The sequence below is a fragment of the Aulonocara sp. 'chitande type north' Nkhata Bay genome, linkage group LG6 (assembly GCF_057382095.1).
Source record: "Aulonocara sp. 'chitande type north' Nkhata Bay isolate Kocher_YH1m ecotype deep benthic linkage group LG6, A_spYH_male_GT1.1, whole genome shotgun sequence".
In the NCBI taxonomy this organism is placed as follows: domain Eukaryota; kingdom Metazoa; phylum Chordata; class Actinopteri; order Cichliformes; family Cichlidae; genus Aulonocara; species Aulonocara sp. 'chitande type north' Nkhata Bay.
In genome coordinates this window covers 21,226,978-21,515,335 of record NC_141349.1, presented here as the reverse complement: position 1 = coordinate 21,515,335, position 288,358 = coordinate 21,226,978, and the positions used below count along the sequence as shown (strand labels likewise).

General features: G+C 40.2%; 11 protein-coding genes and 1 long non-coding RNA gene across 20 annotated transcripts; 4 read left to right on the top strand and 8 right to left on the bottom strand.

Moving 5' to 3' along the window:
* The first annotated feature begins 27,935 nt into the window (after window positions 1-27,935).
* tet2 (tet methylcytosine dioxygenase 2) lies at window positions 27,936-56,847 on the top strand. 2 transcript variants are annotated; one of them, XM_086295568.1, is made up of 10 exons: window positions 27,936-28,334; window positions 46,366-49,338; window positions 49,417-49,507; window positions 49,605-49,698; window positions 49,784-49,992; window positions 50,308-50,458; window positions 50,552-50,641; window positions 51,678-51,815; window positions 51,949-52,294; window positions 52,715-56,847. In XM_086295568.1, exons 2-10 carry the CDS (start codon window positions 46,410-46,412, stop codon window positions 54,067-54,069), a joined length of 5,403 nt encoding a protein of 1,800 aa, XP_086151694.1. In that variant the 5' UTR covers window positions 27,936-28,334; window positions 46,366-46,409; the 3' UTR covers window positions 54,070-56,847. The 2 variants fall into 2 exon arrangements, with proteins under 2 accessions (XP_086151694.1, XP_086151695.1); XM_086295569.1 differs by lacking the exon at window positions 27,936-28,334 and adding an exon at window positions 31,140-39,596.
* A 95-nt stretch (window positions 56,848-56,942) lies between these two features.
* On the bottom strand, window positions 56,943-64,060 carry ppa2 (inorganic pyrophosphatase 2). The gene is made up of 12 exons (XM_086295570.1): window positions 63,805-64,060; window positions 60,751-60,815; window positions 60,628-60,672; window positions 60,210-60,263; window positions 59,574-59,693; window positions 59,323-59,409; window positions 58,962-59,088; window positions 58,153-58,280; window positions 57,953-58,038; window positions 57,776-57,845; window positions 57,622-57,661; window positions 56,943-57,410 (listed from the first exon to the last, which is right to left on the bottom strand). Exons 1-12 carry the CDS (start codon window positions 63,992-63,994, stop codon window positions 57,388-57,390), a joined length of 1,035 nt encoding a protein of 344 aa, XP_086151696.1. The 5' UTR covers window positions 63,995-64,060; the 3' UTR covers window positions 56,943-57,387.
* Window positions 64,061-66,949: 2,889 nt separating this feature from the next.
* On the bottom strand, window positions 66,950-69,036 carry LOC147327712 (uncharacterized). Its single transcript, XM_086297404.1, has 4 exons — window positions 68,746-69,036; window positions 68,542-68,659; window positions 68,274-68,410; window positions 66,950-67,027 (listed from the first exon to the last, which is right to left on the bottom strand). Exons 1-4 carry the CDS (start codon window positions 68,893-68,895, stop codon window positions 66,950-66,952), a joined length of 483 nt encoding a protein of 160 aa, XP_086153530.1. The 5' UTR covers window positions 68,896-69,036.
* A 4,150-nt stretch (window positions 69,037-73,186) lies between these two features.
* Window positions 73,187-85,301, top strand: arhgef38 (Rho guanine nucleotide exchange factor (GEF) 38). Its single transcript, XM_086295562.1, has 14 exons — window positions 73,187-73,648; window positions 77,227-77,411; window positions 78,541-78,658; window positions 78,783-78,930; window positions 79,048-79,065; window positions 79,163-79,362; window positions 79,567-79,700; window positions 79,825-79,929; window positions 80,021-80,140; window positions 80,439-80,807; window positions 80,908-81,042; window positions 82,368-82,569; window positions 83,564-83,847; window positions 84,635-85,301. The coding sequence occupies exons 1-14, from the start codon at window positions 73,435-73,437 to the stop codon at window positions 84,815-84,817; spliced, it is 2,415 nt and encodes an 804-aa protein (XP_086151688.1). The 5' UTR covers window positions 73,187-73,434; the 3' UTR covers window positions 84,818-85,301.
* A 56-nt stretch (window positions 85,302-85,357) lies between these two features.
* ints12 (integrator complex subunit 12) lies at window positions 85,358-92,143 on the bottom strand. Its single transcript, XM_086295567.1, has 7 exons — window positions 91,988-92,143; window positions 90,236-90,399; window positions 89,909-90,058; window positions 88,901-89,079; window positions 88,339-88,498; window positions 88,093-88,236; window positions 85,358-86,180 (listed from the first exon to the last, which is right to left on the bottom strand). Exons 2-7 carry the CDS (start codon window positions 90,389-90,391, stop codon window positions 85,623-85,625), a joined length of 1,347 nt encoding a protein of 448 aa, XP_086151693.1. The 5' UTR covers window positions 90,392-90,399; window positions 91,988-92,143; the 3' UTR covers window positions 85,358-85,622.
* gstcd (glutathione S-transferase, C-terminal domain containing) lies at window positions 91,450-142,120 on the top strand. Of its 4 annotated transcripts, none has more exons than XM_086295564.1 (13): window positions 91,450-91,667; window positions 92,309-92,404; window positions 92,528-92,961; window positions 94,157-94,606; window positions 95,945-96,217; window positions 100,405-100,498; window positions 122,720-122,835; window positions 123,175-123,219; window positions 124,402-124,530; window positions 129,913-130,046; window positions 133,893-133,923; window positions 136,804-136,873; window positions 139,447-142,120. In XM_086295564.1, the coding sequence occupies exons 3-13, from the start codon at window positions 92,545-92,547 to the stop codon at window positions 139,635-139,637; spliced, it is 1,950 nt and encodes a 649-aa protein (XP_086151690.1). In that variant the 5' UTR covers window positions 91,450-91,667; window positions 92,309-92,404; window positions 92,528-92,544; the 3' UTR covers window positions 139,638-142,120. The 4 variants fall into 4 exon arrangements, with proteins under 4 accessions (XP_086151690.1, XP_086151691.1, XP_086151689.1 ...); XM_086295565.1 differs by lacking the exon at window positions 91,450-91,667 and adding an exon at window positions 91,796-91,909; XM_086295563.1 differs by lacking the exon at window positions 91,450-91,667 and having other exon boundaries at window positions 91,970-92,404.
* Window positions 142,121-144,979: 2,859 nt separating this feature from the next.
* On the top strand, window positions 144,980-201,714 carry npnta (nephronectin a). 4 transcript variants are annotated; one of them, XM_086295558.1, is made up of 14 exons: window positions 144,980-145,301; window positions 158,138-158,238; window positions 164,627-164,677; window positions 167,724-167,816; window positions 173,281-173,376; window positions 180,171-180,290; window positions 181,577-181,696; window positions 184,616-184,750; window positions 185,910-186,032; window positions 187,317-187,718; window positions 194,599-194,688; window positions 195,869-195,967; window positions 199,643-199,902; window positions 200,051-201,714. In XM_086295558.1, exons 1-14 carry the CDS (start codon window positions 145,231-145,233, stop codon window positions 200,159-200,161), a joined length of 1,872 nt encoding a protein of 623 aa, XP_086151684.1. In that variant the 5' UTR covers window positions 144,980-145,230; the 3' UTR covers window positions 200,162-201,714. The 4 variants fall into 4 exon arrangements, with proteins under 4 accessions (XP_086151684.1, XP_086151685.1, XP_086151686.1 ...); XM_086295559.1 differs by lacking the exon at window positions 164,627-164,677; XM_086295560.1 differs by lacking the exon at window positions 173,281-173,376.
* Window positions 201,715-214,152: 12,438 nt separating this feature from the next.
* On the bottom strand, window positions 214,153-225,284 carry LOC147327707 (uncharacterized). The gene is made up of 3 exons (XR_015130034.1): window positions 225,180-225,284; window positions 224,706-224,872; window positions 214,153-214,256 (listed from the first exon to the last, which is right to left on the bottom strand). It is a non-coding gene; the product is annotated as an uncharacterized LOC147327707 (long non-coding RNA).
* A 2,836-nt stretch (window positions 225,285-228,120) lies between these two features.
* LOC147327706 (polyunsaturated fatty acid lipoxygenase ALOX15B-like) lies at window positions 228,121-235,004 on the bottom strand. The gene is made up of 14 exons (XM_086295557.1): window positions 234,796-235,004; window positions 234,376-234,580; window positions 234,139-234,220; window positions 233,753-233,875; window positions 233,367-233,470; window positions 232,952-233,118; window positions 232,694-232,837; window positions 231,898-232,101; window positions 231,665-231,751; window positions 230,781-230,950; window positions 229,612-229,733; window positions 229,410-229,510; window positions 228,870-229,040; window positions 228,121-228,736 (listed from the first exon to the last, which is right to left on the bottom strand). The coding sequence occupies exons 1-14, from the start codon at window positions 234,946-234,948 to the stop codon at window positions 228,557-228,559; spliced, it is 2,013 nt and encodes a 670-aa protein (XP_086151683.1). The 5' UTR covers window positions 234,949-235,004; the 3' UTR covers window positions 228,121-228,556.
* Window positions 235,005-244,450: 9,446 nt separating this feature from the next.
* Window positions 244,451-252,475, bottom strand: LOC147327705 (hydroperoxide isomerase ALOXE3-like). The gene is made up of 15 exons (XM_086295556.1): window positions 252,445-252,475; window positions 252,127-252,289; window positions 251,689-251,893; window positions 251,465-251,546; window positions 251,117-251,239; window positions 250,923-251,026; window positions 250,334-250,500; window positions 250,060-250,203; window positions 249,567-249,770; window positions 249,297-249,383; window positions 249,022-249,191; window positions 246,484-246,605; window positions 246,180-246,280; window positions 245,354-245,524; window positions 244,451-245,181 (listed from the first exon to the last, which is right to left on the bottom strand). The coding sequence occupies exons 2-15, from the start codon at window positions 252,277-252,279 to the stop codon at window positions 245,002-245,004; spliced, it is 2,013 nt and encodes a 670-aa protein (XP_086151682.1). The 5' UTR covers window positions 252,280-252,289; window positions 252,445-252,475; the 3' UTR covers window positions 244,451-245,001.
* Window positions 252,476-257,922: 5,447 nt separating this feature from the next.
* Window positions 257,923-273,073, bottom strand: LOC147327704 (hydroperoxide isomerase ALOXE3-like). Its single transcript, XM_086295554.1, has 15 exons — window positions 273,043-273,073; window positions 272,725-272,887; window positions 272,287-272,491; window positions 272,063-272,144; window positions 271,715-271,837; window positions 271,521-271,624; window positions 263,804-263,970; window positions 263,530-263,673; window positions 263,037-263,240; window positions 262,767-262,853; window positions 262,492-262,661; window positions 259,954-260,075; window positions 259,650-259,750; window positions 258,826-258,996; window positions 257,923-258,653 (listed from the first exon to the last, which is right to left on the bottom strand). Exons 2-15 carry the CDS (start codon window positions 272,875-272,877, stop codon window positions 258,474-258,476), a joined length of 2,013 nt encoding a protein of 670 aa, XP_086151680.1. The 5' UTR covers window positions 272,878-272,887; window positions 273,043-273,073; the 3' UTR covers window positions 257,923-258,473.
* Window positions 273,074-278,516: 5,443 nt separating this feature from the next.
* LOC147327703 (hydroperoxide isomerase ALOXE3-like) lies at window positions 278,517-286,534 on the bottom strand. 2 transcript variants are annotated; one of them, XM_086295553.1, is made up of 15 exons: window positions 286,510-286,534; window positions 286,192-286,354; window positions 285,754-285,958; window positions 285,530-285,611; window positions 285,182-285,304; window positions 284,988-285,091; window positions 284,398-284,564; window positions 284,124-284,267; window positions 283,631-283,834; window positions 283,361-283,447; window positions 283,086-283,255; window positions 280,548-280,669; window positions 280,244-280,344; window positions 279,420-279,590; window positions 278,517-279,247 (listed from the first exon to the last, which is right to left on the bottom strand). In XM_086295553.1, exons 2-15 carry the CDS (start codon window positions 286,342-286,344, stop codon window positions 279,068-279,070), a joined length of 2,013 nt encoding a protein of 670 aa, XP_086151679.1. In that variant the 5' UTR covers window positions 286,345-286,354; window positions 286,510-286,534; the 3' UTR covers window positions 278,517-279,067. The 2 variants fall into 2 exon arrangements, with proteins under 2 accessions (XP_086151679.1, XP_086151678.1); XM_086295552.1 differs by lacking the exon at window positions 286,510-286,534 and having other exon boundaries at window positions 286,192-286,441.
* Window positions 286,535-288,358: the final 1,824 nt, after the last annotated feature.

Below are 288,358 nucleotides of genomic sequence, written 5' to 3'. Positions count from 1 at the left end.
CAAATACACTCTGCATGTAACATTAGTTTTAAACTTATGTAAATGAAGAAAACACAAAAATCTTTAAAAATGATTACTTCAAATTCAAACTGGAGACATAACACACACAACAAAAAAATCACACCAGCTGTTATATTTCTTTTCCCACTTTGCTTACTTATAGATCCCTACCATTGAAGGTCTGCCTGGCTTTGTGTAGCCCCGTGATAGGTACAACCGAAAAAATTAAAGAAAAGATTTCCACAGCCTCCTTCATATTCATCGTAATGTGTGTTTTATGCAATTTCTATAAATCGTTTTTCTTTTTCTTGTTTTGATCACTGTAGCGCGGTGTCCTTTTCACACCGCCCTGTACCACATGCTGTTTTGAGACTACAAAATGCATTTTACAGTTTTGGGGGTTTTTTTGCAAAGGATAAATCCTGAATAAATTTGTCTTGACATTTGCCTAAAATAATGATCAATCAGAGCTTTTGTTCTTAGACATGAGACTTGATTGACAGTTACTTTAAAGAAGAAGAAGAAGAAGAAGAAGAAGAAGAAGAAGAACCTCTCTTGAAGTGAGATCGGTATCAGAAACTGTGCATCTGTGTGTGGAAGCTCCTCTCTCTGAAAATCATTTCATCTTCCTGGCGATAATAGCCCCCAAGGGAAATCTGCCTAGGTGGTCTTAACCTCTCAGTCTGCAGAGCCACGGCAGTGTATGGGTCTCTAGCAGTGGGAGGCATGAACCTTCGTGGCAGGCCTTTGTTCCTATCTGTGTGCTGCTGGCATTGCTTCCCATGCATCTGCTCCTCCCCCTGTTTCCTTGAGCTTTCCACTGAACTCAGAGGAGTAATTAATAACCATGACCCCCTGATTTAAATGTAGCCTGCATTTGGTCGATGGGAACAGAATCACGGAGGAGTGAAGTTGTAAGACATGGGTGTTTGAGGTTTGATGGTGTGTATCCATTGATTCATCCGTTTCAATGTGATCCGAGCTCCGTGCTCACATCTGTGAGGGGGGGGGAGGCAGTGATCATACAGGAACCCCGCTCATATTCATCCTCCTTTTCTTGCCTTGCGAGATTAGAAAAAAATGATGCAAACAAAACATATTTCACAAGAAAGGAAAATTATTAAGCTTTGGTGGACATGGAATGATCCACATAATGATAGGAAGCGAGTAACTGCGTCATACCCGAGCTTGTTAATTCAAACACGCTCTATACTTCTGTTTTGCTTTAGATGGCTCAAAAGGCTTTCAGGGTGTAATGATGTTTGTGTGCAAGTGAGGAAAAACCACAGCAGAGCCACAACTGTTTCTCCGATGAAATAAAATGTCTGACCAGAAAGAGGGAGGAGCTTGACTGTAACTTCTGGAGGTGTTTCTGATGGGCTCCCACAGACTGTTAAGGTAAACAGCATTCCTTTGAGGCCTTCAAAGCATGAAGACGCAGACACAGATGGAAAGAGAGTGAAGAGAGACTAAGAGAAAAAGAGGGCTAGAGCAACTTGGGAAAATAAACAGTGGGAGATTATGGGTTTGGCAGTGATGCACCAGAGTGTAGCAGCAACCTTGGCAGCATTTATTCAGAAAGCAGCCTCACTTCCTCCTGCAGTCTTTAATATATGATGCCCTCACCTTTTGCACATTAGCCTTCTGCTGTGATTTAACTGTTTTACGCTGCTTCCTTGGGTTGCATTTGAGCGATTCCACCTCCCATTGCAATTACCTGCTAATTGGAGTGTATAGAGCGCACCTCATTGTGCTGAAAAGAAACTCCCAGCACACGGTCTACTACAGGTGATGGCATCTACACACAATCACTCCCACACAAAACGCAGCTTAGACCTGAGGAAAGGAATATCTTCATGTAGCCTACATGAATGAAAATTTGGGGTCAACGCTGTAGATCTTTAGAGCTAGAGCTTAGAACTTTCTTAAAAATGGCAGGAACCACAGGAACACAACTTGCAGAATACTTTACCAATAGTTATGAGCGTAAAGTGCTACAACACGTAGTTCATCACATGCAGCTGCATATGAGACTGCATAGCTACAGAACTGTGCCAGTGTTAACCCACTCCAACCAGCCCGTTCTCCAGAGGTGTGGACTCGAGTCACATGACTTGGACTCGAGTCAGACTCGAGTCATTAATTTTATGACTTTAGACTTGACTTGAAAAAATGTTCTAAGACTTGTGACTTGACTTGGACTTTTACACCAATGACTTGGGACTTGAATTGGACTTGAACCGGTTTACTTGAAAAGACTTGATATTTTACCCCAAATATAAAATTTAACATGCATATTATATAGAGATTGAAAATGTGACGTCATTCACGGGTAGAACCGCAAAGGATTCTGGGAACTCGTGGCAAGAGGTACTAGCGCGTGCAGGCTTTCAATTGAAATCAGTCACACAGCGATAAAAAGAAACACAAAAATGTCAAGAAGCTGTTGTTTTATTAACTGCAATAGCTGGTCGCATGACAGCCACGGGAAGCCGACGGGTAAAGAGATCGGTTGTTATCAGATTACGACGTTTAAGAGAAATTGTTCGAGCCATGTTTCCGAAGTGACAAACAGGCGACGGATGGCCTGGATTGCAGCCATTCAAAGATCAAATATAACGTCCCAGAACACTCCAGCTCACAGGTTAGTCTGCTCCAAGCATTTCCACAAAGGTCAGTCTGCTGTTGTAGTTAATACGTCATTTTCATAACATAATTGGTGATATAGGTTACAAGCAAGTCTGGCGCTGAACAGAAATTGTCGCGCTATGCTCCTTTGTTTATTGTGCATAAATAGTAAATTGTCCTGACACAATATTGCGTTTCGCTTCTGTTATTATGGTACATTGACAAAAACATATACTTTTATTCACAGGGTAAAACAGTTGTTTTGTATCACTAATTGTCCAGTACGATTACAGCATACAGTATTATTGTCACTGCTACATTTCTGTAACGCGTACCAGAAATTATTTCCACTACTAATTAATTATCGTTGAGCTCAAAGGTCCTATTAATAAACGGTTAACGAATGTGTATTTATGAAGACGATTTGTGAGACTGGTAAACTTATGATACATACGATGGTCTTTCGTTCTACACGGTGCATTTCAAGGTCCTGTAGCCATCCGGCGGTAAACTGTACCTGGGCTTGTTGCAGTGACCGGAAGTTACTAAACTTCATGAGTGTGTGCACTCACTCCAAGAACCGTATGCTTATAAATATGCATATAAATATGCTACGATGAGATAGCTGACTTCATCTAACTAGCAAATGTTTTCCAGGCTACGGTGATGCAGTTTTTTTTTAATGTGTATGATATTTTTGTCATGCGATTTTAAAGCCGGTCCTACAACCGCATCCAAGAATAACATGCAGCTTATCTCAGAAATGTCGGTGAAAATTATTCTTGGAGCTAGGTTTAATTGAGCTGCATTCTAAAGAGGTGCAATTTCACAATTTGTGTATATTTTCTAAGTTCACTATTTTGTCATGTGTTGAGAAAAACACAGATTTAAAAATTACATGGTCTAATATTTACATTTAGCATAACTGCAACATGCTTTTTTTCGTTTTTTTTAATGACTCGAAAGGACTTGAAATTCAAAATTTCAGACTTGTGACTTTACTCGGACTTTTACACCAGTGACTTGAGACTCGACTCTGACTTGCCTGACATTACTTGAGACTTGACTTGAGACTTGAGGATAAAGACTTGAGACTTACTTGAGACTTGCAAAACAATGACTTGGTCCCACCTCTGCCGTTCTCATTCCCAGGGTATCAATTACTGCAGCTTTGTCAAAGCTTCTGGCATCTCCAAATTAAGCACAAGCTGTCCTTTGGCATCGGTGCCATGATGCACTGGGGGGTTTTTGGTGACAGTGAGATGGGTCTCTCATTCCCAAGTTGTCAAATATGGAAGTTCATAGAGGATCCCTTGGAACCACATTTTAAACCCAAGGGTAAGTGCCATTTTTCAAATTGCAGGCTTAATGCTGTGAATTAGCAGGTTTTTTTTGTTTTTTTACCCAAAACATATTTTCCTAAAACTAACAAAGTAGCTTTTAGTGTTTGAACCAGGCCAACAACTAGAATAAAGAGTAAAAAACAAATAAGCAAACAAATAAGCAAGTAAAAACCAAGTTCAAAACACAACTTCGAAATAGGGTGTGAAATACTGCTGCTATTTGTGACAGTGCCGCCTCACTTTATGCGGCAAGTAGCATCATGCTGTCCCAGATACCACAGGAAACTTTCATAGATTTTCAGAGGTGGAGATAGGAAAACAACTGGTTTTGAGGCAGTCTAATGTACTGCTTTGGCTCTTTGATGTTGCTTTGAGGAAACAGCGAAATAGTTTTGAAAAAAAATATATATATATATTTTCTCTTTTTTTTAACTTTGCTTAGCATTTGCTTATTTGGTCTTTCCTGGGGTGGCGCTGTCACTTGGTGTTCGCTCTCTCTGCGGTAGAATATCACTTCCTGGTCCAACACACTGGTGTTTTTGAGTAGCTTATCTTATCTGCGTAACAATTTAATTAAAAACTTAGACATAACTTCTTATTTCATTGTGTAATCTTCACGTGCTTCATCCAAAGCACACGCTCTGTGTATTCACTCGCTAATGTATAGTCAAAGTATTCACTTACTGTTTCTTTAGGGTTTTGCTATCTTAACTTAGCTTATAGCCGACTTGCTAGCAGCGTGGCCTCTTCACCTGTCCCCCCTGCACTTTCATGGATCACCTAATTGGAGACTTGGCTTTGCACCCTCGAAAACCCGTAGCTAGCAGGGTCCCTGTAGCTGGTGCCCCGCTAGCTGTCTCCCAGCAGACTGTCCCTAGCAGCTGGGGAAACAGGATGGTTAGGTGACGGTGAGGACGAAGCGTAGTTCTGAACAGAAGCCTCTGGTACACCACCAACCTGTTCATGTGTCTAACCTGTTCATGGATCAAACTCCGGTAATTGGCGATTCTGTTCTGAGACGTGAAGTTAGAGAGATAGGATACAGTTTCACTGCTATACAAATAACGCCCAACTTTATCTATCCATGAAGTCAGATAACACACACCAATTAGTTAAACTACAAGAATGTCTTCAAGACATGAAGAACTGGATGACCTCTAATTTTCTGCTTCTAAATTCAGATAAAACTGAGTTTATTGTACTTGGCCTTGAAAATCTTAGAAATATGGTATGTAACACAATTTTTACTCTCAATGGCATTACCTTGGGCTTTACTGTGAGGAACCTTGGAGTCATTTTGGACCAGGATATGTCCTTCAATACACATATTAAACTAATATGGAGGACTGCTTTCTTCCTTTCTAAAATTAGAAATATCCTGTGTCAGAGTGATGCTGAAAAACTAGTTTATGCATTTATTACTTCTAGGCCCAGGCTCGTAGAAAACAGGTCTTCCCCAGATCCAGCATCAAGCTGGCACTTCTGACTGACTGGTGTCAATGCAGAGACCATGTCAACCAGATGTGGGCCAGGTCTGGCAATGACGGCACTATGTATGTTCCTATTTTCCTATTTTAGTTAGAAGACCCAAATGCCATGTTGCAATACTATACAACTATGGTAGCCAATGTTTCAAATGCAGGTTTGACAGGTTTGTGAGTGTACACTTTATTCAAAACCTAGTGAGGGTTTACTGGAGGTAAAGCAGAGTTAGAGCAGGTCACCTACTGATTGGAAGGTTAGTGGTTCGATCCCGGGCTCCTTCAGTCTGCATGTCAAGAATGTGAATGTAGTTAGGAAGCACTCAGTTTAGAGAAAGTGTGCGATTGGGTGAATATAGAATGTTGTATAGAGCACTTTAAGTAATCCGGGAGAGTAGAAAAGCGCTATATAAGAATCGGTCCATTCACTGTCTGAACAGATTTTCGTCATTTTATTTTTGCACTACTATGTTCCGGCACATGTTGTTATTACATGGCTTGATTAAAGTACACATTAGGCTGACATCTGGGGCCAGAGCTGAAACTGTCCTGGGCCAGCACAGGGCCAGTGGTGTGTCTGCAACTGGCCCGTGGCTGCAGACAACTTACACATGGCCCACATACCGCAAAGAATGATGGCCCTTTGGTGGCCCAGATCAGGTTTGCAAAAGGTAATCCACATATGGGCTAGCACAGGACCACCAGTGTGTCTGCAACTGGCCTTGTGCTGGCCCATGTGTGGGCCACCTCTGGCAAACCAGATCTGGGCCACCAAAGGGCCATCATTCTTTGTGGTATGTGGGCCATATGTAAGCACATTGTGTGGGCCAGATCCAGGCCATACCAGTTTTGCTTTGTGGGGTATAGTACCATATCACCCCAATAGAGCACTTCGCTCTCACACTGCAGGCTTGCATGTTGTTCCTAGAGTATTTAAAAGTAGAATCGGAGGGAGAGCCTTCAGTTTTCATGCCCCTCTTCTATGGAACTAACTTCCAGTTTGGATTCAGGAGACAGACACTATCGCTACTTTTAAGATTAGGCTTAAAACTTTCCTTTTTGCTAAAGCATATAGTTAGGGCTGGATCAGGTGACCCTGTATACTCCCTTAGTTATGCTGCAATAGGTGTAGGCTGCTGGGGGATTCCCATGATGCATTGAGTATTTCTTCTTCAGTCACCTTTCTCAGTCAACATGTGTTAATAGACCTCTCTGCATTCAATCATACTTGTTATTAATCTCTGCCTGTCTTCCACAGCATGCTTCTCTCACCCCAACTGGTTGCAGCAGATGGCCACCCCTCCCTGAGCCTGGTTCTGCCGGAGTTCTCTTCCTATTAAAAGGGAGTTTTTCCTTCCCACTGTTGCCTTGCTCGTGCTTGGTCATTTGATCGTTGGGTTTTTCTCTGTATGTGTTATTGTAGGGTCTACCTTACAATATAAAGTGAGGCGACTTATGTTGTGATTTGGCGCTGTATAAATAAAAGTGAATTGAACTGAACTGAATTGAATTATTGTCCAAAAGTCTTGAGTTTTCAGAAGCCCATCAGAAATGGTGTCAATGGAAGGGTGGCTGTCAAGAAGCCATTCTTAAAAAAAAGAAACAGGAAGAAAAGACTGAGGCATGCCAAATTACACAAGAAATGATCTGAAAATTAAGATGATGACGCTGAATTTTAAATCTTTGGTTGAAATGATCATCAGTATGTATCGAGGAGGTCAGGAGAGAGGCACAACAGTGTTTGTAAACACGGTGGAGGCTCTGTCATGGTTTGAGGTTGTCAGTGTTGTTGTTCTTGTTAAAACCGATGCAATTATGAATGCAGAAATGCAAGAAAGCCTGAAAGAGACAAGAAAGAGAGACTACACAGCATTTAACAGTAAAGATGGCCATACCAAATATTGCCCTTCAGGTCCTTAGAACTGTACAACGTATGTTTTTGCTTTATATGCCATATTTCTATGTAATGTTGGCATGTTTCAATAAACTGCTGAAGCAATTTCCAAATTTTCCTAGGAAAATTTAATGAAATGAAGGGCTAGTCAAGAGCTTTGCACATTACCGTGGATTCACTGACCCTCTCATACCCTGAACATGTATACATTTCTTGTCTACCTAACAAACCAACTTCATATCTGCCTATGCTTACATACATTTAACAAATACATTCACTGACAAGTGATTCAAATTCGGAGTTTCACCTTTCATAAAAAGGAATTGTCAGGATGCCTTTACTTTTGAGTTAATGTGTGTAAACATTGTTGCCTTGCTCATCTGTCAGCGTGGGTGAACAAACAACTTTAGCAAACACAAATATCTTTTAGAAACACCTAGTTAAACCCATAGGTCACATTCTGGATGTGACTCAGTTTGTGTGCACTCACACTTGTCAGATTTTTTGCTTTTTTTAAGTGTCTACATCTGGTTGACACTGTCATATCACAGACGCCACTGCTGCAGTGATTTTACCATTAAATGACAATATTTCTAAAAATAATAATAATGTGTTGACATTGTATTTGTTCCTAAATAAGTATTAATAGATATGAAGACCACATTTACATCAGCTATTAACATAAAGTCTATATCTGTTGTCCGTTTAATTATGTCCACATATCCAGCCGGACAAGTAGAGTGATCATAAAACCAGATGTGTTGTTAGTAATATTGTTGGTTTATGTATGTTGTGAATTATATCCACGATTTGGAAGATTACAACTGGTACACCTGGCTAGTAACATTAGTGCACCCGAATTACCATACACCCAGATATGATATCTCCATACATATCATTTGTAAATACCCAATGTAACTAATTTGTTATTAGAACTTAAATTTGTTACAAAGAAAAGGCATAAGCATAGTTTGATATTAAAAAAAAGATGTTGTCTTTGTAGTATAAACTTTTTAAAAAATGATTTATTGCTTTTCAGCATCTCTAATGAAATGGAAACAACTTATTCGTCTTATTCGTCACAGGTAAGTGGAAACATCTGAATCCTTTTTTTGTTTTCATTTTCATTATTACAGCTTGCAGCTCATGAAAATCAGAGTATGAGTAAATTATTAGTCAAACTGTACAAACGCCATTTATCTCTTCATGTAGTTCAGTACACATAACCACAATCATGGAGAAGGCTGCTAATTGACAGGTGTTTAGATGATGATCACTGACATCCTCTGCAAGGAACGTAAGCTAGAGGACAAGGTCACTGGTGAAAAGGCTGCCTGATCACAGATTGCTGTATTAGAGCAAATAATGAAAAGTTGAATGAAAGGGAAAAAAGTTATAGGAGAAGGTACAGCAACAATGGGGATGACTGCAACCTTGGAAGGATTGTCAAGAAAAGTCTATTCAAGAACTCAAGAGAGTTTCACAAGGAACGAACTGAATCAGTGCCTCAAGCGTCATCACACATCTCAAGCTAAGGGGCTACAATTCCTGTCAAGAACTGGAAATTCAGGGTCCTATAGTCGAGAGGAAGAGTGCAGATGCCCAGAATTTAACATGTTTGAAGTCCAGTACAAGTTTCTGCAGTCTGTGATGATTTGGGGTGCCATGTCATTTGCTGGTGTTGGTTAGTTGGTCCACTGTGTTTATCAACCTCAGTGTCAACACAGCCATCTATCAACACAACCATCCGATGATAAGCTTTATGGTGATGCTGATTTTCTTTTCCAGCAGAACCTAGCACCTGGCCACAGAACCAAAACTAATACCAAATGGTTTTCTGGCCATATTATTACTGTACTTGATCAGCTTGGTCAGCCACCTTGCCTAACCTGAACCTTGAACGTTACAGATATATTGTGAAGAGGAAGATGAGAAACATCTGTCCCTAAAATACAAATGAGCTGAAGGTTTCTACCAAAGCAATCTGGACTTGGATAAGACCTCAGCAATGCCTCAAGCTGATCATCTCCATGCCAGTGATGCAGTAATTCGAGTCTCTAGCCAAGTACTGAGTGTGAATGAACATACTATTCAAAAGTTGACATTTATGTATAGTAAAAATGTTTTTTTAATCTTACAAAATATTTTCTAATAATTTAAGACACTGGATTACTGATTTCCATGAGCAGAGAAAAGAGATGTTTTAAATGTGAACTTGGGCAGACTGAAACTGAACTGCAATGCTGAGAAAAGCATTACACTGGTGATACTTTACAGTGGAACAAGCTGGCCAAAATGCTACGACAACATTTTAAACTAAAGTATGGCAGTAGATCTATAGAACAGAGTCTCCTAAATCCATCATTTTAAGCAATAAATTAATTAATTATTTGAAAAGCAAGTAAACACTGTAGTCATGGTTTTATGCATAAAGTCAGATGCAGCAAACTTGCTGAGAGGGAATATGAAAAAGAGAATATCAGTGTTAATTTTGTTGACCAATGCTTTTGTCAACACCTTTTTTTTTTTTTGACAAAAACAAGACCATAAGTAAATAAAAACGAATTCACTAGGAGAAAAACTATGATGAAACTATGACACTTTTATCAACAAGTGGGGGAAAAAAAGAGAAGAATATATTCTGGAAAGAGTGCAGTGAGGTTAGATGCGCACATCTGATTTTTCCACAAGAAATGCTACAGCTTTCGCATTTGATGTCAAGGAAAATGGGACACTTTGGAAACTGTGTGGAGAAAATCTCACAGGTGAAAACCTGATAAACTTTGTACGCTTTAAATTTCAGTCAACTAAACCACCTTTAGTCTACTTTAATTTTCTTTTAATCTCATAATTAGAAAACTAAAAGAAAATGCAGTCAAAATTAACAAAATTACATAAATTTACTTTGTGTATGACAGTTTTGAGTTTCTAGATCTTTAATACTGGCTTGTTTTTCTAGATGTGTGAGTTCACATGGAGACATAAGAAGGGCGACACTGAGGTGCGCTCAGTCTTATAGATCACTAGTAAGATTTTCTACCATCTGCTAAGTTAATATTTAAATGTTCTCCAACATGCATCAACTATCTGGATGGATAATAAGATTTTCATACACAGTTTCCCCCAGTGCTCAGTTCTGTAAGTACAACTGTTAATGTTTTTGCTTAAAATAAAAAATGAACAAACAAAAAAGAGACAGGAAAATTGCTCTGCTGGGAGACATGACACACTTACACATGCACACACATACACACAAACCCACTTATTACAGTGATCATTTCATCTATATGAGGTGAAATGAATACAACTTTCATTCTTTATACTTCATAGCACTGTCAACCAGAACTAGCCACTATTTATCTGCGTGTTGACTCAACCTCTGAGCCGCAGCCTTGGCTTTGACAAAGTCCACAATGGCAGATGCTGAATCTGTCTCCTGCACAATAGCAGTGAAAAAAATCAATGTAATACAGCAAAACAGTCTTGAACAACCGTGACAGTGAATAGGCTCTGTGTTGAAGGAACATGGAGCACAACTCACCAAACTATCCCTGACACAGTGTAGAGAAGTCGTCTTTGATTGTGCTACTTTAGAAGGGCGTGTGTACAAACAGTCGCCTATCCATTCTTAATATGAACTCTATTGTAACAGAAAGTCATTTTTAAATTACTAGTTAAAACGCCACCGAAGGTCTTGTTAGAAACAATGCACATGTAGAATAGCTCAGGATGGAGCTTATCAGTCTGAAGGACTGAGCACACCTGTTTTCTATCCTATATACTCCTCAGATTTGGGGAGATTCAGTGAGTTTTCATGCATAAATGTTTGGATTTTTTGTTTTGTGTTGTATATAGTATAAATCTAAACATTGAAACAGAGAGGAAACAGTTCTTTCATTGTTTTACATTGTGGCTTAGGGTTAGAGTTTTATAGCCTCCTTACTTATGAAGACGTTACCAATAACTTGCCATGCCACACCTCTTAAGATGGCTAAGCTAAGTAGTGCGCCAGTGCCTTTCTGTGATTGATGACAATATTTTCTAAAACTAAGACATGAAACAAATCTAAGATATTTTAAACTTTTCCTCGTCTGTTTTGTAAATGGATGGTTCATTAATTCTGAATTCTGAATTTACTCGTACTTCTTTAGATTAAAAAAGGGAAACATTTTGGCTGTGTTCTACATTGTCATTTTTCTTTTAAACTGGCAGAGACAAGTTGTCAGTGAAACCATTCATGCAGTTAAAGCAGTTAAAAGAAATCCGCTTCATGAGATTAGTGCCATCAAAATGTGGCTTGCACATGAATAAAAACAAATCACGTACGTTATACATTGTGAACGTTTGGCACTTTTGCCAAAATGCAAGGTCTTGGGTTTGAATCCACAGACCAGTTTTTTTTTTAGGAGTATGCCTGTGTGGGTGTAGATGTTTGTTCTGTCTGTGTTAGTCAGGGTGATAGTTTGATGACCTGTCCCTGGTGTACCTCACCCTTTGCCCCATGACAGTTGAGATAGGCTCTAGCCACCCTGTGGCCCTGAACTGGATGAGTGGTTAAGAAACCACTCATCAACGAAGGTTGAATTTCTATACAGAATGAGGTGAAAACATCTTATTATGCCTTATGTGCTTGCCACACTTTCACAATTACCACCTGGAAAATATCCCGGTTAGCCAACCATGTGAAGCAGACTATAGTATGATGAAACTGTAAAACATCCTTGGTCATAGTCAGAGTTGAAATTCCGGTCAGACTCTGTTCCACTCGGTTTAAAAGTTCAGTTTACAGACCATCGTGGCATCACCAATCGTTGTAAACGTCACCACTTGTTTCTGTGGGTCTTACAGTATGGCAGAGCATTAGGTATTATCATGACTGTGATGTAAAGAGGCTCTGGTGATAGATGGACCTGAAATAACCTGCTGAAAATATACCTTTGCATGTTCCTGCAGCACTGACGGATAAAAACACAGAGCAGGCACACTTTTACACTCTGTGTCAGTCATTCTGTGAGGCAGGAAAGCACAGAGGCAGGCATCCATAAAACAAACATGGTAGCAGCAGTGGAAGGGCAGAAGTGGCAGGATGGGAACTGCTGCCAGACACATTACAAGGAGCTCTAATGAGGGAGCCCACACTCTCACCCCCCACCGTCACAGAGGAACGCGAGGCGGGAATTAATTGTGAGGGCGATGATGGCGAGCGAGCTGAGGAGCAGGTCATTACTGCACGCCTCCTCCTGGAGCGCCGCGGGCAGAGCGTGGAACGCCACGCTACTTGCACAATTCCCATGATCCCACAGGAGGGGGAACAGATAGCAGGAGGGGGAATGGAGGGGACAGAGAGAGAGAGAGAGAGAGAGAGAGGAGAAAATATAGTGGGAGAGGAGGCAGGCAGCTTGCTTTTTACTGGAAACAAACAAAAAAAATTATGTTGAGCATAACACTATTACACATTTTTATATCAGTTATTACTCAATTAAAAAATATTGCTATTTTGTATTTTCTGTACTGTAGAATTCATTCTTTCTGTGGTAATTGCTAAAAACTGAGTGAAATCTAACAAGAAAGGGATTTAATTTTCTCTTAAATTTTGATTATTTATAATATTTAACAGCAAGCTGCATCATTGCTGGATTTAATTTGGAAAACGACATTGCAGGGGTTAAACAGTAAGGATATAAAAAAACAAAAAACACATAAATTGCACAAAAATGTGACGCAAAGAGAAATCGCAAAAGAATAATGTTTTTTTTTTTTCATAGCTCCAAGTCAAAGTACAGAGGTGAGGGGTGGAGGGAAAGATGGATTTATATCACGGTAATGATCAGATTCGCTGGTGCTTCACTCTTCCAATCAGCACGCGGTGTAATAACTGACTCTTTGTCATTTCTCTTTGTGTGGTTTGTCACCCTTATGAAACCTGTGACATCAGATTGAATGCATTGGACACATTGCCCTCTAGTGGATATTTAATGCATGTCTGTATATAAAACTTAAGCCATAGGTAAAAGTGATGCAGTACAGAATTTATGCTGCTATTATCCCTCATGAATACTGAAATAATATTCATTAAATATTTATAGCTTGCCTTTGATTAGCATTTATTTATTGCGGCATTTATTTCAACAAAGAAATGCATTTATAGTAATAAATGAACACGTGTCTCATTAGTCCCATGTGGCTGTGACTAATGGTGACAAATACATGTATTCAATAATCAGAGTCATAAAGTGTTTCCAGGTAAATGCTTTTTTTCTTTTGGATTTCTCTTATTAAATCAAGTTTTAAAAAGTGTAAATAAAGTGCAAAGCTGCCCTAAAAAGCTTTTAAACTCTGAGATTAATGACTATTTTGTACAAACAGAACCAACGCAACTGGTGTTATTAGCTGCAAAAAATTAATTCCCTCCTTAGAAATGGAAAAGTCATTACGACTCGGTAATTAGATAGAAAAACAGAAATACACAAAAACACTAGCAGCATTTTCCCTGCATATAACCCCTCCTTTCCACCACAATCGAGGATTTTTTTTATTATTTTTTTTGCATTATCTTAACTTATAACGAGAGCAGAGACACACCTCTTTGATGATGTATTTAACGACCCTATTCAGTGCTTTTCCTTTTTCACGACTTTCATGACAAGAAACGCTAATGAGCACAGCACTGTTGCCTTAGGGATGGCCAAGCCCATTGCATTAGCACAGGAAATCATTTAGGCCATGTCTCTGGAAATAAAAATATCATTATGGTGAAGCTTTCTGTGAAAAGTGAGCTGAACGTCCACTATTTCCAAGTGTTCGAATTAAAGACGAAATGTCTCCAAGAGGCTGGAAAAGGTGATGGGAAACTAACTAAACTGATATCTTGCTTGGTCTGCTGTGGGTATTAGAAAACTACACTTTATGGAGTATTGTGGAAGAAGAATATAACCAAGTTTGAAAAAAAAAAACCATCTCATGGTAGGTCATTAAAACACTGCACTCTCTCCTAGACATGTTTCTATCTCCACAGGTGCACTATATTGCCAAAAGTATTTGCTTGTCTTCCCTGACATGCATAAGAACTTCAGTAATATCCCCTTCTTAATCCATGGGGTTTAATATGATCTCAGCCCATCATTTGCGGCTATAACAGCTTCAACTCTTCAGGCTTTCCACAAGGTTTAGGAGTGTGTTTATGGTAATGTCAGACCATTCTTCCAAAAGTGCATTTGTGAGGTCAGACACTTACGTTGGATGAGAAGGCCTGGTCCTTGTCCTCTTTCCTCTGTCGGATGAGGATACACCTTCTTGGAAGTTTCCAGTCATCTGGTAAATCTTCACCACCACCCAGAGCCTGTTTCAACTTTCTGAACTCTAAGCAACATTCTTTCTTCTTCAACGTTCACCCCTTAATCATCATCCAAAGTCATCCTACAGACTCCCATCTGATGCTACTTAGCTACATTCTCCTCTGCCACAAACTTGCAATTTTATGCATTATCTGCATAAAAAAGTAGTCGACTTTTATTCACCTTCCTCCACGCCTATACGTCATCCCTCCCCTTAAAGTGCATGTTCACCATAGGGTTTACCACCTTTTACAACATCCAGCATTATCTGTCCTTCCAGGTTTCTTTCCTTAGCATCATACTTACCAACAACTCATCACCTCTGCTCCCTTCACCTACATGTCCATCGAAGTCTGCTTCAATCGTCAATCTCTCCCCCCAGGGACACTCTCTACAACTTCATCTAACTTTCTCCGAAATTCCTCTTTCTGTCCTCTTTCCAACCTGTGGGGTATACACATCGACAACTTTTAACATCACCTCTTTGATTCCCAGCTCCAAATTTGCGATCCTGTCAGACAGTCTTCATGTACACAACACTATTCACAAACTCTTCCTTGAAAATGACCCCTACTCCATTTCTTTTCGTATCTACACCATAGTAGAAAAGATTGAATCGACCCTCGGTGCCAGAAGCCTTACTTTCCTTCCACCTGGTCTACTACACACGCAATACATCTACCTTCCCATCTCAGCCAGTTCTTGCTCATCACAGTCATAATCCCTACATTTAAAGTGCTCATTCTCACTTCCACACTCCTACTTTTCCTTCTATCTCTCTGCCTCCAAACATGCCTCCTTTTCCTTAGTCTTTGGCTAGTAGCAGCAGAGTTTCCACAAGCACCCAGTTGACCAACAGCACCAGAGGCGGTTGTTGTTCCACATTAACCAATGTGGAAAATCTCATTCTTTATAATCTGCGAGTTCGATTTGGCCAAGATTTTACGCCAGCAGCCCTTCCTGATGCAACCATCCCCATTTATCTGGGCTTGGGACCAACACTAGGAGTACACTAGGCGTTTGGCTACCCCATTTGATTAAAAAATTCCTTTATAATGTGTGGAGGGCTACTGCACAATCAGGAAATGCTAAGAATTACGCGCAAAAACCCTGTAACTTTGGAAACTATGCATTTGGTTTTGGCAGTTGAATATATAGTGTATGCTCGATTATATAGTTTTTGGTTGCTTCTCTTTTTTTTGTTTTTTTTGGGGGGTTTTTTCATTTTGTTTTTATACAAGAAAGTTGGATTTTGGCCTCTAGCACATTCAGAATAATTCTACATAATACATTTAAAATAATAATATAATTATATAATAATATTTAAAATAATATTTACTGATGAGAGAAAAATAATAAATAATAATCAATGGAACGATTACAAAAAATAGAAACTGTTTTATTGTAAACTACATGTATATTCCTTGAAGACACACTTGATTAAAAAATGTTAACCTATCTATTAATGCTAATGCTTTATTAACTGCAGCTTTCATGTGAACCAGAGCTGGATCCAACATTCTCCAGAAACATCTGCAGCGCAGAACATGATAATTTATGTAAGTGCTTGTTTGTGAGTTGAAGGGGGGCAGATCAGGGAGAGCTTGTGTCTGTGTGTAAATCATGTCTTGCCATATGCTGCCTTCCTCTGCAGTGCACATGGCTAGAATTGATTGTCAACCATCTTCAGCTCACAACAGCGTGGGCAGGAAGAGAGACAGCAAGGTCACAACCAAGGACTTGCCACAATCAGTGATAAGCTGTGAAGGGGGGCTTATGTGTCACTGCACAGCTGCCGTTCTACATTCTGAGTCACAAGCACGTCTTTGCTGCTGCAAAACATCACCTTAATTACCTTAATGCCACACTGTATCCCCGTGTCTGGAAGAATTCTGCTGTGGATGCCTTAATCTCAGCTCAATCTTCAATCTCTTCTTATACTGTTAGACGGGTAAAATCAGAGGTTTGCCCTTCTTATCTGTTTTTTATTTCCTCTCAGGTTTAAGTGTTTTATGGTTGAACAGTTCAGAGGGAAGGAGGTTTGCCTTGTGATGGACAACATGGCTAGGGGCAATTGTTGCACAGGGTGCTCGTCATGCTGAACCAAGCCCGGAGCAGGTGAGGGGGATGATTTCATGTCTGCGCTATCTGGAAGGACCATCCCAGCTGCCAGTGCACAGATACGCAAGGAGAAAGCAGCTGCTTCTGGGCAGCTGTGGTGTGGTTCTGAACCACGAGCTGCAGGCAGCTCAACAGACTGGCTGTGAATCATTCCATCCTGACAAGTTGAGCAACAATCTTGAGCAAGTGCAGTGTTTACCATTATATATACAGAAGCCTTGTGGTCCCCAAGAGATGTGCTAAATTTTAATGTTAGCTTGCTACAGAAACAAATGCATTTTTGTGTTTGAATAACAGTGAAACAGCAGCTTGTTTACTTATAGTTGAGGAAGACATACAATATTAAAAAAACAGGGAAATCACACCAAATACACTGAAGTGAAGGGCTAAATTCAATTCAATTCAATTTTATTCATATAACACAAAATCACAACATCAGTTGACTCAAGGTGTTTTATACTGTATGGTAAATACACTATAATAACATTGAAAAAAAAAACATCGAATAAAATAAATAAAATTCCAAGAAGGAATTACTGGAAGTGCAGAAAGCACTCAAGGAGGAAAGAATGCAGGAGACAACAAAAAAACCAAACCTGAAAATGCAAGGACAGAAGCTAAAAATCTCAAGAAGGAATTACTGGATGTACAAAAAGCATGTAGAAAGGAGCAAAAGGAGAAACGGGCAGCAAGAAATGAGATGGAAAAAGAAGGAATTGTCAGAAGCTCAGAAAGTGTTGGAAGAAGTGAAAAGCAAAATGAAATGGAAAACACAATGGATTATGCTGGAAATATAAAGAACAAATTGCTGGAAGTCCAGGAAGCATTAGAAGAGGAAAACAATGGAAAATGGGAAGCAAAAAGGCAAAGTGAAAATATGAAGAAAGAAAGTCCAGAAAGAATGTGAAGAAGAGAAAATTGATGTGATGGGGTTTCAGACAGAGCTGGTAGACACTAACTGGCAAAGAAAGTGTGTAAAAATGCTGGAAGAGACGAAAAAACAAGAAAAAGAAGTAAAGGAGATGTTTCAAAGACAAAGTAAACCTGGCACAAAAAAAAACAACCCCACCCCTCCCATAACTGACATCAGTTCTCAGGTCTACATGTTATCTGCTTTTTATCTGGTGCACCTGTGGATACAAAACAATAACACACTTTTCTCTATTTAACAGCATTTTAACACAACGGCTCCCAGCCAGGGTTGGAACCACACGTATTAAAGCTGCCCTGCTAAATTCTGTCATTTGAGAGCTGTTTTATGTTGGGTGCAACACAACAACAGTTAATGTATCACCTATAATCACAATTGTTTTAGTGACATAGACAAAAATTATAGGTAATTACTAAATGGAGAAAGCTATATATACACAAAATGCAGTTTCCTGAAGTGATGATTTCATCTATTAACATAAAAAAGTTATCCAAAAAAGTTATTTGCAGAATTGTTTTATTTAGTCAGATTGGTGGTGGATGGTTGGTTGGTTTGGGGGGGGGGGGGGGGGGGGGGCATCTTAAACATCTTAAACTGTTCATGCTCAAAGCATCTTAACCTAAGTCCAGACTTTGACTGGTCCCCTCCAAAAGCTTCATTTTATTTATTCTTTTTTTCTTGGAATTCTGAAAGTACTTTCAGAAAGTAAAGTAGGCTACTTTCCAGCTTTCCAGCTAAGAGATAGCAGAAACAAGAGTTGCCATCTTAATGTTACGTGTCCATGCATCTGTATTGGGATAGAACACACAGATACACCAGGATCAAACTTTTTTTGATGTTCTGGTCCATTTAATGTGTCAGTGAAATTTTCTAAATGTGAGAAGGACTTAATGCACATCGTGCATAGATGTGTCTTTAATTTATTGCACCTGGCAACAAGCTTGAATCAGATTTACTGACTACAGTACTGGGATGGAAGTAAACCTTTTAGTCTAGCTTGGCATCCTGGTACCAGGACAAAGCTGATTAACAGACCTACTGAGCAATACAGTCACTAAGTAATTAGGTTTATCCACCAGGTTTTTCTACAGGGAGTGCAGAATTATTAGGCAAATGAGTATTTTGTCCACATCATCCTCTTCATGCATGTTGTCTTACTCCAAGCTGTATAGGCTCGAAAGCCTACTACCAATTAAGCATATTAGGTGATGTGCATCTCTGTAATGAGAAGGGGTGTGGTCTAATGACACCAACACCCTATATCAGGCGTGCATAATTATTAGGCAAAGTCCTTCCCTTTGGCAAAATGGGTCAAAAGAAGGACTTGACAGGCTCAGAAAAGTCAAAAATAGTGAGATATCTTGCAGAGGGATGCAGCAGTCTCAAAATTGCAAAGCTTCTGAAGCGTGATCATCGAACAATCAAGCGTTTCATTCAAAATAGTCAACAGGGTCGCAAGAAGCGTGTGGAAAAACCAAGGCGCAAAATAACTGCCCATGAACTGAGAAAAGTCAAGCGTGCAGCTGCCAAGATGCCACTTGCCACCAGTTTGGCCATATTTCAGAGCTGCAACATCACTGGAGTGCCCAAAAGCACAAGGTGTGCAATACTCAGAGACATGGCCAAGGTAAGAAAGGCTGAAAGACGACCACCACTGAACAAGACACACAAGCTGAAACGTCAAGACTGGGCCAAGAAATATCTCAAGACTGATTTTTCTAAGGTTTTATGGACTGATGAAATGAGAGTGAGTCTTGATGGGCCAGATGGATGGGCCCGTGGCTGGATTGGTAAAGGGCAGAGAGCTCCAGTCCGACTCAGACGCCAGCAAGGTGGAGGTGGAGTACTGGTTTGGGCTGGTATCATGAAAGATGAGCTTGTGGGGCCTTTTCGGGTTGAGGATGGAGTCAAGCTCAACTCCCAGTCCTACTGCCAGTTTCTGGAAGACACCTTCTTCAAGCAGTGGTACAGGAAGAAGTCTGCATCCTTCAAGAAAAACATGATTTTCATGCAGGACAATGCTCCATCACACGCGTCCAAGTACTCCACAGCGTGGCTGGCAAGAAAGGGTATAAAAGAAGAAAAACTAATGACATGGCCACCTTGTTCACCTGATCTGAACCCCATTGAGAACCTGTGGTCCATCATCAAATGTGAGATTTACAAGGAGGGAAAACAGTACACCTCTCTGAACAGTGTCTGGGAGGCTGTGGTTGCTGCTGCACGCAATGTTGATGGTGAACAGATCAAAACACTGACAGAATCCATGGATGGCAGGCTTTTGAGTGTCCTTGCAAAGAAAGGTGGCTATATTGGTCGCTGATTTGTTTTTGTTTTGTTTTTGAATGTCAGAAATGTATATTTGTGAATGTGGAGATGTTATATTGGTTTCACTGGTAAAAATAAATAATTGAAATGGGTATATATTTGTTTTTTGTTAAGTTGCCTAATAATTATGCACAGTAATAGCCACCTGCACACACAGATATCCCCCTAAAATAGCTAAAACTAAAAACAAACTAAAAACTACTTCCAAAAACATTCAGCTTTGATATTAATGAGTTTTTTGGGTTCATTGAGAACATGGTTGTTGTTCAATAATACAATTATTCCTCAAAAATACAACTTGCCTAATAATTCTGCACTCCCTGTATATCCCCCGTTTCTCTTTCCAGATACTCCGGTCAGTTAGTCAGTTAGAGAAGAGCAAAACTATGGCCTCAACCCTAAGTGAACACTTATAAAAAGAAGAAAACATAATATTAATAGAAATAATACTGTTTTCCTTTGACAACATGTCAGCTGAGTGGGATGTGCTCTGGCTTCTACAGTGTTGCTGCAGGGACAGTTGGCAGGCAGAACTAGGAGACACCTGTGGGTGGGTGGTGAATTGGTAGCCTGTTTAGAGAGTATGGGGACTATTCAAAACTGCTCCTGTGTGATGTGACATTAACAGCAACAACTGTTAAGTGCAAATTATTTGCACATGGAGTTCCTGCATTTAATGTATCTTCTTTTAAAGAAATAATATCTTTACTTGATTCTGTGCCTCTTTAAAAAAAAAAAACAACAACAATTTTTTCTGATAGCAAATAAGCTCTTGTATTACGTTTTAGAACTAGACTGACACAAATGATTAAAAAAAGTAATATGTACTTTGGACAGGCAAACATTTGTCCTCTCTGAAACAATGTCTAATAATAACAGTAAGGTAGGTGTAGTAATTTAGTGAAATGTGTAAAAAATAAATGGACATACAGAATAGAATACAAACACATTTGTACATTTCTAATGAGCTTGAGAATCAATATTTGGCATGGTCACCTTTATTCTTCAACACTGCCTGAACTCTCTTTAGCTCTGTCCTCTGTCAAGATGATCTCACACTGCTTCAGTAATGTTGAGTTCTGGGCTCTGGTGAGGCCAGTCCATGACTGATAGTGCTGCATTGTGTGTTGTTCTATCCAGGTATGATTCTACTACATTGGCAGTGTGTTTGGGATCATTGTCATGCTAATAAACGAAGCACTTGCCAATCAGATGCTTTTTTAGATAGCATTCACATGGTGGATCACAATCTGATGGTACTGTTCTGTGTCCATCAAAGACCCCCAACACCACTGGATGAAATGCAGCCCCAAACCATGACAGAGCCTCCACTGTGTTTTATGTATAGCTGTAGCCATTCACTGTTGTACTTCTCTACTGACCTCCTCTGTCCATTACTGATGACAGTTTGAACCAATAAATCGAACATTTGGATTCATCACTGTGTTGTGCAGTGGTTAGCACTGTTTCCTCGCAGCAAGAAGGTCCTCAGTTCAACTCCACCAACTGGCCAACTTTCTGTGTGGAGTTCGCATGTTATGTGTTTGCATGGGTTCTCTCCAAGTACTCCAACTTCCTCCCACAGTTCAAAGACATGGAGTTAGTAGGGTTAGGTTAAGCCTCTGGAGTCCAGGGTATAATTGGCTGTTTTGTTTTTTACTTTTACTTCTATATTTTACCTTTTAAAACTGTTTACCTTGCCTTGTTTGGTATCATTCCTTTAAGCACAAGCTCACATGTCTGAATTTACAGTTAAATGAAACTTTTCTTCTGTCATTTAATGGTCGAGCATTGTACAGCTACAAGCATTTCACCCCCATGTCATACTGTGTATGGTTGTGTGTGTGTGACAAATAAAATTTGAATTTGAATTTTGAATTTGAATTTATGTTTTCCTATTGACATACTGTATTAACATAATTGATCTAAAATCTGACATAAAAAACATAAAATCTAAGTAGAAAAAGTTATATGTTTTACTGTAAAAATCAGTTTCATAACTTGAAATACAAATAGATAATGTAAGTTTTAAACCTATGCACAAGTTTTGCAAACTACAAAGTTATCTGCAACTATTTACCTAAAATGCAGCCAAATGTTTTAAGCACTTTTTATAACCATTTAAAACAATTTACAGAACAATCAGGTGTTCTGCATCACATAAGATGCCACTCAAATTATTTGTGCCACCTCAAAAATAGTTTGTCCACTATAAGACAGTTAATCACATCACAAGCCTCACGCCTCCGGGTGTACCACGTGTATCACATCTCCTGTTTTTCACCTGGAGGCAGCGTTTACATTGTAAACCGCCTTTGGTGGCTTTTTGGCAGCAACTGTGACACTCAGCAGTTGCCTCATTGTTTTGACAAACACAAAGAAACAATCGAATGCACTACACATGAGCTACACAAGACAACACAATAACTATACACTCCAAACTAAAAGTCATTTCTCACAACTCAAAACTTGCTCTCTCTTGCCGCTGACACTCTCTAAACTTCTCCCTCTTCCTAAACAACCAAATGTCACATACTGCCCTATAATTTTTTGATCGGTCAACATGGTACATTTTTCCACCAACAGGAAAGGGGTGTTTTCTCGCAAGCAGACAGTGCTTGCTAAAGCTGTCCTTAAAAAAAACGCAGTTTTTACCATTTATTCCGGCAGTAAACATGACGATTTTATTCAGAAAAAAACACTGCGTATATTTTTTTTATCATAACTCTGGTTTTATGTGGCCTATCAACACCCTGCTAACACATAAACTCTGTACTGGTGACCCATCCAGGGTGAACCCCGCCTCTCGCACTATGCCAGCTGGGATAGGCTCCAGCCCCTCCACGACCCTGATAAGGATAAGCGGAAGAGAATGTATGGATGGATTCATCACTCCATTAGACATGTTGCAACTGACTTTCAGTCCACTTCTTGTGTAATTTGGCATACCTCAGTCTTTTCTCCTTACTGTTTCCCTTCCTTAATAATGGCTTCCAGTTTTAACTTTCAAGTTTTATAAGAATTATGTGTTGCTCATGAAAACCTTTACAGTGAATGACAGGTGGAACTTTCTAAGGAATGACAAGAGTGTGGTGTCACCGTGCTAATATACAAAAAAACTCTGTAAGGCCTTCAAAAAGTGACACATGGCAACTTTTAGACATTGTTGACTTGGTTCAGCAACACTGGCAGCACGTGAATGTGTAGCTTTGTGTGTGTAGACATAAATAATGTAGGACTGACTTACTTTTATCATCTAATTTCTATTAAAGTAATACCAATTCTACTAGGAAAAACTTTGTTGTTGTTTTTGAGATGCAATATTTTACATTTTTGTTTGTTACCACTGTGATGACACCACCACCTTTTTTCAGGTCATAAAACTCACATGCAGAGACTGAACCAAAATGCCATTCATTTCAACACCATTCAAGCATCAAACATGACTGCAGTTTTTCTGGTGCAGTTACTAGGAAGAAAAAGTTCAGGCAGACATAGGCGTCCGTGGACCTACACAGGCTTTTGTCCAACATGGACAATAATTCTGTGGAAACTACAGTCATGTCTGTGGGAATATCTGGATATGCATTTACAGGAAACTAAATGAATGAAGCTGAAACTTTGTTTGTTTTAACTCAATTACAAAATCTTAAGTGAAGGATCAGACGTACTGCAGGTCATCATGCTTCACCAGCAGGGGTCATCCTCCGCTCCATACCTAACAGTGCTGGATTTAAGCAGTCAGTGGTAATAAAAAGTATAAGTAAGAATGTTTCAGAAGCAACTATGTACTAGCAAGTCAACTTAACCTCTTCTGGGTGACCTGGAAACTCTAAGAGGGCTGCGAATCCCCTCTTTAATTAAGGGTTGAAAAGGTATTTAAAATGCTTACATTTCAGGGCTGGTTTAAGAAAAAAAAAAAAGGTCTTAATAGCTGTCCATGCCTACTGAGGCTTCAGTTGGGGTGGTGTAAGGGGTGGATGGAAACACCTGCAGCATGAATGCAAGAACCACTTCTTGAACCTCTCAGAAGCAGTTGGTCTCCACGGGAACAGCAGTAGACCATGATTGGCCTGGTCCAACCCTGCTGTGCCCAGAGAGGTGCACTGTCAATCTTTGTATGGAGTGAATGTGCACACACACACACACACACACACGGCATATGGTTAACACAGTCTAAAATGTGTGTTTGTGAAATGTGAAATAAGGTACAACAACACAAAGAATCCAAAATTTTATACTCCCCTCTTTTTCTATAAACCACTGTACACCAGGCCCCTGCTGGGACTTAAACAATTAGGCTACGCGAGATCCACAGTAACAACTCCCCCTAGTCTTTTAAGATAACTACAGGAGGAGGGGCAGAAGGATGACATCTTGTTAGGGGGGGAATCCTGTGTCCTCATTTTGTGTATTGGCCTAGTCTGTGTGTATCTTTTACCCTACATAAAGGCTTGTGTGTTTAGATTGCCTCAGGTAAGATGTGTAAAATTCCACTGGCGATTGTGGGAAGTGGTGCTTGTCCCAGCCTCACGATGATCCCCAGCAGTTCTCATTCATTCCTCAAACGGTCACCCTTTTCTCCTACTTTGAGACTAATGTAAGGAAAGCCATAAATCTGTGCTTACATCACAAGTCCTTTCAAATGACTCCAACTGATTAGCAACAAGTGACTAACACCGAAAAAAAAGCTTTTGCAAATGAGGTCATGCCCTCATGTGGCTTCATTGATAAAAATGTGCAAGCCCATTAATTCAGATGTCATAAAAACTCTGTTGCACAGTTTTACATCTCCAAAAGTGTAGAAGATGCTAACTAGTTAAATGTTTCACAGATGTGAAACGCTTTAAGAGTCACCCTTCAAATGATTTCGTTAGTCTTTAGTATCTGAAATCCTGTTTGATCAAGATCAATAGTACAAAATTAAAATTTTCTCTGAATTTTCACATTTGCAGTTTTAGGGCGCTGAAAATGCTTTTTGTTGTTATAAGATTTTATCATTGCGACTTGGATCAGGGCAAACATTTTACGTGGCATGTAAATGAGTAAAAGAAGATGACTGATTTAACTCTGCAAAGAGCTTCATGTTTGAATGTGCGCTCTTAAAGCCCCCTAAATGAACTTAGGTTTTCTAAGTTTACATGTAAATCATATAACTCAAGAAGACCAATATTCTTTATTTGCAGCACATAAATAAACAAGGCTACTGCGGCAGCAAGAAAAGCTATTTAAATCCCCCACTAATGGTCATCAGCACGTTTGCATGAGTGTGAAATCAGTCAAGTGACAAGTGTGCCTGAATTGTGATGACCCTGTGTCAGCATGGGGCCACAGCTCTGTGTTTACGGAAGAGGTGATGGCACACGCCACTATTCCTTTGAAATCCTGCAAGGTGAGAGGAATAATGAGATAATCTCTGCTTTACGAGTTACAGTAGCTGTAATGGGAAGCAGCCCAGCAAGGAGCTCCTCTGCTGGAATGCTGACAATACACACAGCAAAAAGCAATGACTGCACTGCTGGAGCGCTGCAAACAGCGTTTCATCATCGTTTGACTTCATATAGTGATGTTGTTAGGAAACACTTAGTTACTAACAAATCAGTGTTTAACATTATCATGCTTTTGCAGTCAGGTTTCTGGCCACTTGGCAAACACAAGCCCAATGTTCACTGTCCAATAGCTCGTGGGAGAACGATCTGGGCCTTCGGCTGTTAAATGATCCACTGTGTTCACCAGCTTGTTGCTAACTGTTCCGGTCTGTGCTCAGTTACTGGGAACATAGCAGACAGTGGTTTGTTTGTTATGGGAGCCAAAAAATGGCAACCAATCCATTCAGAGTAAACAAAAATCATACATTTTAGGACAGGACGATTAAACAATCATCCCCAACTTTACTATGTTGCTTCTATTTTTTTTAAATAGTGATTGAAGCTGTACAAGCATTACAGAGTAAGTGTTACTCCATAATGCAGAAACTTGTAAAACATTGATATGTATCTTGAATATTATTTAACCACATATTGAGGAGTGAGAGCATTTCCTTGTTTATAGGGCCAGCCTGAAGGAAAAGGGAGAAGGAAGGAAGCTGTCCAGTCCAAACAACCCCTGAAAGTCCCACAGCACTGACTGCTTGAAGACCTCATTCAGTGGTGGCAGTTTGAGTTTTACTACCAAGCTTGAAGGCATTTTGATGGCAGATCATGAAAAGGGAAGAGAAAGACAAGTTGCAGTGTTGCGGTGCAACACTTAATCTACAGGTTTGTCCCAAATTAAAGGAAAAGGAAAAGCAACACATAATATCTTAATAAGATGAAGCCTGGCCACCATGTGCCAGCAGAACAGATTTAGAAAGCTTTAGAATTGTTTGGCAACTGAATAATGTGCTTTAAAGACAGCCTGGTGTCTATCTGAGTGACAGCTTTGTGCTTCAGTGCTAACGTTGAGAACAAGGTCCGTTTGGATCCGTGCTGCAGTCTACAGTGACTTCTCCTTCTTCTCACGCTGCGTCTTCCCCTCCCCCCAGTGTGTGTAAAAACAAATCTCCTTTTCTCTGCTGAGCCTGAAAGTATTGAGTCAACAAATGTCATTGCAGCTAGGCAGGGACTGTGGGGAAAGAGGTGGGGTCTTAAGCCTGCAGTACAGATAATAGCAGATTATTTTAAGACAAGATCCACCTGGTAACTAGTTAGTTGGCCTTTCTTATGTGGCCAAATGGACAAATCGGCTTATGTTAAAAAAGTAAGGTTGAGGTGATAAGGCCTTCATTCATTTGGATTTGCTTTATTCCTCGAAGAAAAAGAGAAACACTAACACACTTTTCCCTGACAACCGATAATCCTTCCTAATGCTATCATCATTGGTGAGATTTATGAGATTACCTTTAGCAGTTTAACACCAAACAGACAAACATACACACATGCAAGTTGCGGCTACCTTTCAGAATCCTATGACAAAAACAGCAGTTGAAGTCGCCACGGGGCGATCGTGGCTCAAGAGTTGGGAGTTCGCCTTGTAATCGGAAGGTTGCCGGTTCGAGCCCCGGTCTCGGTCATTGTGTCCTTGGGCAAGACACTTCACCCTTTGCCTACCGGTGGTGGTCAGAGGGCCCAGTGGCGCCAGTGTCCGGCAGCCTCGCCTCTGTCAGTGCGCCCCAGGGTGGCTGTGGCTACAATGTAGCTTGCCATCACCAGTGTGTGAATCTGTGTGTGGATGACTGGATGTGTAAAGCGGTTTTGGGTCCTTAGGGACTAGTAAAGCGCTATATAAATACAGACCATTTATTAATATTTGCCACCTTCCTAACACTTCTAACTTGTGTTAACTCAGCAACATTCCAGGGCTGAATTTCTCTTTTAAATCACCCTGATCCCCTTTCCCTCTCACACTGCTCTCTTTTTTCAGGCCCACGTGGTGTGTGTCAACAGGAGGTGGGTCTTGGCAGACACATGAATATGCTGCCCGCAGACTTGTCTTACAAGTCACTCTAAAAATGAACCAGTCGGCAGACTAGAATGAATTTCCAACAGCAGTTGGAAATTCATTGCTCTACCGATTGGACTCCATAACTGGCCACATGTTGTTGTTTCTGCAGTGTTCTCAAAAAGGGAGTGCTCTTACACTTGAGGGAAATTTCTGCAAGCTATGACAGAAAAAGAAAGAGATAAACTGAAAAAGGGAGGGAAAAAACCCCTTAGTCACTTGGCTTCCTGTCTGAAAAAAAAAGGAAGTGGGTGGAGACATTTTCTACACTGCCACAGTCAGATAGCTGAAACCAGTGCAATATTCAACAGAAAAGTATACTCTGTCTCAAACCCAGAATCCGGATCCACTCCAGTTCTTCAGGGCAATCCTAGTGTTCACTATTGTGTACGGCTGAGGAAAGAAGAAAAAGGAGGGAGCATAGGGGGGAAGGAAATCTGCCTCTTTGTGTGGGAAGGTCTCAGCAAGAAGGTGATTTTGTAATTATTTGAGGTAGACACCAAAGCAAGGCTCTTCCTCCTGACCTCCAAACAGCATCGTTTCCAATTTCTGTACCTCTGCTGCCTTACGGGAGTCACATATGAGTGTGCTTCTGAGGCTGCCAAACAGCGACACCCGGGCTTCTCCTGATGATGAGAGCCGACGTCAGACTGGTTTCCATGAATATTGATGTGGAGGATAGTCTGTTTCATAGAAGAACAGAAGGAGGCAAGATGGCTGCCTTTAGGATTTGTTAAAGAGGAGATCCAGACGGTTTGTTGGAATTTCTACAAAGTGGAGGGACGTGAAAGGCAGGTGAGAACTGGCTCGGCACCTTAATAATCCGTTTAGCCCTTTCCCCCCTGTAACCTTGTGTGTGTTTTTGGTGGTATTTAGTCAGATGAAGTACAGCAGATGCCCCACATCGTAAAAAGCAAGAGCCAACATAATAAGGGGGGGATATGAGATAAAGCTACTCCAACATGGCTGACAAATTCTCTCTTTTTTTGTGCCAGCTAAAACTGAAAGACAGCAGTTGTGTTTTCCTGTGTGTGCTTCTTGCTGCATTTGAATACATTATAGAAAACAGTGGACTTGTTCAGGAGTTAGTTTTTTTTTAAAGCATAATTTAAATGCCTGTGTGACACTACCTTTACTATTCAACCCTGGCTTTTTCCTAAACACATTAAAAATGTATTCAATATGTAATATAACAAACATTTTTGTATAAGTGACTTCCTATTTGTCAAAACACATTTGCAGCATTTATGTGTTATTGACAACTATTACAAAATCATAATTATGATTGTATTGTCTTTTTTTTTTTTTTAATTCAATATGGATTCAGATTTAGGTAGTTATTCACTTTGGTTTACCCCATCCTTTCTCACTGATGTATATGTGCATTTTTATTCTGTTCAGCCTTCAGTAGGAGAGTAAAAGTCCAACCTAAGCATGTCCAGTAGTAAGTGCACAGAGTCTGCACGGCAGCAGAGCTGAAATAGCTTCTGGCTTTGTGTATATGAATCAGCTTTCATTGCTTTCACCACTGAATGACGAGCAGACACAAAGGCAAATCCCAAGGAGAAGCAAAGGAGAATAGAATTGTGGTGGCAGAGCGTAGTGTAGGTGGACAAGGTCAGAAAGCTATGAAGGAAATGAAATTCAATCCAACTGCACCATTAAGTGGGCAAACAAGACTGGTAATTCTGGAGATTTCCCTTACTTCCTTTAGAAGTTGACACTAAACACAAGGTTGTTATCAGGGAGCAACAACAAACATCAATTCTAAAAAACTGACCAACTTGGTGACTTCGCAAGACTATTTTGTCTATTTTAATGCATTACAAGGAGTAAGCTGTCACAGCTAACAGGGTGTTGTAGGTTTTGGATCTAGCTGCTGACATAAAGATTATTGACAACACAATGCAGATTGTGCCTGTGACTTTCAGGGTGTATGAAATGTCATTATTTTAAAGGAATTGAAATAAAAAAACAGCTATGTTGCCTTGTATGAATCGCAAATTAACAGAAGTACAATAACAGAATGATAGCAGTAACACGATCATGTATAAATCCTCATAGTTTTAAATACATGTAAATTGAGCTTTATTATAGGACGCCAAGTCTCCTATTAATTATCAAATGCATAATTATTTGTTGTTTCTGCTTGTGTATGTGAATTCACCTAAGATTAACATCTGAATGGCTCATTAGTATAACAAAAATATTTCGGAGGCTTCCATGCTAGGCTTGTGTATTGCGCTAACTGCAGTCGTCAGATAGCCATGTGACCTCAGGGTACAAATTAAACAAAAGGAAGATGGAGACTAATGACTGACATTTAATTTGGCATCACACTTTAACAAGGCTATCTGAAGAACTTGTGCTTCGGTTTTTATCTTTAAATCAACACGAAAGTTTTCAGACACTGACTATTAGTGATCCATAAGGGCAAGATTAAAAGAGGTTAAATAGACAGTGAAGCTCCTTGTCAAATTACTAAAGACATTTATTAAGTTTTGGTTACAAAGTTGTATTTTTTTTCCTTTGATTGTCGATGCAGGCCATGCAGTTCCTGCACTGTGGTACAACTTTTAAAAACATATCTGGTGCTAGTAGAAGAAGATACTATTTAAGTCACAGAGTTTAAAACCAGCAGTAGTGGTATACACCTCTTGCGCAATACCATGCCTGTGTTTTGACACGATGAGCACGGTCACTGGCTGTGTAGCATCAACAAAAGTTCTTAAGCAAGAGTGCTCTCTGTAGCATTCATAAAGAATGTTGTGACTGCATGAGATCAGGTGAGCCAAGCCTTTGTGTGTGTAAGTGTGTACGGTGATCCCATTGCCCCACATAAACTAACAGACTGCAGATAATGCTTAGTGTGTCATTTGAAATACCAGACATTGTACTTTGATGAACAGAAATGAACCCACCTCATTTCTTGCTATGAGAGTGCACTATTAATCTCAGTTGTCTGATGTTATAACTTGTGGCTATATCTGCACTTAGTTGACTTTCCATTTTGTTTTTATTCTGTTTGCAATTCCGGTGCTCAGACCACCATACAAAAATATCATTTATGTCTGGTATGTATATCTTTTCTAGTCATCTGCTGTGTGTGACTGAATTTCAAGCTATTGCCATGTTCAATAACTTGCAATGGAGTGTTTATATACGCAAATGTAAAATGCATAAGCCGCTATTGAAATGTATAAAATAAAAGTACCACCTTTGTGGATATACAGGGGTTGTGTCAGCTTTATGCAACTGACCCTTCAAGTTTTCAAACTAAAACTGGGTCAGCAAGCTTTCACAACATCCAAGAATGTGCACTAGTGTGGATGCTAAGTATAACAAAAACAATGTGGATCTATCCCATGTTTCTCTTTCTGTTCAGCTGGACTGTGCAAAGGATTTATGTGTGCTAATCCTGACCTGCACAACTAATGCTACATAATAACAGAAATAAAAAACAACCACCATCTAATAGTTTTGCAGTTTTATATTTCTCTGCATTGCTGCTGTTACATCAGCAGCTGAAAAGGCATGAAAGCATTAATAGGGCTACAGGGGGCTGAGTGGGGGAAGGGCCATATAGATCAATCACATGCACATAGCTTCTCTCATCTATCCACACCTACAGATAAAGCCTCACGGGTGGACTGCTAGTTCGTCATGGTCTTAAGTTCCCTTTATGTCACTCCTAGGGCAAACACAATATCACCTTTGGGAAGAATGTCCAGTTGCCATAGCATTCCACAACAATGCTGTCTACTTAAAATACGCAACCCTTTACCCAAGCCCTCACCTCTGACCCTGCCCTATCCAACCCATGTATTATTTTTCCAACCAGGAGCCATTTCAGAAATGACACAGAACAGGTCCAGTGGCAGGCTAGACATTTTAGATTGCACTACACCTGGCTGGCCATAGCTCAGCTGCTTTCCTAAGACAAAATGGCGAGATACTGAGTGTTGTATTGATTTCTGCAATATTGATTTCCCTTTTGTCTGCTGCTGGGGTTTTGTTTTCCTATAGAGAGCAAGGGAGTAGCAGCAAGCCACTATCAGATGCTTCAACAGTGGGATCACTCTGTGAGAACGCTGTCACTCATTTGAACATATCTTAATGTTCAAATGAGTGACAGTGAATTTACAGTTGGATGCAATTTATCATGAAGTGTGTTTTGACTTACTGCTGCAAAAATGTTCACATTGTTTTAGCATCAGTGAAACCTGTAGAGCTTTGCCATTTTTTTAGTATGGTGTTTGTTTTACTTTTACTATTGATTGAACATAAACTGCATTATGTAAGACAATGTCTATTAACTGAAGCCAGATCAAAAAAATATGTCACTAATAAGACCACCAAACCAGATGGCCCTAACTTGTTAAAGTAATTATGATCCGGTCTGAGGTAAAAAAGAAAAAAAAGATATTCATAACCAACATATGCTATAAATATGACTCATAGCCTCCTACTACGAAGCGGTGCGCCGTTAGCCAAGTTGACGTTTAATTATCGATTGAGAGAGATAAGACTGCGTTTGAGTGGCACAGGCCCGGAGAGAGGGTTGCTGGCCCTGTGAGCATATATCGATGTCAGGGTTTACCTCAGGGGTGAGACAGAGAGGGCAGGGACTCAAAAGCTTCCTCCACGTGAACACGCACATGGCCGTTCTGTTTACAAACACTATCCCGGCATTCCGCAGCGAGGAAGGCAAGTGAGATGTTATGTAACCACCCCTAAGCGAATAGCATCTCTTCCCGCTTCTCACCAGGCCGCTCCTCCTACGCTTGGATGATCTTCTTAAATACTGTTGTCGCTGGTTGCGCTGACAGAAGTTAAGAATAGAAAAAGAAATTCAAAAGTCACTTCAGTCACTGTCGGTTTGCCTGAGACTGTGGCGAGACTGTGAGCAGGTCTTTTTCTTTGTGCCATTCTACATTGCTCTCGTGCAATTCTAATAGCATCAAGTCCGGAGACTAAAGAGGCCTTAAACGTGCCGTAAGCTTTTTTTGTGATTACAGCTTACAAAGCCATCACATGGGCGCAGATACCGTGGAGGACACAGTGTAGTCCACAGTAATGTCTCCATTGCACAGTCCTGCATGGTTAATTGGATTATTCATTAAATATTTCCTGGACACATTCATTAATCAATTTAGAGCACCAAGTTGCAATGTAGTACTTAGCATTTTTGTTACTATTATTAGCAAGAGAAGCCTAGCAATTAAAACATGCACATGGCATCTCTTAATGCGTGACATGAAAATCTTTGCAGATAAAAGCAAAACCAGGAAACAATAACTCCTGAAAATGATGGAGAAAACTTGATAAACCATATGCATACATACTTTAATCATCCACACTAGTGGCCAATTTATAATCACCAATTAACGGAAAATCCAGACCTTTGGCCTGTGTGAAATTGGGAAAACCAACACACCACTATACCACCACTCAGATTCCCCATCATTGCTCACTTCCAGTTAAATGAAATCAACCAAAAAGTGGAGGTTTAATTCAGAACTATTTATTGGAAAAGAATTTGCCTGTCAAATTGCATCTTTTGTTTTTTTTTATAATTTTATTTTTTAAGGGTTAAAAGTGCGGAAACTATCAAAATCTGCAAAGCTTTGTCATTATAGCACAATCTAAAGGAGGTCCAAAATGGTTAAAACAGTTGCTTTTGATTACTACTTGCCCTCTTCTAAAATGGATGTTAGATATGAACCATTTTAGTGCTGCGAGCTGTCACTATAAAGGCCCCCTGTGGTCTACACAAGAAGCATAAAAGTAGACAGCTGGCCAAGACTGCTATTAAAAGTGTAACCCTACCAGAGGCTTTGAGTGACATCACTAACCAGTTCTGGGGAGTTAGAGTGGCTGTGGCTTAATATTAGGTTTCCTAAGTGGAATGTACAATTGCAGCAGTTGGAATCTTTCTGAGCCATAGTGCCCAGTGATAACTGAACTGGGCTTCATCCACTTGTTTATGATAGGAAAGGTTGCAAGTATGACTTCAACTCTTGTCCTGAAAGAATACAAACTCTTGCCTGCAAAACAAATTGCAGTATTTAAGTAATGGACTGCCATAATTTAATGAAATATTTATGTAAACACTGAAACAATACACTGTTTACAGAGGCTATACTTAGCAATTCATTCTTGAGGTGTGGGATGACATATATGATTCATACAACCCATACTCCATACACAAAAATATTCCTCTCAGAAGGATTTGTGATTCCCATTCAATGAGTCACGTGCCTCCTACTGAGTGAAGGTAAAGAAGGAGCTTAGAAAACAGCGGCTTAGGTCAGGCTGCTTAGAAACCAATGAGGGATCATCTCAAAAGCTTTCCAGAAAACTAGAGAGCACGTAGAAATGTTTCTCAGGCAAAATGACTGTTAACCCTCCTGTGATATATTTTTGGCTACACATTTATTAAAGTAAAACGAAAGAACCTGTTGCCAAACTTGCCTTAGTTTGTCATGACAAAGAAAAGAAAACACAAACTTCAATGAAACTGAAATTTGCACTGATATCCACCTACGATCCCTTTGCCCCCGTGTTTGTGTGGCATACTTTCCCTCCAATAATAATTTGCTCTGTTTACTGTCCACCTCTGCTTCCTGTTCATCCACAAACTGGTCTGGATTTGAATACTGCAAACAGTCTAGAAGCCTTCTAGGCTTTATGGATCATGCTAAATTATAGTGGATATGAATTTTAAAAAATTAAGTGGAAAGTCACTTAGAAGTTAACATTTGCAACTTTTTACAAAAAATTGCTATATATTAATAAAATTAAAATTTAATGATTTTTATATCATTTAAATCTATGAAACTAGAAATAGTGATAAGATGCCATAATAGATAGCAAAACTGATGAATGGGTTTAAAGAAAATTTTCAGAAATGTTGGGATAGGGGAAGCAAATGACTTCATAGAGAAAAGAAACCATGAATGCTAAATGGTAGATAGGTTCCAGAGAAGCGCATTGCATGATCCAAAATCTGTCTTTTTTCAAAGAAGGCTTTTGTTGTTTTAACAAGAAAATGCTAAACTATGTTCTGCACATATTAAACCAGCATGGTTAAAAGAGTAAATGTGTCTAGGAGCTAAACTGACCAGCTTGCAAGTCCAGAGTAATCATTGGTCAAATGTGAACAGTTGTTCTCCCTAGTTTCTAAACACTTATAGTATTGCTACTTTTTTTGTCATTTCATCATTTAAAGTAAGCAGTTATTTTTGAAAAACAATAGAATTTCTCAATTCTAAGATTAGATGATTCTAAACTTCAAACATCATGAATAATTTCACTTTAACATAATTTGGTATTTCCATTTTAAACAACATATCTAAACTTGACCTTTAAATGTGCTGATTGACACAGATACAAATGTAGGCCTCTGAATATGTGGCACAGTTGAATTACTGGCAGGATCAACCCATAAAGAACACGTGTGCACCACGGCAATGCAACCTCTTCTGCAGTCAGCCATGCTAGGGTAATGGTTAGCCCAGATGGGCTTTGAAGCGCTCATAGGACATTGCCGTGGCTACCATGCACTCAGAAATTAACTTTTGCTCTTTGTGCAGTTCATCAAGTTAGTCAGATATATTGACTGTTGCATAGACAAAGGGCTGGAGAGAGAAAATAGAGACAAGCCCTCTGGAAGGAAGAGTGTAGCACTGTGAGGGGTTGGGCGCAGGTCAATGGGTTTGTACGCTCAGAAGCCAATGTCTTCAGTGTCCATGTGATCCAGCTTGATGGCAAAAAAGATTTAGACACTATGTGTCAGCCTCAGAGCCCAGTAAGGATTCTTTGTAGCACACGTGGTGACTAAACTGGAAAAATAAAGGCTAAAAAAGTTTTTGGAGTGACATCAAGTTCAACTGCAACTTTCAGGATTGACTGCTCTGGGGGAAATATTCAATGCTGAGGTCAAGGTAAACAACGTCAAAGACAATGTCTTAGTGAAACGTTGTTGGAGGGAAGGCTGTGGGTGAACAGATTTGGTCTGAATGAGTACAGACTCTTGTATTAAAAAAAAGCATGCAGCTTTTAAGGAAAATATTGTGACACTTGCTATTGGTGACCACAAATAACACAAGGCAGAGTACATGACTGCTGATTCCTGAATGGCTGCCATAAAACAATATAGTGTTTGCAATGACTATACTTGTTAATTCATTCTTGAGGTGTGAGAGATAATTTACATGATCTGTGACCTTATTGTCTATTATCATGGGCAGCTGACCATTTGGTTAATACTGAATCAACCCAGTAGCTAAAAATTAATACAGTGCACTTTGAAAATATTCAGAGCAAGAACAGTGAAGGATGACCAAGAATCTCATTGTTACTCTGACTGAGCGCCACTGTGTGAAAATGGAAAAAACTTATAGCAATCCAACTGACTCTGTGGGCATGAATATTGAATATCTGCGCTTTATTGCTGAGTCACTGGTGACAAAATTCTCATTAAATCCAACTTGAAATTTCAGTTGATGTTGCTCTCAGACTTGGAGAAACAAGATTGTATGGCCTGATGAACAGATTCAAGTTTTTCCAGCTCAGTCAGACACCTCACTTGAATCAAATTAAGTATACCTGTAGAGAACTAGAATCTCTCTCTACTGACAGTACCCATTAAACCTTCATGACCTTCACAGATCTGAAAAGAAAGAATTCCCCAAATGGTGCAAAGTTTGTTGCATCTTACTCAAAAACACTCAAGACTGTAACTGCTGCCAATCACACCTTAACAAAGTGTTTAGAAAAGGGTCTAAATAAAGTCTAACTCAAATACATACACATATTAAAAAATGTCCGGACTACAATTACATTTGAAGCAAAATTAACAACAGTAAAAATAGTTTACTCAGGCCCAATGTGAGTCAAATGGAAGACAAAAGTAAAACATGCCCACACAATGTTTTGCATGCGTTTGTCATATTCCCAGAATACCAGCTGAACTAGTTGTATCAGAAATGTTCAAAGATGGGGTTTAACACCTTCAACAAACAACTTGAGTTACTCATGACACTGTCAACCACAAGAAACAAATCATCAGCTACTCCTCAGACTTAACCCACAATCAGACCCAGTAAAAGAATTACAAATAATAATATCTATTAAATGCTTTGGGTCTAATATAAGGGGAACACAGTTTCTCTGGAAAAAAGAGTCAAGACATAAAACCTCACCCATCAGCAAAAAAAAAAAAAAGTTCAAAAAAATGAGTGTTTGAATTGGTCTTGAATTAGCAGTGAGAGTGATTATAATTATGAATGGCCATGCAGATGATATCCATTAATCTTTTCCCTCTCTAAGTTTGTATTTTTCCCTTGGGGAGAAGTTAACTGAATCGGTATTGTACATCGTTCCGGTTTTACTTGTCTATCCATTTGCATATATTCCAGCTAGATGATTTCGGGCTCATCTAAAGTAAACGATGTGCCTAAGTAGTGTCAGGTAGTGTACATATTTAAATAAATAATACATAATGTTTGCCCTTTGCCAAAAACAGTGATTTTAAAAACTGACTGACATTAACTTCAAGTGTGTGTTCGGGTTTTTTAAATATTTAGATATTAAGATATAGCGTTTATGGCTTTGCTGTTCAATTAGCATTCACTGGAAGTCTACTATCTTGCATCAATTACAGTCATCAGTTTCAGCATGATTAACCATCTCATGAATGCTGCATGCTACAGACTTACTTTTCATTTGTTTTTGTTTGCTTGTTTTTGCATGTCTATGACATTTCTGCAGAACACATATAACCTGATTTGTCCTGTGTATATCTGTACTATATAGCATACATTAGATTAGAGGACTGGTTTGCTACATGAACTGAATGTAGGAAACAACATCTTACAGTTCAAAAGAATTACACTAAGTTTGATTAGTTTAAATTTTACTCTCTCAAATAAAACTATAGTTAGGTAGTTATGTTTAAATATAACCAAAAAAGGCAACGAGACAATAAGCTGTGACAGCACAAAGACTGCATTAGGAATCTCCACAAGTATGCCACATCTGCCTTGCATTAGACATCAAGAACAATGTAGATCGTACAGATCCCTTCTTCATATGGATGGGGAGGAGGCTCTCTGGCCAAGAAATTACAAACAGAAGTTTATGCCATCTATGTGTTTGATTTGATCTAATAATCTTGGCTTAAGATTCCGTTAAAAAAAACAAAAGGATTATGCTTTTATTTACATGTCTTTGCATTTATGCATCAATGTAAATTCCCCATCAAAGTGAACTTTAGAAAAGTGTAACGTAGAGACAGTTTTGTGTCATATTTAAAGGTAAGCGTGTCATATGTGAGCATGAGTAATTTATTCATCATGAATGATCCCCTCGATAACCGGATTTTACCTCCACTGTTGCCCTGGTTGTGGTTAATTACTCAGGGGTGAGAAACCGAGAATTAAAAAAAAAACAAAAAAAAAAAAAAACAGATCTCTCACTCCAGGATGCCATGTGATACAGACATCTGTACATCACAATTTTGTCATTAGGCCATATACAGTATCAACAGGTAAATGCTGTGCTGAGGAAAAAAGAAAATAGACCTGAAGTTGTACCATTCAAAGTCAGTTGCTACCCCCATGCAGCAAAGCCTTGCAGCAACCTTTGTTGCCATTAATGGAACCAATATGTGTCCCATCAGCAACTCACAGCCTCAAGCCTCTGCATTCCTTGTAATAACCTTCACATGTATCTGCATCTGCTCTATAACCAGCTCAAAAGATCACCCTTAACAGAAACTTTCTATCTGCCAAACATTAGACAGATGCATTAGCAGAAAAGACTTTCTAAAGGTCCATTCTCTACACCAACCTGAAACAGTGCTACATTCTAACAACTCAAATGTACTTAGTATGTAGTGTGGTGTAAATGTGCTTATTTGTATGTGAACACAAACAACGTTATCGTAACAGGCTAAGTAACAGGCCAGTACCTCACAGTCTATAAAGAGACCAAAGTGTGTAACAAAAGGTGGTTTTAGGTATTGGTTTCAGCTGTGTCGAAATCAGGAAACTGAAATATGGCAACAAAGGTCCGACAAGTACACGAGGTTTACTTTTATCTAGGTTTTCGACCCTGATTTTACTTTCCTGTTTAAAATGTTTAGATAGGTTTGTGCCCCATCTGAGTGTAGATGCCAGTTTCGTTAAGCTCCCTTCATGTGTAGCAACAAGATAGAAGCACTGAAAACATTAAAATGCCTTCTGACTGCAGACGCAGGGGGGCCCTTTGTTTCTTATTAAAAAAAAAAGTGTCATATGTTGTTCAGACTGATAGAAAGAATGAGAGGGACAAAGCATAAATCACCGTGGGATGTGCATTGTACACGCTGTGTGAGCAAGCCATGTGACATAAATCACAAGTGTGAGATGCCTGATAAAGAGACTCTGGGGTGCAATACAAGAACATAACATAACATCTGTCCTATTGCGCCTGATGAACATTTGACCATCGTTAACAACACATGCTTGAGGGACAATACCTCACATTGTGCCTTATGAATTGATGTGTCTCTTCTGGTTTTCTACACTTTCCAGTCCATCACAGTTTATCTGTAAAAAGATTTTCTCTGAGGGAGTCAACTCCTTTTGTTGATAAGAGTTTCCTTGTGTTTGCCCATTTATTGATGGGGTATTAAAAAGTAGACCCAAAATAACCCATAACAAATAATAATAAGATTGAGAGTATGATATTTCTGCAAAAACTTTAGTAACCTTAGATGAATTTCAAGCTTGGAGTTAAAAAAAAAAAGAAAAAAGATTGTTTGCATATAAGTGGAAAATAACTGCTTGTTTACATTGTCAGCTGGAATGCTGAGGTGCTAGAGGTCGTTGGGTTTGTAGAACAGCAAGTTCGGCTCTATATTTACATCAGGGATTTGATCGCTGTAGAATGCAAGTCATCTGACCTAATTACCCCGATAAAGCGTTGCTAAGGATGAGATTTCACTCACGGTTGAGCTGCCTATAGTCTGACCCATCTAACTGGCCGCACTCTGATCAAATAACATTAAATGTAAGTAACATTTATCATCACGCTACCATGCAGTTTTTTTGCAGGGAAATCTCATGTTTCTGCAATTATGTGGAAATTTGAGTTAAACCATCCACCTAAAAAATATGCATAAGAGGAAACTAAATATTTTAATGGCTGGCTGTCCTGTGCAATGATATAGGCATAAATTGCTATAGCTATAACATATACAATATTTCAGAGTCATTATTATATACAGCTGTTAGAAGTTTCAAAAATACTTCAGACATTCTTCAGAATATGTTGTCACATATTCTCATGTGCAGCAAAACTGAAGTCAAGTCCAGTTAGCCAAAGTCATCTTATACACAAAATGAAAAAAATTGGATTTCAATTTGCATGCTATCATTGCTTTCAAATGTTTTAAAATCTACTCAGTATCAATACTTGTGGCTAAAAGAAGAGGAAACAACATTGCAATAGTGAAGCAATGGGTCAGTTAGAAGATATTACAATTTAAAAAAAGAAAAATCATATCTTTCCTTTTTACGAGACAGTTCACAGAGCATGTAGGGTTTCTCTTTATTACACAGTCAGAAAATGTATAGTCTTTAGCCTGGGTGCATGCTCAAGGTTCTTATCTTTTAAAGCAGGAAATTACAAATGCACTCTTTTCAACAAAGAAAAGGAAATGTGCACTTGAGATTATGGCTTATTCTTGGGACTATTCTACAAAAGTGCGGTGTGGCTTGGCAAGCATGTATTTGATTTACAGGTCTGCTACACATCTTGCTTTCTTTAACAGCAAGGCTCCTTACCATTGCTGCCTAGGTCTAAAGCTTAAAGCGCAGAGACCTGAGTCTTCCAGCAGCTGTCGTTGGAGGTGAATGTCACATATGGCTGCCAAGTCACGCCAAACAAACCCCATCTACTATGGCAGTTCTCATATTTCACTCGCTCACTCTGGGAATAACAAAAACACAGTGGAAGTCGAGTGTATTTAACACTGTTGCACTTGTGCTATGAAGACAAAGCAATGTGTTACAGACTGCATATTCCCTACACACATAATTTAATGCAAAAGAGAGAGATCATTTGTCATGTTGACTGACAGACTAAAATTACACTCTCCTTAGCAAACCAAAACCCTTTATTTTTAAAGAAAAATATTGATTGTTCAGGCTACTGATAAGGCCCTCTTGTGTAAACTGCGTCCATTGTTTTGCAACACTAGTCCCACTGTGTCCATAAGTCCACTCTTGTCTATAGGCTTCAAAGCACTTTACAACTTGTCATCTATTAATGGCAGCAAATGCATAGTTGCATAGGTAATAACTATGTACAACGGCTGTTCTCAACTGTACTAGTTCGATGGAAGGGAGCAGATGAATGGCAGACATAAGTAAAGATGAACCTGAAGCGTAATTACAAGGCAGAGGTAAGGCTGTGGCAGACAAAAAGAAACCAAACGACAGTAAATAGGAACAAAGAAAATGACAACAAAGGTCTGTTGGGTATTCAGTTCCAGCCATGTAAGCTGAGTCATATCATAAACTGAAACAGAGTGCTCATTCCCTGGTGGACATCAGCTATAAGAAAGAAAACCAAAATAGATCAAAGCATTATAACTCCCAGCAGGCATCCACACTAAAGTCACCGCAAAGCTATGCCTCAGCTTAGTTTAGTGCTCTACGTCCGGACCAAAAATAGATCTTTCCATAAATCACATCTAACAAATAGTTAACAGGATGAAGCTAACACTTCAAATCTGCTAAAGCACTCAGGAGAAACAGGATCTACAACTTTGCATGAATGTTATGTGTGTTTTTTATGTTTGTACGAAAGATAGACGCACACACAGCTGGGATCTCTGGCTTTGTTCTGGGTTTGCAAAGATTTTTTTGTTACCAGTGTGGGTGTATCCTACTGTGACAAGCTGCTTGGCTCAACTTGGTCGGTTGTAAACCCTGGAGTGTCCCGCAGGAATAGAGCCGCACTGTAAGCGGCTTTGAGCCAGTGTTCAACTCTTGACTTTGTTACTGATTTACAGACTGTTGTGAGAACCAGAAAAACAAAGTAGTAGTCACAAGGGGTCAGGGGGTTCCCGTCATTCGTCTGCCTCACAGAGACATCTTTTAAAAATCAAGTTTTAAAATATGATTTTTATTTAAAAGAGTTAAAAATACGGGTGCAATAGTAATTCAAGTACAAATCCAGAGAGAAATACTTCTGGGTTTTTTTTTGGTTTTTTTTAAAGGAAGTGTTACATTGTTACTCATTCAAACAGAGATTGGCAGTAACTTTAGGCAGTACTCTCCATACTTTTCAGAGATTATTATCATCTCTCATCTTTTGAGTCTTGTTTTGTTTTTTGCAGCAAACTGCACAGTAAAAAACAGATTCAAACAAGAATTTGTAAGATTAGCAGATGAGCTGCTATGGATGAGAAAATTGAAATGCTGCATAAATGAAAATGCCTTCCAGATGCAGAGACCTACTGCCATTCATCATAAACAGCCAAGCTTATAGCTCTTACTGTCCTCATTTGTCAAAATAACAATACCTTGGTTTTAATACCTATGACATAATCCTAAATGGGTTCAGTGTCATTTCTGATCAGTTATTTTTATAGAAAGCATTCTGCCTTAGTCATAGACCAGTAGGAAAAAAAACAAAAAACAAATGCCACAGTAGGAACTTAATACAAGAAGAGTCAGCACATCTTTCATGGCTAATTTTTTTTTCAGTACTTCTGTTTATTTATGATGATAAACTCTGTCATCCACAGTATTAAAACTGCCAGTTGGACAAAAAATTCTCAATAAATTCACTTGGCCAAACAGTTTTCTTCTAAATATTCTTCCGTGACATGTTAGCATGCTAGAACAGTCCACCGTTTTGCTAGCAGTGAGCCATCTTGTCAGTCAGTATTTTTATTTCATAGTGTCACTTAAAATGTCATCTTTTCAACACCCTTTTCTCTTTTTTGTGTGTACAAAGTCTGCAGAGGTTTTCAAGGTACCTCAGAATTACACTGATAACCTCTGTGCTGAGCCTGGAGCACTTACCTGTCTATGGTCATGCCAATGCACCTCTGGCTGGTGTTACTGTAGTTTGTTCTATAACTCACAAGAACTGCTGTAATTGTGTTGCCAAAGATTTTTGCCTGTTCTCTTACTCTGCTTGTAAATTTCCCTGTTAACATCAATGTGATGTTAACAGATCAATTCATAACCACATTCATCCAAGTGAGTTAACCGGAGATCACAAATTTAAGTGTCAAAGGTTTTGTAAGATTTATCTCACTGACCACAGATTCATTTCAATATATCACACAGAAGTTTCTAGTTTGGAGTTGCGTATTTCAGTATAGCCATTATAAAGGTCATGATATTGATTGCTCGTAAAGGTCTGCACTTTAAATCACTTATTGTTTCCACTAGTGGTACATAAGTGGCAAAAGCTTGTGATTTCAGTTGTTTCGTTTCGTTTCCTTTTTTTTTTTTTTTTTAAACTGTCGACTGGGTGTTGAAACCTTGCAAAATGGCAAACATAAATTTCAATGAAGTTCTAAAAAGTCTTCAAAAAATTATACATAAAATAATCAAAGTTGTCAAAAAGACACCTTTGAGGTTCATCTCCCTAGCTGTGCTGGGAGCTTTTTTCGTTTTTAGTGTGTTGCTTCCCCTTTCCACCTGCTAACCAGCCACTGGCAGCTCTGTTGTGACAACAGTGGAATCTTTTAGGAACCTTGTAATAGCTTTGCTTGTTAGTAGGAGGTTTAACGCTCTAAATGTGGCGGTCTGGAGGGCTGCTAATGTCTTGGAAGAGTGATTGATAGAAGATCATTATGATAACCAGCTTCTCCAGACTAAGCTTGGCCTGGCAGTTTCCTATCATCTTGGTCCAAATGAGTGGGTCATATGTAATTTTTTTTCTTCATTCTTGATCTATTTAGTTTTTAACTATTTATGAATTGAGGAACTTTTAAAAAAAAGTTTTTCACCCAAAACTTTCTTAAGCTGTTACCACAGGAACTTGATTTTAAAGCCTTAAAAGAATATACACCAGACATGGTGTCATTATGTATGATTGGATATATTAAATATTTGACTAAAATGACACAAATTTAAGATATTTGCCTAAATTACTGAGCCTAGCATGTGTTTATGTGAACGACAGAGGTTTTCCTTCTAAATTTAATGAGCTTCAAAGTTTATAAAGCTGTGGACATAAGTTCTTTGAATGACAACAGCTGTTCTGTAGCTCTAACAGGTTCCAGATGTTATAATTGTGCCCAGTGATGGAGTATAATTATAGTACCTCTCCTATTTAGTATTTTTTTCCTTTCCTGCTTCCCCAGACATCAGTCAATACCTATAGTGAACCTCATAGTTGGTTTACAATAACAAGACTGCTTTTGTGTGAATCTAAAGCTGCATACAATTATGTTAGTATGGTATTATTATAACATTTTAAGATAGCCATAGCAACTGGCATCTGTTGTGACATTTACTTATTTTAAGTGTATTATGTGTTTATATGTTGTAAGTGAATAGTTTACATTTCTAAGTCTTAAAAATCAAAAACAATTTTAACTTCATTAGATCGGTGCTGTCCTGTTGAAGATATTGTCTCAAACCCGGCATTGGCAACTAGCATTCTTCACCCTGATTGTAGATATTCACAAAAAGACAACTGGGTAACAAGACAACTCAGTGTCAGTTATCGATCACTTCAGTTATTCTCCTTTATCCAGTTTTACTTTAATACTGAATTAGGGCCCCTCTTGGTGCTCAAAAAAATTCCTTTGGCATCTGCAAAAGAGTTTCTAATAATTATGATGGATTAGACTGCAGTTCATTGTACCTGTGCACTGCAATGGTTTTGCAGATGCTGTAGATGTGACATGCATTAATAATTACCCATATGGAAAAGATATATATAAATCTTATAAAGTTTGTATCTGTCTTGTGTGAAACTTGTATGAAAAGCATACAAGAGTGAAAACAGATATAAGATCCCTTGAAAAATTATATAATGAAACTTGTATGTTTTGGATACTTACTAAAACAATGTATGAAAGTAATGAGAAAGTGGCCACTTTCATGAGTAATCACATATAAGTTTTTACGATTTCTTTTCCATATGGGTAAGAGCAGCAGACAAAAATCAATGTTCAGCTCGAATCACTTTTGCTTGCTGCTAAACCCTCTACTTCATATTCTTGATATATTAATATTAACATAGTTTTATACATAGGTATAATTCTCTAGAATTTAAATTAAACTTAGAAAAGTACAAAACTCTGACTTCCTGTCTCTTGGAACTGAACTGTGGTTGTATTTAACATAAACATTTTACAAACATGGTGTCTAAAGGGATACATAGACTGGATGGCATCATCCTGGTTTTCACCAACACTGACAGGAATCTTGGCCAGGATTTATCCTTTACTGCTTACACTAAACAAATATCTCTCATCTTCATAACTAGAAACTGAAATGGGAGACATACTGAAAGTGATACTGAAAAATTAGTTAATGCAATTGTTACTTGTAGACTGGACTATTGTAATTTAACAGGCTGTTAAAGAACCATGAAAAGCCTGCAGTTGATCCAAGACATGGCAACAAAAGTACAAACAATGACTAGAAAGAGAGCTTATAGGCTGATAGGTGTGCATTAATAGGCAAGCCTGCACTTAAAATGTCACAGAACAACTGATCAAGTACTACAGTCTAACAGAGGGAGGTGAAGTCTATGAAAGGTCCTGCTGTCATCTGATAAACATTCAGTACCCAGCTTAAATACATTACACTATGTGCTATATTCAAAAATAGGCTTCTAATTTAAGAGTACTTAGTAACACTAAGAGTTTGTTAGCAGTGTAAATGTGAGTCATAAAAACATTTAAATAAATATGGTTGGTGTTAAAGGACTGAAATGAAAAGACTTTACACAAAGGTTTACACAAAAACATAATAATGAGGCTACACTTAAAAATCAATCTGGTGCTCTTGGGTAAATCAATTTTCCCTCATTTGTTTAGGATGCAGAAATGAAAGGTATCTAACTATATATAGGGCAAATGCATATTACACTATCTCTACACCAGCAGTCCCCAACTCCTGGGCCATGGACCGGTACCGGTCTGTGAGTCGTTTGGTACCAGGCCGCGAAAGTTGAGGCTTGGATGTGAAATTTATGGTTTTCAGGGTTTTCATCGTTAACTCTTTTCCCATGTTGTAGTTGTGTTATTTTGCAAGAAATATTTATGCGTTACCATAGAGACCAGAGAGCATTAAGGGGCAGAGAGGAGGACGTTACTCTCAAAGTTGTTAGCACATTTCAAGAGGATGCTGCTAATAAATTTACACAATGACACAATGAATTTGTGTTTATTATTATATTTACAAAATACCAAAGTTTTTGTCTTGGTCGTATCATTTTATTTTGTTGTATTTATCCACAACACCTTAAAGGCCGGTCCGTGAAAATATTGTCTGACATTAAACCGGACCGTGGCATAAAAAAGATTGGGGAACGCTGCTCTACACCACCCAGCCATTTTTGTCCTTTTAGTATTAGCATGGACGCATTTGCTTTCACAATGCATTACAACTGTTGACACATCCCTGACCTAACCTTGACCTGTATTTCTAATGGATAGGTGCACAATCAAATTTTGCTGAGGACTAATCATTTTGACACAATAGTTTTATGACTGTTTGCAAAAGACAAAAAATCTTATTTAAAAATATGTTTATATTTAAATAAATTCAATAGCAAATTCCTTCCTGTCTTTCAGGACGGACAGAGGGCAGCCTTGTGTATGGACTCTGAGCAGGCCAGATGGAAACAGAAGAGAAGAGACATGAGAAGGAAGAAAGTTTGATATTAGAGCAATTTGGCACATCTCACAACATCCCTCATAAACTCCAGAATGGAGGCCAGTTTTCAGAGGGAAATTCTCTGCAGATCACTGGGGATAAAAACTGGAACCATTATAAACCCAGCACTGATGCCAACACTTTAAAAAGGCACAGGGAGAACTGCAACAACCCTGCTTCAGAACAAGGGTTGCTGGATCAAGGATCCTACATCATGAATGGAGAACTGATGAATGGAGAGTTAAAGCATGCACTTACTGAACAGTCCTTATTGGTCCATCAGTCCAAGAAAACAAAAATTGATTCTGAGATTAAAGGAAAGGATGACATAAATTCAGATTTATTGGAAAAGTTTCCTGAACTGACAACAACAAATGAATTTGGATGCAATTCCCAAACGTCAGATATTAAGTTCGATAACAGGAACTGCAATTTTCGTAACAGAGATATTTTCTGTGTGCCACGAAATAAACAAGTTCCGAATGGTGCTGTATCATCTCCCTCAACCATAGAAAGCACCCCAGGTGATTTGTTAGAGAAAACTTTGTCTCAGTATTATCCTGAGCAAGTCTCAATTGCACCACAAACGTCTGGGTCACAATTAGATGCTGTCAATAATTCACTGCCTGATAAACTGTCCAGTGAAGGTGCTAAACTTCCCCCTATGACCTCAGGATTGCCCAATTCAGCACAGATGCCTGGCTCACAGCAACAGCAGGCTCAGGCATCTGGAAATACTGAAGGAGGCAACAATTATAACTCTGTCAACTATGTACTAAATGGATACTCCAATAATTTTGGAGCAGACGACCAGCAGACACAACAACATCAGCAGTCAACATCATCTTATTCTGGTGAGGAACTGGCTCTGGGACAGCTGTCAGGCATGATCCTGTCAACAAATAATGCCAAAATCCCACAACAGCATCCAAATGGTGCGCAGTGTTATCAGGATGACACACGTCATCAAGGTGTATATGTAAAAGCCCACCAGGAGTTTAACGGCAGTTCCTTTCCAAACTGCAATAGTTCCCTACAGCCAGCAGAGGCAGAATACGAGTCCTTTCCCAGTTCTGGGACACAGAAACTGGGGCATGGTGAGGAAAACACGTCTAGTCAGCATCTGCAGCATGGCACTGATAGGGATCGCCACTATGGGATTCAAACCCAGAACTTTCAAGAAAATGCTGTAAACCCACTTAGAGCTGAGAGTCAGGGACCCATGGGATCCAGACTCCAACAGTTACACCACACTGGTATAGAAAACGGGATGGAAAACACGTCTCAGCAGAGAGCCAATTTATCTTGTTCTACCCCTAACCAGAGAGGCTGGAGAGAACTGAATTCTTCACATTCCCAACAGCCACCAACAAGTGGCCCATCATCTCAGGCACAAGAGCAGGATCTGTGGAGGAACTTCTCTACTAAGTCTATGTCAGAACAGCAGACAGCTAACCCCCCGGATCATGACCAGATGTTTGAGCCAAACCCAATGCAAAGATTTCAGACACAGAGAGTTTTCTCTGATGGCAGCCAGGGGTCTAACTTCCAGAAGAAACAGCAGGATTATCTGCCAATGCAAACGCATTGTGCTTCAGCTCAGCACAACACTGCCTCTGAGTGGCAGCAATCAAATTCTGAAGGAGCTCAAATGCAGCCGTCTTTAGCCCAGAAAATGCCAGAGCAGCAAAACTTCACTCAAAATCAACAAGTTGACAGTCGCTGCCAATCCCAGATGCAGTCAGAGCGCTTATGTGAGGACAATGACCTCCAGGAAATATTGTCACCTGGGTTTTTGGCAACACAGCAACAACAGCACTGTCAGCTCCAACGGCCAATGTCCCAGCCACCACAATTCGAAGCGCAGCAACTAAAGTCTCCCAGTTACAGACCTCACAGTCAGCCTCAGCCAGGTCAGCAGCTGCTTCAATCCAATCAGCCTTTTGGAAATGGTCCTGCTCAATCCAGCAACCAACACGTCCAGCAAAATGACCATGCAACATTTAGTAATATTAACACAGTAGAGATGTCACAACATCAAAGGCAGTATCCACCAAACTCAGGCAGCACTAACCTCAAGCAATTTCAACCACAGCAGCCTAAAAGCCACTGCCACCAACCCAACCACGTGGACTTTCCCCCAAACTCCACACAGTCACAACCTCATTTACCACAAGGTGCTTTAAGCCAACAGGTCACAAAACAAATGTATCCCAAAGCTGAACAGCAGCTGAAGACATCTTGCACTCAGTTCCAAAGGGGACCTCAACTACCTCTGGGACCGGCAGGTCCCCACGTAGACTTTCAGAGGCATGCAGCCCTACGTATGCACCTGTTACAAAAGCAAGAACGCCAGGGCTCTCCTCAAACCCCTCAGAACTCTAGTGACCCTAAACATATCCAGAGAGCTGTGAAAATGGAAAATGGACCCAGACTTGAAATATCTGGGTTACAGAACCAGGAGCATCAGATACACATGCGAGAGGCAGGTAGAATACAAATTAAGCAGGAAAACCAACAATCTCTGTGTGAGCAAAGTAAGAAGCAGGCAAGTATCATAGCCTCTATGGAACAAAGCCTGAGACAATACCAGCTTTCACCTGTGTTTGAGAAAAAATCCATTGTCATCAATGCATTGAATAAAGTCAAAGTAGAATCTTCTGGGCCTGTCACAATCCTGTCAACCAAAACTGATGTGAATGGAGTAGAATCATCAGCACTTGCCTCATCCACTGAAGTTCTTAAAAAAACACCTGATTCCACCCCTAAGAAGGAACAACTTCTACAAAGTTTTATGGATTCTCCTGTGAAGCTGTTGAATACCCCTATAAAAAATCTTTTAGACACCCCAATGAAAACACAGTATGATATTGCATCCTGTCACTGTGTTGGTAAGTCTCTTAAGTTCAGCCTAAAACAGGATGGGCCAGTTGTATTGTATATATTAATATGTTTTGCTTTATGACTAGAACAAATAAGTGAGAAGGATGAAGGCCCATACTACACTCACTTGGGGGCAGCACCAAGCATTGCTGGCATACGGGAAATGATGGAAAAAAGGTTAACAAAAATCTGAAGTGGAATAATATGACTGTTACATAGCTACAATGTACAGTTTTACCTGTGTTAATTTAATTGCTTTTATTCTGCTTTAAAGGTCTGGCCTAACAGGGCGCGCCATCAGAATTGAGAAAGTAATATACACCGGGAAGGAAGGAAAAAGTACACAAGGATGCCCCATAGCCAAATGGGTACAAATATTTTTTCTATACTCCCCCTGAGACTTCCCTTAAATATCTTTGTGTGCACATATTCCCATACTTTTCATCATTTCAGGTGATTCGTCGATCCGGTGAAGAAGAAAAGCTATTGGTTTTGGTGCGGGAACGCCCTGGCCACAGATGTGCAACAACCTGCATCATTGTTGTAATTCTAGTTTGGGAAGGGATTCTGCCAAGTCTAGCTGACCGCCTCTACCTCGAGCTAAGTGAAACTCTAACAAAACATGGAACCCTCACCCAGAGACGCTGTGCTCTCAATGAGGAGTAAGTGACACCACTGTGTAAATCACATTTAGCCACTCAGACTTGATCTAATATTTGCTATCACATATTTATATAATATAAAAACTGTATCTTAAGGATCTCCTTGCCAGTGCCAAAATATTCCACCATTCTCTAAACCAAACAGTTTTCAGTTTGTTTGTTTTTTTGCGTCCATGGAAAATATAGTTAATGCCTTTGCTTTTATGTATTTCTGTTCATTACTTTTTGTTTTTTTGCTTCAAGTCCAGTTCCCCCTTTGATCATGAGATTATCATTCTGACTATCACAGTCCTAATTTTTGCTCTGCCCTTGCAGGAGGACATGTGCATGCCAGGGATTAGATCCTGAAGCCTGTGGAGCATCATTCTCCTTTGGCTGTTCCTGGAGCATGTACTACAATGGCTGCAAGTTTGCCCGGAGCAAAGTCCCAAGAAAATTCAAGTTACTTGGAGATGATGTGAAGGAGGTACTTTTTGAAGTTTAAAATATTATTCACATTGTGTTTACCTTGATTAAGCTGACATGCTATTCATCTTAATGCTTACAATTTTCCATTTAGGAAGAGAGAGTGGAGAGCAACTTTCAAAATCTGGCAACTTTACTGGCTCCCTTGTATAAAACTATGGCACCTGAAGCTTATGGAAACCAGGTGAATATCTGGACATATTTTTCTTTCTTTCTTAAACTAAAATAAAAAATTAAAATACAGTTTCTTATTACCTGGTAAAACCTAAACCAATTAACATTTACATACTGCACATATATTTATATGTGGCTAATGCAAATTGCAAACAGGGAAGTTTTTGGAGAATTTTATCCACCAGAGGGGATTTTAAATCAAAGAATCAAGATGTGAAGGCTTTTCACTTTAATTCTGGGAGTTTCTTAAAAATGACACTGAAACTTTTTCAAAATTACAGCCATTTTGGTACAGTGCTTTATTCTCTAAAGCTCAAAAGTACGAAAAAAAGCCCAACTACATATTTTTTTTAATAAAATCTATTGCTTTCAATGACAGCCTAAAGTCAACTCTTTTATCACACCTAGATTGTTTGATTTAAGATCAGTGTTTGTGGTGTACAGAGGCAAAGAAAACCTGTGTCCTTGTCCAAATTTTTATAGACCTTTCTTACAAGAAAGCTGTATATTACTGTTAAGCAGCCAAGATTCAATCTTGTTCTCTGGCATGTATGAAAATGCTAGATCAATGCTGCAAGTGCATAACTTAGGCCTGTTTATCACTGTAAACAGTCATTGTAAAGTGAGTGGGTTACTAAAACCCAAGAGGCAATACGAGTGAAGATCTTTATCCTATGATGGAACATTTCTATCTCGATGGTGTCATTTCTTCTATAATGAAAATGTCCTCATTTATAGGGTAAGAGAAATCCCTAAATGTAAAATGATGTGCACCATAAATTATACTTTTATAGTCAGCTGATCTCACCCTAGTTGAACACCCATGGAAAAGCCGAGGGGAATCATGTGGTCTATATTAAAAAACAAAATAAAGGAACTGTAAAAATTGTCTTCGTGTAAACAGTTTTGAAGAATTGTCATAAGTGATTTATGCTACCCTAGTAGAACACCTTATGTTGGCTTATCATTTTGTTGTTTTTTGTAGTGACCTTCACAAACTTTTAGGCAGCTTATTTAAATTAACTTCTTTTTGTTCCTGAACACAGGTGGAACATGAACATAGGGCTTTGGATTGCCGTCTTGGGCTCAAGGATGGCCGTCCTTTCTCTGGGGTTACTGCTTGTATGGATTTCTGCGCCCATGCTCATAGAGACCTCCACAACATGCAGGGTGGCAGCACTGTGGTAAGGATAAAAAAGGGAAACACATTTCTCTAAGTACTTTAGAAAAATGCCGGTTTTTGAATTTATGGCTTTGCATAAATTCAACCTGCAAAGCCATTTAATTCAGATAGTAATTCTTTTATTTTTTTTTCAGGTGTGTACATTAACGAGGGAGGATAACAGAGGGATTGGAAAGATTCCAGAGGATGAGCAGCTTCATGTCTTACCTCTTTATAAAGCTTCCAACACTGATGAATTTGGAAGTGAGGAAGGTCAACAAGAAAAAATAAAGTCAGGGGCTATCCAAGTTCTCAGTGTTTTCCGCCGCCAGGTGCGCATGCTTGCAGAGCCTGCTAAATCTTGCCGACAAAAAAAGCTGGATGCTAAGAAAGCAGCTGCCAACAAGAATGCCATGCTGGAAAGCTCCAACGATAAAGGAGAGAAGGCCAAATCAAAAGCTGGCACTTTTGAGAATTCTACTCAGAGCAATCCAATGGCAGGTAGGGTAACAAATTATTTTCTCTTCATAGGTATCCATTGATTTCTCTGAACTGAGCGGTTTCTGTCATATTTCAGGCTTGCTTCCAGAACAAAATGAGGTGTGCATCAGAAGTTAGTGAGGGTGCTCTATGCCTATACAGCTTACCAGGGCTGTATAGGTTGGACAGGTTTTACCGTTGGAAAAACATGAAATGTATTCTAAAAAAAAATAAATAAAACATTACATCTTTATTGATTTATGTAGATATATAACTTTTCATTAATGGTACAGTGTAGGTTGTCAAATGTGTCTTTGTGGGGGAAAGCGTTAAACATGTTTTTTCTTTGTAGCAACATATTGTTGGAACACTAAATTGAACACCAAAAGACCCACAAATAATGATTTTACAAAAGGTGACACAATGGATTTTGTTTTCCAGGACTTATTCCAGGTGCTGTAGGAGCAACCCGTCAATCATGTCAGCCACAACACCCCCTAGGGGTCCATCAGCAGCAGCAACACCACCAGAGCATTCTCCCTCCTTATCCTGGCTCAACAAATGCTGCTTTCTCCAGGTTTCCCAACCATAATGGGTCTTTTCCAAGCACTTCAAAGCCAGGAAGTATATATCCCCATCAGCCATCATCTTCCAGCCCTTATCCTTCCCCACTCCATGCATCAAACTCATACATGAATGCATCCAATCGTCCATACCTCGGTTATCAATGTAATGGAGGAATTCCCTTTGACAACTACAATCCATATTATCCCCCAAACCCAAAGCACTTAGAAATGTATCGACAACAACGGCCGACACTTTACTCAGAGCAGCAGTATGGTATACGGCGTTATGAGGTCAATTACCCACCAAGATATGGTGAGCCAGGCTTACAGGTCAATGGTTATAATGCCAGCAGCATTAGACCAGTTCCTCCCATGCGACCTTATGGACCTTATACTCCTAACAGCGCCTCAGATCCCCAGTTTCTGGACCCCCTCTCAAGAGCATCCTCAGCCCATGCAGGCGTAGATTACAAAACTGCTATGAGCAAAGGCAATCGGTTTGGAGAATGCCCAAATCCATATCTGCCCCAGAACCCTCAAATGCTGTCCCCAGGCCAAGATCCTTTCCATTTGCAAATCAAAGCAGAGATGGGTATGCCTGGTCCACAAATGCTTTCTGCTCAGTCTGGCAGTATGTGTTTAAACCCTGAAACACAGTCAGGGTTAAGGTTGCCAAATGGAAGCCTCATGGGTTCCAGTATCAAGCTGGAGCCTGGAACACCACAGACACCCACCACGCCGCAAAAGCCAGAGCTGTGGTCAGACAACGAGCACAATTTCTTAGACCCTGATATTGGTGGAGTGGCTGTGGCACCTAGCCATGGCTCTGTCCTTATTGAGTGTGCAAAACGGGAGCTCCATGCGACAACGCCCCTTAAAAATCCAGATCGCACCCACCCAACCCGTATTTCCTTAGTGTTCTACCAGCACAAAAATTTGAATGAAGCCAAGCATGGTTTGGCACTGTGGGAAGCAAAGATGGCAGAAAAGGCTAGAGAGAAAGAAGAAGAAGCAGAGAGGAATGGCGGTGAGGGGACTCCTAGCAAGACCAGCAAAAAGGGGCCTAAACGTGAGCATTTAGAGTCATCAGAGACCACAGGGGAGCCTCCTTACAAACGTTATATCAAGGCACTAATGGAGGGATCTTTGTCATGCACAACAAACACGTATGTCAGTACATCTCCGTACGCCTTCACCAAGGTTACAGGGCCTTACAGCCAGCTTGCGTAGAAAACACTCATTAAGAAGACCCTTGAAGGTGCTATGACAAACAAGACCACAGGCACCAATGCCCTCCCATCACCCTTTTGTTGTAAAAGGAACCTGTGATTAGATGAGCTACAAATCACCTTTCACCTCTTTAACAATCAAGCTTTACCCGTTTACCCTACAAAGGTTGTATTTATTCTTCTTTGGTAACTTTTGCAAGATACAAACTCTCTGGTGCTTTTACTCTGATACACACGGATCTATTTTAGCTGTAAAGAGTGAGTTTTGGTGGTTTTTAATTTTCTTTCAAAGTTTTTTGGAGATATAATCTTGGCATAAAACACTGACTTTTTGTAAATGACAACATTCACGGTGCTAAAAAATTATGCTTATTACCTTTTATTTTAATTCAAATGCCTTTACACTAACTGCACAGATAAATGTCAGCGGGACACCGGAAATATCATGCCAACATACAAAATGCTTTTCGAAAAGCCAGTGTTTTTTAAAACACATTTGGTAATGATAGTTGAAGCTGAAAAAAGTTTTGGTAGTACCTTTAAATTATAAGATCTGGTAAAAGCATATGTCTGCATTGAAAGCATGTCATTTCTAAGCAACACATTGTGACATTCATGAATTTGTAAGGACTTGGGGGTTGTATGAACAATCCATAAAGGTGTCCATGCAAAAGTTTTAACAGTTTTATCAATTGCTGGTGCTTCTTTCACTTTCCTATGTCATTTTTACTGTAAATTGAGCCATTCTTTTATGGTGCATTTTTGAAAGAAAAAAAAAACAGAGAGAAAGATCTCGGTTTTTCTGGTTCTTTTTCCAGGGTTCCTTTGTTTATCAATTTTTTTTTTAAACGTTCCTTACAACAGGTTAATTGAACACACCTGGTGATTGTGAATATTACATGTAGATTTTTCTGTGGTGCTTAGTAAATGTGCTTTTTAAACACTGAGAAACATGATACTGGGTAAGCTCAGTGTCAGTTTCAGAGGGCAGCTGGCTTGCTGTGTGGTCTTTACTTATTGTAATCTAACTGTAAGATAAACAGGTGAGATTTGTACAGTAAATTAATATTCCTTTTGGAATTCCTGTTAGAGATTTTTTGTTGCAAAGAATGCTAACAGCCTGTTTCACTGTATTTCTTTGGGTTTCAAATGAATCTATTCATAAGGTGCTACTCAACCTACTAGAAACATAAAATGTGAGACTCTTTGGGAGGTGAGAAGGCTTTTAAATAGTGTACAGTACAAACCTGTCATATACCTCAAACATTTGGCAATAGGATTATAACATCTTTTTCTTTCTTTATTCGTTTATTATTTTCAAAATGTTGATCACACTTAAAATTCAGGCCACCAAAAGGCATAAAAGTTCATTTCTTACTTTCTTATGAATCTGCAAGAAAGTATTACTTGAACTTGAATCTTTAATATTACTGCAAAAATCAGGGACATTTTCAACTAATTTTGTGTACATCTGCATTGCCTGTATTAATGTGGTTGGTTTTTTTTTCATATTCAGGGACTTGCCATTGCATCCTGAATCCCAATATGGTTCTTGTTTGTTATATTTCACACAAAATTATTTTGTGTGGAAAAATATACTTTCCTGCAGTTTTGTACGTATATTTTAGCAAGGAGAATGGAGGTAATAGTAATCTGAACATATATGCACTGAGCTGACTAAAGGGAATGATATTGACTTAAAAAAAAAACAAAAAAAACAACAAAAAGCAATTTTTTGCTTATGTTACGAAGCAAGACCAGAGCAGTGATTAAAATAGTTGCACATCTTTGTGCCTGTGTATACATTTATTTATAACCACTAAGCAACTGTACAATGACTTCTTCCCAATCTATTTGATTGAATTAATGTAATTAAATTAATGACAGTCATGCTAAAGCAACAACTCACCCCACTTTTCAATATTCATTTTCTTAAAGCACTTCATTTCTTTTTCAGGAAAAAAAAATGTAATGTAGAATTTCAAAACGTTTTATTTAAACAGATTGTTTATGTGTTAAAAAAAATAAATTATGTCACAATGTACATACCAAGAATTTGTATTTCAGGAGTATAACTCATTCTTCAATGTTCATGTTGGTTCTTTTTGTTTGTCAATTCTACCATAGTTCGTCCTTTGAGACCCTTTCCCAAGTTAAAATGATTTTGGTTAGATAATCCAGAAAGTTTTTTGTAAATATTACACTCACTGTCGCTGCAATGGTTACAGTTATAGTATCCCCATAGTTCAGTCAGTAGTTCTAGTTTTTTTTTTTTAAATCTGTTCTGTAAAAATAATCATATAGAAATGTTAAATTTCATTGTACAGTACCCAGCTACAGTAGCAGGTCGTTGTTGAGAGAGCCAAGGTGTAGTAAGAAATAGCGGGTTAAAAAGCATAGCCATACTTGAAGATGCTTCAGAGTGATTCTGAGTGAGTCAACATTACTTGAATGATTTTCTGGGCTTAGCTAGTATGCTCATCTCAAAGGTTAAGCCAGCAGTTCATACACACTTGGTCTTTTTGCAGTTAGACACTAAAAGGTATAAAAAAAAGTGCAACTTTTTGCCTGTAATTTTACTTTTTTAAAGCTTCCCTAGTTCTCTTGAAGTTTGGTATGCTACAAAAGAAAAAAGAAAATCAAATTGAGGATGGGTATTAATACTGTAAGTATTGTAATGTACTGAATGCAGTTTATTTGAAAGCTGTTTATTATATCATTCCTGATGTTGCTGATATGTGGGTGTTTTTTTAAATAAAATTTATATTTATTTAAAGCACTTTTATTTGTTACTTCCAAGTTAATCACAATATCTAAATTCTGTGTTTTATCCACAAGTTGAAATTTGTGATGTGAACTTATAAAACACACATGTTGTTTAAGATTTTCCTTTTAATTTACACAAACGTTTACTTGTTACATATAAAGTGTGTGGTTCTGTATCTGCAAGAACAATTACATTTGTACAGGAAATTAGAGGACTATATAAATATAAACTAGACATGGCCACAACAGTCCTGGAATACAAATACAGCATGATTCACAATCATAAAAAAGGAGTCCTTTTTCCCCCATGACAAATAATAATTGGCATACTAGCAAAAAATTCAAACACGTGTCACTTGTGGCACCATAAATCAGACCCGACTTCAAGTCTGGTACTTTAGCACAATTCTTCACTTGGTGTGTTTCTTTTATTCAACAAATAACAGAGTGTCGATGGCTCTCTTTTAAATGGCTCCATACAAAATAAGATTGCAGAAGAATCCCTCATTAGGTGTTCAGACGTTTTGACTGTATCCATGCTGTTTTGGGAGTGTCAGACAAAATGCCACTTTTCCACTGTGCAAGAAGAGGTTTAGAATGGCAAAGAATTATTTAAAATGTATCTCTTTTATTTTTTTAATTGGACAACTGTTGCAAAGCAATTTCCCTGTGTGGAAATCCAAGTATGATTCTTGGAATACGTTCTTCTCTCTCACTTTTATTTATTCATCGATTAATTTATGTAGCTAGAAATATATTAATAAGTCTTTTTTTTTTTTTAACTTACCCTCTGGAGACACAGGATGTGCGCTGCCAAATGCAGGAGCCTGGAGAATGAAAATATAAAAATAAACCTACCACACTTACTCATCGTGTAGCTTTATATCTTACTGCTGCAATGGCTACCAATAGTGTGAAACAAGAACTAGTAAAGTTCTTACCGACTGAACTACTTCTCTGGCCTCATCAGTGGTACATCTCCAAGGGCTATCACAACATAACGTGTTTTTGCTGAAGAAAAAAGCAAAGAGTAGTGCTCATTATACTTTCATAGCCAGTTACACCTTTACATCATATGCAAACACATAAAGCAGGAGTTTTGTCTTCAACTAACTTACCAGTCAATTCCTCCAGTATTTTTTTGCTTCTGTACTAGTGCCCTCCAGTGCTCGTGGGTGGACTTAATGATCTCAACTGCAAAGTCCTATCAACAGAGATAGAGACTATTTTGTTTTTTGCTGCCTCTTTCGCTAACTGCATGGACTGCAACTAGTAGCAGACTGTCATGTCATATGATTGTTACAAAGGTAGTAAGTACCTTGTCTTTGAACTCCCCATTGAATCCAAATTTGTTTTCAGGCTTTCCATCCGGCACCTTATATTTCCTAAACCACTCAACAGTGGCCTCTAAATGACCGGGTCGGTTCTTGCGGACATCCTCTATATCTGCAGAAAAAACACATTCAATAACATGAATTTGGGAACTAAATTGTGCAGCAAATATTTAGTGAGAAAATTTACAGTTAGCAGTTTCTAAGATTATAATTTATGACACAATGTAGCTATACAACACTAATACAACAACAGGATTCAAGTTAAAATGAATGCAGGGTTAACAATATTTAGAACATGCTGTATGAGGTTAAGAAATGCATTAAACATGTTGGCTAGGGTACAGTGTGTTTTGGAAAGACACGTTGAATATAAACACAGCAATGTTTACAGCAAAACCTCCACAGGGTACAGACTTAACTACAGAGTGCAAGTCTGCATTTCTCCCATGATGTCTGTGTTGGATAAACAATCAACTGAATCTGAAATGGGCAGGTACATTAGTATCTCGCTCCTGGTACGTGGGCAAATGCAAATCTGACAAGTAGTGCATACTGGCTGCATAGCTAACCTTAAACAGCTCTACATGTGCTTAATCTTCTTGTATAGAATAAGCAGATGAAAATGAAATGGTATTTTTGAATCAGGGTAGAGAGCAGATCACTTTATCATTTTGAATCTGCCTTAATCTTTCTGCTGCCATGAAACAGTAAAATAATTACTAATAATCACTAATGTACGTTAAATTAATTACATGTTACCAGTTCTTGACTTTCATTAGTTTAAAACACTCACTATTTAGATTTTTGGCATCAGGGTCTTCAGCATTGATAGCTATGACCTTCCAGTCCATTTCTCCTTCATCAATCATGGCCAAGATGCCAAGCACTTTTACTTGGATAACCTGACCAGTAGAGCACACCTGAAGAACCAAACAACACATAATAAATCATCAATTAATAAAAAGCAATACTACATAAATTGCACATGTATATACACTCACTGACCACATCATTAGGTGCACCTGTTCACCTAACTGATAGCACAAATATCTAAGACTCATGATTCATTAGATATGACTTGCTAGCAATCCTAGAAAGGGGTACCTAATAGAATGTTTCTAATAAAATCAATGTACAGATTTAAGCTGTATTACCTGGGTGCCTATGTCACAAACATCAATGGGGTCATTGTCACCACAGCAATTAGTTTCTTTGTCTTTCTGGCCCGGGTCTTCCCACGTCTTCAGTTCAAGCATGTAAGAAAACAATCATGCAGGTATTTGTAAAATATAATTATTGGAATATATTTAAATACAACAAAATGAACTGCAGTACTGTTATTTTGAAACAGATATGATGAAAATGAAGAAGGAGGAGGCTTATCTCATACTGTGCTTTTCCTCACCTGTGGAAGTGCCCCATAATTCCAAATGTAACCTTTATGGGGAAATATGTTGGCAACATAGCGGAGCTTTCCTTTCTTTTCATCCTGCTTGATCGGATTCAGCGGTTCCTTTATCGCAATCTGGGAATTGAAGCAATTATGAAGGTGTGTGTTTTTATGTGCATGTTTGTTGTTTTTCCACTGTTGAAGCGCAGCTGAAGAAATTAGGTAAATAACTTTCACTTCTTAAATGTCAGGAACTCCCCAAAATTCACTTTCATGCTTAGCTAGCTAGCTAAATGAAAACAGCTTCAGGGCACTGCTATTCTAACTTCAGAAGTGGGAGGCAACTCATTCCATTACATTTTAAATGCGGTATAAATTTCCTTGTGGTGAGTTACATTTAGTTTTGTAAGTCAGTTACAACTCAAAAAGCCACATCAAATGCTTATCTAAAGATAAATAAAGTGTCTTCCGGTTGTCGTTATGCTATCTGACTTAAAAACAAAACCACGACTACAATTTCTTAAAAACAGATGACTGTGCATAATAACCTTTTTTCCAGTGCAACAGCAGTTGTCATAGGGTATAGTAGAATGTAATGTGTGATACCTTACCTGTAGCATGTACGTACATGACTACTTTATCTATTCTTACCTCCATTTTAGCATTTGACCATCTCGGTACCTCCACCACCATGTTGTAGAGCACCTGAGAGAAACCAAGAAAGCCGAATACATTATCCTGATTGTTTTACAGTGGGCCAAAACTCAAGACTGGAACAAAGTCGCGGGCTAACGTTAATATTTATTGAAATATATTTAATCCTCCAGATATAAGAATGAATCTTTTCTTATGGACTCAAACACGTTTTGCTGAAAAACTGAATATGGAACAAGCAAAGCTTAATACTAAACAATATATATATGAGCTGTATAATACCAGTAGGCCAGCTAGTAATTTGGTTTGGCTTCGCGGGCCAAATGTAATTAGGCTGCGGGCCAAATTTGGCCCGCGGGCCAGAGTTTGACACCTAAATGGTAGAAGTGACCTGAAACACTTAATCGAACTTTACCTCACTCTCACTCTTCTTGGACTTTTTAGCAGGTACATCATTTTCCTTAAGAAAATAAAATAAATAAAAATGGTTAGAATATTAGATTCATGTGAAAACAGACCTTTGCTATCTAACCCTTACCTGTTCTGTCTCTGCTATTAGTGGAATATCATGGAATGGCGAAATGTATTTCCCATCTGAGGTTTCTAAAAAACAAAAAAACAAAACATAAATTAAAACTTTAGCAAAGTACTTCTGTGCATAAACATTTTACGCTTAACACACATTTTACAATTGAATTCCAGACGTCTGTGTAGGGAACAAAAACTTAAATCTTGTTATTTTTGAGGTGATTGGATATCTATATCTTGACACTTTCCACACAAACATCATAAGAGATGTCACAACAGTTTTTTTAAACAGACTAATCGGCATAAAATACAAAGAAAAAAATCATAATAATGACAATGATGTCATAGTTCATATTTCAAAGAACTGGGGTGCCACTTGTTCCTGGTGTTTAAAATATAAGTATTACTCATATATTTTTTTATTTAGGACAGTGCGTGTTAATGAACATAAATGTAAAAAAAATAAAATTACATGAATGTAAACATACCAGATTATAGCCAAGGGCTAATTTCCATCTGTTGTCCTTAAGCATAAAAAATAGACATAATAATTCATAAAAATTCATCATTCATTCATAATAAAAACTCCATCACCAAACTTACACATACACACCATTCTGTTCCCAAATAAAACATTAAAACTATACAACTCATACATGATCACACACTTGATTTGTCCATAACCAGTTTTTAACCTTTGCCTTAAACAAATTGAGTGTAGAGCATTCTCTAATGGGTTGAGGAAGACTGTTCCACAGATGGCCTCCCTTGACAGAGAGGACATTCTGCCCAAATGCTGTCCGTCTGTGGGGTATAAACAAGTCTCCTTGGATTGAAGCTCGAGTGGTCCTGTCTGAGCTTTATGCCTAATGAACTGCTTTAGTGGTGGTGGAGCATATCACTCAGGCAGGGACTGTTTACTTGGGCTTTTGAAGTGGGGGTTGTATGAGGTTCTGATGAGTCAGTGTTACCTGCAGTTGACGGCAATAAGCACAACCTCAAGCAAAAAGGAGAACTGACTGGCACAGAAATTGCCACTGCTTTAGCTCCCATTAGGAAGCTCTTCACCACAAGGAAGTGAAACTTTAACGTCCCACCAGATTCCACTGACCAAAAACAGTTATGTTACCTCCCAAAAACATAAGGTCTTAATTAACTGCCGCCTCAGTCAGTTAGTGAAAATGACATTCACACCAACTAGACTAGCAACCCCTGTTTTGTCCTTGTGTCCACAAATCAACAGACTTTGGTGTATGTTGTCACATGCAACAGAACAGAGACAAATATATATACACGGTCAAGCCTTTAAGCTATTACTGGTGCAGCAAAACAAAGCTTCAAGGGACGAGGTTACACTCAGACAGTGCACCGAGGACAGACACAAACCTTGCAAACACTGCTTTACAGAAGAACAGCTTTACAAAACACAGCATCAAACTATAACAGTATTAATGACGCTGTCGGCTAATATCTTTTGAAAACATATTTTAATTGATATACTGCCCAGTCATAGGTACACTATTACTCTACTTTCTCAATGCCAATGGAGGAAACTAGAAAGTGAGGTAAAATCAAAAGCTTTTCAGTTTCAGACAGTTTTGCAGGGTTCAATAAATGTGCAAATACTTTTGATGTTAATCTATTCATTGATCATTATTATTATTATTATTGTTATTATTATGCAGGTGGGAAAAATAAATTATTAACCTAAACTGCTCAATCTTCTGACAAAGTTTCATTATGAGTCTTATTATTTGACTAAACAATAATAAATTATCTACATAAATCACAGGCATCAGTACAGCCCTTCTATTGTGGCCAAAGCTTTAAGAAGTTCCTGTATTACTGACAGTAACAGGAAAAGAACAATTGGCTTTCTAATGCACAATACCAAAGCAATGTTCAATCCCAAACACACTCTCAGGTGTATGTTTTGCAGTGCATTTCCATGCATGCAGCCCACACGTTAGTGCACTGCAGTGCGCATGTTGTTGCTGCATGTCTGCAGCCTTCTGCTTGAAACAAGATGAATCAAATATTACAGCATTTTCTTTAAAATTGTGATTCAAATTCCCTTTTTTTTTTAAAGCAATTATTATTGTGAAAAGCAAAAATGCATTCATTTCCAGTCCAGTTTCCTCATTACTACCATGTGCACACTATAACTTGAATATTCATGTTTATTGATACTTGCATTTTCATTTAAAAAGTGGCACTTTTACATTTTCTGGTAATTTACTGATGCAGCAGTAAAGCGCTAACAGTGAGGTCATGCAACACATTTTAATACTCCAAGAAAACAGTGCCTTGTAGTGTGAACAAACTGGACTGTCCCAACTCCTTACACTCTCCTGGCTTGGGCTTGGTGCCATTCACAATCTGAACCAGAATAGTTTATTTTAGTTTTTCAGCTTCTCTCCTCCTTATCACAATAATGTTCACGAGGAAGCTAAATGTATTTGTTTAATTAAGTTAGGCTTTTGTCACTGAGGAAGCACTGGAGTTCCCTGCTCAGGTGTAGATTGCGATCACACAGCACCACATCAGAGTTCAACCCCAGTGCGGTTTTGGGGTCAAGCATGGACCTTTGCTGTGCCTGAATAAAGCTTTATATCTGGTTTCATCCCTGTTGTTACATTTTGATAAAGAAAATTCATGATCTACAACACGGTTTGACTTGATATGATGTGTCTTGATGATAGAAATGCATCCATTTTCGGTTTTGCTTGAGGTTTTGCATGACTGGCATCCACGTGGCCAACAAACAGGAAGTACAACCCACGAGGAACACGCACCTCTTCCTCGTTTCTCCTTACGCGTACTTTCAAAACACGTGACAACGACGGCTAGCGTTAGCGGGATTTTGGCACTAAAAGCAAAGCCGCAAAAGAGCCGCTTGGGCAGGAAATATAACTCAAAGGTCAAGCGTTTACCTTGACCTGCATGTCGACTTATGGTTACCACAACACGGTCGGACACCAACCTTTGAGACTGTGCTAACCAGCTGCAGCATTCAATGCAAAAACAGGCATGGTTCCTTTCACAATGGCGGAAATTAACTTACTAAAATAAAGCCGGTAGTCGGGAGAGTTCTGGTGTCCTCTCTGCTCCGTTTGATAGTGCATCGTTTTTCTGAAATAACACTGGTGCGAAACAGCTGCTGCTTGTGCAATAACTTTGCGGCTAGAGGCGGAAAATGTGCCGAAAACTGTCACCAAACACCGGACCGATGAGCGTAACATCAGTGCGCTCATTATACACTTCTTACTTCCCCCGTCTTAGTTCCTGCTTCCCGTCCTCCAGCTTCTGTTTCAACAGCCTCGGCGTGAAACCGCGGGCTTCCGGTCAGCGCGTTTCAAAATAAAACACCCCAAAGCTGCGGACGTAGTTTTGTGTGACGCAGTTTCTACATGAAGGTGCGAATGTACTGTATATTTTATTTATTTTTCCCATATTCAGACCAGCACTCTTAGACATATTTAGTCAGTGCAGTGGCCCATATTTGACCTGCGTCTCCAAAGTGTAGAAGCGTTTTTTTCTTTAACACGATCTTCTTGTTTGTTTTGTTTTTTATTTGGTATAATAGTGTAGTGTCACGTATAAGTAGCCTGGTCTCATGCCTCAAGTCTGTTCAGTTGTTCGTCTGTTACCAATACATTGTTTTTATTTTATTAATAATAAATCATATTTTAACCGGAAGTAATTATTTCTAACTTAATTTTACAGCCACAGAAAGGATTGTAATGGGTAGTAGCTTTATTTTTACTGCCCCCTAGCTGTCGTTCAGGTCTTTCTACTTTTTTCTTTGTGTCCCTTTTCTCCACCTTCCTGCCTGTCAGCTTGAAATTGTTATATTACACACGTACTGAGTATTAATAGAAATAATAATCATGGAAATAAGCAAATTAAACAGATCAAATTAAAAGGAAAATACCAACTAGATGTGCCTATAGAGGATTTATAGAGCTCATCTTGGATAAGCATTCTTAAGGAAGGGAAACTGGGAGAAAAGGCTGAGATATTTGAAATTACACAAAACTGGATGGAAAGTCAGTGGCAATGGGTCTTATGGAGGGATGAATCCAAATGTGAAATATTTGGTTCAAATCATCACCAATATGAGGATGTCAAGAGATGTACAACTCAACCAAGAACAGAAGAAAAGTCAGCTAACATCCAGAGAAGCGCTTTGAATTACCTTCAAGAATCCTGAAGAACAATTCCCAAAAACAACTTAAAGAAATGACAAGGAAGCTGCCTAAGAGACTTCAGGCTCTGTTGAAGAGTTAAGGTGGCCATACCAAATATTGACTTACAAGGTCACTGGAATTTTACAAACTCTGATTTTGCCTTACGCAAATTGAGATCTTGTGACTATAGAGCGGTGTTGGGTAAGTTACTTTAAATTAGTAACTTAGTTACATTACTAGTTACTTCTATCAAAAGTACTCAGTTACTTCAAGTTACTCGTTACTTACAAATAACTAGTTACTAGGGAAAGTAAATTTGGTTTTACTCAGAATTCTCTTGTTAATGTGTTGCTTCCATAACTTTGCCAGTCTTCTAGCTTGCTTACTTGCCACAAGTGCACTGTGCCACCTACCAATAGAAAGGAAAAAATAATGTGCATATTTCCACGAGAGAAATCCCACGCCTGGACCATCATTGACCGCTGCCATGGTTCTAGCCTACGTCACAGAGTCATGTGCGCTTTTTACATCCAACACAAAAACTGCAGTCGTGGTGCTTTCGATTGTACTCAGAACTCTGAAATTCTGCCTTCTGAATAGGAAGATGTAGGTAACACCAGACTGCAGATGAGCTGCATACAGGGCTGGTTTGGGACAAAAAATCAGCCCGGGCATTTTGACTAGAGACCAGCCCGCCATTATAGGAAAAATCATAAAGCCTTTGAATGAAAATAAACACTGTTGTGACAGTGATGTACACTGTTTTGATGGTATATATGCATCAATCTATCAATCGTTTGTTGTAAGATTCAGATAATTATTTTTTAAAAGCTAGACATTTTAAATGAGAATAAGAAAGAAAAGTATTTCTTTGTGCCCCCCTCTCCCTGTTAATGCCCTACATGCCCCCCTGGCAACACTTTGCTAGACCCGCCCCTGCACAGTTACCAGCTGCCAGCTACCTAAAAAAGGATCCTGGTGTTATTTGTCTCTCAGAAACAGTTCATAACTTCCCTTCAACTCATTCATGTCACCTAAAAGGTAAACCTGTTTCCCCATCACCTGTTCAGCTCTGATGATCCAGTAAGGACATCTCCTAGTTTCATCTTCATGTTTCCCTCTCACCAGATAACCAAACCATATCATGACCAGCAGCTTTTTTTTTACAGCTGTGGCTCCAGCAAACATCAGCTGATACTAGAAATTAATATTAAATAAATTCTAACAACAGCTGATCAAGCTTAAACGTGCTGCTGTTGTTTAACGCGACATCCGCTGATTTCCTGTTTCTGGCGCAAAGTGGGCGATAAACAAGCAAGAGAGCAGATCAGCTGATCATTGATCAGTTTAATGATTGAAGTAGAAACAGGAGAGGTAGGTTAAGAGGATGAGAGAAGAAGAGGCAGCTGTGCAGCGTAAACACAGAATAACTCCAGCTTTGTGTCTTTTTCATTGTAGCTGAAGTACCGGACAAACTGTGTTCCTTTTCACCTCAATACGAAACCTGTAATATTTTCTCCGAATACGAGACGATTCTGTTTTTTACTGGACGGTTGGCAACTCTAATAATTAACCTTATGAACAAAATAAAGTTCAACATCAGTAACATCATAGCACCCACCCAGCTGTATAGAAACTCCGTCATGCTAGCTACCACGCAGTACGGAAAAAGTCAGCACAACGAAAATAAACTCCACCTAAACTTGGTTCATATCTGACCCAGATAGACTGCAGGTCATAACTTCTTACCTGAAGTTCAGTTCACCTGACACTCGGTCTCTCCTCCTCCTGCCTCCCCTTTCTCTCATCCACCTGCTGGCCTCCACCACTTGCTAATGTTACTGAATCTGTGGAAGCTCCGCGACAGCCACCACACGAAGTAACGAATAACGACCCTATCTAAATCCCAGTAACGATTAACGCGTTCCTGATTTTGGCATAACTAGTTACCGTGCTCGTTACCACAATAAGAACGTAGTTACTGTAACGCGTTAGACTACGGTGAACTCAGTAACATGTTCAACCAGCCTGAGCTGATTCGATCTTTGTGACACTGCGTCTTATCGGGCTGGAAGCAGCCTTCAGAAGATGGGTACACTGTGGACATAAAAGTACAGAAATGGCAAGCAACAGTACTCAGGTAAGCTGTGGGTTTAAACTCAGTTGGTGGCAAATGCTAGGCCCAAAGTGTGTCTTGAAAATATCCCCCACACCATTACACAGCCAACAAAAACCTGAACCACTCATACAAGCAAAGATGGGCTATTTGGCATTTATGTTGTCTACACTAAATTCTGACCCTACCAAATGTTACAGCAGAAATCGAGTGTGATGGCATGCCACACATGGTAAGTTTAATTTACAGTCACTACTTTAATATATTCTACTTATTGTTCAATATAGTTTCCTTATGAAATTTATTTTTCTATGACACCTTCCAATGTTTATATGGCGTGCACACATATTAACACTGCAAGCTCAAAGTTCTGTTTTATGTTATATTAATACATCTTTCTTTGAGTTACCTGGGGTTTGGCTTCTCCTCCTGTCTGGCAAAAGGTGTGGCAAAGGGCTGGGAGAGCTGAAGTACCACTGACAGCCTAATTGGATAGAACCACATGCTTCATTGCCTTGGGGGGTGTTTCAAGTTTGTTTAATTGTTTTGTATTAGTTGGTTATATGGCAGCCATTTTGTTTTCCCCTGTGTGTGTCATTTGGTTTAGCTAAACCAGTATTTAAGTTCCCCCATGTGTCATTTCAGCAGGTTAGCTTGTCTTATGTTTAGGTTGAAGTTTTGTTAATTGTTATCTTGAGTTTAGTCTATTGAGTTGACCTCTTTTATTGGTCTCCCTGTTTAAGTTTTGGCTTTGTTAAAATATCTTTTTATACTTTTGGGTCAATAAAACCTAGTGATGGGCAGATGAAGCTTCATGAAGCACTGAAGCTTTTCATCCAATTGGTTCACCCCAGCACAAAGCTTCTTGAAGCTTCATTTGCTCTAGTAGGACATCTACTGGACGTAAAAATATTAGTTGGCATGAATTTGAAAAGTGTGGCATTTTGCACACAGCCTGTAAATGTCAACAACAAAAGGGGTGTGTAAAACATGTATATTGTAGTGATGGCAGTATACTGTGTATATTTATACTGGCAGTATGGAAAATGATTATTTGGAAATGCTTAAAATGGAAATGATCATTTACTGTGAGGTGAGGTGTGGTTGGGGTGTGGACAGTGGTTGTGCTTTTGTAACGTTGAAATACGGACAGCTACAGACTGAGGCCTCAGTCCTGCCTGTTCACATTTTTTTCTGTAAAAACTCAATTTTCACTGCTTTTATGACCTTTTTAGTGGGGAGAACATAGCTAGGATTGAATGATTTAACAAATCTTTTAAATCCTTTGTCCTCCACAATGCTAAATGGCTGGGAGTCCTCAATCACCATGCTAACCAGGTCTTCATCTATTTGAGATTGTTCTCCTGAGGAAAGACAATAAAGACAAAGCACAAATATAAATATCACACACGTAACTTATTACAGTTGTATAATATTGTTATATCATTTAGTAACATTACTGCATGCTGTATTATCATTGCATTTGATGGCTCACCTGGTCTTGCTCCACAATCGGTGTTCCCCTTATTCTCATGCAAAGCTCTGTAGTGCCTAAGCACGGATGAGGTGTTGTTGTTATATCCCAGCTCCCTGGCACATAGCAAACACTTCACCTTGTACAAAAGTAAAGACAGCTTAACACAAATTATATTGCACCATCAGTATTATGAAAATACATCTTCTGTAGAAATTAACATACCTTGTTGGGAGGAATAAGATCAAAATGTTCCCACACAGGGGAGGACATCCTCCTCTTCTTAGCTGGCTCCATTCTCTCCTGACTTTCTCTCCTCACTCTCATAAACCTCCAAACTCTCACTAACCGCAACTCTCCATCAAACACCCACATTTTGAATGAAGTCTGAGGGGTTTATATCGCTGTCATAGCTCGCGGCAAAGTTCGAACCACTTCCTGAACCAGTCACGTGGTACAGCCGGGCAGCGAGGCTTCGGACGTCATCATTTTCAGCTCCTCCCATAAATGAAGCAAGCCTCGTTACGCGCATCGCGGAAACGCCCCCTCCATTACTCGACACAAGCTTTGAAGCCTCGATACAGAACGTCACATCACTAATAAAACCCCCTCTTTTTTGAATTAAACACCTGTGTCCTTTATGCTTTACTGCTTGGTCCCTGACATCGAGACTCATCAGACCAGGAAACATTTTTTTTTCAATCATCCGATTTTGGTGTGCTTGTTCAATTCTACCATCACTCCTGTTCTTAGTTGATAGGATGGGAACCCAGTGTAGTTCTGCTGCTGTAGCACACGAGGTTCAACGTCTTGTGCATACACTAGCTGTAACAAGTGGTGATTATTTGAGTTACTGTTGCCTTGAGCTCAAAGCATTCTGGTCATGGACACCCTATGTCCTTGTGTGATTGCACGTTTTTCCCAGCGAATAAAAAAAAATACTATAGCTGTCAGGGATATTGTGGATTTCATGTTGATAATTTCAACATCATGAGATCAAAGTCTGTATGTATCCATTGTGCCTTGAACAAACAATGATCCCATTCCCCTTGATGTGTTTCTTTTACGGCTCTATAGGTCGGCCTCTGTTCAAACAAACAAGCATAGCTTATGAGGAGCCATAAAAGCTGGTTCATGTCTTTGATATTGTCGCCACCCCCAATCGGACCCTGAACAAGTGGAAAGATGGATGGATGGATGGATGGATGATAAAAATAACAGCTGTGTTTTTAGGCCACAGATTTTCCCATAAGTCTTAATTCCCTTGCAAATGTAAACTCTCTTAATGAAATCAAACAAAGCCACACCTTTAAATGACAAAATGTCACACCAGCTCCTTAGAGCGAAGCAGTTCAGCTTACAGACGATAACTTTGTTTACACACTTGGACATTTGTTTACAGTGTTTGATATGGTTTACTTTATCAAGTCCGCTTGGTTACATAAGACTCTGTGCTCTGATGTGTGTTTGACTACGTTCAGCCCTGTGCTTCTTTCTCTGTTTGACAGAGAAGGAAATAATTTTTGTGAGTCACCCAATGTTCACAGGTCTAAGGGGTTATGAAAAACACTGAACAGGGTTTGCCTTTATCCCAATGGAAACCACTGGGAAATCATTTGTGTTTAACACTTGACATTTGACTTTGCTAGATCATTTCATTGGATCATTTGCTAGGTCATATTTGTAAGGCAGGGTGCGTAAGACAGATGTATCTGAAACTGATATCAGTGAAACAAGGTTTAGTTAAAAATAATAATAATAAAAAAAAACAGACAATGAAGTATAATACAATTATATATCAAATTGAGGCAGACAGATTGAGTTTATTTAGTATTAATTTACTGACAACATTACTGAGTACAAAAGATTCTGGTGTTCATCATTTCACACAAGACAGAGTTTTATTGTTAGTCTTGTAAAGCACATGTATACACTTACCAGCCACTTCATTAGGTACACCTATTCAGTTCTTAATTAATGCAAATATTTAATCTGCTAACTCAATGGCAGCAACTAAATGTATTTAGGTGTGCAGATATCATCAAGGTGACCAGTTGAAGTTAAAACTGAGTATCAGAATGAGGAAGAAAGGTGATTTAAGTGACTTTGAACGTGGCATTGTTGTTGGTGCCAGATGGGCTGGTCTGAATATTTCAGAAACTACTGATCTACTGTGATTTTCCCAGAAAATCATCTCTAGGTTTTTAGAAACTAGTCTAAAAAAAGAGAAAATATCCAGTGGCAAAAATGTCTTGTTGATGCCAGAGGTCAGAGAAGAATGCTTTGAGCTCAAGGCAGCAATAACTCAAATAGTCATCACTTGTTACAGCTAGTGTATGCACAAGACGTTGAACCTCGTGTGCTACAGCAGCAGAACTACACTGGGTTCCCATCCTATCAACTAAGAACAGGAGTGATGGTAGAATTGAACAAGCACACCAAAATCGGAAAACAGATGATTGAGAAAAAAATGTTTCCTGGTCTGATGAGTCTAAATTCGGACCCTACCAAATGTTACAGAAGAAATCAAGTGTAGACAACATAAATGCCAAATAGCCCATCTTTGCTTGTATGAGTGGTTCAGGTTTTTGTTGGCGGTGTAATGGTGTGGGGGATATTTTCAAGACACACTTTGGGCGTAGCATTTGCCACCAACTGAGTGTCGTTTAAAGCCACAGCTTACCTGAGTACTGCTGCTGGCCATTTCTGTACTTTTATGTCCACAGTGTACCCATCTTCCAGCATGATAAGATGCAGTGTCACAAAGATCAAATCAACCCAGACTAGTTGAACATGTTACTGAGTTCACCGTACTCAAATGGCTTCTATAGTCACAAGATCTCAATTCATTAGCACACTTTTGGAATGTGGTGGAACGGGATATTGTCATCATGGAAGACCAGCTGGCTCATCTGCATAAACTTGTCAAATCTGTGTCACAATAAAGTCAGGTATGAGGGAAAAAGTGGGTCCAATCTCGTATTTGCAATGTTGTAGTAAGTAAGGAATGTGTTATTTATATATCACCTTTCAAGAGAAAGATCCCAACAAAATACCAGAGCGTTAAAAAAAAGAAAAAAATAAGAGTACAGTGAGTCTTTCTGTGTTTTGTAGGCCCAAGCAGATCACATTTTTTGCTGTCTGCAACCCAGGATTATGGAAATAGTTTTATCTGAGTTAACTCACATTATATCAGTTCGTGGTAGGGTATCTTATTTGGATGTGATGTCTCACCAAAGCACCGCCCAACCTTCCTAGAAAAAAATGTGTGTGTGCATGCATATGCATGGGTGTATTCAAATAAGGAAAATATGTATGGGAAATTCCAAAGTGTTCGCTCACAGGGTGTCGCTTTATGGTTGGGATTTTCTCCAGAATATTGTAGGGTCTTTAACTTACAGTATAAAACACATTGAGGAGATTGCGGTTGTGATTTGGTGCTATATACAATAAATAATCCTGAATTGAACTGAACTAAATACTATGTATGCATGTACAGCAATTGTTAGTTTTGCTGGAGATGAGGAAGATGTGTCTACATGTCTCCACGCTTTTATTAATATGCATCAGTCTAGTGGAATTGAGCAACATATTAGTAAGAGAAATATGGAAAAGTAGCTGTAGGCTCTATGACTAGAAACAAAGTATTCCACCTGGCAGGGAAGCTGGCCAGAGGCTGACAGAAACATGGAGATAGGATGTCAGGGCAATTAAAAAGTCCACTCAAGCATCAGCTGTGGAAGAAGAAAGGGTTAACTTCTAGGTAGAAGGCACAGCCAGAGAACCAACAGGTTGTTGACAAGAAGAAATCCATGCCTTCCTTCTAACATCAGGAGATATGTTGGGGTTAATGGAGCAAAGAATTAATGAATGGTCGTCCCAGGCTGACAATGCAGTATGTCTGCCAGAGGCTAGTTGTCTGATTGGTGGAGGAGTGAAGATCAGAGAGTCTCAGGCTGAAAACTCTCTTTTGCTAGATATTAAAATGGTTAAACACGCTCAGACTCTCTTTCCCCTCCAAACATTCAAATAGATTTTTCTGCTGATGAATAATATCAGACACTTACAAAAAACACACTGTTGTCAATTTCTCATCAGGATTATGAACGCATGCTTTAGAAGATGTCAAACAGGTCTGTGTCAATAAAAGATGAATAGGTGTTTTAAACAAACAGACAATGGGAGTCTATTGTCTCTCCTTCAGTGGGGAGGAAACACACTCACTGTTTTCACAAGGAACACTGTGATCATCTAAGCATGTGTTGCTGACGTATGTTTCTAAAAACCCATGTGAAATTTATCTACTGATCCACGTCCTGCATGTAACAGTAGTTAGTTAATGTATAACTTGACTTGTCAATACCTTTCCTATTTGCTGTGGTTAAAGGGCACACAGATGTAAAATCCTTAAAATGTTGTATTAGGACCTGTATCACATTATTGCAAAAATATAAAACTCAATTTGTGATTTATAGTGTGTGTGTGTGTGTGTGGGGCGGGGGTCACATGTATGAATTATTCCTTATCAACATATGACACCTAACCCTAAGGCTCTTAGACGAGGATAACTCATTAAAAAGACCTCAGCTAGCCATTATTTTTCTGTCTTTACCCTTAAGGAGAGACAGATTCTAGTTTATCACTTTCTCTTCCGGGATGGATTTGAATGCCTTAAGGGCAGAAACACAGAACAGCAGCAAAGAGGTGTGGCCACACAGCTCCAATGACAGGTAGACACAAGGAGGAGCTACATTACCTGTGCAGAGCTGGCGGCCAGTGCACAGGGAACAGTACACCTGTTGTACTTCCCAGGCTCTAGCTCTTTTTTTTGTTTGTTTATTTTTTTTCGCTCTGTTTCCTTGTGTCTCTTTCTTTCCTTGCCTTTTTTTGATTTTAGTCTAATAGCAAAGCCTCATGATGGATCCCAAGGAGGGCGGTGGAAGTGAGAAGGAAAAGGAAAAGGAGAAAGTGATTAAAAGGAGGAACCGGCCTGTGTTCCTGCGTTACCTGGAGAGGAGAAAGACGGACACAATCGTAGCTGATGACACGGACAAAGGTGACATCAACCTGGGGACGCTGGTGAGGAGGAGTCAGTCTGACAAGACAGAGTACAGCGCCAAACTTAAAGGTACAGCAACTAATGATGTCCCTCAGGGATCAAAACTATGGCAACAACTTATACGCGCAACTGTCCTTCTGAAAAGTCTCTGCATTTCAAACATGGTGATAAAATGCTGTGTGGGAGAAGTTCAGACAAATAGATCTGAATGTAGACGGGCTGTAGGAGCAGCATCGATGGCTTTCGGGCAAATAGTGATCACACACACATACGCACACACAAAAGTGTGGGCCGCTCTGCACCCTGAACCTGTTGTGTTAATATGTGTTGAGCAGGCGATACTCCCACAGGGATGAAGCCACATATGCAAAGTGTGCTCCAAACTCAGGCACAGAGGAGTGGCTTAAAATTGTTCCAGGCCAGCTTGTAAACAAGGCCAGTGTTGTGCGATGGGGGGGACTTTGGATCTTTTTTTTTTTTTTATTTAAAATGTTGGGTCTTAGTTTTGATCACAGTGGCCGTAGCATTTAAACCAAAAACCATGGGAGGCATAAGCCAGCTGCAATAGGAAATGAGCTGTGAGAAACAATTGTCAATTCAGCTGTGTGTTGCCTCATTACTACTGCTGACACAGTCTTTTCATTCTAACACATAGTAGTAAGTAAAACTGGATTCCCCTGTCCTTAAAGTGCAGTCAGTGCCTGGGAATGCTCCCTGCCGATGACATCAATCATCAGCAGGGGGTTGATATGAAAGATTAGGTAAGTATGTAGGCTTTCCTGTGCCACTTGTTCTTTGTCTTCTTTTTCATTGAACAATGCTCATCACATGACAACATGACTGCACCGTGGTTCAAATAACTGTCTAATAGTGCAGTCTAACCTAGTTCCATCTTGGTGTTTTGTGGATAACAACACCTTTCACACACACACACACACACACACACACACACACACACACACACACTTTTGTCTTTTCAGAAGATGTTAAGTTTATATGAGACATAACCACTCTTCATCCCTTTGTACTTTCTACTTTCAGAACCTGCATCATGGCAGGCTGAGTTGTACAAAAAACACTGTGATGTTTTGAGTAAACTATTTACCCGCGCCTTTTGACTTCACCCTCAGGGAAACCAGCAGCATTACATATTTACACCAATGCAAATATTGACAGAACGATGACTTCACTGAAAGAGGAAACATATGACTTGCTGCTAGAAAGTCTCTTCTCATATGCTTGCCAGACAGGTTGGTCAAGCCATAGAGCCATGGCAACAATGACATCAATATGTCTAATTATTTACCGCAACTAAATAAAATACTTCCAACAATGATTTACCAGCAAAAAACGCCACAGGACAGTAATGGAACAGATAAAACTACCTATTTGTTTGTAGTTTCTGAAGTCTTTCTCGCCTGTTTTCTAACTTTCAAATACCTTCAGGCATTTAAAAAACAATTTAATTTATTGTGTCCAAAGTATTTCTCCTTCCCACTGATTGCCACAGGGGCCTGTGCTATGCGGATAAGTCTGTCATGTCATTTTTCTTGATGGTGATACATGATACACTGTGGCCTTCATTCTTTCCTGTCCACTCTATTGGATCCCTTTCACTGGACTGAGCAGTTAAAAACGCCCTGTATTTGCTTTCATGAGAACTCCGATCCTAGTAACCATACCTCACCAAACATAATGCCGGCAGAAGGATAAGTTGAAATGTCCCGCCTATTCTTGATCCATGTTTTTTTTTTTTTAAACTCTGTGGAGGGAACCTTTCAAGGTCAAGTTTGAATGAGACAGACGACGTGTTCAGTTCAAAGCTCTGGAAAGGAACCGGGATTCATTTAACTCATTAAAACCTTTTACAGTGGCAGGAAAATATCTATTTATGACTATAATATATATATATATATATATATATACTATATATATATAGTATATATATATATATATATATATATATATATATATACTATATATATATATATATATATATATATATATATATAGTATATATATATACTATATATACTATATATATATATATATATATAGTATATATATATATAGTATATATATATATATATATACTATATATATATATACTATATATATATATATATATATAGTATATATATATATATATATATATATATATATATATATATATATATATATATATATATATATATATACTATATATATATATATATATATATATATATATATATATATATATATATATAGTATATGCTATACCATGTAATGACCAGGTGAGGTGGCTTCAGTATAGTTACTGTGCAAGTAGAGCCTTCACAAAGACAACCACATTTTAACCACATGTTAAAATATACTAAAATACTATAAAATACTTAAAGTATTTTAGGAAGGAAGAACATTGTATTCCAATTAATTATATTCCTTCAGTGACTCTTATGTCACTGAAGGAATATAACTGAAGGAATTGTGTGAAGCTCTTGTTGAATTGGCAAAAAAATCAGTCAAATAAATCATGACTAACCACTGCAGATTCATTTTACAGTTTCACAAGGCTGGGAAGCAAGGTGAAACTGTACGCAGCAGATCTCTGGAGTCACTCACCGATGCTGAACACTGCTCCCATTCATAAGAGAGCAAGTACCGGCCAGAAACACAAGATGCATTCTGCGTAGCTTCAATAAAGGGCATCTGTTTCGTCATCTTCAGTCTGCACCAGCAGGCAATGGCCACGTTACTCAAGCTGCTGATATATAGATGTAGTCATCTTTTGCAAATGGTTCCTTGGATGCCCACCCCCCCCAAAATACAAGAAGCTCTTGGTAATATTTGTACACTAAGATGAACTTCAACTTTTTAGAGTTTGCAGTGTTTACTCTTGTGTGTGTAATGCATAACCTGAGGCTGACGGAATACATTTGTTTAAATGTGCATGCGTGACTGTGTGTGTGTTTGTTCATCAAAAACATGTGAATCAGTGCTGATGTGTGTGTTGGTGTATTTATACGTGTGTACTCATAACTACACCCCCCCCCCCCCCCCCCCCCCCACACACACACACACGCAGCAGATGGAATGCCTGAGCACGCTGTAGGATTACATCAGTGGCACGATTAGTTTTGCAACCTGACACAGGTCTTGCAGCCTTCTGTCTCTCCCCCCCCTCTTTTCATCGTGCTCTCGCAGCAGAGGAGGAAGCAGTGTGTGGTGTCGATTAGGCAGCAAGGAAGCATCCCTCTTCCCTGAGCAGACACTCCTGCCTGCCATGCAAAGCACAGAGCAGCCACAGACTGATTAGGCAGCAGAGCAGTTAAAAAAAGAAGCAGAAGTCAGCCTGACTGGCATGTTAAGTGAAGTCTCTTGGCATTCAAGTCAAAATAATTAGATCACTGTGAAATAAAGAATGCTGCTTAGGCATCAAGAGGATGTGTTACAGTTTTTTCAAAGCATCGCACAGCTTATGGCGCCAGGGTATTTACCCAGATTTTAGAAAATGTCACATAGATGGCTTAAAATGGTAGAAAACATATAAAATTAGCTCATTAATGTTGTATAATCTGTGTGACTCATTAGGACAGATGCTACGATTGTGATGTCAAATAAAAACCTTTCCGAAATTTTAACGTTTGACTGTCTTTTACTTTTAGAGAAAATGACACCACGTGGTCTGTCCCCAATCCCATCTCCGGCCGTTGACCCAGAGGAGTTGCGTGCGAGGAAGATGAAGCGCAGGGCAAAAGTCATTCAGGAACTTGTTCAGACTGAAAAGGACTTCCTCACTGACCTGGAGCTGTGCATTAGAGAAGTGGTGCAGCCTCTGCGAAATCTCATGGTAGGTGCTTTTCACGATCCTCACTAAAATCTCTTGTAACCTTACCGCTGACAGATATCCATATACGCTCATTGGCCGCTTTGTTAGGCACACCTGTTTAAGTCCTTGCTCGGGCATATAGCTAATCAGCCAATCAAATGGCAGGAATTCAGTGTGTTTAGACATGAGATATGGAGAATCAGAATAGAGAAGAAAAGTGATTTAAGAGACTTTGATTGTGGCATGGTTGTTGGTGCCAGTAGCAGGCCTGGTCTGAGTAATTCAAAAACTGCTGATCTATTGGGATTTCCCCACACAACCATCTCTAGGGTTAACTTAGACTTGTCCCAAAAACAAAATATTTTCAGTGAACAGCAGTTTTGAGTAAATAACATGGCCAGAGAATGGCCAGTCTGCTCTCAGCTGACTGGAACGCATCGATAACTCACATAACCACTCATTACAACCAAGAAGAGCATCTCTGAATGCACAGCGCATTCAACCTTAGAGCAAATGGGCTGCAGCATCAGAAGACCACACTGGGTGTCAACTAAAACAATTTTCAATAGACGAAATGAGTGTCAATTTCTGCTGCGATATTCAGATGATAGAGTAAGAATTAGGTGTAAATAACATGAAAGCATGGATATATCCTGCATTGTTTCAGTGGTTCAGGTTGGTGGTTGTGATATCAGTGTGGGGGAAATACTTTGGCTCACTTTGGGCTCCTTACTACCAGTTGAGCATTGTTTAAACACCACAACCTACCTCAGTGTCTACCAATTTATGACAACAGTGCATCCATCTTATGATCATGTCATTATGAATGTTTCCAGCACCTTGTAGAATCTACGCCAAAAAGAATAAAACACATTATTAAGGCTAAAGGGGATATTAGCAAGGTATACCAAAAAACCTGTCTGGTGTATGCGACAACAACAATGAAAATCAGTGCCAATGTAAACCTCAGTTCAAATTCTTAAACTATACGCTGAGCATTTGATAGAAGGTCATGAATCTCTGCTTAAATGTCAAAACAAAGCAAAGCCTGGTCATTTAAATAACATCAACCTTTGGTTTAACAATACTCAGTTTAACTGACGTGTGGGTAGAAAATGCACTTGTACATTTTGAGTCTGCTGGGTTGCAGGTTGTGGATGTGGATCGACTGTTCACCAACATGGAGACGGTGTGTGAGGTCTCTGCAGCACTCCTTCACAGACTGCACGAGGCCATGGCTGACCCTGATCCAGAAGCCGTTGTCATAGGTAACGCTAGTCTAGTTTCTGAGTGACTGACAAGCTGTCTGACTGAAGCAGTTTTGTCTTTGGCAATTGTTGCTGGTCACATCAGTAGTAAATGAAACATGTTGTCTCCCATTTTAATTTAAAGGAGACGTATTTATCCAGGCAAAGGCAGCTTTAGAAGATGTATATAAGATTTACTGTTACCATCATGATGAGGCTAACGCATCCCTCAAATCCTATGAGAAAGATGAAGAAATCAAGCAACATTTTACCACATGTGTATTAGCACTGAAGTAAGTTAAGCCACTTTCTCTAAATGATTTTCACCTTTATTATTTTTTTTATGTTTATTATTATGTATTCCAAAAATTATCCTTTTCTGTTTGTAATCTTCTTTCTTTTCCTTTCAGGAAAATCTATGATAAAGAGTAAGTGTAGTTACTGGCAAAATTTTTGCACTATGTATTTTTTGTTATTACTTTAGCTTTGATAGCTGATTATTGGCTATTATGCACATTTGCACAGAGGGAAACCTAATTTGTTGGATATGGGTTCACTGCTCATCAAACCCGTTCAGAGGATCATGAAGTACCCATTGCTTCTTGGGGAGCTGTGGCACGCCACGCCTGAAGACCACACCGACTATCAGCCGACGCAGGAGGCATTCACAGCTGCCAAGATCATAAATATTAACATCAATGAATTCAAAAGACGCAAGGACATAGGTGAGATTTCATTCACACTGACATACGTGAGGCAATTTTTATTCATAATGTGTGTTTGTAAAAAAATGCATCTATATGAACGGCTTTAGCAAAACTGCAAATTTATTTTGTGTACCGGTATGTGTGTTTTATACACGATCCATACCAAATATATCCATACCAAATCTGATCAGACCTGTTCCCCGGCTTTTTGTTGATTCTCAGTTATGAAGTACAAGAGGTTGGAGGATGACGGCACACTGAGGGGAAAATTAAACAAGTTTAACATCCACTCCATCAGGAAGAAGGGAGACAGGTTTGCCGGTTATCTCAAAATCCTCGCGGGTGCTGATACACAGGTAAAACAAAGTGACAGCAAACTTTTTCCAGTTCATTCTCCACTCTTTATAGCTAATATGAGCTATACAGAGGAATAATTGGCTATTAGTATGTTTATGTGTAAGTGATGTGTTATTTCCGTAGGTGAGAGATGAAGTGTTTGACAGAGAGGAGAAGCTTTTCAGGAGTTTAGAGAAAGCTGCGAGGCAACTGGTCAAAAACGTTCAATGTTACCTGCAGTACACTCAGGTAAGTACATGTTTGACCATTTTCTTTTGCAAAATATGCATAATATATAATTTGGCTTATTTTAAGGTTTGTTTTTCCATGTTTCCTGCAGGAGATGGTGTCTGTAGCTGTTCAGAGTGTGCAGGATGTGAAGAACATAGTCAAGGATTCAAACAAAAATGATGGCAATGGTTTGGTCCACGACAATGGCTACGATCCCTATAAGGTCTTTGTAAGTGTGCTATTTGTTGTCCTTCAGTGCAAAAATGTTTCCAGTTTGCTTTTATATTTGTATCACTGCATGATATTCTGTGCCAGTGTCAAAGTACACTCTTCATCTCCACTTTGAGAAAACTGCTGGGCCTCAAAGATGCGTCATAGAAAAAGATTTTGCAAAAAGATCTCTCTCTTTTTATTTTTAAGGAGATGCTCACAAAACAAAACTGTTTATATGTACAAATTAAATAAGTATGTTATGAGCTACACAAACTAATCTTCATTTCTTTCCTTTTGCCATGTTTTTCCCCCAGAGAGACAATTTGGAGCACTTGGTGCTCACCCCCCTCTCCTCTCTGCACGGCATGTTCACAGCCCCTCAGAAGCTCATCCAAAAACGCTATGACAAATTACTAGATTACTGCAGTCGCCTGGAGCGCTCTTCCTCTTTTTCATCCTCTTCTTCCACCACTTCTTCCTCTCTTTCACCGGCATCAGAAGACCCACCAGGTCCAGCCAAGAGAGACTACGAAGCTCTCAATGCTTTGCTAGTGGAAGAACTGCAGAGGTTCAACACAGCTGCATACACTATCCTGACTAACAGTGTGGTGTTTCTAGTGGCGCTACTTAGAGGGCTGATGAATAATGCACTGATGGGTGCTCCATCAGTGCACCAGCTACCAGTAAGGATACATCTACAAATATCCCATTTGGAAGACTTTAAAGGTTTTTTTAAAAATAAAAGAACAATAAAGCTAACCTGTGTTATGTTTGCCTTTTCAGCCTCCGCTGTCAAACATTGCTGAGGTCCAGAACAGCATCATGGATGAGCTGAATAATCTGACTTTTGTCAAGGACAATGCACAGAAGTTAATGGAGCGAAAAGTCAGCTTTGAAAAACGAGACAGGAAAACTGCGGTAAGAAAGCTGAACAGACTAATCTCACCTTTACGTAAAGCCTCAAGTGTGTGATTTTAAAACCTCTGGTCTGAGGATTTTTCCATTCGTCACTGATCACAGGTTAAAACAAATGTGCCATAGTCTTCAGTTTTGAGAAAATTCAAAAAGACCTTTGTTTTTCCAAACTCTGACAAAATCAGTCGCAAGGCATAAATGCTCAGTTATACGCATCACAGATCCCAGGCTATGATGAAGCTAAGTACTTGATTCAGGAGATAGGCATCAGTCTCATTTGCAGGATTGTGTAAGTGTGTTGACCCAACCATCATTTCTCTATAATTTGCTTCAGAAGACCAGACTTTCTTCTTTTTAAAGTGCTCTTGAGCAAAAGTTCTCCAGGCTTCTTACGGTCTTTCAAAGTTTTTCTTTGGGCATTGGCTGCTTTTTCCCTGCTATTTCAATTTGAGTGTAGTTCTTGTACCTGATCTTTTATTTTTTGCATGTTTACTCAGCAAAAACTGAACTTTGCGTCATTCAAGCATAAAAAACAAAACAAGTAAAAGGATGCACCAGCGTTGTGTCTGTTACCAGATCTAAATAGGGCTTGGGAGCACTTTTTTATTAGCAGCCTTTCACAAAAACACATCATTAGTTCCCATTTCTTTAGCCAACTCTATGAAATTGTCAAATGTAGCACAGTTTTACAGGCATAAAATGGTATTTTTGCACCAACAAGGTGATTTCCAAAAACTATTAGCCCAAAACTTGGCATATCTTGGGATGGTGTGCACTGTATCCCCAAAAACTTGAGGAAATTAAACAAATAGAATACAATAGAAGAAGTGACAGGACTAAAAAACGAAGTCAGTGAAAGTCATGTCCTTAAGAAATGGATGCCAAGAAGCCATTCTTACAGAAGGGAAACAGGGAAAAAAGGCTGAGGTATTCTAAATTACATAAGAATTGGGCTGAAAATCTGTAACAATTAGTCTTATTGGGGGAAGTATCCAAATTTTACAATACGTACAGAGGAGGTCATGAGAGAGATACAGCCATCAGTAAAACACTGTGGAGGCTCAAGACTTTTGCACAGTACTGTATATTGGCATGCTCATTGGTCTGCATACGCATATACACTAAAACATCTGCACCTATATTAGAAGGCTCTTTTTCTTGAGCACGTGAATAGATGTGTTTGAACGTCCTAGCTCCAGGATCATATTACCATTCACCCTCCCTAGATTACCCTTGTGTACTGTTACCTAACACTCCTACGTAAACCTGCACACCACATACCCGCTTCAAATATTTACGGCAACACTTCGTGTTGTGCTGTCCTTCAGGTGCCGGAGGTGCAGCATCAGACCGAGGAACAGCGTGCCTGGCTGCTGGCAGAATACCCAGTGAACCAACTGTACCAGTTGAAGAGGAAGTGCAATGGCTGCCAGGAGCAGGACCTGAGCCTGCTGGAGGGAGAGCTGGTAGCTCTGATTGAGGACACAGATCCGATGGGCAGCAGCAGCCGCTGGCTGGTACACACTGGAGGCAAGTGTGTGTGTGTGCGCGTGTAGTACTGTTAGTAAGACACACACCGTGGATTAAGTTATCACACTGGATCATCTGCAAGTATGGGTGCCACAGGTTTTATCTAATGCATTTTTCTCTGTGAAAACACTCACACCAAACTTTACTTTCTGGCCTTGATAAGTCAGCAGATGAGAATTTGTCCCAGGAGCTCCTGTGCTGTCATGGTTGCTGGTTGCCTCTGGAGATCGTTGCCTCACAACAATGCCGGCTCCATAGCTTGTCTCTATCTCTGCTTTGCGTCTCATAGAGGCACCTGAGATCCCAGCATCTTGCTTGGAACAAACTGCTGTACGCAGTTGTATGCAGTGTTACTTAGAGTACAAAGACTTTTCCCCTGGGGATTCAGAGACAAGGATGAAGAGATATCACTGGTGCTCATCTTTGTACTCTGAAATAACAAGTTCTTTTTTAAGAACACTAGAAAAAAAATAGTGTGTGTATGTTTCTTGGCGTAAAGTACATTCTTCACAGGCTTGTCTTTTCCTCAGGGATAACAAGCATTCCCAGGAAGTTGTTGTTCTTCCTTCTGTTGATATCAACACTATGAATATGCGGGCCTCATATTTACACACTCTTCAGTAACTCACTGGAACTGGATTCGAGACTTGTGTAAGCAAGTGCTCTGTGGCCTCTGGATGAAGCCCCTTAACACTCTGTCATACATCTCTAAGATTGCTGCTTTGATCCCATTGTGATTTGAATGGATTATTTTCTTGTGCCAATCAAAAAATATGAATGAAAGACAAATGAAAAAAATAACAGTGGCTTTAAAAGATTACGTTTCTGGCAGAAGATGCCATATTGATATTTTTCTATAACATCCATAATAATCTGCAGGGCTACATATAAAGAGAGATTAAGCTTTTTTTTTTTTTTTTTTTAATTAAAGCTTAAAAAAAAAAAAAGCTTAATTTTAGTGAACCTGACAAACTATCTCTGTGTCCCTTGTCAGGTATGCAAGGCTATGTCTACTCCACCTTCCTGAAGCAGTACAACCCTCTGAGGGACTCGCAGCGGGCAGGCCAGATGGCCAAAGAGCAGCCCCAGCAGCAGCCACCTGCTACGGTGGATGAGGACTTTGATGACCTGAGTCTGTTCGTGTCAGGAAGCGGCAGCAGCAGCCTGCGCAGCTTCAAGCTCAGCGCCACTGACAGTTGCTCAATTCTCTCGGGCCTGCAGGGGGAGCTGGAGAGCACTGAGGACACGGAGGACACAGTGGACTCGGAGGCTCAGCAGGTGTGTGTGGTGGTCTGCCAGCTGATCAGTACTGCTCTCACAGTGTCATATTAACATATCGCACTACTTAGCTCCATAGAGGATAACCTAACAGTTAAGGTCAGAGTAGCTGTATACACTGAAGTTAGAAAAAAAAAAAGAAGACTGAAATTCAAGGTCAGAAATAAAACAACAACAACAACAACAACAACAAAACACACATCACATAGACCTTAAAAAAACTGATTTTAAAAAAAAAAGGCTCAGCCAATAATAACTAATGGTTTACACGAGCCACAGCTGTGAATTATGGGTTATTGCAGCGTGTAGGTAAACGAGGACCGCAGGTATATAGACTCGATCAGCAGAAGATGAGTCACTCTAAAATCACGTCTAATGGCTTCACCCTGTCTGCTGACATTAAATTTGTTTTTAAAATAGCATTACATGGTGAGATTGCTGTCACTCAGCAGCACTCGTAGGGTTCGTCCTTGGGGCCTTTGACTGAAATACATCTCTGATCATCATCGAGTTAAAAGGTCTTGAAATACATAAAAGATTATAAATAAAAACTGACATAGGTTAATGGATCGCAGCGAGTGAGAATCAGTATTGGTGTTACTGCTGTGTTTTGCCAGGAAGCTTAACACTGCCACCTTCTGGATTAACAGGAGTGCCTACATATTCCTTCATGATGCCTTTTGTTTTAGGTTTTTGGATTGAATCTTAGCTTTTTGCTTTTAACACATTTTAAAAGCGATAATTGCATCTGCCTTTGCTCACACCTAAACTGGGTCTGTTTCCACAGTATTACGCCGTGTATGCATTTCAAGCCCGATGCGAACAGGAACTGACCCTGCAGGAGCACCAGCACGTTCGCATCCTTCAATTCTGTGACCTGGGAGGTAACAAGGAGTGGTGGTTGGCTGAGGCTAACGGACAAAAAGGATACGTCCCGGCCAACTACCTCGGCAGGATGTCCTACGCCTAAAACACCCAATTCTGAGCATCAGTTTACCGTTTTAACAAAATGTAATTGAACCAAGCTACATTTCTGCTTGGCGAGCATCCCAACAGATATTATTATCATACCATAGTGTTGATGTTGAACCTGCTTGGCCTTCAGAAGATAACAAGAGAGCTCACTAATGGAGCTTGACCAGTGATCTGTGATGAATGTGGAGAATTATAAAAGCACAGGGCACTGTGCTGAGCACTTTTTATACTTCAGTGTTGTCGAGTTCATATGAATAATGAAGTGATTTATTAATGAAGTACATTTTTATATATAAAAATATATGACGTGATTTATAGATAGAGTATATGTTTTATGTGAAATGATTTATATGAAGTTTTATTCACCGTTTGCCCTGAAATGAAGAAATACGTTCAAAGTCGTTGATAACGTTATGAATAAAAACTGCCTCTGTGGTTATTGCTGTTCTGGTTTATTCTCCATTCTCCGTTTCTCCCAATAAAACTGAATGACTGAATTGAGACAGTCACAATAAAGTCAAAGCTACTGCGAGTATGTAAGAACAGGATATTTAATGACACTAACTGATAAAAAGTGACATGACACTTTTTTCACTGGTTAGATTTGTAAGGACAGGATGAGGCACACGAGTCTAGCAGCATTTAAACAAAGTGAAATTCAAGTATTTAACTCAATGGTGTTACTTGATGTACAACTGCTCTTGAAATAGAAACGTAATGCTCTGGCACTCAACCGGCCCTCTTTGAACATTTATTTTCCCCTTTCCTCACAACTCTTCCTCCTTTCACTCAGTCCTCACTCACTTCTTCAGTTTCTTCTGCGCTGCTTTCTTCTTCACCATTTGTAACCGCTTCATGGCGTTAAGCTGGGACTCTTGGGTTGTAGGTAGTTTGTCCCCAGGTGCAGCCTTTGACCCATTCCCATTGTTTCCATTACCTCCTCCGTTACTGCCTCCATTGCCTCCAGTCTGGGAGCTGTTAGGAGAGCCGGCCCCTGACGAAGAGCTGCCTTTGCTTTGGCCTTCACCGCTCGATGACCTATTCAACGGCTGCTTACCCAGAGTCAGAGGTGGAGGCGGTTTCAGGTTTGCCTGACTGGAGCCGTTTCCATTGCCGCTCCCAGATATCTTTGCACTCCCAAGCCCCGACTTTCCTCCAGCTAGCCCAGATAACCCAACAGGCTTCTGTCCAGAAGGAGTTGTCAAGGTCTTGCTGCTCCCACTTGGGCCTGAGGAACCTAGTTTGGTGCTAGCAGGAAGAGATGGGCTCGTTTTGGCGCCAAATGCAGCCCAGCCGGTAAGACCGCTGCCCGAGGAGGAGGAGCTGCTGCTGGTGGGATTGGCTGAAGTGGCTGGTGGCTGCATGGGAAAAGGTTACTGTCATTATTAGAGTGTAATACTGACTAATAACAAACTACTAACTACTTGGATTTTCTTTTCATCTCTTTCATTTATGTTTTATTATTTGAGAACAAGTCCCTGTTGCTCCCACTTGGGCCTGAAGAACCTAGTTTGGAGCTTTAGTTTTCAAAAAACCCATTTGTCCTTCAGTGGCCACCATAGCTAAGATTATACAGTTGAATTAGGAGGGTTAGGAAAACAGTATTCAGCTGAATACAATCCATTTTTAACTGACGCTTTTGTACAGGACTTGAAGGCTTCATTGTCTATCGATGATGTGCTTGGGTCACCCCTATTCTTGTCACATCAATGCACTTTTGGCCTAATTCAGGAAGAGCTTCTCTGTTAAGAAAACTAGTTGTCCAAATGCATGCAGGGTTGTGTTTATGGTTCCCAACAGTCAGAGCTGACTGATTATTGTGAATAGTCCTGTGCCTCAAAATACAATTTTGGGGAAGAAGTCACAATGCCTTTATCTAACTAACTCCAAAAGACCATTCATCTATCTAGGACACCCAAGGCCAACAGTTTGGTAACAATGACATGACTGGAGCTTGTGCTATTTGACTGCTGGCGGCAGAGCTGACCACCAGACAAGTTGGCAGAGCAATGAACCCTGATTGCAACTCAACGAAAACACTGGGAGTTGAGTGACAGAGAGGTCACTTCTTTAGACCGAAGAAGTCACTTGGATGGGTGACAGAAACATTTCTCCTACTGAGAACGCTACGTCCAGATGAACAGAATCAACTTCCTGGGTGATCTTTTAACTGCTCCCAAAATCTGATCCAAGTACGCTTGAGGTGCTTTCAATTATTGTGGTCCTAATCTTGGGAACAAGCAGCCTGCTGACTCAAGTTCAATTACATCTGTGTGCAGATTCAAAAACAGACTCAAAACCTTTCTCTGCACACAGGCCTACAGTTAATATGCGTTATTCTTTTTTTTGTTCTCTTAAGCATTTTTCACTGATTTATGGTGTTAAGTCTTCTTTTTCTGTATTAAACACACTGAGCTTTAATATAATGAAATGTACTATATAAATAAAATTGTCGTTGTCACTGGTGCGTTAGTAAATTTATTACCAATAATCTCTGCAGGCACTTTTTGTGAGTTTCAACCTTCTTGTACTCAATTATAATGTGACTGAACATATATTAAAGAAGTTTGCTGGAGGCAGAAGGTGAACAGATGATTACAAAAATGAAAATGACCTATAAATGCAAGAAAAGGTTCTTTGCATCAGTCTGTGAACTGCAAAGCAGAAGCATCAAATTACCAGCCTCTGCTTTGTTACGGCATCTGATTAAAAATAAAAGCCTATAAGCAGGAAAAACAACAACAACATACAGCGCAGTTGCAGTTTCTTAAATATCAAGTAAAAATGTGATTCCTCAGCTACTCACGCCGCGTCCTGCTTGCCTGAGCAATACTTTTGCTGCAAACTATGAAAACTCTTACACCTCACGGTAGAAGTATTAACATAATCAAATCTGTGACTACAGGGTATCATGTTTGCTATCAAAATAACTTTTTGGTGAACTCCATTAAGTGAAAGCGCTCTGAAAAGTTTTAAACCCATTCCCTCTGGAGAAATGGCACCGTGCTGGAACGCTGATCCTTGAAAATAAGTTTACACTTTCTGCTCATTTTCCTCTGCGGGGATTTATGCAGACTTCCTTTCACAGCAGCTTTGCACTCTGACTGCAACTGCTGTTCTCTCCCTTGCAGTCCCAAGTAATTTACGGATGTGAAATCATAACTTTTTCTTGTCTGAGAAGGAGGAGAACGTGAGACGACACAAAGGCTGTGTATAAACATTCGCATTAACAATGCACGTCGATGGAAGCCATAACGAGTTAACACATACCTTCACTTCTGTTCTTTTGAATGCTTGGAAGGTGCTGGCTGTGTCAGTTTTGGGTTTAAGCTCCGTCTTTTTCACTAGTGTGTCTTTTACAACAGGTGCTGAAGATGCAGACGCAGGGGACGGCTTCTGTGGAGGTTTCTGGGCCTTGTGGACAAAAACAAACAAACAACTTTTCACTTAAAAACAAACCAAGCTCGCTGAATCCAAATACAAAGCTGATACTGGAAGATAATTTACTTTCCTCACCATACGCTTCATTTGCCTGGTACATCGGGCGCAGTACCACACAAGCCGTGGGTCATTGACTTCTTTGTCGGTCACCTGGGGCTTGTGGCAGTCCTGGTGGTACAGGTTATGGCATTCTTGGCACTCGACCAGCTGGTTCCCCATGGTCACGGTCATTTGTCTTAAGGAATAAAAACAGCAGGAAAGTAAAGACATATGGCAGGGACACATAATTAATTTGCTAACACGTTTACCTGTTTAGGTTGACGATGGAGTAAAATGAATCTCAATAATTTAAAGTGGAAAAAGTTCCAAGTACAATTTTTTTTCATATGCTATAATCCTACTGGATTTCTGATATGCTGTTGTTGTAATTAGCATTTATTCTATTTATCTATTTTGTATGTGGATTTTTTTAGGTTGGTATCTGTTGTGGACAGGAAAAGCAAGAATTTCATTGGCTCACTTTGGGACAGAAAAAACATGTTTCTTTACTCGGCATATGATAATAAAAGGTTAAAAAAAATAAAACTTGGGACGGCAACTCAAAAATTTACCATATCTACAAATATTCAACATGTACCTGCAAACCACACAAGCCAGGCCCATTTCCATGGCGAAGTCATCGGCGCTGGTCTCATCATCATTTATGTTTGGCAGCAGGTCTTTGCTCGTCTGCACAGTGATCGGAGAAGAGCGATTCTCCTGTTTCTCCAAACGAGGCTTTTTCGGGGGGTCCACCTCACCCAAGTCAACCCTGATCTATTTTTTCAGGAAGACAGAAAGAGCACATTTTAGACATGGCATGTTGGCATCACTGACAAACATTTTCAAACTGCATCTACTTCACTGTAACACTAGTACTCTTCTATGTAATAGTACATACGTATGCTTCTCAGATTTGCAGGAAATTTCTGAACTCAAATTTATTTAACATGTAAGTAGCTCTGACCTACTCTGAGCTGGTTCTCTACCTTGATTGATTGATTACTCCTCCACTTTTCACCATAAAAAAAGGTTCATTGTTTTACTAAAATATCTATTCATTCCTTTCCCCCCCTCAGTATAAGGAGAGAAGCTCCCTTTGATTTGCCCGCTACAGCCATGCACTGAACTAAAAATAAATTTAAAAAGACCTGGTAGCCTGTCTGGCCTGAGAGTACACGTGCTTAAGGTCCAAAACAAATACTTATTCACAGGAGCCAAACAGGACTAGGACACAGCCGACTAAAGAAAGATTCATGTTAGGCATCTGGCATGCTGCTAAGCTGGAGTGAGAGCAGCTATTTGACTTGGCCTGTCACGACTTATTGACCTCTCCATCCTGAAAAGCTCTTTAGCCGTTTAGCTGCACGTTTACGATCATCAGAGAATATCAAAAGTGTCTGCAAAATGATTAAATAATGTTAAATATGAAGAAAAGACTGCTTAAATCGCAGTGTTCTTGACTTACTTATGTTTTCCCTTCTTTTTTTTCTTTTTTCACTACTTCACCTTACAAGAAGGATTGTATGGTCCAACGCAACACCTTTTGCGTTGGACTACCAGGTTGTCGAGATCTTCTAGTAGTTTTGCAAAATTCACACAGTACCTTCTCAGATGGTCTCTTCTCACTGTCTTTCTTGCTCTTCTCAGGTTTACTACTTCCACTGCTGCTACTTGAAGATGAAGAACTTGAAGACTTGGAGTCTTGCTTACTTAAAGTCATTTTTGACACAGTCCCCTTTGATACCTCTATGTCCTGAGGACACATGACAATAATAATAATAATGATGATAATAATAATAATAATAATAATAATAATAATAATAATAATAATAATAATAACTTTTAGTTTGAGAAAGGGAAATTAAGGTTTAACAACAATGAGATACAGCATAAAGAGACTGTATAAACATGTACGTCTCCAGTTTCTTACTTTTTGTAATGAACGGTATGATGAGTCACTTCCTCTTGCAAGGGATTCATCAAGGAGAGCTTTCAGTTTCTCAGCTGAGTCTTTACTTTTGGAGTGTAAATAACTCAGTGCCTTTAGAAAGATGGGATCCAACTCCAAACTGACAGGTCCAGCCATGATGGAAACTGAGGATCAGAAAATACAGTTTTTCGGGCTTCGGGGAACAAATAACATCCCTCTACTGAGTAAATCATGTGCAGTTAAACAAGTTTAGTTAAACTAAGGACAACAAAGGATAGTAAGAGTAAAAAAATTGTTGGTTTTTTTCCCCCCATTTATTAGGGAAAAAGGCTATCCAAATCGACCTGACCCCATGTGAAAAAGCAGTTGCCACCAGATTACTGTCAGACACGTTAAATCAAGAAATCCCTTAAATAGAACCTGTTTAACAAAGTGAAGTAGGCTAAAACAATCAGCCCCAGACTGCAATCTAAAGAAAGTGACAAAAAGCAGAGAAACAAAGTCAAAGACATTTATCAATCTGGAAAGGGTCACAAAGCCAATTCTAAGGCATTGGGACTCTAGTGAACCACTGCGAGAGCCACTCCCAGGAGTGACCGACCTACCAAAATCATCCAGGTCACAAAAGAACCCAAAACGACAACTAAAGAACAGCAGGTCTCACTTGCCTCAGTTAAGGTCAGAGTTAATGATTCAACAATAAGATATTTATATTTATTTATGTTATCGTTAAAATTTGTTTCTTGAACAGAAACTTAAGTGCTAAAAATGTGAACAATTCAGGAAGGGGCAAATACCTTTTCACAACACTTTAAGTAACATGTTCTTTAAATTCCTTGAAACATCATGCATCTATTTCTGGTGCTCTTAACATTAATTATGCATAAGTCAATATTTTAGTAAGACTTAAATATTTAGTGAAAACTGTTTCCCATGAGTTAAAGCTCTGTCACAATAAACATCTTTATTACTAAACGAAGGGCACTTGAAGGGGAGACGACAGATCTCCGGGAAAACTAGGATTAATGGTGCGTTCCAGATTAAGTCGAAAATCTGAATTTCCTTGTTCCCAGTCAATCTGTAGATTCCAGTTAATCTGGAACATCTCCTCAACTCAGGTTCCCCACTCGGAACAGACCCATCAACCCCGAGTTAACTATCCAAGATGGCGGCAGTGAACGTAAACAGCAGTAAAACTGTAAAATGTATAATCTGTACTGTCACTTTTGTGTATTTATGATTCGCTAAATAAGCCATGCAGAGAGCACTGGTCAGATTCTACCCATGAATGTGCTGCGACGGTCATTTTAAGATTAAAAAACAAATACGATGCTGTACTGCTAGTAATAGCTAAACGGCTCTACCTTGCTAAGAACCGAAATAAATCATATTTTGCGCTTTTTTACCATTTTTGTTAGCACCGACTTCCAAGGTAAATGACATGCGTTTGTGTTTTGTGATACGTCATGTGCTTTTTTTCTGTGGGTTAAAACAAATATTTATTATTATCTTCCTTCTCACGTTTGTAGATTGAGTCCCAAATGTCTCAATTCCGTCTGTCGGGTGTAATATTTAAAAGTTCACACAAATTAAAAAAAGATTAACTTCGGCTGCTGCGTAACATATTCAGTCCGGACTAGCAGCAACACAAGGGACCATAATAGCACCACAACGGTAAAAGTTCTCGTTACTCGAAGCTGTCAGTTAGAAATTAGGATTTACGAATGAAATCGTTAAACTGGAATACCATACCTCACACTCTGCTTCTCGTAAGCTTGTCTCTCCTCAATCCGGTCTTTTCGATTTCATGGGGAAACTGACGGCAGAACAACACTTCCTACAAAGAAGCCGTTTCCTCTAACCTGTGCAACACTCAAATATGTCCGCAAGATATAAGCGCGGAACCTTATGAAGCAACTTGTGTTACTCCAGAATATTTCACATTACGGCTTCTTCGTTGAATAGTTAATTTTTTTTAAAAGAACCAGTTTTATGGAGCGGGCATATAATATATTATACAGTTTTACATGTATTTTTCCAGTGACACATCGTGTGTTGTTTATTCGTAAGTAGAAAACAGGTGAAGCTGTGGTAGCTTTAGCACAGGGGAAGAAGAAGAAGCAGCCCACACCATAACAACAACGTGGTTTTATAGAAGCTACTGCTGCTGTAAGTATCACTCATAGTGACATTTAACGTGTTAGATACAGCTGTTTTTCCATTTACAAACCCCACCTCGGAACACCTTACCGAGGCTACTTTTTAAACCTTCACATGTGTTTCACCCCGCAGTGCTGACTTTATTTACAATGAAGCAACAGCCCGAAAACCAGCAGCAGCCCTCTCTCTATTTAGAAGTTTGCTTTCAAAACGAGGAGCCGCGCCTTCCCCTGCACACCTCCATCGTCCTATTCCTCCTTTCTTACTGCGAGTGCAAGTTTTTTAAAGTTTACCTGGTCTTCAAGAAACCCAGCAGCTCCGAGTCTCTGAGAAGTCAGCTGCCAGAGCATCTGGACTCCTCTGATGTTCAGTCAGAGGCTCTGCCTCAGCTGGTTAGGGACTGTCGCCTCCCTGCTGTTTTGGATGAGACTGGGCAGCTCTGCAGGGCAGGACTGGCAGTGGTCCTTAGACATATTATCAACAAAACCATCGAAGCTGACCCCTCCAGAAATGATGTACTGGCTCTGCTGGGTTTCAAGAAGACTTGTCTGAAAGCCTGCGCTGAGGTTAGTGGAAAAAAGGGAAGCAAACGACAAAAATGCACAAAAGAAAATAAACAAGTGATAAGGTTGAAAAAAAATCTGGTAATTCTTTGTTTTTACATTCATCGGGCCCCAATATGCCCGAATATCAAAAAGAAATTAAAAATGCATGTTGTGGAAGAGTTCGGGTTTTAGGAGGTTAAATATGTCTAAAAGTAAGCACACAGTTACAAATCAGTTATAGTTAGCTGAAACCAAAGTATCCTTAGGCAAGAAATTGAACCCCAAGTTACTCTCCCGAGGCAGTAATTGGAATATGAATGTGTGTGAATGTTAGATAGAAAGCACTTTGGTAGAGAACGCATTGAAAAAAAGACCTTGTGTGAATGACTGAATGAGGCATGCTTTTTAAAGTGCTTTGACCATTTAGTGACTTCAGGAACAAACTGAAAGCTGTTGTGAAGCAGTGTAATGCTCTCTCCATAAGTAATGATTTGCTGAAATCAAAAAGAACCATTAAATCTTTGAATGAAAGGAAAACCGAACCAACTTAATGCGAACAAAACCCCAAAACTCAGTCATTACAAAAAGTGACGGTTAACAAAAAATAAAGACCATCTGCAAATCTACAAAATCAAGTAAACCAAATAAATGCAAAATCTTAGAGATCATCATTAGAAATCACACAATTAACAACTTTTAAAAAGTATTATAAGTAAATAATGAACTAATTCTTAGTTTGCTTTAAAGTTTGCATGGTTTCAGATCTAGGAAAGCTCTTATACCTCACAACTTTGACCGTCTATTGTTCCCCATCAGGGTCCCAGAAGGTTATTTATAATAGATTTGAGCAAATGGTGGTTCCCAGTTGGCTAATGAAATTTAAAGCACTCTGTGGTAAACTAGATGTATTTCACATATACACATATTCCACTTGTGATCCTTTCACTCTTCAATCCAAAAGGGAACAACGACAAAAGGAACTGCCAAAAAGTCAAAAACTGGAAAAAAACAAATTCTGACACCAAAACTTTTTTTCTCCTTTTTTTGTTTTGGAAATATGTAGCAAAGTTATGTTTTTTGTGTTTTTAATTACAAATAAATATCTGACAACTGCACAAGTTGTGCACAGTGCTATGATAAGGACTTGTATTTCAGCCTTTTTATTTTGAGTGCATTTACGGACAGACCTCAAACACCATGTTTTCCTCACTCTTAGGTGAGCCGGTGGACTAGATTGTGTGAAATTGAAATCCCCTCTGCTGTTGAAGAACATCTCCAGAATCCTGCAAATGATGATCAACAGGTGCCCCTCTCCATTCTCACTCTTGAGCGAAGGCTCGCGGAGCCTGTCAGAGTCCACAACGATGACAAAATACGAAGGCGGAAACTCCAGGAGCAGAGACGCGAAGAGTCTGCTGAAAGCCAAGAGAACCTGGACTCCGAGTCCGGGCTTGGACAGTCGTCTCAGGCCTGTGATGGACTTGAGCTTAGAGCAGCTTTGGCCAAACTGTCTGTGGATTCAGTACCAGCTTTAGCCACCAGAGAGAACTCTGAGATCAGGAAAGTGAAGACAGCAGATTTGCCTCCGTTGGAGCATGTGTTTGCCGAGGGACTGTACTTCACTCTGACTGATGTGGTGCTGCTCCCGTGCATCTATCAGTATCTGGTAAGGGCTTTTTGACATGTAATGAATTTTTGAGTGGTGTCAACAACCTCATTCTGATTGTTACTGTCTAATTAAGAATGGCACATACACATCAAAGCACAATTAATTTTATTAGCCCTTTTTTGTCAGTTTAAGCCTGTCGCTTTTATTTCACTGACACACTTTCTTTACAAATGCTCTTTCAATAATACACCTGTTACACAAACAGTCAAGTGCTGATAGGAAAGGCTTTGTCTCAGTGGATACAAAAGTGGCGCTGATGTCAGACTGAATGCTTTCATGCAGACCGGAGCGTGCAGTTACATGAATTTGCTGGCTCTTTAATACTTTTATTATGATGACTTGTCAAATTATGCATGATGTGTGGTTTTGACACTCTGGTCAGGGTGAACAGGTAGTACACCCAGTTCCCTTTTTTAAATCCAGCCAGGCAGAAACTTGGGTTAAGAAGACTCGCTGCATCAGACTTGGCACAGTTTTTGCTCTCAAAGGTGGTCTGGAGCCACCTGGCAAAGGCTGATAACACTGTACGGGGAGGGTTTTTATTCAAATGCGGCAGGTTGAAATACATTTTACTGACTTTACTTTGGGAACAGCTGACAGAGTTGGCAGGTTGTTATGTTGACCTAAAAAAACAAACTCCTAACTTGAAAATCTTTGAAGAATTTAGAAGCTCAAGTGCTCACTGAATATTCATTACGCCTCATTGTTTGTGATGAATTTGGTAGCAACTGCAGCGGCGAACCGAGAGCTGTAAAGTTCAGGCTTATGCTGTTATTGATCAGGAATGCTGCATTGTCTGGCAGTGGAGTGGGTCTCATTTCACCTTTCAGCTGTCTCCAGCTATTCCTCGACTGTGGGAAAGAACTGAAGTTCTCACAATGAGGCTTTTAGTAGTCAGCTGTGCCCCAGTGGTTTCCAGTTTCACACTCAGCCTAGCGTGTCTCCTCTTAACGGCCATCACTGTCCACAACACATGCAGCCACAGTGAATCCTTTCCACTCCACCCTCTTGTCGTGCTGCGGAGTGCCCCTTCTGCCTCCGTGCACCACTCTGTGTCCAAACACACACAAACACACACACTCTGTGCCCTTATGCTTCGTCTCAGATCATGTCTCTGTTTGTTTCTTCACCCTCTCCTCCTGCCAGCTCTGTTTAGATTTTTTTTTTTTGCCAGTCTGTCGCACAAGTGTTCACCAGCGTGATGTGTGAATTCTGGTGGAACGTGGCATCTCGCTCCGCTGGCAGTAACATGTCAGTCGAGTCACTTAATCAATATTTCCTTGTTGTTTTCCTCTTTCTCTTTCATCCTTTCATCCTTTTCTTGGTCTTTAATAGTGTTCCCTCCAAGCACGCGCTGCCGCCACTCTACATCATCTCCCCCACCTACTGCGCTGGTACGGCCGTGTCCAGGAGGTACCGGGGGTGCTTCGGGCAGCCAAGGCTTGTGGGCTACTTCTGTCCATACCCCAGGCTCCCACGTCTGGACTCCCAATTCTCTCAGCAGAGGACAACCCAACCAGTCTACCGGTGGAAGAGGAAGAAGGCCGGGAGATGGCCCCAGAGGTTCCTTTTGTCGGCGGCCCAAGGCCCACAATGACTAAACTCAAAGTAAATGATTACTTTCCTTTACTTAATCCCCAGCATGCTTTGCAGCTATATGTTAACCAAACATGTTTTGTTCCAACACTTCCATCCTGACCTAATATCAAGGGATCTGCCTCCCATTGTCCCCTAACAGCACAGATTCGCAGCCTCCAGAGTGGTTGTTAAGTATTATCCCTGTAATTTCATGCCTCCATTTTCTGTTGATTGCGCCTTCAAGAGTGTAGCTCTGAGTTAATGTTTCGGTTTCTGGCAGACTTTTGTAATTGTTGGATATTTAGTTTTTCTGCCAGATATTTAACAGTGATTGCTTTCACTCATAAAATTAACATTTTAAGTGGTCTTAAAAAAAAAAAGAAAGGAATTCAAAGCTGTTATCGATGCATATTATTTTGCTCTTGTAGACATTACAAAAAAAGAAGCTTTTTTTTTTTAAGACTAACAATCTGTTTATGAGAAAAAACACTGTATTTGCCTGGGGGTGCTTTTTTTAAATGCACATTTCAGTATTCTCAGTGGATCCTGTTACCACTTGCAGGAGTGCAGACAGTGCACATTCAGCTTATCTTCACTTCAGGTGCAATAAAAACAGTGAATCTGGTCCAAAACAAAAATGTTATAGCTTTACTTAGTTTATAGTTATGGCTAAAAATCTACATGTGCACAGGCAAGATACACGACCCAATGCAGGTCCCTTAGGAAGGATTGTCGAGAGACTTGCTCATTCGCACACGTTTATAGATTTCTTTGCTCCATATATTACCTCTGCAACAGCAGGAGATAAGCAGGCCCAGCTGTTTTAAAGGAGACTGTCTCCTCAACCCTGACTAACCTCTCGCCACTGAGCCCTCAGACTGTTTACTTGGCTTTTTTTGCTCTGCTCTCTTAGGAAAGATATTTCTGTGATTTCCTGCTGGCTACATTTCTATAACAATGTGAGCGAGGCGAGGAGAAAAAAAAACAAGAGGTTTGGAAAATTCTGATGAGGGTGAGTGAGCTGGGTGGTCAGGATGGGATGTGTCTTTTAGATGTGCTGTGTTGCCGGATGAAATTTAGTCAGGCCCACATGTGTGTAAATGACAGTTTTGCTGGCAGGTTAAAATCCGACATTAAAACCGAGAGGAATGCGTGAACACACAGACAAACACACAATGGCCACCATTCTCTGCCTAGAGGGATTACAAGGATGGCTACATGTCGCCATCATCATGTCTGCAGTGCAGCTGTTGCGCTGGGTAATGTGCCTGTCTGTTTGCGTCTGTGTGCGCATATATGTCCTCTGTGTGTGTCCCACCAAGGTATAAACACACAGTCTGCCGTCTCACATGGTGACAGTCGATCCTTCACGGCGGCTAACCAGAGGCAGTGGGCTCATCTCGCAACACCATTCACATTACAAATGGCTCATAAACTCTGCCCCTTTATCACTCCAGTTAACACACACTCATGCATACTGTTCAAGCTCCCCATGCAGTGATCTGTGGAGCCCCAGCCTGTGATCTGTATCTGTGGTAAACAAGCAGGCATCCCGACACCAGAAATTAAGACCCGGTATTATCACTGCCTAACAAAAGCTAACACAACTTGGATATCAAAAATAGAGTTTTTTTTAAAAGGAGAATTACTGGGTTTGCAGGAAGGAAGTTAAGTCTTTGATTTTATGTCTGATGAATTGGGTTCATAGGGGAGCTGTTGTTCCAGAAACAGCGATTGAAGACAGTCTGTGTGTGTTCCCATGAAAAACTCCTCACTGAAATCAATGAGCATTATGGCAGGATAATAACGCAGTCTTGTATTATTACCTATTATTTGTCATTTGGGTTTAAAGTTTGACCAGACATCCTTGTTGCAGGTGAACTATCAAACTTAAGAATATGATTTAATAGAAGAAATAGAGCTTTAAACAGAATCACCTTTTCATATTCAAAATTATTAAAGCTTTAAGGTGCATGTTTCCTTAGTGTACTTTGAGGTACCTCAAACATATTTACCCAGTGACCAAAAATGACCTTATCAGCATTTGCACTACAAGTTTGTGTTACTGTGGAGAGTGAATATAATTGGTTTTGGCACAGACTTTTTGAGCTTGAGGTTTGCAGTGTTGTAGACTTTGATTGGTTTGTATTATATAGTAGTATGTGTTTATATAAAGACGAATAAAACAAAATATTAGAATATTTTAATATGGCAGCGAGACATTGTTCAACCCCAGTGTATAACACACAGATCAGTTAGTGTCAACAGAACTAAGGGTTTTTAGTAATATAGTCTTAATTGCAGTGCTTTTATTGCATCATAGTGATGCACCTCACAGTGTATGTATTTTTCTGATGTCATTGTACATGATAGTCAAGTCTTTATTCATGAAACACATTTAAATGTAACAGACGGTGACCATAGTGTTGCACTAGGGCTGCACGATTAATCGTTAGAAAATCGCGATCTCGATTCATACTTATGTGCGATCTCATTTCCAAGTGACAACGATTTAAAAGAAAAGAAAAAGAAAAAGACGACGACGATTGTACCGCATTTTGATCCGGGACGTAATCTGCATGAAAACAAGCGCTCACTCTTCCTGCTCAACAAATGACAAGGGCGGAGCCTTATACCACGTGATACAGAAGCTGTGCCGTGTGATGCTAAAATTAGCAGGGAAAAAACAACGGAGAGCACGTCAGGGATGACGAGAAAGTGACAGGAGAAAATCCGTCCCGGACAACCACCCAAACATTAATAACGGGAACCTTATACACCGCTTCCCTATACCCGTCGAACTCCCGCAGGCAAAGAAATTACAGAGGCTATCACTTATCACCTGACCAAAGATATGGCTCCCATCAACACTGTGCAAAACGAGGGATTTAGGAAAATGATCAACACCCTAAAGAAATGCTACACAGTGCCCTCCCGCAACTATTTTTCTATTGTTGCACTACCTGCTCTATACACGCAGTGTCGAGCAACGGTGGAGACGGAATTACAAGCAGTACAATATTTTGCGGCAACGACAAAATGTGAGACATTTGTTGTTTTTATGTTTATTTATTGTTTTTATGTTCAGTCTCAACTGTTACGAAGTTGATGTGCAGTTAATAAGCGAAATAAATATTTATACTGGAAAAGAAAATCGTGAGAGAATCGTGATCTCAATTCTAAGCCAAAAAATCGTGATTCTCATTTTATGCAAAATCGTGCAGCCCTATGTTGCACATATTTAATGTTCCATGTTAGACCTTCTATTAAAAGGGTGTCATATTATAGTAAGATGAGCTTTTTTCCTCTTTATATGGGAAACAGCTCCAGGGATTTACTGAAACAAGTGCAAACGTCTATGTAAATACAGACAGTACAAAAGATGGACATAGCTACCGTGATGTCGTCCACTGATTTCTGAATTTGGTGAAACCTCTGCATGAGTGTTTCCATCTACGCTGTCCTGGTTGCAATTTCTTTGGATCTTGGCTGCCTTTTGTTCTTTTCTGTCAAAATGATCTAACACAGCTCTGAGGAAGCCAATCCATGATTGATAGAGTTTCATTTTTCATTTTTTTGTATCCACATGTGCTTTTACTGCATTGACAGTGAGTTCGGGATCATTGTCTTGCTGAAAAATTAAGGCTTTACCAATAGAGGCTATTGCATGATTGAGAATATGCCTTTCACGTTTCATTTTAAAACACCATTCAGATCGCTCATTCTACCATGCCTGTATACCTGCGGTTTCAGTCAATTTCAGAGTCTGTAGCAAATGAGCTGTTGCTACCCCAGACGCTGTGGTGAGAAACACGGCAGGAAAGGAGAACTGAGAACACAGCCTCATCAGGAGCTTCTAAATAGCGCTGCCTTCTAGCAACAAATATTGCATCTATCTAGACAAACTTTAGCAAAGCTAGTTAAATACATAGTTAGCCCTGCTGTCATCATGGAGAGAACTAAAAAAAAGTTTACCATGGTTTCCCTGGTTCTCTTGCTATTGTAGTTAATTGTACTAGATGTGCTGGAGTATGTTCTGTACTGGTGAAGCAATGTTCTGTCTTGAAAATTTAATAAGAGTTGTATTGTGTGCAAGGTAGCAGAGGGCTTGTACAAAATAAGTCACTCGATTACAACAAAGGCTGTAGGTTTCTATAGTAACTTGTATTTGTATATTTGTGTGTGTGTGTGTTTGCATGTGTGTGTTCTTCCCTAAGGAAAATGGCATCGAGGCAGTCTTCACTCCTCATCCTTGCCCTTCCTGGACCCTCCCATGGGAAAGCTTACCAGGAGCGATCAACCCTACTGAAGGTAAACTCTAATCTTGCCTCGAGGCTGTGCTCTTTGCTGGCTCCATTTTATTTTTGCCCTCCTGCCCTTGCACTTTTATCATTGCCCCTTTGGTTTGTTTTAGTTTTATTTTCTTGTATTTATTTGATGTCTTCATCTCTCTTTGTCCTCCTTTCACTATTTTTACTTCCCTCATGTTTTGTAAGCCTGTATGCCTCTGCAACACTCCACAGCCTCTTTCTCCCACCTTATTTCTGGGTTGACTTCAAAAAACACAAATGTTACTATATATGGAGCGAGGAACATGAATAAATATTTGCATTATACCTTTCGGTACTACTGTGGCTGTTGGTGATTTATAGCTGCACCTAATGCTAACACATTTTATGTTAATCTGCAGGTGGATGCGGTTCCCCTTGAGGGTCCCCTAATGATTTTTAATCTACATGTGCTATCCTGCTGATGTTGTAGGGTGAAAGTGTGAAATAGGTCTGTGGTAGAACAAGAGTCAAAAACAATAAAAACACCTAAAAAGGTTCAAAGACAACTTGTACAGTGTCCCACTTGTCTTAGTGGATACTTCTTGCTGTGAGAGTAGTTTGTGATAGACAATGGGGGAGGTTTGTTGATTGCTGCCCCAGGTGGCATTGGAGCAACAGAGAGAGGGGAAAAATCTGTTTCTTTGCCTCTTTTCCTCACCTGCATTGTTTCTCTTTTTAGTGAGATGTCTTTGTTGTTAGCAACGCTAAATGATGCACATGCATCACTCCCAACATATAAGTGTTATTCCATCCATCCATCTCAATCCAATACATTTGAATCCGTCCATCCATAGAGAGATAGACAACCATTCACACTCACATTCCCATCTTTGGCCATTTTTGGAATAGACGTGCATGTTTATAGACTGTGGGAGAAAGCTGGAGCCCGGAGAGACCACCCCCACAGACACAGGGAGAACATGTAAACTCCACAGTCTGGCTTTGGTGGGACCTTCTTGCTGTGAGGTGAGGGCACTTGCTGCCATACGGTCACGTTGCCGCTTCAGTGTTATTGACACAAGAAATTGGGGAAGGTAGATGAAGGCACATGCTTCATGCATGTGATTGTTTAAATATTTCAATTTTCTTTAATATTGTGTAGCGCATTCGTTTCTTTCTTCCTTTCATTTTTGCTTATTTGGGAAATTGTTACAAGCAGGAGTTCATGCAGTGCCTATTTCCTCCAACAAAGAAAATGAGAAAAGGAAAAAAAACACCTTAATTTAAGATCTCTACCTCTTTTCAGCTTTTGTTTTGTGTAGGTCAAATTTCCACTTCATTACCATGATATTAAGCTTTTTTTTTTCACTCCAAGCAACTTGAATAGTAAATTGATTTTATCCATATCCAAACCAAACAGGTTTACAAAATGATACATTACCATACAATACAACAAAAACCCCGCAGGGAATGAGCAAACACGCTAAATAAACAGATAAACGAGCTGTTGAGTGATTTTGTTTATTTTGCGTCCTGAAGCCTTTGCTCTGTGATCCATCTTTTAACTTGCGCTACTTTGAAGCGTATTTTCCCGATGTATTTATTCCTACTTTTACTGATTCAACAGAAACTTTGATAACAAACGGTGTTTTGATTTGCTCATTGTTATTTTCTGTTTGTGTGAATATTCCAGGCAGTCAGTATGACACACATCTAAATTGATGTGTTGCCCAAATAAGGGCCTGTTAGCACATTGACATATTTCTATTATCTGTCATAATTTTGAGATAAAAAATTAAAAAAATGTGTTTTAATATTTGGTCTTTACTTTCAAATTGTTTTCATTTGAAGCTGTATACAAATGTGCAGTGTAGGATTTATAAAAACATAAAGGTTAAAAATGAGCAAAATAAAAAAGCACCCAATCTGGACCTGTACATATATTCACAATTCTGGCAGCTGGGCAGTAGCAGATTTCAATAACTGTAGTATGTTTTTTTTTTTTTCTTTTTCATTTATTTCTCTCATTATGCCAGCGAAATAAATACTTAATTATGAATATGTAACTTTAAAAGTCTCTCAACTCCTCATTACGTACTTTAAATATTGTAAAATTGAAGTAAAGTCATGATGCTAATTATTGTTTATTGACACTTACTTACTTGGCTTAGTTGGTTTGAGGCTCTTGCCATTAAAACAACAAGCATTAAAACCAATGGATCCTTGCTACTAAAAACCTGATTTAAGATCACTGAGTTCCTGATGCAGGCTATCTGTTGTTTTAGAATCCAAGAAGATGTTTGCCCTCCTTAATGCAATTTACATGATTGATGCTTAGTTACCACATTTAGACACCACACTACCTTTGCTTTCATCTAGGTGTAGACCCGAGTGTCGTCCATTGATCTGTTGCTGTTTGGTAGTATCAAGATAAGGTTGGAAGAGTAGTGGGGAGGGGAGGTTAGACCAGACTTAGGAAATATCCGACTTCTGTTAGCGGGTCAGCTTTTTGTATTCGGCGCTCTCATTGTATGGGACTTCATTTACTTGGGTGTTTGTATCAAGTTTGATGACTGATTTAAGACTGAAGTGCACAGATAGTCTGTCATGTTCTTCACATGGGCAAAAAATGTAAATACAGTTTTTCTCATGTTTGTTAAGAAATTTTGATCAGAAATAATTCAAAATGTGTTGAGATATTTATTTAAAGAAAACAAGGTTGAGGTATAGGAAAGTCAAGGCATCTCCTAAATTAGAAGAGTTCATTGTATGTTAAATAAATCTTTACAAAATTTCTTTTCATGGCACAGATTAACCAAAAAAACATTATAGGGATCTCACCATCACTAAAGTCATCCTGGAAACTTGGATATCTTGTCTGTATGTTTGTTCAGCTCCATTGTCCTAAAATTGGGGGATTGTATAAAAAGAAGTTCCACACTGAACTCATTTTTGGCAGTTTGACTCCAGTAAAGTAAAAAACAGAACGAAGTCTCAAAGTTGCCAAAATGTCTGGGGGTGGAGCAGAGTTAGCAGATGGCTGATTGTAACTTTGGACAATGTTTTCAGAACATCCTGGATTAGGTGGAGATGCAGAAGAGGAAAGATGGACTTGGAAGGCAAACTGACATAATTAGCGTTGAGTTTTAAAGAGGGGATATGAGACCAATTGACTCGGTGAAGACGGCCAAAAAGATGATTGCATCAGAGGAGTAATGACAAAGCTGAGAGTGAGGAGAGTTTGGCAGCGTGGGAAAGCAAAAAAACAACAAAACGAATAGAGCAGCAGGAACAGTCCCAATACTCAGAGGTGCAGGCACAAAAAGCAGGAAACCTTTTTGAACCCACACGAAACGTCATTAGAAGACTATCGAAGCACTTTAACTGCATAGTCAATGTTTCATTGTTGGTCTGTTGTGCTGAATTAGAGCCAAATAAAACTGAGCTCATGTCATTATCCTTTTACTTTTGACTGCACTGTACTGGTTATATTGGGTCTCACTGATTTTTAGCTCATTAATGTGGTTCCACAGTGAAACTTTAGCATCAATTTCTAGCCTAAACCTCAGTGACATCTAGAATGCTCTTCCCTAAAACTCCACTGATACCTGAACTGAAGTACTCTATGTGATGTAGGCGGGGTGTCTATACCAAGAGTGAAAATCATGTAGAGATACTAAATTTCAGCTGTTCCACTTTTGTCAGCACTCTGCATGATAAACGGTGCTCTTGATGTCTGCTCCTGCAGAATTATGCTTGCATGCAGGTAGCCCCTGTGATTCTGTACTGTGTAATTAAAGAGGAGCAGAGACGAAAGGCACACAATTTGTACAGAACTCCAGCGCATGAGCCTCCCCATCTATCTATTCCTTTTGTGCGCACAAATGGCTCCACACATGTACACACGTACAGTACTACAGGGAAAATTTCAGTGTTTTCCCCTTACGTGTGCATAAATATTTCCATGTGTGCAAAACTAATATATAACACCCACAAGCCTTTGAAACATGAAATTTTGAAATGGGGTTATTTCTGCTCTGTACTCTAGAGCAATGGATTTGAAATTAATAAATGAGAGTTTGCCTTCATCCATTTTTTCTATTTTTATCCATTTCCAAGGTCGGGTACAATTTAGGTCTTACAGTATACATGGAAAAACCTCCAAGCGTCTGACTGCTAAAAAATAAACAATTGTCAAATAATAATCATGCTAGCACATCTCCATAAACTGTTTTGCTTTATATACGGACCTATTTGCATTCATTGATTAAAAAATTGTACACACAGGCTCCCAGGTGTGCATAATATGTAGAACAACAAAGTTGTCCTGCTTGTATGGAGGCGCTGATTCACTACGTTTAGTCAGGGTTTGTCTGCAAACAGATAAACAGCAATGTGAATAGAGGGGCCATTGTGTTAGAACAGCCAGTGGCTTGTCTCCAGCACTTCACTTAATAGATGGAGGAGAGGAGGTGCAAATAAAGCATGGTAGAATGATGGAGTGGGTGACAGTGGGAGATTGAGATAGGGGTGAGACAGCATGAGGGGAGACAAGGGTTATCAGTAGAAAACAAGGCAGGAACGAGGGGGTGAACAAGACAACGAGCCATTAAAGGGGAGAGCTGGTGAAGAACTGCAAAGTTGTCATGCTTGAGACATGGCGCTATTAGATCCTTCGGGGTTGTTTTGGTACACGCAGATGAGACGAGTTCCTTTGTTTTTTGTCGTAGGTTACAACAGCATGGCAGAAGTTGAACTGCTTGAATGAAAGCTGGCTCCATTTGTCTCCGGCTCCCTGCTTCTACTGCAAGAGAGATGTGATTGAGATTCCCCAAACTCCGCAGCTGACTGTGTATATTTCTTGAAAAGTACGCATAGATTAATAGAAAAAATGAGGAAGAGATTTGCTTTTACTGGAATTAGGAACTTGGTTATGTGGGTAATTTAACTGGATGCAGATCATGTAGAATATTTTGTTTTGTACATTAATAACTTGGCTTGTGTGTACTTAAAGGTGCTGTTTCAGATATTTTGAACAACTGAGTGCTGCACTAGAACACAATAACCTCACAACGTGCCTCATGACCTTTCTCCATTGAAGGGCTGTGTATGCAATAGCTAAAATACATTTTAAAAAGTAAGAAGAAAAATCCAGTCATTGTGGTACAGTAGCACTTTTTCCTGCTGGGTTCTCTTATTTTACCCCAGGTTTTAATCTAAAATTGTTTTTTTTTAATATAAATACTCCGTTATCACCTAGTTGCTCATTGTTGACTAGTTGCTCTTTGCTGCTGCATCAGAAAGAGCACAGAGACTGAAGCAAAACAGTAAACCTGAGGTTGTTAAACCAAATCGGTGAGCTAAAAATGCTAAGTAGTCATTAAAGCTCGAAGGAAAGCTGCAGGCTTTGTATTAATTCTCTGTAGGTTCATGATTACCAATGGCCTCTGTCACGAATACGCCACTTGATTCATTTTTTGATGTAAAAGTTTTGATTTGCTTCTAAATCTGCCCATTAGTTTAGATATACTGGGGGAAAAAACAGTTTTGTTAATGTGGTGAACTTGTGATACTTCCCAGCCTGCGGGGCTGCTGATGCGGTGTTGTCAGGGTCGATCTGTAATGGCTTTTCAGTATTATAATATCCACGCAGTGTTAAGTAGTTTCACAATATTCCGAGGCAACATTAAACACATTAAACGATTTGAAATGGTGTTTGCAGCTGAGCTGGAACTTCCTATTCCCATAACTGACATCTTCCTGCATCACCCTCTTCTTTTTAATTTAAATCCCACTGGAAATATTAGCTTCATCAGAAGTTGTGACCCTTGCACAATTTTCAGTGCTTTGCTTGTTTTCTCCACACTGAGCTTTTAAACATCTGTCATGTTTAGCTTCCAGGTAAAATTCAGATGTTTAACATATGTGTTTGTGAGCTGGAAGACTTGCCTGTAAGATGTGAGATGGAATGTCCAAATTACAAGTGTCATTTATTTTATTATGTGGGTGGATTAATTTCTTTTTGTTTCCTGCTCTGCTTTTCCAGTGACTTGGATTAAGGTTGTAATATGTGCACATACCAGATTTGTTCCACTGTTAAATCAGTTTGGCTGCCTTTCATGGGTGTTGTTTTCCCTCAGGCATGTCATTTTACTATTAATGAACTTACTAGAAGATAATTAGCTGTATTTGATTGAAGTCTAGATTCATGAACTTGACTTTTTCTCATTTAAAAAAACAACAGATATTGGCTGGATACCCTGAGGGCATAATACTAATTCTTAAAGTAGAACTTCACTCTTTTGGATTATCATAAACTATAAAAAAAAATAAAATAAATACTGTATGACAATGATTTCATCTTCCAAATGAAATCTTGCATCTCTGTGAAAGTTCAGTTTTTCTTCCTTTAGGTTATAGAAAAGTGAATCTTCTTATATTCAGTGTAAGTTATTTAAAATAATTATCATTGTCAATATGTGCTGGGTCCATGCAAACCAGGTTACTAATTCTGGCCAAGATGAGTGGTTAAAATTGGCCAGAATTTGGCCAGAAGCTTGTTGATGGCTAGTAAATTAGTGGGGATGCATGCATATGTGTTTGAGCCTTTATGCATAATTTTGACGCTACAAGCAGAACTTCCTCTTAACATTAGAGAAAATACTTTTTTGTTTTCAAAATCATTCCATCCTGGAAAAGGAACAGTTGAAAAAACTTGTTCAAAGCTCAAACTCAAACTTCCACTTTTAGTCACTTATTTTGCTGTCCAGCCATCGGGCTGAATGATGCTCTGCTGAGAGATTTACATCAGGTTCAGACACAAATGTATTTAACCGTTGATTTGTGCATTAACATATCAGCTTATTCTGAAGATCACATTGTTGACTCTCTGCCCGTGTTTAGTTTGTTTTTTCTGGAAACCATTAGTGTTTGGTCTGAGTTCAGTAATAGTAACGAGGGAAAGTTAAGGAATGGGGCTAAATGTGTTTTTTTCTGCCTGGCTGTCAGATAGTTGTCAAAAGGTGCTTAGCATCCTTAGGCTTTTGACAGACAAATGTCAAGGGTAATCTATTTGGAATTTTACTGAGTTGATGTATCCTTCAGACACTTGCCATGTATACAGATTTCTCTTTCAACTAACCCTGGATATCAGGCTAATTAAAATCTCCATCCAGTTTCCCAGCACTAAATGTAACTTACTGATCTTGACACCATTCAGAACTTCAACTCTCCAAATGCTTGTAATAAATCAAATATTCCTCCTGAGTCCAAAGTGTTTAATCTAAGAATCTCAAAGTTATTAAGGTTGCAGGGAGGCAGAAGCCTATCCCAGCTCTTCTAGGACAAGAAGCGGGATTATACGAGATGTTACTAAATGTTATAGGAAATGAACATATTTTTGTTTTTAAGATCAAGTAACTATATGAGTAGTATGGTCACTTTTCCATAGACTTCTCTCAGACTCTTTTTCTTTTTCAAACCACAGGAGTCACCACTGCTGGTGTTAGAGGGCAAGTTTAAAACCGTTTCTCACTAGTGTTGCCTCAGACCTGGAATTCGATTCAATTCAATTCAATTCAATTTTATTTATAAAGCGCCAAATCACAACAACTGTCACCTCAAGGCACTTTATACTGTAAGGTAGACCCGACAATGATACATACAGAGAAAAACCCAACAATCATATGACCCCTATGTCGTTAAAATGAGAGATTGTAGTTTCTTTGTAGAGAATATTTTGATACAAATATAAATATACAGTATGCATGTGTTTTTAAATGATCTTATTATTTTAAGTGAGGATATATTTGAACTGTATCCCTACATTTGGTTAACATGCATCCCCGTGGGCTTACAACTCCAAACAGCAGGCTGTGACTCCCAAATCACTCCTCTCATTCTCAATTAATTGAACTCATTAGAGCCTTTAAATTGCAGATTTAAAGATATGCCGTAAACATGGGAGCCAGCACAACAGGAAGCTAGCTTTTTTATTCGTAATTAGAGGGATAATTGGCACTTTATTTCTACAATTCAGGTTCAAACACATCTAGACTCCCTGGAGGCTTACTACAGAGTTTCACTATTTGCAGTGATGTTTGAATTGTGCCCATTTAAATGCAGAGCCACTGACTGCCTCCACGATGAGCTCCTTGCAAATGTCATATCATGAATATTCATTTGTCTCCCCAGTTTTGTTTTGTTCAATAATCTCTGGTGAGGGATTGCAGTGTGGGTATTGAGGAGGAAGACAATTTGCCTTACCTTCAGCTAGTTTTCAATGAGTTTTGGATTACATGTTTCTAACGCAGTTTCACTGCACTCGTAATTAATTAGTGATTAGTCTGTTCAGCCTGCGCAATCTCGTCTCTGCAGGCCATTCCTGTGGAGCATAGTTTAGACTATTGTATGTGGGGAAAAAATATCTTTTCCTTTAGTTACCACTATATTTTTCCATTGTAGACATTATAGTGTAATTAAATGATTAAATAATTTTTATGAAGTCTAAAATATTTGGACTTTTTACTTTAGTAGTTGTTTTTCTCCAATATTCAGAAGTCATATTTGTTATCATACAAAATAATCAGAAGCCATATATTCAATTTATTTGTTAAGTAATTATATTCTTTTATTCTTAATATTCTTTTCTAGAGACTGCAGTCTTGTTCATCCACTCTTATGTGGATTTTTTTTTTTAATCATTTTTGTTAACAGTTTGGAAATGGTTTGACTAGAAATCCCCCCCCCCCTTTTTTTTTTCTTTCAAATTTTAACAGTCCATCTATTTTATTTTATTTTTTTTACCCCTATGGTTGGACATTCCTGTCAGTCTCCCCCTCTACTCTTCCCCCACTTGCAAACAAGACCCCAAGCTACTGGAACTCCTCTGAGACCGCACCTTATCTCCAGCCCTATTGGACAATTCATCCTTTCCAAGATGACCACCATCACTGTAGATTTGGAGGTGCTAATTTTTATTCTAGCTGTTGATTGCAAGACCGACCATGTTCAAGCTGGTTAAGACATAACCAAGAAAAAAAAAAGCCAATAAAGCCAAAAACCAGAATAGTCTGTAACAATAATCCATAATAATCTTGAAGAACTCCTCACAGGACAGCATGAAGTTATACAGTCATATGAATTCTCTAAATCAGGGGTGCCCAATCCCGGTCCTCGAGAGCTACCGTCCTGCAGCTTTTAGATGCATCCTTGTTCCCACACACCCGAATCAAATGAATGGCTTGTTATCAGGCCTTTGCCAAACATGATGGCATGCTGAAGAGGTAACCAAACCATTTGATTCAGCTGTGTTGGAGTAGGGATGCATCTAAAAGCTGCAGGATAGTAGCTCTCGAGGACTGGGATTGGGCAGCCCTGGTCTAAATCCATAAAACTCATATAGACCGGTTGGGCAAACCCTGTGCCCAACCGGTCTATATGTAGCTAGAGTAAGACAGACAAGATGTAGATAAGGTGAAGAGCTCGTCCAGTGTACAAAAAGACAAAGTCAAAACTGTTACATATCAGTTTGGAAGTTTTTACCATTGGTGTTGGTCCACAGCCACGTTCAGGTCGCTCCAGAGATACTAATCTGGATTTAGGTCCAGAGGTTTCCTGAAGCAACGGTTTCCTTTGTGACTTTTGAGATCCTTTGTACTTTAGAAAAGGTTTTGTCAAAGGATTGCTCGATATTTTCCTGCATCCATTTTTCCTTTTGTCCTTGTCCCAGACACTGTCAAAGAAAAACATTCCCACAGCATGATGTGACAGCCATTTATTTTAAACTGTAGCATTGCTCTGAGAAAAAGATTTAGTTTCTCGTAGTCTGGAAGCTATTTTTTGGCAATCTCCCAGTGGACTGTCATGATCTTTTTTTGGGAGAAATGGCTTCTGTTTGGCCAATCGACCATATGGTTACCTGCGTGACCAAAGTCTTTCGTCCCAAAGGATGTTTTGATGGTTTCCTTTGACTCAACATGTACGTCCACTACAAACATTTCACATATTATTATAAAATGTTGCATTCCACTGTGTTAATTTATAATTACAAGTGGAAACGAGGAGATGCTAATCTGGTTACCTTTATTTTGGGTTATGTGTGGAAAGCAGAGCCTCCAAAAATGAATGAATGTCACATAATTAATTGATTACTAATATTTTCCATAGCAGTCTTGAACTAATTGAGTAACTTAAATTAGCAATGGAGAGCTGAAATCTGCAGCTTGATACTTCATTCTTAAATATGGCATGCATCTGTCTTGTTGATTTACTATGTGAGCTGGCATATTTTGCAGTATGCACGCTCTCTCCTTCTGTCTGTTTTTCTTTTTCCATGTTTCTCCCTTTTCGCTTCCTACCTTCCTTTTGTTTCTGTTCAGAGCCTCTATAATTTCAGGTCATAAGCATTGCTTTGACACAAAGGACATGTTTTCAACTTTATTTTCACAAACTCCTGACAGCAAAATTAAAGTATTTTGCTGTTCCCATCATTATGTGTCACCTCACTGGAATTTCTGTCTTTGTAAGCACGGGCTCAAAGAAAAGCTCAAACCTTTTTATTCAGTTCTGTATCGATTGAACTATAATAGATGATGTGTCATATTTGGTTTTAGTGAGTACCATAAAATGTGCTCTTTATATAGGAGGGACCTCCCCCATTGCCCACATCTAATTTGGCTCAAAGCAAGGTTGTGGATAGACTTTGGCATGCATGTCTCAGTTGCTTTTGTTCAACACCTTGTTGTTAGTTGTGTTTTCCCTTGTGTATTTTAGACCCTCATGGTGTAGGATTACACTGATAAAGGCGAGAATCGTCTTTTATGCACGTGTTTTGTCTGTTTCTGTGTCTGCAGATCTTTTTACAATAAACATATATCACCTAGGCTGCAGGAGCGACCTACCTTGATATTTTGATAACTGTAGATTCTTTTATCTACACTAATGTGTATCAGGCTATTTTTGGTTTGGAATTTGTGAGAAGAGGTTTGAGACTGAGTTTAACATCAGTGTTCGCACGATTTGTGCCTTTAGTATGCAGACAGCTCCGTAAGACAGAATAATGACTCGTAAATCCTCCTCTAATTATCCAAAGGGCACGTGTGGTGTTTGTGGCCAGTCTGTAATCCCTTGATTCTTGTCCCACATTCCTAAATAGGAATGTCTGTGTAGCGCCAACACATTTGTGGATATAACGAGGACGCAGATAAATATTGAGACAAAGTGTCTGCTTTCTATCACTTAATTAAAATGTGAGCTGGAGAGCCAAAGAAAGCTAAAGGAGCAATGATTTTTATTCCATCAAAACAGAGTATTTGTTGTTAAAATCTTGCTTTTAAGCTCCAGGAGTGTGTTTGTTTCTGCAGTGACAATAATAAGGTTACATTTCTCTATTTCTCTATTCAGAGGGGCCCTGCCTTTGACAACCCAATATTTCTGTAAGGACACAGAGAGCAAAAGGGACACCAGTTGGCTGGTGTCCAACTAGCCTTTATTTATACTTGAGTTAGCACTGCAAAACTAGTGCTAAAAGCCATTCTGGCTGGAAGATTTTACAAAGGTTGCAGGCCAAAAGACATTGACACAGCCCCCCAACGATGCCAGCTTTATGCCATATACTCCCTGACTTTGACAGCTCTGGCAGAGTGTAGAGTGCTGAGAGTGTGCGCTGAATAAAAACAAACTACTTAGTTTAAATGTACAACTGTGGAGGAAGACTTTGAGGAGCCGTAACAGAAAGAACAGGTGAAATTAAGCATTTTCTAGACTTAACATACTTGTAGCTCTTTGTAGCCTGAAGAAATGTTAAAAAAGTGTTTTTTATTTAATCTATTTTCCTCACGTCTTGAAAGTGCAGTTTTGAAGAACACAATCATTTTATTACATTTCATTTAAATGTGTTTCTATGTTGTTTTCAATATTGTAATGATGTATAGTGTTAGATGCTGTTACTGATAATAAGCTATTTTTTAAACAAAAGATTCCTACTTTCAAAGTCAAAATTCCCAAAATCGTTTTTTAACCATTCTGTTTACTAAAGTTTTCAATTAAATAAAAGCATTTGAATCATCTTCCCTTAATTACATTGTTCTATTCTCATTTACACAGCTCTCAAAATTCTTTAATCTACAGAAGTTTATTGTAGTGCTTTCTTTCCTTGAAAAACTCATAACATGTGACCTTCTTTAGGTTCCAGTACCTCATGAAATGGGACAGATTGATTTGCTGTGGTAAAAATATATATAAAAAACACATTTCAAATACACAAACGGTGTGTTCCTTGTGAAGATAGTTTACCAGCGTGTCAGCCTTTGGATGGCCTCAGGTTATTTGTTTCTCTGAGCTGTGAATGTGCTGGTCCAGATTACAGCTCTGTGGTCATTGAATCTTCTGCAACAATGTGCTTGTGGCTATTACAGGATGGATCGATTACGAACGATCCGAGTTTTAAAGCAAAAGAATGTAGGAGTTTTTCCCCTGCCACATCCACTTTAAACAGGGCAGCGAACGGTGCCCAGGAGACCGACTGCAAGCCAACATTTAGACTATGCAATCAATGGGAGCCGAAAGGAGAGTTATTGATCTGTCTTCTTTGACGTGCCATTATTAAAATGTCACATTGTTATAATGATGGCTAAGATATTCAATGCTATCTCCATAAGTGTTGAAATGATACAGTAGCTAAGCTTGTCGTGGTGTTGCTTTTGTCTCTCTTTAACCATCCAGAAATCTTTGAGAATAAGCACTATGTATACTTTCAAAATATCAATATTCAAAACACACTTTCTTTGATGTGAATGGAAGTGATGTCAAGCCCAACGAGCAATGTCAGAAGGCTGAAATTACCTACAAATCACTACAGGATAGTTTAGTTTCTTATTGCAGCTGGAGTGGTGTCAGAGATGGTCCGAGTCATTGCCGACAGTTTGCCAATAAAGGCAAACTTTTCGTGTTTTCCTGTTTTATGAAATCAATATTTTACTATTGGATAAATGTAATTCTGTCAATTTAATCTGCCTCACTGTAGTTTCAGTTCTGCGTCCCTGATGCACCTTTCCCTTTTTAGAAGTTAAAGAAATCAGAAGAAGGCTATTTTTTTTTTTTATCTGAAGCTTTGATTTTAAATTGGAATAATAATTGGTAGAGATACTAGTTTATCTCCACTCATTTTTGTTTAATTTGGCATGGGTGATTGTCAGCAAGAGATCGCGTTGTGTGTGGGCTGAACATGGTGAAGATAAGCTATTTTATATATACAAAAGCTGATTGAGCAAGTTAGTAAAACTGTGAGGATACAAAAACTCAAACACCAGGAAAATGTTCTAACATTATTTAACACACAGCATTGGTTATGGAGGGTGGATAGCACCACTATAACAAATGGATGATACCGGCTGCAGTGGTGCGGGTTACTCATGGGAGGAGAGCAGATCACCTAACCCCATATGCAGCCCACTTAATTTTACAGGCAGCTCATTTATAAAGCAGACTTAGGTCAGTTTTCATCCCAGTTATGGCATAAAAAGAACAATATGTGTAATTAAAAAAGTTATGATGTGGAAGTAACTGTAGCAAAGCAAAGTCTAGACACATGACTGGTGGTATGAAGTGTTTGTGCTCTGGTGCTGTGTTTGATTTGTGCCACATGTAGTGCTGTGCATTATGGCCAAATCCGACATTAGATCTAAATTGTGTCTACAGAGACAGTGATTTTTTTTATTGCTAAGGAAAAAGGAAAACAATAGATTGGAATTTATACATTTTTGCCAATTACTAATTTTTCAGTTGTAATTTATTAATAAATGGTTCCAACATAATTTCAGATGATAACTGGTGTATTTCAGGAAACACGTTTGTTATGTCTGGTTGAACGCTCATATTGAAGCAAGGCATTGCACACAGATTGGGAATGTGTCACGACCTGTTGGAGGGACAAAAGGAGTTCCATAATTTTCCCAACCTCTCGCCTACAGCTACGCGTACAGCTAGGTCATGTTTTGATAGACATTCCAGCACTGCTTAAGGATGCACAATGAGAAGTTTTTTCCTCGTGTTTATTTTCATTACCTTTTGTTTTTCTTGTCACTACAGTCTTACACAGATGTGCTGAAAAATCTTTGAGTGACGCCAGGATATTTTTTTCTTTGACAGCTTGACAACAATTGAAGCTTTCAGTGATCGTCAGTAAGATTTTATATCTTTACTGCTCAGCGTTTCTCCTCATAGCTTCAAACCTCTTGGCATGTGTTGTTAAAGCTTTCAGGATTTCCCCCATATTATTTACACAATGACTGGCAAACCTGTCCACCTTCACCTTTAACTTCCCATTATAGGCTCCAGTCTCCTTGCCCTTCTAAAGGATACGTGTGAATATATGGCGTGATAATTACACTGTTGGCTGAATTTGGATTTTTTGCCTGTCATTAATAACCAACATTCAACACGCTGCAAAGACATGCCAGAGCTCATTTCCTCATTCATTAGCTAGCAGATTTCCATAATGATGAACATATGGCCAAATGCACCAGTGCGTAAACTTATAAATGCCAACAATATGTTCAGCTTTTGAATTAGGGAAAAGAAGTTGACAAGCTAACAATTCTACCTGCCATATACAGAAACATTGGGTTCCTGACAGAATAAAAATATGTTGAATGTCCCTTTAACTTCACAGAAATTAATATTAGGGATGCAAATCTAACACTGGAGAGAGAACCCGTATTTGTGCAAAGGTTTTCCACCTTCCTCACCAGTCTCCTTCTGATGTCATAATTATAGATCGCAATGAACGGCAGCTACAAGTGCACGTGTCAGCAAACTGCACAAAAAAAGAACAAGTTAACAAAGACTTAGTTTGTGCTTTAAGGGGGACCTGCTTGGTGCTTCGGCGTTGTTAAGACATTACAACATGATGAAATATTTCCCTTTTAGAGGGAGGGTGTTTGCTGACAGGCAAATAGCAAATGTGTAATTAGCTTTGTGAAATTAGAGTTTTAATTAGCTAAGTGACAAATGCCTTACATGAACAAAATATTTGGCGTATTTTCATTGAATTTTAATTACTATGATCATAAAGTCATCAATGATGTGGTTTTGAAAAAAGTACATGCAGGACATGTTTTTCTTACCCCGTGTGCTTTTATGCCTTTCATATCCTGGCAGGCATTTGTCAAAGTCTTTCTAATCCATTTTTACTTTAGTGACTGAGCTCCAGGCAGTTCATTTATTAAGTGGTCAGAAGCACTCTTTATTTGGGTCTGTGTGTGCAAGTCACACTCTTCTAGTCCCATGTCGTGCCTGCAATATAGCTTGTTTTCTGTCACCCAGCAATGAAACAGGAGCTGTGGTTACATCAGCCAGTCTTTCACTGGTATGAGGCGCACAGACCTTTTTATTGTTATTATTATTTATAGAGCATTTTTGGCCTAGACAGTGAAAGAATTGAATATTTTATTCAGCAGTTATGACAGGCTGAGCTGCAGGACTTGGTGTTTACAGGTTACGGCTTCATATTAGTTAGTTGTTTTTTTTTTAAGGATCTTCGGTTTTGGCACTTCCAACTCCCACAAGATCTGTTAACTTGTTTTTATGACACACACACACACACACACACACACACACACACACACACACACACACACACACACACACACTGTTGTGAGCAGCTGCCAAGGCAAGAAAACATTGCTATTGTTTCTTTGCAAAACTTCCGCAATCAAACTTATCAATTGACACTCTGCCGTATTCATGGCTACTTAAGCCGGATCCAGGCGTTCACAGCACGTTCAGAAGAACTGCCGAAGTGGTTGTGAAGATGATCCACACTGTTGCCATTTCATTTTCTGAAACACTTGAGCACATTGGGTCTCCCTGTGCTTATATCAACAGATATATAACTATATCGGTACTTGGATATGACTTCATTATTCGATTTATAGTTATGCAAACATGTATTCAGTTGAATGCAACAGTTCCCTCTTCAAACTTCAGCCTTTCTTATTTCAAAATCAATATGTGCATTTCTCTTTTCACCCTGGTGACCATCATAAAGTCTCTCCTTTGTTTGTCTGTACTTTTCTGTGTTTGTTTCCTTCCAGTAGACTGTATGGTATGAAAAATATACAACATATATTTTAACTGAATGCAGTATTTAAGTTTCCTTCCATAGTTACCATGTCAAAGAATAAACCAGTGTTTTATTTACTTTATATGTACTGACACATAAATTACTCGTCTCAGACCATTAAACACCATTTACAGTCAATATTATAACATTTGTTCCTATATATTAAAAAAATAATCTCATCCTATTATTACATACAGCTGCCCCAAATCATATTGTCAAAGCATTATTGTACATAAGCCTAATGGAGATAATGACTCTAAAATTGCCCATGCACTTTGCAGCACCTCTGTCAGATAAAGACTATTTAAAAATGGAAAACACTGAACCCACACAGAGATTTATATTTACATAATTTAGTATGCTTAGGTAAATATTTATATTTATTGCAACAATATCTAAATGTACATTCACTGCCACAATATTAAAGACATACAAAATACTGTATTCTATTCTTTATAGTTCTTTTTAGCCATATGCTTGCATGCCATGGAAAGCTGTCCATATGTGATTCGCATAATGAGTTTCTCTGGAAGTTGTCGCTTTTCTGGCTCGCCATCTTTTCACATGACATCCTGTGACTTCATATTTCGTGGTTGTAAATGGATTACTCTGTCAGGGAACATTGTTGCAGACATGCTCCACTCTTGGAAATTCATTTCCTCTATAGCAGCAGAACCACTAGCGTCATCCAGCAGATAGCTCCTGTAGGTTTTGGTACACGTCTGAGGCTGAGTTACTCTGGCATGTGCACGTTACGTGAACATATGGAAACTTTCTATCCCAATGGTGTTAGGGATTAAATGGAGCAGGATCTCTATGTAAAAGGTGGTACTTTTAACAGTTGATGGCATGCATGGGTATTTCCGGGCACACAAATGCGCTGTCCTAAATTCAAATGCAAATCAGACTCTGGGAAATAAAAAAGAGTTGGAGAATTTTTTTTCTTTTCCAAAGAGAACATTCTCCTACATTTTTGCCACTCTGGCAGTAAATAGTTAGCAATTTCTCCAAACAAACATGGAATCCAAAAATGTAAAATATTGAAGTCAAACATTAAATAATCTCAACTTTAAATCTCAAACCAGCCCCTTCTTATATTTGCTTTTTAAACCAGCATGTCCTCTTAGAGATGGTAGTTGGATCCTGCAGAATACAGAGGTCCCGTGTGCCACAGAAATGTGTTTACATTCTAATCTGTGTGATGGACCTCCCTGATAAGGAAGGCAGTTCTGCAGCATCAGGGGAAAAAGGCAGTAGATCGGGGCTCAGTGCCAGCAGCAGAAGTGCTAGGCACCTTTTAGCAGCAGAGGACACACATATTAATGGATCCTGTGTCTCCCTCCAGTGATGCTGCCACAGCATGTTTTCTCCTCTCTGAGCTTTGGGAGATGTCAAAGCAGAGTCAGCCTCCTACGAAAACAGAAAACTTGTTTCTGTGATACCAAGCCTCTTACTAGGTTTGTCATCTCTGGCTTTGTGCCTGGAGTTATCTGGGTGGGATGGCGTCCGTGCACCTGTTCATAACCTCCGCCAACATCAGTGTGCTTGCTTTCGGCTCGCATTCGCCTGCGGAAGGAGGTTAAACACAAAACTCTTTGAGAAGAAAACACCTGAACCCCATCAGATTCCAACCAAAGGAACATGTCAGCAGAATATACTGAGAGGTCAAGGAAACATAATCCGGAACAAAGAAGTAATTACGTTTCTCAACCGGAGACTGGGATTGTGGTTGTGTAGTATAACCAATGAATAAATATTTTCTCCCATGTAGACAGGTAAAGCAGAAAATCCAAAATTATTGTTTTGGTCTTACATTGTATTTAAGCATATATACAGTGTGTAAGCTATGGATAGCAGAGTGATTATAAATCCATCAATTAAACTTGCATTTATGTTTTGCCCGATTATACTGATTTTAGACATCAATCAGGCATTATGACACTGTTTATGACTTCACCTTGACATCTGTTAGTGAAGCAAACGCTGGCCTGTGTGGTCAAGACGAGCTGCCGTAGCTCAAACTGCCAAAGAGGTTCATGTTGGTTCTGATAGAAAAGTGTCAGAATACACAACGCATCACACTTTGTTGCACCAACAATGAGTAGGCGAGCATCAGAACTGAACCACAGAGCAATGGAAGGAGGTGGCCTAGTCAAATGAATCATGTTTTCTTTTATTTCACGTTGATGGCCGGGTGTGTGTGCATTGCTTACCAAGGGAAGACCGCACCATAATGAACTATAGGAAGAAGGCAAACCAGCTGAGGCAGTTTTGATGCTTGCAATGTTCTGCTGGGAAACCTTAGGTCCTACCATCCATGTGGATGATACTTTAACACGGACCTACCTGAGCATTGTTGCGGGCCATCTACACCCTTTCATGGGACCAGTATTCCTTGAAGGCTGTGGCCTCTTGTTTCAGGAATGGTTTGACAAGTTCGAGGTGTTGACTTGTTCCCCAGTTTCCCCAGATCTCGGTCCAATTGAGCATCTGTGAGATGCGCTGGGCAAAAAAAGTCTGATCCATGGGAACTTAAGGAAGCTGTGTCTGAAATCTTGGTGCCAGATACTACAGCACGCCTTCAGCGGTCTAGTGGAGTCCATGCCTCAATGGGTCAGGACTGTTTTGGCAGCAAAAGGGAGACCAACACAATATCAGGCCGTAAAGTTATGCCCAATCAGTTATGATGTGTTTTTCTTCTTGTTTTAAGAAAACATGACATTCTTAATGAATATCTGTAAATGTGACAATTGTTTGTCTACAACAAGCCATGTTTCAGCGTTTTCGCCAAGCTTCTTTTTTTTAAACTCTAATTTCCTGTTTCAGGTGAATAGATTCAGTCCTTGCTGTCAGTCTTCTACCCATAAAAGATAATTTATGCATGGTTTTCTAATTACTTGGCATAATGCTGTAAAGGACAGTGCCTAACTAATGGCTGAAATGTTGGGTTAGTAATGATAGAGGAGAGTTGAGTTAATGTGTACCTGTCAAACAGCTCTGCTTGCAAGTGGATCATTTGGGCTGAGCTAGGTGGTAGTGGCAGGCAGTTTCTGTCATACTTGTGATTGCTCCAGCTGGTTTCACTTTATAAGTAAAGTGACTGAGGGATAGAACATCTAGTTGGGATGCATGAGGGGGGGGGGAAAGTGGAGAAGAAAAAAAATCTCTGTAGATGGGTCCTTCTCAGAGTGAGCTTTGTGTGAATTACATGGTTTGTGATTGGTTTTCTTTTGTAAGTTAGGGTTTGGATAAGACCTTTGAGGCTTCTGTGTCACAATTGCTATATTTTATTTGACCAAGCTTTATTCGGGCACAGTGGTTGTATTCACTACCCTTTATGTTATTATTCCTTAGCTAGCAACCCTGGCATCATGTCGTGATGTACTTGTGAAACTATTCATTCAAGCAGAGGGCCCAACCTCAACCCTCCTGTTTGATAAATAAGCCTCTGTATTCAATATAAGATGGTTGTTACAGAGCAGAGGTAGAGCTTTAAATCAGAATCTGAAACCTTTTGTTGTCATTAAACATCAGATGTTTGATTAAATTAGAATTATGTATTAATAAATGTATATGTAGAAGAAAGGTCAAATGAAAAATACACTGTTTATTCTATTGTGGTGGGGTGTGGTTTGCGGTGCCGTGCAGGGAGGGCGGACGCACCTGCACGGCATCCTTAATCACGCCCGCCTAGTTAAAAACACGGGGACTCATGGGTTTGGGGTGTTGTGGTGTGACGTGAATTAAATAAAGATGGCTCTGAACGTTGCTCTGTGGTCCCGCCGTGCCTTATTCACGCCACATCTATTCTACAGGGTTACATATAAGGATATATAAAAAAAAAACCCTTAAAACACAAACCAAAGCAAAAAAAAGCAGAAGCAGTGTGTAAAAAATTAAGTACACCCCTTGATTTAGTGGCTTGTAGAACCATCTTTAGCAGCAATAACTTGAAGTAATGGTTTTTAGACTTTATCAGACTCACAGAGTGTGAGAGTCTAAAAGTGTTGCTTCAGCACATTGAGATTTGTGGGCATTTGTTTATGTGCAGCTCTCTTAAGGTCCCACCACAGCATTTCAGTCAGATTGGGGTCTAAACTTTGACTTTTGACATTGACTGTTTTCTTTTTCAGCCATTTGCTGCTGTGAGTGGGATTATTGATGCATTTCAGGACTGCCAGTCCTCACATTTGACTCTAGAATACTTTGGTATACATAGAGGAGTTCAATAAACTCCTTGACTCGATGTGTTATGGGTGTTTTTGTTGCATAGTTTATAGTTTGGCCACCACTCTGCAGCATCCCTGCTGGAAACACATGTTTGGAAAGTAACAACCAGTGCAAGCAGAGTCAGGCATACTGTAAACAAGCATTTAACTACATATAGCATATTTTGTGTGTCTGAAAAGAAATTGTCCAATATATTGAAATGTTGTTGTTGTTGTTGTTTTTTTTTTTTTGTAACCAAACCTTTGGCGTGCCATGGTCATGGTAAAAGTCTGTCTGTGTCTGTGCTAAACGCCACCTTGCACGTCCCTCACAGGCTCAGAGAGGTAGCGAGAGAGGCATCATAGGTTAATGCCTTAATCTTATCGCAAATTAGAAACAGAGTCGATAAGATAAAATGCCAATGTGTTCATGTTATTGCTGTTAAGGGGATTCTCTAATGAGCTGAGCACCTCACAAACATGCACAAGAGGCATGCGCAGTCGTAAACTGGTGAGAGCCTGAGAGTTAACGTGACTGTATGCAGTCACACTCGTATCATGTTGAAACCAGTACTCGGTCTGACCTGGTGAGATTTCCATCAAGACTTTTGTGGGAAAGTGAAGTGCTAAGTGAAGTGCGTCTTCAGACTTGAAGCACACGGGCTGTCGGATTAATGGAAAGGTCTGTCAAAATGGGCCAAGCTTGTCTTATCAGCTTTATCAGTAAAGATAAGCTGGTGATGTTTTAAAGCTCCCGTGTCCTGCGTCTTTCACATCAAACATTACACACAGCTAATCTGCACTGCATTTTTGCATCCCTGGCATACCTAGTGACGCCCCAGACATCCATTCCTGCACCGTCAAATCTTATCATGCTTTGCATGTTAATTTAAAATTAAAATCTAGTTCTGTTCACAGCCTTCAGAAACCTTCTATTTTAAGGCCTTTTTGGAGTTGAGCTGTGCATATATAGAAATATCTGTAGCTGTGTAAATTACCCATCCAAACGAAGAGCAGTCTTCTCAGTATCCTGCCGATGTTTCTCTGTATTCACTTATGGTTTGTGCTCTCCCTATAACTGTGATCAGCTCAGTAACAGCCAGTGCGAGAGGCTGAATGGCTCCTTTGTGAAATTTCCCATTTGTGGCAGAATGAATTTTTTCTCCTCTCCTGTTATTGTATATGAAGCAACGTGAGCTAGATATGAGTATAGGAGTATTTTGATTTTGCTATACCAGTCGTCTGATTATGAGGGTGTGACTCAGGGGTAAATGAAACACTCATCACTCTAGATTTATGGACCAGAGATGGTGTCCTCACAGCGTGTCAACGGCTCACTGCCGACGTGACGTGCTGGAAAACGGAAGATGCAGGAGGCTGCAGTGCGCTTTGAGTTAATGAGGTACACACTGCTCGCACAGCAGCAGAAAACTCTGCCACCAACGAGGGGACATTTGAATTTGGCTGGAAGGTCCGCTTTTTATGATGTTGAAAGATTGTTCGCGGTCCCTGTTGGCCAGAAACATGCTGATGAGAGAGTGGAGGCCTTTTCATCTGTGTGCTATAACCATTACCTGAAATAGCTGGCTGTAAATCATAATTTGAGCAGTTGCGGGAAAAGCCCGTTTGTTCCCTGACAGCAGAAAGAAAGACGGCATTACAATAATGAAAAATGTGCTTTATTCGAAAGTCTTGTGCTTATTGTAAACGGCTAATGTTGACTCAGATCAACTAAGCTATAAAGAAGGCTTTTCTAATCCTCACAAAATGTAATTCATGTTTGATAGCTGTCGTCTCCGGGAGTGTAAAAACAAAAAAAATCCTTTAATTGTTTTTTGGGGGTTTTTGGATGAATTTGATGTTAAAGTCAATTTTTTCCCACTTTATGCTCAAATGAAATGAGTGTTTTGGTTTTTGGGTTTTTTTGCAGGGAAAATGTCAAATATCCGTGCAGTCAGGAAGATGCAACAGCTGAATAACTTGGTTGCCATGGTTACAGAGCTCGCCAGGCCAGGATACACCATCGTGGATTTCTGCAGCGGAACGGTACGAGTATTCATCCATCAGTCCGGCTCAGCATGCATATTTATCACTATACCTGACCACGGCTGCATTCGATAGATGCTCCATTAGGGACCAGCTGAAAGGAACCAGCCCTCACTCCCTCGCGTTTTTCTTCCCTTTTTAAACGCCTTTTGTTGCTGGCCGGTGCGCACAAGCAGACTGGTAATTGTGCTAATGAAAATGCAGGCTCGGAGCAGTGGCGCAGCACGGGTCAGGGCTGGAAAGGGAGACACTAATCATAACTCTGTCGATGCCCTCTTTGATGTGTGCTGTTTTCTTTTCATGCGTTTTCATATTTTTATTCTTTGTGCTCTTTCTCAGGGCCACGTAGGGATTGTTCTTGCTCACACACTTCCAGACTGCCAGGTAACATGTATGAAGATGTTGTGTGTGTGTGTGTGTGTCTGTGTGTTAGCTGCGTGTTAAGTAGAGTTCGTGAGTGGTATGTGGTGACTTTTGGCAGGCATTTTTAAAAATGTTAGGGATGGGAATCGATTCCGATTCCATTATAAATATCACTTATCAATTTGACTCCTTATCGATTCTCTGTTATCGATTCTCATTAGGATCTCGTTAGGATTATAATTAAAACAACAACAACGTGCAGTTTTGATGGTGCTAATTTTATCACATGCAGCAAATGATCCTATCGAAATACAGGACACACTCGAGTCGCTGCTTGATGACATTCATTTAATTTCGCCTCAGTCATTTTACTCTCCTGTTAATATTAATCTCAATTTTAGTTACATTTTAATGATATAGTGCCAAATAATAACAACAGTTGCCTCAAGGCACTTTATATTGTAAGGTAAAGATCCTACAGTAGTAGAGAAAACCCGAACAATCAGACAACGCCTTATGAGCAAGCACTTTATGACAGTGTGAAGAAAAAACTCCAGCAGGACCAGGCTCAGGGAGGAGCAGCCATCCACCATGACCGGTTTGGGGGGAGGGGAGGAAGACACGTCAAAAGACACAAGATCAACCAGCTAACCCCTCAGGCAGCTGCCCAGCTGGGAAACCGCTGGGCTGGCTGTGTGCACTGGGGGCTACTGAGCCTTTGGAGCCCATATGGGCCTGACGAGTGCAAAGCTTTCCAGAAGCTCCAGAAGAAGTCAACTAGCACATGCAGCAGGGAAAGACCTGGTCCTGAGTGGACCACTTCCCTGCCTTAATGAAAAGGCTAGCTAAACATCTGCGAGACTCTGATCCAGCCTCTAAGACAAGCAGAATAGCAATTCCGAGGAATTGAACTACTGAAAGAAGCAAAAGCGGGTACTTTACAAGAACCCCCTCCCGCTTCTCCATTCCCATCCCTCTCTGTTATTATGTGTTATTATTCCTAATAATTAAATGCATCTCCATGAAATGCTTTAGTTTTTCACAAAGCATATGGTTTGTTTAAGAATTTTTAATATTTGTGATGTGTTTTAATATTGTTAAGGATATGTAGACGGATAAGTTTAAATGCATTTGTGCTTGTTTCAGGTTTTTTTTAAAAAGAAGCAGCTACTCACAGTGGGGATTTTTCTGTCATTGCTTAAGGTCATCCTCATAGAGAACAAAGAAGAGTCCTTGGTCAGGGCTCAGAGTCGCAGTGCTGAGCTCGGTCTGAAAAATATCGGCTTCATTCAGGCCAATCTGGATTACTTCACTGGACCTTTTCACATCGGGGTGAGCATAGCAAGTTACAAAAATCGTTTTTGCACAATTTGTTTCATTTATTTGCATGATGATCTAAAGAGTACAGTACTGTAGACCAGCGGTCCCCAACCTTTAATGCCCGACATTATTTTCACGGACCGGCCTTTAAGGTGTCGCGGATAAATACAACAAAAATAAAACCAGTACCGGTGCCAAAAAAAAGAAGATTTATTCATAACACACGTGAAAAGACCAAGGAAAACCGAGTTAACGATAAAAACGATAACAAAATAACGCTGAAAACCAATAAAAACCCTGAAAACCATACATTTCACACCTGAGCCTCAACTCTTGCGGCCCGGTACCAAACGACTCACGGACCGGTACCGGGCCGAGGCCCGGGGGTTGGGGACCGCTGCTGTAGACAGTGTGGTTAACACTTCAGATTCCCAGTGTGTGAAAAACAGAAACCAAAAATGCAGCAAGCGCATGTGATGTCAAATCTATTTGTCATGGTAAAAGTCACTAAATTACACCAGAGCCATGAAATTAAACCCATTAAGAGCAATTATTATATTATCTGTTCTGCAGTTTTATTGTATTGTAAATTGTAATTACTGTAATATTGCAATCACAGTATCATGAATCATAATGGGGTTTTTCAAAATACCTCTTAAAGCTAATTGTTTTTCTCACAGCTTAGCTTTCTAAGAGAATCTTAAAAATGTGGAGAATTTAATCAGTAATAACATTTGGGATAGAAACTTTTCTCTTATAGAAATATAAATAATCAGTGCACAGATAATTGTCCCACTGCTTCTCTTGTTGCACTATCCTGCAAAGGAAATGTGATATTCTGTCTTTGACTGAATTAAAAATTCAAACATTTTAATTATGCAATAACTGACAGAACTGTAGCATCAAAACAATTGTTGTTATCTGGCTTTTTGACAAAATGTGCATACGTACAGTGCTGTGCAAAAGTCTTGAGCCAGTCCTCACGTTAATATGTTTTCCTTCCACTGAGCCTGACGTTTTTGTAATTTTTTAAAAGTGGTCTTGAGCAATAACTCCCCAGGATTTTTGAAGGTCTTTCAAACTTTTTTTGGTGACACTGGCTGCTGTTCACTCATTTTTAGTCCACTCTTTGTATCTGATCATTTTCAGCTAAATGTATTTTTTTCTGGAAGGCCAAAAAAACAACTCTCTGCAGCAGATGAACAGTATCTAAAAGCGATGTCCTTAAAAAATGAGGTGAAAAAAATGCAGCATTGACCTGATACAAGACCTTAAAGATGCATCTGGCCTGTAGGTTCATCCATTTACTATTGACTAAAGGCTCATCAGAAATGGTCTCAAGGAAGGGAAACAGGGAGGAAAGGCTGAGGTATGGAACAAAAGGGAGCCAGCATCCATAGAAGAGCTTTGAATGTCCTTCAGCCTGGAGAACTACTCCCAATTAGAGATTATTTAAAGAAATTAGAAGAAACCTGCCTACTAAGACAGTTCAGACTGTGTTGAAGAATTAAAATGGTAATACCAAATACTGACGTTCTTTTTATTGAATTGTGCACGCTCTTTTTTGTCTTATTTTACTGTATTTCCATGTATGTTTACATGTGCTGCACTCACTTCCCACTTTCCTATCTAAATATAGAGAAATGAGGGGTAGCTCAAGACTTTTGCACAGTACTGTACATTGACAGGGGTACTTTAAGGTGTCTGATCGCTGTATTTTTATCGCATCACATTGAGAAATGTGTCATTCATCTCTTCACTGAGCTTGAAAATGTCAACTTGAAGTTATTTTTGTTAGAGCAACCAAAATAACTGTTCATTTCCTGAAGTGGAGCTTTTAATCAGAACAGGGTACGTCGGTGCTCCCTGATTATCAGGAAGCCAAAAGGTAGTTTCATCCAGGAAATTTAGGACTTTGAGTTTAGAGATCTCTTCAGTGAGGACTGGTAATTTCTTGCTTTTCTTTCTTTGTTCTCATTTTCTGTATCCAACAATGCTTTTCATTTGCTTTATACTCTGAGTTTCACAGAAGGAATCATGTTTGGAAGGGAAAGTATAATCATTGGAAAGTGTTTTCTGCCAATTCAATTTAATTTATGTTTCTTGTACAAGAATCTTGACTGGCAATATCTCCTTTTGAATTCCTAATGGACACTGCATTTCTCCAACTTGTGTTTAAGCCTAAAGATTAAACACAGTAAATGTTTTAAGTAAAACTAAATATTTAACTGGCTGTCAAACTTTATGCTAAATGGGGTTAAAACAAACAAAAAAAATCATTACTGAGGAGGACTCTCCACCAAAACCCTTGTCAGTCCTGTTTAACACCCACCTCCATCTGCAGAGCTCTTGACTTCTCGATGCGATAATTATCAATTTAGCGCAAATAGGTACTTAGCTGTGGACGTGCACTGGATGTCTGAATTTTTCAAACAAGCGGAACAAAAGCACACAAGTTAAAACTTTTCTTCTTCTTGCCTTATTTAGGCTCTCTGAGCAGCCTGAGCTAGATCAGTGATCTGTCTTACTCTTCTGTGTTAAAGCTCTGTGGTCACAGCTGTCAGAAAAACCAGCTGTTCTTGTAGCCTCACATTAACTTCCACCGAGACAAATAGAAAAATATACGTACCTCCTGTAATTAGAAGTAGCTTTTGTTCCAGCATCCTCACTCCACTGAGACTCGTTCCACTTGGCAAGAAACAAACAGCACAGATTATTCATCTGCTCGATATCTGAGTGTCTTTTGCAGGGTAGCCTGAATCTTTCCTCACACACACACGCACAGATTCATTTCACCTGATGCATTAATTTACAATATATTTATGTATAGAACAATTTTTATGCTTGTAATTTTCTGCCCCGCTTGAGTTTCTTACTGTGGCTAAGCTTCTTCCTGTATAACAAAGCAATTACTACCTGTTGGAGCCACACATCACATCAGTTTTAATCCTGCTATGTATAATACATGGTCCCATTTTTAGGCACACTCACTTAATCAGGCTAATTAAGTTGAGGTGTCCCTGATGTTAGTCAGTGTCTGCTCACTTTATGGCCTCGGTGTTAAACTTAAACCAACCTCTGTATGACGTGTCTTATCAGACGTTCTTCAGTCTACAGACTATAGAGGCATGAAAAGTTGTGGAGCTTGAAGCAGGTTTTAATTTTATTGGATGCAAGTCCGTTATTGGTTCTGCTAAAGAGTCTGATTGTTTGCAGTTGATTCTTTCATTTGCCTCTATGTTTGCATGTAGAAAAATGCACTAGCTGGTCTTACTTTGGGCTTCATGTAAAAAATCAGTATTGATTAAGTGCCAAGTGTCTTTATCTGGTGCAGCTCTAATACTAATGGTGTATTAGGACTATTTTCTACTCTCCTTATAGTCTTGGTTGTTTTCAAAAGAGTGAGTTAAGATTGAGTTTGATCACCTCAGGTAAAAGGCATCATTACATCCACCTTTGAGAGGAAAACAACTCTTTGGTTCGGTGTAATCATACTTAATATAGGTTGGTCGACACATCTAAGCATTCATTTGTCCACATGTAATAAAATTAGTGAAACAGACAAACCTGAACATTTAAAAGTGCACCGTATTGAGAAAAAGTTCCCAAAACTATTGCACAGGCTTGCAGCACAATTTTGCAAATGCGTATGATGTTGATTAAGTATTAATTAGCTGTATTGCAGGAACTTGCTCTGTCTCAGGCCCAGATAGACCTGGAGAGGGATACAATTACTGGAATAAGAGTGAATAATGAAACCTCGTTATTTCTGTGATGCGATTGTTGAGAGAATAATGCAGCCAGAAACAGCTTTCTCTCTCCAGAAATGATAGCTCAGTATGAACATAGTTTTACTTGTGCGCATTAATTTAGGGTTTCTTCTTCCAGACTGTGTCTTGAGGCAAAGCTCAGCAGGATATGCATGTAATTCGGTAGGACTGTGAGATTTAAATTGGCCTCGTGTTCATTTTCACCTTTCATTATGCATTTCTAATCAGCTGCACTCAGAATGTGAACATGTTAAGTTGGGTCCATGCTTTGTCAATACCACAGTTATAAAGCAGAGATGACTGTGTCATCAGAACTTGTAAATACAGCATTAGCTACGAAGACATATCACAATGTGTTTCATTCCAGTTGTGTGTTTTTTATTTAATTGATTGGCTTTGTGTTTGCGGTAAATGGAGACTAAAGGTTATAAAATGTAATTAGGATTTAATACAGCATGACTAATGTACAGCATTAAGAAGCTAGGAATGAGTGATAGTGTTATTTTGGTAATTATTTTTGCCTTAGATGTGAGGAGGTGTAACATCGTGTAATTTCTGATAGCAACCCTTCCTCCTAATCATCAGTCTAAAACATGCTGTTAAGAAAAGCATAAAGCTTTTTCCCTGACGGCATGAATAAAATGGAAGATTAGCTGTCAAATGGATACAAGGTAATGGACGTAATTGAAGTTATTCTTTTAAATCGCAGAGTCTCATTTAATGGGTTCACGTTTAAATCGATACAGATCTTAATGGGCGTGAATCTTTTTTTTAATCAAACACGCAAAAGTTCAGTTTCTAGAAAAACGTAAAGCCGCTGTAAGAAATATACCCTCCGTTCAAAACCTTCACTGACCTTATGGGTGGGTGGAGGTTTGGCTCAGAGCGTCTGTATGTTCTGCTCTTTGTGTGTGGTGGTGCCAACAGTTCTGGCTCAATTCTGTCCTGATCAGCTCTGACCTTCTGCTTTGTGGCACTGCTGTCAAGGCAACATGCAGTTAATTCAGACTCACAGACGCCAAGTGACAACTTCTTGGAAAACACAAATAGACTTTGGAGCTCGCTGCTTGAGTCGAATGGGGTTCATTCCAGAGAGTTCAGGAGCTATTGGGACATCAGGCTGTTTAAAAAGGATTTTATTTGGGCCATTAACATGGCATGTGGTTTGTCACTGTACATATGAGAGGAAGTTATGTCACGTCTGGATATTAAACTCGTTGTCCTTGAGAAATCATAATGCATTTTTGCAGATGGACAGGGCCAGGAATGATGGATATTGGGTCTCTTAGTACCATTCTGCAATCCAATATATAACCTCACCATTACTAATGCATAGCTAGGTGTTCATCACCACGCACAGTTTACCCTGTCAATAGGAATCCTGATGCATCCGTGCCTGCACTCTAAACGCACTGATATATTTTGTTTGCTGCTACTCCCGGCGTCTGCACCTTTGAGAGCATAGATTTATTTAATAGCAGGGGCCATTATGAAGTAATCAATGGAATTGAGTGCATGCTCTCAGTTTTGGTTTTTGCTGTTGGAAATCTGAGGGTTTCAAGATCATTTTGTTGGTGAAAGTAACACTTTTTTGTGTTTTCTTTCTTTTTCTGTTCTAATGCAGGTCGCCCTTCATGCATGTGGCGTTGCAACAGATATGGTAATGGAGCATTGCATCCAGGCCGGAGCCGCCTTTGTTATTAGTCCTTGCTGCTACGGCTTCATCCAGAATGCTGTGAAGTTCAGCTTCCCCAAGAGGTGTGTGATCCAGTGTCACGTCTGTGGGTTACTGCTTTTAAAAATGTCGTTCTAACCATGATGTTTTCTTGTTAGATAGATGTTGCTTCCCTTCGTTCCTGTTCCCTCGCCTTTCAGTCTTTATGAGTCACTTTCTCCATTAGTTTCTCATCTCGTCGTCACTCACAAACACACAGTCTATATCTCTTAACTACATTCTGTTCGCCTCCTTTGACTGCTCATAACCATTTGCCAATTCGGGGCAGCAGCATCGCATCACCTTCTCGAGATGGTCCGCCAGTCACAGTGTGTTGTTATGTGAACTGAGAATTTGGTTCTTAATTTAGACACTGGAAGGAATGTGTCAGACAGATAGGCTGGCTGGAAAATTTAGAACGAAATGTCAGCGACGACTTTATTATGTGGCGTACGAGGAAATTAACCATTTAATCCAAACGTCTGGTGATCATGCAAGCCGTGACACGGTGCTGTTTGAATACAGATGGAAAACAGGGTGGAGGGAGACGCTGTTGATTCTGTTGCTATGCTCACTAATGGTACATAAGATGCAGCAGTTTGCTACTAAAACAACTTTTGGTGACTGATTGCTGCAAAACAAGGCTGTTACGCAGAGTTGCTGTTGTAGCAACAAGTCTGGTCACCAGCAAGTGAAGCTGGAGATTTTATTTGTTTTGTTGTTAGGCCAAGTCTGCTCAAGTCTTCAGGTTGGCGAAATTATAGTGTAGAGTGTTTACAGATCCTATCATTTGCTCTTCTGCTTTAGTCGTTGTCCAGTGTCCATCCGCTTTAAATCTTGTTTAAACGTTGCACGATAAATCATCAGATTTGTTTGTAGCTACTCTAAAATGGCAAGCAAACAAGAAAAAATTATGCCGTGTGACCTAGAGTTATATTACAGCTATCAGGATATCAGATTTTCAGGTGCTCAGCTGGAGCTCAGTTACCTCCTGCTTTACATGCAAAGTCTTTCTTGCCCTTAATGCACTCTTCAGTGTTCTATAGCACAGCGGTCTCCAACCTTTTTTGCGTCACGGACCGGTTTATGCCCGACAATATTTTCATGGACCGGCCTTTAAGGTGTCGCGGATAAATACAACAAAATAAAACCAGTACCGGTACCGAAAAAAAGAAGATTTATTCATAACACACGTGAAAAGACCAAGGAAAACCGAGTTAACGATAAAAACGATAAAAACGATAACAAAATAACGCTGAAAACCAATAAAAACCCTGAAAACCATACATTTCACACCTGAGCCTCAACTCTCGCGGCCCGGTACCAAACGACTCACGGACCGGTACCGGTCCAAGGCCCGGGGGTTGGGGACCGCTGCTATAGTGAGTAAGGCTTCCTTGATACAGCCTCAAAACCATGTGTGATATTTCAAGGAAATGTGCAATAATGATATTTCTGATGATATTAATTAAATACTGAACAGTGTTTTATTGGTGATTGTAGCTTGCAGGCAGCATTTATTGACGCAAACAAAATGAAGGGCATTTGCTGTCCTTCTTTTCCAGTGAGCTGCTTTCATTGATGACACACTGTGTCAGTCGATTGATATAAGGGGCTACAAGACGGAGCATTATAGCATAATATGTCTCTGTAAAGCACTTTGAATCACCTTGTTGTTGAATTGTGCTATACAAATAAACTTGCCTTGCCTTGCCTTGCCATAATAGTAATAGTAATGTGTTTTTGTTGGAAGTTTTAAGTTAAAGTGTAAGATAAGTGCATTACTATTGAGCTTTACCATGAAATAATAATATAATGTAATATAACCTTTGAAATCTTCTGAAACCTGCAAAATATTGTTACATAATAAAATTTAAATAGAGACATATTTTATTAAGTTGAGTTTCCTAAACCTGCCTAATCCTGTACCTTCATGTAACTGCATCAAGGACTTCCAGCCACTGTTTTCTCTTCTTGAGTCATTTTTTGTAACATTTAGTTTGCACATCGTCAGCTGCTAGCATCTCCTCCTTCTGTGTTTTTGTACCCTGCTTGTGCTTGACATTGTATTTATGACTGAAGTGGTGAAACGAGTTTGTTGTTTCCACTTTTAGCGGGCGCAGCAGTTCTTTATTGGGCGTTTGACAAGCTGCTCTCGCTCTTTTTTTTTTTTTTTTTTTTTAATATATCAAGTAAAATTTTATTCCAGTGTTATCTTGGATGGTATTGTCTGATGACGGCACGGCCGTGTTCCATAGCAACATAGCATTTCGTCCTGCGTGTTGTTGTGTCACTTTATATTTTGAAGAGAATCGTACAAGAATCACAGGCTGCCAACCGAGTGTTGTCTCCGTGTTTACTGTGATTCACACGAAGCTTCTTCAAGTCTCTCAATTCATTATAACACTCTTTCTTAAAATAGCTTTCATGTGAGAGATGAGCAGCATATTCTCATGTAGGTTTTCATTAACGTAACCTCTTGTATCCAGGAATGCCGACTGATAATGCCACAGAAGACTGTAAATATGCAGGTTTTCCATTTTGCTTTTATCTCACGCACAAAGATGCACAGACAGGAGTAGGCAGGAGATGCGGCGCACATACTTGTAGATGGTATCACCATTAGTGATATGAAAGGAAATGTAGCAATGGATCATAAGGCAAGGTAGAACAAGTCTGCAAGAAAAATACAATCAGCGTGGTTTTTAAAATATTTACAAAACATTTTATGCTTGATTTATGGGTAAGAAAACTCATTAAATCTTAATAGGCACTCTAAATGTTTTGATTTTTATCATATGTAAATGTAAGTACTTGGAAAGCACAGTTCCTCCTTTTAAATAATCTGTTGGATATTGCTAATTATTTTGTAAGTATTGCTATCATGATTATTTTGCAGTAAACTTTGATTTTAGACCACTTGTTAAAGTTTTTAGGTTGCTCTCTTATGCACTGTTTAGCAGCACAATTACATGCTTTTCCCACGCTCTCCTGCCAAGAAAGATGCTTCATTTTGTAAAACTGACTCTACATGTCAGTCTTTAAATTGACTGTTCTTGTTCTCCACTTCCTCCCCAATGTAAGTTGGGATATGCACATAACAATGTGGAAAGTCCAATATTTTAGATGTTTTTAATCGTCACTAACCAAATGAAGATATTTGCACGACGTTGCTGTTGTTGGGCTTTAAGGAATTTGCACTGATGTAGAGCAACGATTAAACGGTTGACTCCTGCTATGTGATTTTCAGTGTACGACATAAATATTTTACATTTTTCACATTTCCCGTGACATTTCAACCCTCCCAAGTCCTCATAAAATATTAAAGAATGACACTAAAAATGACTTTGCAGCTGTGATAGATAACAAGAAGCTTTGTTTCTGCGGGGTATAAATGTGAGGAGGACGAGCCCACCTGACTCTGTCAATCTTCATCTTGCTACTTTTAGAGTTTTGCCCTCAGGTCGTGTTCCAGGTACTCGTGGATATTTTGCAGGTGAAGACATTCCAAGCAGTCTGTGGGTTTATGAGCTGTGAAGCTCTAAACTGCCCGTTTCATTAAGGCCATGAAAGTTTGTGCTAAACTTTTCTCCATGTGACCGCACTGGCCCCTAACCCTTGAACTGTTTCATGTTGATTTTTAATTAGCATGAAGCAAACCAAACCATGTTTAACCATCTCAAACAAACTTTACTCCCATGTCAAAACAAAAGTAATGAAAGTCCTTCTTTCCCTGCTTTGGAGATTATGCACATGGGTTTTGTTTGGTTTAGGACTTTGATTTTGTTGCACATTCATCTTGTTTGTATAGAACTTTTCCATTATTTTTTTTCTCTCAGCAAACTTTTTTGTGTTTTCTTTTTTATTTACTTTTTCTTTTCTTTTTACAGCAAAATGTTCCAGGAGACTCTGACATCTAAGGTATGCTTTTAAATATGATTAATTCTCTTTATTGTGTTTAATACAGATTACAGGTTTACAGCAACTTTTTACAAGGAAAGTGTCACATGCAGGTCAATACATGTGAAAAGCAAGGACTCTGTGCACGTATTACACCGTGTCCTTATTTATATAAGAAAAAACAAACCCAAAATGAAAGAAGCAGTAGATTAAAAATTAAGTAGCTTCTTTAGAGCGTTGCTTTGGTTCATTGGGTTTTGCACAGCTCTCTTAAGATCGTTTCATCAACCACAGGGTTTCAATCAAGTTCAAATCTGAACTTGTGATTCTTTCCTTTTGCAGTCATTCTGTTGCACATTTGCTGCTGTGTTTGGGATCATTGTCCTGTTACTTGACCCATTTTCGGCCAAGCGTTAGCTGTTGGACAGATGACCTCACGTTTGACTCTGAAATACTTTGGTAAACAGAGGAGTTCGTGTTTGACTCAATGACCGCAAGGTGCCAAGGTCCTGTGGCGAAGCTAAGCCATGCTGCCATGTTTTCCTTCAGAGATAAGAGGCTTTCTCCTGACTATAAGACTACAAACAGCCATACTGTTTGTAGTCTTTCTAAATCTGTCATGAGCCTTAACGTAACACGCTAACCGAGATCTGCAGAGTCTGAGATCTAGCTCTTGGCCATCTTTACAAGCTTTGTGGGGGGAAAAGAAACATTATACGGTCTAACCTTTAGAGGGAATTTGCAGGGACATCTGCTCCTGGGAAGTGGCATTAATAAAAAATATTTTTAAATAAAATCTATTTGTGTATTCATGATTGAGATTACATTTAGGAGCAACTCGCTAGCAACTACTAGCAACTTTCAGATTACTAATTTTAAACTGTTGCAGTATTAAATATGGAAAAAAGTCTTTGAGGACAAGACTCAGTAGGTTAGGGTAGAATTTAACAAATAATTTCCTATATTATCTTCAAATGGTTCATACTTTAGGAGCAAAAAAACAAGCCAAATTATTGTGAGTTGGCTCAGTTTTTGTCATAGCTTGTTTAAATATAGTGCATTAATGTACACTTACTGTGTGTACAGCTTTAAAAGGTTTGACTTTTATCCACCCAGTCTAAAGGCAACAAAAATCTAACAACTCTTCCAATTCATTCATAAAACTGGATGAAAATCTTTATTTTATCAGAAACTTAGAAGAACTGATGAGATCTCTGTGCTTATCAGTGTCTCGCAAACAAAGATTCCCAAGTCACTTCCCTTATCACTCGGCACAGACACGCCACTGTGCTCCGGGAGGGCCTATCCCGCGATGATATATGGGACCTGTCAGGGCCCCTGGGGAAAATCTGTGCAGGAGAAGCTGCAGGTCCTAACTATAGCAACCTCAAGAGTTGACATGTCACAACATTGGACCACCTTTAACTTCTTTGTGCGCTACAAGAATCAGATTTTTTTTTTTTTTTTTTACATGGCCCAAGAGGCACAAAACATAGTATTATACTTAGAAGACACTGAGCAATTACAGTGTTACGTGATACTGAGTTCAGATTTTTCCAAAAAGCTGAGTGAGAGGAAAAAAACACACAATAAGGAAGACACTAAGCATGCAGCCACCCAGCAGGAGAAATCTATATTCTGTTTATACCAGCAGGCATATTATCCTCCACTTTAAACCTGAGCTCCAAATCTCCTCGGCCTCCCTCCTTGGTTTTCCTTTCGACAAACATGTTTGGCATTTGTTATTTATTTGGGCTCAAGGTAGGGAACCCCACTGCTTTCTGTTTCTTTGCCCCTCCGCACCAGACATCCCAGGCAATGTCCCAGACAAGAGTCACAGAAATAAAAGGTGCGTTCGCTCGTTTTACAGCAGAACCAGAGTTGTTCTTTCCAAACTACAGTAGTTAAACAGAATGACAGCACAATGACAAATAGTGTATCACTGGAATAAAGGGCTAATGGTGTGAGATATTGGTGCTCACACGAGCTTTAAGCACCTGTTCCATGGCCTTGCATTCAGCGCCGACCCCGCAGAGTGAAGAATAGAACCAATTAAAGTGGAGGCAAGTTTCAGCTGACTTAACACTCTCATGAATCACTTGTTCCATGAACCATAAGGTAGAAACTAGAATTACTGCCTCACGGCTGCGGTATATGGTTCTGCAAACCAGTCAGGGTGGTTTGCTGCGATTGCAGACTTGACCTTTGAACTTTTACATATAAGATTTCATCAGTTCTGACTGTTATCCTGTGGTACATACATACGTAATAATGTATCATTTTCATCATAAATGCCGTGTATGATTGTTTGAGTTATAGTCGAAGCTTTGTGAGGTCACGGTAACCTTAACTGTTGACTGCCAAAATATTATCAATTCATCTGAACAAATGAACATAAGTGCTCAATTTGAAGACATTTTTTTTAATTCATCCAAGGGAAATCTTTCACAAAGTGTAAAGTTTGTACCGCTTCTTAACTGCGGCCACTTTGAGAATAATTGGATTTTTCTTAAAGCACATTTATATATTTACAAAGATACTTTAATGTTATATTACTCTGATCGTTATCCGGCTTTGGAAATCCCAAACAAATCACCTCCATTGTGTAATATATAGTGTGCCATGTTGTGTAGTACATTGTGTGCTCAGAGCTGCATACACAGAAATTTTAAGCCATGCGATACTCAAGTGAGAATGTTTTTGACCCCACTGCTGTAAGCAAGGGAGAAAAAGGATGAATCAATACAAATAAGCTACAATGGTATTAGTTAAACTTTTATACAGTGTGTGGACATTTTCAGATATACTTGATCTTAACGCAGTGATGAACGGATCACTTGCACCACATCCACGTAACAATAAGTGAGCAGTAACTGTACTCGTTTTTTGTCTTTGTTTCAGGAACACATGATCCTCTGTCGCTTCGCAGACCAGACGGCTGTCCAGCTTCCGCCAGACAGGAGACTCATTGGTGCTGTTTGCAATCTTCTCTTTAGACCTGAGCTATTATTTATGTTCAGTCCTTTATTACTTTTTTAGGCTAAACATTCTTAGCAGTATCTGGTAACTGCTGCACATAGAGACACAGCATCGAGTATCATTATCAAAACTAATTTAAAATCAAATCATCAGTATTTGCTGGGACCACACTTTGCCTTTGAAACAGCTCCAATGTTCCTGAATATTTCTTTCGACATTACTTTGTTCAAATTATTTTGTCATTGCGCTGCTGCAGAATGAATATGTAAACTAGCTGGAACCAGTCTGACGCCTCCATGATGATACTGACTGATGAAGTCCAGTGTGATGGACACAAGCACCTTTTCATTGTAATATCCTTTGACATACTTTCTTCATACACTTACACTGTTCGGTAGCCCCACTGCTGCGGGTTCCTTAAAAAGTCTAGACTTTCAAGATGTGAGAAACATGTTAGAGCAGAGATTTGTACAGAGTGACAAAACAGCTGCGGCGAACAGCTGCTAGATCAGTGTTGTCAGATTCAGAGGGAAATGTTTTGTCAGAACCCCTACAGGCCCCTGCTGAAGCTTCACTCTACAGGGTTTCATTATGTTGAGGACTCTCTTCGCCCTGATAGCTCTCCAGTTTATCAAAGCTTCCGAGAAGGCTCCCCAAAGTCTCGTCAGCGTGAAGCCTTTTCATATGTACCTGACACCACCTGTCACACTAGTTTCTTCTCTATATCAGTTAACAGGGCTCAACCTCTCCCACTAACATTTTCTAACTATGTGTGATCTCGTCCCTCTTGAGCTTGCTGGTAAGACTTCGCCCGTCAAAGCAACACGGCGGAGCAAAGCTCACGTGTAGTGTGTCTGCCACCTGCTTCCACACACTGCTAAATTACATTTGAAGTTTGTGTTTTTAAGGAAATCCTAACAGATGAGGCTGGATAATCCATGTATATGAATTACTGTCTTCTGACACACAATATTGAAAATATGCAGAAATGGTATATAAAGCAGTACAGCTTTAGAGCAATAAAGACCTTAATGATGGGGGATTTGCTGATTTTCGCCTGACATGTAATAAGTTATAAGAAGAACCAACATACAGCCTTCGTATAGTGTTGAGCCTCTATGTGTTGCCAGAAGTACAAGATGTTTGATTCTCTAGTTGGAGGCATTGAATGTCGTTGGTCCCCAAATAAGTCTTCTGGTGGTTGGATGGTGATGGTCACACATCTATGGATGTTTAATCAGGTTGAGATCTGGTGACTGGGATATGATTGACTTCATCCTTATGCTCATCAGACACATCGGTGATCCCTCCTGCTTCCTGGATGGAGACATTTGATCCTGGAGGAATCAAATGTCTTTATGCAAATGTTTCCTCAAAAACATAAAGAGACTCTTATGTCAAAGTAAAAGAGCCAATCTGTTATGTTTTTATTGCCTAAATTTTAAGTGATTAGTTACCTAATTAGCAACACAGTCATAATAACACAAATGGAGTGCAAAAGTCTGTTTAAAGTCCAGTAGAATCCAGTCTGTGGCGTGAGCGGTGAAATGATTCATGCCACCACCATTAATGTTTAAATGCAGACTTTTACCATTTCAAATGGGAAATCTTCACTTTGTGTGCTTAATTTCTTTTTTTCTGTGTGTGTTTATGTTCATATAACATTAAGGGAGGAACATTTGTGTGGAAAAAAAAATCAAACTAATAGATTAAGTGTTGCTTTTGACAAACTGTTGTGAAACTGTGTGGGGTCATCGCTCACACACAAAACTCTGACTGTGCCCACGGAAAAGTTTCTGTCCTGTTAGGAGCAGCAAGTTGGAACGAAGTTGCCAAAGTTCTTGCTGCAGTGTGCAGTGAACTTACAACCTTATTGCCTTTGAAAAAGTTACTCCTAATACAGGAACCATACCTGCCACCACTTGCAGTCAATTGCCATCTCTCGGTGCATAGAGGTGGCAATAAGACGAAGACAGTCTACTATTAGTTTGCATTAGAATTGGGTCAAATTGGCACTGTGATATACTCCTGAAAATCTGCAGTCTATATAGACATAGATTCATATTAGTCTCTTACATCCTCAGAGGTGTGAAACAGGAAATTTTGCAATGTCACAGGTGCTCAGCAACCTTGCTTTTATTAGAGCAATACAAAATACAGTCATTCTGCAACCAGGTGAGTCGAGTCCTGTATTGCAGATGAGCTGTGCTTATCACATTGATTGCAGCGTGTAGGCAGTCTCTATACATTTATAAATTAGACAGCAATTGGTCACCAAATGTGAAAGATTCAGTGCAACGACTGATTCTTTTTTCCCACCCAGTTGCAGGGAGGTTGCCAGCCTGGTTTTCCTCTGTGACTGATCCATCTGGGAGATGAGATAAAATGACATGTTTCAGTCAGTGCGTGGACTGAGGGGGCAGCGTTAATATCTAGTATAGTATAAATAAAAAGATTTTAAATATTGTTTTTTTTACACATTAGTCACTTTAGGTAAAAGTATTTTAGTGTCTGATTATAGAACAATAATAATAATATTTCGATCCTTTTTTTTTCCTTCTGCAGGTAAACAGTGTATGGGCTTGGTAGACTTGGACCGGTCATGGGCAGCAGAGACTCATGGGTATTCGGTTCAAGTAATGACTATGGAGCCCGAAAGCTGCTCACCAAAGAACAACATGCTGGTGGGAAGGCTGCTGCAGAAGAGAGGACTGGAAGTCACCGCTGGCCAACTGGAAGAGGCAGTGCATAATTAACACTCGATTCTCTGGAGTACAGCAGAGCGTCTTTAGCATTGTAAGGGTTTGATAAACTATCCGGCTTCTGGCTGTATCACGAGTGTTTTTTAAACCACCCTCAACAATTTACTTTATTTATTTTTTTACAAGCTCAGCCTTAACTGCAGAAAATACATGTTTATTATTTCTGTACTGTCAAAGGTCATCTGGCTTTGTGGCTCAAGAGTTGGGAGTTCGCCTTGTATTCGGAAGGTTGCCGGTTCAAGCCCCGGCTTGGACAGTCTCGGTCGTTGTGTCCTTGGGCAAGACACTTCACCCGTTGCCTACTGGTGGTGGTCAGAGGGCCCGGTGCCGCCAGTGTTCGGCAGCCTCAGCTCTGTCAGTGCGCCCCAGGGTGGCTGTGGCTACAATGTAGCTTGCCATCACCAGTGTGTGAATGGGTGGATGACTGGATATGTAAAGCGCTTTGGGGTCCTTAGGCTAAAGCGCTATACAAATACAGGCCATTTACCATCTTTTAAAGTTTCTTTCAGGCTAAACGTTAAAGCAACCATGACTCAAGCTGTCAGCGCACACAGACGCAGCAGGACTTGGCACACCCATATTGTGAATGAAGTATGACATACGTCCTCATGCTGTTTTCGCAAAAAGTCTGTATACAGCCTTCTGGGATAGCGCTCAGTAGTCAGCTACTTCTGATTAACACAAGAAATTCAGTGCTAACAGCTCGTGTGCATTTAAAGACGAGGTGAGGAATCGCCTCGCTGTCATCTCACCTACGTTTCTTCTGTCGTTTTCTTTTTTCTTGCGAGAGACAATCAGAGGTGGATTTAAACTCGAGTCACATCGGGTAATATACAGTGTCGCATTTTTCATGGTTCTACAGAGGAACCTGATTATTCCTCATAAAAAAGCAATGCGAGTATGGTATGCATTCTGGAATACTTTCAGCAGTAATGAATATTTTATGAAGCTGGTGAAAAGGTCAGCGCGCTTGATTAGACGCACGGTGTTCAGTGCCTCATAACTGGAAATCACACAGCGCGCTCCGTATTTCCAGTCCCGGTTACTGTAGTCACAGTGAGGCACCTTAAGCTCTCAGTCTTGCATCTGAAACTATTCGTGTGTTTCTCTGGGAAAAAAAGACGAAAAAAAATCCAGTGTTGTCACCTTTGACAGTCTGATGCAGCTGCTTGAGAAATCTGGGGAGGTAGCCAAGGAGCCAGATGTGAGAGAGATGCAGGCCTCGCAGACGTCAGGCTCATCTGAATTCAGTCAGCAGAGTCAATCTATCCCGAGGTAAATGGCCACAGACACAGCTCCTTCCGAGGATCGGAATTATTTCAGAAGTCTACTCCCTGTTCATGCTTGTGGCAAGTGCACATTACAGAAATTCATATACATACAAAAGAGGGGAACAGTGGCACTACTTAAAGTGTGCATCGGAAGGAGAATGCAGAGGGTGAAGGCAGTTGGCTTAGAGTAAACATCAGAACAGTAACAGTGGATTCTTTGCTTAGATAAAACAGATGAGCTGTTATTGGCTCATTTTCATCTAAATGCAGAGATGTTCTTTTCTAACGATTCACCTCCTGAAACCTTTCTGCGAATGCATTGCAGAGTCGCTCACATATTTAGCTTAATGCATTTTTTATTTGCGTAATTAGAGGGCTGACCTCGATACAAAAGTCAACTACATGCGAGTTTCTCCAATGTACAATAACCTGTGACTACACAGACGCTGTATGCATAGTTTATTGCTATTTAATCTGTTTTCTTTATGTAGTTGCTCATAATGAGATTTAGAGCATAATTTTATACTTAAATTGGGATCTGAATTTTAACCATTGGGTGATGATTTTTATTTTTTATTTTTTTGGGGGGGGGGGGGCAAAATCCTCTTCCAGGAAATGATGGAGCTGGAGTTGTTTTGCTAACTTCACCTTATTAGTTAATTAAAAATTCTGCTCATTTCTTGCGTTTTTGCCAACAGTTTTCCATTTCATTATGCTGCAGAGTTTGTGGCTGGTTGCCCACAACAGCTCACTGCTCCATATTTGGGTACACTCTCTGTTGGTGTCAATTATCCTCTTTGACAAACACTGACCTTGTTTATGTGTCTTGGGTTAACACAGCAGCCACTCATAACGAGTCCATGTGAAAGGTACAAAGGGATTTTTCCTACGTCCTCTGTGATCTTAAATATCTCACTCTCTCTTTTTTTATATTTTACCTGTGTGAACTATAAAATGTGTTTTTCGGTTGACTTGCATAATTTTCTAATAAACAGCACTGAGTTTAATTATTGGTGTCCACAGTACTGGCAGTTAATTATGTATAGTATTTCCTTTTTGGTCGCCTGGTAGGGCTCAGCTGCTGTTATTTTGCACACCCTAATAATCCTGTAATGTATTCTCTTGTGCTTCGCGTGCTACTTGTCACATTGTCACCTAGGATTTCCATGCTTGCTTTCAGGTTCAGCATTTATTTTCTACTTTGTATCTGTCGTGGCACAGCCTGTTTAAAATGCAACAATGACTCACTCTCCCCAGGAGCTTCTTTAAAGACCGAGTTCACCCAAATCACACAGATAGATGTCTTCTTTTTTCTTTTGGGGGGGGGGGGGTGTTCAGATACCCCTGACAGTTGCAGTAAATTAAGATTAATCGGTCGCTTTAATATAATTTCTGGAATATGTCGACACCTAGAGGTTTTTTTTTTTTTTTGTTCAGTGATTTTAAACAAACAACGAAATTAGGTAAATCTTTACTTTAAAGGATGCTGATTGCTGTGAAGTGTCCTGCTTGGTTTGCACCATTCGTAGCATGTTGTCCATATAGTGCAGTGGTCCCCAACCCCCGGGCCATGGACCGGTACTGCTCCGTTAGTCGTTTGGTACCGGGCTGCGAGAGTGGAGGCTCGAGAGTGAAACTGATGGTTCTCAGGGTTTTTATCTGTTTTTAACATTATGTTTCCCTGGGTCTTTTCCCGTGTGCTATGAATAAATCTTTGTTTTTTGGTACCGGTACTGGTTTTATTAAAGGCTGGTCCGTGAAAATATTGTCGGACATAAACCGGTCCGTGGCACAAAAAAGGTTGGGGACCGCTGTTATAGTTGGAGATTCATTCCTCTTGAAATGAACAACTGCGTCTTAGATCCAAATCTGGAGCTACAATACTGTGCAAAAGTATTGAGTCAACTCTCATTTCTTTATGTTTTGCTAGGAAAGTGGGAAATGGGGCAGGGACTTCAGGAATAGTTCTCCTGGCTTCTTGAAAGACATTCAAAGCTGTTATTGGATGTTGGCTGCCTTTTTGTTCTGATTTCTGTCAAGATGATCCCAGAGTGATTCAGTCGAGGTCTGGGCTCTGGGGAGGCCAATTTATAACTGACCATGTTTCATTGTTTGTTTATTTTCTATCCAGGTATACTTTTACTGCTTTGATGGTGTGTTTGGGATCATTATCATGCTTAAAAATGAAGCTCTCGTCAATGAGACGCTTTCCAGATGGTGTTCGTGGTGGATCAAAATTTGACCGTTCCCACGTGTTCATAATTCCATCGGTTTTGACAGCATCTCGCAGCTCCAGACCATGGTGGAGCCGCCGTTGTGTTTTACAGATGCCTGCAGACACTCACTGTTGTACCTCTCCTGACCTCCTGCATACATATTGATACTGATTTGAGCCATAAATTTCAAATTTGGATCCATCACTCCATAAATCCTGTTGTCACTGATTTTTAGTCCAGTTCTTGTGTAATTTGGCATACTTCAGCCTTTTCTTCCCGTTTCCCTTCCTAAAGAATGACTTCTTGGCAGCCACCTTTCCACTGAGACTATTTCTGATGAGGGTTCAATGAACTTTAAATGGATCAGATACATCCTTGTTTAATGTGTGGATGATTAATAAGTCAGCGTTAAACAACTAAAAAAAACAAGTAAAAACAAAAACATTTCTCTGAAAGTTGTCAAGTACAAGGACTGGACTGAGATGTCTGAAGATAAACATTGAAAGAAAGCCTGGAGAGCTGTTATAAGATCACTTCAAAATATTACAAGACACTCTGGCCTCTTGGAAGCAAAATATAAAGAAATGAGGGATGGCCTAAGACCTTTGCACAGTCATGGAACTCAACACATAACTTCTAAGTTTGGCTGAGCACCACATCTGGTAAAATGTTCATTAAAAATAACCCCACACATCCTGAGTATACTCCTGCTAACAAACACAGATGCGCTGCGTAAGTGACCCTTTAAAATCCACACAGTGTCTCAGTTTTTCACAACATATGAATATTACCGGTAATGAGACGTGGCCCTTGCGATCGGCATAAGCCATTGCTCATATTTAAATGCAATGATAACACAAGGAATCACGTTCTTACAGTCAGGTCAATACTGTGATTGATAGTCTAATTATACACAAACCGGGACACCAGCCTTTCTGCGACCAGCTGAGGTCAGACCTGGGTGCCACCACAGATTCATTACTCAGTCAGTGAAGGCGAAGAGTTGCATGAATCAAAAGAGACTCTGAACTACTAGCAGTAATCACATGAACCTTCCCGTCATTCATCGCGTGCTCCAGAAGGCTGTTAGGCCAACCGGGCACTCCCTCTGGTTGGTTCACTGACAGAAAGCTGTCACATCAGGAAATGAGGCAGCCTTCATCATTCTGCACCCAAACAGGAAGCGCAGTTCAGGAGACTTTGAATGTGGAGTGCCGCTTAGGAATCAGACAGGTGATGAGGTCTAACAGGATCCTCGTGTGAAAGAATAGAAAGACAGCAATTACGCATGCGCAGTGTCGTTCAGAAAAGCTTTTTGGCTTGTTGAGAAAACAGAAACAGTCGGTAGTTGTAAGCGATTTTGATTAAATGCATCCACTTGTGTTTGTTTGCAAAAATTATACATATTAAGGTTGTTTTTTTAAATAAGTATTTCCACCTGTTGAGTGCGCGTGCGCCTCAAACTTTAACAAACCACTGATTTTCTATTTTGCGCAGCTTTCTTTTTATACCCTCAGTAATTTTCACTGCTTTGTCTTTGCTGCGTGATCAACATCTACCTGGGTGGCCAACAATACACCTGCGTGTCTCAGCAGGTTCATTAAGGCATTTTCCACAGCGTGTAACGGAGCCACACGTGGAGCCTCTTCTTTCTCGTTAAGGTTCCGCAACTGAGTGGCTGCACACCACGGCTCTGTTGAGACTGCAGCGAGCGAAGGTCAGACTGCAGTGGGTGCTGTTGGTTGAGAGCCCGCTGCCTGAACTTGTGAGGGGAGGAAAGAAGAGAGAGGGGGGTGGGTGGGTAAGGGGCGGCTGTGCGCGCTCTTCCCGGCAGAGTGCGTCCCGCTCCACACGCGCGCGCGCGCGCACACTCATCGGAGTCACTCTGCTTCCAGGCATCGGGCTGCCTTCTCTCCTCCTGAATATCTCAGATGAACAGTCTGAAGGACGCCGTCAGACCTCTCCTGCCCGCGCACCTCCAGGAGGAAACAAACTGTGTGTTTGTTGTTGTTGTGTCGCTGTTTACTCCACAGTTTCCTACCCGGTGATTCTGGATTTACGGAGAATTGGAAACAGCGTGGGCGCGTAACTCCCGAAATCATGGAATTATGGATAAAGTTGATGTTGCTGTGCAGCTGCAGCTTTGGAGCAAGTGCAGACTTCGATGGCAGGTAGGGTCACGCAGGCTGAGAAACGAAGGCTTTTTGTGCGATAAGGCTGATTTTGATAAAGAACCCGTCAGAATGCGATTCATCCATTTGTGTGAAAACTGCGCCTTCGCTTCGAGGCGACACTTTGGTTGCGAGCTGCTGTGGATTATTTGAAGCTCTCCAAAACTGAAAGCATGTTGCTCCCGTGAAAGTGAGTGTCGAATCATATCAAGCGTCTTCGCTTTATTTATTTATTTTTTTAATTTCACGATCACAACTTTTATTTTCATTCAACAATGAATCCAAGTGCACCCCAAAGCGTCTTGTGCTTTTGCGCCTCTGAGCTTGGATTCTTTTGTAGCGCTGCAAAAAAAAATTGAAAACTGAAAATCGCATCTCGCCAAGCGATTCTCGTCTTGTGCAGACGTCAGGCTGATTATAAAGTGATGTGACAGCACATTGCCCGGCGATCATGTTCAAACACGAATCCCACGAAGTGTGTGAAGACGTGCCAGACCCCAAAGAATGCACGTGTCCGAGATTTCCATCTGCCTATAGGTGAATCTGAGTTTAGCGTGAGGGATAGTGGCTGTTTCTTCTTCTTCTTTTAGAAAAAAAACAGCCACGCATATTGAGTTGTAATGGGTCTAACCCTTTGAACCACAGCAATTCCATCAGTCAGGATACTTATTTGCTCCTTGTCTCTGATCATTTATTAGAGAGGATCTTAACCGTGTGAAGAAGAAAAAAAACATTTTCCATCTCTTATTTTTTTTTTGTCAAATTGAGATAGATTTCTGGAGCTCAAGTAAAAAAGCTGGACTGAAGTCCGTCCAAATGGTGAGAGTTACACAAACAAAGTGCTACTGCCAAATTTCCTACATCTCCAGCAGAGAATGCTGCCAAGTACTTTATTTTTCCTCATGTATCTCTGTCAGCCAGGCTGAGCTCCAAAGCCGAATCCTCTCCCGTGTTCAGCGTTTGTTCAAATAAATGAAAAACTTTGAAGCTTATTGGAGGTAATTGTTACTGAAACAGTATGCATGCATTTCAGAAGGCTCTGTCAGACTAACTGCCATTCCACCTGCTTGTTAATAGATTTTGACATTTGAAGTGTAGCCGTTTTTCTCTCTCTCCTTCCCCCTCCTGAGCTCTTTCAATTCACTTTCCGTCTATGTTCAAAAAGTATTGAGGAAAAAAAGCAATTTGGAGTATCAAAGGTTTCTGCAAGGCTAAAAGGGTGTCTGTGTGCGAGACAGAATAAAAGAGAGGACAGAGAATAATGCAGAGTGGTAGATTTCAGTATTTGCCACCACACATAATATTTTTATTTAGGAGATTTTTCTTCTTTCAATCACTATGGCTAATGTCTGTTTGACATGTTATGGTCTGATGAGATGTGGAGGGCCTTTACTTTAGCTCACATATTTCCTTGGTGTAATAATCATTTACTTTAACCTAGCAGCAGCATATTGTACATTATTAACATCCCTGCTGATGGAGTGGCTCGTCACCATGACCATAATTTGCAGATTTTTATGGGTATAAACTCTGGCCTGAGTCCCCGCTTCAATATTAATTCATTGAGACAATATCCCCCGAGACCGAACGCAAGCAAAAAAACCATTTATTACCTAGTCTTCCTTACTTATTACCTTTTAGAGAGCGTTCCTAACAGGCTTATCCATCTAGTCCTGAAGGGTCCTTCACGGGCATCGTTGGCAAAATAAATTTGGTCTCCTGTAGCTGCGCGTAATGTGTTTACCCGCCTTTCTGTCTCTAAAAACTGTTTTTATTGCCACTTTTCTATTCTGCACACTCGGGAACATGTCATACAGCAGAGGAGAGTGCCGAAGTGAAAGGCAAAACATACAAAAGAGGATATACTTCCCCAGTGACATCACTAAACTGTGAAGTCTCACGCAGCACATACCAGACCTACTCAGTAATAATCCAAAGCATGGACTGGTGCCAGGTTATGTTGGTATTGTAACATCAGGCGCACATTCAGGCTTCCACGGTTTGAAAATAAGTGTGAAAACACTGGTGGATTCACCCTGTATCAGGAGCTCAGCAGGTTTCTCAGTGTTTGCTGCTGTACATGTCAATGAACGTGAAAAAGAGTGGGGCATTGTCTTTATTGCGTTCTAGCGAAATGATAAAAAGAGTCCTCTTGCTACATTTTGTATGAAAGAAACCTGGATTAAACTAATGCTGTCACACCTAACATGACATATGAGAAATTAAAAAGCTTGCAGTAAGAGAATACAGCTGATGCAGACTTTCTGTTATTACTCATATGACTGCTCCACCTGGTATTTAATCTTCTTGTCATTTTCTTAAAGCAAACAGGACAGCGTGGGAGTGGAAAAAACTTTGTATTGGAATAAGTGCTCCACGGGCAGTGAAACCCTTACAGATTGCTGCCACTTGTCTCGATAATTATAAGAAATGAAAAAAAGGTTTCGGTATATATAACTCAGGTATACGGACCAATCAATGTACAAAAACAGAAGAGAAAAGAAAATAGTTCCAGCAAGGTTAAGCCCCGAGGTTTTCTGTTGGCAGAGTCTGCAGCACAGTAGACCGTGTGAACAGCCAGTTGTACAGTGTAACGCAGTTTAACATTGATAAATACATAAGTATATATTGTTAACCAGCAAAGAGAAGTCTTTGACCGTTTTGACATCACTTGTAGCAGATAAAATAATCTGTTAAGCTCTTTTTTCTTTTTTGCCAAAGACTGTTTGCAGTGTTTGAGCTTGTTTCTGTGAATCCTTACAGAATTCACTGTAACAAAAGTGCTAAATGAAGTCCGCGTTAATAAGGAAAGAAAAAGAGTGAGCTCTATCACATTTTAAGATTGAGATAGATATTTGTAATTTTAAGGTAAATTAATGCTTTCAGTCATAAGCCTCAGTCACCTAATCACACACACATTCCTGCAGCTGTTTTTTCTGTGCCTAAGGTACGGTGGCCTTGAGAGGTCAAACGCACTGCAACTTAAAAAAATACCAGCAAATAGAAAAATACTTCAAAAGCACACAAAACACAATTGAAGTTGAATAAAAACACAAAGAAGCCAGTTGCCCTGCGACAGACTGGAGACCTGTCAAGGCTGTACCCGTCTCTTGCCCTATGGTAGCTGGCATAGGCTCCAGCCCCTCCCCCGCGACCCTGACTTGGATGAGCAGAGTGTGAATGAAAAGCTCACAACAGAAGATACGTGAGCTTTGGGAAGACAATAATGGAAAACTAATAATAACAAGGATACATCCACAATATTATCATGTGATCAGAACAGATATAACCTTCATCTTTTTCTCCCTCACAACACAGAAGAGTCCTCTGTTTCTTTTAAGCACGTCTCAGTGCGATGCTTTGCATCACATTTCCTCCACAATCACTTCCTTTATTATTTGTGTGCTTTTGCAGCATTTTTCTTTAATTCGCTGGTGTTTTCTAAAGTTGGAGTCGATCCCTAAGTGCCACCGTACTCAGCACTCTTTGATTTTCACACTCACACCTCCTCGACACACATCGGGGGCAGCTGTGGCTTCAGTACTTTGCCCAAGTTAGACAAGTCAGGGATCAAACCACCAACCGTTTAACTGGTAGATGACCCTGCCTACCATCTAATCCACAACCACCCCACCCTCTTGTAAACAGCATCATTAAAGGTGGTAGAGTTTGATTTTTTTTTTCTCAGCCACACAGTGAATACTGTCCATTAGGCTTTTAATGGCAGATGGATAAACCGACTAATTGCTCATTCTAAATATAAATCTTTGCCTCAGATATGAGTCAATGATGCCGCTGATAGGTTGGGCTGAAGCGGTTAATTAAGACAGCAGACTCCTTTTGACTCCACAAAGTCCTGCTTTCATCTGAGCTCGGCAGGTTCGAGCAAGTCTCTAATGCTGATGAAGAATTCAACATCTGTGGTTGTTTGTGATAAAAATCCAGTCAGAAATCCTGCATTGCATACTTTAGGGGTCACGGATGGATGATAGCTTGATTAGATTATCATCGCTATGAATGCAGACCATGTAAGTTCATGGACCTGGATTATTCACGCTCTGTATTGCTCCTCTGTGAGCCATAGACTGACTCAGCTCTTCGCTGTCAGGAAAAGGATAGTGGCCAGCTATGAATCCATTTGTAAAACAATGGAAGAAGGATGGTGTCACCACAGTGGATATCAACCTGTCATGTTCTGAAGGAACAACCTTGTCTTATACTCTGTACTTGAGAAGAGTTGTCACACAGCATGCATGAAGGGTAATAATTATCTGCTTGAGTTCCTTCAAGGCTTAGTGCAATTTGGGATCATTATTCAGGGCTTCAGGGTAATAAATGCAGGTATTATGCTCACGTCCATTTGATATGCCAGCTTTTCATTCAGTAGAATAAGGCAGAGGACAAGATACATATGAGAAAAAAAGGTCTCCTCTATTGTGCAGTGTTACTGTAGTTCCCATTGTTGATTGTGGTAAGTCCTAATTTGCAACCCATGAATGTTTCAGAAAGTTCAAATGTGACATTGTCGTGGCGTTGCGATGATTAAACAGGGTGCTGATGAACTGCATTAAACCCTCAGTTTCAAGTTCAGATTGTGTAGAATTGCACAACTGCTGTAGAGTAAATTCATAGATTAGTGAAAACACGAAATATGTTATACTAATTCATATACATATACTGTATCAGTGTGTAGGAAGAAAACATTCGAAGGGAGATGGTTAATTTAATAATCCTCAACCTGTTGCATCTCAGCAGATTCTTGTATCATTGCTCCAACTGCACTGAACAAGCAGCCCACCATCCTCGTAGGAGTTAATACTCATAATGCACTTTTGTTCATCATTTCCTTTTTCTTTTTTCTTGTGCGTGTGTGGTTGCATCATCTATCTGCTGTTTGCATAATGTTAATTTCACATTTCATTGACCTCTATCTCCTTTGGATATCCACACACAGAAATGAATAGTGCTTCAGCTAATGATTGTCTACATTATTTATCTGTTTCTTGATTAATTATTTTGGTCAAAATGTCAGAAAAATATGGGGGGGTTGCAGCGGCTTTTTAATTTATTTTGTTAAACCAACATTCCACAACAGAAATATATTCACTGTCAGACAGGAATTAGAGAAAACCATTAAATGTCCACTTCTCTTGGCTCTTTTGCTTATGGAAAATTGAATCCCATCCATTATAAAAATGCTCTTCCAGTCATCTGCTGTAATTGATTATTCAATACCAGAGAACGCAAGGAGACTCTAGCCAGTGTTTGCAATTGAAACAATCAGTCGCGTGCACCATATAAATTAAGAAGTCTGCCAGTCATTTCCCCCACATCTTCTCTCTGTTACCTGGCTGCATTTTATTACTGACTTTCTCATCCTGCTCCTTAAAAACATTAACAAAAACAAAAGAAAAACGCTACAGACCTATTTCCAAATTTTAAATTATTTATACAATTTTTGAAAATGTTACCAACTTCCAGTTGCTCCAGCTATTTTTTTTCATTAACACTCGTGGGTCTTTGTGCAATACATACAAGAGGAATGAACAATCTCTAAAATGTTGATCCATGAACCTGTTCACTTTCACAAATCAGGGAAAATGCAGTTTTCAGACATAATTACATAAGAAATAGTCATTTGTGAAATGAGACTTCCTAAACATCAGTTAATTTACATGAAAAAAAAAAAATGTCGTTATATTTACCTTTATCTCTAAAAATATTGTCCTCTAAGGTTCCTAAATTACAGAAACATTAATTCAACACAGCAGCACGTGGTAAATGGACTGGTTCATACATAGCACTTTTCTACTCTACTTAAGTGCTCTATACAACATGTCTCATTCACCCATTCACACACATATTATAAAACTCTTTTTTCTAGATCACAGTGCTTTCTATCTAACAGTCACACCACTCTACTAATCTACTGTATAGATTAGTGGTATAGATTCATTTAATCATGGACATTAAATTGAACCTTTTTTCAGATTTTGAAAAAAACCATACAGGGTTTAGAATCAAACATGTTTTAGTAGCAGCTGTTGTGTTTTTTCTTCAAGCTCATTCTGGGTCAGTGGACTTTTGTGTGAGAGGAAGAATACACTGAGAATCTAAATATGATATTATACATACTTTAATAAATAAGATATCACACAGGAGTTGTGAAAAGTTTGTAAAATCTGCAATCTCTTGAAATAAGTAGGATAAATGCTACACAATGTAATATTTTAACAGTAAAAATGAAGCTCAAGCAGAGACTGATACAAGGTTAGAAGAGCTTCATTTGGGAAAAGGTGTCTCCCTTTGAAAAATAAATCAACATATTCAGATTATTTCTTCATTAATTTGTCAAAAAGCCTCTTAAAATTCAGATATTCATCAACATCAACCACCCAAAACTTTTGTAAATTTTACCCTCTCGACAACCCTACCATGTATTTGGATACATTAATTGGGTTCTCGGTTCATCTATCCACTTTGTTCTGTTTATCCATTTCGGGGTCACGGGCGGTACAACCTGGACAGATTGCCAGTCTGTCACAGGGATAACACAGTGAACCAGGAAATAATTCACACTCACATTCATACTTGTGTGCAGTTTATTTGGTTTCTGCTTGGTTAAAATATGTTTGTTTGAATAATATTTAACAATAGTTTATTGCATTTCAACCAGGTGTCCTAGTTTATAATATTTTGGAGACTCTAGAGTTTTATTTTTATTTTATGAAACTAGGTTAGTTAACAAAATAATTGATATATAAATGGAAGAGGAGTGGTCCTAATATTGATCCCTGTGGGACTCCAAATATAGTGTTACTTTGCATATTGCATATTTCATTTAGAGTTTTTCCTTTCTACTGATCATTACCAAAATCTGTCTGTACTGCACACTGGCATTGCCCATTCTTCATGGATCTGAGACCTGGGACATCCTCAAGCACGACGTCAACAAGCTCGTGGTCTTCCAAATGCACTGTTTGCGTCATATTCTCCGAGTGGCCCTCGTGACTGTTTCAACAACAGCGCAATACGTAGTCAATATCACCAGAAGCTCTCAATGGAAGAGCTGATCCAGAAGCGACGACTGCAGTGGTTTGACCACATCTGCCGCATGAGGAACCATCGCCTGCCATATCGCCTCCTGCTGCAGTAGCACCCTGCCCACTGCAGAATCAAGTGTGACGCGCCCAAGAAGATTTGGATCAAGCAAATTGAAGACGATCTTAAACAATGACGTCTAAACCTTGAGCAAGCAAAGGCCAAGGCCAGAGTCCGCAAGGCCTGGAAGTGCATCGTTGACCAAGATGGAAACCCTACGGCACCCACAGAGACGTATTGGCTTTGCCAACCGCCAGCTTGTGAGAAAAGAAGAAAGAAAGATACATATTTTTAAACCAAATATTCAAAATCTAGGAGTCTGAAGTCTCGGAAATATTTTGCAATGGATATGAAATCAAACACTTTTAAAAAACCAAGGAAGAATGTGCCAGTTTTATCAATAGATCATTGTGGGGGTTTTTTTGGTTTTGTTCAAGAACAGAGATACAAGTGCTTCTGTTTTTTTCTAAAGCCATATTGTGGTGGTATTCAATCTGTTATACATGTACACATATATATTGTTTTGTCACCATTGACAATCTTTGTATCTCAGGTACAATTTTACTATGAATACCATCCATATCCACTGTATGGGAACTTTTCATGCTTGTGATGCTTTGAAGATGTATTTTTATCAGCTGGTGTCAAGAAGAAAGACTTTAAATAATTTCCTTGAAGATTTGTTTACAAGTAGGGCTGGGCCATATCATACCGTTCACGGTAATACCGGTATAATGTTGGGCAACGACAAGAAAATGAAATATGGCCATAGAATATGGGTAAAACCCGCATGCGCAGTGCCTTTGTTTTCATACGCACATGGCGGAAAAAGCATGGCGGCGACGGAGAATGAGAAGGTCGAAAGCAGATCGTTGAATGAAACGAATGAACCAGAATTGGTTTGTAAAAATGCTGCAACTTCAGTGGTGTAGAACTGGTTTAGCTTTCGTCCATCAGATACACAACAAAGCACTATTTTTGGTAGAGCATGCTAGCGGGCCGTCGTTATTACCCTGTTTTTGGGAAAATACAGCACACTTAAAATCAATCCTTTGATTTTTCTGAAAATCGACAGTGCCCCTTATAATCCCGTGTGCCTTATGTATGAATTCTGGTTGTGTTTACTGACCTCGAAACGATTTTATGTCATACACAACGCTCGAAAATCTGTCAAATGTTCCAGTACGACTTTGCTAAGCTACGAACCCGCACCGCTTGATGGATTGTCGGAGCATTGCGGCTATCGTAGGCAGGAGCCTCGCGGAGTGATACGTACTGCTCTTCAACATGATGTTACTGTATTGTGTGTGTATAACCTCTTTTTAAGTTTTGTGGATATTATACACGTTTATGCTGAGGACATGTCGGCCAATTTCCACTGGAAATGCCTTTTGGTTAAACTGTCAGCAAGGAATTTGCATTTGCACTGTTACATTTTTATATAACTTTAATGCACATAAAAAACAGCTGCTTGTTTAAGTGAAAATACATTGATGGGTTTTTTGCACTAATAAAATTGTGGAGTTGTAAAGCATTTTGTCTAGTGTCAATTATATCGTTATCGCAAATTTTCAAATGTATATCGTGATAAATATTTTTGGTCATATCGCCCTGCTCTACTTACAAGTGTTGCCCTCAGGAGGATTAATAGCTTGAGAAAGATTTTCTCCTATGAAGATAAAATAGTCAAAACTGTTTGGGAGATTTTCAATGTTTAAATTATTTCTGGCATTTTGCTCGACTCTGGTGTGAAGGAGCACATTTATTTTTGTGATCCCAGCTGAGGACTTCAAGCACCTTCCAGCATCACTTCTGATCGCTGTGTGAAGATATAATAAGCTCAGTATAATGTGTTAGCTTACTCGTATGTGTGTTTGTTTATTTTTGTTTTAATTTATTTCTTTGTTTCTATCTCTTACATTTTTAAAATAGTGTATGTAAATTATGTTCTTTAAAAAAAAAAATCAGTTTTAAAATACCCATTGTTAGCTGTTTTTGTTCAGATTTCCTCCATCATGTCTCATGATCATTTCAGATATGATAGAGATTATAGAGTCAGTTATTTCATCAATTACAGTGTTACATGTAGCATGCAAATCTTTTTGTAACTAAAGTATGAATCCCACATTTTAGCGTGAGGACATTTTTAACAGGTTTTTTCAGTAGTATTTAGCTTTTTCACTTTTATTTTTAGCTCTAACTTGTCAATCTTTTAAAAAAAAGATCAGTGAAGAGTAGCAGAGGAAAATGTTGTGCAATATTTCAGAGGATTACACCAGAGTCAATACAAGCATTGTGAATATTTGTGACGATATTACTGATGGTTGACTTACTAAATTCAGTTTCTTTAGTAGGGAAAAGGGATGAAGAATATTTTAGGATTTATATTTAACTGTGTGCCAATATTAAAATCTCAAGAATAAAACAACTTTCCTTTATGTAATGTAAGAGTTCAACCAGTTTCATGTTAAAAATGTGCAGATACTACTGCTACTATTAGTTTTTTTTTTTCTCCAATTATTACATTGATCTTGATATATAAAGCACATGAATAGCCATCACTGATGTCACATAAGTCAGTTATATAGGTGTATAGGCAGACCAGCTGCTTCTGACTGATGTCAAAGCAATGCTCTTCAAATACTTGCAACATATATCATAAAGGTCCATAAAAAGTTTGATATGATAGGTCCAGTGGCTGTTTTTGTTACCTTCCTCTTTGTCGCTTACCAGACCATCAGACGTGCATATTATTATTTATGCCACCACACACAGCTGGACATACTTTTAAACACATTTCATTATTGTCTAGATTCTGTTACAAACATTTCCTCAATCTCTATCAGTGAATAAATAAATAAATTGCCATTGCTTTCTGCCATCTTAATCTTCTCTCAGTTACACTTCTGAAGCTCGCCTTTTACTCATTACCTTCTGGCTCCGTCTCCAATTACAGCAGCTTGTCTGTTAACAGAAACTAGTTATGGATCATTTACAACATTCACATTAGCCAGACCCTGCACAGAGCAGAGGGGTTGAGCCTTTACTCTAGTGATTGGCCCTTAATCTCCCTTTTCCCATTTGAAATTTAAAAATGACTTTATCATTGTGTGTTTTACAAAGCCCTGTATATCTAAAAAATGTCGAGTTTTTGCTCTTGTCATCTTCATCATGGCACAACGCGTGTGTGCTGAAGATTATGACGTGAACATGAAAATATGCTTTTGTAATAAAACTGTCAGAAATAAAAATGAAAACTGTTACGATACTAAATCTGCACATCCACGGGAGTCATTCGATGTGATAATTACTTTGCAGGCTGCAAACGAATGTGAGGCCATTAGGTTATATGGGAACAGGTGCAGCCGAAGCAGCATAAATGCCTTCCACTTGATGCCTCCATATTCTAAGGTGGTGATTGCCTTGTGCAGCAATTAACAAGAGCTTTCAAAACATCAGGATGAAATCAGCCTCCAGTCGCCAAATCCAAATATCACTGAAATGTCAAAGGAGGTTGTCAGATGTTTTGAGAGGTGTCAACGAGCAGGGTTTTTGCCTCATGCAGAAGCATCTTTAATTTGTTTTATGCAGCAAGCTTCTAGTGTGGAAGGGGAGGCAGGTTGAGAAATGTGGCTGCTGTCCAGACCGTTCCTATTCTTTCCTTTCCTCTTTTACTGCTTTCATGCAATTCTTTTCATTTGTTTCCTCTCTTCTGGTTTTGCTTCCTTTTCCTTCCCCTCCTCATTTCCTCACCCATACTGTGTGCTTCACTGACTGACTTCCCGCTCACCAGGCAGCAGACAAACATTTTCCCTGGATCTGCCACTCTCACTTAGCATCCGTCTGTTTTTTGTTTTTTTTCTCCAAAGAGGTGATTGGCAGCAGGGGCAAGCATTAGCATTTCCTCATCTTGGCATAGAGGCACTAACAGGCAGGGATAGCAGCAGAGGATGTGCCTTGAATACTGAGCGACAACCTCACTTCCTCATTGAGAGACAAAAAGAAAGTGTCTTTTGTGTGAAGCACGTAAAGGAAGTGAACTTCTCCTTTGTTTTGTGCAGGATTACAGCGTTTTCCAGCTCTTCTGTGCAATTAAAACCTTCTTATTGTATTGGATTTACTCAGTGATCTGTGCAAACCTCCTCATGTGCTTCACACCTCCTATAAATGACGATAAAAATGTCCCACTGGTTAAAAACATTGTCATCTTTATTTGAAGAAAGAGGGAAAAAACAGTCAGCTGCAACAAATCTTCCCTATCCACTGATTCGTTTATTATTGTTTCAGATTTTAGGTAGCATATGAGCGCCAGGCTCTTAAAGAATGTGCCTTGGATTTTCTTCAGTATCCTTAAATGGGCTCATTCCTTCACTCTATTCTCGCCATAAATATGTGGTCGGCCCTCGTACAGATAAAAAAGGTAATCCACATACGCGGTCTGCCAAGAAGCTATTTCTTGCTCTGAACAGAATGGAGCAGAGTGTAACAAAAATATCCGGCTCTAATTTCTCATAGAGGAACTGTTGTGTTTGGGGAAATAACCTACTTTAGAATGTGTATAAGAACTAATACCTACCTATCATCTCTGTGTAGCAGAGATAATACCATCTTCCAGTGTCATGGAGTTGCCATTTTGGAGGCAAATATTGTATTTTCAAGGACAACCGGAAGCGCGTAGTCCCTAATCTTTTCCAGGAGCTCCCGAAAGCCAAGTGAACACAGCAGTAATGTGGTGTTGTCAGATGTGCGTGTCAGCGGCGTAGCGATGCACGCACTGAAGGCTAAATTCAAATCGGGCCTGGCAGGCTTTCAATACAGGTCTCCAGTTTGACATTAAAGAAACCAACACGAGCTGATGTGCTGTCAGTTTTGTTTCCATGATTCGGAGATAATCTGCTATGGCGAAGCGGTGAAAAGTCAGTCTTCGACTTTCTGACACTTGTCACTTTCACCCCCTTCAGATATTTGAGAAGCAAAGTGGCAAATGTTTTCTGTTTACCACTTTTCAAACGTAACTCTTTTGCTGCAGCTGTTCCTTTGTGTTACACAAACAGAGTATCTGATTTATTTTTATAAAAAGGGAGTGAAATTGAGAGACAGCACCCCGGAGTCCTCAATAAATGAGATTTGTCATCACATTCTGACATTAATAAACAAATAGACATCACTTAAAGTGGACTGTTTTAGGATTGTGATTGATGCATAATCAAAGAGCTGTTATGCACTGAAACTTTTTTCTCCCCACATTAGTCAAGCGAAGCCAGTTTTATTTTTCGCCCTAATGAATTTAAATCATAATAAAGGGTTTTAAATCTGTTCAGAAACCTTATCCATCTTCATGCTCTACATTTAGATGAGGAAATTAAACATTAGAAAAAAATCTATCAAGAAAGACCCGGCTTTCTTTATTTGTTATTATTCATGCATTTTGCAGTAGTGCTTAATCTACCTGATGTGAACATAACTGTACTCGTTTGTTTCGTGTGTGTCTATTTTCATTGCTGTACCTGCAATTAGTATGACTGCCATAAGTGCTCACTGTACCTAGTGGTTAAAAAGCCTTTTTTTAAATTTAAATAGTCTTTAAATGTATCTTCTGGTTCTTTTTCTTTGCAGCAGGAAAATGACTCATGAAAGCTCTGAATCACACACCCTTCCCCTTCCAAACAATATAAAAAGGCTTTTCATTAAGGTGTTTTAATTGGCTGTGAACCTATTATGTTATCCACTCACAGGTGGCCACGGCAGATGGCATCATCCAATGGCCTGTGTCGATATGGGGCCCGTGTGGACTGCTGCTGGGGATGGACTCGTCGCTCCTGGGGTCACTGCCAGCGTGAGTGCCACCGTGCCCGCTGCTGGTGCTGCTCGGAGGGTGGGGAGCAAAACGGGAGCTAACAAGGTTGCGGGGTTTCAAGCTAGAGGGAGGAGGGAGAGGTCATAGATGCTGTCATAGAGACTATAGCTGCAGGTGGACACATTCAAAGGGGAGATAGGAGATTGATTATAGATTACAAGTGTGCAAACATAAGCTTGCCGGCAGTGCATGAACAAGTAAAAAAAACCAAACAAACAGTGATGTTAACATAATCCATGGTGTTGTCAGGTGCACATAACTTGACTCATCAGGATTCAGAGGATGTGTCCTGTCATTGTGTAACACTGAATGCTTCATCTCACATTATCAACATATTTACTCCATGCTACTGAGGGATGTGTGAATATACCAGTGGATTTTAGACACTTGCTGGGTGCCTCACAAATATCAGACCCTTTGCATGGCTTGGTGGCTCTGATGGTACGCCTGCTGCTTTGCTGTGGACATTTAATAAAAGAAAAGGGGTAACACATCAACAGGCCTTTTCCACGGCAAGAATTTACCAAGCGGCTATTAAAAAGGTTAGAGAAGTGGGTATGCTTATTCGCTTCCTTGCCAAGAGAAAATCAATAGCGCTCTCATCCTGTGTGTGTGCTAAGCCAACAGCTGGCTAGTTTAGATAAGCAAAAAGCCAGGGCAAAAGACCTCACATGGGCCATTACGAAGAAGTATACGCTCAAGCCCTGGAGATGAAACCCATGAGGTACAATGTGTTAATGATGATCTTTAAAGATTCTAGATGTTTCTTAACTAACTGGAGCAATTTCATCCATGTATTAACATGAATACGCTGCCCGTTAATTACTACAAAAGCTTACTGTTTACATTCATGTTATGTCCAGCCTTTTTCGTGCTTTCACATTATTGGTGCCTATACAGCATGTACATATGGCTGATTCTGCTGAGCTGAGCTGAACTACTGAGAGGTTGCACACTAGCTTTGTGTTGGCCCATTTGAATGGTAATTTGAGCATACAGGTCTTCTGGAATTCCCCCAAATTAATGACCAAATGGATCAAATTCTGATAACACCAAGGATCTCTATATTGGGGGAAAATCCATTTTGTTTCCAGTATGTATCACATGATACTAACGGAAATTGTGCGACATAGTTGTCTGGCCTTGGTTTCCTTCTGTTGTCGAGCTTTATGAGAAACTACACTAACGTTTTTGGTTACAGATATGTGAGCGGTGATCAGGGAGGCACCGATCCAGCTACTTCCAGCTCTCATCCAATGCAGTCACCTTGGCTTAAGCCACTGCTGAGTTAATAATGATAAATTAATAAGCTGTCAGGAAGAATAGTAATTTTTCAGGCAACGCTCAGCTTACAAAAGTCAGATGAAGTGAAATAACAAAATGTTACGTCTCCATACGTTCAGCAAAGGCTTCTAAAGACGCATTCTGCTGAACATAACCGCAGAGAGAGCAAGTCAGGGAAAGAAAACATCTTCATCTGAGCTTCTCAGTCATATCAACTTACTCGATCGTAGTTTGCTAGTAAATTAAAAACCGATGCAAATATATACAAATAAATAAATATAAATAAAAACTGTTGTTGTGAAATGCCTCGAAATATTTCACACTTTGCTGTTAGCTTCCTCTAAGCTAAGTTAGCTGCACCACTAGCAACCTGTGTGGTGCTGGAGATGTCATAAAACTAAACTGATTGGATCTGCCTTAAATCAGCTCGTTGTCATTTAAAAACAAATCTAAATATATCAGGGTGTGAATTCCTAGCAGCAACAGTCTTCTCAACTAAGAAAACCCATGTTAGCAAGAAACAATGTCAGTATTTGCTACAATGTTAGCTGCTAGCTAAGCTTTTATTTCTCTAATCTCATCCGAATTTTGGAAATGAACCGGATGCGGTACAAACACTAAATCAACATTACAACAAACATAAGGCAAGTTTTTAATTTTGATATTCAATATATGTTTAGGTTCCCCCCCCCCCACACACATACACACACACATATACACATATTTATTTAAAAGACTTAGCCTGATTTTCATTTGGTTGTGTATAAAATGAAAGAAAATAAACATAATTCTTTTATATATTGCTGTCTTTTTATTGGCATATAATATTTCAAAATTATGCCTTATTTTCAAATAAAGAATAACATTACAATGTTTGTAAAATAAAGTGGAAAGGAAAGGCAGGACCTCACACAACTTGAGATTGTTAAGTTCCTGCTGTGGAAAAGGGCCAAGAGATGTTTCTAACTGGGCACATATTTATTGCTTTTTGAAATAATGTTTAATTCACTCAACAGTTGACTCATTTTGTGTTTCTCATTGCTTAAATTACCATATTTTGATGTGTTTTCTCATTTGTTGAAGCTCACCATGCCATGCTAATTTTATTCACTGTATTTTGTGTTTTTTTTGGTTTTTGGTTTGTTTAATAGAAAATATGCCACACGCTGTTTGTTGAGTCCAAAGGTCCATTATTGCTAATCTGAAAGATTTTTAAGCCTTTGAGTTTAGCAGCTGTTTTTCACTCCCATTACATGTAAAAGAGTTTTTGTTCTAAAGAACACGAACAGTGTTCCTTGAGTTCATCAATGCACTGTTTTTGTATTCCTTTGCAGCCTAGGCAGATTAACCTAAGGTCTTTTCTTTTATCCACCTCTTTCTTTGCGTCTATTAGTAACAAAATATGATAATGTTGCTCTTACATAAACACTTGGAGCAAGTCATGATAATCGTTTAGAGGACGGAACTAAACTCGCAGCTTGAGGGGGTTTGATTTCACGGCTGGAATTTGAAATAGTTTTTATACTGTAGCTGACCTTGTTCAAAAACACCTCCTACCTTTTCCCAAGGCCTTGACACTTGAACTAGAAAATCTGTGCTGGAATGATACAGGAAAAATCACCACTGTTTCAAATGTATTTGTTTGAACACAGAGCCAAATTCAGCAGTAATCCTGGCAGGAGTGAGCCATCTCAGTGCCCAGTACTTCCCAGTGCATTTGTACTGGGCTCTCTGCCTTTACAGCTTCCCATTTAAAAAATAGATATTTGTTTTTGCTGAGGATGTAAAGAATATGAAGATAACTACAGAAGCACGGAAGCTTCAAACCCTAAATAAACCAGTTACGTCACATTAAAGTCCTGTTTGCATCGGTTACTTGACCAGCCAAACAGCAGTGTGTGAGCATGTCTTCTTTGTTGCTCTGGAATCCCACATGTTCCATGTTCGGCCAAAAATATCAGCTATTTTTGAACTTAACCACCATATGAAGCTGCTGCTTTACCACTTTCCCTTCCCAACAAAACCGTATCTGTTCCGTGAGTTAAATCACTCGGTGAGTGCTCGCCTTAATGCTTTCAATGCTCCTGAGTGGGCACAGCTCAAATCCATTCACTTGAGACTACAATCAGCATTCCATCAAGTCAGTAAGGTGCTGATTTAAATCTAAGAGGAGGGAGGCGGAAGGTTTCAGAAAGAAATTGTGGGTAATCATGGATGTGTGCATGTGAGCGTACCTTTTTCTGCATGTGTGTGACGGGTTGCAGTCGTCACAGATTTCAGGTCTTGGTAAATTTTAGTGGAGATGGAAGAGATTAGGCTGGAGCTATCGGATTGTGGCTTTTCAGACTCAGAGCTCAGCAGCCGGTTTGTGCGACTTCTCTCAAAGAATGAGAAACTTAATGGATCAACCCTGACTTTTTTTTCTTAGCTCTTAGATCCAAGTGCGGGAAAGAAGAGAAAAAGGAGTAAAAGTAAAAATCCTGGGGTGTAGAGGAAATGATTTAAGGGGAAGGAGTTGGAGGTGATTGCTCTTGTAGTGGAGGTGAGACGTTAGGATGGGAAGACAAGTGAGAAAATCAGGCAGATGGGGCATGTGTGAGAGAGATGAGCTTTAGATTTATAGCAGACTGAGGCTGCACTCATAATGTTCTGACAGGCCATCCAGCAGGCAAAGCCACACTTGCAGCTACTTATTCCAACCAGCTGCCATCGCGAACATTTCACTGCCACTGTGAGCATTCGAACATTTGCATTTCCATGAAAGTGCCTCCCTTTCTGTTTCACTGAGGACGACGCTTAAAAGCCATTTTTTAACAAGTTGATCCCGGCTGCGTCAGTAACCACACGGTCCTCTCAGTCAGTCACGGTCTTCGGTTATTCATCAAAGATTTTATCAGGTGATTCGCATCTGTATCAAATACGAATCTAATTCCATTACAACTTAAATATTCATGGTTAAAAAACATCATTATTATATTTGTTTGAGGGAAGTTTGTACTGGACAATTCTGCGTGCTCATGCAAGTGCTAGGATTCAAGGTCAGGGCAGGAAGTCATTGCCAGTGTCAGGAAGAATGAGACAAATAAAAGTCCAGCTCTCATCTTTCGCAGTGCGAAAAACTCATCAATATGGAGAGTTCAGCTTCGATACACCCAGTGTCTAGATTTTCACATCCCAGTCTGTAAGCGTTCAATGGGAACCGTCTCACTGGCTCGAGAAGTTCTTTGTCGATGATTTTTGCATGACAACTAAAGCATTCAGCGGGAATGAGCCACGAGGGCGTAAAATCTGAGTGGCTGGACAGAGCAGACAGAGGTCTGTGCCCTACCTAAACTCCATTTTCACTGATCAAATGATTTAATTGCCTGAACATAATCACACCCTAGCCAAATGTTATCATTAGTCACATAAATGTAATGCACAGACAGGAACATTTGCATGGATAATCTCCTTTTTTTCAGTAATTTGGATCTTCTCCAAAGCCTCATACTTGTAAGAAAAAGATGTAAAGGAGAAATTGTGAAAAGGCTAAAACCTGAGTTTTAGTACCTGCTGTGGTCACTCTGAAAGCCTTCTCAAACTGCAACCCGGCAATGGCTTGCTTGACCCTTCAAACTCTCAATCCATAGTTCATAATAGAGGTTTCTTATACAAAAGGAATCCTTAACCCTACACTGAGAACATGTGTCATTGAGAATAAAGATGGGTATTTGCAGAGCTGTGCTGTACTAATATAAGCACACTTGGCTCGCCTTGATAATATTATCAGGGCTCGAATCTACAGTCATATTGAAATTAGGCCCCTTAATATGTGGATAAGAAAAAAACAACTCAAAAAACACTGTTAAAGTGTTAAAAGGTAAATATCATAGTAAATGGAGGCTGGGATACTGTAATACACCACACACTCCAAATAATACTAGTTAATTTCTCACTTACCACTAAATGCCATTAAAGTCTTCATTAAATAAAAACGTATTCAGATATAATTTCTGTTTCCTTTCTTTTACAATCCCCAGAAAGTGCCCATAACTTAAAAAATAATTTGTTTCTTCGTTCCTTTAAAGCTTCCAGTTGCCAGGCCCTCATGTATTTTTTAGGAGGAAAAAAATTACACCTTGATTTCTGTAAAATTACACGGTAATTGTTGTGAAAATTGCACCGTAATTACACAGGGCTTATTATTAAGTGCTAACATTTTTTATATTAACTCGGATAGTCCTGCGAGCGCTACGAAATTCCCAGGCTCGAAGACGTGTTCTGATTTTCTCTGCATTTTAAAGGCGTGGGTTGAATATCATCTCCATATTAAATAGATCACACATTATAATTTCCTCCGAGGTCCTTGCGGGGTTTTCAGATTCACTGAGGCCGGGATTTTGTTTGATTGAGTGCAGTCTTTGTTTCTTCAAATGGTGCGCGCAGGATTAAGGCAGGAGCCTAGAATTGGTAATGTGAGCTAACAAGCGAGCGGTGAAAGGAGAAAAGTGATACCTCAGTTTAAGTAAGATCATTTAACGGGGTTGTCTGTGTGGCTTCCTTGTCTGCTTCGCTGTTTTCATTATCGCCGGGCTGTAAAGGCTCCGCTAAAAAAAAAATACATCTTTTCGCCCGTTTGAGGTGAAAGCGAGGCAGAAGGGTTTGCTTGTTAGAGGTGAAGGCGAACCATGTTCACTTGAGTGATTTAAAGGAACTTAAAATGAATAATCTTTGCAGTGCAGTCTTGTATTTTTCATTTGGAGCCATAATTTCGCTGTTTCACATCATGTTAAGGAACACTGCTTCCACCTTCAACGCTTTAAATAAGAGCGATGTCCTCCTTTAATAATAGGACATTTACTCGTTTTTCTAGTTATTCTTTTATTAATCATGTATTCCAAACGTCCCCAGAGGCAACAAGTCATATGTGTGATTCCAGACCGTGTGCGTGTTCCAGGAATGTTTGCTTGTCCAATGACCAGACTGTGCCCTCTAACATCATGTCTGTTTGTTTGCTTGTTTGTTTGTTTGTTTTCCTTTTTTTTGCTCCCCCAGAGACTAAACAATGCCTGCAATCTTGTTTATTTGGCTATTTGTTTTGCAGCTCTCTTCGCCTTAACTCACAGGGTAGTCGGGATAAGGTGCCTGCCCCAAGGTTAGCTCCACATGTTTCTTGAAATAATCTTGCTTGACATGTACTGCTGGGGGCACATCCTCTGAATCCTGTGCTCACTCACTTATTTATAGAGCCAAGCCCACACCCGCTTCCAAAACCAGTAACACCTCTCCACCCCTTGGCAGTAACCATCTCCTTCCCTCTGGCCTCAGTTCTGCGCACACAGCTTGCACTCTGCAGACCCTGTGTCAGCTGAACCCAGTGTCTAACAGGAATTTTTCCCAAGTTCTTTGGTAACGTTTTAATATTCAAACACCCCTCTGGTCAATCCATTGGAATACTAATGAGCCCCTTAAAGCTTAAATCCATAATGTTTCTTAAATTTGATATCAGTAATAGGGCTCTTCAAGCATTTATGATGCAGCGTTATTAACAGAACATGTGCCGCAACTTGTCAGTGTAAGAACTTTGGATGGGTTTATATTTCCCTAATAAATAGGATTCTCACCACAGCATCGCCTAGTCAATTATCCCAAGGTTGAGCGGAGTGAGATGCTCCTTATAGGAACGGTGAACTTATTAGGCAAACGGATAGAGTTTGATCATATACAAAATTAAATTTGTATATGTATTATTTGTAGCGTCTCAATTTTCAGAATTGCCTTTCCTGATCTCAGTTGGCTTTATATGTCATTAATCAAAAAGAAACAAGCCGCAAGTTATCCCTTACTTGCTAGTAATTACTTCCACGTTAGGTTGATGAACCGATGTGTTACACTAACACGAGGCTTATTCGCCATAAACAGTCCACACAAGGATCAGTAGCAATTCTCTTGAGTCCGGAGGAATGGCTGATGTAAACCAAAGTGAAAGTGTGTCATCACTTGACGTGTTTTGATGGCGTTCAAAGAACGAGGATTACACTCACTATGTTTGGCCTTCCAGCTGGTGGGGCCATTTTTAGTGCTCCCTGTCCTTTGCTGTGGCTAATGAACACCGGTCATTATCCTGATCTCTCTGCCAGGCCAGAGGCTTAAAAATACCCTCAAAGGCAAAGCCTGTTGATGGTTGCCTCTGATCTTTCCAATCAAGTCCTCCTCCTTGGAGGGGAGTAACAACACAGAGCATTCACTTGGCTGCTCTCTAACGAAGACATCAGTAGCTGCTTTCCTTTAATCCGCCGACCAGACCGGGGTCTAACAAACTTCTGCTTCCGGAAGAGTGCAGCACGTTTCATGTCCTCCAACAAGAATGGGCCACTTTTAATTTGTAAATGTGAACTTTGACTGCTCGGTGTGTTAACAACCCGACTCATATCACAAGCTCAAAGTTGGCTTACATTGCTTTTCATTCTGTTCAGTCACGGAGCCTAATAAAGTGGAATGAGTCGTGAGTAGTTATCTAGATCAGTTAAAGGAATCATATCATTACCTTGTTCTCTTTGAATTCCTGCACCTGAGTAACTAAAGTTACTGTTTTTTATGAATAGGCCAGGTTAGCTGCAAATTCTGAAAGATGTAACTGAATTCTTAGCATATGGATTTCACTTAGAGAGAGTCTTCAACCATTTCTACGTTTGTATCAGGCGTCAGTCGGTGCGCTGAAGTTATATTTATCTCATTTGAAACAGAGAGCAGTTAGATATTTTCAATCAAAAGATATTTTATGTTAAAATATACATACAAATACCCAGAGTCACTGGACTTTATTCCATTATATTTTAAAGAGGAAACACAGCATGGTGGCACAGGCTAACCTAAATTCAGCTGATCTGCCAGTTTTTTTAACTTGTAATATCACAGACAGCTACAAGTATTTCAGTCTCCCACTGAGCTTTGGAAATTCCAGATTTATCATGGAATTTATTTTTATCAAAACCTGAATTTCGGGATCACTTTCTTCTGTGATTGTTTTTAAAAACATACTCACTGATACCCGAAGAAACACATACATAAACAAATATATGTGACGTCTTTGGTCTTTTGTCCGACCATTCAACCAAACTGAAATCAGTTAAGCTGTGTTTGAGCTAAAACTGTCAGAGATCGGACTGGTTAAGGCGAGAGGTAAATCCTCCTTGATGCAGGTTATTTGCTGGATTCAGTGCGGGGTTGCCGTGCTGTATGCAGGACATCACCAAAACAAGCATGCCCTGCATCTTTATCAGCACAAATAAGCTCAGTATACCATCACATCCTTCCAGATAAACAACAGACTGGCTGGTGGGATGAATACTATCCAAAAGAACATCTCTCTCGCTCCCTAAACACGCACACTCACAGACTCGGGTGTACTGCTTCTTCTGCCACACTGGTAATTAAGTCCTCTGATGGTATTGTATTATGACATAATTAATGAAGCTTTTAATGAAAATTAGTAACACTCGGTGTATCAGAAGTGCTTAGCAGCAAGCTGCAGCAAGCGCAGTAAGATAAGCAGGGCAAGCCTCCAGCTCACTGAGACAGAACAGAGCCAGGGAAGCTCTAATTCCACGTCTCTGTACACAATCAAAGTATCAACTATCCACGCACTATGTAGGATCTCTTTAATGAGAAACTAATTATAATCTGCTATTTTGGTGCTTAATTGTTTCAGTTTCGCTCTAAGAGGGAAATATTATTCACCTAGGTAATCCTTGTTGGCGGCATGCCAGAGTAAATATCAGCGCTGCATTTTAAAGCCACGAGAATCTAAATTTTGCCGGGTGTAAAAAAGGTCAAACGTCTCATTTATTTTCTACAGTGGGAAATAATTTAATATCAGCAAGGACAATAAAACTTCTCCCGAATCCTGCACTGTGCAAAGTAAAAAAACAACTACTATGTGGTTAGCTGAAAATGGCTTTTCCACTATCATTAGTCAATGATAATATGACTGTCACACAAGGAGAAACACACACATTTCCTATATGAATGAGGCATCGCGCTGTCTTTTTGCTGTAACTTGGGAGTAAATTTACAGCCAAGGGGTTGTGGAAGTCAAAAAGCAGTAGGATTAAGTGCTTTGTCATCCTGATCTGGTACACGTAGTCTTCCAGGGCGCTGCGCTGATCTGTCTCTTCCCTTCTGAATCCCCCTTTAACCAGCTGTGTGCCAGCCTGGCTGTAAGCATGGAGACTGCGTGGGACCCAATAAGTGCAAGTGCCATCCTGGTTTCACTGGGAAAACCTGCAATCAAGGTGAGCTATCGACCGAAGCTTGCAGCCGCTTTCGTAACTCTGACCGTGATGTTGTTTTGCCATTTGACGTGACTTATCTGTTCCTCGCAGTGCACTGAAATAGAAAGATAAACCACAAAGAAAGCAGGGAGAGTCGGGAAATATTGTCCCCACCCACTAAGCAACGGGCCTGCTGACGTGCGCATCTTTCCTAAAGAAAACTAAGTGAAGGAGAACCTCTGCCTTGAGTGATGTCAGCGTAATCACTGTTTATTGCAGCCAAATCTCCACAGTAGAACATCAGCGCTGTAAAGCTGCCACAGGAGCGGAAGCTGGTTTGCATCAGCTGACAATAGTGAGGTGCTTTAATCACAGGGCAGGAGGTGGACCGCGGGGGCTGATTCAGCTCAAATGGAAATGAGTGGTGAAGCTGTGTTGAATGATCCCTGGAGTGCATCCTCTCCTGTGAAGATAACATCTCAATTACTGACCTGAGATAACTTGGACCGACTGAGTGCAACCAATGCTATTTGAAGGCGTTTGTTTGTTTGCGTGTGTGTGTGCTGGTCGGTGGATGAGAGTGGGCGGGGGTGGGGGAGGTCTGGAGTTTTTGTGCCTTTACACTTTGGGCACGTTGAAAAGCATTAAAGCTTCCCCAGTTAGCTTGACCTGCATCCCAGCAGCTTGAAAATACTTGTGGAATTCACGCCCTGAGACGGGAATAGGATAGTGTGTAATTAAAAACAAGGGGGAGGGAGGGGGGTGGGGGTGTTGAAATCCTTTCCGGAATGTTCCAAATGACTCATCCTGCATTTCAGGGCTATAGGTGGCTCCTGTCTGCCTGGGCCAGACGGGTCTACTTTGTCTCAATCTGCAACAAAGAGGAGGAAAGTAAAAGGATACGGTATCCAAGCGAGGCAGACTTCGCTGCCAACCATTCAGACAGACTTATCTGACAAAAGCGATTCCGAGACCTTTCAAGATGAAACTGTACTTTCAAGCGTCTGCCGAACTCCCATTTTTCCAATAAGCTCGTGACGTTTTACTTAGCTCTGAGTGGCAGACTTGACCTTTCAGCCTGCGTAGGTGCTGATAACCCCGCATTCTCTGCCGCGCTGCCCCATGCTATGGAAACCAATTTAATCATTCAGGGACCGGAGATTAGATTTTCTCATTTAAATGCAGCGTCGGTCAAACATTGATTTGAGGTGTACTATTGATGTGCCAGGTGGCCAGTGTTTTGAAGCATTCTAATATCCTGTCCCTCTGGAGTGCAGTATTTATCTCGAGGAGACAACTGGAGGAAAGAAATAAGAGCCCCGAGCTGCTTCTCTGACCTCGATGTTGCTAAAGGTCAAGCAGTCTCCCCGAGAGCTTTTAAATCAGATTATAATCTGTAAATTTGTTTTGAGGAAAACGGCGTCTCCTGGGGAGTTGCACGATAAGTGCAGCCGGTGGTCAAACTCGTTAAGAGGCTAAATACTCGACTTAAGTACCTATATTTGAATAACTCAATTTTATGCCCTGCTTGTGCTTCTAAAAGGAGGTGAACATTTATCTATATTTATCTGTCTGCAAATCGCTGATAACATTTTAAAGAGACAAATTTAACACTTAGAAAATTGAGCGACTTTTTAAACTTTTGTCCAGCAGTTTCCTAGTTTGTGTCCCTTAAAAAGGTCATTACCTCACCTTATCACACCAACAAAAATTCACTGACTGCAAATGATAGGAGCTACTATTTTATTTTTAAAAAAGAGATTACAACAGGAAAATGTGCACAAGTGTGGACATCAGTGGTGAATACACAAATTTATTTTAAGTGGGATGTGCGGATGAGTTTGCCACCCTGGAGGCTCGGATTGATTAACAAGAGTGTTGAACACCTTAGAAACACTGTTTGTGTGGAGCAAAAGCAAACCACAGACAGTCATTGTTTACAGTAAACACGATCACAGCAGCTGCCGTATTTTCACATGTCCAATATTTTTATATTTTTATATACCTTGTTTGTTTTTGGGGGGTTTTTTACTACCAAATTCTTTGGCCTTAACTCTCGTCGCAGCTCCTATACAGAAAATATCCCACGATCTGAACGGGATATAATTTAAATGAATGTGATTATTTTTCACCATTAACTTGACTCTCTGAGAATCCAAACAGAATCGTTTTGAGAACGCGCCTCACGCTCGGTGCTGATGAGAATCGTTGCTGTCATTCAGCGTAGTGATAGATGAGCATGCTGTCGCTGCACAAATAAACTCATTATAAGGATAATCTGTTTAACAGTTTGGCAGCAAACTCCCCCTGCTGATCCAATCATTTTAATAAGATGATTATTCCATGCAGGTGGATTTAATTAGGTGTAGTTGACCTGCTGTTAAGACACTATTAAAAGATTTTGCTGGAGGATCCATGTCTCAGACATCAGAAGGAATACAGCTGCGGAGATGCTTCCAGATGCTCCTCGTCTGTCAGCCAGATACGTAATTAATACCACTTTAAGTGTGATAGCCTAATACTGCTGCTGCAGCATGTATACAGTTTACTTCTAGATCTGTTTTCAGAATATTAGCTATTATCTGGATCTCTCACTGCTTTATCTTGGCAAAGCCGCAGAAAAGAGCATGAACACTTTGACTAATCTCCATGCGAATTTAATTCAGTGTAGGTGTAGACAGATACTTCAGGGCTGTTGGTTTAGAAACCGATCCCTCTCTGTCACTGTTTGTCTTTCTGGCTGTCTGCTATTAGCAGCCAAACAGCTGCAAGTATTTAAAGTATTGCATGCATGTCATCATACTGTGTATTTACACTCAGTTGTCTGGCTATTACTCCAGATTCCTTTTATCTGTGTTCTCTTTAAGGTCACCAAAGAGGCAAGAAGTAATGTTTGACCTGAGTTAACTCCTGTGAGTTTGAAGTATATGTGATTAGAAATCATCCCCCTGCTAAGATTTCCTTCTGATATTCATTGTAATGATAAAGATATTGTTCCATTAACGAATGATGCAACACAGGTTGAACACATATGATTGAAGACATGATATCACATCACACAATAAAGCAGCCAGATGGTGGCTTGCAGAACTGTCCTATTACAATTAACAGCGCATGGAGAATGGAAGAAAATTATCACACAGAGACAGCAGAGAATGAGTCTTGAAATCACAGTGGCTGCTAAAGGATCGCTCACTGATCAGATCGACCTCCAGAGTCTTTATGGATATTTTCATTTACTTAATAACATTTGCAGAAATACTTTTTTTCTGGTACTTTTCAGGTAAATCCACTGATTCTCCCACTAAGTTGAACTTTTTCCACTCACCATCAACTTTAGGTACACCTGTTCAACTGCCAGCTAATGCAAATATCTCATCAGCTAATCACATGGTTCATTTAGGTAGGTATGCAGACATGGCCACGATAACTCATTGGCGTAACTTTGTGCTGAACATCGGGGGGGTCAAGATCTCTGTCTAAATAAATAAATAAATCTGGGTAAATTCCCAGATTAGTAAACATGCAACTATTTTGCTGGTAATACTTGAAACGAGCAAAGAAAATCAACAGCCTCTTTATTTAAGATAATTCATAATTTTATTGGGGGGTTATATTGGTTGGGTCTGATTATTGGGGGGGGGGGGGGGCATAACCCCCCTGGAAGTTACGCCCCTGCGATAACTGCTGGAGTTCAAAGCGAGGATCAGAATGGGAAAGCAAGACAGAAGAGAAGAGCATCTTTGAACATAAACACACTGAACCCTGTAGCAAATGAGCTACAGCAGCAGAAGCCACTCAGCTAAAGGTTTGGAACGGAGGGTACAGTTCATGCAGGCTCACCAAATTTGGACATGAGAAGACTGAAAAACATTGCTTGGTCTCAAAAGTCTTGATTTCTGCTGAGACATTTAGATAATTGGGTCAGCATGTGCCGTAAAGAACATGAAAGCATGGGTCCCGCGCTGTATCAATGGTTCAGGCTGTGGGCGTAATGGCCTGAGGGATATTTTCTTGTTACACCGTGATCCTTAGCCTACCTGAGTATTGTTCCTGACTGCGTCCATCCCTTTATGACCGCAGTGTACCCATCTGCTGATACCTATTTCCCAGCATCACTAGATGGGTACACCATAATGATTTGTCACAAAACTCAAAGCATCTCAAATTGGTTTCTTGAACATGACAATGAGTTGCCTGTACTCGAATGACCTCCACTGTCACCAACTCTCAATTCAGTACAGTGCTTTTGTTATGTGAACAGGAGATTCACATCGTGAATGCGCAGCCGACAAATATGCAGCAACTGTGTGATGCTATCATGTTAACCTGATGTTTGCAGCACCTTTTTGAATGTCAGAAAGCAACAGGTCATCCAACTCAGTACTAGGAAGTTGTACCTAAAAATGTGGCCAGTGGGTGCAGTACAGGCACCTACACCCTGAGGTGGCAGCTCAGTAGCTAAATTGTTCGTGGGTTTATTCTTCTTGTTTTTCCCCATTTTATGACTGGACCCACCCACTGTGTTCCTGTCCAGCACATAGTTACAGCCTTATTAGAGATGTATTCTCCATAAACTTATGTAATGATTACTATCAGTAATAATATATCTCTACATCTCTAGTTCCAATAAAAACAGCTGCATGCCATTTGTCTATAAATGAAGACAAACTGAAAACAGATTGTTTTCATAGTGAAGGTTTGTTTCTTCTTCCAGTGCCCGTTCATCGTGTCTATTTACAGAAAAGTTCAGCTACAAATGCTTCCGTCTTAAGCAGAGTTGGCAGTGCGGCTGCTTGCGTAACCTCTCAGTTTAGATTTTTGTATTCCTCGGTCGAAAAATGCTCGGATGATATGGAGCATGCAGAAACAGTCGGAGCTAGTTGTATCATCTTCTTGTCACTTAACAATAGCTGTTGTTAGCCCAGTGCCGGAGGAAAGGTTGCTTGAATGATAGATGGTTAGGCAGGAAGGGGAGGGGCTGAAATTCCTGAGGCTGAAGCATTTGCAGTCAAACAGTGATTTGTCTCTTTAAATGTAACTCCTGCCTACTTTTGAAACTCCGGGCAGAAATTGAGAAGGGATCCTCTGAATCTGTGCGATACTGTAATTCTCTCAGATCCTATTTCACCCTTGTGACAAAAAGGGAATGCAGAAGAGACGAGCGGGCAGGAGGACAGGAGATGCAAAACCACTTTTTGCTGTTTCTCCCATGTGCCCTTTTTTTTTCCTGATACTCAGCTCATGTCCAATTCCCACAAGTGTAATCCTCTTTGCTGCATAATGTTCCTCTTTACTTTCCAGGAATGTAGCGTGGTCAGAGGTGTCCTAATCCATTGGTTGGTTCCTTTTTTAAAAATTCTCTCTCTCTCTCCCTCTCCCTCTGTTCTCCTCACTCACTTTACTACTTCATGTCAATCAAACCCTCCACTCCCTTTCCTCCCACTCCCCTCCTCCTCTCTAACCCATTTTCTTTTGTCTAAAGAAGAGGCGCTGGACTATTTAACCCCACCAGTGTGGGCCAGTCACCTTCCTATCTTTCTTCCCGTGGACCATCAGCCGGCGAGAGTTGTGATGGAGGGTGAGATTCGATCGACCTCCCCTCGGCAGCTTCTCTTCTTCCCCCTTGGCAACATGCATGGTGCTGCACAATGCGACCTAAGGAGGACTAAATGTCACTCCCAGTTATTTTCTTCCTGCTTTCGTTCTGTCCCTGGCAGAGGAGGCACCACCCAAGAGCAGCTTTTCAGCAGAAGAAAAACAGCACGAGTGCCAAGCATGTTGCAGTTTTTACCACTCTCCCCTCCCTTTCTTTATCCCTTCTACCCTGAATACAGTTTCTCTGTGCAGAAGAGCCATCATGAGTTTCTCTTCCCTGCTTCTTCTTCTTCTTTCTCATTTGCACCATGACTGCCTGGAACAAATAGCTCTTCCTTGCTTTTCAAACCATCATCGACATGGACACAGCACTCGTGGCTTCTCCATCGCTGCTAGAACAAGGCCTTGAATTCCAACCAGTGTTATCTCCTTTAAAGATGAGCATATGCCCAAGAAAAAGGCCCCTGCTAATCCCTGTCAGTGATAGAGGTGTGTCGGGAATGTAGCACACCTCAGTGGAGCTGACCCAATAAATCACTCCATTTTGCATCACTTCAAATGTGTCTTAGCAGTTCATTTACCATACAGTGAACACCCCAGAGGGGCTCTCCACCTCTGCTATCTCACAGGTTTCTGCAGTCCTGGGGCCATGTCGAAGTATGAATTGGTGGTCATATCTGTGCGTTATCTCTCTGTTTCTCTCTCTCTCTCTGTCTGTCCTCTTGGTCTTGCCTGTAGATGAGAGCCTGGCTGTATCTTGCGCGTTGCTTGTGCTGATGCTCTACTGTCTGAGAATGTGAGAATTTCAATAATCCCTCATTTACATTTTTAAGCTGTTTTTCAGTGCAACGGACAAGTGGAGACCTTTTTCCTCTTTCACGCTGACAATGGACAGTGTTGCTATGGTTTTCTGTTATCGCAGTAATGAGTGTGCAAAAGCTGTGTGCTATGAAAAAAAGAAACAGGATTGACAGTGTTAATTGTAAAAATTGGACAACAGTGATGTGCGTGCATGCACGTGTGTGTGCAGGTGTGAGTGTTTTGGACAATATCTTGTGGGTGAAGTAAGCGGAGCTAAGCCTCCTGTCTGACAAAGGACAGAACAAATCATTTTGACGTGGTTCCCTCCATAGAAAAACTAAGAATAATTTATGTCGCAGCGGAAAGACTGTCAGTTTGTACAGGTGTTTGAAAAGTGAGGGGAAAAAAGCAGTGAGCTTTATGCTCATGTGGTGAACAAAAATAGCAGAACAAATTCGGTTTGCAGTGGGCAGCAAGACCTGCTGTGTGTGCTGTGTAATAATAAGAGTCATCACACTGCACCTGTGTCACTTTGTTATGCACGCAAATGAAAATCTTGTTATCTCAAGAAGACAATCAGTTTATATTTGCAAAGACATTTCATTCATATCAGAAATCCTGAAATTTCAAAATAAAAATTCATTTTAGGGCAGCACGACTATGAGCAAAATTATTATCACTATTATTTTAAATGTCAACGTTTGTTGTTGTGATTATTCACTGATTTGACCCCCGAAATGATCATGTAAGCTTACATCCATGCTCTGCTGCATTCCTGCTAATGTTTAAAATAAAACCAGTCCTTCTTTAGTTACCTAAATTCAGTGCATATCATAGAGAATAAATATTCATATAATTTTTTTTTTCTTTTTTAACTAAGCTAACACAAAATGTAGTCCACAGGACGATGCTTTCACCTTTGCCTTGTGCAGCATTCATGTTAATTAAAACATCTCTGCATACAAATGAGGTGTTTGTATCCAAACGCCTTATTCATCTGACCCGAGTGCATTTCCTAGAAGGAAAGAATATAAACCAACACATCTATTCTTCATCAGGGTCGACTCTTAGAGCAATTATGCACTTGTTCGTCTCATACTGCTCCTAGAATAAACTTGTTGTATTATTTTGCAATAAAACCAAGTGCCCCAGGAAGTCCTTTTTGTTGGTCCTGAGCTTGCATCTGCCCCACTGAAAAGCACTTGTCAGTTAAGCCTTTGGAGCCTTGGAGCACTTTTTTTTTATTCCATTATGGTTACCTACATGACAGATGTGAATAAAATGCATATAGTAAAACTTTATTTCTCTCTTTGCCTATAGTGCAGGTTTTGCCACTTTCATACAGTTGACCAGTTTCCTTAAGCCTTAATGGGTAGTGGACACATATTTTTGGCTAAATGGAATTTGACTGCATTTGTTGGTGACTTCAGTTTGTCTTTTTGAGCTTGATGGACGACCAGATGCGCTGCACAGGCCTGCTTTTTTTATGGACTTCTGAGTCTGTGCTGGATGATTTCCATTAGGTACGACCGCACTGTTTGTCTTTACATTCATTGTAGAGCAGATGTAGATGTGTTTTGAATAAGTTAGTTGTGTTGAGTTGGAGCACAGCCCCAATAATACAGGACTAAATCACTAAAATGTATTTCCAAACAACAGCTAATGACCTGCTTTTAATGTGATCCTGTACATTGCAGGGAACAGGATTTTATTGCCAGAGCACAGATTTTCATTATCAATCAGTGATGCTGATTTAATTGTGGGAAACCAGACTCGTGATCGAGATTAAAACTGGATTAATCGTGCAGCCCTGCTTAAGTCTAATAACATTTAGCTTGTCTTACATGTAGAAGAATGTAAGTAGTCTGCTCCTTGTTATCTCTACTCATTCAAACAGTGAAAGTAATGTTTTAAATGATTTATATATCACCCCAGCATGACAGCTGCTTTCACAAACTGACCCCTATATATCTAAAAGAATTTATGGTTATGGAACATGACTTGAAGTCTGGCAGCACTTCCTAAGGTTAAGCATGCTGTCCAAATTTCTGACACATTTACTGATCACTTAGCCAGTTTGGCTTTAGTAGACCAGAAGCTTTCATTAATAGAAGACAGGAGTCTGTACATATACAAACTGGGCATCTGCTCAATCATTCATCCAAATTAAACTGTGGCATCTTTTAAATGCAGGAGGCATGTGGCTCTCAAAGAATGTGCCCTACATATGTCCATAGAGCTAAACACGGCGCCATTTAAAGTGCAGTAAGCCAAGATGAACGCTCATGTGCCACACGGTGAGATGAAATCTATTTTATGATGCTTCTACTGTGTCACAGACACAGAGAGTGGTATTCATAGTTATTTATATTGCTTGGAGTGTGTGTCATCGTTCAGGTGTGATGGATTTTTGGTACCGTTTCAAGTTGGATTTTTCCTTTTATGGTTCTGACACTCCAAACTTGTCACATTTAAACGAGGTGCAGGTAATATATGAAGAAACATTTGCCCCAAACATAAACCCTGTTTCCATCAAAATCCATAAGTATTTCAGCGATATGCACATGCGAATTTATGCTAACCAAAGCAGAAGCAACCTGTTTGAAAAGCTTATCTAAAGATAGTCTGTCTTCAGGCAATAACCAGTGGTTTTAATATTACATTTCACTAAATGCAATCCCTTTTTCACTTCACACGAACTGTTTACCTGTATACAACCAAAGCCTGTTTGGTCAATAAAACTTAGACTTCAAACAGAATGTAGTCTTCCTTGTAAGCACTGAAGTTCTCCAAGTTATTAAAAGGATGTAAGCAAGAGCTGGGACTATGAAAAGGCTTATCTGGTTACTCTAACCAGACAAGCTGTTCAGTGATGCTCTGAAAGAGTGACACAGTTTCCTTTATGAGACAACTCTTTCCTAAAACTTACTTTAGGTGAAAAACATGATTTAAAGCAAACGCTTTGCACATCTGAGCTGCATGACTGCAGGCTAGTGTAATCCCTCTTTCTAAAAGTGGGAGCGTAGAAAGAATTTCTTGCATAAATTATTGAGCGCACACAGCAAATAACAATTACAGCATCAAAGTCTGAAACCACCAAGAAAGCTACAAGAGGTTTTTCTTGCAGTGAACATTTAACGCAGCATAAAAAGCACTTGTGTTGCTAATAACATTAACAGCCAGGTTAAGACAGAAATAATTTGGCCTTTTCATCCAATAAGTTACGGCAAATATTATGTTTGAGTTCACTGATAAACTGTTGGTGGCAGTTAATCTACAGTCTGCTCCCACTAGCTGTAAACTGAGGAGCTAAACATCAAACCGCTAAAAAAAATAAAAAATGATGAAAACATGATGTAATTATGACATTTCTGTTTGTGTTTCACCTAAAGATGGTTCAGTAATTTCATCTGCCATCATTTTTATCCTCTTTAATGGAGTGAAAGCTTGAGTGCATTACATAATTGTTATGATTGTCACTTTGTATCAGAGAATAGTTATTCTTTGTTCAGTGGACTAAATAAAAACAGACCTTCCTTATTTAAGACAGCTGTTAAAAGCCTTTGCTTGTGTTTCATTTGAAAACTTTTACTAATAGACTGTGGATTTACTTGCATAGTCTATAAATTTTACCAATGTAGTGCCTCAAAATGATGATTATTTGACCATCATTGTTGTGTTGGCAATGCACTTTGCAAAATTTCTGACCAAAACGTAGCACCAAGTTTTTAAAATAATGAGGGTGGTAACCACTGAATAGTGCTGCCCCAAGAAGCATAAAGTGCTAGCTAGCTAGCCAGTTATTGGCATCACCATCCTCCTACTACTGGCTGAAAATCCATCCTTTCTGCTGTTCAGTCAGCTTCTGACTGTAATGAGCACACCATTGGAGAATGTCTGGTGGAATGCATGTGCCCAAACTTTTAAAAGTCACTCTTCTTATGCATTCAAAAAGACAAGTGTTAGTGCAGAAATGTACAATTTGAGACACAACACTTGATTTGATTTTAAATATATACAGTTGTGGGAAAAAAAAGTTTTCATGCAGCCCTATGTAGTCCTGTTAAAGAAGTAAGTGCCCCCCTTACTGCTTCCACAGGAGTTAAGAGAACAAGAAGCAGCCTGGTCTTTGCCGCAAATGTACTAATTATCTGATGACTGGAAAGCAGGATCACTTTGATAAAAGCAGAAGTTTTGGCAATTTGTTGATCTGGAGCATTCAGGTATGTGTTAGCAGTATGCTTTGGAAGATGTCACATTTGCTTTGACACACTTCAGACCGCACAAAGGTCATAAAACACTCCAAGAGCCACGACTCAGACTCTACTGAGACCTGTTAAATGCTAACAGTACATAATAGTACGATCTAAAAGGCTGAACAAGTATGGCTTTTTCAAGGCATCTTGAACAACGTCCTTGTGGAGTGGAGATGTTTGACTGTAATGCACACCAAACATATTGGCAGAAAAACCTCATACCAACTGTCGACCACAATGGTCATGATTTGGACTCGTTTTTACAGCCAAAGGACCTGAGCACCTTGCAGTCCACCATGAACTCATCTGTATAACAAAGTACTTTTGTCTCAAATATGAGGCCGTCTTTCTGACAGCTAAAGCTTTTCTCAAATTGGGTTATGCAACAGGACAGTTTTCCCAAGCATAACAGCAAATCTGCAACAGAATGACCGAAGAAGAAAAGCACCAAGGTGTTGCAATGACCCAGTCAAAGCCCAGACGAATGAGCCTGTCAAACCTCAATGAAGTGAAGCACCAAGAGTGGGTCATTCCTCCACTGTGACAAGAGGGTCTGATAAAGCCATAAAGAAAACAATTACTTTAAGTTATTGCAGCTAAAGGTGATCCTACAAGCTACTGAACCATGAGGTGTACTTAGTTTTCACTGGACTGCAGAGAGTTTGGGGAAAACTTTCTTTTCCAGCTGACTGTAGGTGTTACTATATTAATCATATCCAACTAAGTTGTTCTGAAGTTGCAGTGTGTGCAATGACCTGAAACAGACTAATGAAAACAAATTGTCACCTTTAATTTTTTATGCGATGATATGTCAAAATATGCCTTTTAAAGGTAATGTCGTGGCTGTCTCTTTGTTTTCCATCCATTTTAATGAATATAAAGACCTAAATATATTCACTTACCTGAGCCACTGTAAACTTTGCACGTACTTTGCACACTTTGTCTTATCATAACAGGAGGTACACAAGTGTAACCAGTGTTTTAATGGTTTTGGCAATGCTCTGTTACATTTTGGAATGTCAGTAAGTCATCCCAGTGAGGCAGCATGCACCAGAGCCCTGGGATTTAAAATACATGGAAGAAAGGAAGACATCATTAATGTCATTAGTTACAGCTCTGTTTGACTCGTCAAAATGTCTGCTCCGAGAAAAGCATAATGACTTGAATTTGCATAAGCATTTGACAGGTGTTGAGCTGAGAGCATATTCTTTTCTCCAAGGCGTGCTCCTTACTCCGAGCCCAGACAGCATCGTTTTCTAATAAGATTTTCATGGGCTACTGTGGGTGAGATTTCTCTACTTTCACGTCCACATAAAAACACCAGAATTAAACGTATCCATCAAAGAAAACCAGATGGAGAACTGGCAAACCTCACAAAGTGGTGGAAAGTCATAGGGTTTAATCATATCCTTCATCGCATGCAGGTGATGCAAAGGTTTAATGCTGTTACTGGCTTAACCATCAAAAGGGCGATTTCTGGGCCTGTCAGAACACAGAAACGCTTCACTTCCTTGAAGATACCCCCACCCCATTTAAACAACGACCACGTTAACACGCAGTCACCTCAGAGGGAGCCTGCATACCTGCACGTAAATGGACAAGCGATGTCTGACATGACTCACCTCTTCCACCTTTGCCCCGTGACTAATTTCACCTCTTTATAGGACCTCTGTCTCTCTGTACCCCGGGTGATTTAAGTTGTCTTTCTCTCTGTCTGCAGACCTGAATGAGTGCGGGCTAAAGCCAAGGCCCTGCAAACACAGGTGCATGAACACGTATGGGAGCTACAAGTGTTACTGCCTGAATGGCTACATGCTGATGCCTGACGGGACCTGTGGAAGTAAGCCTGTTTCTCTTGCACACACACACTTTGATTGTTAACACTCTTTGTGTTACAGCCTGAGAGGTGGAAGTTTCCTTTCCCTGTCTGTGTTCTCCTCATGGAGGATTCCTCTTTTCACTGAATGTATCCATCTGTTTCTACAGGACACGGTGTTGATATCATTAAGAAATGTATTTCCCACTCGTACCCCTGACAGCAGCCTCACAATCCTTTGATAGACTGTTTTGATTAAAACACCGTGTTGATCTGCTTCATTATAGTAGCTCTGCAGACTAAAGAACCCCTGTGAAAAACCCTTTGAGGGCTGAAATGAAAAATATGAAAGAAACACAATCTACAGACCCTTGAGTGAATGTGCACATTTTCTTTTAGGGTTTTTTTTATTGTTTGCCCCGAGGTAGTCCACAGAATGTGAGCTGATGCCTGAACATGTCTCCCTGTAAATTCTGTTTCCCACCTGATAACTATTTTCCCTGCACGTTTCCACTTGAGGACTGTATGACTCCCGATACCTCTTTTTAATTAGTTCTTTTGTACGAGGGGAAAATTCACTCCCCACCTTTTAAAGTCTAAATCGCGTAACACTTGAGGCAATCTGAAATTATCCTAGGTGTTGTTGTCTAATGATAGCATGATGCCGTTAAACACCTTGCTGCTCCTCCTTTCTCCCCTTTGATCAATAGATCACTGTAGCATTTAATCAGCCCGGCCTGCCTCAGTCATCAGACTCTACTCCAGGGTGCCGGCAGCAGCTGAAGTAGCAGTGGCAGCAAAAGCCTCACTTTTAATTTCCTTTTTAGAGCCCACTGTTATCAAGACAGGCCGAAGAAAATCTGTTTCATTACGTTATTATTTTTGGAAGTTCTTGATCTGCCCGGCACGTCTCAACAACACTCACGCCTCACGCTGTTGCTTTGATATCAAGGGGGGGAGATGGATTATCAATCTTTGGGTGTAACAAAGGATAAAAGTGGGCAGGGGGAAGATTGCTGGAGCTAAGGTGTGAGCACATGGCAACTGCACAGCAGAGAAGTCTAATAATGGCAGAGTGAGTGCTGTGCCGCTGGCAGCACCCCAGGGTCAAGCTGGCTAATATCAGAAAAGGCAGGCGAGTGGCGTGGCTGTTATAAATTGGCTGGAGGAAAAAGAAGCGCGCGCGCGTGTGTGTGTTGGTGTGGGGAAAGAAAAGTGTAGGTGAGAATGGCATAAACTCTTCTCCCTTTGTACTCCCCAGTGGCACCAGTGTGTGTTAATGTGTGCCGTGTTTCTCTTTTACCCATCAGACGCTCGCACTTGTGGTATGGCCAACTGCCAGTATGGCTGCGAGGTGCTGAAAGGAGAGGTCCGATGTCAGTGTCCGTCGCCGGGGCTACAGCTGGCTCCGGATGGGAGAACCTGTGTGGGTACGTCCCGGTCTTAAAATATCTCCACATGCCTGAAAGCTGAGCTACTCTTATCTGTGAGCGACTTGCAGCGTGTAAATCCTCATAAATATAACTTTTTTTTTGTTTGTGTGTGAGTATGTGTTTGTGTGTTTTTCTCAGCCTTTAAATTTGCTAATCAAAGGCAACTATTTTGGCAAAGGAAGGAAAGAAACTGGCAACACAATTTGCAGTTTAGCCACTCGAACGCAAATCCTCAAAGCAAACAACTCATCAAAGTTGAATTCATCCAAATTGTTTCACAGCGCATCACTTTGATTTCATCGTCGGTCCTTCTCGACCAAGTTGTTTGCTTCCTGTTGCTTTTACAGCAGGAATGCGATCGAGGGAATCCCACATGTCTGCCTTTACTGCCAATTTTATGTGACACTGCTCCTCAGAGGGGTACCTTAACAGATGAGGTAGGCAGTTGAGGCAGTTAACCTGTGTCAGGTTTAAACACAGGGTGTTCACTAGAGGCTCTTCCCCTTTATGCTGCCTTATAGGGCCACTTAACTGCTGGGCAGCTAAAGGGGTGGTTTTCTAAAATAGCACCGACATGAATCATGAAGAATTATGAAGGGGACAGAACCCTTTGCCTACCACAGGTGTTAGTACAGTAAACTCTGGACGTGGAGAGTTTTATGGAAGCTGTATAATCATCCTCGTGGACGTGATTCTATGTAGGAACCAGAGACTGAAGTGAAGCATCTGGCAGCTAATGAGGTTAATTAGTAGCATGACTGGATATAAAAAGAGAGGATGAGTCTGTCAGATGTAAAAATGGAGAAGGGTGTGAAAGTCTGAATTTGTAAGTGGTTCAATAAGTTAAGAAGACCCTTTCTTAATGTAAAATTAAAAAATCTGATGTAAGAGAAAAGGTCAAAAATGAACGAAAGGTGCGTGAGCTTCAGGCCCTCAGGCACCACTGCATTAAAAACAGACACTTTTATGCATGGACTCAGGAACAATTCTGAAAAGCATTGTCAGTAAACACAGTTTATCGCTGCCGCCCCAAAATGCAAGTGAAAACTGTAGCATGAAATAAACAACCCTCTGGGCCTGAGCTCATTCAGTGTGGACTGAGGTAAAGAGTAAAAAGTACCCTGTGGTCTGTGGATTCAAAATTTGAGTTTGGAAATGACGTGTCCTCCAGGCTAAGAAGGAAAGCAGTTATGACGGTATGGGGTGTTGGCATTAACGAATATGTCATAAATAACTGAAAAGGCACCATTAATACAGGACACTGTTTTGAAACAATATTATGCCGACATTTGAAGACATTTTTCAGCATGAGGAAAGTGATAAATAAAAATAAATAAATTTCTTATTTCAGCAAGAAAATGCTGAGAAACATTTTGCCAGCAGAAACCCACTGAAAACATTTGGCACATTACTGTATGAAACAAAAAAAAAACCCTAAACAAACAAAGAGGCCTAAATATCAACATCATGAGAAACATCTCACACTAAAAACTACAGTTATGGGTTTTTAATGAGGAAGAGATGATGAAACGCTGTCGGTCAAATCTGTGTTTTTTAAGCACATAACATTCAAAATGAGCGCATATTCTTAAAAAGTCCATTTGATATGTACTATATTCAATAAAATATAGCACTGGGATGACTAGAAAATCTTGCATTCCCTTTGTACTACTTCACACAGTGTTGCAACTTTTGTGGAAATGGGATCGTAGCGCACTGCTGCTCATATCTGTAGCTTTGCTCTCATACATGTTTCAAAGTGCACGAACGCTGCGATCGGACCATCGTAGTGTGTCGGATGTTTTAGTTGAACTAATTCTCTGTAACCTTAACAGGAATGAGTACAAGTTTGTATGAATGAGTCATTATAAACCATATATATTCATCCCATCGGCCATTCTGGGTTTTTTTAATCATTGGAAGCGACTGAAATGCATGAATTGGTACAAAATGTAAACATAATAGCTCCAGCAGGACTACTGTAGCTGTTTTAGGAAACTCCACATGCTTCAGTGTTTGTTTACTAAAAGTGAATTAGGCCGGGAATCCTTGAAGAAGGATGTCTCACGATTCACTGGATGAAGGTATCGACTTGTTTTTGCTCAGTGACAGAATTTGACTGAAACACCATCTGATTAAAGTCGGCTTCTCACAGAAGCTGTCACTTTCAGCACATTTTAAAACATAAACATTGCTGATATAGAATCTGTGAATGTGAAAATGGGGTAAGCATGATTTGCTTTTTACTCTGTATAAAGGTGCAGTTACTTTACTTTGTGATTTCAAATATAATAATCCACGTCTGCCCTTGCTGTGACGGCAGTGATGCATCCACAACTGTTGGCCATTAAGCAGCTCCACTCAAGCAGTTTGGGATTAAGATCCTCGCTGATGAGACCCTCAGCAGTAGTTGTTAATGGGATGGGAAGAGCTCTGCCCACTAACCGCTCTCGCTTGTTTTCCCAGCTGGTCCAGGTGACTTTAGTGTTGTTAAGGTTATTTTAAACAACAGTTTCTGAGCACCTCAGCTGCATTATGCTGCAAATAAATTAAAGATTTTAAGGTGAAGCTTTCAGGCTCCCAGCGTCTAAATATTAATGACCACATGCCTGTAAAGGTGATCAACAGAGACACTTGGAAAAAGTCTTTAAATAATGAAACAAGCTAGTGTGTGTTGTTTTCTGCTCGCTGAGCAGAATGTAAAAGGAGCTTTGTTCATAAATGAATACTAAGCAGGGATGAAGAACATGTGTTCCGGCATGAATAGTAATGTTTAGTTTAGATTCAATTATGCTTTCTAATCTCAAATTTTTTTTTAAATCACGTCGTTTTATTTTGAGTGCACTTCTTATTTAATGCATTATAGACATTTATCTGAGCATTTTCCTCAATTTCTCAATCTTCTTTCTTTTGCAGATGTGGATGAGTGTGCAGCAGGGATAGCAGTGTGTCCCAGGTTCAGGAAATGTATCAACACCTTTGGTAGCTACATCTGCAAATGCCACGAAGGCTTCGACCTGCAATACATCAACGGAAAATACCAGTGCATAGGTACTGTGGCAGCGCCTCTGTTGTGAGGCTTCGACTGGCAATACTCACACAAAGGTCAAAGATGCGCTGAGGTGGCTTGAATTTAAGCCGAGGTACTTTTAGTGATGCGAGTTTTGTTTTTGAACTGCTTATGAAGGAGCCCGATGAAAAGAAAAGAAACACGCATGCAGAGATGAGTAGCAGAAATCCATGTTTGATACTACAATGTGACAAACTTCTGCTTTGCTTTAGTATTTTAATTTAATGCTCTGATGCGGTTTTCAACCAATCTCTCATTTAACAGGCCCGTTGTGATTTTCTATTTGTAGGTTAATTGGTTGTAAAACAATTAGTTTAAAAAACACGATTCAGTGTAACAACTACATCAGTAGATACTTTGCAAAGGGAAAACAATGCAGTAACAAAAAACAGGAAAATTGCATTTTAAAATGTAACTTGTACAAGCAATTAACCATATCTCACATGGTTATGGAGGAGTCTTACCTTTGCAACTCTGGATCGTATTTCCGTTGCATCTTTCAGCTTTAGCTGTCAGACAGATGGCCTCACATTTAACTTTAGAATATTTTGATACACAGAGAAGCTCATGGCCGACTCAATGACTGCAAGGTGCATGGATGCAGTAAGTCCATACTTTCTTTTTCACATGACTGTATTTTTCAACTAAAAGAAAAACAGAGATTAAAAAAACTTAGTAATATGGCAATTTAATAAACTTTTAACTTTCAAAAGGTGGATTTTTAATTGTTAGTATCATGCTCATGAATTCTAACCACCAAAAATGTGAAAAACAAATACAGATTAGCTTCTATTGCAATTCATATCCTATTTTATCTGCTTTTGAATAAAATTATCAAGTTGATTAGATTAAAGAACGGCCAAGAGCAACTTGGCAGGTGCTCTTTAAATGTATAAAAGACACATCTCTGTATCTTGGGGAGGACTTTTACAACAACCTTCGTGGTGATTTTTCCTCCGGTATTCATAAAAGGTCGACTATTATCCACTTAAACTCTTTCACTAACAGTACGACATAAATTTTGAAGCTTCCTTTAAGTGGATGTGAAGCAATTAGCGTTTGATATTCTGCTTTTACGTTTTAAGCTTTCTGCACTTGCACCCAGGAGCTGAATGTTGTTATGCTTCCATTATCTTTCAGATGTGGATGAGTGCTCTTTAGGTCAAAGCCACTGCAGCAGCTTTGCCACCTGCTACAACACGCCGGGCTCGTACAAGTGCAAATGCAAAGACGGCTACAGGGGGATGGGCCACGACTGTAAACGTAAGTCCCGAGAGAAAACCGCAGAACTAATATTCAGTTTATCAACAAGGAACAGGGCTTCAGGTTTTTTTTTCTTTGCCTGTGTCTTTAAAAATGTGCTGGGGGGGGGGGGGGGGGGGGGAGCAGGGAGAGAGGGAGAAATAGGCTTGCAAGCACAAAGCTTGGACTGAAATTCCTTTCTTTGTAATAGCTGTCAGTCATTACTTGACTCACCCTGCCCCTTTATCGCATGTTCCCAGATTGACTTGGTTTTTTGACATGCGGCTCGGGTAATAAGGACACAAAGAGGAGTCGTCATCATCTGTGATTTGTTGTAATCTGTTAGTTGGTCTCATTCTGCTTACTGACACAGAGTTCATTACAGTGTGCGTCGGCACTTTTTTACAGCAGCTCAGTAGACAAAGAGTCATTTATTCTCCACAGTTATTTAACCAATGGACGGGCGCAACTCATGTGGCATTCCACAGAGCAAAGTTGGAACCTGCTGCATATACTTCACCCCACCGTCCTGCCCAAAGGGTGTGAGCCGCAAGTGCTCAGGGAGTCACGTTGCAATATCCTATTCATGTATCACATATCAAAGTCGCCTGCAACCTGAAAAGGCAATAACAGAGTTCAAACCTTTTGCCTTTGTCCACTCTCATTCTTTACTCATGAAATCCTTAGGAAACTGCCACTATCACCCCTGCCAAAAAGAAAAAAAAAAGAAAGCCAACCCCCCAATCTGTGTCTCTGCTCCTGGACAATGTGTGCAGCCACAAAGGAAAAGGCGGTGTAGCTTTGATGACATGAGCGAGGGTGATCTTCGGGGCACAGCAGCCTGACTTAGTGCAGAAATCATTCCATACACTTCAAGCAGCTCTAGACTTGTGCTGCGAAGCCTCTGGCTATGAGCATACAAAGAATTACTAATCAAGATGACCGCACGGACAGATAAAAAAGACATGATAAGAAAGCAAGATCGATTTTCAAAGAGCAGGAGTTCACTGAACGTGGGCTGTCTTAATGGTTCAGCTTGTGAAGTCCTGTAACTGTGAGTGAATGTGAACTTATGAGCTTCGTTTGCAGCTGTGAGCTTTTGCTTTCAGTGTGATTGGAGACACCCAATTTGTTTTAGAGTGCTAACATTTAGGTAATGGTTATCAGAAGTCTCAGTAGATGAAGTAAAGCCCTCTTCTTCAAAAAAGTGAGGCTAATAATTGCAGTTAGTCTGCAAATGTATGCCTCATTAACTCTTAAGTGCTCATATTTCAGTGCTCCATCTGCATTTTCTCATTATTTCAGCCATCCCTAAAGTGGTTATTGACCCCCCGAGACCAGGCAAAGTGCCTCCAAATCATCACAACCACATCCCAGACTTGGATCAGCAGAGGACCACCACCACTCGCCCACCAGTCACTCCAAAGATCATCTTCCCTAAATTGCCGCCAACCGCTACAACTACAACCAAGGCACCCCGCCCGAGGGTGACCCCATCGCAACACAAGCCGTTGGTCCCCACCCGAAAGCCCTTCATACCCACCCGAAAGCCCTTCATACCCACCCGAAAGCCACCGGTACCCACTCGCAAACCCTACATTCCAAGGCCAGCAGTTCCCACCAGACCACCCTTGCCACTGCCACCGGTCACACCAGTGGACAATACCATCCAGAAGGAGGTCACCAAGCAGAGAGGGGATGTTCACAGTAAGAGGCTTCTTGCTTTACTACGGTGTTGTTTTGTTTCAACAGGTGATTTAAAGCCATTGTGATAGCTTCCTCCCCTTTTCAGATACATACTTATAACTCAAAGTTTTTGAGTCATAAGTATAGATATTGTTTTTTCTTAAGTAAATACACATGAAATATTAAAAAAGCAACAGTTTGATGTGCTTCCTCCAGATGTTTACCGGAGGAAGCCGTAAGCACAAAATTTACATTTTTACCTCATACAGTTGTTAGCAGGCAGCTGTTTGTTTACACATCTGGCACACAAAGAGCAACATCAGTATTAACTTTAAGTGTGTTTTTCTTTTTATCTGGCAAACAAGTTCAGTGCTCCCAAAATGAAGAAGACATCTGCTTATTAAAATGTCCCCTTTTACACTTCACTATCCAAACATAGTCATAAAACGATTGATGTTGTGTTGTGTGAGGGACACTTTCATCAGGAAATCATGTGACATAAGACATATTTAGATCCAACTGTAGAGTCTTATAAGGTGTTTCTTTGTCTGTTCCACATGCGTCCACTAATCTGTTTTGATGTATATAAGAAAAAAAATCTGGCTCCTGAGCTGCTAAATGCTCTGCAATGTTCAGCAGCGAGCTGCTATTTTGAGTGATTGCTGCTTGTTGCAGGGCAGGTAGTGTACAATGAGTGTTTACAGCTTTTTCACTGAGAACAGCTGCTGTGTCTGGAAAACAAGGCTGACTAGAGGCAGTAAAAGTGAACCAGAACAGTAAAGCTGTGGGCTGCAGAACAAAAACAATGAGCTTAAACACTCCATACAGGTGATGCAGTCTTTCACATAGCAGCTATAGAACTACACGTTGTTCTTATAAATGTATTTTTTGGGGGGATGGAACAGCTTTAACTGCTCTGAACATGTAGGAAAGCCTTGTTTGTTACCTTGGGGTTGTGGCTCAGGACGATTCAACGTGTTCTCCTGCAATTGTAAGGTCAGTGGTTTGATGCCCGGGTTCCTCCTGTCTGTATATTAAAGCACCCTTGGTCAAGATAAGCATTAATCAGTATGTGAGTGCATGAATGTGAGACATGGGGCTCAGACACAGAATAAAGCTCTGTGTGAATATATTGTGTATGATTGGGTACTCTTGTAATGAAAAGTGCTTTGAGTGCTCAGTTCAGAACAGCGCTCTATAAGCACCTGTGCATTTACATTTACAGCTTCAGCTTTGTGATTATGAAATGAACCCTGTTTTCTTTTGGTTTCCTTATAGCTGAACTGTTCATTTACACCATGGGTCTTAATAACATCTGCATGAATTATCTTTTAATTTGTATCACATTTGCTACATCTGGTGTGTTTTAAAAAAAAATTTAATTAGTTTTAGTTTTTGCAGTGTATTGTTTAAAAATGTACTGTGCAATTTATTTATTTTTTTCAGGGGGGAAAATTACACTGATGATGTAGATGTCTCAAAAACTCAAAACTCTAAAACAAAAACTCACGTATTAAATGCGACAAAAACTCACGTATCAAATGCGACAAAAACTCACGTATCAAATGCGACAAAAACTCACGTATCAAATGCGATCCACTTGGCATTAAGGGGTTAAGTTGTTGCATTCGCACATCCAGATTTCATATATTACCATAAACAGCAGCTGGCAGCTGGTGTATAAAGTTCATCTTCCAGCTTTGTTAGCTCAGATATGTCAGCAAATTTGAATCTCAAAGTTTCCATTTGCAAAGTCTTCAAAATGGTTCAACTCAAAACTCAGAGGTCACTTTCAAGACCAGTTAAGATACACTGGAGCGGGAGTTTGTTACCCACTGTTTCCCCCCCTTCCCACATTTTGGACAATGTGCCATATTTTGACTAGTTCTGCGGGACATGCACTTTTACGCAGTCTGTATGAAGAAAACACTTCTTATTATAGTCAGAAGAAGAAGGTAAAGTTAAAAGTCCCCAAAAAAGTCACAAACTTTGTAGATTTTCTTGAATATGACAGAAGGTGCTGCAAAAAAAGCGGTTTTGTCTGTTTTTGTTAAAGGTAGTTTGCCATTTCCCACAGGCGGAAGATATGTTGTGTGGTGACGCAGGCTGTGTGGGTCATAATTGGATAAAAATTGCTTAAAGTGTCATCCTATCTATAGATACATCCAAACAGAAGAGCTGCTGAAATAACAGTGAAATAAAAGAGAACACAGGAGTATATAAAGACTATTGCACGAGTCTATAAGAACAAACTGAAGCTTCCTTTTATGATCACTGTATATTTGTCCTGTATTTGCTAAATGACAACCCAGTGACCTGCGCAGTTTAGTGTATTTTTAGTTTAAAATTGGATATGAACATTTCAGAAAACCTCTCAGTGTTGTTGACGTGTCCCACTTTGTCCCACACAAACACAGTGTTTGCTCCACATTCACTTTATTGGGATCTGGTCACCTTAATGTGTTTTCCAGCTAGCCTGTAGTGGCAGCCAGTTTTCAGTTTTAAAGAAATCCCCTGCCTCATCTTCAACAGTCAAACTACATGCCACTTGCTTTTTTTCTTGAGTAAACAGTTTATAATTTCTGGGAAAAGAAGATCGATAAAACGCACTACACACCAGAGGTAAAATATGTAAATTTGATTCTGGCACGAACGCTCCCTTTAAGTCTCCTATATAGGCGAATTCACAGTGATTTCCATTTGAATAGAGCTACACCCACCTTCAAAATGCAGCTATTGTATGGAAATAATGTCCAATTTTTTTTGCAAGAAAATGAAGTATTATGAGCTCAGTGTCACAAAGCTGTACAGTGAGAGAAGGAATGTCTTTCTCTTCTCAAGGTAATTATCTTTTTGGCTTCAAGTGACAAACACAAACTTAGCCAGACCGTTTGTTATTCACATGTCACGCAGTGCTCTCGGCCAAGCATCAAACTCTGACACCAATTACCTTCAAAATGAATCACATTCTCAATCAAACCAAATAACAGAATGAATTATAAATAATGTTAGGTGGTAAGACTGCTTTTTTTTGGCTTTAACAAAGGAGCTAATCAGGCCAATCGTGTGCTGCACCTTTTCAGAACTGTGAATTGTTTCTTAATGAGAAAACTCGCCCACTGTTAAGTCTGAAATATGCAGTTCAGGGCTGAAATCACGATCCTCGTTTTTATGTAACAGATGAAACGGGCGGTTTTCTCTCTCGAGCTACATGATAGGGCTGGTTGGAATTTTGTATTTTGTTGACAGTGCTCAGTAAATCCAACGATAAGACAAAAAAAGCAGCAACGAGTTGATCCCACTAACAAATACTGTCTGTGTATCAAAGACCCGATAAAGCTTATTTCCAAGAAGTGTCTCTCTTTTGGCGTTTTGCTTGCTTGTAGCCACAGCAAATTACAGTGTTTACTGAAAACTCGGCATTAAGCTGTTCTCCCTCAAAAATATGTATGCCGAGAAACTAAGTACAGAATAAGAGGTGAGATACTGTGGTTCCTATTCACCTTGCCAGATGGCATCACATAATTAGAAAAAGGGAAGAGGAGAGAAGATTACCTTAACACCTGTCTGCCCTGCTTGAGGGAGACATCAATCTAATAGTCCGCACTACGGCAGAGCAGCTCTAGAAATCAGAGCTTGCCGAGGATGGCTTGAATCAGATGAGAGAGAGAGGGAAGGAGGGGAGGAGAGACATCACTGAGTGATTATTCAAATAATTAGACGGAAATAGGGATGAAAATGAAGAAGAGCCCCGTGGCGTGAAGAATACTTCAGCTGCTTCTCGAGTGCAGGTGTGCGTTTCAGTCGGAACTAATTCAAAGGTTTTCACAGATTCCTTTGGGTCTTGACCCGTGAAGTGAGCGGAATCTGTTTTTGAAAACCTCGTCTCTATAACCTTTTAATCATTAAGGAAAAATGTGAAAGCTGTGATCACCTCACAGTAAGATAAGGAGCAGAGGCTGAGATGAAGTGATACGCTTATCTGAATTGTGCATTTTTGTTATCGACGTGTGTTAGAAGCGGAATGTAAAAGAAAAAAAATGACAGTGTCTTTGGTTTTTACTACAACGACAGCTTGTCCTGCGTAGCATCTCTGCTGTTTGCTTGGCAAAACACCATGAAGTCGGCTTCCAGCCAAATAATGATGATAATGCTACACAAATGCCTATAAAACAACAAATTGTTATGACTCTGTCTGGATAAGGTTTAAAGACATAGTGCCAGAACTGCCAATTAGTAAACTTTTGAAATGCTAATAGTCACATTTGTTTAACTACAGAGAGAGGCAGGCTAGCTGTGTCTCGCTGCTTCCCCCTCTTCATGTTAATGTTGTTGCCTGCCACTTCTACCTCCATCGAAGTCAGCAAGAACTCCAATAAACATATTTTGCAGAATATAAACATGCCGTGAATTGTGTCAGGAATTCTTGTAAATTAGGCTTAAATAAGGCTCTTAATCTCTGAATGCAAGCTGCAGAGATGTGAGGCTTTCACTGAGCGACAGTGATGGATGGATGATGAAGTGCGATGTTTAACCTGCCGGTTAAAAGATGCAGCTACACGGTGTCTAGAAAGGAATAAGTACACTGCACTTGTCTCTAAACCTTAAACTCTTTCTTTCTTTACTTTTTGCTCGGCAATTGGGCAGAATGTAGAATATCAACTCTGCAGCTTTTACTACCAAATAACTGGCTTGAAACACACACACACACACACAAACACGCACACACACACAAGGTCAAGAGTCAAACATCACAGCATATTTCAAATTATTGTTTACATGTTTTTCTCCCCCCTCTACCCCACATTACAAAGACATCCTTAGTTGTTAGATAGATAGATAGATAGATAGATAGATAGATAGATAGATAGATAGATAGATAGATAGATAGATAGATAGATAGATAGATAGATACTGGAAGCAGTAAGAGCGTGATATGTTAAACCTTAGAGCTGAAAGACAATGCCCTTTCTTTTTTACATCACTCATAGGTATATACTCTACAACCAAATTCATAGGGATGCTTGTTCCTTAAAAGCACAGACACACAGAGAGACCTGGATTAATTAATTATTCAATTAAATTTTATTTATATAGCGCCAAATCACAACAAAAGTCACCTCAAGGCGCTTCATAGATACAGAGAAAAACCCAACAATCATATGACCCCCTATGAGCAAGCACTTTGGCGACAGTTGGAAGGAAAAACTCCCTTTTAACAGGAAGAAACCTCCAGCAGAACCAGGCTCAGGGAGGGGCGGCCATCTGCTGCGACCGGTTGGGGTGAGAGAAGGAAAACAGGATAAAAGACATGCTGTGGAAGAGAGACAGATTAATAAAAGATATGATTCAATGCAGAGAGGTCTGTTAATACATAGTGAGTGAGAAAGGTGACTGGAAAGGAAAAACTCAATGCATCATGGGTATCCCCCGGCAGCCTACGTCTATTGCAGCATAACTAAGGGAGGATTCAGGGTCACCTGGTCCAGCCCTAACTATATGCTTTAGCAAAAAGGAAAGTTTTAAGCCTAATCTTGAAAGTAGAGATAGTGTCTGTCTCCCGAATCCAAACTGGAAGCTGGTTCCACAGAAGAGGGGCCTGAAAACTGAAGGCTCTGCCTCCCATTCTACTTTTAAATACTCTAGGAACAACAAGTAGGCCTGCAGAGCGAGAGCGAAGTGCTCTAATAGGGTGATATGGTACTACAAGCTCATTAAGATAAGATGGGGCCTGATTATTTAAGACCTTGTATGTGAGGAGCAGGATTTTGAATTCAATTCTGGATTTAACAGGAAGCCAATGAAGGGAAGCCAAAACAGGAGAAATCTGCTCTCTCTTTCTAGTCCCTGTCAGGACTCTTGCTGCAGCATTTTGGATTAGCTGAAGGCCTTTCAGTGAGTTTTTTGGACATCCTGATAATAATGAATTACAGTAGTCCAGCCTGGAAGTAATAAATGCATGAACTAGTTTTTCAGCGTCGCTCTGAGACAGGATGCCTGGGATTGCTCGAGAGACTGGTGTGTTTATGTGTGTGTGATCTCCACACTCTCAGATTCCTACGACTGACAGACTACATCACAGTCTGCCAGGTGGTCGTGACCCAGCATGTGCAGGAGCCCTTTCAGTGTAGAGTGGGAAGGGGCACACATTAAGGACTCTGGGGGGGGGGCTTGACAGTTCAAGTGCAGGTTACAGTTCATTCATAGCAAACGCACACGAAGCAGCCTGGAGGGCTAAGAATATTTTAATTGATAATTTGTCTCATTAAATTCCACTGACAAGTGCAAACCCAGTATATATCAAAATAAGGATGTCTCTGTACTTTATATATTTTTGACATTTTCAACCATTTTCAAAAGGCATTTTAAAATCAGACAGTGATCATTCTAACAGAACAAAAAGGTCAAAACATTGCTCACTAAAAAAAACATGGGTTTTTTTTCTCCGGCGCACACTTGACCTTTAATGACTCGGCTCAGTCTGTGATATTTTGGTCAGGGTGACACCATCGGACAAGGAAAGAGGCTATTTAAGGAGAGGCCGTGTACCTCGTGTACGTTCGTGTACTGAAGCTGCTAGGTGTGCAGCCGTAACATTTGCTCAGATGTTGCATCAGATGAGCCATCTTCCTTTTCCTCTTTATGACTCACATTAGACCTCTAGTGTTGCTACAGGTTTTTCTCAGGTATTCCAGTCTCTGGAGTCTTGCCTGTTATTAATTGTGACTGACATTGGTTATGGAGGTGCTAAGCCATGACATTGATTTCGCCGTGTAAAATCTTTGAGTAATGAAACAAAGGGATATAACAGCCACAGGCAGACGTTAGTGAACAAACATAATACCTTTGTTAATCCTTTATCTAAGCCTTTGTCTCTGTTTCTCTGTCTCTTTCCTCTCAGTCCCCCGGAACCCCAGTGGCAACACAGTCCTCGACATTGACTTTGACATTGAGCTCGGCAACACGGCAGACGAAGCCAAGGATGACCCAGGTAAACAAAACACATTTGACAGAGACAATCAGCAAGAGCCCCGCTCATTGAGCTCGAATGATGATGGACGAGCCGCATTTACCATGACCAAAATGAAACTGACAATCATCTCCCGCAGTGCTGCTGCAGAGGGTGAAGGTATTACAGTGACCAGATGTGTTTTGATAGGGCCTTCACCAGGGGGTGACACATGACATCTGGTCGTTTCGGTTTAAATAATGGCTCGCAGCCCAGAAAGCGGTGCAAGACTTTTCCCACTTTTTGCATTACGCCAGCTTGATTGCTTGACTGCTTGAATGATGAATTGACCATTTTGAAGCACATCACAGCTTCGCCCAAAACCTTCGTAATACTTGAGTTATTAAGGAGGTTCCCACAACAACAAGCTTTTGTGAGGAGATGGCTTCTCCTGTCATGTTTGCTCAATGTGATTTATTGATGTCAATGGTATGCAGCAAAGATTGCCTAATGATTTAGTTGTGTGTTTATTGTGGTTTGGGTGTATCATTTGATACGCCGTGTCACAGGCACAGAGCGTTTTCATTGGCTCAGAAAATGAACTGGCATTTTTTTTTTCTTTCTTCTTGGAAATTCTGTTTCAGGGACAAAATGATGGATGTTATTTTCATCGAACCAATTTGTACCGCAGCGCCTGCATGCTACAGCAGCTGCTTTGCCTGTGTTGCCTTAATGTTATTGTCTGGGCATCATCACTGGGATCTTAGAAATCATCAGTCACTGAATATTACAGCTGTGTTGTAACCACGATGTATTTTAATTACAATGCAAGGCATGCAAACAGTAGTCTTTGTGTTCACTTACAAACACAATGACATCAGCAGTTCCTGCAGCTCATGTAAATATTTATGATATTTTTCTCTTATTTTTATAGATGAATGCACTTCTGCTCGTAATTTGTGCAGCTCCATTTCCAATTCATTTTTCTCCAGTGCATCAGATCTCTTCAGAGAGATTACAACATTACAACAAATTTTTACGCTTTTATTGTATCATCTTGTTCATCAGAAGAAGCTTCGCCAGTCCTCTCGCTCCTGGGGAAGTTAGAGGCAAAAAAAAGCAAGGTTACTGTGAAGCATTACAAAGAGCAGACTGACGCCTCGTGCAAGTGTGTGCATTCTCCACTTCTCTGAAAAGTGTGTGTTTTTTTTCTTCTATTCAGAGTCGGGGTATCTGAGCTGCTCCTTTGATGATGGTCTTTGTGGCTGGATCAGGGACAAAGACGGGGACCTGCACTGGGAGACGACGCCTGATCCATCAGGTAATTGAAGGGCAACTTGATTCTCCTCAGTCACACGTTTGTAATACGGCAAAGTGTTTGTTTTATTGGCAGGAACTAGAAATAACACGAGCCGTGCTGCTTCACACGCGCAAACTCACACTCTGGCAATCTAAGTAGCTTCTACTCAATTACAGGTCAAGGTGAAATCACTCCAGGGAAGTCGTTTGTCTCCTCTGGAGATTAGCGCTTCACTCTGCAAAGCGATGCAAATGAGAAAGTAGATTACGTGACCCATCAGGGATACCTGTGGCTCACATTAAATAGGAATACAACACCGTTACTTTGTGGGTTCAGACGAGGAGAAGACATAGTGAATTATGTTAAGAGGACTCTCTACGGGTAGTGAGAAGGCTTAAAGGTGCAGTGTACTGGAACTGTTTAACTAGGTTTGGTTTCCTTTGGCAAATCGTTTAGTCTTGCAGTTATTAGTGTTTTCAGACATTCCGAATGAGGCCTCATTTCAGCTAAAGTCCGAGCTCCTTCACAAAGGCAATAAAGGTTTTTTCTTTCCCCAGACCCTGACCAATCATTTAGAATGAATCATAAGCTAAGTGCTGACTTAGAGAAATTCCTTTTAATGGACAACATTTCAATTTGCAGTAACCTCTCTGTGCTACTAATGTTAATCAGAACACTTAAATAATCGCTTAGCTATACTGTACATATATGTGTGAGTGTGTGTGTGTCTGCCTAGTTTTTTGCAAAATCCCCAGTGTGTTATGAAGCATGTAAATATTTACTGTTCATCCCTTTAAGTACTTTGATCGACAGCCACGGGCAAACACTCATGCCCATTAGAGGATTGGCATAGATTTGGAGAGCGCTCATAATTTATGCAGAAAGCTTCTGTGGGCCTGCAGATACTTAATACACCCCCTGCAGTTAACACCAGCCATACATGCTGTATAAGCAAAATACATCAGCATTAATCAGCTAATACTCAGAGGCTCTATCGCCTTTAAATTTTTAAAACTGTAGCTCAACTATCACTAACTAATGCATAAATTAAAATCTCCAAAATACATCTAGTTGCCAGGGCCACTACATGTATTTTGAGGGAAAGAAACATAAATGGGTCAAGGGTTTGTCTAGTATCTATATACTGTATATGTATTTTGGAGATTTTGATGCACAGAAACATAAGTATCAGTTATGTTTATATACCATGTTTGTTTTAAATGATAAATTAACCACAATTACAGGAAAACAAAAACAAGTACACTACAAAAACATGACAGCATTGCACAGTTGATGCAGTTTTTTGGCTACACATCGATGATGTGAATCTCTTGTTCCAACACATCCCAAAGGTGCTCTATTGGATCGAGATCAGGTGACTGTAGAGGCCATTTGAGTACAGTGAACTCAATGTCATGTTCAAAAAACAGAAATCATTTGAGCTTCGTGACATGGCGTGTTTCACTGCAGGGCAACCTGCACGTGGTGAATAAAGCCTTGACTGATTGATTGACATTAGAAGATGAGCACATTGTAGTCACAGACATGGTCAGCAACAGCAACAGGAAGCCTGAGGCTCATGGTGTTACCAGAAACTGTCCCTCAGACCATCACACCATCACACCGAGCCTGAACCATTGATACAACACAGCATCCATGCTTTCATGTTTGAAAGCATGGATGGATGTTCAGCCAAATTCTGACATTATCGTCTAAATCAGCGGTCCCCAACCGTTTTTGCGCCACGGACCGGTTTATGCCCGACAATATTTTCACGGACCGGCCTTTAAGGTGTCGCGGATAAATACAACAAAATAAAACTAGTACCGGTACCGAAAAAAAGAAGATTTATTCATAACACACGTGAAAAGACCAAGGAAAACCGTGTTAACGATTAAAAACGATAACAAAATAACACTGAAAACCAATAAAAACCCTGAAAACTATACATTTCACACCTGAGCCTCAACTCTCGCGGCCCGGTACCAAACGACTCACTGACCGGTACCAGTCCGAGGCCCGGGGGTCGGGGACCGCTGGTCTAAATGTCACAGCAGAAATGGAGAGTTAAGCGACATTTTTCCAGTCTTCTATTGTCCAATTCGAATGAGCCCTTGGGAATTGTAGCCTCGGTTTCCTGTAGTACATCTACTTCAATGTTCCACATGTTGTGCGTTCAGAGATGACCTTTGCGTTATTTTGATATGACTTGAGTTGCTATACCGTCTGAGTCTGGCCATTCTCATGTCATCTATGACATCAATAGAGCTTTACTTTACACAGAGAACTGCCACTCTCATGTGTTTTGATTTTATTCAGACCATTCTCTGTAAACCCGAGAGATGGTTGTGGAGAAATATCCCAGTACAGTAAATAACATGCAGCCAAGAGCAGCAAATATGGCATCAACAAAATGCCTCGTTTAAAATCACTTAAATCTCATTTCTTCCTCATTCTGATCCTCAGTTTTTTTTATTGTTTTTTTTATTATTGAACTTTTAATTGCAAAGCAGGAAAACAGCAGTCACCAGCATATACATATACAGGACAAAGATGCATCTACATGTATAGCAGGACCTGGGAGGTAGAAAGAAAAACCCAACAGCAATAGTAATAGACAATGAAAAAGGTTAACAATTGTCCCTTTGTTGCCAGGCTAAATCCCGTAAGCCCGATTTCAACCTCTGAGCAGAAGGAGTGTCCAGATGGGCCAAAAAAGGGTCCCATGTGCGATAGAAAAGGAAAGGTTTGTCCTTAAGTGCTGTAGAGAAGGCTCCCATTGGCACAATACATATCACAGACTGTAGCCACTGGTTGACAGATGGAGCCTTATCAGAAAACCATAATGCACTTTCAAGCGTAGTGTAGCAGTATGTGAAGGAGATCTTTGCTAATCATATAGTCCTAACAAGCAAGTCCTTGGACCCAGATTCTGATCCTCAGTTTGAACTTCAGCAGATCATATTGACTATGTCTACATGCCTTAAAGCACTGAGTCACTGCCATTGATTGGTTGATTAGATATTTGTGTTAACAAGCAGTTTCGAAAGTGTACCTATTGAATTGGCTGGTGTGTATATTTCTTTTTACTATTCTTCAAGTGACAGCAATAAAGTGACAGGAAAACACAATGTGGCTTTCTAGAAACCACTAGGGAAACATTGTCATCAGAAGTTTGCATCGGGATTCTAGAAAATAACGCCAATAAAAATGTTTTTAAATGACAGGTATGTGTGATGGTATACATGGTGAAATAGAAACCAGTTTCTGTGGCAGTAAAAATGCACATGCATCCCAAAAACAAAGCTAAAGGAAAGAGAGTTTTGTCCATTTTTTTGGTCATTTTAGTTCTTCTGGTCTGTTTCAACAAATTTTCTCTCAGATCTGTCTTTCAACTTTGTTTGGCTCAATTGAAGTGCATTCAAACCAAATCCCTGATTCTTGCTTATATATTTTTCTGCACTGTGTACAGACTGATGGTGATATAGGTGATAAACAACATGACATTTAGAAAAAAAACGGCAAAGCCACAAACATTGATTATTTTATTAAGTAGTTTCAGAGTACAGCCTTCTCACAGAAAGCTCATGCAGCTTAATCTTATCAACACAACTCAGTCTTTACTTCTTTTTTTTTTTGTGAAAATTTAGATTACCATGTCATCACTGACTTAAAATCTGTGACTTGCATCCGCAGGTGGACGCTACCTAACGATACCCGAAGCAGGAAACAAGAGGACTGGACGAGGAGCGCGGCTGGTCCTCCCCCTTATCCCTCCCTGGAATGACGGCAATCTGTGCTTGTCATTCCGGCACAAGCTGGCAGGTCACCATGTGGGAATGCTCCAAGTGTTTGTGAAGAAGGGAAAGCAGTACAGTCCAGCAGTCTGGGGTCGAACAGGTGGAAATGGCTGGAGACACACCCAGATCACATTATGGGGCACAGGCCTGGAAAGTGTAAGTATAACAATAAATATAAAAAAATAATGAGTCTCTCATAAAGTAAAAATATTTAAACATCTAACATCATTTAATGTTCATACTTTATGTTCCTGTTCCTATGTAAGAATACCTCAGTGTGCCTCATTTTACTGCTGTTCATCAGGTGATCCTGAAGGGGGAGCGCGGGCGAGGCAGGAGCGGAGAGATGGCCGTGGACGACATAACCTTGAGGAAAGGCTCCTGCACAGAGGAGCACAATCTGAGGAGACTTTGACTGACAGAACAGGGCGAGGCAGAAAGTAAACAAGAGAGAAACTCATCTCAAAGAGAACGGACTCTGTTGTGACCCCCCCTCTCCCCGCTCTCTCTCTCTCTGCCTGGGCACTCACAGATCCCTCCCTAAACCCCTCAGCCGTCGTGTAAACAAAATCCCCCCAAATCATGCGTCTGCAGAACAGTGGGTTTCTCTCACTCGGCTGTCCGTTAATAAAAGGACCGAACCTGTTCTCGTGGGTGGATCCCAGCAGCACATCCCCAGTCCTCTCAGCTTCCATCTCACTCCATCACCTTATTACTCTAAAGTGTGCATGTACCTACTCACCATGGAAATGTCCTCCACCTAACAGCACTGGCAGCCTTCCAGCCGCACCGCTGACAGGCCCACGCTCACTTCATTTCTTCCCGGAGAGAGGATTGTTCCTTTATTTAGGGAGCCCGCTTTTGCTTTGCTTTGATCCTTTAACCACAAGCCATTGCTTTTTTAGTTGCTTAATGGTGAAAACATGTGGCCAGGGGTGCATTTTGTGACTGTTTTGATCAGAAAAAAAGAAGAAGAAACAAGCGGTAGATTTCTTTTGGTTGGAGATTTAAAAAATGTACATAAAATACAAATTTTATTTGTCAAAATTGAATTGGTTCTAATGCAGATTTCTTTCAATCTGATATAGGCCCACAGCATAACACCAAAAGTCAGTTTACCGCTAATTTTGCTGGTCAAATGTGAGTTGTTTTTCGTTTTAATTACCGGCTACTGTTCTATAGCACAGCTTTGTCTGAAAGGTCCTTTTTCTTGCCACAGCATTTCAAAGACCTGCTTGGTCGCAGAAAGTTCAGATATTTAGCATCTTTTCTATCGTGTTATTGCCTGTTGAGGTTGGTAAAACTCTGCGATCATGTTCTTCAGATACTTGAAACGTGTAAAACAGAATCATTGTACGATTTTCGAGTCAACCGAAAAGTTACTTTTTATTATACACTTTGTGCTTTGTTATATTAAGTGCAGTTTGTTATAAAGATGATGACACCAACACCTTTTTAGGTTTTCACAAATTGTATTATTGTAAATGTAGTTGTGTGTACATACTCTAAACAATCCCATTTGTTGTGTGATTTATATGTTATGTAAATTCATACGTAGATATTGATTGGATTTCAGCTGGTTGATATTTCAACTTTTAAGGAAAGAACGTGTACACAGATCAAAACCTTGTGTAGTGCAAGGCTGTTTAAAGTGTCCAAAAATGTGTCTTCATATGGTATAAAGCTCTGTTTGTAACTTGCTAAGCACATAGTTGCATATTGTATGATGTGATAATGAAGGGCATTGTAAAGGTTTTCTGTGTGCATGGTTGCATTCACCAAATTCAGAATTATCCAGACCAGTATGTAAATAAAAAAAACATTTGAATGGTGTGTTTACAAAAAAACAACAAAAAAACAAAATTGGCTTACTTCCAAAGACGGACATGCTAGGTGATTGGTGATTCTAAATTAGCTGTAGGTATGGATGTGTGAGACAAATAAAGGTTTTACAGTGCAATCAATAAAGTTCTGAATGTGTGTGTGGGCGAGCATTTGGGTTGTGAATGTGGCTTGTATTGTAAAATCCTTTGTGTGGTCTGAACACAAAAACACAATATTGTTTAAGCCAGTTAATTTACATTTCCAGTCCACCTAGCCCCACAATCCTTACAAAACATGGTAAAATGTTAATATTTGGAAGAAGAAAAAAAAAAAACACGATTTAGCCCTCTGGCTTCCACCCAGGAAGGATAAGTAGAGGCTCAGAAATTACAACATGTTGGAAATATCAAAAACTGCAGATCCAGAAATGCCTGCTGTTTCCAAAAGTGAGTCAAAGACATCAGTGTTAAAATGCAACTTTACAGCCTTTAAAAAAAGACTTTGGTGTCAGCAGCTGATTTACACCTTCATCGCATATCAAAGGGTGTTGAGGGTGTATTTTTTTAACACACAAAAAGTTCTGGAAAATCATTGGTGACATAGTCACTTTGATTAAGAGGTAAGTGCTGAACACCGAACACCAGCTGTAATTGCTTCAGTCAGCTGTGTTTCATCTCCTTTAATTGTTTTATTTATATAGCACCAAATCACAACAGCAGTTGCCTTAAGGCACTTTATTTTGCAAGGGAAAGACCCTACAATTACACAGAGAAACCCCAACAATCAAAGGATCCCCGTGAGCAAGCATTTGACAGTGGGAAGAGCGAACTGCCTTTTAGAAGAAGAAACCTCCAGCAGAACCAGGGAGAGTCAGCCATCTGCTGTTGGGTATGAAGGAAAGGAATTTGGACAAAAGACATGGTGTGTAAGAAAACTTTAGATTAATAATAACCAATAATTAATGCAGATGTGTGTATGGTGAATGAAAAAAAGCAGCCGAGAGCAGACAGGTGACCCTGGATTCAGAGTCCAAGTATATGCTTTGTCAAAATGTAACATTTTAAACTAAACTACTTTTAAGATTTAAAATAATCTTAAAAGTAGAGAGGATGTCTGTCTACCAAATCCAAACTGGGAGCTGGTTCCACAAAAGAGAGGCCTGAAAGCTGAAGGCTCTGCCTCCTATTCTACTTTTAAATACCTTAGGAACCACAAGTAAACAAGCAGATACGTACTATTACAGGAGTCCAGCAAGCACTTCTACATATTTGCTTGATATGCACACTGAAGGACATATCCTGGTGAAAACAATGCCAAGATTCCTCACAGTGTTACTGGAGACCAGGGTACTGTCATCCAGATTAAGTATCTGGCCAGACATTATGTTTCTAAGAGTTTAGTTTTATCTTAATTTAGAAGCACATAAGCAGAGGTCATGCAGGTCCTTACTGATGGATGAAAAAGTATCTATGAATTTGAGTCACTGAGCTCGATATCTTGTGTTTTTTTTAGAGAATTTCTAACGCAGCTGATGTGACTAACTGTGCAAAACTGTGTTAACAGCCTGTCCAGTGAGTCTGTGCCCCACTTGTGTTTAGTGACACTTTTGTATTTCACTAGTATGTCACTTACCACTATTCAGTAATTAATAACTGCATTTTGTATAAGTATATACTTTTTGTGGGGCTCCATACTGTCTGTGGCTTGCTAATTAAGCTTAGCACTTCACTCTCTCTCATACAACTATTATCAGTTTGGGCATCAAAAGACCAACATACTGATATTTATAATTCAGGCTTTAAAAGGATTTAAAACTAGAGGGCAGCATCAAGGTGGCTCTCTTTCATATACAGGCCATGACCCCGGTGTTGTTGATATTGTAATATATGCAGCCACACAGTTCAGTTACAGCTCTATCAACAGCAGGTCATGCTATAAAAATGTCAATACTCCAGTGAAATAAAAGAGAACGAGAGAGTGTAACAACTCAAAGTGCACATTTCACAAATTTGAAACATCTAAGGAAGTTTTAAATACTTTTATTGTGATTGTTAAACGGTGGTAAGAGTGGCAGACGGGTTCAAGGTGGGGCGTAATTACATCAGGGATGTTCTCTCAGCCCTACTTGTTTGCAATGGTGATGGACAGGTTGACAGATGACAGATTTTCATTGGAAGTGAGCAGAAGAAACAGATGTGAATACATCGAAGGGACAGCTCAGGTTGAGGAGTTTGGAGACAAAGTTAGAGATGATTTGGACATGTGCAGGCTGGAGCTAGTCGTTTTAAAGTATTGGAGAAAGGATGTTGAATATGGAGCTGTCGAACAAAAGGGAAAGAGGACGGACCTCAGGGAAGGTTCATGGATGTAAGTGAAGGAGGAGATGGAGAGAGTTTGTGTGACAGAAGAGGATGCTAGCGATAGGATGAGATGCAAGTAGATGATGGCGACCTCTAAAGAGAGCAGCCAAAAGGAAAATAGGAAGAAATATAACAATATACAAACAAAGGACGTTTGAAATACGAGTGTTATGATTGGCTTTTCTCAGGAATAAACAAACCTGTGTTTGCTTAGTGTAAAAGCTCAATGTGGTACCTTTAAAATAACGATGTCCCAGAATTTCAAACTATTCTGGAAAAATGATAAAAATATGAAGATCACACCACCTTCACACTAGCATCCAATTACTACTGCAGGTCACAAACTTCTGTCTGGAATCAGTTTGTTTACTTTCTTGCAAGCTTTACTTTATTTGGCTTTTCTATTTACCTTTGGAATTACTTTTGTAAGACATGAAAAAAGGAAACTTTTTAATATTTATCCATCAGAAAAAAAGTCTTTCAAGATTCATATACAACAAAATGTAAATTAAAAGATTAAAGGATAACCAATCTGATTCAATCTAATACTGTGGTGGTGTTGTTGTTGTTGTTTTTAAGAAATCGGATGTTTAAAAAAATGCATCAGACAAAATAAATTTTAGATGAAAGGGAGAACAGAGTTTCTTACTTTGATGAAGCAACTAGTTAGTTAGCAGATGGCTAAAAGGAAGCAGAAGGACATGTTCTCTGATGTATTACTTCAAATCCCCACAGACACTGAGGGATATGTTCTCTTTTTTATGATACAGCCACAAAGCTTCATTATAGCTGTGTGTGAAGGCTGGCAGGATTCAGATAAAACTGAAGACCAAACCTCGTACATAGTTACAGGCATTAATGCAAATACCATTGTAAATAACTGTGTCACAGAACTGTGAGAAACCACACACTTACACTTCATGCTGCACCTAGTTAATTCTTACCATGAAGTAAAGTGGGTCGATCTGCTTTGATATAAGCTTTTAAGTGTTCTTTGTGGTAAGTAGCCTTAGAGAAGTTTAATCACAATAAGCAGGCAGTGGAATTTTTTTCCACCTCCGCCCGCTTGCGTTTTCATATTTCATTATTTCAATAGCAGCAGTAACTGAAGCCACCTTGAAATTTTCACAACTACAGAGTCGATAAAGCTTTGATTGTGTGCTCGCTCTGGTAGACAACAAAAAAATAGTCTGATGCCCTTTAGAGGAATGGTGGATAATCTCCTTCAGTCTCCATAACTCACACACACCACCACACAGCAGAAAACAGCGAATGATTCAAACTTTTGTTTGCTCAGATAAGGCCTGCGATTTCGATATTAGATCAGTTCATCTTTCAGATCACTGAAGTGTTATGAGATATCTAAAGATCTTCATTTCACTTCTTGGCTGCTTATTTGGGGGCCAAGGGGGCAAGCAAACAAGCCTTTTATTGAGATAAAACATCAAGACAGTAAGAGATCCACAGGGAAGTGGAAATAGCCAACCCAGACACATGTAGGTCCCTCTGTGTGTGTGTGTGTGTGTGTGTGTGTGTGTGTGTGTGTGTGTGTGTGTGTGTGTGTGTGTGTATGTGTGCGCGCACGCTAGAAACTGTTTAAAGCCAGGCATAGTTTGTCTCTTTTCCTCTTTTCTCACATGACACGATGAAGCACACAATAAGAGAAGGACACCTCTGACTGAATGAAAGTGAAAAACCCTCTGAGGCTGTGTTGTGGTTCTTCTTTGGAAACCTGTCACTGGGATCTATCAGTGCTGAAGTAATATTTTGAATGTCATGAATGAAGAGATACATAATAAAATTTAATATGAGGGAATATTTGTGTTTCCTCTAAGAATTCAGTTGGTTAAACAACTCCATAATTAAAGGGACATCTCACTTCCAAATGTGGTAGTTGCCCAGCTTTGCTGATACAGGCTATAGAACTGTTTTGTGGCGTGTGGCGAGGCGTGGTCTGTGGTGCCGCTGCAGGGGAGATGGACTCACCTGCACAGCATCTACAATCACGTCTCGCCACCATAAAAACCTGTGCTGTCGTTGTTGTTGGTGTGTGGCTGGCAGTTGGGAAGCTACAGGCAAGTATTTGTAACAACAAGAGCACTTAAGAATAAAGTATGCTGAAAAGTATAAAAATGTGGACCGGTCCGCTCTAAGGACCAAGGACAGGGAAGGAGCTGGGCCAAATGGTGGCAGAGCTGGTGGCAGAGCTGGTGGCAGCGCAGACCACACCCTGCCACATTATATCAAAAGTGTAATGAAAACAGCAGCAAGGATAGACAGACAGACAGACAGACAGATATTGTGGGAAGTAAAGAAGAACAAATAATTTCTCACTGTGGGGTCAACTTGGTAAACTGGGCCATCAGTTAAAATGGGCCATCTTAGGTTTGAGTAAATTAACAGCCAATACTCAGCATTCAGCATTTGATTTTACTGATCCAAGATTGACACTGGTCAGCCTCACAGCAAGAAGATCTTTCTGTGTGGAATATCTATGTTCTCCCCATGTCTGCATGGGTTGTCTCCAGGTCCAAAGACACCCAAATAGTGGGGTTAGGTTAATTGGTATTTGGTGAGTGGTAAATTAGTAAATTGCTCATAGGTGCGAATGCTGTGCAATAGACTGGCAACCCGTCCAGGGTAACCCCCCCCCCTCCCCATGCTATGCTAGCTGAGATAAGCTCTAGCCTGTCTTTGTGATCATGAATTGGATAAGTGGAAGAAAATGGGTGGATGGTGTAAGATTGGTCAGGGAGGTGGGCCAATATCTCATTCTGAGACTGCTCCAGAAAACTTCACGGTGACTTATCCAATCTCATTTGATAAATCAATATGTAGAACTAATGATTCACAACACTTGTCAAGATGGACTGCCTCAGATAAAATGCTGATAAATGCTTTTTCATGAAAAAGCTTTTTTTTCCATTAGGGGCGCAAATTGCCTTTATGTGTCCGATGAAATGGCTATAATTTCGGTTAAATTATGTCACCCTCTGAACTGAGCTTAAGAAGATATTCTGATGCTTCTTCTCATTAAAAAAAGATGTATAATATTTATAAATTCTATCATTGCATCCAATTCAATTTAATTTAATTTAAATATTGCCAAAAAACAAAAACAGTCAGCTGAAGACAGGTTATATTGAAAGGTAAAGACCTTGCAGTAATACAGAGAAACCCCAACAATCAGACGACCCTCTACAAGCTGTTAGGTTTTCCACGCTCCCTTCTAAGTGCATTTGTATATGTTTATGCCTGTTTATGTCCCCCCCTCTCCCCGACACACACACACACACACACACACACACACACACACACACACACACACACACACACACACTTTAATAAAAAAAGGTTTTATTTCACCTCATAGTGATCATGGCGGATTTCATTCTTCTTACTTTATCACTTACAAGCTACAGATTTGTGAAAAATCCAAATCAGGCTTTAGACCAGTATGCCACAGCTTATACAGGCACAGTGTTGTTATTGTTTTGTTCTTTCTGTGCTTGTTATTGCACTGACATCAGTGATTTCTCCAGAGGCTTCATTTAAAAAAGATGTAAGATGTTTCTACCTAGTGCTTTTTCTAACTGCATTCACACTCCAATGGACGCATCGGAGAGCAACTTGGGGTTAGCACCTTGCACAAGGATACTTGACATGCAGGCTGGAGGAGCCAGGGATTGATGTTTCTACCCATGTCCCACCACCTCTTCAGAGAGCAGTTTGCTCTATTTCCTCGATGTAGCTGACAAACATTCCTATCAACTTTGGTTTTATGAGAATCAACAACAACAACAAAATAACCTGTTATTATATGAGAGACTGAGCGTTACATTCTAGTCTGCTGTTTGAGGTTTTGTTTTGAATTTTAACCACTTGTCTAATTCAGGTTTGGGGGTGGGGGGTTGGAGCTTATCTCAACTGTCATAAGGTGAAAGGTGGGGTACACCATGGATAGGCTGGCAGTCCATCATAAGGCTAACAGAGAGAGACAGACAACCATTCCCACCTACAGTGTGGCCAAATTAAGTAGTAAATGGACTGGTTCTTATATAAAGCCCGTTATACAGCATGCCTCATTCGCCCATTCATATAAGCACTGTTTTTCTATGACGAAGTGGTCTTTTATCTAACATTTGAACACATTCAGAAGTCAATGAATGCATCAGAGAACAACGTGGGGTTCAGTATCTTGCTCAAGAATATTTTGGCATGCAGACTGTACAAGCAAGGCATCAAACCACCAACCTTCCAATGAATGGATGACCTACTCAACCTGCTCTTGAGCAGGAGGTTGGACAGTGGTTAGAATCAACCACTTAGCTGAACATAAATGTCAGCAGTGCTAACCACTGGACCAGCATCCCACACTATTTAAGGTTTTCAGTCATTATTTCCACTTTGTTTTGAAATACTCACCAATTGTCCCGTGCTTCTCGTGTTTAATGTTTTTGTGACCCATCCTATTTAGTTTCACTCACCATTCTCCTCTCTGTACTGCTCTGTTACACTTCGTGTTCGTAACTTTGTTTCTCACAGTTCTCATGCATTTCCGATGCCATGTGCCCAGGCTCACTCTGCCAGAGTCTTGTGATTTTAATAACTTCGCCTAAACATTGACTGCTTTGCTTCTACCAACGCATGACTTAAATAACATTCTTTGATTTTTATTTATTTTTTTACTCTTGAGTCATGAATTTCTGTTAGAAACTGCAGCTAGAAACTCACTTCAGAATTACACTTTAATAAACCTGTAGAATTTTTGGCATTGAGGGTTTTGAAAAATTCAAAAGGCAGTATTGCACACAGGCTGACAGAGGCTCATTTGGCTGACTTATATTTGAATCATGATTTGAAAAATTTCCATGGGCCCACTCAACTCCATTTAAAGGAGTATTCAACATGAATTGCAGACCTAACTGACATTAAATGTTACCTAACATATAGCATTTCTTTTCGAGACTTGGAAACTATAAACCTTCTTTGCTGGACAGTCATGCATGTAAGCTGAGTCTCAATTAAACTGAAATGCATAATTAGGTTTTCTAACACCAGTAGACTATTTTCACTAAGATTATCTATTGAAGAATGTTAGAAATCCATACAAAACTCAATAAGCTCCATCAAAGCGACAGATGTAGTTGAATCTCATTAAATAGCAAACATCTACACTTGTCCAAAATATTGCACATAGATTATTTTTTGCTGCCTGACTGAATATTAATACAGAAGTTCAGATGATGGTGTGAAAAAGAAAAGTTTAAGTGAAAAAAAATCGAATTAAGCCATGAATGCTTTATAAACATATTATTTCCCTTCAGTAAATCTGAACTGGTCTGCACGAAACAAATAATGCATGTGTCGTATCATGTTAGCGGTCACGTCTAAATCTGACTAAATTTGTAGGTCAGCGTGTGTCACGGCGACGGATGGCCGGTACTGAATAGGACTCAGGTGCAGAAACCCAGAGCGGAGACAGTAGATGATTTAACAGTTTATTACGGTTAAGTGCAAGGGGGAAAAAAAGGGAAACGTGGCAAAGACAGAAAATGACGAGACGTGGAGCCTTGGTGTGGCGTGCCCAGGGGAACGTGGCTAGGGCGAGGGAACGAGGCCTGAGAAGTGGAACGGAGCTGAGTGGGGAACAGTCACACTGAGGGGAGAGGATATAGGAGTTAGGCAGGTAGTGAAGGCAGCTCAGAAGTGGCCAGTATAAGAGCAGCAATTCTTACTTGCAGTTAGGGACCTGGAGTGTTTGAGAGGGGGATGATGAAGATCCAGGGGAGGCTGAGTGGCGTGGAAAGGCTGACCTGAGATCCGGGGCTCCAGATGGAGTGTGATGGCAGGAGGGCAGACAGGTGAGGCACAGAGGGATTTCCAAAATGATCACTAGGTATCCCGAGTCCGGAGGTGGAGTGAGCCAGGGTGGGTACAGCAACTGTAGCACAAAAGAGTCTTTGTTAGTAAGATAAATCACAGCGAGAATTTGAAACACAAGACCTGTTACCAACATGGGTTGATGACGAACTGGCAGTGAGTGAACATCGATGTGTGGTTTAAATCCCTCTGGCTTGATAGCCTGCAATAGGCTCCAGGTGTGCAGGAGCTGGAGTTGGCCCTGCCCAGGGGCGGATCCCAGGTCAGTTCAGGAGCCTAATGGAAACTCCAGCCACCCACCGTAGACCATGACAGCGTGACCTCCCTGACTAGCCATTTATGAGGTTCGATTTTATTCAGTTTGTTATTTTGAGTGACTAAATAAATAAATAATGAATGTCACACAACCTTATCCTTTGACAAAAGTTCTTTGTTTTCCTACTCGCTAAAAGGCATGGCAATTTCCATTTCTGAAGTATGAATCGATGTCATTACATGTACATGCTTACAAAAGGGCCTTGTATCATTATCTGCCACTGGCTCTTCGTCCCTACTTTACTTGCTATGATAATGATTATTATCTGAAATGAGTCTTTTCTGTTCATTTATATCTTGTTTTATTGTTATTTGGTGCTCCAGAATAGAAAACAAGTTTGCTAAATAAACAACACAAAACACCATAAAAGCAAAGTTCAAGTACACAAACCCGCTTGCTTGTCTGTAATATGAACAAGGTTATCACTGTGCTACACTGGAAAGTTCTGGATGTCTCCCTGCAGGGACTTCACTTTACCCTTACAGGGAAACCACAAATTTTCAGGGAACAGTGGGGCAGGCTTTTTTTTGTCAACCTCAATCAGCGCCAGCTTTCCAGAGGAGATAAGGCAGGGCAAAATGTTGCATCCTACAAACAGGCAGAGGAAGGGAGAGAATCTCTGTATGAACAGAACCACAGACTGTTGAAACTTCAGCACAGTTGCAAATTGCAAATACTCTTCTGTTAGAATGAAGATGATTTCCTTCCCCCCAAAGTGGTACTTCAGGTTCAGAGTTTGGGTTAATGCTGCACATATCACAACACGCAAGTGAACAGAGCAATTTTAGAATCTTATTTAGCAAAAACAATAGAGCTGGTGTGACAGAAGAGGATGATAGGGATAGTGTGAGATGGAGGCAGATCAACCGCTCTGGAGAGATCCTAAAAGGAGCAGCTGAAAGAAAGTCTCCCTCCAATTCATGTTAATGTCTGCTTCATTTACTGTGATGATAATTTTGGTTAAAATTGTTTAAGACTGAGACAAAGATAAACTCACTGATGAGAATGTATTCATGTTAAGTTACTGTACAGATGATGTTTCAGGATGCATGATTTAATATCAGTGGTTCATATCAGTTATCATTAGGTTGCATACTATGAACAGAACTCAGATGTCATCTAATCATGTTACTAACAAAAGATGAACCAAAACCCAAATGACTGAATAAATAACTCAAATATAAAATATTTGACCTGAGTTGTGGAAACAGCTGGTCAATCGTGTGGATGTCACACTTTGCTTCTTCACCTGCGTGCTTAAGTTGCAGTACCAGCAGGGGGCGATCATTTATTTAAAGCCAACAAGTCACTACTTACCAAGGTGTGGGCTATTCTACAAAGGGCTATTCTAAAGAATGAAGTACTTTCAAGGGTCCTTCTATGCCAGGTAAGATTAAGCTAGATGGTTGATATGTATTTACATATAAATGTATTAGTAATGTTTCCTTAAAGGTTTGCCCATGACTGTTTTCATGTTGGCTTTAAATAAATTATTGCCGTCTTCTGTTACTGCAAGGTATTGCAACTTAAGCATGTCTGTAAGTTCTCAGTCATCCAGGTCATGGTAGTCTAAGGAGCTTATGGTTGATGTTTCTTGAAGTAGTTTTCACCTTATATCCGAGAAGCTTCATCAAGTCAAAAGCCAAACGATGGAGAGACACAGGTACGAATTAAAGTTTGTTTTAGAACTGAAGAACCAGAGGTGAAATGCCTTTAAGAAATTTAAAGAAGTCAATTTGCTTTCTTTCCAAGCTCCTTAGGTAAGTTAAGCATGCGTATCCATATCACGTCTGGAGAGGCAAAGCATGACATCCACATGATAGCCCAGCGGGTCTATTACATCCTTTTCCGTGATACTGGGTTGAGGTACAACTGCAAATACTCCTGTGCTGCATCCCAGGTGAAGCAGAATGAATTTAATGTCTTTAAGGTATTGTTTTTAGCATAGCCTAGTTTGGGCTCTGCATAGACGCCTCAAAAATGTAACCTATTTCCAGTACATGCGTGCTGGTGATGCTCAGGGCAGAACAGTTCAACCTCGGACCGTGAATATACCAAATCCATCTGTGATGTTTCCGCTTTTATGAGCCACACAGTCATGTCTGATCTTTTTCTTTTTTTTCCATGTCAGGGTGGAGCTGTATAATAAGCAGGGGTTCTCTGTGAACTGCTGACTTGCACCATGTCAGTTCTGCTGAATAAAAATAAAGCTTTAGATAATCAATTATAGAAAGAACTTAATTTTGCAGTGAGTTAAGCAAAAGGAAATGAGAATTTTAGGATTAAAAATGTAGTTTAAAAGACTATTGAAAATCATGATCCTAAGAAAAGGGTTTTGAAGCAAAATGAACTGAATCATATGAAAAACGCAAGAATTCAAGACTTTAGCCTAGCAATGATATTCTCCTTCAAACGCAGGGATTATGTAACTGTGTTCGTTTGTTTGCATGTTTTTAAGGAATCTAGCATCCAGTTTTCAAGGTCTTGTGTTCAAATTTTGTGTAATGGTAGATACGTATAACAGCTTGAGCTGCTTTAATTTTGGTGAAAATCAGGTCAAGATCACACCAAAAAAAAAAAAAAAAAAAAAAAAAGACAAAGGATGAACTGAAGCTCTGCCATCACGTAATGTCGCATACTGCTGTTTCTGATGTCATTTAGAAAAAAAAAAAAAAAAGATCACACCAAATGTGAAATCAGTGACCCTGATTGTTAGCACGCTGATGTCATCATATCATAATAAAAACAGGCTGAGGTCAGCATGTCATAATGAAACATCATAAAAAGTTTTAGTACAGCCGTTGCTCTTCAGGGTTAGTTACACCGTCTGAGTGCTCTTGTTTGGTATTTGAAATGTTGCGCGGGACATTTTATTGGCACATTTTGAGCAGCTTAGTCCCAGCTGTTTGAGTATTGTTGCTGAATATGTCCATCCCATTATAACCACAGTGTATCCATGGCTGCTTCCATTAGGATAATGCACCTCAAAGCTCAAAATAAATTGCAAACTGGTTTGAAAGTAACAGCAAGTCCAGTGTACATAGATGGCTTCCAGAGTCACCAGATCTCAATAGAGCATCTTTGGGATGTAGTGAAATGGGAGCTTTGGATCATGCATGCATGACAGGCAGGAACTGTGTGATGCTATCATGTTAGCATGAATCAAAATCTCTGAAGAATGTTTCCAGCACCTTGTTGAATCTATGCCAGAAATAACTAAGGCAGTAATGAAGGCAAACGTCTGCCCAACCCAGTAATAGTACACCACCACCACCAGTAGTAAGAACACAATGATACCTGTGGATGATATCCCAAATCTTTAGTCCATCATCCCTGTAGTAGAAGTTTGGCACAGCCTCCAGGCCACGTTCAGCAATGTCATCTGGCATACAGAGGGAGCTGTAGGTCATTGAGGACACTGACCTCTGCAGGATGGTAAACATGCCCTCTCCACCCAATACTACAAACTAGAGAACGGGCAGCTCACGGTTAGAGACAAATGTTGTACATAACACTGAAAATGAAACAATTCTTTAGTGTGCTGGTCATCGCATAAAATGTTAATGTTTTTACTGCTTACCTGAGTGAAACTGCCAGTCTCAGATATGAGACGACTTCGAGCTAAGAGGTTGACATGCGGTGAGTAGCGTGTGTGAGGTTTGAGAAGCTGAGGGGAAGAGGAAACGACATTAGCAAGACGATCATTTAATATATTGTTTGTACACTTTTTTATATAGTGAAGAAATTCATAGGTGGTATTAATATGCCATCCGTTATGGACAAATGCTTTCCACACCATTGAAATGAATGGTATAGCAAACGTCAGTTACCTTGTACAGAGGATGCACCATGGGCACGTTTCAATCTACGTGTCAGACTCTGCAACCTGGAAATCACTATGGGATGATTTTTTCCACAAGGCTAAAGCTCGGGCAGAAGGAAGGGTGTATTATTAAATTAAAGCTTACTGTCTGAATTACCTGAATAGCAATTGGCATTAGCTTATCATCAGGATCTTTGTGGAGCAGGACGAGAGGAGCCACCACCAAGTACTGCTTCTTCCCGTTGATGGTGTTTGCTTTTACTCCATCCAGACGCTTGTAGTCACACAGGAATATGTTCCCTTTCTGTTTGAAAGTTCAGGATATTGTAGAAATCTGAATATAATATCTGCTCATGTAAAAGTGAATTTATTGAAAAGATCTAACTGTGTGCTGGTGTAGTTCTTCTTCCCACCAGCAAGAGTCGCTACAGTTCTTTCATGCCAAGATTTGTTTGTTATTAGCTGTAGAGTTAGTAATGCAGCACACTTTGAGAAAAGACTGACTCAGCATGTTGTTCAGATAAACATCTGCATCCGTCCTCTTCGTTGTTTTACAGAAAGCATCGCTTGTGAGTATTTAAGTTGAACAAGAGTTAATGCAACTATATTGGCTATTATTTATGCACTTTTATGGTTAAAGATGTACTGTATTCAGATTTACTTTCTTTCCAATGTTAGCTAGTTTAGCCAACTGATTTGCATTATCGTGTGAATATATAGGCTGAATATTGCTTATTTCTTCTGTTTGTAGTTTCACTCTGTTGATAATTGAAGGCAGCGTCAATAAAAGGGACGATACACCTGTCAGTTGTCGAGGAGTTTATCTATCTGCATAACTGTATCCAGTGTAGCAGTGAGGGCAGAATAGTGAAAAAGCGTCCTTCTACAAGACAACCTTTGGATGTTACGTCAACTCAGCTACATCAACCATGTCTGAAGCAAGACAAGATAAAGCATCATCTGTCCGTTCAGAGAAATCATATGGGTCAAAAGGTACAAGTAGGTCATCTGCCAGTATGGCCGCCCTAAACGCTCGAGCCAAAGCTGAAGCAGCACGCAAAAGAGCTGAATACGCTAAAAAGGAAATCGAAATGCAAGTTAAGAAAGCAGAGCTTAAAGTAGAGGAAACACGTCTAGAGGCCACATTACAAGCCCTCCAACAAGAACGTGACGCGGAAGCGGCACACGCCGAAGCAATAGTTTTTGAAACAGCAGTCAATGATCTTGAAGAAGAACAGATCTTGAAGAAGAAGATGGCGCCGGTGAGGTCGGCTGCCGTCACGACTGCTCCGACCACTTTTTCTTTGTCTTTGTTTTTTAAGTTAGTTTTCAGCGTTTCTAAATCGGCAAAATCATCACCATTGGGTACATTAGTTATGACAGTGACACTCTTGTTTCTATTGGTATACAATGTACTCACAATTCGAAGTTTTTAACTCCGGATCCGAGCTGGCCGAGTGAGATCTTGAGGGAGAACAAAGGGAAGCGGCGGCGGCCTAGGGGGAAGCGAGCCGGCGTCAGGAACAGGCTGAGAGCTCGTGCACACCGCACACCTCTGCCTAGCATCCTGCTCGCCAACGTCCAGTCACTGGAGAACAAGCTTGACGACCTCAGGGCCAGGATAAAGTTCCAGAGAGACATTCGGGACTGCAATCTCCTCTGCTTCACCGAGACATGGCTGAACCCAGCGGTGCCGGACCACGCCATCCAGCCGGCCGAGTTCTTCTCGGTTCACCGCATGGACAGGACACGGGACTCGGGGAAGTCAAGGGGAGGCGGCGTGTGTTTAATGGTGAACAACAACTGGTGCAACAGTGCGAACGTTGTTCCTCTCACACGCTCCTGCACACCAAATCTGGAACTACTGTCCATCATGTGTCGTCCTTTTTATCTACCTCGGGAATTTACATCGGTCATTGTAAGTGCCGTTTATATTCCACCACAAGCGGACACGGTCACCGCCTTATGCGAGCTGCATGAGGCACTCACACAGCACCAGACACAACACCGGGACGCTGCGCTTATTGTGACGGGGGACTTTAATAGCGCCAACCTCAAACGCGCAGCGCCGAACTTTTATCAACACATCACCTGCCCCACCAGGGGTGAAAGGACACTGGACCACTGCTACACTACGGTCAAGGACGGCTACAAGGCACAATCCCGCCCCCCGTTTGGCAAATCTGATCACGCCGCCATCTTCCTCATGCCAAAATACAAACAAAGGCTGAAACAGGAAGTTCCGGTTCAGAGGAAGGTCGCGCGCTGGACGGATCAATCGGTGGCCGCGTTACAGGACGCACTCGATGACGCAGACTGGGGCATGTTCAGAAACAGCTCCGACGATGACGTCAACGTGTTTACGGAAGCGGTTGTGGGATTCATCGGGAAACTAGCGGATGATACCGTGGAGACAAAGACTATCACAACGTTTCCCAACCAGAAGCCGTGGGTGGATAAAACCATCCGCGACACTCTGAGATCCCGCACCGCTGCCTACAACATGGGACTCATGACGGGGGACATGGACCCGTACAAAGCCGCGTCATATAACGTGCGGAGGGCGGTGAAAGAGGCGAAGCAGCGCTACGGGAGGAAACTAGAGTCACAACTCCAACAGAGTGACTCTAAGAGCCTGTGGCGGGGACTAAGGACAATAACGGACTATAAAGCACCAACAACCGGTATGACGAACGCGGCCGTGACTTTGGCAGACGAGCTGAACACTTTCTATGCTCGCTTCGAGGCTGCAGCTAAGGTCTCCAACAATGCTAGTGTTAGCGGCGCTAACGGCTGCAGACAGGAAGATACTGCCAGCACCGGAAACGTGCTCGTCATCTCCGAGCATGAAGTAAGGAGAGCCTTCAAGAGAGTGAACACCAGGAAAGCAGCAGGACCAGACGGCATCCCAGGTCGTATCCTAAGAGACTGCGCATACCAGCTAGCTCCTGTGTTCACTGAGATATTCAACATCTCTCTATCTCAGTCGGTGATCTCCACATGCTTCAAAGAGTCCATCATTGTTCCTGTCCCGAAGAAACCCCACCCTGCTTCTCTCAATGACTATCGCCCTGTAGCCCTCACCTCAGTAGTGATGAAGTGCTTTGAACGCCTGGTCAGAGACGTCATCATTTCTTCACTACCAGACACACTGGACCCACTACAGTTCGCTTACCGTCCAAATCGTTCCACAGACGATGCCATCTCTCATCTCCTCCACACATCACTCACTCACTTGGACACTAGAAGGGGGAATTATGTTAAAATGCTCTTCATAGACTACAGCTCTGCATTTAATACCATAATTCCCTCCACACTCACCACCAAGCTGGAGCATCTGGGACTCAGCTCATCTATGTGTCAGTGGATCTCCAACTTCCTAACTGGCAGACCACAGGCAGTAAGGATGGGCGGACATGTCTCAGCCTCCACCACTCTCAGCACTGGAGCCCCCCAGGGGTGTGTTCTGAGCCCCCTGCTGTACTCTTTGTACACATATGACTGTGTGGCCACTACCACCTCCACCACCATCATCAAGTTTGCTGACGACACCGTCGTGGTGGGCCTGATCTCTGATAACAATGAGACGGCCTACGTGAAGGAGATTAGGAATCTGGAGAACTGGTGCCAGAGGAACAACCTCCTTCTAAACGTCAGTAAGACAAAGGAGCTGATAGTGGACTTCAGCACTAAGCAGGAGAGGAACTACCAGACCCCCGTCATCAACGAGTGCCCAGTGGAGAGAGTGGACAGCTTCAAATACCTCGGAGTTCACATCACGCAGGACCTGTCATGGTCCTGTCACATCAACACCGTGGTGAAAAAGGCCCGACAGCGTCTCTACCACCTCAGACGCTTGAGAGACTTCCAACTGCCCTCCAAGGTGCTCAGGAACTTTTACTCGTGCACCATAGAGAGCATCCTGGCGGGAAACATCTTAACCTGGTTCGGGAACAGCACCATGCAGGACAGACGAGCTCTACAGAGGGTTGTGCGGTCAGCTGAGCGCACCATCCGCTCCGAGCTCCCTGACCTGCACTCAATCTACAGCAGGCGGTGCTGGACCAAGGCCAGGAAGATCGTGAAGGACCTCAGCCATCCCAACAACAGACTGTTCTCTCTTTTGAGGTCAGGAAAGCGATTCCGCTCCCTGAAGACCAACACAGAGAGACTGAGGAGGAGCTTCTTCCCGCAGGCGATACGGTCTCTCAATCACACCACCACACAGTACTGACCCACACATATGGTTCTTACACACACACTGGACTTTCTGGACTTTGTTTTTGCACAACACTGGTCACTATATTCTTCATTTCCAGTTAATAATTGTACAGCTGCTGTTATTGTGTATATATTTATTTATATTTAGATTTCTTCATACATTCTTATATAGTTCTATATTGTGTATTGTGTATTTTGTTGTACAGTTATTTTATTTTCAACTTTAATTTATATATTTTATCTTATTCTTCCCAGTTAAATTTACCCTTCATTCTAATTTGTGTTGTACAGTTATTTCATTTTTAACCTTAATTTATATTTTATTCCTTCCTAGTTAAATTTACCCTTTTTAATTTTTCATATTTTTTATATATCTTATTCATAGCCTTTCCTTTTTTGTTTTCTTTAGGTCACGAGCAGTTGTCCAAGCATTTCACTACATATCGTACTGTGTATGACTGTGTACGTGACAAATAAAATTTGAATTTGAATTTGAATTTGAACACGTGAGTGTACCTCAAAGGGTTGACACTTTGGAACGCACCTTTAACTATGTGAAAGACCAGCTCATTATCAAAGACAGCACAAGCCCAATTGGCCATACCGAGTATAATTCAATGCCTGCACCAAATGTCACATTCCTCACGCCAAAACAAGAGCCAACCAGGTCGGACACCTTAAAGGAATATGTCCTTCAACCTCTGAGTACTGACAAAGGAGAAAACGTTTCCCAGTCTCCGAAATTAATGCAGAAAATGTCACCAGGTACTTCACCGAGATTTGAACATAAGGTGAGCATGCAACAAGGAAACATTTCTGACATAGCCAGGTTTCTGGCAAGACGCGACTTACTCACCGGTGGCCTCCGAAGGTTCAGTGACAAGGCAGGAGATTACTGGGGATGGAAATCTTCGTTTGAGAATGCAATTTGTGACTTAAACCTAACGGCCAGTGAGGAACTGGATTTGCTGATTAAATGGCTTGGCACAGAATCAGTGCAATATGCATATCGTTTAAGAGCTGTGCATATTAACAATCCCTCTGAAGGACTTGCTAAGGTGTGGGAAAGATTAAATGAGTGCTACGGCTCACCCGAAGCTATAGAGAACGCACTGCTCGACAGATTGGACCGTTTCCCAAAAATCTCATACAAAGATCCACAACTGTTGAGAGAACTACAGGACCTGCTCCTAGAAATAGATGCCGCAAAGAGTGAAGGTTACATTCCAGGTCTACTCTACCTCGATACAGCGAGAGGCATTAATCCAGTGGTGGAAAAACTCCCCTATGCTATGCAAGAAAAATGGATGAACTATGGTTCTAAATACAAAGAGGACCATTGCGTGTCATTTCCACCATTCTCTGCATTTGTGGCCTTCATCAGTAGAGAAGCAAAAATGCGCAACGACCCCAGCTTTAGGCAGTCTGTGCCGCCTCCTCCTGCCCTTTCAAAGACGAATAAACTTTACGAAAAACACGCTAAAAGAGAACCTATCTCAGTCATCAGAACCGAAGTTGTCAGTACGGAGCCGAAATCAACTCCTACAAACATTGAGGACCCAAATAAGGAATGTCCTATCCACAAAAGACCTCATGCTCTCAAAAAATGCAGAGCATTCAGGGAAATGCCACTGGAGGAGCGAAAGGCCTATCTCAAGAAAAACATGATATGCTTCAGATGCTGTGCTTCTACAAACCACCAGGCAAAGACATGTAAGTCAGAAATACATTGTACAGAATGTGATTCAAAATTACACATTACAGCTCTTCATCCGGGACTGGCATCAACGACTACTGCGACAGCTACTATTGCAGAGCCGGTAACAGTTGACGGCGGGGAGCGCAATGCAGCACGGCCCACAGCTATCTCGACATGCACACAAGTATGTGGAAGTGAATTTGAAAGTCACTCATGTGCCAAGATCTGCCTTGTGTTCATTTACCCAAAGAACTCACCTGAAAAGAAACTTAAGCCCTATGCCATCCTAGACGACCAAAGCAACAGGTCACTCGCAAAATCATCGGTTTTTGACACATTTGGCATCACAAGAAACTCATTTCCATATAAATTGAGAACCTGTGCTGGATTGGAGAAAGTGACATGGAGGAGAGCTTTTAACTTCATTGTGGAATCGGCAGATTGCACGTCACGTCTTGAGCTCCAGACACTTATCGAGTGTGATATGCTACCCGACAATCGCAGTGAGATTCCCACAGCTGAAGCTGCTCGAAACCACACCGACCTTCAGGAAATCGCAACCGAAATCCCGGCTCTCGACCAGAGTGCTCAGATCCTGCTGCTCATTGGAAGGGACGTTATTCAAGCACACAAAGTTCTCGACCAGCGCAATGGACCTCCAAATGCGCCATTTGCACAGAAACTAGCTCTTGGATGGGTGATCATTGGCAACGTTTGCCTGGGTGGAGCTCACAAACCCGTGCGTGCTAACATTTTCAAAACGAACATCTTAGACAATGGTCGTCCAAGTCACTTCCTTCCATGCAAAAATGCCATTCAGGTAAAGGAAAGTTTCAACTCGCAAGGCTACAACAAGGTCAACACCCCAATGCGAAGAAAGCACTCTTCGATTGGAGAAACAGTTTTCAAACAAACAAGTTTGGACGAGAGCCTCGGCTACTCACAGGAGGAAAGGGCCTTTTTACAGATAATGGATAAGGAAGTCTACCAGGACAGTGCTAACAGTTGGGTCGCGCCACTACCTTTTCGTTCACCCAGGCCACGGCTGCCGAACAATAAGCGGCAGGCTATGCAACGCCTTACATCGGTACGCCACATGCTGAACAAACGCCCTCAGGTAAAAGGTCAGTTTACAGACTTTATGCAAACTTTGTTTGACAATGGCCACGCTGAGATAGCGCCACCACTCACTAAAGAAGAAGAGTGCTGGTACCTCCCCTTCTTCGGCGTGTACCACCCGCGCAAACCGGAACAAATACGCATTGTCTTCGACTCAAGCGCATAACACAATGGAGTATCCCTCAACGATGTTTTTCTTACTGGGCCCAACCTCAACAATAGCTTGTTGGGTGTGTTGATGCGACTCCGTGAAGAAAAGGTGGCAGTCACAGCCGATATCAAACAAATGTTCCATTGCTTCGTGGTCAGGGAGGACCACCGGAACTTTTTGAGATTCCTCTGGCACCAAAACAATGACATGGATCAACCGATCGTGGAATACAGAATGACTGTACATGTCTTTGGCAACAGCCCGTCGCCCGCGGTTGCAACTTACGGACTCAGAAGGGCATCAGAGGACCGAGACAAGCAAGACATCACTACACAACATCTGGTGGAACGACATTTTTACGTAGATGATTGTCTTGCCTCCTTCCAATCAAGTACTGATGCCATTGTTGTTATGCAAAACGCTCAAGACACTATGGCTTCATCTAATCTGAGGCTACACAAGATTGCATCCAATGATGTGGACGTAATGAAAGCATTCCACAAAAACGATCTAGCCAAAGGTCTAAAAGACCTCGACTTAGGAGCTGACATTCCACCTATGCAAAGAAGCCTTGGAATAAGCTGGGACATTGCAACAGACAAATTCACGTTTCAAGCGTCCACTGCTGAGAAGCCCTATACCCGCAGAGGGGTACTTTCAGTTGTCAACAGTCTGTTTGACCCTCTCGGGTTTGCAGCTCCGGTCAGCATCAAAGGCAGAGCTCTCCTTAGAGAACTTTCCACAGACATATGTCAATGGGATGATCCACTCCCAGAAAAGTTGCTCCAAGAGTGGAGTGCATGGAAAGAGTCCCTGAAACTTCTCGAAGAAGTCAGAATACCGAGAATGTACACCTCTATATCCTTCAATGGTGCAGAAAAAAGGGAGCTCTGTATATTCTGTGACGCGTCTACAAAAGCTATCGCTGCAGTAGCCTATGTCAAGCTAACAGACTCAGAAGGCAACAATGAACTGGGATTCATGTTTGGCAAAGCAAAACTCGCACCGCAGCAAGAAATAACAATCCCCAGGCTCGAGCTATGTGCAGCTGTTCTTGCTGTCGAGATTGCTGACATTATCACAGAGGAAATTGATGTTCCCTTCCATTCTACAAGATTTTTCACAGACAGCAGAGTGGTACTTCGATACCTGCAGAATGAATCCAGACGATTCTACGTCTATGTATGCAATCGCGTACAGAGGATTCGAAAATCGTCCAACCCAGAGCAGTGGAACTACGTTCCAACAGAGCTTAACCCAGCCGACATAGCTTCAAGATCAATCCCAGCTAGTGCACTCTCATCAAGCACATGGCTCAAAGGACCAGATTACCTACTGAGAGCAACTCCTGAAGTGACTAAACATACCTTTGAACTAGTCAATCCTGAATCAGATCCTGAGATCCGTCCAACAGTGACATCACTTTCAACCAATGTCGTGGCTTCTTTCCTCGAAACGAGACGATTTGCGTCTTTCTCTACTTGGGGGTCACTGTTGAGAGCAATAGCAAGGCTCATTCATATTGCAAGGTGTTACAGGAATAGCACTCCCCCAAAAGGGTGTCATGGCTGGCATATCTGCAAAAGTCTTAGTCCAGAAGATTACAGTAAGGCAAAGAGCGTTGTTCTGAGTGGTCTTCAACACGAGGTTTACCCTGACATCTTCACATGTCTTCAAGCCCAAAAAGACATTCCAAAACAGAGCCTTCTCAGAAAACTCTCTCCTTTCAAAGACAATGCAGACTGTCTCAGGGTTGGTGGTCGCCTTTCACAAGCCAGCATGGAAAGCGACGAAGCACACCCCATTATCATCCCAGGCAACCACCATTTAACTACTTTACTAATCCGACACTACCACCAACAGGTGCAGCACCAGGGGCGCCATTTCACAGAGGGAGCCATGAGATCCGCTGGCTTCTGGATTGTTGGTGGGAAACGGAGCATCAGTTCAGTCATCCACCACTGTGTAATTTGCCGCAAGCTCGGGTGGAACACAGAAACGCAAAAAATGTCAGACTTACCCATCGATCGTGTGACAGTCTGCCCCCCGTTCACTTACGTCGGAGTTGACGTCTTTGGACCGTGGACAATAAGCTCTCAGAGAACAAGAGGAGGCCTTGCTAGCAGTAAACGCTGGGCCGTCATCTTCACCTGCTTGGGCATCAGGGCCATTCATGTTGAGGTCATCGAGACGATGGAGTCGTCTAGTCTTATCAATGCTCTGAGACGATTCATCTCTATCCGAGGACCAGTAAAGCAGCTGAGGTCCGACTGTGGGACCAACTTTCTGGGAGCGTGCAAGGAGCTCGGAATAACTTCAAAACACTGCGGCAACCAGGAAATTCATGACTTTTTATCCAAGAATGAATGCACATGGATCTTCAACCCTCCTCATAGTTCTCATATGGGAGGAAGTTGGGAGCGCATGATCGGCATCGTGAAGCGCATACTGGACTCTATGCTAACTGTCAACTCAGTTCGCCTGTTGACCCATGAGGTTCTCGTTACCCTTCTAGCAGAGGTAACCGCTATTGTAAACTCTCGACCGCTACTACCAGTCTCATCAGATCCAGATTGCCCCCTTCTTCTTACGCCTGCTACCCTCCTTACGCAGAAAACTGGATTACCACCTACACCACCCGGACACTTTGACAATAAAGATATGTTCGGACGCCAATGGAGACAAGTGCAACATCTTTCAAATGTCTTCTGGCACCGTTGGAAAACACAGTACCTGCCGACACTCCAAGAGCGAAGAAAATGGCAATCTGTGAGTCAAAACCTTCAAAAGGGAGATCTAGTTCTTCTAAAGGACAGTTGAGCTAAAAGAAACCACTGGCCCATGGGGGTGGTTGTTGAGACCTTTCCTAGCCAAGACGGACATGTCAGAAAGATTGAGGTAAAGGTCACTTCTGGAGGAATATCTAAAACCTTCTTAAGACCAGTGACAGAGACTGTACTCCTGCTGCGAAATACTAATAGAGACATTGATCCTTAAAGATGGTGATGACATCCAATAGATGTCAGACGGGGAGTGTGCTGGTGTAGTTCTTCTTCCCACCAGCAAGAGTCGCTACAGTTCTTTCATGCCAAGATTTGTTTGTTATTAGCTGTAGAGTTAGTAATGCAGCACACTTTGAGAAAAGACTGACTCAGCATGTTGTTCAGATAAACATCTGCATCCATCCTCTTCGTTGTTTTACAGAAAGCATCGCTTGTGAGTATTTAAGTTGAACAAGAGTTAATGCAACTATATTGGCTATTATTTATGCACTTTTATGGTTAAAGGTGTAGTGTATTCAGATTTACTTTCTTTCCAATGTTAGCTAGTTTAGCCAACTGATTTGCATTATCGTGTGAATATATAGGCTGAATATTGCTTATTTCTTCTGTTTGTAGTTTCACTCTGTTGATAATTGAAGGCAGCGTCAATAAAAGGGACGATACACCTGTCAGTTGTCGAGGAGTTTATCTATCTGCATAACTGTATCCAGTGTAGCAGTGAGGGCAGAATAAACTGATACAAGAAAAAATTCTTTCTCCTTTTGCATAAGAGACAGTCACCTTCATTTCATCTGCAAGGGTGCACTGGCCATGGGGAAAGACCATGTCATCAGTGACAGGGAAGTTACTGGGCAGGGCTGTACAAAGCTGAATCAACATGGGGTTGACACCATTTAGAAACTGGTAGCCAAAGAAAGCATCCTCTTTCCAGTGTTCATGAACATATTCTGTGAAAAAGAAACAAATTCAATTTCTGACTTCATGTCTTAAATGTTATATCAAATATAAAAAAAGGTAAGACCTTTCTGTAAATGTGTTGATACACATTCTTTACATTTTTAAACACTTATCATTAATGTAAAATAGGGCTTCACATTCTTCCAAGATCAGATTAAAAAACAACAACAAATGAACACATACTGCCATTAGTCATTATGCTAGCAGCTTATTCTAGGAATAATTTTAGAGTAACAGCTAAGTACATATTATTGTTCATACAGTACAAGGACTCCATTATGCTATGATGTTAATTACCTGATATGTCAGTCTTTTTGCAGCACAACACTCGATTGATGCTGTCAATATTATCCCACTTCTTCTTACAGTTATCCAGTCCCTTCAGCTTCAGCTCAGTCAGTCTGAAACAGAAGAGCACATTTATTTAACTTGATTGTGATACTTAATATACTTTTGATAAGTAAAGAGAGACACATGTTTGTTTCTTGTGTATTTGTTCTATAATATTAGAACTTCACCCTGTGGAAGCAGTGAAGAAAAACTGAATTTTTGGTGAAGGAGAACTGAACCTCCTATGGCAGTGACGATGGGTCTTTTGCCTTCATGGAGTGAGGTATTTTCTCTGCATATGCATCTCAGCTGTTGAAACAAAGCAACAGCAGAATAATGAGGATGTTAATTGCAGTAAGACATGATTTTCTCTGCAACATATGCAATAGTTTAATTTTTTTTAAATTAATCCCAGCAACTTCGAGAAATGTTGAGGAGGTAATTTAGCCATTTAAATCAGCTGTGATGGGTCAAGGACACATCTAAAACCTAAAAAGGCTGTAACATTTTAGGAGTTATATAATAATTAATCAGTTGAAAAAAAGAATAGAAACACAAAGTTTACACATATATATACATATACAGTGGGGCAAAAAAGTATTTAGTCAGCCACCGATTGTGCAAGTTCCCCCACCTAAAATGATGACAGAGGTCAGTAATTTGCACCAGAGGTACACTTCAACTGTGAGAGACAGAATGTGAAAAAAAAATCCATGAATCCACATGGTAGGATTTGTAAAGAATTTATTCATAAATCAGGGTGGAAAATAAGTATTTGGTCAATAACAAAAATACAACTCAATACTTTGTAACATAACCTTTGTTGGCAATAACAGAGGTCAAACGTTTACTATAGGTCTTTACCAGGTTTGCACACACAGTAGCTGGTATTTTGGCCCAGTCCTCCATGCAGATCTTCTCGAGAGCAGTGATGTTTTGGGGCTGTCGCCGAGCAACACGGACTTTCAACTCCCGCCACAGATTTTCTATGGGGTTGAGGTCTGGAGACTGGCTAGGCCACTCCAGGACTTTCAAATGCTTCTTACGGAGCCACTCCTTTGTTGCCCGGGCGGCGTGTTTTGGATCATTGTCATGTTGGAAGACCCAGCCTCGTTTCATCTTCAAAGTTCTCACTGATGGAAGGAGGTTTTGGCTCAAAATCTCACGATACATGGCCCCATTCATTCTGTCCTTAACACGGATCAGTCGTCCTGTCCCCTTGGCAGAAAAACAGCCCCATAGCATGATGTTTCCACCCCCATGCTTCACAGTAGGTATGGTGTTCTTGGGATGCAACTCAGTATTCTTCTTCCTCCAAACACGACGAGTTGAGTTTATACCAAAAAGTTCTACTTTGGTTTCATCTGACCACATGACATTCTCCCAATCCTCTGCTGTATCATCCATGTGCTCTCTGGCAAACTTCAGATGTGCCTGGACATGTACTGGCTTCAGCAGCGGAACACGTCTGGCACTGCGGGATTTGATTCCCTGCCGTTGTAGTGTGTTACTGATGGTGACCTTTGTTACTTTGGTCCCAGCTCTCTGCAGGTCATTCACCAGGTCCCCCCGTGTGGTTCTGGGATCTTTGCTCATCGTTCTCATGATCATTTTGACCCCATGGGATGAAATCTTGCGTGGAGCCCCAGATCGAGGGAGATTATCAGTGGTCTTGTATGTCTTCCATTTTCTGATGATTGCTCCTACAGGTGATTTTTTCACACCAAGCTGCTTGCCTATTGTAGATTCACTCTTCCCAGTCTGGTGCAGGTCTACAATACTTATCCTGGTGTCCTTCGAAAGCTCTTTGGTCTTGGCCATGGCGGAGTTTGGAGTCTGACTGTTTGAGGCTGTGGACAGGTGTCTTTTATACAGATGATGAGTTCCGCTGCTGAAGCCAGTGCATGTCCAGGCACATCTGAAGTTTGCCAGAGAGCACATGGATGATACAGCAGAGGATTGGGAGAATGTCATGTGGTCAGATGAAACCAAAGTAGAACTTTTTGGTATAAACTCAACTCGTCGTGTTTGGAGGAAGAAGAATACTGAGTTGCATCCCAAGAACACCATACCTACTGTGAAGCATGGGGGTGGAAACATCATGCTATGGGGCTGTTTTTCTGCCAAGGGGACAGGACGACTGATCCGTGTTAAGGACAGAATGAATGGGGCCATGTATCGTGAGATTTTGAGCCAAAACCTCCTTCCATCAGTGAGAACTTTGAAGATGAAACGAGGCTGGGTCTTCCAACATGACAATGATCCAAAACACACCGCCCGGGCAACAAAGGAGTGGCTCCGTAAGAAGCATTTGAAAGTCCTGGAGTGGCCTAGCCAGTCTCCAGACCTCAACCCCATAGAAAATCTGTGGCGGGAGTTGAAAGTCCGTGTTGCTCGGCGACAGCCCCAAAACATCACTGCTCTCGAGAAGATCTGCATGGAGGACTGGGCCAAAATACCAGCTACTGTGTGTGCAAACCTGGTAAAGACCTATAGTAAACGTTTGACCTCTGTTATTGCCAACAAAGGTTATGTTACAAAGTATTGAGTTGTATTTTTGTTATTGACCAAATACTTATTTTCCACCCTGATTTACGAATAAATTCTTTACAAATCCTACCATGTGGATTCATGGATTTTTTTTTCCACATTCTGTCTCTCACAGTTGAAGTGTACCTCTGGTGCAAATTACTGACCTCTGTCATCATTTTAAGTGGGGGAACTTGCACAATCGGTGGCTGACTAAATACTTTTTTGCCCCACTGTACAACAAAACTAGAATTTAAAAATGATTCTACAAAGAAATGTAGAAAGTGCACGTTAGCTAAAATAAAGCTTTAGACAGAATTTATGATGTTAATATTATACCAGACACCAAATAGCTGTTCCATAAATAAATAAATAAATGAACAAAAAAAAAACTTTTATTGTGTTAAGGCATAAAAGCATAAAACAGTGCTTATTTTTGGTGATTAAAACAAAGGTCAAGGACTAATTCAATAACAGAATAACAATGCTTGTTGATTTGGGAGTAATGCAATATATTTTTAATGAATAAAACAAATCTGTGTGGGAGAAACACAACAAAACATTAAAATAATGAAAATATAAGCAATGTAATTTGGTAAAGTTTTAGTAAGACTCTGGCTCAGAGCAGACACTCTCATAGAGTGATGAAAATGTTACCCAGACATATTTCAACAGATAAGTAAAAATCGCAAATCAGCATACAATGATCAGAAGCAGTAAGTTTGTTGCGCCATTTCATCAGTAAAACTCAGAACTTGCATTTCTTTCCCTGCTTTCGCTTGAAAAGCTAAATTTGTCTTCTTATCTTCTAATATTCAAATGGCCACACTGTTTTCTACCACTGCTGGATCCATGTAGGTGTATGGCACGTTTAAGTGCTTGTTTCTGGCTTTGATGACTCCACTCAAAATTTCAAGCTCCGTCTGAAAATCCTTTAATATCTTGCGAGGAATCTCTTCAGTGAAGTGGTCCTCTGGGTACTGGCCAAGAGGGACCTAATGAGAACAGTGATACATTTAGTTTTTCTTCAACAACATTCAAATTTTTGTCAAAATAACTCAAAATTATTCACAAAAATTTACTGTAAACATAATTTCTGACATTCTTAATGAAATCTTTGCTCCTTACAAAGTCACTGGACTGCTTGCTGAGGAGCCACACGGTGGCCATGCCCTGAACTGTTACGTTGACATCAGGGAAGGTCGCCAACATCGTGGCCTCGCTTGTCGTCCCCTTTTTGGTCGGTGGTGGGAGTTGCAGGGAGATGGGAGTGTTGGGCATCCAGCCAGCATAGTCAAACTGTATTTAATGAATAAGTAAAGGATTTACTAAGATTAAAAAGCATAGTTTTTAATTCTGTCTTTGTTTTTTAATATTGTTGTTACCTTCCTGCTGTTGTATGGTATTATTCATACAATTATTTACATTTTCCCTTTGCATGACAATGAGTTCATTTGATTTTGGGAGAAATGTTTCATAAGCTACAACTTGTCAGTAACATGACTGACTATAAAAAGAGCGTCTTAGGGAGGCATGTGATGTTTTTTATGTTCTATTGTGAATAAAATTAGGGTTTTTGAGATTTGCAGACCATTACATTGATCGTGTTTTTATTGACATTGTAAACTGTGCCATTTTTTTCATTATTGGGATAATATAAGAACTCACCTGTCCACTGTTCACAGCTGCATGCTGGGCTGAGCAGGTGTAGATCACCATGGTGACAAACTTGATCAACTCAGTCACACTGGTAAATGTCTGAGGAATTCCTGAAATAACAGCATCATTCCTTTAGGTTTAGGTTGCAATATATAGTATGGAGAAATCACCACTATCATCATAATAATTGAAGATAGTAATTGAAACTCACCTGTTTCTGCTTGAGAAAGGAACCCATGTTCAAAAATGTCCAAAATCCACTTCTGAAGTTCAGAGTCCTCCTGGACCTCACGGTCACTCTTGTAGTAGTAGCCGAGCATTCCCTGCACAGACCTTTGAGAAATGGGAATACACTGTGTAAAACATGTTTTTATTATTTGTACACAAACTGCTCCAGGATTATTTAAATAATAAAAAATTGTATTTGCCCTAATTCTTTTGTTTCAAAAACTACATAAAAATAAATGGCACAAAGTACCTTGTCCTGATTAAAAATAGGGAGGTTACAGGTTCACGATCAACACACCAAGTGTTTATAATTTAACTTAGTGAAGGTAGGCTTCTGTAAGTAGCAGACACATCTCTCAGTTTAGAGGCATTTTAGTTTCAACAGAAATCTAAATGTTGTTTAATAAGATCAAGGCAGGCTGTACATGTGGTGACAGCTACTGATATACAAAGGGACATAACTTGTTTAAACATACACTATTAAAGAACAGGCTCAGGATACTCTTGCAAAACAGATCTCATAAGTTTTACTTGTTGGTCAATGAAGGTTAAAAAACAGACTAACCGAAAAAACTGATGCAAGGAAAATGTTGGCAAAGACTAGAAGAAGAGGTGTTATGCAAGCCACACTCAAATGTGACATTCACAAAAGAAAGCTTTTGCAATAAAACAAAGAAATCTAGTTAAAAAAGGTACATAGAAAAGGTGTAATGTATCTGTCTTTTTCTGTCCACATTGGAGATTTGAAATAATATTAATGACAATGATAACAAATCGGTTAGCCAGCACAAAGACATCTCTTAATTCAATTCCTTCACCAATGAAGACCATAAATACAAAAAACAAAAAGCAAACAGACAATGAGACCAATGCTTTACACCATGTGCTTTACACGCTGTGCAAAGAAATTGTCATTGTTGTCTTTTGCAAAGGAAAGTTTGTTATTACTGTGTGCTCAAATATATGACTTTACAGGAGGCTTTTATTTATTGATTTTCATATTTTAACCAGCCAATACTGTGGAGAAAGACCAGATCAGTTTTTTATGCTGATTTAAGATAGGATGACCCATTATTTACAAACTCTGAATTGTTGCAGCTTGATGGCATCATTAGGAGAAAATCAAAATCAAAAGAAAAGAAAGTGTGGTACCTGTGGATGATATCCCAAACCTTTAGTCCATCATCCCTGTAGTAGAAGTTTGGCACAGCCTCCACGCCACGTTCAGCAATGTCATCAGGTATGCAGAGGGAGCTGTAGGTTAATGAGGACACTGACCTCTGTAGGATGGTGAACATGCCCTCTCCACCTGATGATGCAAACTAGAGAATGGGTAGCTCACAGTTAGAGACAAATGTTGTACATGACACTGAAAAAGAAAAACAATTCTTAAGGTAAAGGTCTAGTGAGTGTGTATGGTGTTATTTTTGTGCCTCTACTCTGAGCACACATTACAAAAAGAGAAAAAAAAAGTGTTGTTGTTGCATTTTGAGAAGAAAAATATTTTTGATTGAAGAAAAGTTTAATTTGAGTGAACAAAATTCATTGCTGTGTGCAAGAAATGCATTTCAGTGTTTGCTATTATCCATTTACACACACAATAACAGCCACTCGGCTGTTGGCATTTGCTCTTGCTCAGATCTCTGCTCTGTGTGCTGACGGACATCTGTAGGCCTGCTCTCAGTGCGTATGTGCCACAAAACAAACCAATCACAGACTTGGATGCAAAAATTCTGATTGGCTGTTTTGGTCTCCAATCAGCTCGCTAGCCACAGCATTCCAGAAACACTGTCCAAAGTGTAGCTAAATCCAATAGAGTGGTTTGGTTTAAACTAGATTAAAACCAACAATGGACTTAAAACATTTTATATTTTCAAATAAAATAACATACTTATCACACATACTGCATGCAGCAGTTAATTTTGTTTGGTCAAATTAAACTTTTCTCCTCTCAAAGTAATTTTCTCCCTAAAATTCAACATTTGCACTTGCGGAAACAGTTTTTACGCCATAAGTGTGCTGGTCGTACTGCATACCTGAGTGAAATTGCCAGTGTCAGAAATTAGAAGACGCCGAGCTAAGACGTTGATCTGCATAGTGTAGCGCGTGTGAGGATTGAGGAGCTGCGGGAAAGAGGGAACTCGGTTAGTGACATGATTGGGGCAACACTTCATTTTATTGTCCACAACCAGCCATTATGGACAAATGCTTTCCACACCACTGAAATAATGGCATAAAACAAACTGAAGTTTCAGCAAACGTCAGTTACCTTGTACAGAGGATGCACCATGGGCACATTGCGCAGCAGTGACACTGCAAAAACCTCAGCCAGCAAGTGCGTGCGCAGAAGGTGAACATTGAGCTGATGCTCATTGAAATCTGCACTTCTTACAAAAATCTTGGCGATCAACCAGTCGTACTCAGAATCAGTAGGAAGAAAGATCGGATTGTCATCTGATGGAGTCTGCTTCAGCTACAGAAGGACAGGGCAGAGTAGTCATTTGATACAGATGATCAAGTATGCTCCTAAAATCAATTACTGATCAAGACTGATGAAATTTCAGTTCCTGTTCTATGTTTGACAAGTTTATCTTTAAAGTTTGATACTCTGCTGATCCCTTATGGGGAATTTCCCCTGAATCCTTTCTGAACAGCTTTACATGATGCTTTTAATTAGCTTTTAATTAGTTTTTACTGATGCTATCTCTCTCTGCTCAGTAAATATGTTGCATCTGTGTGAGTGTATTGTACAGAATGAACTGGGAAGGCTGTTTGTGATTTTGGCGCCATAAATGAAACTGACTTGATTTATGTACGTGTCAGACTCTGCATTCAGCAATCTGGATACTGCTATGGGATGAACTTTCACAAGGCTAAGGCTCAGCAAAAACACTTCACAGCTGGTGTTCAGATATGGTACTAGCTATGGTTGCAAATAGAATATCCTTATATTTTGATTTTACAATGACGTTGTACATGAACAATTGCTTTACACATTAACAGGTGTGCTATCTCTACTGATGAGCTGATAAATACACGAACTTAAACCTTACTGTCTGAATTACCTGAATGGCAATCGGCATTAGCTTATCATGAGGATCTTTGTGGAGCAGGACGAGAGGAGCCATCAAGTACTGCTTCTTCCCATTGATGGTGTTTGCTTTTACTCCATCCAGACGCTTGTAGTCACACAGGAATATGTTCCCTTTCTGTTTGAAAGTTCAGGATATTGCAACAGTGTGGATATAATATTTAGTCAGTGACTGTACAAGTACAATTATTTGACAAAAAATCAATTTATTATAAAGAATTCAGATGATCACCTTCATTTCATCTGCCAGGCTGCACTGGCCATGGGGAAAGACCATGTCATCAGTGACAGGGAAGTTACTGGGCAGGGCTGTACAAAGCTGAATCAACATGGGGTTGACACCATTTAGAAACTGGTAGCCAAAGAAAGCATCCTCTTTCCAGTGTTCATGAACATATTCTGTGAAAAAGAGACATTTAACTTATTATTTTTGAAACTGTGAGCTACTAAATTCTGCTAAATTTCTGAATTAATGTCAGAAGTTCAGGGTCTGAGAGTCTTCATTACGTGAACTGTAAAAGAAAAGTCCGATTTCTCTGGTAAGAATATAGATGGTTTACAGAACAGGCTGCCCAATATTCAGCTCATTATTGCATAGAGTGCATACTGTATAAGGACTCCAATATGCTATGATGTTAGTACAGTACCTGATATTTCAGTCTTTTTGCAGCAAAACACTCGATTGATGCTGTCAATATTATCCCACTTCTTCTTACAGTTATCCAGTCCCTTCAGCTTCAGCTCAGTCAGTCTGAAACAGAAGAGCACATTTATTTAACTTCATTATGATACTTAATATACTTTTGATAAGTAAAGAGAAAAATATGGTAAATGGTAAATGGCCTGTATTTGTATAGCACTTTACTAGTCCCTAAGGACCCCAAAGCGCTTTACACTATACACAATCATCCACACATTCACACACACATTCACACACTGGTGATGGCAAGCTACTGTATAGCCACAGCCGCCCTGGGGCACAGTGACAGAGGAGTAAAGAGTAAAGAGAAAAATATGTGTAACAGAACTTCACCCTGTGGAAGCAGTGTAGAGAAACTCTTTAGTTTTGGTGAAGGAGAACTGAACCTCATACGGGAGTGAAAATAGGTTTTCTGCCTTCATGGAGTGAGGTATTTTCTCTGCATATGCATCCCAGCTGATGAAACGAAGAAACAGCGATGATGAGGAAGTTAGTTACAGTATGACATGATATACTTTTTTATCTGCAACATATGCAATAGTTTAATTTCTTTTAATTAATCCCAGCAGACAAAGAATATGCTGCAATGCTTAATTTAATGCTTAAATATATTTAAGCTTTAGGTTTAGTATTAGGATATTCAGCTATAACTGGACAGCATTTGTATTCTAGTTTCAGGAGCTGTAAGGCTAAAATGTGTATAAGCTCTGAATTCTCACCGATAGTCTTCCTCTCGCTGCTGAATCTCCTGCTGCCGACTGTACCTGCCAAGATGATGGTTGTCTTCAAAGACTCTCAGAGCTATAAAAAAAAAAGAAAAGAAAGAAAGAAAGAAAAAGGGTTTCTTGTGAATGTGGTATATTGGAAAACTGCTTTAGTCTCATTACAAGATTTTTGTTGTCCTCACTGGTTTGTAACTACAGAACAAGATTTAAGATGAGCACAGTTTCCCAAACCTTTTCCATCCCTGAAGCGGTGCACCTTGCTATCAGCAATCCAGCGGTAGATGGGAAAGCTGTAGATGTCTCCTTCAGGGGATTTCACTTCCACCTTGGCACAAAACCAAGCGTCCTCCGGGAACAGTGGGAGAGATTGTTTGTCTAACTCTATCAGCACAAGATTTCCAAGCGAAGTGGGGCAGGACACCTTAAACTTTGATACCTAAAGAATGACATAGCAGTTTGTGCTGAGCTGTAACACTCGAGCATACAATTCCTGTTATAATTTACTTTGGTCCATGAAGTGAACTGTTTGCTTTGACCATCTTCATGGTGATAGATTCCCCTTATTTCCACAAAAATGATTTCATTTGTGTATCATCTCATACAGGAAACCTGAGATACATTTAATCATGAAGATGCATATTTCAGACTTACGGCTCCTATAACGAAGGATGTAGCCCCTTTCAAGCCCACGAGCCACGTGCGATCACTCTCCCCATCTGTGCCCACCAGCTTAATGAAGACATTGTTAAGAGTAGTGGAATTAAGGTGATCACCAGTGAATACGGTCACTTTATACTGCACCATTTTCCCGCTTGAATGTGGTCAGATCCTTGGAATAACTACTCTGTCAGAAGTTGCCCCCACAATCGTCTCTTTTTATTGACACATTTTAGTGGGAGTGTCCAGGCAATTGCATCAGGTAGGTGTTGTGTTGAAATGTTGGACATGTGTGATCAACTGCTGTAACCTGAGAAACCACAGGAATTTGAGCTGATGATGAAATAACGAGGCTTTATTTTATTCAAGAGAAATCGCAGCCACTGTGAAATGTAGAAGTATGCAACTATTTGCTAAATACACACACCAAAAAAGTTTTGTAGAATTTTAACACACCTTAAAGTCAATATTTGGTATGACTCTTCTCTTAGATAGGCTTCCTTGAAATTTCTTTCAGTAGCCTTCAGGGATAATCAAAATATGACAGAGCCCCCATTGTGTTTTACAGATGGCTGTAAAACTCACTGCTGTACCTCTCCTAAGATAAGATAAGATAAGATAAGATAGAACTTTATTAATCCCTCGGGTGGGTTCCTCTGGGAAATTCGACTTCCAAAAAGCACAGCAACGACCGAAGTTACAGTTACAGAATTGTTATATATATATATATATATATATATATATATATATATATATATATATACACACACACACACACACACACACATATATAAATACAGAGACAAATATAAATAAAATATACAAAGGGGATAAATAGAATAAATAGGAATAAAAAATAAAAATACAAGTGAATTGCACATTTCAAGTATTGAGTCTATTGCACTGTTGACTATTTACAAAAAGTATTGCACAAGGTATTGTACAGTGAGGTGAAGAGGCACTACAGCTTAGTTGTTCCCCCCTCCTTTGTCCTCCTGTTTCCCCTCCAGAGAGGAGTTAAACAGTTTGATGGCGTGTGGGACAAAGGAGTTTTTAAGTCTGTTAGTTCTTGTCTTGGGGAGAAGCAACCTGTCACTGAACAGACTCTTCTGGTTGTTAATGGCCGTGTGCAGAGGATGCCCAGCATTGTTCATAATGTCCATCAGTTTCTTTAATGTCCTTTTCTCTGCCACTGTCACCAGAGTGTCCAGCTTCATGCCGACCACAGAGCTAGCCCTCCTGATCAGTTTCTCCAGCCTGGATGAGTCCCTTTTTGCTGTGCTGCTCCCCCAGCACACCACAGCATAGAAAAGTACTCCTGACCTCTTTCCTAAATACATTGATGATTTGAACCATAATTTTTTTAAATTCAATTTTCAATTTGGATTCATCTCTACATGTGACCTTTTTTCACTGATGTTCTTTCCCATTCTTGTGTAATTTGGCCTACGTCAGCCTTTTCTCCCTGTTTTGCTTCCTTAAGAATGACTTGACGTTCACACTTTCACTGACACTGTTATGGTTCAACGTGGGCACTCAAGCGCAGGACTCCAGAATCAGCTGTACACAAGAATTTATTTACAGAATCCACCAGGTGTTTATACAGGAAGTGCAGGGCAGCGCTATATACAACAAAGTGAGGGATGAGGCTCCAGGGAAATCCAAAGGGGTAGTCACTCGTTCTCCAATTCTCCACACTCACAACCGCAGTTCCACTCTCCACACTTGACACAATGATTCACACAGGGAATGTATTCAGGAGGTCTGTAGATGAGGAAACGAGAATTAATTACAACGTTCATGCTGTTGACGTCGACTGCGAAAATTGTCAGGCGGTGGAAGGAATACTTCGAGGACCTCCTTAATCCCACTGACACATCTTCTGAGGAGGAAGCAGAGTCTGGGGATGAGGGGAATGACCCGCCAGTTTCCGGGGGCGAGGTCACTGAGGCAGTTAAACAACTCCTTGGTGGCAGAGCCCCTGGTGTTGATGAGGTCCGCCCCGAGTTCCTGAAAACTCTGGACGTTGTAGGGCTGTCCTGGTTGACACGCCTCTACAATGTTGCGTGGAGATCAGGGGCAGTACCTGTGGACTGGCAGACCGGGGTGGTGGTCCCCATCTTTAAGAAGGGGGACCGGAGGGTGTGTTCCAACTACAGGGGGATCACACTCCTCAGCCTCCCTGGGAAAGTCTATGCCAGGGTGCTGGAAAGGGGAGTTCGTCCGCTAATCGAACCTCGGATACAGGAGGAACAATGCGGTTTTCATCCTGGTCGCAGAACACTGGACCAGCTCTTTATCCTCTCAAGGATACTTGAGGGTGCATGGGAGTTTGCCCAACCAGTCTACATGTGTTTTGTGGACTCGGAGAAGGCATTCGACCATGTCCCTCGGGGTGTCCTGTGGGAGGTGTTGCGGTATGGGGTGTCTGGCCCATTGCTACGGGCCATTCGATCCCTATACAACCGTTGCAAGAGCTTGGTTCGCATTGCCGGCAATAAGTCGGACTCGTTCCCGGTGGGTGATGGGCTCCGCCAGGGCTGCCCTTTGTCTCCGGTTCTGTTCATAATTTTTATGGACAGGATTTCTAGGCGCAGCCAAGTGGCGGAGGGCTTTCGCTTTGGTGGCCTCATAATCTCATCTCTACTTTTTGCGGATGATGTGGTTCTGTTGGCTTCATCGGGTGAGGGCCTCCAGCTCGCACTGGAGCGGTTCGCAGCTGAGTGTGAAGCAGCGGGAATGAGGATCAGCACCTCCAAATCTGAGGCCATGGTTCTCAGCCGGAAAAGGGTAGAGTGCGCTCTCCGGGTCGGGGATGAGTTCCTGCCCCAAGTGGAGGAGTTCAAGTGTCTCGGGGTCTTGTTCGCGAGTGATGGGAGAAGGGAGCCGGAGATCGACAGACGGATTGGGGCTGCAGCTGCAGTGATGCAGACGCTGCACCGGTCCGTCGTGGTGAAGAGGGAGCTGAGTGTAAAAGCGAAGCTCTCAATTTACTGGTCGATCTACGTCCCTACCCTCACCTATGGCCACGAGCTGTGGGTAGTGACCGAAAGAACGAGATCACGGATACAAGCAGCAGAAATGAGCTTCCTCTGAAGGGTGGCTGGCCTCTCCCTTAGAGATAGGGTGAGAAGTTCGGCCATCCGGGAGGGGCTCAGAGTAGAGCCGCTGCTCCTCCACATCGAAAGTAGCCAGCTGAGGTGGTTCGGGCATCTGACAAGGATGCCTCCTGGGCGCCTCCTGGGTGAGGTGTTCCAGGCATGCCCCACCGGGAGGAGGCGACCCAGGACACGCTGGAGAGATTATATCTCTCGGCTGGCCTGGGAACGCCTTGGTGTTCCCCTGGATAAGCTGGAGGAGGTGGCTGGGGAGAGGGAGGTCTGGGCCTCTCTGCTTAGGCTGCTGCCCCCGCAACCCGGCCCCGGATAAAGCGGATGAAGATGGATGGACGTTCATAATAGACTCTTGACTTAACTGAGCTCTAGCTTTGACGCATGGTAGACAACGATCCAACGAAGACCAGCTGGCTCAAATGCTAATCGCCTTAATGGGCATCACGCCCTTCCGTGGGCCGAAGGCGTGAAGCCACAATGAGTTCCGCCCCGGCGACAGAGAGGAGTAGAGAGCAAGAGAGAGAAAAAGGTAGAAATAGCCGATCAGCATCCTGCTGATCCCCCAGGCCGTGACAGAGACCATTTATGATGAAGTTTTGATAAGCTGGATCAGCTGAAGGGCCAGATGCATGTTTCAGGTCCGGTGTCAGGTCTTTGTTGAATTTATTTATATATGTTATACATATATGGTAAAAAGATGACTTTCAGATGTTGATCTGCTGTAGATAGTTTCTTAGGCCTGCTACGTTCTTTTGTAGCAGGCCTTGTTCAATTACCTCAATTTTTTGGAGGATACACTGCATACTATATGCCAGGTTTTTGGCTAAGAGCTAAGGCCTTTTCTATAAATTCAGTGAAAGATATTGGAATAAATTATATTTTAAAGGAAGCTACCAGTCATAAAATATAAAGACAAAGTTAAAAGTTAAAATACCCTCTTTGCTAAGTGGTGTGTATTTAAATGACCACGGCTGACCCGACGACATGAAGATGCTTTCACGTATCTTTATTCTTTTATTTACCGCTGTCATGTCATTTGCTGTCATGTTACATACACAGCTTGCAGCTGAACACTTCTACAACAACAACACACAGCAGGCAGAGCAGATTTTAAGCTGGCGAGGCGTGACTGTGATGCAGCGCAGGTGCGTCCGCCTTCCCTGCTGCGGCACCACCGACCACGCCCGCCACAGTGTAGATACAACACTGGTTCATCCTTTGAGTGATTTTTATGCTTGAATGATTCTCAGGTCACTGTTCACAGGCACCCACATGGTCAGTGAGGTGCCTAGGTCCTCCACTTTTAAATGTCTCACAGCGCAATGCTTAGCATATTTTGGTTCCTGCAACTGGTCCGTCGGTTATTGTCTCCCCCGAAACACTTCTCTTGTGCTTTTGGAAATCAGTTTTTTCCTATTTCTATTTTATTTTTTTTCCATTTCCGTTGTGTTTTGTGTGCTTTTGCAGCGGTTTTCATATTGCTGGTGTTTTCTTTAGTTGCAGTCCGTTTGGCCTCTCAGGGCCACCGTAACCACCAGTGTAATGTGCCTCTACATAGAATTGTATCCTTGTTGGACTGTTTATAGGAAAATAAAAATCTGTTATTTTTGTTAATGAGCCAGAATAATAACTAAACAATGGCTCTGTGAGCATGGTCATGAAATCAAAGTGGGTAGTGGTAAATACAGTTAAGTTGTTTTGCCTCCGTTAATAATTATATTATGTAAAAAAAAAAAGTTTAAATGGTGTGGTGATATTTGTTCACTGATTTCAGGAGTTTGGTGGGCTTCAAGTTGTTGGTCCATCTATGGGGGATACAAAAGTGGAAAACGTATTCATGTGCAGCAAACTGGAATGAAGGGCGGAGTTTCCTTCCACGAGAAAAAATATGTTTGCACAATCATCAGTCAACACTCACTTTGCTGTAATGTGTGCAGCACAATAGTTTTTGTGTTAAATATCAGTAGAGTTAAAGAGAAAAGGATTTTAAATGTGTCTGCAAGTGCATAATCCTCAGGTAAAACCAAAACGTTCCTACTAATACTTATCACTCTAGTTTTCTGTAGTAACTATTGGCACATACTCAGTTAAAAGGCACTTCAGTGCAGTAACAACACTAAATTGGTTCAACAACCACCCTGAGACAACCTAAACATTAGACCAAAGGATTAAAAATACACTGATTCGGGTACCACTTCCTGCTACAGTGTAAGGTTACAGTGAAAAGGTGTTTGTTTGATTGTGGCTTTCACTGAATTTGTGTTTTAGATGGTGAAACTAAGTGTGAGAATAGGATTACAAAACCTGCCTCTGCTAGTCATGCAGAACAGGTATGAAGTGACTCGTATTCACGGAATTGCTATTCTCTCAATTCCAGTAAAAGGTTAGAAATTAGGTTGAAATCAATAGCAAGAGCAGACTCGCTTTAAAGTATGAAGTATAAAGTCATTTCATGACCTGCATGATTCAACGGTCTTGGAGATTTCTGATGTGTAGAACTGGTTAGTGTTACGTCTCTGACATTAAATCCACAAATCTAAACAGCTCATTTTAAAATCTCCTAATTAAAAATTTTCATTGATTTTGTCTCATGTTTAATTGCCAGCAAACTTATATGATAACAATAAAAAAAATCATTACGTTTTAATATTTGCCTTAAGATTAAAGCACACAATGATTATAATGCAAAGCACGAGAGTTACGAAGCCACCGTTTTTTTTTCGAACTATAACAATGTGGTGATTATGTTGACCATTAAAAGGTTTAATGTATATTTATATAGATACACTACACTCTGAATCCTTCCAACATCATAACAGAATTCTGATGCTCCCTTTAAAACAAAGAAGAAAAAAAGGCAGGATTTTCTCCTTAGTTAACAAGAAATGTTATATTTCACTTTCCAACATTTGGAAGGGGGGCATCTTTTCTAATTTGGGATTTTGCCTGAAGTGCTATCCCTGCTGAGTTTATAAATGCCAGTTTGGCTAATTTATTTCAAGAGGAGCACAGAAAAGAGTTTATAATGATCAGTGTAGTTCTCTGTTGTGCTTTGCTGAAGTGAGCAAAGTTACTTTTGTACACTAAAATATCAGATGGTTATTTATATAAAATATAATCTTCTAATATTCTAAATGTGCCAATGAAGTGTTTATTACACTGTACAACAGAATAACAACTTGTCAAAATAGCTTCCATTAGTTGCAGAAAAAAAACTAAACTAGTTTACCTAAACTTTAGTTTACCTAAAATAAAGTTTCCCTAAACTTTAGGTAAACTAAACTATGGATCAGAACGTCAGGAATGTAGTAGGTTAACTGTAGCTCAGGAGCCAGAGCAGCCAGTATTCTTGGGTAAGATACTGAACAATAAGTTGCTTTTTAATGCATTCATCAGAGTGTGAAGGTGTGTGAATGCTAGCTAGAAACCGCTTATGCTGGCGGTAGCTCAGGAGGTAGAGCAGGCTCCCCCAGTCTGCATGTTGGGCAAGATACTAACCCTAAGTTGCTCTCTGATGCATCCAGGAGTATGAATGAGTAGTAGTTAGTTAGTTAGTGAGAACTTAAAAGCACAGAAGAAAGTGTTTGTGTGATTGGGTGAATGCTGTGTAAAGCGCTTTGAGTGCTTTGAGTAGAAAAGCGCTATATAAGAATCAATCCATTTACCACTTACCATTTACTTAGGCAAAGAAAGAAAGTGCTTGTATGAATCTGAGTGACTAGATGAATGAGGTATGCTCTAAAGTGCTACGAGTGCTCAAATTGAGTAACAAAGTGCCATGTAAGAAACAGTCCATTAGTCATTTACCAATGTGTGAATTGCAGAAAGTAACAAGTTTTGTCACTCGTTAGCTGGATTGCAAAAACAAATGAGAATTAAAATCCACTTAGAAGTTGAGGAGGCCTGCAAGCAGTCAAGGACAAATTAAGTTCATTCAGCACTAAATGTGTGATTAGGTGAGTTCAGGAGTATTATGACTACATGGTCAGCAGCAACCTCGAAAAGCAATAAAATTGGTATCATAAAAATATCTCTCTTTTTTGCAAGAGCAACACCACTACCGGGCTGTGCCCAACATAGACAGCAAAATCTATAATAGTGACAGCCATTGAAATGTTATGCTTCTGAGTTATTCAGATTCTAAATACTGCGCATACTGAGGTGCTGAACAAACAGTACAATACACGGTAATAGTCACGTTCAAGTACACAAACCCGCTGTCCAGTTTGGAATCTGAACAAGTTTATCACTGTGCGACATGGGGAAGTTCCAGATGTCTCCTTGCAGGAACCGCAAATTTCAGGGAAATTTCTGCTTTCCAGAAGAGATATGGCAGCGTAAAATGTTGCATCCTACAAACAGACAGAGGAAGTGAGAGTCTCCACAGACTGTTGAAACTTCAGCACAGTTACAAATTGCAAATACTCTTCTGTTAGAATGAAGACAATTTCCTTCCCCCCCAAAGTGGTGCTTCAGGTTTAGATTTTGCTGCACAGACCACAGGTGAACAGAGCAATTTTAGTCTCTTATTTAGCAAAACAGATCTTGCATATATTACACAGAACTCAGAGGGCATCTATTCATTTATGCATTGATTAATGAATACCTTTATTCATTATTAAATGAATAAAGGTATTAATTTAATAATAAATATCATTCAAAAACCTTTTTCAGAAAAAATATATGACAGATTTTTAAGTACAAAACAAGAAATTAAGAATTTAGTCCCAAGATTCTTATTTTTTTTTTAAACATTTTATTATTATAACTGCTTCTCGTAGGTAAACTACTGTATACACTGACCAGCCACTTTGTTGTGTGCAACTGTTCAGCTTCTCTTTAACATAAATAAAAAAAAAACAACAACATTTGGCAACAACTCAAAAACAACCTGCAACCTGAAGTTCAAACCAAGCATCAGAAAGGGGAAGAAAGCTGATTTAGGCTACGTCCACACGTACCCGGGTATTTTTGAAAACGCAGATTTTTCTATGCGTTTGCACTTTTCGTCCACACGTAAACGGCGTTTTCGGTCACTGAAAACTGAGATTTTTAAAAACTCCGGCCAGGGTGGAGATTTTTGAAAACTCAGTTTTTGCGTTGACGTGTGGACGAGAAAAACAGAGAAAACGCAGCGTCAAAGGTGTGCGCCTTTTTTGACGTCACACTGTGTGCCACGTTATTGTTTCGGTGAAATGAATTTCTACAATACTATTACTGTTAATTGTACTCTCTGCAGTGTTTAAATGCTTACATATACACACACAGTTACTGTCCCTCCACACATACGACTCGGTTCTGCTTCTATGCCCCATCCTTGTTTACTATTTCCCACCGAGGCTTCTAGACTTCTGATTGGCCAACATTTCTACATGGTTAGGAATATATCGCCACCTGTTGCTTTGGCATGTTCCTAGCAGCGTTTTCCTTCATTTCTGCGTTTACGTGTGGACGGGATTATTTTTTAAAACGAAAACGGAAAATCTCAGTTTTCAAAATACCCGTGTACGTGTGGACGTAGCCTTAAACTTTAGACTTGGCATGGTTGTTGGTGCCAGGCAGAGTATTAGAAATCAGAGGGAAAATGCCAGACTACTACAAATAATTCGAGTTAGGACTCATTACAAGCAACACTTGTAATGAGTCATGTCTAATCTTGAAGCAGATAGGCCACACCAGGTGTCATTCCTGTCAAGACAGGAAAATGGGGCCATATTTGACATGAGCTCACTCAACTGGACAATAGGAGATTGGAAAAACACTGCCTGGTTTTGGTTTCTCTGCTCCAGTATTTAGATGGTGCAAACAACATAAAAGCATAGATCCATACAGCTTTGTATCAGTGACTATAATGGTATGGGAAGATATTTTCTTGTCAGACGTTGGTCTGCTCCTTGGTACCAATTGAGCCTTGTTTAAACACAGCGACCTACCTGAGTATTGTTGCAGACCATGTCAGTCCCTTAATTATCACAGTGTACCCATCTTCTGATGGCTGCTTCCATCAGAAGTCAGCCAGCAGTGCTGGTTTGACACCAGATCCCGGCCAGACCTGTCTGCTATGTGGGCAGTAGGATAATGTTTCATATCACAAAACTCACTTCATCTCAAACAGGTTTCTTGAGATGACAATGAGCTGTACTTAAATGGTCAAAGTCATAAGATCTCAACCCAGTAGATAAGCTTTGATTCACATCATGGATGTGTAGCTGACAAATCTGCAGCAACTGAAGAATATTTCCAACACTTTGTTCTAGCTTTGTGCTAGCAAGGTGTACCTAATAATGTGCCCAGTGAGTGTAAAGGAAATTGATATTATCACATTCTGAATTGAGATGACTGTTGTTGAGATTTGGTGCTATATAAATTGAACTGAATTGAATATAATCACATTTTTGCCACTGAGATGGTATCTACACAAAATACAGTGGCCTATGTAAACATCACTCTATTTTGCAGTGTTAAATAAATATGCTACACATGTCAACAGTATAAGCAGGCTAATGTGGATAATGCAGACCCATCTTGTTAATGTCTGTGAGCCATGTGTGTTTAATCTGTGCCATGCATTAAATGAGGCTTTAGAGAACTGATAATTTAGAATATGATGCTAAAATACAATCAGGTTTCAGCAAAGAAACAAAGAAACCAAGTGCACATTGGTGGCCGAGATGAAGTAGCAGTCTCAGGCGAAGTTTAGGGTGTTCATGTTGTCTAACTCATCAAAAAGCTGTTTGGGTTTAGCTCAAGAAAATTGAAACATTAAAATAATGAAAATATAAACAATGAAATGCAGTAAATGTTTTCTAAGAAGAAAATACATCATGATCAGGAGATCAACTGTCTCAAAACAGACACCCCCAAAAATCAAACATTTTTCATTTCAAATCAGATGATTCAAGATTGTAATGCAAAAAAAGAATCACATTTTAACACAGATGAAAAAAATTACAGTTTAGTATATAGTGATTATAAGTAGTAAGTTCTTTGTTCTATTTCATCAGTAAAAGTCAGAACTTAGAGGTCTTTCCCTGCTGTTGTTTGAAGAGGGAACTGAATTTTGTCTCACAGCTGAGTCTTCTAATATTCAAATGGCCACACTGTTTTCTAACTCTGCCGGATCCATGTAGGTGTATGGCACTTCTAAACGCTTGTTTCTGGCTTTAATAACTAAACTTAAATCTTCAAGCTCCATCTGAAAATCCTTTAGTATTTTGCGAGGAATTTCCTCAATGAAATGCTCCTCCGGGTACTGGCCAAGAGGGACCTGATGAGAACAATGATACATTTAAGTTTTCTTCAACAAAATTCAATTAAAACAATTATTTGTTTTTATTCAAAATAGGCTCTTGGAATGATTGTATACAGTTGTAATGTGTTTACAAAAATTAAATTCAGACATAATTCCTGTCATTCTTAATGAAATCTTTGCTGCTTACAAAGTCACTGGACTGCTTGCTGAGTAACCACACGGTGGCCATGCCCTGAACTGTTACATTGACGTCAGGGAAGGTCGCCAACATTGTGGCCTCGCTTGTCGTCCCCTTTGTGGTCGGTGGCGGGAGTTGCAGGGAGATGGGAGTGTTGGGCATCCAGCCACCATAGTCATACTGCATTTGATCAAGAAGTAAAAGATAACTGATTAAAAAGTAAAATGATGGTGTAATAATGGCGTTTAATGTATAATTCCTTCTTTCTTTCTTTTTTTTATATTGGTGATATAGTACCTGTAGTTTTATGGTACTATTTATATAATTATTCACATTTTCTCTTTGCATGACCAGTTTAGTTTAACTTCACTGATTTTGGAAGAAATGCCTCAACAACTGCAGCTTGTCAGTACCATGACTGGGTATAAACAGAGTATGTTAGAGAGCCAGAGTTTCTCAGATGTAAATATACATAAATACAGTTTGGTTTTAGAGCAACACATGCTCTCATCCAGATGACATCTTTTTCAGAGAAGGACTTACATATTTCAGCAAGACAGTGCTGAACCCCATATTGCACCTATCACATCATAGTTTCATTATGGAAGAGTCTGGATGCTGAACTTGCCTTGCTGCAGACTAGACCATTCACCAGTTGAAAACATTTGATACATCATGAAATGAAGAACAGGATAAAGACCCAGGACTGTTGAGCAGCTAGAATCCTAAATGAGATGGATCATCATTGCTCTCCCAAAGGTCTCCTAGGTTCTCAGATGTTCATGCACTGTTGTTTAAAAAAAAAAAAAGTGAAACTGTTTATACAAGGACTCACCTGTCCAGAGTTCACGGCTGCATGCTGGGCTGAGCAAGTGAAGATCACCATGGTGACAAACTTGACCAACTCAGTCACACAAGTAAATGTCTGAGGAATTCCTGTTGAGCAGAAAACCCCCCCAGCATCAATTGCATTGAGGTGAACAAACAAAGATTGGATTTATGTTTGGATTATAATTATATATACTGTTTATGATACACCTTCTGGTGCCCCTGGACACATCATCAGTGATGTAACATCTCAGTACTAAGGATCAATCAACTTTATCATGATAAGAACTGAACATTTCTTTGAAGCCAACCTGTTTCTGCTTGAGAAAAGAAACCATGTTCAAAAATGTCCAAAATCCACTTCTGAAGTTCAGAGTCCTGCTGGACTTCACTGTCACTCTTGTAGTAGTAGCCGAGCATTCCCTGCACAAACCTTTGAGAAATTGGATGAAATATGCTTTCATTATTTATTTCATTCATTTTACTTAGGGATGGTAGATATCTGTAAGTATTAGACACACCTTTCATTTTAAGAGAAGTACTAACACCTTCTGAGAAACTTTAATTTAAAAAATTGAACAATGTTTAACATTAGTCTGTACTTAAAGCTGAACTTAATATACTAATGTCTCATCTGAGTGCCTACAGGAACCACAGAACTTCCTGTGGTACTTGCTTAGCTTGATCACTCAACCATCCTACGCGGCGCCTCCTATTTTGACCTCGGGACTTCCAGGCCATACTCCGCACCGGCCACTTGATTATGGCGCTCCATGCCCCTGCCTGCTAGCATCTTGCAGTCTACTCTTATGTGCTGGATTATCTCAGGGGCATTTTTACACAGCATGCAACTGGGGTCTTGCCTGATGTGATAGACCCCAGCCTCTATGGAGCTTGTTCCTGTGCTGCCAAGATTAGTGTCTCTGTGTTGTCTTTCACTCCAGCTTTGTCCAGTCACTGGTAGGATTTCTGGATGTCAGCCACTTCCTCTATCTGCCTGTGGTACATTCCACCAGCAGATAGAGGAATGCCCCACAGGAAGTGGTGTGGGGCATTGAGTCATAGGCCTTTTGTAACCAATCCAGGCAGTGCACAGGTTGGTCAGCCTAGTCTTGCAGTTTTAAGCGACTGCTTTGTCTACCAGTAGCTGGTGTTTTGCTCTTCTGGTATTTCCATTTTCAGTGTCTCTCATCGACTAGAAGCTGGTTCATTTGTGCTGTCAGACACTCGTGGACTGCAGTCAGCTTCTTCAGCCAGTAGGCGTGAATCAAGTCAGGGCCTGGTGCTGTCCAACTCTTCATACTGGAGACCCTTTCTTGAATGACTCTGTTCACGGAGATTGCTGTGGTCTGCTCTTAGATCCACTAGCCACTGAGCATTGATGCCATGGGTTGGGTTCTTCTCCCATATGCTCTTCCACTATTGCTCTGTTTCCAGCCTTGGTGCTGCTATTCTCATATTGTTCCCCTGCCATTAAGAGTACACCATGGCTGGTTCTGTGGAGAACAGCTGGTTTATTCTCCTGCTTTCTATCTCTTTGGTGTACCTCTTCAAGTTTGCCAAGGCTATGAGTCTTTGCTTGGCCGTAGCACCTTTTTCATTGCACCTTTCTGCAGCTCCGATAGTTGGCTAACCTCCCTCCGTGCTACCCTTATCTTGGCCTCTATTCTCCTTCTCCATGTAGGGCACTGCTCCTTGTGGCTGTTGAACTTGTAGCGAAGTATCTCACTGATCACTGTTGCCGTGGTGTAGATCAGCTGGTTAGTCTCAGTCTTGTCCATAGTGCAGCATTCACATCATCTAGTATACGGGTGTCAAACTCCAGGCCTCGAGGGCAGGTGTCCTACAGGTTTTAGATATCACGCATGTGAATCGAATGATTAGTTCATAACCAGACCTCTGGAGAACTTCAAGACATTTTGAGGAGGTAATTTATCCATTTAAATCAGCTGTGATGGATCAAGGACACATATAAAACCTGCAGGACACCGGTCCTTGAGGCCTGGGGTTCGACACCCCTGATCTAGTAGATCTTCTGAGGGTACTTCACATAGTCTTAGTAACCAGCCATGAAGGATCCAGGTTTCCAGCTTTGCCATGATCTTATCTCTCAGGTCAGTTCCTCTCGTGCTCAATGATCCTTCTTCCATCGCACTTGGGGCCCCCACCCAATCTCAGGTGGAGGTGATGATATCTCCCCCTTGACCTGTCATCCTAGCTTCCCCTTGCCGTAGCATTTGTGTTGTACCTCGTCAATCTCTAGCTGTCTGAGCAGTTCCATCTTCTGAATGTTGGAAAACATTCCCCAAGTTGTTTCGCCATCAATCTGGATGCTGGGTATCGAAGATTCCATAGGTCCCTCATCCTAGTCACGTAACCCTTCCACTGGGGTTACTTGCTTAGTAGCATTCCAACAGCGCCTGTTTTCATCTCTTTCTTGTGTGTTAATTTTGTGTTCATTTTTTCAATGATCTTTTATTGGGAAACCAAATTGAAAAAATAATGTTCCCGGTCCTGGGCCAACTCCCAGAATCCGGGAGGAGGCCCAGGGGCAGACCCAAGACACGCAGGAGAGATTATATCTCTTGGCTGGCCTGGGAACACCTTGGTGTTCCCCCAGACAAGCTGGAGGAGGTAGCTGGGGAGAGGGAGGTCTGGGCTTCTCTGCTTAGGATGCTGCCCCCGCGACCCGGCCCCCGATAAGCGGAAGACGATGGATGGATGGAAAACAGAATTGTAAAATGACATAAATAAAATAAAAATAATAAACTAACAAATAATAAAATATTATTGTTATAACAGAACTGCAGCAGCTTGGTGGCGTCATTAAGAGGGCAAAACTACCATACCTGTGGATGATATCCCAAACCTTTAGGCCATCATCCCTGTAGTAGAAGTTTGGCACAGCTTCTAGGCCACGTTCAGCAATGTTATCTGGCATACAGAGGGAGCTGTAGGTCATTGAGGACACTGACCTCTTCAGGATTGTAAACATGCCCTCTCCACCTGATGATGCAAACTAGAGAATGGGTAGCTCACAGTTAGAGACAAATGTTGTACATGACACTGAAAAAGAAACAGTTATTTAGGTAAAGGTCTAGTGAGTGTGCTGTTCTTTGCATACCTGAGTGAAAGCGCCAATCTCAGAAATGAGAAGGCGTCGAGCTAAGAAGTTGATCTGCAGAGTGTAGCGTGTGTGAAGTTTGAGGAGCTGAGGGAAAGAGGGAACTCTGTTAGTGCTAGATTGGGGCAAAACTTTGGCATTTATTATGCTGAGATACGCTGTTGCACAATCAAATGTCCTTTGTGGACACATTGATAAACTCAAATGCTTTCAACGTTATTTAAAATTATTTACAAACCAAAACACTGAGTTTCAGCAAACGTCAGTTACCTTGTACAGAGGATGCACCATGGGCACGTTGCGCAGCAGTGACACTGCAAAAACCTCAGCCAGCAAGTGCGTGCGCAGAAGGTGAGCATTGAGCTGATGGTGATTGAAATCTGCACTTCTTACAAAAATCTTGGCGATCAACCAGTCGTACTCAGAATCAGTAGGAAGAAAGATCGGATTGTCATCTGATGGAGTCTGCTTCAGCTATACAAGGACAGGGTCAAGTGATAAGTCAAATTATTAGTTATTTTTAATATCCGTCTTTCTTCTACAGCATGTCTTTTGTCCTTCTCCCTCTCCCCTCACTCCCAACTTGTCGTGGGAGGTGGCTTCTGACAGAGGTTTCTTCCTGTTAAAAAGGGAGTTTTCCTTTCCAGTTGCCAAAGTGCTTGCTCACAAAGAATTGCCTGATTATTGGGATTTTCCTCTCATATTTACCATAGAAAATATATATATTTTGCTATGTAAATAAAGCTCATCTGAACTGAATTACCTGAATAGCAATCGGCATTAGTTTATTATCAGGATCTTTGTGGAGCAGGACGAGAGGAGCCATCAAGTACTGCTTCTTCCCATTGATGGTGTTTGCTTTCACTCCATCCAGAAGCTTGTAGTCACACAGGAATATGTTCCCTTTCTGTTTGAAAGTTCAGGTTATTTCAGCAGTGTGTATATTCAGTGAATGTGTAAGTGCATTTATTGCAATGACCAAGTAGCTGATTTAAGAAACATTTCTTTCTCCTTTTTTTGTGTCTTTCTACAGTCACCTTCATTTCATCTGCAAGGTCGCAACGACTGCGGGGAAAGACCATGTCATCAGTGACAGGGAAGTTACTGGGCAGGGTTGTACAACACTGGATCAAAATGGGGTTGACACCATTTAGAAACTGGTAGCCAAAGAAAGCATCTTCTTTCCAGTGTTCCTGAACATATTCTGCAAAAAAAAAAAGAAAAAGAAAAAGAATATGTTCCTTTTTTAAACTAGCCTACAAATTTTGCTACATTTCTAACTTTGTGTCAGAAGTTCAGTGTCTGAGAGTCTTGATTATGTGAAATGTATAAAAAGTCATAAGCTCTCTCTAGTGAGCTTTATTAGATATTGAAACCATATTCTACTTGTTAGATCACCTGTCATAAGATAAAATGAGACTTTATATTCTCAGTTTTAAACATCAATCAATAGCTATAAACATATATAATATATATGTTTTTGCAGAACAGACTGTATAATGTTCTTATTATTCAGGAAAATCGACTATGTATACTGATATAGTAATACTTCAAAGGTAACAGTTAAGTACATATTATTATGCACAAAGTATAAGTACTCGATACTCCAACTATGATGTTAGTTACCTGATATTTCAGTCTTTTTGCAGCAAAACACTCGATTGATGCTGTCAATATTATCCCACTTCTCCTTACGGTTATCCAGTCCCTTCAGCTTCAGCTCAGTCAGTCTGAAACAGAAGAGCACATTCATCTTGTTTCTTTATTATATTTAACATAGTTATAGTTTTGATAGGTAAAGAGAAAAAAAAGAACTTCACCCTGTGGAAGCAGTGTAGACAAACTCTGTAGTTTTGGTGAAGGAGAACTGAACCTCTGATGGCAGAAAAATTGGGTTTTGTGCCTTCAAGGAGTGAGGTATTCCCTCTGCATATGCATCCCAGCTGAGAAAAAGAAATTGCAGTTTCAATTCACAAAACATAATATATGAATAATATAGTTTACAATGCATTTTTTAATTAATCCCAGCAGACAAACAATATATTGTAATGCTTAATTTTAAGGTTAAATATCATTAGTATTAGGATATTCAGCTATAACTGGACAGCATTTGTATTCTAGTTTCAGGAGCTGTAAGGCCAAAATATGTATAAGCTCTGAATTCTCACCGATAGTCTTCCTCTCGCTGCTGAATCTCTTGCTGCCGACTGTACCTGCCAAGATGATGGTTGTCTTCAAAGACTCTCAGAGCTAATTAAGAAAAAATGGTTTCAAGTTGTTCTTGTAAATATGGTATATACTGTATTAGGAAACTGCTTCAGCCTCATTACAAACTTTGTTTTACATCTGCAATGGTTTGAACAAGATTTAAGATGAGCACAGTTTCCCAAACCTTTTCCATCTTTGAAGCGGTGCACCTTGCTATCAGCAATCCAGCGGTAGACGGGAAAGCTGTAGATGTCTCCTTCAGGGGATTTCACTTCCACCTTGGCACAAAACCAATCAACTTCTGGGAACAGTGGGAGAGACTGTTTGTCTAACTCTATCAGCACAAGATTTCCAAGGGAAGTGGAGCAGGACACCTTAAACTTTGATACCTAAAGAAATGACATAGCAGTTTGTGCTGAGCTGTAACACTCGAGCATACAATTCCTCTTATAATTTACTGTGGTCCATGAAGTGAACTGTTTGCTTTGACCATCTTCATGGTGATAGATTTCAACTTTACATAAATCACAGTTAATAATTCCCTTATTTCCCTAAAAGTTTGCATGTATAATGTCATATAGGGAACCTGAAAAAATCATGGAGGTGGCCATCCCAGACTTACAGCTCCTCTGACGAAGGATGTAGCCCCTTTCAAGCCCATGAGCCACTTGCGATCACTCTCCCCATCTGTGCCCACCAGCTTAATGAAGACATTGTTGAGAGTAGTGGAATTAAGGCGATCACCAGTGAATACGGTCACTTTATACTGCACCATTTTTCAAATCCTGGTAGGGGGAGAATTATAATCACTCTTAGCACTGATTTGGAAATGTAAGCAGTTAAAATTGTGACATCACAATTAAAAGAATTTGAAGACATTATCTAAATGCCTTTTTTGACCCACAATTTCTGACTGAAATCCTGTGAAAATATCTCTTACCTTTGTAAATGAGACGAGGAAGTTTCTTAGAATAACTGTTCTGTCAGAACTTGCCCCTTTTTATTTACTCAGTTTAGTGGGAGTGTCCGCCTTCCCTGCTGCGGCACCACCGACCACGCCCGCCACAGTGTAGATACAACACTGGTTCATCCTTTGAGTGATTTTTATGCTTGAATGATTCTCAGGTCACTGTTCACAGGCACCCACATGGTCAGTGAGGTGCCTAGATCCTCCACTTTTAAATGTCTCACAGCGCAATGCTTAGCATATTTTGGTTCCTGCAACTGGTCCGTCGGTTATTGTCTCCCCCGAAACACTTCTCTTGTGCTTTTGGAAATCAGTTTTTTCCTATTTCTATTTTATTTTTTTTCCATTTCCGTTGTGTTTTGTGTGCTTTTGCAGCGGTTTTCATATTGCTGGTGTTTTCTTTAGTTGCAGTCCGTTTGGCCTCTCAGGGCCACCGTAACCACCAGTGTAATGTGCCTCTACATAGAATTGTATCCTTGTTGGACTGTTTATAGGAAAATAAAAATCTGTTATTTTTGTTAATGAGCCAGAATAATAACTAAACAATGGCTCTGTGAGCATGGTCATGAAATCAAAGTGGGTAGTGGTAAATACAGTTAAGTTGTTTTGCCTCCGTTAATAATTATATTATGTAAAAAAAAAAGTTTAAATGGTGTGGTGATATTTGTTCACTGATTTCAGGAGTTTGGTGGGCTTCAAGTTGTTGGTCCATCTATGGGGGATACAAAAGTGGAAAACGTATTCATGTGCAGCAAACTGGAATGAAGGGCGGAGTTTCCTTCCACAAGAAAAAATATGTTTGCACAATCATCAGTCAACACTCACTTTGCTGTAATGTGTGCAGCACAATAGTTTTTGTGTTAAATATCAGTAGAGTTAAAGAGAAAAGGATTTTAAATGTGTCTGCAAGTGCATAATCCTCAGGTAAAACCAAAACGTTCCTACTAATACTTATCACTCTAGTTTTCTGTAGTAACTATTGGCACATACTCAGTTAAAAGGCACTTCAGTGCAGTAACAACACTAAATTGGTTCAACAACCACCCTGAGACAACCTAAACATTAGACCAAAGGATTAAAAATACACTGATTCGGGTACCACTTCCTGCTACAGTGTAAGGTTACAGTGAAAAGGTGTTTGTTTGATTGTGGCTTTCACTGAATTTGTGTTTTAGATGGTGAAACTAAGTGTGAGAATAGGATTACAAAACCTGCTTCTGCTAGTCATGCAGAACAGGTATGAAGTGACTCGTATTCACGGAATTGCTATTCTCTCAATTCCAGTAAAAGGTTAGAAATTAGGTTGAAATCAATAGCAAGAGCAGACTCGCTTTAAAGTATGAAGTATAAAGTCATTTCATGACCTGCATGATTCAACGGTCTTGGAGATTTCTGATGTGTAGAACTGGTTAGTGTTACGTCTCTGACATTAAATCCACAAATCTAAACAGCTCATTTTAAAATCTCCTAATTAAAAATTTTCATTGATTTTGTCTCATGTTTAATTGCCAGCAAACTTATATGATAACAATAAAAAAAATCATTACGTTTTAATATTTGCCTTAAGATTAAAGCACACAATGATTATAATGCAAAGCACGAGAGTTACGAAGCCACCGTTTTTTTTTCGAACTATAACAATGTGGTGATTATGTTGACCATTAAAAGGTTTAATGTATATTTATATAGATACACTACACTCTGAATCCTTCCAACATCATAACAGAATTCTGATGCTCCCTTTAAAACAAAGAAGAAAAAAAGGCAGGATTTTCTCCTTAGTTAACAAGAAATGTTATATTTCACTTTCCAACATTTGGAAGGGGGGCATCTTTTCTAATTTGGGATTTTGCCTGAAGTGCTATCCCTGCTGAGTTTATAAATGCCAGTTTGGCTAATTTATTTCAAGAGGAGCACAGAAAAGAGTTTATAATGATCAGTGTAGTTCTCTGTTGTGCTTTGCTGAAGTGAGCAAAGTTACTTTTGTACACTAAAATATCAGATGGTTATTTATATAAAATATAATCTTCTAATATTCTAAATGTGCCAATGAAGTGTTTATTACACTGTACAACAGAATAACAACTTGTCAAAATAGCTTCCATTAGTTGCAGAAAAAAAACTAAACTAGTTTACCTAAACTTTAGTTTACCTAAAATAAAGTTTCCCTAAACTTTAGGTAAACTAAACTATGGATCAGAACGTCAGGAATGTAGTAGGTTAACTGTAGCTCAGGAGCCAGAGCAGCCAGTATTCTTGGGTAAGATACTGAACAATAAGTTGCTTTTTAATGCATTCATCAGAGTGTGAAGGTGTGTGAATGCTAGCTAGAAACCGCTTATGCTGGCGGTAGCTCAGGAGGTAGAGCAGGCTCCCCCAGTCTGCATGTTGGGCAAGATACTAACCCTAAGTTGCTCTCTGATGCATCCAGGAGTATGAATGAGTAGTAGTTAGTTAGTTAGTGAGAACTTAAAAGCACAGAAGAAAGTGTTTGTGTGATTGGGTGAATGCTGTGTAAAGCGCTTTGAGTGCTTTGAGTAGAAAAGCGCTATATAAGAATCAATCCATTTACCACTTACCATTTACTTAGGCAAAGAAAGAAAGTGCTTGTATGAATCTGAGTGACTAGATGAATGAGGTATGCTCTAAAGTGCTATGAGTGCTCAAATTGAGTAACAAAGTGCCATGTAAGAAACAGTCCATTAGTCATTTACCAATGTGTGAATTGCAGAAAGTAACAAGTTTTGTCACTCGTTAGCTGGATTGCAAAAACAAATGAGAATTAAAATCCACTTAGAAGTTGAGGAGGCCTGCAAGCAGTCAAGGACAAATTAAGTTCATTCAGCACTAAATGTGTGATTAGGTGAGTTCAGGAGTATTATGACTACATGGTCAGCAGCAACCTCGAAAAGCAATAAAATTGGTATCATAAAAATATCTCTCTTTTTTGCAAGAGCAACACCACTACCGGGCTGTGCCCAACATAGACAGCAAAATCTATAATAGTGACAGCCATTGAAATGTTATGCTTCTGAGTTATTCAGATTCTAAATACTGCGCATACTGAGGTGCTGAACAAACAGTACAATACACGGTAATAGTCACGTTCAAGTACACAAACCCGCTGTCCAGTTTGGAATCTGAACAAGTTTATCACTGTGCGACATGGGGAAGTTCCAGATGTCTCCTTGCAGGAACCGCAAATTTCAGGGAAATTTCTGCTTTCCAGAAGAGATATGGCAGCGTAAAATGTTGCATCCTACAAACAGACAGAGGAAGTGAGAGTCTCCACAGACTGTTGAAACTTCAGCACAGTTACAAATTGCAAATACTCTTCTGTTAGAATGAAGACAATTTCCTTCCCCCCCAAAGTGGTGCTTCAGGTTTAGATTTTGCTGCACAGACCACAGGTGAACAGAGCAATTTTAGTCTCTTATTTAGCAAAACAGATCTTGCATATATTACACAGAACTCAGAGGGCATCTATTCATTTATGCATTGATTAATGAATACCTTTATTCATTATTAAATGAATAAAGGTATTAATTTAATAATAAATATCATTCAAAAACCTTTTTCAGAAAAAATATATGACAGATTTTTAAGTACAAAACAAGAAATTAAGAATTTAGTCCCAAGATTCTTATTTTTTTTTTTAAACATTTTATTATTATAACTGCTTCTCGTAGGTAAACTACTGTATACACTGACCAGCCACTTTGTTGTGTGCAACTGTTCAGCTTCTCTTTAACATAAATAAAAAAAAAAACAACAACAACAACATTTGGCAACAACTCAAAAACAACCTGCAACCTGAAGTTCAAACCAAGCATCAGAAAGGGGAAGAAAGCTGATTTAGGCTACGTCCACACGTACCCGGGTATTTTTGAAAACGCAGATTTTTCTATGCGTTTGCACTTTTCGTCCACACGTAAACGGCGTTTTCGGTCACTGAAAACTGAGATTTTTAAAAACTCCGGCCAGGGTGGAGATTTTTGAAAACTCAGTTTTTGCGTTGACGTGTGGACGAGAAAAACAGAGAAAACGCAGCGTCAAAGGTGTGCGCCTTTTTTGACGTCACACTGTGTGCCACGTTATTGTTTCGGTGAAATGAATTTCTACAATACTATTACTGTTAATTGTACTCTCTGCAGTGTTTAAATGCTTACATATACACACACAGTTACTGTCCCTCCACACATACGACTCGGTTCTGCTTCTATGCCCCATCCTTGTTTACTATTTCCCACCGAGGCTTCTAGACTTCTGATTGGCCAACATTTCTACATGGTTAGGAATATATCGCCACCTGTTGCTTTGGCATGTTCATAGCAGCGTTTTCCTTCATTTCTGCGTTTACGTGTGGACGGGATTATTTTTTAAAACGAAAACGGAAAATCTCAGTTTTCAAAATACCCGTGTACGTGTGGACGTAGCCTTAAACTTTAGACTTGGCATGGTTGTTGGTGCCAGGCAGAGTATTAGAAATCAGAGGGAAAATGCCAGACTACTACAAATAATTCGAGTTAGGACTCATTACAAGCAACACTTGTAATGAGTCATGTCTAATCTTGAAGCAGATAGGCCACACCAGGTGTCATTCCTGTCAAGACAGGAAAATGGGGCCATATTTGACATGAGCTCACTCAACTGGACAATAGGAGATTGGAAAAACACTGCCTGGTTTTGGTTTCTCTGCTCCAGTATTTAGATGGTGCAAACAACATAAAAGCATAGATCCATACAGCTTTGTATCAGTGACTATAATGGTATGGGAGGATATTTTCTTGTCAGACGTTGGTCTGCTCCTTGGTACCAATTGAGCCTTGTTTAAACACAGCGACCTACCTGAGTATTGTTGCAGACCATGTCAGTCCCTTAATTATCACAGTGTACCCATCTTCTGATGGCTGCTTCCATCAGAAGTCAGCCAGCAGTGCTGGTTTGACACCAGATCCCGGCCAGACCTGTCTGCTATGTGGGCAGTAGGATAATGTTTCATATCACAAAACTCACTTCATCTCAAACAGGTTTCTTGAGATGACAATGAGCTGTACTTAAATGGTCAAAGTCATAAGATCTCAACCCAGTAGATAAGCTTTGATTCACATCATGGATGTGTAGCTGACAAATCTGCAGCAACTGAAGAATATTTCCAACACTTTGTTCTAGCTTTGTGCTAGCAAGGTGTACCTAATAATGTGCCCAGTGAGTGTAAAGGAAATTGATATTATCACATTCTGAATTGAGATGACTGTTGTTGAGATTTGGTGCTATATAAATTGAACTGAATTGAATATAATCACATTTTTGCCACTGAGATGGTATCTACACAAAATACAGTGGCCTATGTAAACATCACTCTATTTTGCAGTGTTAAATAAATATGCTACACATGTCAACAGTATAAGCAGGCTAATGTGGATAATGCAGACCCATCTTGTTAATGTCTGTGAGCCATGTGTGTTTAATCTGTGCCATGCATTAAATGAGGCTTTAGAGAACTGATAATTTAGAATATGATGCTAAAATACAATCAGGTTTCAGCAAAGAAACAAAGAAACCAAGTGCACATTGGTGGCCGAGATGAAGTAGCAGTCTCAGGCGAAGTTTAGGGTGTTCATGTTGTCTAACTCATCAAAAAGCTGTTTGGGTTTAGCTCAAGAAAATTGAAACATTAAAATAATGAAAATATAAACAATGAAATGCAGTAAATGTTTTCTAAGAAGAAAATACATCATGATCAGGAGATCAACTGTCTCAAAACAGACACCCCCAAAAATCAAACATTTTTCATTTCAAATCAGATGATTCAAGATTGTAATGCAAAAAAAGAATCACATTTTAACACAGATGAAAAAAATTACAGTTTAGTATATAGTGATTATAAGTAGTAAGTTCTTTGTTCTATTTCATCAGTAAAAGTCAGAACTTAGAGGTCTTTCCCTGCTGTTGTTTGAAGAGGGAACTGAATTTTGTCTCACAGCTGAGTCTTCTAATATTCAAATGGCCACACTGTTTTCTAACTCTGCCGGATCCATGTAGGTGTATGGCACTTCTAAACGCTTGTTTCTGGCTTTAATAACTAAACTTAAATCTTCAAGCTCCATCTGAAAATCCTTTAGTATTTTGCGAGGAATTTCCTCAATGAAATGCTCCTCCGGGTACTGGCCAAGAGGGACCTGATGAGAACAATGATACATTTAAGTTTTCTTCAACAAAATTCAATTAAAACAATTATTTGTTTTTATTCAAAATAGGCTCTTGGAATGATTGTATACAGTTGTAATGTGTTTACAAAAATTTAATTCAGACATAATTCCTGTCATTCTTAATGAAATCTTTGCTGCTTACAAAGTCACTGGACTGCTTGCTGAGTAACCACACGGTGGCCATGCCCTGAACTGTTACATTGACGTCAGGGAAGGTCGCCAACATTGTGGCCTCGCTTGTCGTCCCCTTTGTGGTCGGTGGCGGGAGTTGCAGGGAGATGGGAGTGTTGGGCATCCAGCCACCATAGTCATACTGCATTTGATCAAGAAGTAAAAGATAACTGATTAAAAAGTAAAATGATGGTGTAATAATGGCGTTTAATGTATAATTCCTTCTTTCTTTCTTTTTTTATATTGGTGATATAGTACCTGTAGTTTTATGGTACTATTTATATAATTATTCACATTTTCTCTTTGCATGACCAGTTTAGTTTAACTTCACTGATTTTGGAAGAAATGCCTCAACAACTGCAGCTTGTCAGTACCATGACTGGGTATAAACAGAGTATGTTAGAGAGCCAGAGTTTCTCAGATGTAAATATACATAAATACAGTTTGGTTTTAGAGCAACACATGCTCTCATCCAGATGACATCTTTTTCAGAGAAGGACTTACATATTTCAGCAAGACAGTGCTGAACCCCATATTGCATCTATCACATCATAGTTTCATTATGGAAGAGTCTGGATGCTGAACTTGCCTTGCTGCAGACTAGACCATTCACCAGTTGAAAACATTTGATACATCATGAAATGAAGAACAGGATAAAGACCCAGGACTGTTGAGCAGCTAGAATCCTAAATGAGATGGATCATCATTGCTCTCCCAAAGGTCTCCTAGGTTCTCAGATGTTCATGCACTGTTGTTTTAAAAAAAAAAAGTGAAACTGTTTATACAAGGACTCACCTGTCCAGAGTTCACGGCTGCATGCTGGGCTGAGCAAGTGAAGATCACCATGGTGACAAACTTGACCAACTCAGTCACACAAGTAAATGTCTGAGGAATTCCTGTTGAGCAGAAAACCCCCCCAGCATCAATTGCATTGAGGTGAACAAACAAAGATTGGATTTATGTTTGGATTATAATTATATATACTGTTTATGATACACCCTCTGGTGCCCCTGGACACATCATCAGTGATGTAACATCTCAGTACTAAGGATCAATCAACTTTATCATAATAAGAACTGAACATTTCTTTGAAGCCAACCTGTTTCTGCTTGAGAAAAGAAACCATGTTCAAAAATGTCCAAAATCCACTTCTGAAGTTCAGAGTCCTGCTGGACTTCACTGTCACTCTTGTAGTAGTAGCCGAGCATTCCCTGCACAAACCTTTGAGAAATTGGATGAAATATGCTTTCATTATTTATTTCATTCATTTTACTTAGGGATGGTAGATATCTGTAAGTATTAGACACACCTTTCATTTTAAGAGAAGTACTAACACCTTCTGAGAAACTTTAATTTAAAAAATTGAACAATGTTTAACATTAGTCTGTACTTAAAGCTGAACTTAATATACTAATGTCTCATCTGAGTGCCTACAGGAACCACAGAACTTCCTGTGGTACTTGCTTAGCTTGATCACTCAACCATCCTACGCGGCGCCTCCTATTTTGACCTCGGGACTTCCAGGCCATACTCCGCACCGGCCACTTGATTATGGCGCTCCATGCCCCTGCCTGCTAGCATCTTGCAGTCTACTCTTATGTGCTGGATTATCTCAGGGGCATTTTTACACAGCATGCAACTGGGGTCTTGCTTGATGTGATAGACCCCAGCCTCTATGGAGCTTGTTCCTGTGCTGCCAAGATTAGTGTCTCTGTGTTGTCTTTCACTCCAGCTTTGTCCAGTCACTGGTAGGATTTCTGGATGTCAGCCACTTCCTCTATCTGCCTGTGGTACATTCCACCAGCAGATAGAGGAATGCCCCACAGGAAGTGGTGTGGGGCATTGAGTCATAGGCCTTTTGTAACCAATCCAGGCAGTGCACAGGTTGGTCAGCCTAGTCTTGCAGTTTTAAGCGACTGCTTTGTCTACCAGTAGCTGGTGTTTTGCTCTTCTGGTATTTCCATTTTCAGTGTCTCTCATCGACTAGAAGCTGGTTCATTTGTGCTGTCAGACACTCGTGGACTGCAGTCAGCTTCTTCAGCCAGTAGGCGTGAATCAAGTCAGGGCCTGGTGCTGTCCAACTCTTCATACTGGAGACCCTTTCTTGAATGACTCTGTTCACGGAGATTGCTGTGGTCTGCTCTTAGATCCACTAGCCACTGAGCATTGATGCCATGGGTTGGGTTCTTCTCCCATATGCTCTTCCACTATTGCTCTGTTTCCAGCCTTGGTGCTGCTATTCTCATATTGTTCCCCTGCCATTAAGAGTACACCATGGCTGGTTCTGTGGAGAACAGCTGGTTTATTCTCCTGCTTTCTATCTCTTTGGTGTACCTCTTCAAGTTTGCCAAGGCTATGAGTCTTTGCTTGGCCGTAGCACCTTTTTCATTGCACCTTTCTGCAGCTCCGATAGTTGGCTAACCTCCCTCCGTGCTACCCTTATCTTGGCCTCTATTCTCCTTCTCCATGTAGGGCACTGCTCCTTGTGGCTGTTGAACTTGTAGCGAAGTATCTCACTGATCACTGTTGCCGTGGTGTAGATCAGCTGGTTAGTCTCAGTCTTGTCCATAGTGCAGCATTCACATCATCTAGTATACGGGTGTCAAACTCCAGGCCTCGAGGGCAGGTGTCCTACAGGTTTTAGATATCACGCATGTGAATCGAATGATTAGTTCATAACCAGACCTCTGGAGAACTTCAAGACATTTTGAGGAGGTAATTTATCCATTTAAATCAGCTGTGATGGATCAAGGACACATATAAAACCTGCAGGACACCGGCCCTTGAGGCCTGGGGTTCGACACCCCTGATCTAGTAGATCTTCTGAGGGTACTTCACATAGTCTTAGTAACCAGCCATGAAGGATCCAGGTTTCCAGCTTTGCCATGATCTTATCTCTCAGGTCAGTTCCTCTCGTGCTCAATGATCCTTCTTCCATCGCACTTGGGGCCCCCACCCAATCTCAGGTGGAGGTGATGATATCTCCCCCTTGACCTGTCATCCTAGCTTCCCCTTGCCGTAGCATTTGTGTTGTACCTCGTCAATCTCTAGCTGTCTGAGCAGTTCCATCTTCTGAATGTTGGAAAACATTCCCCAAGTTGTTTCGCCATCAATCTGGATGCTGGGTATCGAAGATTCCATAGGTCCCTCATCCTAGTCACGTAACCCTTCCACTGGGGTTACTTGCTTAGTAGCATTCCAACAGCGCCTGTTTTCATCTCTTTCTTGTGTGTTAATTTTGTGTTCATTTTTTCAATGATCTTTTATTGGGAAACCAAATTGAAAAAATAATGTTCCCGGTCCTGGGCCAACTCCCAGAATCCGGGAGGAGGCCCAGGGGCAGACCCAAGACACGCAGGAGAGATTATATCTCTTGGCTGGCCTGGGAACACCTTGGTGTTCCCCCAGACAAGCTGGAGGAGGTAGCTGGGGAGAGGGAGGTCTGGGCTTCTCTGCTTAGGATGCTGCCCCCGCGACCCGGCCCCCGATAAGCAGAAGACGATGGATGGATGGAAAACAGAATTGTAAAATGACATAAATAAAATAAAAATAATAAACTAACAAATAATAAAATATTATTGTTATAACAGAACTGCAGCAGCTTGGTGGCGTCATTAAGAGGGCAAAACTACCATACCTGTGGATGATATCCCAAACCTTTAGGCCATCATCCCTGTAGTAGAAGTTTGGCACAGCTTCTAGGCCACGTTCAGCAATGTCATCTGGCATACAGAGGGAGCTGTAGGTCATTGAGGACACTGACCTCTTCAGGATTGTAAACATGCCCTCTCCACCTGATGATGCAAACTAGAGAATGGGTAGCTCACAGTTAGAGACAAATGTTGTACATGACACTGAAAAAGAAACAGTTATTTAGGTAAAGGTCTAGTGAGTGTGCTGTTCTTTGCATACCTGAGTGAAAGCGCCAGTGTCAGAAATGAGAAGGCGTCGAGCTAAGAAGTTGATCTGCAGAGTGTAGCGTGTGTGAAGTTTGAGGAGCTGAGGGAAAGAGGGAACTCTGTTAGTGCTAGATTGGGGCAAAACTTTGGCATTTATTATGCTGAGATACGCTGTTGCACAATCAAATGTCCTTTGTGGACACATTGATAAACTCAAATGCTTTCAACGTTATTTAAAATTATTTACAAACCAAAACACTGAGTTTCAGCAAACGTCAGTTACCTTGTACAGAGGATGCACCATGGGCACGTTGCGCAGCAGTGACACTGCAAAAACCTCAGCCAGCAAGTGCGTGCGCAGAAGGTGAGCATTGAGCTGATGGTGATTGAAATCTGCACTTCTTACAAAAATCTTGGCGATCAACCAGTCGTACTCAGAATCAGTAGGAAGAAAGATCGGATTGTCATCTGATGGAGTCTGCTTCAGCTATACAAGGACAGGGTCAAGTGATAAGTCAAATTATTAGTTATTTTTAATATCCGTCTTTCTTCTACAGCATGTCTTTTGTCCTTCTCCCTCTCCCCTCACTCCCAACTTGTCGTGGGAGGTGGCTTCTGACAGAGGTTTCTTCCTGTTAAAAAGGGAGTTTTCCTTTCCAGTTGCCAAAGTGCTTGCTCACAAAGAATTGCCTGATTATTGGGATTTTCCTCTCATATTTACCATAGAAAATATATATATTTTGCTATGTAAATAAAGCTCATCTGAACTGAATTACCTGAATAGCAATCGGCATTAGTTTATTATCAGGATCTTTGTGGAGCAGGACGAGAGGAGCCATCAAGTACTGCTTCTTCCCATTGATGGTGTTTGCTTTCACTCCATCCAGAAGCTTGTAGTCACACAGGAATATGTTCCCTTTCTGTTTGAAAGTTCAGGTTATTTCAGCAGTGTGTATATTCAGTGAATGTGTAAGTGCATTTATTGCAATGACCAAGTAGCTGATTTAAGAAACATTTCTTTCTCCTTTTTTTGTGTCTTTCTACAGTCACCTTCATTTCATCTGCAAGGTCGCAACGACTGCGGGGAAAGACCATGTCATCAGTGACAGGGAAGTTACTGGGCAGGGTTGTACAACACTGGATCAAAATGGGGTTGACACCATTTAGAAACTGGTAGCCAAAGAAAGCATCTTCTTTCCAGTGTTCCTGAACATATTCTGCAAAAAAAAAAAAAGAAAAAGAAAAAGAATATGTTCCTTTTTTAAACTAGCCTACAAATTTTGCTACATTTCTAACTTTGTGTCAGAAGTTCAGTGTCTGAGAGTCTTGATTATGTGAAATGTATAAAAAGTCATAAGCTCTCTCTAGTGAGCTTTATTAGATATTGAAACCATATTCTACTTGTTAGATCACCTGTCATAAGATAAAATGAGACTTTATATTCTCAGTTTTAAACATCAATCAATAGCTATAAACATATATAATATATATGTTTTTGCAGAACAGACTGTATAATGTTCTTATTATTCAGGAAAATCGACTATGTAAGGCAAGGCAAGGCAAGGCAAGTTTATTTGTATAGCACAATTCAACAACAAGGTGATTCAAAGTGCTTTACAGAGACATTAGAAACAAGAACACGTGGACGGACAGCTTTACCGCGACCTCGGCACCACACCGTGGTTATATTAACTGCACTCCAGATAAGAACCCGCTACACTCTTTTCTTATTCATTCACACTCTCTCCTTTAACATGAGTTTAAGCTAGTAATATCAATATGATGTCATAGCAGATATAACACCGTCACCCTCCGTCATTGCTTTAATTGGAATGTTTCCGTTTCGTTTCTTTTTTTTTGTTGTCGCTCACAGTTCATGTGGTTTCTTTCTTTCTCTTGTCTTTCACTGCTGTGGTCACCTACTTCCCCACTCACCTACAAACAACACCCTCTATCTCTCCATATTTTCACAACACGATCACGCAAACACATCAGCTCAACGGCAGCACATTCACAACAGCCTCACAGCACGCACAGACTTGCAGGACACATAAGCAAGCCACGCTTGTTCATATTAGTGAATATTCACACACATAGTCAGACTTATGGAGTCTCTCACCACACTTCTTTTTCTCTTTCTATTTACAAACAAGGGATGTTTCCATATTCTCTCCACCTGTCTAAACGAAACACCCAGCATACATCATTAGACATACACGCACAATTAAGGGCATGCTGAGGTTTGTCACATGGAATGTAAATGGAGCTGGCACCAGAGGAAAGAGGTTAAAAATATTTAACCAGCTTAAAAAACTACAGGCAGATGTTGTTTTATTACAAGAAACTCACAAACCTGTCACAGGTTTAAATGAACTTAAAACACCTGAGTTTCCTAACGTGTTTGCAGCCGGTTATAATTCTAGACAACGGGGAGTAGCAATTTTAATACATAAAAATGTTAATTTTACAATACTCGATACAGTTATAGATCCAGAGGGTAGATTTCTAATTATTAAACTATCAATATTGAACAAAAAACTATGTATTGTTAGTATATATGGTCCAAATGTTGATGAACCTTCATTCTTCCACGGTTTTTTTAGTGCACTCTCTGAACACCTTGATTGCACACTCATTCTTGGCGGTGACCTCAACCTTGGACTAAATGAAGAAATGGATAGGCTCAACACAACAGGAACTCAGCGTAATTGGCAGTCCACAAATATAATCAAACAGTATATGAACGACTTTGGTCTTTGCGATGCATGGCGCTCTCTTCACCCCACCAGTAAGGAATATACTTTTTTCTCGCATGTTCATCACTCTTACTCTCGTCTGGATTATTTTTTGGTCAGCAGCTCACTGCTGTGTGACATTTCAGACACTGAGATTCATCCTATAGCTGTCAGCGATCATGCTCCTGTATCTTTAACACTAATGCACAAGAATAATACTACGCCAAGTAAAAACTGGAGATTTAATATATCACTACTTAAAGATGAAGACTTTATTAAATACTTTAAAAAGGAATGGACTTCATATTTAGACTTTAATGACACTCCCGGAATATCTGCTTCTGTTCTATGGGAAGCAGGGAAAGCTGTGATGAGAGGTAAAATAATTTCTTTCTCATCACACAAAAAGAAAGAAGAAAACAAAAATATTCAGGAATTAGAAAAAAACATCAAATCACTAGAAGAAGCCTACGCGTCCCACCAAGATCAGGAAACATTGAACAAAATATGCAAAACAAAACTAGAATTAAATGAAACTATTAATAAAAAAACACAATTCCTTATACAAAGACTTCGCTTACAGAATTTTGAACACAGTAACAAATCAGGTCGATTTCTAGCTAACCAGCTAAAAATAAATAAATAAAAAATAACTATATGTGCTGCTAAAGATTTATCGGGGAACACAATATATGATCCTGGAAGAATAAACAACATTTTTAGGGATTTCTATGAAACTTTATACTCACCACAAATAAACCCATCTAAAAATGAAATTGATCTGTTTCTTGACAACGTAACTCTTCCAAAATTACTAGACAGTCAAGCAATGGAACTGGATTCGCCACTGACGCCAAGTGAACTCCAGGAAGCCCTGATAAGTATGCCCAATAATAAGGCTCCAGGTCCAGACGGCTTCCCTGCAGAATTCTACAAAGAATTCTGGACAATTTTGGCACCAGTATTCCACAGCATGTTGCAGGAAATCGAGGAAAAGGGCAGACTACCACCAAATATGAATTCTGCCAACATTAGTCTCCTGCTAAAACCAGGCAAAGACCCTTTATTTCCCTCAAGCTATCGTCCAATTTCTCTTTTAAATGTAGACCTTAAAATAATCTGCAAAGCTCTCTCAAAGAGATTAGAGAAAATGACCCCCCTCTTAATTCATCCTGACCAAACTGGTTTCATAAAAGGTCGGCACTCCTCAACAAACACTCGTAGATTACTTAATTTAATAGACTACTCATACGATAAAAACATCGAAACCATAATATTATCTCTAGATGCAGAAAAAGCATTTGACAGAGTTAATTGGAAATTTTTATTCGCAACTTTACACAAATTTGGTTTTGGAAACTCTTTCATAAACTGGATAAGAATATTATACAATTCCCCAACGGCTCGTATCAGAACAAATGACCAGACATCCTCCAGCTTCTGTCTCCTGAGGGGCACCAGACAGGGATGCCCACTCTCCCCTTCACTTTTTGCAATTTTTATCGAACCTCTAGCAGCAGCATTTAGACAGGCTACAACAATTAAGGGCATAAAATGTAAGAACATAGAACATAAAATCAGTCTCTATGCGGATGATGTGTTGCTTTTTCTGCAAAACACACAAACCAACCTCTCTGAGGTAATTACTTTAATAAACTGGTTTTCAAGAGTTTCAGATTATTCAATTAACTGGCCAAAATCTACAGTTCTCCCCATTAACTGCTCCTTCCATAATTCTTCCTCTGCCCCACTGCAATCCGGAAATATTAAATATTTAGGTATTAATGTCTCTCCTAAGCTTTCAGACTTAACTAAACTAAACCACATCCCACTTCTAAAGAAAGTAGAAGGCGATCTGACTAGATGGAAATCTTTACCCATATCACTCATGGGAAGGGTCGCCACTATAAAAATGATGATCTTGCCAAAAATAAATTACTTATTTTTGATGATCCCTAACAAACCATCACAAGATTGGTTCAGATCTCTGGATTCATATATTTCCAAATTCCTTTGGAAAGATAAACCCCCGCGTATTAGCTTAAAAACGCTACAAAGAACCAAGGATAGAGGAGGATTAGATCTGCCTAATTTTCACCAATACTTCTTAGCCAACAGGCTTCAGTTCATCTCAGAATGGTTAAAACATACCTTCTTAGTTGAGCCCTGGCTAGATGTTGAACAGGCACTATGCAAGGATCTAGAGATTTCAGACCTACCATTTATTAGCTCAAACATCAAAAGACATGAATGCTTTAAAAGTATCAACATCAGCTTTTCTCTAACAGCATGGTGGGAGTTTCTAAAAATAACGGAGTCTTCATTAATCCCATGCAAACGTACACCTATCTGGAATAACCCTGACATATTACAAAACAATAATATGATTAATTTCCCAGAATGGAGTTGTAAAGGAATTAAATACTTAGAACATATATTAGAGGGAACAGAATTTATTCCATTTGACAGACTAGTTGAACAATATGGGATCAACAAGACAAGGTTTTTAGAATATCAACAAATTAAATCCATAGTAAAAAAGAAATTTAACCTCAGTCAAGTTGAATTACAAACACCACTAAGTGCGGCACATTTTCTTACTCTTAAATCCCCCAAATTATTATCTAAAATATACAGAACACTTTCTAAATTAGATGAATCAATATCCCTTCCTACTGCAAAGTGGGAAGCAGATTTATCAGTCAACCTAGACCAAAACTTCTGGTCTCAGATTTGCTTAAAAACTTTTAAATTAATTAAAAATCCCAGTCTGCAATTAATACAATACAAAATACTTCACAGAGTGCACTATACAGGTCATCGGATGTTCAAGATGGGCTTTACATCTTCCAACAACTGCTCACACTGTCAAGGCAATACACCAGACAATTACATCCACGCTCTTTGGTTCTGTCCACCAGTGCAAAAGTTTTGGCGCGAGATATGTGAAGACTTATCAAAGTGTCTGAAATGTAACATTCCAACTTCCCCCTTAGTGTGTCTACTGGGCAGCTTAGATAATGTCACTTCAGAAAAGAATATAGCCCATATGATTTCCACTGCCCTATGCATAGCCAAGAAAACAGTCCTCATGAACTGGAAAAATAAAAATAATCTTAATTCTAACCAATATAGAAATTATCTATTAGATTACATTAGTCTTGACACAGCCTCTGCCACCACATTAGATCAATTGCTCTGGGCCCCTTTTATCAGCTCCATCACCTAGTGGGGGTGGGGGGTCATAGTTTGGTCACGCCTTCACTGTTGTGATTGGTGAGGGGGTAGGGACAGGCTTAGGGCGTCGGGGGGTTCCCCGGAGGCATCTTCTTTGGGGGGCTCAACCCGGGGTAGCGGTCACGTCCGGTTGGGGGCTCCGTTGGCTCTCAGGTGACTGTTTCCTCGCGGCTGCGTGCAGCGGGGCTAGGGGAGGGTCTGTGCTGACGGGCGTGGGTTACTGACCTGGCAACCTGGCTGCCCCTGGGTGGGTCCGGGATGGGCGTGAGGTTCTGGGGGCGCTCCGTCTCTGGGCTGGGGCCCGGGCTGGGCCTCGGGGGCTTGGGTCCTGGTTGGTGTGTTGCCGGGGTTGTGGGCGGGTGGGTACGTGGGGGCCCGGCCCTGGAGCAGGGTGCCGCCGGTGCGTCGAGCCGCCTGGGGGGCTCTTCAACTGGTGGGGGGGATGGTCACATCTTGCAGGAGCTTTCTTCTCTTCAGGAACTCTCTGCGGGAGGGGGAGATACAGGAGAGGTGGAGGAAGATCTCAGCCTGGGCGTTTACCGTCTTATGTAGTCTGGAAGATGTGTGGATGGTGGGGTGGGTGCAGTTTTCTCTGTGGTGGGGTTGGGTGGACTGTCCAGGGCTCTGTGGAGCCGGAGGGCGCTACTGCACTGGGCCCAGGTCTGATGGGCCTGGGCCCCCCTTCCCTGGCGGGTCGCGGAGGATGGGAGTGCCTACTGGGGTCAGCGGGGGAGCTGGCCCCAGGGAGGGGTTACCTGCCCCTCCCTTCCTTCCCTCCCCATCTCCAGCTGCCTCCCTCTTCCCGCTCCTCCACAACCACCCACACATGCAGGGCCTTGGAGTGGGGGTATGTCACCAGGGTGCAGAGGAGGCTACCCCCCCCCCCCCCCCCTGTCCCCTTCTGGCTGCCTCTGCCTCAATTTTATCCCACAACTTAGACATTCACATTATTCACACTCTCATTACACATACATATAGGATCTTGGGGGTGGGCACAATCACGGAGTCCAAATTACCATCAGGGTGTATACCTCACCCCTGACGTCGTTGCCCACCTCTCAATTTTAAATACACTTAGTCATTGAGGGCTAGCAGGAGGGACCATGCGCTTACCTGCTGCTCCTTGGCAGGTAGCTCCATGCCCTCCTGGGTTTTAATTGCACCTTAGAACACATATGCATCAACACTACAATGAGCGGGTGGAGGGAGGTTTGGAGTCTTCTCCCACCCCCATTCTCTGCGGCCTGCTGGAGCGGGAGGGCTAGTAGGAGGAGTTGGCCGTCCGACTGCGGTCTGGGGTGTGGGGCCTCCCTGCTGCTGCGGAGTCGGGGTGGTCTGCCTCTCCCCACCGCAGGGAAAAGGGTAACACCACCTGGGTCTGGGTGCAATTCCCCCCTCCAGGGGCAAGGGTACCTAGACCCGGTTTGTAGAGTACGCTTGGGGAGTGTGATTGTGTGTACAGCGTCTCTTTATGTCTGTCTCCACGTTGGTTGAGTGTGGAGTGAGTGCATATGAGAGCATGAGGGTGGGAATGGATGTTTGTATCTGTGTGTGCCTGTATGTCTGTGTCTATATGTCAGGTTGGGTATCAGACGCCACCTCTCTGGGGACACCTCAGGCCCTCCAAGGTTTGGAGGCCTATCTCCACCCACCACCTCTTCCCCTGCCGGTGGCGGACTCCCTCAGGTGTCGGTGTGTTGGTGGTTCTTTGTGTCTGGGGGTGGGCGTCCGGGTGCACACCGGCTCACTCCTTGGCGGCCGCCTGTCGGGGCCTGGGGCCTGGGGCTCGCTCGGGCCCCTTTGGAGGTGGGGTGCCCCCGGCCTCTCGGCCTGGGGCTCGGTCACTCAGGCACAGCTGACTGCCGGCGGAGCTCACGGGTGCGTCACTGCAACTCCCCCTGACTTCTGCTCCGCGGCTGCTGGGCGAGCCCTCATCTGGGACTCTCCTCAGCTCTTACTGGAACAGTGGCGCGGCTGCCCCTCTGTTGGTCTTCCTTGGTCTCTTGTGTTCTGGGGGCCTCTGGATGTCTGGAGTTTTGATCTCCTCCATACCCGCTTCACACCCTGGAGGACGGGGCTGTGGCCCCCCCACACTCCCTAGCAGATCATTACATGGAGAAACCTTTGGAATGCAAGCATGCTGATCCACACAGGTATGCACACATGGGTATTCACAGACGCGGACTAAAGCTTTCTTGGCTGCTGCCTCAAAGCACACTGTGCGCTGTCTATCTTGCGTGCTGCACAATATCGTTTATTATTTAGTAAATATTGATATCTATGACTAGCTAGTTTATTGTGATGGTGCTTTGTTTTCTCTATTATTATGTTGCTCTTTGTTGTTTGCTGTCTCCTCTGTTTGTTTTTTTTGTTTGTTTTTTTTTTTTTTCTCCATACAGGTGACCCAGGAGTTCTTTTTTTTTTTTTCTCTCTCTTCCCCCCCCTTCTCACCGTCTCTTCTCCCCTTTGGTTTTCTTTCTTTCTCTCCCCCTCTTTCTCTCATTCATTCCCCCTGTCCTATTTATTAAAAAAAAAAGAAAAAAAAAAAAAATGACAAAGGATGAACTGAAGCTCTGCCATCACGTAATGTCGCATACTGCTGTTTCTGATGTCATTTAAAAAAAAAGAAAAAAAAAAAAGAAACAAGAACAAATAAAAAGCATGATTTAAAATTGATTAAAACAAGCAAATAAACTGTGTATACTGATATAGTAATACTTCAAAGGTAACAGTTAAGTACATATTATTATGCACAAAGTATAAGTACTCGATACTCCAACTATGATGTTAGTTACCTGATATTTCAGTCTTTTTGCAGCAAAACACTCGATTGATGCTGTCAATATTATCCCACTTCTCCTTACGGTTATCCAGTCCCTTCAGCTTCAGCTCAGTCAGTCTGAAACAGAAGAGCACATTCATCTTATTTCTTTATTATATTTAACATAGTTATAGTTTTGATAGGTAAAGAGAAAAAAAAGAACTTCACCCTGTGGAAGCAGTGTAGACAAACTCTGTAGTTTTGGTGAAGGAGAACTGAACCTCTGATGGCAGAAAAATTGGGTTTTGTGCCTTCAAGGAGTGAGGTATTCCCTCTGCATATGCATCCCAGCTGAGAAAAAGAAATTGCAGTTTCAATTCACAAAACATAATATATGAATAATATAGTTTACAATGCATTTTTTAATTAATCCCAGCAGACAAACAATATATTGTAATGCTTAATTTTAAGGTTAAATATCATTAGTATTAGGATATTCAGCTATAACTGGACAGCATTTGTATTCTAGTTTCAGGAGCTGTAAGGCCAAAATATGTATAAGCTCTGAATTCTCACCGATAGTCTTCCTCTCGCTGCTGAATCTCTTGCTGCCGACTGTACCTGCCAAGATGATGGTTGTCTTCAAAGACTCTCAGAGCTAATTAAGAAAAAATGGTTTCAAGTTGTTCTTGTAAATATGGTATATACTGTATTAGGAAACTGCTTCAGCCTCATTACAAACTTTGTTTTACATCTGCAATGGTTTGAACAAGATTTAAGATGAGCACAGTTTCCCAAACCTTTTCCATCTTTGAAGCGGTGCACCTTGCTATCAGCAATCCAGCGGTAGACGGGAAAGCTGTAGATGTCTCCTTCAGGGGATTTCACTTCCACCTTGGCACAAAACCAATCAACTTCTGGGAACAGTGGGAGAGACTGTTTGTCTAACTCTATCAGCACAAGATTTCCAAGGGAAGTGGAGCAGGACACCTTAAACTTTGATACCTAAAGAAATGACATAGCAGTTTGTGCTGAGCTGTAACACTCGAGCATACAATTCCTCTTATAATTTACTGTGGTCCATGAAGTGAACTGTTTGCTTTGACCATCTTCATGGTGATAGATTTCAACTTTACATAAATCACAGTTAATAATTCCCTTATTTCCCTAAAAGTTTGCATGTATAATGTCATATAGGGAACCTGAAAAAATCATGGAGGTGGCCATCCCAGACTTACAGCTCCTCTGACGAAGGATGTAGCCCCTTTCAAGCCCATGAGCCACTTGCGATCACTCTCCCCATCTGTGCCCACCAGCTTAATGAAGACATTGTTGAGAGTAGTGGAATTAAGGCGATCACCAGTGAATACGGTCACTTTATACTGCACCATTTTTCAAATCCTGGTAGGGGGAGAATTATAATCACTCTTAGCACTGATTTGGAAATGTAAGCAGTTAAAATTGTGACATCACAATTAAAAGAATTTGAAGACATTATCTAAATGCCTTTTTTGACCCACAATTTCTGACTGAAATCCTGTGAAAATATCTCTTACCTTTGTAAATGAGACGAGGAAGTTTCTTAGAATAACTGTTCTGTCAGAACTTGCCCCTTTTTATTTACTCAGTTTAGTGGGAGTGTCCGCCTTCCCTGCTGCGGCACCACCGACCACGCCCGCCACAGTGTAGATACAACACTGGTTCATCCTTTGAGTGATTTTTATGCTTGAATGATTCTCAGGTCACTGTTCACAGGCACCCACATGGTCAGTGAGGTGCCTAGATCCTCCACTTTTAAATGTCTCACAGCGCAATGCTTAGCATATTTTGGTTCCTGCAACTGGTCCGTCGGTTATTGTCTCCCCCGAAACACTTCTCTTGTGCTTTTGGAAATCAGTTTTTTCCTATTTCTATTTTATTTTTTTTCCATTTCCGTTGTGTTTTGTGTGCTTTTGCAGCGGTTTTCATATTGCTGGTGTTTTCTTTAGTTGCAGTCCGTTTGGCCTCTCAGGGCCACCGTAACCACCAGTGTAATGTGCCTCTACATAGAATTGTATCCTTGTTGGACTGTTTATAGGAAAATAAAAATCTGTTATTTTTGTTAATGAGCCAGAATAATAACTAAACAATGGCTCTGTGAGCATGGTCATGAAATCAAAGTGGGTAGTGGTAAATACAGTTAAGTTGTTTTGCCTCCGTTAATAATTATATTATGTAAAAAAAAAAAAGTTTAAATGGTGTGGTGATATTTGTTCACTGATTTCAGGAGTTTGGTGGGCTTCAAGTTGTTGGTCCATCTATGGGGGATACAAAAGTGGAAAACGTATTCATGTGCAGCAAACTGGAATGAAGGGCGGAGTTTCCTTCCACGAGAAAAAATATGTTTGCACAATCATCAGTCAACACTCACTTTGCTGTAATGTGTGCAGCACAATAGTTTTTGTGTTAAATATCAGTAGAGTTAAAGAGAAAAGGATTTTAAATGTGTCTGCAAGTGCATAATCCTCAGGTAAAACCAAAACGTTCCTACTAATACTTATCACTCTAGTTTTCTGTAGTAACTATTGGCACATACTCAGTTAAAAGGCACTTCAGTGCAGTAACAACACTAAATTGGTTCAACAACCACCCTGAGACAACCTAAACATTAGACCAAAGGATTAAAAATACACTGATTCGGGTACCACTTCCTGCTACAGTGTAAGGTTACAGTGAAAAGGTGTTTGTTTGATTGTGGCTTTCACTGAATTTGTGTTTTAGATGGTGAAACTAAGTGTGAGAATAGGATTACAAAACCTGCCTCTGCTAGTCATGCAGAACAGGTATGAAGTGACTCATATTCACGGAATTGCTATTCTCTCAATTCCAGTAAAAGGTTAGAAATTAGGTTGAAATCAATAGCAAGAGCAGACTCGCTTTAAAGTATGAAGTATAAAGTCATTTCATGACCTGCATGATTCAACGGTCTTGGAGATTTCTGATGTGTAGAACTGGTTAGTGTTACGTCTCTGACATTAAATCCACAAATCTAAACAGCTCATTTTAAAATCTCCTAATTAAAATTTTTCATTGATTTTGTCTCATGTTTAATTGCCAGCAAACTTATATGATAACAATAAAAAAAATCATTACGTTTTAATATTTGCCTTAAGATTAAAGCACACAATGATTATAATGCAAAGCACGAGAGTTACGAAGCCACCGTTTTTTTTTCGAACTATAACAATGTGGTGATTATGTTGACCATTAAAAGGTTTAATGTATATTTATATAGATACACTACACTCTGAATCCTTCCAACATCATAACAGAATTCTGATGCTCCCTTTAAAACAAAGAAGAAAAAAAGGCAGGATTTTCTCCTTAGTTAACAAGAAATGTTATATTTCACTTTCCAACATTTGGAAGGGGGGCATCTTTTCTAATTTGGGATTTTGCCTGAAGTGCTATCCCTGCTGAGTTTATAAATGCCAGTTTGGCTAATTTATTTCAAGAGGAGCACAGAAAAGAGTTTATAATGATCAGTGTAGTTCTCTGTTGTGCTTTGCTGAAGTGAGCAAAGTTACTTTTGTACACTAAAATATCAGATGGTTATTTATATAAAATATAATCTTCTAATATTCTAAATGTGCCAATGAAGTGTTTATTACACTGTACAACAGAATAACAACTTGTCAAAATAGCTTCCATTAGTTGCAGAAAAAAAACTAAACTAGTTTACCTAAACTTTAGTTTACCTAAAATAAAGTTTCCCTAAACTTTAGGTAAACTAAACTATGGATCAGAACGTCAGGAATGTAGTAGGTTAACTGTAGCTCAGGAGCCAGAGCAGCCAGTATTCTTGGGTAAGATACTGAACAATAAGTTGCTTTTTAATGCATTCATCAGAGTGTGAAGGTGTGTGAATGCTAGCTAGAAACCGCTTATGCTGGCGGTAGCTCAGGAGGTAGAGCAGGCTCCCCCAGTCTGCATGTTGGGCAAGATACTAACCCTAAGTTGCTCTCTGATGCATCCAGGAGTATGAATGAGTAGTAGTTAGTTAGTTAGTGAGAACTTAAAAGCACAGAAGAAAGTGTTTGTGTGATTGGGTGAATGCTGTGTAAAGCGCTTTGAGTGCTTTGAGTAGAAAAGCGCTATATAAGAATCAATCCATTTACCACTTACCATTTACTTAGGCAAAGAAAGAAAGTGCTTGTATGAATCTGAGTGACTAGATGAATGAGGTATGCTCTAAAGTGCTATGAGTGCTCAAATTGAGTAACAAAGTGCCATGTAAGAAACAGTCCATTAGTCATTTACCAATGTGTGAATTGCAGAAAGTAACAAGTTTTGTCACTCGTTAGCTGGATTGCAAAAACAAATGAGAATTAAAATCCACTTAGAAGTTGAGGAGGCCTGCAAGCAGTCAAGGACAAATTAAGTTCATTCAGCACTAAATGTGTGATTAGGTGAGTTCAGGAGTATTATGACTACATGGTCAGCAGCAACCTCGAAAAGCAATAAAATTGGTATCATAAAAATATCTCTCTTTTTTGCAAGAGCAACACCACTACCGGGCTGTGCCCAACATAGACAGCAAAATCTATAATAGTGACAGCCATTGAAATGTTATGCTTCTGAGTTATTCAGATTCTAAATACTGCGCATACTGAGGTGCTGAACAAACAGTACAATACACGGTAATAGTCACGTTCAAGTACACAAACCCGCTGTCCAGTTTGGAATCTGAACAAGTTTATCACTGTGCGACATGGGGAAGTTCCAGATGTCTCCTTGCAGGAACCGCAAATTTCAGGGAAATTTCTGCTTTCCAGAAGAGATATGGCAGCGTAAAATGTTGCATCCTACAAACAGACAGAGGAAGTGAGAGTCTCCACAGACTGTTGAAACTTCAGCACAGTTACAAATTGCAAATACTCTTCTGTTAGAATGAAGACAATTTCCTTCCCCCCCAAAGTGGTGCTTCAGGTTTAGATTTTGCTGCACAGACCACAGGTGAACAGAGCAATTTTAGTCTCTTATTTAGCAAAACAGATCTTGCATATATTACACAGAACTCAGAGGGCATCTATTCATTTATGCATTGATTAATGAATACCTTTATTCATTATTAAATGAATAAAGGTATTAATTTAATAATAAATATCATTCAAAAACCTTATTCTGAGAAAAGATATGACAGATTTTTAAGAACAAAACAAGAAATTAAGAATTTAGTCCCAAGATTCTTATTTTTTTTAAAAAACATTTTATTATTATAACTGCTTCTCGTAGGTAAACTACTGTATACACTGACCAGCCACTTTGTTGTGTGCAACTGTTCAGCTTCTCTTTAACATAAAAAAACAAAAAAACAACAACATTTGGCAACAACTCAAAAACAACCTGCAACCTGAAGTTCAAACCAAGCATCAGAAAGGGGAAGAAAGCTGATTTAGGCTACGTCCACACGTACCCGGGTATTTTTGAAAACGCAGATTTTTCTATGCGTTTGCACTTTTCGTCCACACGTAAACGGCATTTTCGGTCACTGAAAACTGAGATTTTTAAAAACTCCGGCCAGGGTGGAGATTTTTGAAAACTCAGTTTTTGCGTTGACGTGTGGACGAGAAAAACAGAGAAAACGCAGCGTCAAAGGTGTGCGCCTTTTTTGACGTCACACTGTGTGCCACGTTATTGTTTCGGTGAAATGAATTTCTACAATACTATTACTGTTAATTGTACTCTCTGCAGTGTTTAAATGCTTACATATACACACACAGTTACTGTCCCTCCACACATACGACTCGGTTCTGCTTCTATGCCCCATCCTTGTTTACTATTTCCCACCGAGGCTTCTAGACTTCTGATTGGCCAACATTTCTACATGGTTAGGAATATATCGCCACCTGTTGCTTTGGCATGTTCCTAGCAGCGTTTTCCTTCATTTCTGCGTTTACGTGTGGACGGGATTATTTTTTAAAACGAAAACGGAAAATCTCAGTTTTCAAAATACCCGTGTACGTGTGGACGTAGCCTTAAACTTTAGACTTGGCATGGTTGTTGGTGCCAGGCAGAGTATTAGAAATCAGAGGGAAAATGCCAGACTACTACAAATAATTCGAGTTAGGACTCATTACAAGCAACACTTGTAATGAGTCATGTCTAATCTTGAAGCAGATAGGCTACACCAGGTGTCATTCCTGTCAAGACAGGAAAATGGGGCCATATTTGACATGAGCTCACTCAACTGGACAATAGGAGATTGGAAAAACACTGCCTGGTTTTGGTTTCTCTGCTCCAGTATTTAGATGGTGCAAACAACATAAAAGCATAGATCCATACAGCTTTGTATCAGTGACTATAATGGTATGGGAGGATATTTTCTTGTCAGACGTTGGTCTGCTCCTTGGTACCAATTGAGCCTTGTTTAAACACAGCGACCTACCTGAGTATTGTTGCAGACCATGTCAGTCCCTTAATTATCACAGTGTACCCATCTTCTGATGGCTGCTTCCATCAGAAGTCAGCCAGCAGTGCTGGTTTGACACCAGATCCCGGCCAGACCTGTCTGCTATGTGGGCAGTAGGATAATGTTTCATATCACAAAACTCACTTCATCTCAAACAGGTTTCTTGAGATGACAATGAGCTGTACTTAAATGGTCAAAGTCATAAGATCTCAACCCAGTAGATAAGCTTTGATTCACATCATGGATGTGTAGCTGACAAATCTGCAGCAACTGAAGAATATTTCCAACACTTTGTTCTAGCTTTGTGCTAGCAAGGTGTACCTAATAATGTGCCCAGTGAGTGTAAAGGAAATTGATATTATCACATTCTGAATTGAGATGACTGTTGTTGAGATTTGGTGCTATATAAATTGAACTGAATTGAATATAATCACATTTTTGCCACTGAGATGGTATCTACACAAAATACAGTGGCCTATGTAAACATCACTCTATTTTGCAGTGTTAAATAAATATGCTACACATGTCAACAGTATAAGCAGGCTAATGTGGATAATGCAGACCCATCTTGTTAATGTCTGTGAGCCATGTGTGTTTAATCTGTGCCATGCATTAAATGAGGCTTTAGAGAACTGATAATTTAGAATATGATGCTAAAATACAATCAGGTTTCAGCAAAGAAACAAAGAAACCAAGTGCACATTGGTGGCCGAGATGAAGTAGCAGTCTCAGGCGAAGTTTAGGGTGTTCATGTTGTCTAACTCATCAAAAAGCTGTTTGGGTTTAGCTCAAGAAAATTGAAACATTAAAATAATGAAAATATAAACAATGAAATGCAGTAAATGTTTTCTAAGAAGAAAATACATCATGATCAGGAGATCAACTGTCTCAAAACAGACACCCCCAAAAATCAAACATTTTTCATTTCAAATCAGATGATTCAAGATTGTAATGCAAAAAAAGAATCACATTTTAACACAGATGAAAAAAATTACAGTTTAGTATATAGTGATTATAAGTAGTAAGTTCTTTGTTCTATTTCATCAGTAAAAGTCAGAACTTAGAGGTCTTTCCCTGCTGTTGTTTGAAGAGGGAACTGAATTTTGTCTCACAGCTGAGTCTTCTAATATTCAAATGGCCACACTGTTTTCTAACTCTGCCGGATCCATGTAGGTGTATGGCACTTCTAAACGCTTGTTTCTGGCTTTAATAACTAAACTTAAATCTTCAAGCTCCATCTGAAAATCCTTTAGTATTTTGCGAGGAATTTCCTCAATGAAATGCTCCTCCGGGTACTGGCCAAGAGGGACCTGATGAGAACAATGATACATTTAAGTTTTCTTCAACAAAATTCAATTAAAACAATTATTTGTTTTTATTCAAAATAGGCTCTTGGAATGATTGTATACAGTTGTAATGTGTTTACAAAAATTTAATTCAGACATAATTCCTGTCATTCTTAATGAAATCTTTGCTGCTTACAAAGTCACTGGACTGCTTGCTGAGTAACCACACGGTGGCCATGCCCTGAACTGTTACATTGACGTCAGGGAAGGTCGCCAACATTGTGGCCTCGCTTGTCGTCCCCTTTGTGGTCGGTGGCGGGAGTTGCAGGGAGATGGGAGTGTTGGGCATCCAGCCACCATAGTCATACTGCATTTGATCAAGAAGTAAAAGATAACTGATTAAAAAGTAAAATGATGGTGTAATAATGGCATTTAATGTATAATTCCTTCTTTCTTTCTTTTTTTATATTGGTGATATAGTACCTGTAGTTTTATGGTACTATTTATATAATTATTCACATTTTCTCTTTGCATGACCAGTTTAGTTTAACTTCACTGATTTTGGAAGAAATGCCTCAACAACTGCAGCTTGTCAGTACCATGACTGGGTATAAACAGAGTATGTTAGAGAGCCAGAGTTTCTCAGATGTAAATATACATAAATACAGTTTGGTTTTAGAGCAACACATGCTCTCATCCAGATGACATCTTTTTCAGAGAAGGACTTACATATTTCAGCAAGACAGTGCTGAACCCCATATTGCATCTATCACATCATATTTTCATTATGGAAGAGTCTGGATGCTGAACTTGCCTTGCTGCAGACTAGACCATTCACCAGTTGAAAACATTTGATACATCATGAAATGAAGAACAGGATAAAGACCCAGGACTGTTGAGCAGCTAGAATCCTAAATGAGATGGATCATCATTGCTCTCCCAAAGGTCTCCTAGGTTCTCAGATGTTCATGCACTGTTGTTTAAAAAAAAAAAAGTGAAACTGTTTATACAAGGACTCACCTGTCCAGAGTTCACGGCTGCATGCTGGGCTGAGCAAGTGAAGATCACCATGGTGACAAACTTGACCAACTCAGTCACACAAGTAAATGTCTGAGGAATTCCTGTTGAGCAGAAAACCCCCCCAGCATCAATTGCATTGAGGTGAACAAACAAAGATTGGATTTATGTTTGGATTATAATTATATATACTGTTTATGATACACCCTCTGGTGCCCCTGGACACATCATCAGTGATGTAACATCTCAGTACTAAGGATCAATCAACTTTATCATAATAAGAACTGAACATTTCTTTGAAGCCAACCTGTTTCTGCTTGAGAAAAGAAACCATGTTCAAAAATGTCCAAAATCCACTTCTGAAGTTCAGAGTCCTGCTGGACTTCACTGTCACTCTTGTAGTAGTAGCCGAGCATTCCCTGCACAAACCTTTGAGAAATTGGATGAAATATGCTTTCATTATTTATTTCATTCATTTTACTTAGGGATGGTAGATATCTGTAAGTATTAGACACACCTTTCATTTTAAGAGAAGTACTAACACCTTCTGAGAAACTTTAATTTAAAAAATTGAACAATGTTTAACATTAGTCTGTACTTAAAGCTGAACTTAATATACTAATGTCTCATCTGAGTGCCTACAGGAACCACAGAACTTCCTGTGGTACTTGCTTAGCTTGATCACTCAACCATCCTACGCGGCGCCTCCTATTTTGACCTCGGGACTTCCAGGCCATACTCCGCACCGGCCACTTGATTATGGCGCTCCATGCCCCTGCCTGCTAGCATCTTGCAGTCTACTCTTATGTGCTGGATTATCTCAGGGGCATTTTTACACAGCATGCAACTGGGGTCTTGCTTGATGTGATAGACCCCAGCCTCTATGGAGCTTGTTCCTGTGCTGCCAAGATTAGTGTCTCTGTGTTGTCTTTCACTCCAGCTTTGTCCAGTCACTGGTAGGATTTCTGGATGTCAGCCACTTCCTCTATCTGCCTGTGGTACATTCCACCAGCAGATAGAGGAATGCCCCACAGGAAGTGGTGTGGGGCATTGAGTCATAGGCCTTTTGTAACCAATCCAGGCAGTGCACAGGTTGGTCAGCCTAGTCTTGCAGTTTTAAGCGACTGCTTTGTCTACCAGTAGCTGGTGTTTTGCTCTTCTGGTATTTCCATTTTCAGTGTCTCTCATCGACTAGAAGCTGGTTCATTTGTGCTGTCAGACACTCGTGGACTGCAGTCAGCTTCTTCAGCCAGTAGGCGTGAATCAAGTCAGGGCCTGGTGCTGTCCAACTCTTCATACTGGAGACCCTTTCTTGAATGACTCTGTTCACGGAGATTGCTGTGGTCTGCTCTTAGATCCACTAGCCACTGAGCATTGATGCCATGGGTTGGGTTCTTCTCCCATATGCTCTTCTACTATTGCTCTGTTTCCAGCCTTGGTGCTGCTATTCTCATATTGTTCCCCTGCCATTAAGAGTACACCATGGCTGGTTCTGTGGAGAACAGCTGGTTTATTCTCCTGCTTTCTATCTCTTTGGTGTACCTCTTCAAGTTTGCCAAGGCTATGAGTCTTTGCTTGGCCGTAGCACCTTTTTCATTGCACCTTTCTGCAGCTCCGATAGTTGGCTAACCTCCCTCCGTGCTACCCTTATCTTGGCCTCTATTCTCCTTCTCCATGTAGGGCACTGCTCCTTGTGGCTGTTGAACTTGTAGCGAAGTATCTCACTGATCACTGTTGCCGTGGTGTAGATCAGCTGGTTAGTCTCAGTCTTGTCCATAGTGCAGCATTCACATCATCTAGTATACGGGTGTCAAACTCCAGGCCTCGAGGGCAGGTGTCCTACAGGTTTTAGATATCACGCATGTGAATCGAATGATTAGTTCATAACCAGACCTCTGGAGAACTTCAAGACATTTTGAGGAGGTAATTTATCCATTTAAATCAGCTGTGATGGATCAAGGACACATATAAAACCTGCAGGACACCGGCCCTTGAGGCCTGGGGTTCGACACCCCTGATCTAGTAGATCTTCTGAGGGTACTTCACATAGTCTTAGTAACCAGCCATGAAGGATCCAGGTTTCCAGCTTTGCCATGATCTTATCTCTCAGGTCAGTTCCTCTCGTGCTCAATGATCCTTCTTCCATCGCACTTGGGGCCCCCACCCAATCTCAGGTGGAGGTGATGATATCTCCCCCTTGACCTGTCATCCTAGCTTCCCCTTGCCGTAGCATTTGTGTTGTACCTCGTCAATCTCTAGCTGTCTGAGCAGTTCCATCTTCTGAATGTTGGAAAACATTCCCCAAGTTGTTTCGCCATCAATCTGGATGCTGGGTATCGAAGATTCCATAGGTCCCTCATCCTAGTCACGTAACCCTTCCACTGGGGTTACTTGCTTAGTAGCATTCCAACAGCGCCTGTTTTCATCTCTTTCTTGTGTGTTAATTTTGTGTTCATTTTTTCAATGATCTTTTATTGGGAAACCAAATTGAAAAAATAATGTTCCCGGTCCTGGGCCAACTCCCAGAATCCGGGAGGAGGCCCAGGGGCAGACCCAAGACACGCAGGAGAGATTATATCTCTTGGCTGGCCTGGGAACACCTTGGTGTTCCCCCAGACAAGCTGGAGGAGGTAGCTGGGGAGAGGGAGGTCTGGGCTTCTCTGCTTAGGATGCTGCCCCCGCGACCCGGCCCCCGATAAGCGGAAGACGATGGATGGATGGAAAACAGAATTGTAAAATGACATAAATAAAATAAAAATAATAAACTAACAAATAATAAAATATTATTGTTATAACAGAACTGCAGCAGCTTGGTGGCATCATTAAGAGGGCAAAACTACCATACCTGTGGATGATATCCCAAACCTTTAGGCCATCATCCCTGTAGTAGAAGTTTGGCACAGCTTCTAGGCCACGTTCAGCAATGTCATCTGGCATACAGAGGGAGCTGTAGGTCATTGAGGACACTGACCTCTTCAGGATTGTAAACATGCCCTCTCCACCTGATGATGCAAACTAGAGAATGGGTAGCTCACAGTTAGAGACAAATGTTGTACATGACACTGAAAAAGAAACAGTTATTTAGGTAAAGGTCTAGTGAGTGTGCTGTTCTTTGCATACCTGAGTGAAAGCGCCAATCTCAGAAATGAGAAGGCGTCGAGCTAAGAAGTTGATCTGCAGAGTGTAGCGTGTGTGAAGTTTGAGGAGCTGAGGGAAAGAGGGAACTCTGTTAGTGCTAGATTGGGGCAAAACTTTGGCATTTATTATGCTGAGATACGCTGTTGCACAATCAAATGTCCTTTGTGGACACATTGATAAACTCAAATGCTTTCAACGTTATTTAAAATTATTTACAAACCAAAACACTGAGTTTCAGCAAACGTCAGTTACCTTGTACAGAGGATGCACCATGGGCACGTTGCGCAGCAGTGACACTGCAAAAACCTCAGCCAGCAAGTGCGTGCGCAGAAGGTGAGCATTGAGCTGATGGTGATTGAAATCTGCACTTCTTACAAAAATCTTGGCGATCAACCAGTCGTACTCAGAATCAGTAGGAAGAAAGATCGGATTGTCATCTGATGGAGTCTGCTTCAGCTATACAAGGACAGGGTCAAGTGATAAGTCAAATTATTAGTTATTTTTAATATCCGTCTTTCTTCTACAGCATGTCTTTTGTCCTTCTCCCTCTCCCCTCACTCCCAACTTGTCGTGGGAGGTGGCTTCTGACAGAGGTTTCTTCCTGTTAAAAAGGGAGTTTTCCTTTCCAGTTGCCAAAGTGCTTGCTCACAAAGAATTGCCTGATTATTGGGATTTTCCTCTCATATTTACCATAGAAAATATATATATTTTGCTATGTAAATAAAGCTCATCTGAACTGAATTACCTGAATAGCAATCGGCATTAGTTTATTATCAGGATCTTTGTGGAGCAGGACGAGAGGAGCCATCAAGTACTGCTTCTTCCCATTGATGGTGTTTGCTTTCACTCCATCCAGAAGCTTGTAGTCACACAGGAATATGTTCCCTTTCTGTTTGAAAGTTCAGGTTATTTCAGCAGTGTGTATATTCAGTGAATGTGTAAGTGCATTTATTGCAATGACCAAGTAGCTGATTTAAGAAACATTTCTTTCTCCTTTTTTTGTGTCTTTCTACAGTCACCTTCATTTCATCTGCAAGGTCGCAACGACTGCGGGGAAAGACCATGTCATCAGTGACAGGGAAGTTACTGGGCAGGGTTGTACAACACTGGATCAAAATGGGGTTGACACCATTTAGAAACTGGTAGCCAAAGAAAGCATCTTCTTTCCAGTGTTCCTGAACATATTCTGCAAAAAAGAAAAAGAAAAAGAAAAAGAATATGTTCCTTTTTTAAACTAGCCTACAAATTTTGCTACATTTCTAACTTTGTGTCAGAAGTTCAGTGTCTGAGAGTCTTGATTATGTGAAATGTATAAAAAGTCATAAGCTCTCTCTAGTGAGCTTTATTAGATATTGAAACCATATTCTACTTGTTAGATCACCTGTCATAAGATAAAATGAGACTTTATATTCTCAGTTTTAAACATCAATCAATAGCTATAAACATATATAATATATATGTTTTTGCAGAACAGACTGTATAATGTTCTTATTATTCAGGAAAATCGACTATGTATACTGATATAGTAATACTTCAAAGGTAACAGTTAAGTACATATTATTATGCACAAAGTATAAGTACTCGATACTCCAACTATGATGTTAGTTACCTGATATTTCAGTCTTTTTGCAGCAAAACACTCGATTGATGCTGTCAATATTATCCCACTTCTCCTTACGGTTATCCAGTCCCTTCAGCTTCAGCTCAGTCAGTCTGAAACAGAAGAGCACATTCATCTTATTTCTTTATTATATTTAACATAGTTATAGTTTTGATAGGTAAAGAGAAAAAAAAGAACTTCACCCTGTGGAAGCAGTGTAGACAAACTCTGTAGTTTTGGTGAAGGAGAACTGAACCTCTGATGGCAGAAAAATTGGGTTTTGTGCCTTCAAGGAGTGAGGTATTCCCTCTGCATATGCATCCCAGCTGAGAAAAAGAAATTGCAGTTTCAATTCACAAAACATAATATATGAATAATATAGTTTACAATGCATTTTTTAATTAATCCCAGCAGACAAACAATATATTGTAATGCTTAATTTTAAGGTTAAATATCATTAGTATTAGGATATTCAGCTATAACTGGACAGCATTTGTATTCTAGTTTCAGGAGCTGTAAGGCCAAAATATGTATAAGCTCTGAATTCTCACCGATAGTCTTCCTCTCGCTGCTGAATCTCTTGCTGCCGACTGTACCTGCCAAGATGATGGTTGTCTTCAAAGACTCTCAGAGCTAATTAAGAAAAAATGGTTTCAAGTTGTTCTTGTAAATATGGTATATACTGTATTAGGAAACTGCTTCAGCCTCATTACAAACTTTGTTTTACATCTGCAATGGTTTGAACAAGATTTAAGATGAGCACAGTTTCCCAAACCTTTTCCATCTTTGAAGCGGTGCACCTTGCTATCAGCAATCCAGCGGTAGACGGGAAAGCTGTAGATGTCTCCTTCAGGGGATTTCACTTCCACCTTGGCACAAAACCAATCATCTTCTGGGAACAGTGGGAGAGATTGTTTGTCTAACTCTATCAGCACAAGATTTCCAAGGGAAGTGGAGCAGGACACCTTAAACTTTGATACCTAAAGAAATGACATAGCAGTTTGTGCTGAGCTGTAACACTCGAGCATACAATTCCTCTTATAATTTACTGTGGTCCATGAAGTGAACTGTTTGCTTTGACCATCTTCATGGTGATAGATTTCAACTTTACATAAATCACAGTTAATAATTCCCTTATTTCCCTAAAAGTTTGCATGTATAATGTCATATAGGGAACCTGAAAAAATCATGGAGGTGGCCATCCCAGACTTACAGCTCCTCTGACGAAGGATGAAGCCCCTTTCAAGCCCATGAGCCACTTGCGATCACTCTCCCCATCTGTGCCCACCAGCTTAATGTAGACATTGTTGAGAGTAGTGGAATTAAGGCGATCACCAGTGAATACGGTCACTTTATACTGCACCATTTTTCAAATCCTGGTAGGGGGAGAATTATAATCACTCTTAGCACTGATTTGGAAATGTAAGCAGTTAAAATTGTGACATCACAATTAAAAGAATTTGAAAACATTATCTAAATGCCTTTTTTGACCCACAATTTCTGACTGAAATCCTGTGAAAATATCTCTTACCTTTGTAAATGAGACGAGGAAGTTTCTTAGAATAACTGTTCTGTCAGAACTTGCCCCTACAATTTCTTTTTATTTACTCAGTTTAGTGGGAGTGTCCAGTCAGTTGCATCAATCATGTATTGCGATGAAATGCCAGATAAGGTTATCCAAATAACCTATAAACTGCACCACTCTTTTTATTGAGCTGTCAAAGCCCTTGACACTGCTGATTTGTCATTTTCCTAGAGGTTATTGGAACTAGGCCTTTCAGATGAAGGCTGGTTTACTAATTACCTTTCTGACTGCAAGCAGTGCGCACAGTTTAACGGTCTCTCTTTGAGTTTTTAAAGTGTCACTAATGGAGTGATCTGTCTTACATTATTTGATATTAATGTTAAGGCAAAAGCTAAATATATTTTATCATTTATATGTAGATGACACAATTATTTTTGTGCTCATACCACCAACATGGTTTTCCAACAATTACAATTAGCTTTTGATGAGCTCGGGCTCATTTTAAATGGAAAGAAGTCATAGTGGTTCAAGTACACAGAGTATGGCAGAGTATGGGCAGTATTTCCCTCTACTGTACCTTTTCAAGGTTTTTCTATTGAAACTCATAAAAAACTCTTTACTCCTCCTTGACGATGGTGATATAGTTTGCATGAATAACCCTGCTCCTTCTCTCTATCTCTTGGACTCTCTTTATTGTGGGGCATTTACGATCTAGAAGTGGCTGTAAACCTTTAAGACACCGCTGCACTTTACAATCTCTAGCTGATTTGTCTTCATTGGAATCACAAAGGATGTTCCCTCACTCTATATGACTATTCACTGGGATTGTATCTATAAATTAATGGCTGACTTATACCACTTTATCTTTAAATCTATTTCTGGTTTATACAGTTGTTGTCAGATTACATATTCAGTTATAGTCTGTGGTCTCAATTTTTTTTTTTTACACTCACAATTCCGTCAGTTCATACAGAAGGATTTGCAGCTCTTTCACTTGATTTTGTTTGCAGAGTTTAAAAGATGTGTAAGCGATTTTGTGAATTCCTCAATGGGAACTTGTTCTTGATTTTAATATCATTTTTATAATTTTATAAACGGACAGTTTTCGCTATTTGATTCTGTTGTTCTGATTCTGATGTTTCTTTTTTATTGCTTCTACTTTATTGCTTGAATTTTATTATGCCTATCTGAAAAAGTGTCTGTGAAGGTTCTCAGCCATCCAGGTCATCGTAGTCAAAGGAGCTTGCAAAGAAAAGCGTCTGGACTTCTTTAAGTTGCTTGAAGATGTTTCACCTCTCATCCGAGAAGCTTCTTCAGTTCTAAGGTCAAATGGTGGAGAGTCCCAGAAATAAACCTAGTGGGAGTGACCCCCCACAGAGGGACAAAAGGACCCCCTGATGATCCTCTAATCGCCTGAGCAAAGGTGTGAAACTGGGTGTGGGTCCCAATCAGCCAGAGTTTCGGGTGAACTCTTTGTGAAACCTGGCCCCACCTCATCATGCGAATTCCTGAGGTCAGATGGCCCAGGATGTGAGTGGGCATTAAGGCATCTGGGGAGGGAACTCAAAACTGGATTATAGATGGCAGAGAGTTGGTGTCGTAAACCCCCGCCTCTGTTCAAAGATGGTCGCTCACAGTGGACATAGATGGCTTCTTTCACTCCTCTTTCAAACCATCTGTCCTCTCTGTCCAAAATGTGAACATTGGCATCCTTGAAGGAGTGTCCTTTATCCTTAAGATGCAGATGGACTGCTGAGTTTTGTCCTGTGGAGGTGGCTCTTCTATGTTTTGCCATGCGCTTGTCTCTCCGATGTAGAGGTCTGGGCATTCCTGTACAGTGCAGCGAGGAATGTCC

Coding starts and splice junctions, on each gene's coding strand:
- tet2 (XM_086295568.1), top strand. CDS start 46,410: ATGGAAACAGAAGAGAAGAGACATGAGAAGGAAGAAAGTTTGATATTA. Junction 49,508..49,604: donor CGGGAAATGATGGAAAAAAG/GTTAACAAAAAT, acceptor TCTGCTTTAAAG/GTCTGGCCTAACAGGGCGCG. Junction 50,459..50,551: donor TTGGAGATGATGTGAAGGAG/GTACTTTTTGAA, acceptor TTTTCCATTTAG/GAAGAGAGAGTGGAGAGCAA.
- ppa2 (XM_086295570.1), bottom strand. CDS start 63,994: ATGAGCGCACTGATGTTACGCTCATCGGTCCGGTGTTTGGTGACAGTT. Junction 60,264..60,627: donor CCAAGAAGAGTGAGAGTGAG/GTAAAGTTCGAT, acceptor GGTTTCTCTCAG/GTGCTCTACAACATGGTGGT. Junction 57,846..57,952: donor AATACTGGAGGAATTGACTG/GTAAGTTAGTTG, acceptor TTTTTTCTTCAG/CAAAAACACGTTATGTTGTG.
- LOC147327712 (XM_086297404.1), bottom strand. CDS start 68,895: ATGTGGGTGTTTGATGGAGAGTTGCGGTTAGTGAGAGTTTGGAGGTTT. Junction 68,660..68,745: donor ATCTTATTCCTCCCAACAAG/GTATGTTAATTT, acceptor CTTTTGTACAAG/GTGAAGTGTTTGCTATGTGC. Junction 67,028..68,273: donor ATGTTCTCCCCACTAAAAAG/GTCATAAAAGCA, acceptor TTATGTCCACAG/TGTACCCATCTTCTGAAGGC.
- arhgef38 (XM_086295562.1), top strand. CDS start 73,435: ATGATGGATCCCAAGGAGGGCGGTGGAAGTGAGAAGGAAAAGGAAAAG. Junction 77,412..78,540: donor AGCCTCTGCGAAATCTCATG/GTAGGTGCTTTT, acceptor GCTGGGTTGCAG/GTTGTGGATGTGGATCGACT. Junction 81,043..82,367: donor AACGAGACAGGAAAACTGCG/GTAAGAAAGCTG, acceptor GCTGTCCTTCAG/GTGCCGGAGGTGCAGCATCA.
- ints12 (XM_086295567.1), bottom strand. CDS start 90,391: ATGGCTGGACCTGTCAGTTTGGAGTTGGATCCCATCTTTCTAAAGGCA. Junction 90,059..90,235: donor CATACCGTTCATTACAAAAA/GTAAGAAACTGG, acceptor ATGTGTCCTCAG/GACATAGAGGTATCAAAGGG. Junction 88,237..88,338: donor CCAGGCAAATGAAGCGTATG/GTGAGGAAAGTA, acceptor TTTGTCCACAAG/GCCCAGAAACCTCCACAGAA.
- gstcd (XM_086295564.1), top strand. CDS start 92,545: ATGAAGCAACAGCCCGAAAACCAGCAGCAGCCCTCTCTCTATTTAGAA. Junction 130,047..133,892: donor AAGTTCAGCTTCCCCAAGAG/GTGTGTGATCCA, acceptor TTCTTTTTACAG/CAAAATGTTCCAGGAGACTC. Junction 133,924..136,803: donor AGGAGACTCTGACATCTAAG/GTATGCTTTTAA, acceptor TCTTTGTTTCAG/GAACACATGATCCTCTGTCG.
- npnta (XM_086295558.1), top strand. CDS start 145,231: ATGGAATTATGGATAAAGTTGATGTTGCTGTGCAGCTGCAGCTTTGGA. Junction 173,377..180,170: donor GGCGAGAGTTGTGATGGAGG/GTGAGATTCGAT, acceptor CTCTGTCTGCAG/ACCTGAATGAGTGCGGGCTA. Junction 180,291..181,576: donor GCCTGACGGGACCTGTGGAA/GTAAGCCTGTTT, acceptor TTTACCCATCAG/ACGCTCGCACTTGTGGTATG.
- LOC147327706 (XM_086295557.1), bottom strand. CDS start 234,948: ATGGTGCAGTATAAAGTGACCGTATTCACTGGTGATCACCTTAATTCC. Junction 232,838..232,951: donor GCCTGGCAGATGAAATGAAG/GTGATCATCTGA, acceptor ACTTTCAAACAG/AAAGGGAACATATTCCTGTG. Junction 228,737..228,869: donor GCAAGCAGTCCAGTGACTTT/GTAAGGAGCAAA, acceptor TGTTCTCATTAG/GTCCCTCTTGGCCAGTACCC.
- LOC147327705 (XM_086295556.1), bottom strand. CDS start 252,279: ATGGTGCAGTATAAAGTGACCGTATTCACTGGTGATCGCCTTAATTCC. Junction 249,192..249,296: donor AGATTGGCGCTTTCACTCAG/GTATGCAAAGAA, acceptor CCCATTCTCTAG/TTTGCATCATCAGGTGGAGA. Junction 246,281..246,483: donor CTTTTCTCAAGCAGAAACAG/GTTGGCTTCAAA, acceptor TCTGCTCAACAG/GAATTCCTCAGACATTTACT.
- LOC147327704 (XM_086295554.1), bottom strand. CDS start 272,877: ATGGTGCAGTATAAAGTGACCGTATTCACTGGTGATCGCCTTAATTCC. Junction 272,492..272,724: donor CATCCTTCGTCAGAGGAGCT/GTAAGTCTGGGA, acceptor TCATTTCTTTAG/GTATCAAAGTTTAAGGTGTC. Junction 272,145..272,286: donor CCGCTTCAAAGATGGAAAAG/GTTTGGGAAACT, acceptor TTTCTTAATTAG/CTCTGAGAGTCTTTGAAGAC.
- LOC147327703 (XM_086295553.1), bottom strand. CDS start 286,344: ATGGTGCAGTATAAAGTGACCGTATTCACTGGTGATCGCCTTAATTCC. Junction 285,612..285,753: donor CCGCTTCAAAGATGGAAAAG/GTTTGGGAAACT, acceptor TTTCTTAATTAG/CTCTGAGAGTCTTTGAAGAC. Junction 285,092..285,181: donor GTCTACACTGCTTCCACAGG/GTGAAGTTCTTT, acceptor CTTCTGTTTCAG/ACTGACTGAGCTGAAGCTGA.